This window comes from Capricornis sumatraensis, chromosome 7 (assembly GCF_032405125.1).
Source record: "Capricornis sumatraensis isolate serow.1 chromosome 7, serow.2, whole genome shotgun sequence".
Taxonomy (NCBI): Eukaryota; Metazoa; Chordata; class Mammalia; order Artiodactyla; family Bovidae; genus Capricornis; species Capricornis sumatraensis.
Genome location: NC_091075.1, coordinates 115499995 through 115785314, shown reverse-complemented (window position 1 = coordinate 115785314; position 285320 = coordinate 115499995). Strand labels below are relative to the sequence as shown.

Here is a 285320-nt window from a genome sequence, read left to right as displayed (position 1 = left end):
TGGCAAACTGCCCCTCAGGGAGGATTTGCCGAATGTCTTCTCATGACCGGACAGGGGTCACAGGTTTGGGGGGAAGAGCCCAGAGGGGAGGTGCCTTCCCCCTATCATGTCAGGGGTGCTGCTGTCCATGTGACCAGGCACTGCGCTTGACCTTGACCCTGTCACCGAGGTTGTGGTGGCCCAGGATTCTCCACGTCCGGCTCCTCTCCTCCCACTCTGCGCTGTTTGCGGGGAAGCTGCCAGGCACAGCCCTACCAGACGGTGGGGAGGCGGGCACCCCTCCAGGAGGGTAGAGGGTCCCCGTGAGTCACTGGGGTCTCCACATGGTTTGTCTCTTCCCTGGTCTGCGTGTCTCTGAGTTGAGTCCCTCAGGACGACCAGCCTGTCTGAGCACTAACCCCTCGAGCCCCAGACCAAGGGCTCTGAGTCCCTTCTGATGGGAGGGGAGGGACTGTGGCCGGCCCGCCCACAGGCCTCCACAACCTGGAACCAGTGGAGGAAGAAGTTGGTCCGGGCTCCCCAGCTGGACGTCACGGCCTCTAGTCGCGGTCCCAGCACTGGGGATCCATTCTGATCCTGACATGCTACCTCCCCACCCCACTCCGGCCCGACTGACCACCCTACCTTGCCCCCCAAGGGACCCCCCCCTTCCCACCACTGTGCTTCCGCTCCTCCCAGCCCTCCTCTCGCCCCCGCCCCTCTTATAAAACCCTCCCCCTTTCTGCAAGGTCCAGCTGGTGAGGACGGGCCAGCCCGCTGCCCCTGCTCATTGTAATGTGAACGTGTTGTTTCCAGGGCTGGAGAAGGCTGGACGCAGCCATGGATTCAGGATGGAACCCTGGGGACGTTGCACCCAGAGCCGCCCCCTGAGGGGTTCCTCCTTCACCGCCCCCCCCCCCCCCCCCGCAAAAGGCCTGAGCGTCTGCTAACAAACCTCCGTGGGGAGGACTCCTGGGGATGAGGGACTTGGATGTGGGAGGCGGGGGACAGGCTGTTCCGGAAGCTCACAGCGGGGGAGGGCCGGGGGACTCACTGTTTAAATGCTTAACTGCTGCCATGATCCCCACCCAGACCTTTCAGATGCCTCTTGGCCCGGAGAAACCAGGCCTCCTGGGGTGGGGTGTGGAGGTCTTAAGCCCAGCCAAGTGAGGAAGGGGCTGAATCCAAGCAGTGCAGGGGGTCCAAGTGGGGTCTCCACCCGGAACACTGGCGCTGATTGGGACCACCACACCGCCTCCAGAGGCCCCATCTGGACGACAGAGACCAAGCCGCTCAGCCCAGTGATCTGTCTGCTGGGGAGATTTTCCCATTCAACTATTTAAAATATTTCAAAACGAAATACAGCAACGATTTCAGATGCCACCCTGGAGGACCCAGGTTGGCTGGAAACTCCTGCCTGTACTAATTGTTAGAATCACTCTTCAGGGGCTGTGGCTGGGGAAAACCATTTGCTCCCTCAGTAAACAGTGGTCCCTGCTTACAACTATCACCCTGGCACTATGAAAAACTTCCACCGAAAGAGGAATATTTTTAAAGGGGTGGGTGGTAAGGAACACCCTCTTGACCCAGCCCCCCTGCCCCAAGAGTGGACATCTCACTGCAGACATAGCCACTTCTGGCCCCGGGGCTCTGAGCTCTGCCCTGCCCACCCAGGCCCCAACTGTACCACGTCCAGAATTCCCTCTCTCCCAGCCACGCCCGTCTGCCAGATTCTTGAGCTTGCCGAGGTGCCTGCCACAGGCCCTTGGCTCAGGCAGAGCCTCTGCCTGGACGACCCTCGCCCCCCTCCCCGAACCTCCTGCCTCAAGGCCACCCCCTGCCAGCCCCTCTCCGTCCCCTCCAGGGCGTGCATGTGTGTTAGTCGCGCAGTCGAGTCCCACTCTTTTCGACCCCATGAGCTGTAGCCGACCAGGTTCCTCTGTCCATGGGGTTCTCCAGACAAAAATACTGGAGTGGGTTGCCATTCCCTTCATCCAGGGGCCACTCCAGAGTAGCGGTTCTCAAACTCCAGGAGCACCTCAGCAAGCCCGCCCCTGAGGGCATGAAAACACATCGCCAGGCCACGCCCTGCAGTTCTGACTCAGCAGGTCTGGGACCGGGCCAAGAGCTTGCATTTCCAGCACAACCCCAGCGGATGCTGCTGCAGTGGTGGCTGGTCCAGGGACCCCCACTCAGAACCACTGTCCTAGCAAGCTCGCCCCACACCCCCACCACGTCTGAGCCATAACAGAGGGCCCCCGAGATGGGGCTCAGCGCCACGCACCCCTCCGCTCTGCCAGACCACGATGGTAACTCGCCAGTAGGCAGAGAGCGCTGGGCACCCTGGGGGGCGTCTCTCCCGGTCACTGCTGGTCTCCCCAGGGCTGGGCACAGCGCTTGGCAGTGGAGGTCAGCACAGACCTACCGAATGGAGCAGAGACCACGACAGATTCTAGGAGAATGCTCCAGAAAGAAGACTGGGGGTAGAAGAGGGTCCTCACCTCACGTAAGCTTGAGAGGCAGAGGCGTAAGCGGAAGTAAACTGCTCCTTTACAGGACTTATCAGGGCCTTTACTGGCCAGTGGACAATGCACCTCTTGAAGAGGCCAAAGGACCAACCCCCACACATGCAGGACTGAGGATCTCTTTTTACACAGAGCACCTTACGGAGTTCCCAGCCCAAGGAACCTGTTGTTCGGAAGGGCTGATGGCACACACTCACACACACACACAAGTATGACACAGTTCTGTATACAACACCCAATTAAACCCACATCAGTGCATCAGCTTCACAGTCACTAACACCCTTTGACACCGGTTCCCGGGGCAGAGAACCACGCGCTGTATCAATGGCTGCAGAGACACGGTTTCTTTAACCAGTCCCCTGCGGGAAGCCGTTTGGGTCGTTTCCAATTTTTCACCATCACAAACAATTACAAGAAGCATCTTCTTGTCTGTGCACGTCAGGTCACTTGCCCGAGCGTCTGCTTTGCAGAACTTCCTGACACTGTAAAGTTCTGTCCGTTGTACGTGCAGTAGTATTGGACACAATAAACAAAGGCTCCCTGGAGCTGCAGGCTCGTCGACAGGCCTCGTGGCAACCCCGGGATCCTGACATGGAACTCGGTACTGTAGGTGGGAGCCACCGCTTCCAGAGAATTCCCAATGGAATGAGGGGCCCCCAGCAGGGAAGGGTCATCCTGGAGCCCACAGACAGCCCCCTCACCTCCTGGTCGTGCTCCCACCCAGCCACCACCCAGCCAGCCTGCCCTCTCAGACAAGTGACAGGTGACAATGTCTCAGCCTCCAGGGACCCCAGGTTCCTGAGATGGGTGTCGGGTGCGCCACTGCAGCTCACAGGACCCAGGCCTGCCCTACCCTCTCGTCCCTGTGCCAGGCATCTTGTGGGGACCCCTCCCAGGGAAGCATCTTGGACAGCACACCCTCCCTCCTCACTCACTTCATCTCTGAAGGGACTCCTGCACGCAATGGGGCCTTTCCCTGCTCTGTTCCTCTTCCCCTTCTGGAGTGACCCTGCCCAATCCCACCCCCTCAGCGACTCACCTCGGAAGCAGCCCACAAAGTGACTTCACTGATATACTCAGGGCTGCCAGGGTCTGAAAACGGAGCTCCTGGCAGAGAATGACCCCCAGGCCCCAAGTCGCTGATTAACTGGACTCTGGCTAAACCGAACACACACCCCAGTCCTTCCCCATTGCACAGATGGGGAAACTGAGGTCTGCAGGTTTCCTTCTTGTCAACCTAACCCAGTTAGGTTTCCGGGAAACAATGTGCTCAGCTGAAACCCCAGCCTCCTCAGACTCCATGGCTCCAGGAGTGGCTGTATGACCCGGTTCTGACCCACAGGACAGAAATGAAAGTCACTGGGTGGGGCTTCTGAGATAGTTTTTTTAAAAGGTTAGGTTCTCTGAAGTCTTCCCTTTACTCCTCACCTCCCTACCTCCCTCCCTCCTGCTTGGAATACGGATGTGATGCCTGGAGCTGTGGCAGTTATCTTGTAAACGGAAGGATAAAGCCAGCAGAGCAGGCAAGCAAGAGGAGCCTGGGACAGAAGCTGCCATCCCAGCAGTAGCTGGCTCACCCCAGACATTTTCTAGAATGGGACAAATACAGTCTTAACCAGTTAAACCACCAGTGGCCAACTGCCCCCCCAGAGCAAGGGGCTAAACTGAATTTGAATCAGATGGACAAGAGGCAGCTAAAAACTGATGCCAAAGGGATCAAGAGAGCTTTGAAGGATAGAGATGTCAGGGAGACAGGTAACATTTGGGAGTGTCTACTACACCCAGGCACCAGTCTATCTCTTCACAGACACCCAATCAAGACACCAATAGATCGTATTCTACCAATCACAGAAAGGAACACTAAGGCTTAGGGAGGAGAGAATTCTCCCACTTGCAGTCAAAGACATTGGGAAAATACCAGAGCAAAACTCAGTAACCTGGTCGTCTTGGTCCAAAACTTTCTTCCCACATAACAGCCTCCCCTCAATCAAGAATGGCATCTCGTGACTTAGAGTGAGGCCTCCTGTACCTATGAGATGAGATCCTCTAACAAGGGGACAAGGCAAAATGTAGCCTTACTCCCCCAATCCGTCCTCCATTCTGTCAATACCAGTGTGTGTATTTCTTTAAAAAAGAAAAAACAAAAACTCCTGGTTGTTCAGTTCCTTAGGAAAATTTTATGATGACTCCTCATGAAACAAATTCCTCTAAAATTTGTTCCTTCACATTGCAGGGCCCAGAGGCAGAACAAGAAGAAAGGACGGAGCTCAGAAGACACAGTTTAAGTCCCTGAATCAAGTCATACCTGAAGCTAGATTTCTTCCCCTAGAATTCTCCATTACACCAACCCATATACTGCTGGATCAAGTCATACCTGAAGCTAGATTTCTTCCCCTAGAACTGTCCATCACACAAACCCATATGCTCCTCTTGTTTCTTTTTCTTAACTTGAACTGGCCTTCTGTCATCTGCACATGAAAGGATATCACCCTACAGGACCCACTTTGGAGATGAAGAGCCTGAAGTCCAGAGAGTTCTGTCTTAGCCTGAGTCATTCAGCTTTTTGGCGGCAGAGGAGGGACAAGGTCTCTGCTCTAACTCTTGCTTCAGGGTCCTCAAAATCCTTCATACCGCCTGGGTCTGCTCCCCTCAGCAGACCAGCCAGCAGCCTGGCACCGTGGTGGTTCAGGCAACGTCTTAACCAAAAGGTCAGGTTCTTTTGGTTTCAGTGAAAGCCTGAGCTTCTCTTATTAGGTGGCAAAGCAAAAGGGAACCCGCTGTTCTTGGCAGACTCACGCCGACTTCTAAACAGCCCCAACCGCGGATGCAAGAGCCCCACGTGCTCAGATGTTTCTCGCCTGTTTGTACCCGACATCTCACCTTCTCAAGTACATGAAAGACCTCGGGCTGGCCCCGTCCCCACTGTTTTTATTTCATACCCAAATATCCTGACATTTGCCTCTCGGCCGGGGAGACCTGCAGACTATCAGGGGATGTTTGGAAGATAATCATTCCATGGGATCCAAAGATATGTCTTGTGGACGTAAATCTTAGGAAGTCTCTATGGAAACACACGAAAATGCATGTTGTTTTTATTAATACTCACAACGAGACGCCTCTGGGATACACTACTCGTTTAAACCACACCAGAAGAGCCAACGTGTTTCTCGTTACAGAGGATCCATGGGGTTTTTTAAATTACGGATGGATCAACCTACAGAAAAGAAACCGCCCCAGTCCAGGAGGCCCGGGTGATGGGGTAATTGCTAGGTTGAAGCAGACTGTCACCCTTTCTTAAGTAAGAGGCGGTCTTGCCTGAGCCTGTGGCGGGCAGAGTCCCGCATGCGGAGCCTCTCAGGGGCCCGAGGATAACGTCCGTGGAGACCTCAGCTCTTGCTGGAGAAGAGGAATCTGAAGGGCCCAGTCCCTTGCTTGTCGCTGTTCACACACATCTGTGCCGCAGTAGGAGGGGAGCCTGGGTTCAAATCTGGCTCTCCCACATACCCCTGCGAGGCTTTGAACAGGTTACCCCACCCCCGACCTTTACTTCTTCATCTATAAAATGGGCATCTCGTAGTATTGGGTTGGCCAAAAAGTTCGTCCCGATTTTTCCGTACCATCTTACACGCATTCATGCTGAGTCGCTTCAGTTGCCTCCCACTTTGCAAATGTGTGGACTGTCACCTGCCAGGCCTGCCCTCCTCCAGGGCTTCCTCCCCACCCAGGGACCGAACCTGTGTCTCTTACGTCTCCTGCGTTGGCAGGGGAGTTCTTTATCACTAGCGCCACTTGAAATGGCAACCCACTCCAGTATTCTTGCCTGGAAAATCCTACGGACAGAGGAGCCTGGCGGGCTACAGTCCGTGGGGGTCATGAGAGTCGAACATGACTGAGCGACTAAAACCGCTACCACCGCTTGAGAAGCTCATAACATCTCACCGAAAAACCCAGAAGAACTTTTTGGCCAACTGCATACCTATCGATATCCTAGGAAACATGGAGGCTTAGATGAGGTGGAAAGCCTTTGTAAACCTTTGGATCGGGTCCAGGGTAGACTCTCCCCGGGGGTGGCCAAGGATGACTAAAGAAGGCTACGCGTGGGAGGGAGGGTGGGGAAGGGGGATACACGTACGCCCGCGGCTGAGTCCTGTGAACGTTCGGCCAAACCACCACGATATTGTAAAGTAGTTAGCCTCCAATTAAAATTATTAAAAGGAAAATAAATGAATAAATAAATAAAATGGGTAATAAAAGGGAAAAAAAACATTAAAAAAAAGGAAGAAGGCTACAATTGCTCTGGCACCCCTCCTTTCAAGAGGGGAAATCTATGAGCAGCACCCCCACCTTGAACCTGGGTGGCCCTACAGTGTCTCCAACCAAAGAACACAGTGGAAGAGCCGCCGTGCCCATGCCTGGTTCCAGGTCTTAGGACACCAGCAGCCTCCACGTCTCACCTTCTGGGATCCTTAACTCTTAGGACCGCCATGGTGTGAGGAAGCCCAATGCATGAAGAGGCCACAGAGAGAGAGACCAACACCAGCTGGCCCTCCAGCCTGTCCAGACCGCTCCAGCCCAGGAGAAGAGTGAGGAAGCCATCGTGCATGTCCAGCCCCGTCAAACCTTCAGATGACTCCAGCTCCACCACCATCTGACCACAGCCAAGCAAGACCCATGCAGGTGGGTCCAGTCAACCCTGATAACCTTTGACTGTCTTAAGACACAGAGGCTGGGGGCTGTTTGTCTCTAAAGCATCATTGAAACACCCTGACTGATAAAACCGTCATCCACATACCAGTGCTAAAGTGACTTAACAACAGATAAGGGGCCTGAGGGGCTTCCCTGGTGGCTCAGACAGTAAAGAATCCACCTTCGGTGCAGGAGACCTGGGTTGGGAAGATCCCCTGGAGAAGGAAACAGCTACCCACTCCAATATTCTTGCCTGGAGACTCTCATGGACAGAGGAGCCTGGCTGGATGTGGCCCATGGAGTTGCAAGAAGTTAGACATGACGGAGCAATGAAGCACACGCATGCATGCGAGGGGGCCCGAGATAGCTCAGATGATGATGGCTAAGACCCTGCTAGCCTGATCTTCTGGCCCAAGTCATCATCCCTCCAGCCCCAGACACCAGCTGACAGGGGTCCCGCCCCTGAGCTGTCTCCATGCTCTGGCCTGACACAGAGGCTAATCTTTCCCACTAAGACCATGAGCAGGACACTATCTCTGCAACATCTGGCCTCTTAAGATATTGATGTATTTTCTGCAAAACTCTGAAGAAAGCACGGGGCTTCAAACACTGTAAATACTGCTGCAGAATTACATATCTTGAAAGAGAAATGAAATTAAATAAAGGGCAAGAGACCTTTTAAAATCAACTAGTCAAGATAAGAAAACTGAGAATGAGACACGCCAGGCGCCCAGCCAAGGTCACGGAGGGTGAGACTGATAGCCATAACCATTTCCAAAATGCTTCCACACACCAGGCACTTCAGGACGCCGTCTCTGCTTCTCATAAGAAACCGACTAGACAAGGCATTCATCCTCTTTTTTTTTACAGGCGGGCAACTGGAGGCCCAGAGAGGTCAGGTAACATGCTCAAAGTCACACAACGGAGGTTACACACCTGGGGTCTGGATGTAAAGCCGACTCCAAGCCATTGTCCTGCACTGCCCTGTACGTCAACAGAAGCAATGCCTGGCCTGTAACCTCAGCTAACATACACAGAGCATCCTCCAGCTGGCCGTCTCTTCTCTACGCACCGCCTCTCCATCCAACCCTACCTGTGGGGTCACGGAATTGTCCCGATTTACAGACGAGCTTTCTGGGCTGGGGAAGGCTCCGCTGCCGCTGGCTGCACATGGCAAGAAGGTGAGCCGGCATGTGAGCTCAGGCAGGGTGACTCTCCACGGAGCCGGGGCCTCCCAGCTGTGTGACTGCTGGGCCCAGGCTCAGGTCCTGACACCCGGGATCCCCGTCCTTGGGGCACCTCTGCATATAACAAGGGAGTTCAGGAGCTTGGCTTTTTCGATGACTAGGGCTGGAGAGCGGTAGGAATTTGGCGCAAGAAGAAATCATGCCCTCCTGGGACCTGGATTCTGGTTACAAGAAGGGTTTATAAAGCGCCTCCCTCCACACCTTCATATATGACCCCTCAACGTGCGCGCCTGGCTGACATCACTGGTGATGGGGGGACAGACAGGCCCTGGGAGAGAGGAACCTTGGCCATGACCCCTTGCTCGTCCTGGGCAAGGCCAGCCTCCCTGGACCTCAGTTTTCACAATCCACAAAGAGAGAGCTGGCAGTGTTCCGGCTCGGCTAAGACTCTGCATTTACACCCCAGAGCCTCCAAACAAAACATATAGCAAACGTCCCCATGAAGACTAATAAATTTGCTTCTGCGTTTTGTTTTACGACGCCGTTTAGGGTTGGCCAAACAGCCAAAACGCTTCAAGTGCTGAAGAAATGGTTTTCATTATATTTTAAAGGAATGTTTGGGTACAAATATTGCATTGTTTATTCATTCCAATAATTTTCTTTTCCGAGTATTCCACCGAAAACCAGATAATGGATTTCATTACCCAGAAACATTAAAGCTTCCAATAAACGCAAAAAAACATTGAAGACAGCGTGGTCCGTCTAGGGTACGTAATCCTCAGTCAGCCACATCAACTCCACCGGAAACAGAGGCTCTGCTCTGAGAGTGTGCACCCCTGCTAGCCCAGGATCCGCTGGTGACCGGCACCCGTGAGGCCTGCACACGGAGTCGGGCTGGGGCAGCACACTGCCCCCTCACCCAGTGCCTCCAGCTTTCAGAGCGAGGGTCTCACCTCTGCTTGCTTGGCACCCGCTGTGTGTCCCATGGAGAAGGCGGGGACTGGGGACATCAGGGCAGACTGCCTGGAGGAGGAAGCCAATGGGTAGCACCGGGCTGGATGGGGACCCTGCCCGTGGAGGAGGCAGGGTGGAAGGTGGACAGCAGGGTCAGGGGAGGGAGGGCTGGGCACTCATTGCCGGCTCTGTGCAGACACTCAGGTAGAAACCCTTCATGCTCAAGATGCAAGGATAGGGTGACTCACCCTGTGGGCACCGCTCACAGGCAAGGCGGGGCACTGCACAGGAGCTCAGAACGGCACCCCCAGACTCATCTCCAGCTCTGACCGGCACACCGCCCCACCCCACGGTGCTGCCCAGGGCCTCCACCAGGCCACCCATCCCCAGGCACCAACGCTTTGGCTGGAGGAGAACCTGAGCATTCCTTTTCTAACCAAGCCCTGCAGGGACCTAGACGTATTTGGTGAGGGTGCCGAACAGGACAGGAAAGAGCCAGCTGGGGGGTGATGCCCCATGACCTGTAACTTCTGAATCCTGAGATCTACAGATTAGACGCGGAGCACAGGTTCCAGTGAAGAAGAAAGGATAAGGGTGCAGAAGCCTCCTGACTGGACATGATTGGGTATCCCGAATGCAGATTCGGAGGCACGTGTCGGGGGCGCAGATGACTCGGGCCGTGGAACCCTCCAGCCTTCTCTCCTGGCGTTTTTTGCCTGGCCGTGGTTTCTGACGTCAGCCCAGGACCGAAATATACACAGTGTGGAATTGCTGGTGGGCGGCTCTGTGTCCCCTCAAAATGGACTTTCAGGGAACTGCGAGTACCCAGACCAGCCTTCTGTCTGCTGAGCTGGGGCATCCGAGCCCCTGTGTGCGGAAAACCAGGCAGATCAGCATCACGGCTGACACTCGGCCGCTAAGCGCAGTGAAAGCCGAGGCTTAAATCAGAGCCCCTCACCCCTTTCGTGTGCCAAGTCGCTAACGTGGTGGCTGTGGGTGCAGTTTCCAGAGCAAAGAAAGGGAGCTATCCACCCATGGGAGACTCCACAGTAAGGAGTCTCAAGGGCTCCTGAGTGTCTGGGATTTGAGGACCCCTCAGCAAAGAGGGTTCAAGGGGCCACAGGGCCTGCAGAGTGTGTGCAGATAACAGAGTCACCCCCAAGGCTCCCTGAGCACCTCGAGGGCCCAAAGGCGTCCTCCAACTCAATGATGGGCTGCTTCCGAGCTGCATCCCAGCTCAGTCTGGGACCTGTGACCTCCTCCCCAGCCCCTGCCATCTGCCGGGGCAGAGCCAGCCCTCCCCGCCCCACGCTCGGCCCCCAGGCCTTTCTCAACCCACCTGTGAGGTCGTCCCTGCCCCACACCCTCCTGTGCATGGGAAACGCTCCAGCCCTCTGCGGGCCAGACACAGGTCTGCGGTTCTGCGGGCTGACAGGGACACGTGGTTCCTAGGGGCCAGAGGGGGGCATCCCTGCCACCCTTTGCCTTTATGGACGTAAAGTCAAGTCTGAGCCAAGCTCAGAGGCAGTGCCTTTTGGGGTTCCTAACTACGTTGCTTCCTACCCCCAATCATGGTCACTCAACCCCATGGGAGCGTCCCTCAGGCATGCGAGCAATAGCTGTGACAGTCTGCTCCATCATCGACCCAAGATTCCCTGAACACACGCTCCTGTGCCAACACTGCGGCCCCAGGCGTTTAACCCTGAGCTTTGGGACCTCGGTGGGTGGCCCTGCTTGCATCACTCGCTGTTCCCTCGTCTGTAAAGCAGAGTAGTCCAGCCCACCCTTCAGGCCCCTCCAGGGCTGTGCCCAGGCCCCTTACCCCTGGTAAGGACATACGTGTCCACACAGCAGAGGGTGAGTCACCTGTTCAGCCCCACGCTGACCGAGCACCTGCCCACCCAGCCTTGCTCTAGCACAGGGCGGGGGGGTCAGGAGGAAGCAGAGCTCCCCCACTGCAGTTGAGCCTCATCCAGCCCAAGCCAAGCACCCCCTCAGCACCCTGGGCACATTTGAAACCCTCGACACGGGCTCTGTTCCCATTTTACAGATGAAGAAACAGAGACCTTGTGTGCAGTGGCCCTTCCTTAGCGGCTCAGATGGTAAAGAATCTGCCTGTGACGCAGGAGACACAAGTTCCATCCCAGGGTCGGGACGATACCCTGGAGGAGGAAATGGCAACCCCACTCCAGTATTCTTGCCTGGAGAATCCCATGGGCAGAGGAGCCTTGTGGGCTATAGTCCAGGGGGTCGCAAAGAGGTGGACACGACTCAGCCACTGACAGTTTCACTTTCGCTTCACTTAGGAGGGGGGAGAGGCAGGGTTGAAGCCAGGTCTTTCTGAGCCTAAAGCCCGAGATGCTGTAGGGGGAAAGCAAAGCAGGCATGAGGACTAGTGGGCCGGTCCCGCAGCCAGACCCCGAGGTCCCTGAAGCAGGGGCTTTGAGGAACGCGCGGCCGTGTCCAGCACACAAGGGTGACGGGAGTAAGGATGTTCCCAGGCACCAGGCAGGCTATGCCGAGTCCCCGCCCCACCAGCCGGGAGACCCCGCTGGGGCAGGTCACCGACTGGTGCAGCTGGGGTGGTGAGTGGGGAGAAAAGGGCCTCCTTCCAGGCTCGAGGTGGCGGGAGAGGGGGCGGCCTGCCCTCCCCTTCTGCTCCCCCTGTTCCTGCACCTGGCACATCCAGGGCACAAGGGGACCCATGCCCTCCACACCTGCCCACCCTCAGGGGTCGGGGGTGGCCCCTGGGGTTCCCTGCCCGCTTCCTCCCCTCCCCTCCCCCCTTCCTCCCCTCCCCTCCCCACTTTCCCACACAAGGACAGCCCCGGGTGCTGGCTGGCATTCAGGCTCGCATCCTGGCCTTGCTGACTTGCATATTAAGGCACGGGGTTACCCCCACCCCGCCCCCCAGCATTCTGGAAACCTTCCGCTGGGCAGAACAATACAGTTGGAGGAGCCTCTTTGGCTGCAACTGCCTTTTCCTAATTGCCTGAAAAGGGTTTCCCCTAATTGTTTAAACAAGAGTTTGGGGTGGCGGGGGCAGCAGTTCAGGCCGGTCTGCAAGGGCTCATGGGGGCACGGGGGGCTGGAAGGGGGCCTTGGGTGCTCGGAACCAGGGGGTCTGTGCCAGCGCCCCCCTTGTTCTCGCCTGCTGTCCACGCTTTGCACGGCCCCTGAGAACGCACAGGCCCTGAAAAGGCCTTGGCAGGCCTGCCGGGGACCCTGTGCTTAACATGCAGGGCAGACGCTGAGGGGGGAGGGGGGATTGGGGAGGAGTGGCAGGGATGTCACCGGCAGGACAGATGTCACCCACGCCTGGGGGAACAACAGCATCTCCTTCAACAGCAGGTCAGCAGTGGCCGGGAGAGACGAGCCACATAGAGCCTCACCCGTGGATCCTGGGACGGATCTCGGGGATAAATCACCATGTGGGTTAGCGCCTGAGTCTAGGAAAACAACACTCACCTCCCCAAACTTGGTCTGAGTGGAGGAGCCTCCACTCCGCGGGCGGCTGAGCTGGGGCTTCAGCCAAGCTGGGCTCTGAGGATGGTGGGAGCCTGACGGGCCTGGAGGGCAGGGGGCAGAGGGCAGGTTGCCCCTTTCCCAAAGGCTTCAGAAAGGGGAGCACCCCTTCTTGGCCCACGTGGGAAAGATAGGAGCCGATCAGGGGTGAAGAGAGGCAGGGAGGGCCGTGGTGACCCCATGGGGGGTGGGGCACAGCGAGTCACTGCCAAACGGACCGGGGCTTCCCTTCTGGCCACGGGCCGCCCTCAGCTCCAACAGCAACCCCACATGCAGTCAGGCCCCACTATGTTCCCGTGAAGGGAAGGGCTCACAAGAGCAGGTGTGAGGTCAGGCTCTGCTTCCAGCCCCCTAGAGAGCTCTGCACACCCAGGTGGGGCCTGAGCGCCTGGGTGTCCAGAGGGTGCCCCGCCGCAACTGATGAGTGCAGCTCGAGGGGCCTAAGCTGTTTGTGCAGCGGTGTGGGCCACACTGCATGCCACCATCCCTCCGGGGGTCTAGGCATTTGGGAAAGTGCCAGGCGAAGGTTGCAGGGTGACCAGCTGCCAGTAAAGAACCCCGGGTGGGCAGGCGGGCAACACTTTTCAGCAGTTGTTGTAACCAGACGTGGGGGAACGTGTGTCCTGAGCCATCACACCTGAGACGCCCCCAGAGCTTGTGTCTGGTACTCAGCCTCACCGCACCCCCAGCTGTGCCCCCGGATCCTGCCCTGCAACAAACCAGAGCTTTGAGGAGGGCTCTGTGCCCAGTCCCGTGAGGCCTCCTGTAGGCCACCAAATGTGGGACTGCGCTTGGGCACCCATTTCTCTGAACCCAGTTCTCTGGCAAGGCCTAACAGACAGAAAGATGGCAGGGTCTCCTCTCCTAGAGTCCCCACCTTTGCCCCAAACCCAAGGCTATGGCCAAGATCCAGCCCCAGCCAATTTCTGTAGCTCAGCGGGCAGCCTCAGGGTTGGGGAGACTAGACTAGTCCATCTGATGATCAAGAGCATGGTCCCCCAGATTTATACAGGGACCCACCCACAGTGAAAGAAAATCCCTGGGGAACAGAGCTGCAAGCGCATGGCTTGGGAACCCACCTGACCACCCATTCAGAGGACCAGATTCAATGTCCCTTCTAAAACTCGCCGGCATGTGCCGCTGGCCTTCCTGGGAGCATCCCATTTGACCAGTGTTTTCCGGGGCTCAGAGCCCTGGGCTAAGTGACAAGTCACGGGCACACAGTCATATTCACAGCCAAGTCTGGTACAAGGTCAACTCTCTCAAACCCTGGGAGGAACAGCTGGCAGTGGAGTTGGGGCAGAGGGCATTTTGGCCGAGGGACCAGGGAAAGGCGTCCCCAAGAGCTGACATTTGCACCGGGTCCCGCAGCATGAGGAGGCTTGTGAAAGCAGAAGGAAGATGGAGACTTTTTTTTCCCGAGAGAGAGGAAAGGACAGGCGAGTCTAATCGGTTGCTGGTCAAGGTAGAAAGGAAAGCGGGGTTGAGGCCAGCAGGATGGACAGTGCACATCCCGCTAAAGGTTTAGGGACTGAATCAGGAGGCAACAGGGCTTCCAAAGCTCCAGAGTCGCGCATCCTCAGCCCCCATCCAGCTGCCTCCACAAGGTGGAGCCTGACTCTGGCCCCCACGGAGGGTGGGTGAGAGAGCCTGGCAGAACCAACGTGGCAGCCGGGAGGGGCTGAGAGGCCAAAGCCAACCAAGGTGATGTCATAACCCTGAGAGACACCCCTGCTGGCAACTTCCTCATCAACCCAGGGAGGGCGGCCCCTCCCTGGCGCTGTGTGGGCTCCACCCGTGTGTTGGCATCCCCACCACGTGGCACAGAAAGGGCACACAATGCGGTCAGTTAATGGGCCACACGGCCAAGAAGGGGGCACCCCAAAGCCACCCAGAGCTGTCCGCCCCTCTGTCCACGAGCTCCCCCATTTGTTTGGCACCCCCATGACATCAGCAAGGAGATCCAGAAGACCCAGAGAGGTATGTCCAAAACAGTGAGCAAAGGATGAAATAAGGACGGCCTGACTGGGGCCCCTCAAGAGTCTGCGGTCACCAGCGATCAACCAGCCCCAACTCCTGGACCAGTGTGGTCCAGTCTGTTCTCTGCGGCGATGACCAAGTTCCAAAAGGGACACGGAGCAGCAAGGCCTGGACAGAGGGGAGAAGCCAGGATCTTACAAACCTGGGTGCTCTTGGTCCAAAGGCCAGGCCCCCATGAGCTTCTCTTAATACCCTAAATGAGATGGGGACCTCTGGAAAGAGCTGTGAGGCTGATGGGGGCTCACAGAGGGCATGGGTGAGCAGGGTGGGCATTTACAGATGCGTGTGGGGCCACCCTGCCTCACTGCTTCCAGCCCCCTGGGTAGTGAGCATAGCTGGATTTATCATCCCCGCGTGCAGAAGGGCAGAAGGCCCAGCAGGTATGCAAGGTCCCAGGCCGCTAAGGGTAGGTTGCAGATTTATCAGATAAAAATGCAGGACCCACAGTTAAATCTGGATTTCTGATACAATACAGGTTACTCAAGTAGTTTCTTAGTACAAGCATGACCCTTGCAAACTTTGAATTTGAAGTTCGAGTAAACAACTCTTTTTAAAAGTACAGATGGTTAGATGGCATCACTGACTCAGTGGACATGAATCTGAGCAAAGTCTGGGAGGCAGTGAAGGACAAAGAAACCTAGCGGGCTGCAGTTCATGGGGTCGCAGAGTCGGACACGACTGAGTGACTGAACAACAACATCCCAAATAGGACACGGGAGAACACTTACACTACCAAAGTATTCACTGTCCCTTTGATTCAGACTGAACGGCGCGTCCTGTATTTGATGGGGCACCCCCAAATGAGGGTCAAGCTGGGTCTGAAACCCACGTCTCCCCCTGCAGCCGCTGTCTGTGAACAGGCCTCTCCAGAAGGTGATCAGTTACGGCCATGAGACTCTAGCAGGAGCCAGGGCTGAGAAGGCGAAGTCCTCTTGCGAAGACAGTACCTTGCACTCCAGCATGATCCCGCCCGGGGAAACACAAGCCCTACAGAACCGCCCAGAAGCATGGCCTCAGAGCAGGGCCCTGGGCGGCCAAGCTCTGCTCCTCCCCAACCTGGAGAAGCAGGGAGGGGGAAGCGGTTCGGCAGAATCGGGAGCAGATAATCACTCCTAATTACCGTCACTCCAGCCTCTGTGCTCCCCAGCAAATTAGAGTTTATCTTTCATTCCAGCTGACACCCTGGATTGGCTCCGCGTTCGGTATCAAACAAATTATGAATCCCCGGGAAGAGATCCTCGCCGGTAATTTGCTGGTAAAACACTTTTTGCAGAAGTAAAACCTGATTAGAACGAAGCTCGCCCGTGAACACTTCTCCTCCTTCCTCCAGAGCGGGTGGAGTGTTGGTACCCACCGTCGGGGCCTGGGTTTCCCGAGTGGCACTAGTGGTAAAGAACTCACTTGCCAATTCAGGAGACGTAAGAGACGCAGGTTCGATCCCTGGGTGGGGAAGATGCCCTGGAGGAGGGCATGGCAACCCACTCCCGTAGTCCACGCATGCACACGCCCGCCCCCTCACTCCCCAGAGCAACCAAGCTGCCCCAGGCGGACAGTGCCCCTCAGGGGCACTCAGAAGAACTGCCTGCCCTGCAGTCTCTGGGACCCCAGCTGTTCTCCTAGACAGCCGCAGTGTGGGGACACGCCTTATTTCTTTGAAAAAGATCAACCCAGCCTGGATTTGGCCTTACACATAGTAAAGAACATGGCTGCAGCATCCAAAGCCCTTCTGGTACCCAGGGATCCCCTTCCACTCCTCCACAAAACCGCCCTCCACCTCCACCACCTCTTCTTATTAAATCTGTTCATCCTCAAGCCCCTGCATCCAAAATTACTGACATCGCAGTTGGCTCTTGGTGGAGTAGCACATCTGGGCCATGGAGCCGTCGCGTTCCGATCATGTTGCTTCGCCTCTGCAAACTGCAGCCTCGCCTTGCAGACCCGCTCTCACCACGAGTCAAATAGACCCTCGTCTCCACTGCCATTGCATCAGAAAGAGCACTGCCCGAGAGCAGAACAAATGCACCCCACGTTTCAGACGACAGACTTTCAGGAACACCCCTTGGTCCGCCGTCTGGTAGCATCTTTTAAAACCCCTGAGTGTTTCGGCACCGCGTTCCTACACTTGTGTTCTCTAATTCAGAAGCAAAAGAGACACCCCGAGGAAAGTCACATTTCAGGTGGATCGTGGTGCACATCTTAGAGAAATTCAGCTCAGTAAAACGTCCACGACGGATCGAGGGCAGGAAAAGGAGGACTCAAAACGCCGCTTCCTTGGGCCCCATCACACGGCTTCCTCAGGGCTTTCTTACGTGTGACATGATGTGGATTTGCTCAAAACACCCCCAAGGGGTGTTATTGTTCCCATTCTACAGATGGGACACTAGAGGCTTAGAGACACCGACCAGACACTCCAGGACACAGAATCATGTCTGCTCACCTCACCACAGCATCCATGGCATTAAGCCCAAGACCCTGGTCTGCAGCAAGGACTCAGCAAGATTGCTGAATAAACACGCGAATAAAGGGAAACAGACAACCAGTCCTGCCAGCGTCAGAGCCCCGTCCTGGGACTCCCAGGCTCACTCCACCTGCTGCTGGCTCCACTCGACAGAGACGGATGCAAGTGGGGTCCCATCGGAGGAGCAGCCAGGGCCCCTGCGGACGCCTGGGTGTCAAGCGGGATCTATTCTCAAGAGGAGCTGGTGGGTACAGCAGGACAGCCGTCAGAAGGAAGAGGCCTTTTCCTAACTCAAAAATCGCTTTAAGCGAGAGTTCCCCTGGATGGGGAGCTTTCGCTGGGCATTTTGAAAGGCCATCTATTTTTATTGCAATCAATTTTGTTAATGTTGGATTTCCTAAAGAAGAAGAGGGGAATTGCCCACGTTATCTGCTGCTTGTCAGAAACTGCATTTCTATTTCCACTCGCGGCTTGACTGGAGGCCCTGGCACACCTCCTCCGGGTACTAAAAATAGCGGCCTGCCACCGAGGGGCCAGCTGCTGAGGCCAGTGTCGCCAATGGCTGAACTGGAGCTAAGGGGGCCCTGCTGGCCCCCCGGAGAGCCGTCCAACTCCCCAAGGCTCAGGGTCTCCATCTAGATCAGGACAGCCACTTCTCACACCTGAGATGTGAGCCCGTGGCAGGAAGTCAAGACCACAGTTCAGGAGCTGCTCACAGTGGGGGTGGGGGGCTGAGAACACAGCCTCCAGCCCCCTCATCTCTTGGCCTCGTCTCCCACCACTGTCAGCCCCTCACTCACTGCCCTCCACGACTGGCACTCACTGGTCCATAACACGGAGGGACACACTCCTGTCCCAGGGCCTTTGCACCTCCTCCAGCCCGAGCACTCCGGCACCAAACGCCCCCACGGCTCACCTCCTCACCTCCCCACAGCAAGGGCGCCTCTGGCCGTCCACCCTGAAGCGTCTCCTGCATTTCCAGATGCTCCCTCTACCCCTGCTCTTTCTCCCCTCCCCCCTAGCCCACCCCCAACATTTCATTCTCTCCATTGCACACCACACACTCTCACAGGGGTGAACGTGTGTCCGTGTGCGACTGTCTTGGGCATGTGTTTTCTCGTTCCTGTGTGTTTAGTGAGCCCCTGTTGCACAGGGGTGCCGGGAGAGAGGGACTTTCAGCTATTTGGTCTCCTCCCTTGCTTTTTTTCTTCCCCCTCTGTGTTATAATCAGAGAGAAAGTCCTGAGTGATGAGGTTGAACTGAGCTGCGTTAGAGCAGAGAACAGGAGAAGAACAATGTTCCCGTAGAGAATCCCGTGGACAGAGGAGCCTGGTGGGCTGCCGTCTCTGGGACCGCACCAAGTCAGACTCGACTGCAGCAGCAGCAGCCGCCGCCATGGTGGGAGTACTGAACGACGCCTGCCTTGTTGCTCACACCTGGGGCAGCGCCTGCCACAGCGGGAGCTCAGTAAGACTCGTGGTGCTTGTGCTAAAGAACCTGCCCGCCAGTGCAGGAGACATAAGACACTCAGGTTCTATCCCTGGGTCCAGCAGACCCCCTGGAGAAGGAAATGTTAACCCACTCCAGTACTCTTGCCTGGAGAATCCAGTGGACAGGGAAGCCTGGCAGGCTACCGTCTTTAGAGTCGCAAAGAGTCGGACACGACTGAGGAGACTGAGCACAAACAAGACTCGTGGGGGTGGGCGTGCTCCCCCGGAGCCGGGCGGAACCTACAGCTGATGCTTCCTAGGTGCTCCTGCCTGTCTGCAAACCAGACTCCGACACTAGCAATGTGACCCAAAGGGCTTGCCCACGCCGAGAAGCTGCCCCTGGAATTCAGAGAGGTGCCTCACCCTCGCCATGAACTCTAAGAGTCTTTGTCCTGAGTGCTCATCAGCATGGCCCCCATGGACCCCAAGGGACACAGTCAGTCCCAGCACCCAGCCAGGACCTGGCCTCTCAACAGTCGCTGGGGTGCCAGAGGGGACCCCACCAGGGGCCAGCCAGGGGCTCAAGAGCCACACCCTCTCCAGGAATCTGTACCCTCACAGCCTGGCTGCCCAAACATTCCCCTTGAATCAGGGAGGGGTTCCCACACACCCACCCTGTGTTCACAGCTCCAGAGATGTCTCATTCAGAAACACTCATGGTCCAGAATCAAGGCACAGGATTCAAGGCCGAGGGGACCATGGCAAGGCCCTCTGTGTGACCCTGGACGGGCGGCCACAGCCCTCTCAGCCTGCTCTGCCCACCCCATCCTGGGTGGGCTCCCACTCTCCGCCATGCACGAGCTTCAGCCCCTCTCCTCTGCTGGGCTCCCCCAGCCGCCAGCCCGGAGCAGCCCTAAGCTTGTCCCCAAACCCGTGGCCACAGTGGCGGGGGGCGGCGGAGTGGGGGGCAGCCTGCCTCGCGGCTGGAGCCTGAGCAGCTGCAGGGGCGGTAAGCTCAGCTCCACCTGAGTGCCTGGCACCGTGAGCGATCAGACCCAGGACTCTGCCCCCGAGGGGCCCAGGAGGTGCCTGGGGGGCAGATCTCAAAGACAGTGGTGGAGGGCAGCCCCCTGGACCTCAGTGCCCACAGAAGGGGTGAAGCTGGCTTCTCCTCCTGCTCTAGAAACACCCCCCCCCGCCCCCCGGTAGGTGGTTATCTAACTTCCTGGCTGCACAATGCCACCCAGGGACACTCCAGAGTGGTCAGCATGCGGGGTCACCAGGATGAGCCTCCCGGAAATCCTCAGGCCCACAGTGCTCTAGGAGGCCCAGGATGTAACTCGAAGTCACGTTCTCTTGCTAAACACAGACCAATAAATGGACAGTGGCTGTCGACGTCCCAGGGAGCGGGGCGCCTCCCTTTCAGCGGCAGCAGAACAAGCCGCTGATGGACGGAAGGGGGAGGGGACATCCTGCCAGGGCTAAGCTGCCCTCCCCCACCCCCGCCCCAGCCACTCCGAATCAGTTCAGGAGAGCAAAGAAATGGATACATTCGCGGGTGATGGACAAACCTGCCACTTCCGGGGTGGAACACGCGTCGAGTCACCTTTCCTGCTAGACACCTGTCACCATCCCAGTCCCGTGGCACTTGGGGTGTTGGGGCTGCAAGGCTAGGGGGGCGGGGCTCAGCAGGGTGACCGGCCCAGCATCCTCACGCTCTCATCCCCAAGCCCAGGACCATCGGCACCTGGCCTGCCTGTCACGGCACACGACCCATGCAGAGGCTCAAGCAGCCCCCCGCCCACAGCTTCCCACCTGCCCCGCAGGGCCAACTGCCTTACCTACACACGAGGAAACCAGGCCTAAGAAGGGGCCTGGACGGTGTATCACATGTCACTCTCAGAATGCTCACAACCACCCTCTGACGTGTGCACAGTGATGGCGCCCATTTTACAGATGGGGAAACTGAGGACGGAGGGGCAGGGCCTACCTTGAAGCCTCAGTAGGCAGAGCCAGGGCCCGGACTGACACACAGAAAGGACGGCCCCGGAGCTGGGCTCTGACTGACCTGGAAGGTGCCTCATGGCACAGAACTAGGGCGGCGGGGGGCCTTGCCAAGACCCCCTGGGGACTTAATGCCCCGTCTGCAAAACGCTCACCATGCAGGAACCGGCAGCTGCACCTGGAGCCTCCCTCTGGCCCCGGGGGGAGGGCCCGCCCCCATGGTAGCGGGAAGCTGCCCTGCTCTGAACTGAAGGGAGTACGCTCCTCCCGCGGTGTGAGCCCACGCCTGGCCCCGGGTATGAGCGGGAGGGCTGCAGGGGATGAGGCTGGGGGCCTCTGTCCGCCGTGGAGTCGGGGCTCAGCGACAGCCAGGAGGTAGTCATGGTCACCCTGACCGTGCTCATGGGGGTCCCGTCCCCGCTCCGGGCTTTTGCAGACCAAGTCCGCACCAGGTGGGAGGCCCCTGGACCATCCCTCCCACTGTTGGGGCTGGCCTACCCCCTCTCCTGGCTCCAGCAGTTCCCCAGGCCATCATCACCTCCTCACTGTTCCCCCCGCCTGGGGCGCCTCACCTCCTGCGACACAGGGGTGGGACCACACCTGCCCCCCGCCATCCGCCTCCACCAGCGAGTGGGCCGGAGAGTCAGACTCCGGGGTGCAGACCCCAGCCTGGCCACTCCCAGCTGAATGACTGACCCCCCGGGCTACCCCACCGTACGCATGTGGTGATATATAGGTGTGCTGACCTCACAGGGCATCGTCACAACAGAGGAGCTGACCTGAGCCACGGGGACCCCGGACCAGCGCCTGGCAGGGCAGCGGAGAGGTCTGGCTTTAATGCTGCTCCCGGCGCCCTGCGGCCGCATCCCTGTGGGGCCCTGTGGTCCCCAGCCCTTCCCAGCCTTGACCTGGACCCCTGGTGCCTGACAGTCCATTGAGTGGAATTAAACTGAGCGTCCCGGGGCTCCTCCCCAGCGTCTCCCATGGATGGGGGGCGGGGTGGTCCACAGTGATGCTCCCCCGCCCCCCCAGGAGGGAGGAAGCCAGGCAACTACACGGCACGGCGCCTCCCCCCTGAGACGGCAGCAGCTGGCGCGGCAGGAGCCCCACGTCATGCGAAGCCCGGCTGCCTGCCGAGGGCCCGATTGAAATGTCGGCACGCCGGAGCCGAGCGCGAGTCTAAAGGTCACGGACCACGAGGCTCAGCAGGGAAGCAAATTAAGAGCTTGGGACCAGAACCCGGGATGGTGGGGGGTGGGCTTCACAGATGATGAAAAGAATGGCTCCGCTGTCCAGGGCGCCACGGGGACTGGCATAATGAGGCCGCACACCACGCCTCACTTGCTAACTGGAGCTCTCGGTGGACAGGGCGCCGGGGGCCCAGGGCCCCAGGGCTGCATGCTGCGGGGAGAAGGTCGCTGGGAAGGGGCACCACGAGGCCCAAACACGGCGGCCCCCAGCCCCCAGGCAGAGGCCGTGGCATCACCAGGCGTCCCCACTTCCCTCCCCTCTGCCTGCCCACCCAGCCCTCTGTCCTCCTCACCTGTCCTGCTCCCAGGACGTCAGGGCAGGTAGAGACTCTGGCCCCACAAGCAGGCCACCAAGAGTGGGGCTGGGATCCCGACCTGAGCGTGTCACACGGGCTGCCACCAAGCGCCCTTGGCCACCTCCCACCAGGAAAGGCCACCACACCCTCAGGCCCCTGAGGTTCCCTAGAGACACTGAACCGCATGGAGTTTCTCGTCCCAGTTCCAGCGGTGGGAGCAAAGTCAGAGCCACGGATCAGAACCCAGAGCCCGCAGTGACCCGAGTGCCAGGCACCCAGACAGGCACAGAAGCCACACGGGTCCAGCCGGCAAGGTGTGGGCTCACTCGGTGGGGTGAGTCCTTCTCCTCTAGAGGTCAGGTGGCAGGAAAGTCACAGCCGCCAAACAGCTCACGTCCCAGAGTTGCTCAGACCGTGGGACACTTATCAGAACGCAGGAGCTGACCTGAGCATGGGGACCTCAGAGCAGCGCCTGGCGGGACAGCCAGGAGGTTCGGCTTTAATCCTGCACCTGGCGCTCTGAGCACCCTGCCATGCCGCACCACGGTCAGTGGCCCTGAGTGTGTGTGAGCGTGACGGGCAGTGGGGGCGAGTGTGGACAGCGAGGTCACACTCACCCCAGCCCCGATGCCTGGCCCACGCCCAACTAGCTATGGCCTCTGAGTCGGAGAACTAACTTGCTTGCAGAGAGCTCTCCGTTCAGCTAAGATGCTCGCAATCTTGGCGATAAGGAGGCTCCAAAATGAGGAACCCAAAACAGGAAAAGCCCACCCTTGGCATTTCCTGGGGCTCCTCAAAGACACGGAACAGCTGTGCCATCCCCCCACCCCCAGCCCAAAACAGAGCAGGGCCTGGCCATGAACTCTGGACTGGGGAGGTTCCCTCCCACGGCAGAACCGCTTGTTCTTGACCTGAACGGCGTCGCTGAGCAGGAGGCGGCCTGTGGCAGCAGGGATGCAGGGCAGTCCAGATCCGCGAACTCGGGGAGGGGCCATAGCTTTCTTCATCCTGCCCGGTAGCCAGCAGACCATCAGGGCTGCGTGGCCCTGCACCCTCCACCCATTAGGAAGAAACTCATCATGAACGTCCCCTTGCTGGGTCCGTCCCAGACGTCAGGACTTAGCCTGCCAGCAAGCAGGATAGCACCAGCCACACCTGTGGGGCGCGTTGAACACAGCTCCATCAGCTTCTACTCTGGAGCCCCCCAGAGGCATGCATGCTGTCACGTGGACTTGGGCTCACATCCAGTCTCTGCTCCTTAGGCTTCGTGACCTCAGGCCAGCTAGGTGGCCTCCTCCGGCCTCGACTGTAAAGGAGGGGAGGGAGGCCACTCTTCGGGGTCTGGAGCAAAGACAGCCTCGCAGTCCTGCTCCAGCACACACGCCTTAAGCAGTGACTCGAGGCTCCTGCCCCTCCTGGTGTGACAGGAACCAGAGATCAGAGGCCCCTGGGCTGCAGGGATTGCAAGAGGGAGTTCCGGCCCGCCACAGCCACATTTTCTCACCCTCGCGGCTTGAAAATACAGCTCCAAACTCTGACTTACCCCAGTCGAAAGGCATGGCCTATGTTCCCCTCCCCCAGACCCAGACAGGTTTCTGGCAGGGTGGTGGTGGAGGTGACACTTTGCGGCTTCCAAGGCTGCATCCTGAAAGGCCATGGGGCCTCCGCTTCTCGGCTGGAGCCCTGCGCTGGAGCCCAGGAGGGTCCCGTGAGCGCCACGGAGCAGGGAGGAAGCTCAAAGTGGTCCACGGGCGAAGTACACCCAGAGAAGCTGAGAGTTCATCCAGAGGGGAGCGTCCGCACCGACCCTGATGGTGGGAGCTCAAGCTAAGGCTGTTTCATCCGACAGTTCAGGGCACAGCAGGTGCCAGGGTCCCTGCCGCTTCCCAGGACTGGACCTGACACACGCACACGCTCCCACCCCGACAACTCCCGGGCTGGCTGGACCATGCTGGTTCCAATAGGTAGGGAGGAGAAAGGTGGAAGGGTTCAGGAGGCAGGGACGCGCAGCCGTGCCACGCTCTGCTCTGGCCAAAGGCTGCTGTCAGTATCCTTTCAGTTCAGCAGTGGTTGTAGCCCTTTCTTAGCCCAGAGCAATGTTGCACAAAAATAAAGACGCAGTGGTCCCTGCCGTCCAGAGTCGGACACCGAGGAACCGTAATGACGGTTGAGTAGGACCCAGAAGGGCTTCTCAGGAGGTGCTAGTGGTAAAGAGCCCACCTGCCAGTGAGGAGACGCAAGAGACACGGATTCAATCCCTGGGTCAGGAGGATCCCCTGGAGGAAGAAATGGCAGCCCTTTCCAGTATTCTTGCCTGGAGAATCCCATGGACAGAGGAGCCTGGCAGGCTACAGCCCATGAGGTCACAAAGAGTTGGAAACGACTGAAGTGATTTAGCCCAGCACCGACAGGACCCCATAATGGTAAAAAACCATGTGTGCAGCAAAGCACCAATGTGAGCAACCAGTGTAAATTCATCCAGGGGAATCAGGAAAGGCTTTGAAGAGAAGGCACTACCTGTCAATACCTCAAATATTAGGGTTTTGAAGGTTGAATAGGAGTCTGCCAACATATATATATATATATATATATATATATATATTTTAATAATTGGAGCATAGCCTCGATCACTCCCTTCCCTCTCTTTAGAGCTTTTGTGGACATAACATTTGTACATCACTCCCTATAAGGTGGGCAGAAGCCTGGTCTGTTCACCATCATGTAGAGGAAACACTCAAGGAAAGCTGGCAAGCGTCTTCCCTAAATAAAAAATGTATGAAGCTCAGGACCCTCGGACTGGCCTGTGTGGCCCCAGCAAGCAGATGGGACGGGTTGCAATTCTCAGGGTTGCCCTGGAGGGAAGGGCAGGGGAGGGGAGGTCGGACAGGACAAGCTCCAGCCCCTCCCCCAGCCAGGAGGATCACCACAATCAGGAGGTGTGGGCAGAAGGAGGTGACCGAAGCAAAAACATCGAATGAAAGCTGGGGTTTTAAAGGCCAGAAAAGACAGCTGTCTGGTGCCTGCAGATACAGCTTCCGTGAGTCGAGTCACAGCTCTGCCTCCTGCCCACCCAACCCCCATCACAATTACTAAAAAGTAATTCCACATTTGCTGTTTGGTGCCTTAACGGTGCATTTTCCCCACACTTGAGGATTCAGTTAGAGAAGGCAGATTTAGAAGAGAAAATTAAATGCTGTCAGACCTGCCTTCCCCAGCCTGCTCAGCCACGCTCTGGGGGCCGCCTCTGGGGCTGTAGTCTGCGAAGTTCCTGGACCACCTGGCCAGCACTGAGCTTCTGAGGAGTTTTCATCCTCCCAGAAGATGGTCTGATTCGGCTTCCTTCTCACAGTGCCTCGGGGGCCCGCTGCAGACTTCCCCAACCAGCCCAGGGATTCCCGCCCCTGTGGCCACCACACTCTTTGCACAACTCTATCCATTGACTGATAGAGTCCCTTAGATAGCAAGGAGACCAAACCAGTCAGTCCTAAAGGAAATCAACCTTGAATAGTCCCTAGAAGGACTGATGCTGAAGCTGAAGCTCCAATACATTGACCACCTGATGCGAAGAGCCGATTTATTGGGAAAGGCTCTGACTCTGGGAAAGACTGAAGGCGGGGGGAGAAGCGGGGAGACAGAGGATGGGATGGTTACGTAGCATCACTGACTCAATGGACATGAGTTTGAGCAAACTCTGGAACAGAGTGAAGGACAGGAAAGCCTGGCATGCCGCAGTGCATGGGGTCGCAAACAGTCTGACACGACTGAACAACAGTTAATGAGATCAAAGAGCCATTGAGCGCCTATTTTGCGCCTCCACAGTATCAGTAACCCCACTGAACAGATGAGAAAACTGAAGCCCAGAGACAGTAAGTACCCACCTCGCAGCTGCTTCAGAGTGTGGAATCTGGAGTGAGGCGGCCACGTTCAAATTCCAGGGCTGACCGCTGAGACGTGTGCCCTGGTGCAAGCTACCTAACACCTCTGTGCCGTGACTCTCCCACCTGCAAGTGGGGTGACGGGGGTCCCCACGACCCTGGTCTGCCTCCTTCCTTGGGCCCCTCATGCCAGCCCAGCAGCAGCGGCTCAGATCTGAGCCAACCTCAAGCCAGGGGCTGGCTCCCCCTGCCCTTTGCAAAAGGTCCCTTCTCGGTGGATCCCCACCTTCCCTCCAGCGAGCGTTTCAAGCCGGAGCCTCCCAGGCAGAGAGCCTGTTCTGTGCGAGGGCACGCCTGGAATCAGACACACAGCACCCTGGCCACCCACCCAGCTGCCGCTGTCTCCCACCAGCCATGCCCCTCCCCCAGCAGCCAACATAGGTTGGCTTCCCCAGGGGCATCTATTCCGTGCCCAACATCAGTCCATCTGGGAGGCCATGGGGAGGACTTCTGACACTAGTCTGGGTGTCACACGGGGCCTCTGGTCCCTGACCAACCATCAGATCAATAGTTATCTGTGGAAACCAGGGACCCATGCAGGGGACCTCCATCTTCCCAGGACTCTGGAGTGACCGATGCCCGCTGGAGCAGCTGCTGAGGGCCCTGACCCTGAGCGCTCAGGGTGAGTCCCTTGGTGGTGCTCGTCCAGGGGCCCCCTGGAGCCCTCTCGGAAAGCTCATGTCCTCTGGGGATGAGCACGCTCAATAGACCAGGCCGGACCAGCAAATGACCCTGGAATGCAGGTCACTCCTGAATAGAACCAGGCAGCCCCGCCCACCGCCCTGCACTCAGAACACTTGAGAACCAAAGGAAAGAGTTTGAAGGCTCAGCTCTGCAAGCCATAACAGCCATAATTAAGTAAAGATTCCTGGATCTCTTTTTCAATCGTTCAATAAAACTGCAGTAAAGACTTGGGCGGAGGGGGCCGAGGCAGCAGGGTAACCACAGTCGCTCTGAGATCACAGGAGAAACACTTCAGGGCTTGCTTTGCTTCCCACAAGAACAGCCTCTAATAAGCGCAGGCCAACCCAACAGGCTTCTCCCACGTGTGAAAATGACTGTGTGGACCCAGGCTCGGCGGGAGACCAAAGCTCAGCATCTACGCTCACAAGACGTGGAGGTCATGTCGGGGGGCTGTGTACGGAGACAAGAGCGGTCAGCTCCCTGCTCTGTCCATCCCTGGGGGACCACTCAGCTCTGGACCCTCAGTTCCCTTACCCACCCACCCGCCACCAGATAAAGGTGCTTGTTCCAGCCATGGAGACTTTGCACAAGTCTGTCCTCCCTGCAGGGCCTCCCAGAGTGGACCTTGCCTGACCATGCCTCCTCCAAGAAGCCCTTCCCGAGCCCCGCACTTCGCAGGAAGGGCCAGAGGCTCTGTGGGACAGCTGGACTTGGAGCCACGCTGTGATTCTGGGACACGCCAGCAGATCCTTCCAGAAGACATGAGTACAACTAGGCAGCTGGTGTGTTCCAGGTTCGCGGTCTTGGACTGATGACCTTTCAGCAAATCTGTCCTAGGAAACTCAGACGCGCGGATAAAGTTGCATGCCAGGGTGTCGATTCAGCGAATGATGTCAGTACAATTGTTCATGATGAAATATGAGCTTCCTTCCAAGAATACGACGACGGGAAAACAATGAAGAGATGACGGGTCTCCAGATGTGCACACTCCCGGTCACGACATAAGTCAGCCGCGGGCCTGGAAGCGCCACGTGGGGGACACAGGCAGCAATTGCATAGCGTCTGTGTATGGTGTCAGGTCACATCTAGTTTTATCACAGTGATGATTCTGACTTGTATAGAAATATTGAACCTCTGTGCTGTGTGACAGGAACTAACACTGTGTTGTAGGTCAATTATATTGATACTTCAAAAACAAACCCGTAGAAAAAGAGAACAGATTTGCGGTTACCAGAGGCAGAACAGTGTGGAGAGGGGCAGTTGGATAAAGACAGTCAAAAGGTGCAACCTTCTAGGTGTAAAGAAGTAAGTACCATGGATATAAAGAATATCGTGATAAATACAACTGGCACTGCTATGTGTTATGTACGAAAGTTGTCAAGAGACTAAATCCTAAGAATTCTCACCACCAGAAAAAAGAAGAGCCTTTTTTTTCCCTTTTTTTTTTCAGCCAGGCTCCTCTGTCCATGGAATTCTCCAGGCAAAAATACTGGAGTTGATTGCCATTTCTTTCTCCAGGGGAACTTCCTGACCCAGGGATCGAAACCGTGTCTCCTATGTTGGCAGGCAGATTCTTTTCCCACTGAGCCACCTGGGAAGTCCTAAGAGTTCTCACCACAAGAAAAAAAAAAAAAAAAAAAAGAGCTTTTTTCCTATTCCTTTAATGTTGTACCTATATACAAGATGATGGATGTTTGCTAAACCTATTGCGGTCATCATTTCAAGAAGGATGTCGACAGACCGTCAGGCTGTACACCTCAAACTTATACAATGCTGTGTATCGTTGCATCTCAATAAAACTGGAAAAAAAACTTTAATAAAGCTCTAGAACAACCACACAAGAATTCAGTCACGGTCATTTTCAAACGATTTCCACTGATGGACGAAAATGCTGACAAGATAATGGTAACGTGCAGAGAATTCCAAACCGTATCACAGGGTTCTAATCTTGGCTCAGAAAGGAAATGGTCATTAACGGGGCTAGTGACGCAGTGGATAACGCATCTTACTATTGATCAGAAAGGGAATGATCAAGAGGTTGGACACTGTTATCTCTGAAGGATTACCGGTAATTTCAGGCTTCTTCCTTAGACATTTCCTCTCGCAGCATCTAAAATGAGCCTGGGTTACATCCTTAAATCAACTGTAACATGAGTCTGGATGTTCTGCCGATGGTTGATTGTTGGTGTTTAATGAGCTACACACCTTGGCCAATTCAGGCCCCCTGCCCACTTAGGGAGCAGAACCAAGCAGAGGAGACCCCCACTGCCCTGGCATCATCTGCCCCAAGAGGAGACAGAGGTCCCTGCAGGGTGTTTTTATTGTTTAGCTGCTCAGCCGTGTCTGACTCTTTAAGACCCCATGAACTGTAGCCCGCCAGGCTCCTCTGTCCGTGGGATTTCCCAGGCAAAAATACTGGAATGAGTTGCCATTTCCACCTTCAGAGGAGCTTCCTGACCCAGGGATCGAACCCCAGTCTCCTGCTTGGCAGGCGGATTCTTTACCACAGAGCCCCCAGGAAAGCCCCGCTGCAGAGTAACTAGTGGATTAACGGAGGCAGAGCAGGGCAAGGAGAGGAATAGTTTCCTAGCTGCCATCTGGTCCCCCTGCAAGAAATCCGTCCAGGCCTGCCGGTCTGTGAGTGCCCTCAGGGATGCCCAGACCTGCTGTGCCTGGCCCCGCCCACCTGTGCACTTCCACACCCAGCTCTGCCATCCAGAGCCTCACCAGCCGTTTCCGGACCCTCCAGCTCCCTACAGCCACTGCCCACTGTGCCCTTTCCCACCCCTGCCTGTCCCCCTGCCTAAGCACAACCCCTGGCCCCCATCCCTCTACTGCAGCAGCACCACCCGCTTTTTACAACAACTTTGCTGAGATGAAATTCACACACCGTACGATATGTCTGTTTCAAGGGTACACGTCAGTGAATCTTGGTGCATTCAGACTTGCACAAACTTCTCCGTATTTGTTTAGAATATTTTCATCATCTGGAGAGGAAACCCCATACCTTTCACTCCCAAGTCCCCATCCCTCCATCCCTCCATCCCCTCTGCCTGGCCCCTGGCAACCACGTTCCTTCCTTCTGTCTCTACGGATCTGCCTGTTCTAGACATTTCACACGGACGGGCCACACGATATGGGCTTTCTTCCCTCAGCATCATGTTCCCAAAGTCCATCCATTCCGCAGGGTGTATCAGCACAGCCTTTTCTTTTTAACGGCCAAATAACATTCCACTGTGTGGGCTTGCTCATGCTCAGCTGCCAAGTCACATCCTACTCTTTGCGACCTCGTGGACTACAGCTTCACAAGGTTCCTCTGTCTGTGGGATTTCCCAGACAAGAATACTGCACTGGGTTGCCATTTCCTTCTCCAGGGGATCCTCCCGACCCAGGGATTGAACCTGCTTCTTCTGCACTGCAGGCAGATTCTTGGCTGCTGAGCTGCCAGGGAAAGCCTGGCATGGATACAGTGCATTGCTTACCCGTCATCCATTGGTGGACATCTGGGTTGTTTCCACTTTGGGCTATTGTGAATAATGATGCAATGAATATTCATACATGCTTCTTTGTAGACACAGGTTTTTACTTCTCTTGATTATTCAGTTCAATTCAGTTGTGTCTGACTCTTTGCAAGTCATGGACTGCATCACGCCAGGCTTCCCTGTCCATCACCAACTCCTGGAGCTTGCTCAAACTCATGTCCATCGAGTCAGTGATGCCATCCAACCATCTCATCCTCTGTCATCTCCTTCTCCTCCCACCTTCAATCTTTCCCAGCATCAGGGTCTTTTTCAACAAGTCAGTTCTTCACATCAGGGGGCCAAAGTATTGGAGTTTCAGCTTCAGCATCAGTCCTTCCAGTGAATATTCAGGACTGATTTCCTTTAGGATGGACTGGTTGGATCTCCTTGCAGTCCAAGGGACTCTCAAGAGTCTTCTCCAACATCACAGTTCAAAAGAAATCAAAAAAGCAACTGAACACATGCGTGTACATATATTTAAGGGATAAGACTGCTGAGTCATGAGGCACCGCCCTTCTGTCTGTCCCTCAAGCCTGCCAAGCCCATTCCCAGTTCAGACTCCCTGCATGCAGGCTCCTAAGCCATCCATGACCGCCCTGCCCCCTGCAGATCATTATCAGTTTGATTTTCCCCGTGGCGTTTACCACCATCGGAATGTACTTCACTAGTTTTTGGTTCTGTGTCCTTCCTCCTGCTAAAATACAAGCTCCATGAAAGCCACTCCCACTCGGGACATCCAAGTGATATGTCTTTATCACAAGTGCTCCCCAGGAGAGTCTGATGCACACCAGTTTGGAAAGAAGCCTTCAAGGACATCACTTCAGCAACAGAAAGAAAAGAAGGTGATACTATTTGCCCATCAGAACCCGGGGACATCTGGTCAACCCTAGGGGTGGGCAGTTAGCATGCCAGCACAAAGGAGAAAGTCAATGTGATTAGATGTCTAATTGGGCGCCTCCGTGAGCTGGCGCATTTGCCCACGTAAGTAATTATGATTTATTAAACAGCATCCTGCTTATTAAAGCCTTCTTCCTCTCTCTGACAAATCAGTGGAACATTGCTTTGTTTGGGAAAATCATTCCTTTTTTAAGAAGCTGTGTGGGTGCTGCTTAATTAATCATTTACTTCCTATAGCAACATGGAAACAAACTAAATGTGAAGACTGCTGAAATCATTTCTTGAAAGTTTCACGTAAGCTCACCCCCTGAATTCCTTCCCACTGCACAGGACCCAGCAAGCACCTGGAGAAGGACTGAAAACAGCTGTCTCTGAGCACCAGCCCAGGAAGAGCACCCCAAGTGCTGGACTCAGCGTAGGGCAGGGGTCCCCAGCCTCTGGGATCTAATGCCTGGTGATCAGAGGCAGAGCTGACGCAATAATAATAGAGACGAAGTGCACGATAAATGGGAATATGCTCTAATCATCCTGAAACCATTCCTTGACCCCTGGTCCATGGAAAAACTGTCTACCACGAAATCAGTCCCTGGTGCCAAAAATATTGGGGACCGCTGGCATAAGGCACCTCCCCCCGAGTCAGGCTGCAGCCCTGGTCCTTGCTTGAATCGATCCCACCCTCACCAAAGTGAACACTGAGTGGATATTTTCAGAAAATCGGTTTGAAGGGGGCACCAACATCTTGGCTTGCCTGGGACCCACCCACGCCCCTCACGGGTTTGAACCAGTGAACCAGTGAAGTTGCTCAGTCATGTTCGACTCTGCTGTCCCATGGACTGTAGTCTACAAGGCTCCTCCATCCATGGAATTTTCCAGGCAAGAGTACTGGAGTGGGTTGCCATTTCCTTCTCCAGGGGATCTTCCCAACCCAGGGATCGAACCCGGGTCTCCCACATTGCAGACACTTTACCGTCTGAGCCACCAGGAAGCCCAGGAATTAGGAAAACCAGCCCTTCCCTCTCCTTTTGCCCCTCCCGCATCCATGTATCTCTACACTCCAATTATTCCCTGAGGTCCTACTATGCACCAAGCTTTAACTTAGGGTGCAGAGTGAAACCTGTTCCAACACTGCACCCTCCAGCAATGGGAGGTCACGCCAGCACCAATACATACCACAGAGCAGGAGCATGGCCCTGGGCCTTGTCATCCCCAAGCCTCGGTCTCTGCTTCAGGAGCTGGGAAAACACCATGGAGCTGGCCTCCTCACTCCAGGGCATCCTCCCCACATCAGGCCTGCAGCCAAGCCAGGGCTTGATGACAAAGCCAGGCTCGCAATCTGCAGCCTCAGCCCAGCCCTGGGGACACTAAGCCAGCTGGGCTGGGTGGCCAGCACTGGGTACTGTTTAAATGCTATGAATGCTTTTCATGGAACTAGTACTCAAATCCATTCCACAAATTGGCTTCTTCCACCGAGTGACCCAAACACTCCTCAACTTTCACACGGACAGGGAGGCAGGACTCTGAGGCTTCGTGGTGGCCCCCAAGGGGCTGAGTTGGGGTCCCATCTGCCCTGAAAGGCCTCGTGCATTTCCTTCAAGTTCCTAGCTCAGAACAGCTGCAGATTAGAACCATCCAGGTGCCAGGCCTCTGCCCAGATCCACTAAACCAGGCTCCCTGGGGGAGCTGCCGGGGCTACACATACCATAGGGCAAGTTAGGGACTCCCAGACCTGCAGGGCTTCAGCACCCAGCTGTCCCATGCATCATCTCAACCTCAACGTGGCCTCAAAATCTAAAACCATCTCTGTCGTCAGGAAATGACGATTTCTGATGGAGACGGAGAAACACATAAACAGGCAGACAAAAAGATAAACCAAATACGGGTTGCCTGGTATAATTAAAGAAACAGGTGGAGACTGGAAATACGAGTTTAAGGAGACGGATGGGAAAGCTTCGCTGCAAAGATCCTCAAAATGAGATGGAGCCAACATACATTCCAGGCAGAGGGAATCACAGGGACTCGGGCAATAATGTGGGGAGGGCCTGACATGTCCAGAAGCTGGAAGAACACAGCTCTGCAGAGGGCAGAGGGCAGGGCGAGTGGAGGCCAGGCAAGGAGTCTGGATTTGACATCAAGAGCTCTGGGAAGCCCCACGGCGGTCCTCTGCATGTGAACACGGCTGGATGGATACGTATTAGAAATGAGGCACGACAGTCCCACGAGGATCTGTCAACAGAACGTTAAAGGGTGGCCTTCTAGACCTTTGCCATCAATTCCCACCAGCTTCAGCGAAAACATACACAGAGTATGGAATCCACCATGCGTTAAATACAGAAAAGGTATCAAGTCATTTTTAAATTCCCCAGTCTCCTATTTCCACCCCACATGCCGAGCAGAAATAGAGGAAAAGACTATGCACTGTGTTTAACAAGGCATAGCATTTTACATGTCTTTAATCTCTTGAGAGAGGAATTATTTCAGTGGGCTGAAGCCAATATCTATAATGAGTATCTACAAAAAGTTGAACCCAAGAAAAAACTTTGGGGGGCTAAAAATTTTCATGTGATTTCTAGGTAATTAACAGTTTGGTCTTCACCATGGCAAAAATAGGCTTTCACCTGAAACTAATTTCCTTTTTGGCTACCAAGGCCATTCTTTGAGTGATAGAGAAGAAAGCTATTAGAATCCATTTATGCAGCGCAAATAGGAGGTGACACCCGGCCGAATGGGAGGTGAGCCGGCCAAGTGCAATTAGGAACACAGAATCTCCTTGTTTGGGTTTCTCCCGCTGTTTAACCCAATCCTCTACTTCAGCCAAGTCTGACGGCTCACAAAGCTCCAAAGGTGAACTTCTGCTTCTGCAGGGGGCTGGCCCCCGACTCCTGGCCGGTCCAGAGGCTCAGCCCACCCTGGCCATCCGCTGGTCTGTGGGGAGAGTCCCACACTATGCGTGTGATGGTCCACCCAAGGTCACAGCTAATCAGCAGGAGGCGCAGGCCTGGGACCTTATTCCCCACGGGCGATGTGACCCCAGCCTGGCTTAGCTCCCCTCTCCAGGGCTCTCAGCCTTCTCCCAGACTCCCAGCCATCACCATCCTAAAACCCGAGCCTCTATTCAAGACCCCAGCCTCCCAGGGGAAGGTGCTCACCAGTCACCCCCTCAAGGCTTCCTCTCCTGCTCATCCAAACCACCGGGTGCTTCTCCGTTTCACCCGTTTGTGTGCTGTTGTCGCACACAAGTGTGTGTGTGCTCACTCGCTCAGTCATGTCCGACTCTTTGAGACCCTGTGGACTGCAGCCCGCCAGGCTCTTCTGCCCAGGGGATTCTCCAGGCAAGAATACTGGAGTGGGGTGCCATGCCCTCCTCCAGGAGATCTTCCCGACCCAGGGATCAAGCCTGCGTCTCTTACGTCTCCTGCATTGGCAAGCGGGTTCTATATCACTGGTGCCACCTGGGAAGCCCTGTCACACACACACTCACCCACAAAACTAAATAACCTGAGAGAAGTCACAGGCCTTGGGCATTTCTGTCGTGGGTTTGGGGGCCGCTCCCTTCCGCCCACCCCGGGGCATCTGCTTTCCATTCATAAACGTTCAATATTTGCGATTTGTTATCATTCGGAGTTGCTCATAGCACTTCCCTGGCTGCCCAGAGGTTAGGACTCCAAGCTTTCACTGCCGAGGGCACCGGTTCCCTGGTTGGGGAACTAAGATCCTGTAAGCCAGACACCACGGCCAAAACAAGTTGGCCAAATTTTACCTCCAAGAGACTTAAAAACGTTCGTCTTCAGTAAAAGCACACAGACCTGGGTTTAGGACAGGGGCTGTCTGTTCCGTGGACCCTCAAGCAGGTCCAACAGACGGAAGAATTTGGACACAAGAGGCCAAGTGCCACACACGTTGGTTAAATGCACTTTAAAAACAGCTTTCATTTATCTGCAGCTCACTATGGACACTTCCGCTCACCTGGTCCTTCCACATTCACTGTGAGCTGCTATGCCCAAGGGCTCTGGCACCTGTAAGGCCACAGGGTCCTCGGGCCCGAAGCAGGGACGCCAGTGTCCCAGGGAGATGACCGAGGGCAGAACATTATGGTCTCCAGTATGGGCGATGGTAGGGGCAAAGCAGAGGAGGCCAGTGGTCAGGAGCCCAGGCTGGAAGTTTCCAGACCAGACAGAGGGGGTTGGAGGTACAGAGACCAAGACAGAAGTGCAGGAGCGGCCAGAGGACAGTCCGCGGCAGCCGCAGTGTAAAGCCGGGGCGAGGCCAGCAAAAGAAGAGAGGGCTGGCAGGCTGACGCCAGTCCTCAAAGATACCCACATCGTTATGCCCAGAGCCGCCACCTGCATGACCTGGTGAGGCATCCTGAAGCTGTGATGAGGGGTCTTGGTCCTGAACCGTCCACATGGGCCCAGCATACGCACACGGGCCCTCGAAAGAGGGAGGCAGAGAGAGATTTGACCCAGCGCAAGGGGACGTGGGCATGGAGGCAGAGCTCACGGGGTCTGGGGGCCCGGAGCTGAGGACTGTGGGGCGGAGTCGGCGAGGAGGCCAAGAAGTGGCGGCAGCCCAGCGATCACGGTCATGCAAGGAAGGGCCGCAAGCCAAGGAACGCGGGCGCCTCCAGAAGCTGGAGGAGTGGGGAACGATTCTCCTGGCAGGGGGAGGGCAGGGGAGGCCCAGGAGGGAACAGCTCTGCCCACGCCTGGACTCCAGCCCGGAGAGAACGACTCTGGACGTCTGACTTCCAGAACCGTAAGAAAATACATCGTGCTGTTCTCAGCCACCGAGCTTGGGTCGTGTGTTACAGCGGCCAGGAAGGAACCAGAGCATGCAGACACGGCCCTGGGAAAGCGGCTGCAGCCCTCACCCCTCTGCCCAGCACTGCTGGCCCCAGGCGGACCAGTCCAGGGCTGGGCTTCCACTTGGGGCCAGCACTCACCATTCACAGAGACAAGGCCACCTGGTCTCACCTTCAGCTAATGTATGCCGTCATGTGGAGGCAAGACTGGGGTCATTCAGCAGTGCTGGGCATCACCCTACTTTCCTCTTTTAAAAAAAAATATATTTATTTATTTGGCAGTGCTAGGTCTTAGTTTCAGTACATGGGATCTAGCTCCCTGACCAGGGATTGAACCCAGGGCCCCCTGCATTAGGAGCACAGAGTCTTAGCCACTGGACCGCCTGGGAAGGCCCCGCCCTGCTTTCCGTGAGGCTCCTGAGTTGGACAGATTCACAGCCCAGAAACCCCACCGGCCAAGATAGGTCCCCTTCAGGTCCATCCAGACAACACGCCCTGCTTTCTTTAGCATCACCTTCTCAGGCACCTTTGACTTGGTGCTGACCTCAGCTGCTCTCAGCGAGACCAGACACCCTGGAATGTGCTGTCTCAGGAAAGGGGTAAGCCTCCCGTCCCTGGAAAGACCCCAGCTGGGACTCGGTGACCTCTGAGCACCCTGGAGATGCTGAGACCTCTGAGTCCACCCTGGACTCCTCCTGGGCAGCCAGCCTGCACACAGTAGGTGCCCACGTGGCGTCTGCTGAATGATTCTGCACCCCCAGAGCCTTCCCACCCAACAGCTGTCTTTTTGGCAGAAGAAGCCATGAGCGCAGGCTGGCTTCCTTCTCGAAGACAAGACCCATCTGTGATTCACCTTCTCCTACGACTCCTGTCAGACATCCCGGGCTGGAGACTGGAGGCAAAGATACCAAAACAAAGATTCGTAGCCGACTTCCTGGCAGAAGGAATCTCAGCCCTGCCCACATTTCACTCCCCATGGGGAACTCTGTAGCTCAGGGGAGAGACGTGAAATAAAAGCCCAGGAAGATTGCTGCAATGGCCCCAAGCCCGGAGACTCAGCCAGGGTGGGCTCGGGCGTCCAAGAGCCTTTCCGGGGCCCCCCACGCCCAGGCCCTCTGGATCACCGTCTGGCAAGGGCCCAGGCCTGGGACCCTGCAGACCTGGTCTAGCTCTGCTCTACCGCCCGCAGCTCTGGACTCTGTTCAAACCACTGACTTCCCAGCACCTCAGTTTTCTCATCTGGAACACAAGGCCAAGAGGCTCTAAGATGCCTGACAACACCCGTCTTCCCTGGTTTAACTCAGGGGCTCTGGGCTTCTTCGGGTTGAGATTTTGGCAACACGGGGGCAGAATGAGGGGGAGCACGGACCCCACCCCCAGGCCCAGGCTAGGGTGACCACACCGTCCCAGCCCTGCCTTCCACCCATAACACGACCCAAGAGGGCTGCCTCCAGCCCTAACCGGGACGGTCCACGTCCAGGGTGCAAAGCCTCGGGTGTCCCAGGAAACGCCCACTCCTACTGGAGTGACATCAGCTGCCCCCCTGCACTTCACCCCAGACAGTCCCCACAAAGCGCCAGTGGCCCACTGCGTGTGTAATGACCAACAGACAGCCCAGGCCACCTCGAAGGAGCCGCCACGCCAGTGAGAGGCAGGGAGGGCCACCCAGTCAGGGCCCTCCTCTACTCTGAGCTTGGTGCATGGGGGCGTGACTCCCCGCAGATCCAGGGGGGGCCCTGCAGACAGGCTGGGGGGCCTCACCACTCAGCTTGCTGTCAAAAGCAGAAGTGAGGGGCAGTGCTGGCTTTGACCATGTGGAAATCACGCAGCCCTCAACTGACCCGTCTGGGAGTGCAGGGCCCTGTGGGGGGTGGTGGGGGGGCGTCATGGACGGCCACGGGAGTTCTCCCGGCGTGGGAGGCTGAGCGGCCAGTGAAATGCTGGCAGGGGCTCCGGGCTGCTTGCGGCTGGACTCCGTCACTCACCACAGAGCCCTCTGCGTGGTCCTACCCAGAACTATGTGTTCAGTCTCCTCTGCAGGGTGGGGGCGAAGGGGGGAGGAGTCCAGGGTCAGCGCCCTGGCCTGGCAATCAGCACTTCATCTGGCAATCAGCATTTCAGTCCTGAATATTCACTGGAAGGACTGATGCTGAAGCTGAAACCCCAATACTTTGGCCATCTGATGGGAAGAGCTAACCCATTAGAAAAGACCCTGATGCTGGGAAAGATTGAAGGTGGGAGGAGAAGGGGATGACAGAGGATGAGATGGTTGGATGGCATCACTGACTCGATGGACATGAGTTTGAGCAAGCTCCAGGAGTTGGTGATGGACAGGGAAGCCTGGCGTGCTGCAGTCCATGAGGTCGGAAAGAGTCGGACACAACTGAGCAACTGAACTGAACTGAACTGGCCAAGATGATGGGTTCAGGGTGACACGTTCCCCGTGCCGGCCAGCAGGTCCCTGTCTGGACTTCTGTTGGGAAGCCCTGGTGGGAGGCAGCGTTCTTCAGCCTCGGGTGCTCAGGGAACCATGACCAGATGGGCTGTCGGAGATGGGGGCCAGCACATAAGGACACAGAGCGCAGAGACAGAGGCCGGGGGACAGAGGCCGAGAGGCCACACCCGGGGCCCCTGGAGCCAGCCACGCCTGAAGCCAGAACCCTTGACGTTTAGGACCTGGGGGCTGACGAGCCCATTTCTTCGCTCAGGCGAGCTGGGTTTGGGTTTCTATGACTTGTGACCAAGAATCTTGCTTAACACACCCGCTTCTGCACAAAGAGTTGCAGGAGCCATGGGGACAGCAGGAAATGCGAGCACACACCCTTGCCCTCCAGGAACCATCGGCCCAACCAGGAGGATCTCACCAGTCGGCCCAGACACACCAGGTGGGGAGACGGGGTGTGACCAACACTGGCTGTTCGGGGCTGGGAGGAGAGGCAGGCCCCGGAGCGCCCAGGGACGGGAGCCAGCCCTCATCCTGGGCCCCCTGCACTCTGCCCCTTGTCTTCCTTCCTCCCCTGACCCGGCGTTGTGAGGAGGGGGTTGGGGTGGACAGGAAGTCCGCCAGGGCGCCCACTGGGATGCAGGGCTCAGAAGAGATTTGCACACACATCCGGCTGGGCACGTTCTTGACAGAATTAGGCAGAAACAGACACCAGGTACCACTCTTCATAGACCTGCTGCTGCTGCTGCTGCTGCTAAGTCGCTTCAGTCGTGTCCGACTCTGTGCAACCCCATAGACGGCAGCCCACCAGGCTCCTGTACTACTATGGAAAATGGCCGTTGTATTTTCTTCCAGGTGGAGCAAGAATAAGAGGGAGGGCTTCCCTGGTGGCTCAGAGGTTAAAGCGTCTGCCTCCAATGCGGGAGACCCGGGTTCGATCTCTGGGTCAGGAAGATCCCCTGGAGAAGGAAATGGCAATCCACTCCAGTATTCTTGCCTGGAGAATCCCATGGACGGAGAAGCCTAGTAGGTTACAGTCCATGGGGTCGCAAAGAGTCGGACACGACTGAGCGACTTCACCTCACCTCAAGGATTAGTGGACAGACTCTTAGCTACCCGCCCATCGTCACACCCACTTCCCTCTTAATGAGCTGGGGGCCTGCATGCACTTGGTGGAGTCTCAGGCGGACGATCCATGCCCTTCAAAAGGCCCCGTGACAAATGTTAGGGTGGTGACTGTCCAGTCTCACTGCCTGGCTCCTCCTGGGGATGCTCCCTCCTGGTTCTCCCTTCTCCCAGCCCACCCTCGATTCCCAAACTCACCACACTACAGCCCTGCTATTGCCACCACCTCGATGCCCTCCGACCCTCCCCCCACCCTCCTTCACCCCACCACCACCTCTGGGAAGCCATCCCAGGTTTCTCCAGACGGGAAGGCGCTGGGGGAAGCTACGTTCCCATCAGGAGGGTTAAGACCGAAAGTCAGAATCTACCGACTTAGGAAAGCAAGGCAGACCCATGAGATGTCTTGGACGGTGAGTCTGTGGCCCCGACTCAGCTCTGCTATAAATGTCAGCACCTTCTGAGGATAGCAGGAGCTTCAGGAAGAGCCCGGTGGGCATCGAGGTGCTGGCAGCTGGCTGCCCACCACCCCCTCCTCCTTCCCCGAAACGCCTCTTGTGTTGCAGGTCAAGTGGCGGTGGGTCCTCAGACCCCCTTCCTGGGATAAGAGGGGAGCCAGGTGGCAGATGGGGCCACCCTCCAGGCTCCGCCACTTTCAAGCCAGGGCAGGGGAGACAGGCAGCTCCACGAGCCCCTTCTCATGCTGAGGACACCCAGACCCAGGCTCGGCCACCAGCTCATCTAAGGGAATAGAGATGTCATACCCCCCACAGTCCCCTGGGAGCCCAGGGACCCTGAGACAGGCAGAGAGGTAAGCCCAGCCCTGAGGCCTGGTAGGGCCCCAGCCGAGGCAGACAGGGGACAGACTCACAGTCTCTCATCCTTCACTACTGAGGGGCCCAGGCCCTGCATGCGGTGTCTCAGGACAGGCAGGGCTGGGACCCCATCATGCGACAGGTGCCTGGGCCACAGCCCCGCCTCCCATCCCATCCCACCCAGACCCCCACCCCCACCCCCGGCGATAATTCCTCATCCTTCCAGTGGGCTGTGCCGCTTGGAAACACTCCTGAAAGCAGGACTCTCACGAACCCCTGGAACAGAGGGCGGTCCACTTCCTGCCCCCACGTGCTACGTGGACAGTCCCCCCACCCCCATCCTTCTCCCAGATCAGAGGGCAAGGTGGCCAGCAGCAAAGTCAGCCAGACCTGCACATCCCGGAAGGGTGAGGTGGGGGTGCTGGCCAGGCAGCGTAAGGCGAGGTCACCCCAGTGTCCAGGGCCCGTCTGGCAGGCTCCTCGTCAGGAGGGCACTGGTGACCACAGGCCCAGCTCCCCTCCCTGGGGCCGGCAGTGTGGTGGGGGGAGAGATGCTGGAAAAGCGCGTCCCAAAGTACCCCTCCCACTAGACCCCCCTCCCCAAAAGGCCACGGATTTCAGGTTTCCCCGTGGCTGCCGGGCCTCTGTTTGGTGAGATAAAAAGAAAGTCTGATCGGACCTTAGGAGGTGAGCATTTCAGGCCATAATTCATATCAGGAAATTTACCAGAAACCAGACGTTTCTGGTAAAGGAGAAATACTCCCTTTAAAAGTGGGCTCTCAGAGCCGACATTGCTGGACTTTGCTTGGTTCCAGCAAGCCCCTCAGGAAATGGGACAACAATGGAACCACATCAAACTCCCTGTGGTTGCCACCCCCGGCACATTAGTACAGCCCTGGCCAGATGCTGGGATGAGCTCCAAGCACCCCCTCAACCCCCAAGGGTGCTGGTGTAAAGGGAGGGTGCAAGCACATAGCCACAGCCTCCAGAGGTGACACCTTCTCAACCTCTTAAAAGATGACCTGCTGATGCAACTTGGAAGAAAAGACGTAGGCAAATTTTCAGGGGTTCCCTCCCTCCCCAGGGATGACATCAGAACCTGGTTATCCTTGTGAGCTTCAGTTCAGTTCAGTCCCTCAGTTGTGTCCGACTCTTTGCGACCCCATGGGCTGCAGCACGCCAGGCCTCCCTGTCCACCGCCAACTTCTGGAGTTTACCCAAACTCATGTCCATTGAGTCGGTGATGCCACCCAACCATCTCATCCTCTGTCATCCCCTTCTCCTCCCGCCCTCATTCTTTCCCAGCATCAGGGTCTTTTCAAATGAGTCAGCTCTTGGCATCAGGTGGCTAAAGTATTGGAGTTTTAGCTTCAGCATCAGTCCTTCCAATGAACACCCAAGACTGATCTCCTTTAGAATGGACTGGTTGGATCTCCTTGCAGTCCAAGGGACTCTCAAGAGTCTTCTCCAACACCACAGTTCAAAAGCATCAATTCTTCGGTGCTCAGCTTTCTTTATAGTCCAAATCTCACATCCATCCATGACTAATGGAAAAACCATAGCCTTGAAAAGAAGGACCTTTGTTGGCAAAGTGATGTTTCCGCTTGTGAGCTTGGCCTGGAGGACACATTTAGCCCAGATAGACGAATGAACAAGTGACCCCACGAAGACACTTGTTGAAAGACACCCATCAGGGTCGACCTTCCAAGTCCCACACGCCGCCCCTCCAGGAAAGCTCCTCCATGTTTAAAGGCTGTCCCCTGAAGTCACTTATTTTTGTAGAAAAGCTGAGCCAACCATCTGCCAGGTGCTGGGTTCTGTTTTATGTGAATGTACGACACTCAGACCCAGAGAAGCCCCAGCTGAACTGGGGACTGCTGCTGTCTCCTTGCTGAGTGCCCTGGCTCTCAGCTGACCCACCCCAGCCAGAGGGCAGAGGCGCCATGACCTGGCTGCCTGGACACTGCTGCCAATCGAAGGTTCTGAATCGTCTCCTTCTGCCTCGTCCTGTCTCTCCATCTGCCCCCCGCAAAGAGCTCATCTCCACCGGGAAGGCTCAGGACCCTTGCTGCACACAGGCTGAGATCAACTAAGGCCTTGCAGAGCTTCAGAGGTCTCGTGAGGGGCAGGCAGTTGGACAGGGAGGCCAGCTCCGTCACTCACCGGCCGTGCGGTCATGCCCAGACACTCAACAGAGGAGAAGGCGGGCCAGGCCTCCCAGCTGGCCACGCTTCAGGACCAGCGAGCTCCTCCTAGCCTCCTCATGGTGTCATTTACTGAGCATCTGCTAAGCACCAGGCACTGGGGGACAGCAGAGAACAGACGGACCGAAGCCCTGCCCTCCTGGAGTCCACACCCTGAGGGGCTGGTGAGGACCAAGGGAAGGGCTGGGGCCTGGGGGACACAGGACACTAAGTCCAGGAGCTGGGGTTGGGGGGTTGGGGAATAATTTCCACGGGGTCCGTCTGTCCTCTCTTTCCCACCAGCCACGCCCTAAGTAAGTGTTAGTTGCTCAGGCGTGCCTGACTCTTTGTGACCCCGTGGACTGCAGCCCACCAGGCTCCTCTCTCCATTAGATTTTCCAGGCAAGGATATTGGAGGGGGGTGCCATTTCCTTCTCCAGGGGATCTTCCCAACCCAGGGATTGAACCTGGGTCTCTTGCACTGCAGGCAGATTCTTTACTGACTGAGCTACAAAGGAAGCTCATACCTGGCATTAAGTTCACTTCTACTCCCCTGTGATTCCCTCACCGCCAGTTCCAGGATCACAGGATCCAGGGACCCATGAACAGGGATGGAGAAATAATGACCTCCTCATATTATTTTAAAGACACTTACTCCTTGGAAGGAAAATTATGACCAACCTAGATAGTATATTCAAAAGCAGAGACATTACTTTGCCAACAAAGGTCCATCTAGTCAAGGCTATGGTTTTTCCAGTGGTCATGTATGGATGTGAGAGTTGGACTGTGAAGAAAGCTGAGCACTGAAGAATTGATGCGTTTGAACTGTGGTGTTGGAGAAGTCTCTTGAGAGTCCCTTGGACTGCAAGGAGATCCAACCAGTCCATTCTAAAGGAGATGAGCCCTGGGTGTTCTTTGGAAGCAATGATGCTAAAGTTGAAACTCCAGTACTTTGGCCACTTCATGCAAAGAGTTCACTCATTGGAAAAGAATGATGCTGGGGGGGTTGGGGGCAGGAGGAAAAGGGGATGACAGAGGACGAGATGGCTGGATGGCGTCACCGACTCAATGGACATGAGTCTGAGTGAACTCTGGGAGATGGTGATGGACAGGGAGGCCTGGCGTGCTGTGATTCACGGGGTCGCAAAGAGTCAGACACGACTGAGCAACTGAACTGAACTGAACTGAACTGAATATTATTTTCAATATTTATTTAGTTTATTGGCTGCAGCAGGTCTTAGGTGCAGCATGCGGGATCTAGTTCCCCGACCAGGAATTAAACCCAGGCCCCCTGCCCTGGTTGTGAGGAGTTTTAGCCACTGGACCTGCCAGGGAAGTCCCGGCAATGACCTCTTTATGTCCATCAACTCCAGCTGCAGTTGGGCACTTCTCTCAGCATGAAGCAGGCAACAAGTCACAAGGGTGTCATTGGCACCTGGGACTTTGTCACCAACCACAGGTGCTTCCCAGGGCGTGTAGACAGGTGCTGCTGACCGCGAAATATCATTAACGCTCACCACAACGTCAAAGTTGTAGGAGCTACCACACTTGCTGCTAACGCTCATCGGTGTGTGGCTAAAGGAAGTTAGTTTTGACATGTTGGTGACTTTATGGCCACAGAACGTATTTCCTTTCAGTCCTCTCTATTTGAATGTTGCGCTGGTTATAAAACCCACATTCTGAGAAAGTTCTGTGGGGGAGTCTACGACACACCGAGAGCTGAGGACGCCTGTGCCAGGAAGCAGGGGTGGTCCTCGGAGCTGGGAAGCCCCTCCGTGTGTGTCCCTGGCCAGCCCCTCAGCTCCCTCCAATCACGGATGAAGAGCGGCTGCAGGGATGGATAAAAACCCTAAAGCCCCTCTACGGTCAAGTGATTAGAACATCAAGTTGGATGGGGTTAAGTTGTACCGATGGGAATAAATTGAGAAAAACATAAGATTTTGTTATTGAGTGCTTTATTTTTACGGAGTGAAAATTGAATTATTTAGCTAGTCAGTGAGGTAGTCCATAGGGAAAGGGCCTAAGGGGGAAAGGGAGGAAGTGAAGCCGTGTGAACGTGAAATGCAAAAGGTTAACCGGGAGGCGGCAGCTCCCAGCCACGCCCCTCTGGGCCACCCACCTCCCACCCCCGCCCCTGGCCTGTCAGCCTACTCCTGACTTTCCCAGGAGACAGATCTGGATCTCCTGGGCTCCAGGTAACAGCCCTCTCCCCTCGGGTGTCAAAGGGCAGGATGGGGGTTGTGGGAGGAAAGCAGAAACAGGAGCACTGCCGCCTCCCGCCGTGTGATCCCAGGTACGGGGTGGCCCGGAGCACGGTGATGGCACAGGCCGCGGGTTTCTTTAGGGATTGCAGCTTTGACAAGCGGGCAAAGCTCAAGGCAGACGCAGGAGTGACATATGCTGCGTTAGACCACAGGCTCAACCAAAAACTAACACAAAATTACCATAGGACCCAGCAATCCCACTTCCAGGTACATACCCAGAAGAAGTGAAAACGGGAGTTTCAATAGCCTTTATACCCCCGTGTCCAGAGCAGCATTGTTCCCAATAGCCCAGAGGTGGGAGCAGCGAAGTGTCCGTGGATAGATGAACAGGTGAGCAAGTGTGGTCCATCCACACAGTGGACTATGATTCAGCCTTGAAAAAGAAGGGCACTCTAATGCGTGCTACAGCACGGGTGACCCTTCAGGACAGTACACCAAGTGAAACAGGCCAGATACAAAAAGGATAAACAGTGCATGCCTCCGCTTATACAAGGTCCTTAGAATAAACAGACTCACAGACAGAAGCAGAATGCTGGTTTCCAGAGACAGTGGGAGGTGGGAATGGACGGGGGTTGCTGTTTCTTGGGGACGGAGTTTCAGTTTGGGAAGATGACAAAGTTCTGGAGACGACGGTGGGAATGGGCGCACAGCCATGTGAATGGACTTCATGCCACTGAATGTCCACTTAAAAACGGTTCGGAGGGTAAATTCTAAGTTATCTGTAATTTACCACCACTGCCAACAAAGGTCCGTCTAGTCAAAACTATGGTTTTTCCAGCAGTCGTGTATGGATGTGAGTTGTACCATAAAGAAAGCTGAGCACTGAAGAATTGATGCTTTTGAACTATGCTGTTGAAGAAGACGCTTGAGAACCCCTTGGACTGCAAGGAGATCCAACCAGTCCATCCTAAAGGAAATCAGTCCTGAATATTCATTGGAAGGACTGATGCTAAAGTTGAAGCTCCAATACTTTGGCCACCTGATGCAAAGAGCTGACTCAATGGATGTTGGGAAAGATTGAGGGCAGGAGAAGAAGGGAACGACAGAGGATGAGATGGTTGGATGGCATCACCAACTCAATGGACATGAGTTTGAGTAAACTCGGGGAGTTGGTGATGGACAGGGAGGCCTGGCATGCTGTAGTCCATGGAGTCGCAAAGAGTCGGACACGACTGAGCAACTGAACTGAACTGAACCACCGCTGAGAAACAATAGAGAAGAAAAAAGCATAAATATATTTTTTGCCCTAAAAAGGAGAGCTCAGGCTCAAGAGTGAAGAGTGAAATCACCTCTGGGGCCTGTATTAGCTCTGTGACTCTGGGCAAGTCCCCTGGAGGCTGCGAACCGTGCTTTCCTTGTCTGTAAAATGAGTGCAATAGTTGTATCCACTTCTTAGGACTGTTTGCAGAAGTAAATGAGATGATGCTTGTGATGTGCTTGGCACAGCCACGGGCACATAAAAGGGGGCCGTGATTATTAACGTCATGATTACTAATCAGAAGTAATATGTAAATGATGAGAAATTGTTATTCTAAGATAGAATTACCTCCGAAGCAGAAGTATGGAGGCCATCCTAAATGCCGCCTCTCCAGCTAAGGCCCGGGAGATGGTATCTCTGACGCCTCAGAAATACACGCAGCATAGACACTCATAAAGAACCCTTTCTGAATTAAAAGTCATTCAAATAGAAGCAGCCACACTCAGCCTGGCTCTTTTCTTCCTTTAATTTGAACTTAATTTATCTCCGAGCATCAGGACATGGCATCGTGCAAGAGATGTGCCCTGTTGGAGTCAAGACGAGCTCGGCATTGAAGGGAATGATCGGCTTTTTGCAAGAATATCACGAAGGAAGGAGGGTGCTGTTATTTTAAGATCTTCGAGCTGGTGTGAAAAAAAATTAATTAAATGATCATAATTTTCTGGACGAATGCAGTAACTGACTGCTGCAGAGATGCAAAATTAAGAAGCACCTTTTCCACCTCAAAAGAACAGCAGAGTTTTCATTCTCTACCCCCTCCCCCCCCGGTTCTCCAGTGAGAGCTCCCATTCCAGGATTCCCATTAAATGTTTAAAACAATAAACAGAGCTTAACTGGGATACAGAAGATACAACGCTGTGTATCCTGGAATCCCGGAGCTGCAGCAGGAAGGGTTTCCCTGCTACCCTCTGAGGGCTGTCCATCCATCATCACCAGCTCCTGGGGGGCTGGGAATGGGTTAAACGGGTCTGTGTTTTACAACCCACGGCGCGCGGGTCAGGGGTGGTCACACCCTGGGAGCCCGGGTGAGGCGGCGTGGGGCATACACCTTGCCCGCCATTCACTGGGCACTCCCGGAAGAGCCACAGGTGCGTTTTCATGGCACTTCCGCTCACACCAAGGATGAGGCTTTCTGAGGATTCCCATGGCAAGAGCAGGCTGGGGATAGACCCCCCCACGTGGGCTTCACCTTCCAGATCCGGGGATGGAGACCTCACTGTGACCGTGACAGCCAGGGCTCCCCCTGATTCCTGAGCTTCCAAGCCTGGGCACGGGCTGGCCAGGAACAGGGCTGCAGAAGCAGCTGGCTTCGAGGCTCACCAGCATTGCCCCTCGCTCCATAAAGCACCCATGCCAACTCGGGAATTAGTAGGGCAAGGGCGAAACGGGCCACTGGGAAGCATCTGTAAATAACTCACTCTCCAGATGCTAAGAAAAGAAAAACGAGGAAGCCCCCCCACCAAACAGAAGGCAGTTTACAAGCTCCCACTCCGGGTCCTCCTGAACTGGGGGATCGCCGTGGGGGTGCCTGGCGTGTCGCTGGCACGTGATCTGATGGCTCCAGCCCCACACTCCCCGGTGTCATCCTCGGGGGGCTGAGCCTGCCTCTGACCAATTATGCTAAAACCAAATGTTAAAACAACTGTAACTCTAAAGGAGGCCTACCAAGCGCTGGACTGCCTTCTAATCTGAAGGGGCGTGCAGAAGAATGAAGCTAATTTATGATCTCCTTAAAACACTCTCAGGAACCCTCATGCAACTACAAATTAAATAGCCACTTCATTAAAGTAAAAGTAGATTTGTGCAATGTGTCCAGGAACCTTATTAACAGAGCTGTTTTTGTGCCTTTGAGCCAAGCTTCCTGATTGACAGACCTGTTCTTTCTCTGCCTGGTGCACCGGGCTTTTCCAGGACACCGTACCTCACCATCAGCCTGCACCCTCTCACCCTCCCAACCTCCTCCTCAGCCCCGGTGACGGTGACTCTACCCACCTTCAGAGCTGCTCGAGCATCACCTCCTCCAGGAAGTCCTCGGTGACCTCCTGAGCATAGATCCTTAGGGCATGAGAATTCTGTAATAAATCCCTGTCCAGTCCCAGTGTCCCACCAGGACAGGAGTCGTGACTGATTTTGCTCATCACTGCATCCCAGCACCTAACAGAGCCTCTTCTTTTTAACTTTTTATTTTATATTGGAATCTAGCCAATTCACATGCCGTGACAGTTGCAAGGGCACAGAAGAATGACTCAGCTTCATATACGCATGTATCCACTCTCCCCCAAACTGCCCTCCTGTTCAGGGGCCACATCACATCGAGCAGAGCTCCCTGCGCTGCATAGTAGGTCCCTGTTAGTTATCCACCTTTAATATAGCCGTGCAGCCACGTCGATCCCCAGCTCCCTAGCTATCTCCTCCCCCCACCCTCCCCACCCCCTCCACCCCCCAACCCCCAGCAACCATAAGTTCATTCTCTGAGTCCTAACAGACCCTCTTAGAAAGCAGCTGCTTTGAAGGCTAATGTGAGGTCTCTTCTCACCTGGGACTCTCAAACTTCGAGTAAGTTCTCCAGGCACAGAAGAATGCCAAAGACCCCAGGTGGTCCTGCGTCCAAGACAGGCACCCCCCCGACTACCACACTGCCAGTTTGCATGCCAAGATTCTCCTAGACCCGGCCACCCATGAGTCCACTGACCACCACCTGCCTCACAGCACCGGCTGCCCTCACTCTCATCATTTTTGGTCCCGCCACCAGGCCCAGGCTGGCACAGCTGGCTTCCTGACAGCAAATGAGACAGCCACTCAGTGCTGGTCACCACGTCCCTCGACCTCTGTCTGCTTTTGTCTGTGTCGAGGTGGCCACTGGCTGCCCTTGGTGAAGGCTGTGAGACAGCAAAGCCGCCCCGCATCTGGGAAGATGTCCACCAGCCAAGCAGAGACCAGCCACAGCTCAGCCACCGTGAACAAAACCTCTCTCTCCAATCCAGTCCCCACCCCACAATGCTGCAGGCCGGCACTCTGGTGGCCTGGAATTCCAAAATATCTCACAGAGGGTTCTGTAGACTTAAATGGAAGGCCCTGGAGCCACAAAGCCCGCCCACAAGAGTGGACCACAGCTGTCACCACGAAGCCCCCATCATCAGACGCCAGGCTACAAATCAGCTTTGTCACCGGATTCATTCAAGAACCTGAAGGGCTTTCCATGAAGGCCCTTATGGTCCTCTGGACATTGAAGGCTGGCCATGAGCCAGGAGGCCAGTGCCGCTCTAGGAAAGACAGAGGCCTGCAGGGGGGACAGGGAAGCTGGAGCTGAGGCAGGCAGCCACGCCCTGTCCATCCTCACCGGAGCCTGCTCTCAGACCCACTCTCCCCTCCCTCTGTCCCCTCCAGGGCCTGGGCCAGGTCTCAGCACCGCAGCAGCCTCATCCCTGAGCCTCTGTACAGGGTCTCCCCAAGCCCACCCTACACAATGCCTCCGGGGTGGTGGCTGAAACTCAGCCCAGCCCCCGCAGTCACTCCCCGAGTCCCTGCTTCAGGCCACGCCCTGTCGGAGCACTTTACACGGACGACCCGGTACTGCAGACAGACCTTCGAGCCGTCACTTCCCCCAGATCTAAGACACCGAGGCCTCGAAAGCTCAGTCCATCCACCCCAAACCTCAGAGCCAGAAAGAGGCAGGGCCGCTGCAAACCCAGGCAAGTGGGTGCTCAAGCACCCATAACCCACACTGCCACGCTGGGCCCTTGGGCCTCATGTTTGGGACCCATTAGGAGGTGACTTCAAGCAGTTTTTTGTTTTCAGACTTCTTTCCTCTGGTTTCTCTTCATGCACAATGTGCTCACTGTCTCCTTAGATGGCACATAGTGTGCCTTCACATCCCCTCCCCGCAGATCTTGCTCAAGTAGCCCCTCCCCCAGAATGCCCCTCTCTGTCTCCCATGTGTCCGCTCCCACTCAACCTGTATGTTCACCCTGATAGCGACTCTTCCAGGCAGTCTTCCCTGATTTCCCCACTGGGGAAGATGGTGCTCAGCCCCCATATCTTAACTGTGCATGTCCATCCCTTCTTTCCCCACAGGACTACTCTGAGCTCCCCTGCGTGAAGCTCAAGGGACACAAAAGTAAATGAGGCCCCTTCCCAACTGTTATGAGTTAAAGTGTGCCCCTCCCTCACAAATCATACGTTTAGCTCCTAATCACCAGGACCTCAGGATGTGACCATATTTGGAGATAAGGTCTTTAAAGAGGGGATTAAGGTAAAATGGGGCTTCCTTCGTGGCTCAGATGGTAAAAAATCCACCTGCAATGCAGGAGACTCAGGTTCAATTCCTAGTTCGAGAAGATCCTCTGAAGAAGGGAATGGCAACCCACTCCGTATTCTTGCCAGAGAATCCCATGGACAGAGGAGCCTGATGGGCTACAGTCTGTGGGGTCACAAAGAGTCAGACACAACTGAGTGACTAACACGACTTAAAATGAAGCCACTGGAGTGGGCCCTGACTCCGTATGACTGGTGTCCTTGTAGGGAGAGATTAGGACGCAGACCCAAAGATGGCCAGTCCTAAAGAAAATCAATACTGGAAGGACTGAAGCTGAAGCTCCAATACTTTGGCCACCTGATGCGAAGAGCCGACTCATTGGAAAAGACCCTGATGCTGAGAAAGATTGAGGGCAGGAGAAGAAAGGGACGACAGAGTATGAGATGGTTGGATGGCATCACCAACTCAATGGACATGAGTTTGAGCAAGCTCCGGTAGTTGGTGATGGACAGGGAAGGCTGGCATGCTGCAGTCCATGGGGTCGCAAAGAGTCGGACACGACTGAGTGACTGAACAAGACAAAGAGGGCCATCGAGAAGCCAGAGGGAGAGGCCTTGGGAGGTACCAACCCTGCTGCCCCCTTGATCTCTGTTGAAAGTGAAAGTGAAAGTCACTCAGTCGTGTCCGACTCTTTCCAACCCCCATGGACTATGTGGTCCAAGGATTTCTCCAGGCCAGTATACTGAAGTGGGCAGCCGTTCCCTTCTCCAGGGGATTTTCCCAACCCAGGGATTGAACCCAGGTCTCCCGCATTGCAGGCAGATTCTTTACCAGCTGAGCCACAAGGGAAGCCCTTGGATGACCAGCCTCCAAACCCGGAGAGAAGCCCTGCTGTCTGAGCCATCGGCCTGTGGCTCTTTGCTGTGGCGGCCCTAGGAGGCTAACACAACTGCCCTGAAGGAACTTGACCTCTGACAGGTGTGTCGGGTGTGACCCATTTCACATCTTCAGAAGCTCCATGCTCCCATTTGGAGCTCTGTGTCTCTGGGTATAAAACATGCACAAATGTTAGGTTCCCAAAGATCCCCCAGTAGAGAGCAGGGATAGTCAGGGCAGAATTATCTCTGGTCCCCTAGACATCTCCAACCCAACCCTGCAAACACGACACAGAGCAGAAGCAGAAAAGGGAGGGGGCAGGGCAGGCCAATCCGTGGCCCAGCAGTAACAAAGCCAAGCAAACTGGGCCTGGCTTCAGGAAGCTCACATTCCAGTCCATTAACGTATCAAAGCTACAGTTTCACTGCCCTAAAGAAAGGCATGCAGAAGAGCTGCGCTTAAATCTATAACGTGGGATTTCCCAGAAGCAGGAAAATTGGGACAGGGCACAGCACCGTGCGATTGGGGTAGCATCAAACCCTGAGCCTAGAGGCAGAGACCTGCATCCTGGTGTGTGTGTGTGTGTGTGTGTGTGTGTGTGTATGTGTGTGTGTGTGTGTGTGAGTTGCTCAGTCGTGTCCGACTCTTTGCAACCCCATAGATTTTAGTTCTCCAGGCTCTCGCCTCTGCCCATGGAATTCTCCAGGCAAGAATACTGGAGTAGGTTGCCATTCACCTTTCCTAGGGGATCTTCCCCACCCAGGGATGTAACCCGGGTCTCCTGCGTTGCAGGTGGATTCTTGACTGTCTGAGCCACCTGGGAAGCCTTCATTCTTGTCATATTTGCCTCCAAATCACCCCTCTACCTCTGAGGGTAGCTAGCGAGACTCACAACCTGGAGCCTCTGTGCACCACCCCGTCTGGAAGCATCAAAGGTAACACCGGTTGGTTGCAATGAAACATTCATTTCACACCTAACAATTCATTTCTATGGCTAAACGGCAGACAGAAAGGCAGTGTCTGAACTTCCAACTTGTGCATCTCCATGGGAGCGGGAAGAAACCAAGCCTTTGGAAGGAAAAAGCACATATGTTCTCAGCGCTACAGCCACGGGGCCTGTCCTGGAGCCAGCTCACATCCTGTGATTCGCCATTCCTTTCTGCGGATGCTCTAAAATGCCGTTTTAAGCAGCTACCCCTCCCAGCAAATGCTTTTTCTATTACCTTGGAAAAACACCTGACACGGTGAAGCAAACACTTTCTCTGCTCACGGGAAGCACCTGGACAGAGCCTAGCTCCTTGGGGCCGGATACCTGAGCAAACGAAGTGAAATGAAATTTTGAAAAGACTCTACTCAGCAAATCAGCCTCGAGTCAGTTTCTTTCCTGTTGCCGCTTTCAAAGATGGGGCTTTCAAGCAGAGGAGCGGAGGTGATCCAAGTGCAGAATCCTGGCTAAAATCCTTGGCCCTGTGGCTGCCCGAGGGGCTTGGAACGCATTTCTGAGAGCGGAGAAAATAACGTAACGCATGCGCGGAGTGCTAAGAAACCGGAGACTAGGAAGAAAAAAAAAAATGGCTTTCCTCGGCGCTTGGTTACAGCTTTCACTCCTCTTGAGTTTTCCCCAGGCAAGTGAAACTCAGGCATCACTTGCTGCCAAAGCCAAAGAATGATGTGCTTTTCCAGAGAGGACTCCAGTCTCCCATTCCAGAGAATGGGTGAGCTGGGGGTGGGGGAGTAGGCGGTGTTGACAAGCGAAGTGGGAGGTGCTTGAGCCAAATGCCTGGTCAGCATCTCCAGGCTGCTCTGCTCGCTTTCTCACCCACAGACAAGAGTACATGGGCATCCGCCTCCTGAGTGACTTACTAACTGCCAGGCCACGGCGGGCTCCGCACAGTCACCCCTGTCCGCCCCCTTTCCTAGCTCCAGGGGAGCAAGGCATCTCTCAAAGCTCCCCTCCAAATCTGGACTTCCTGCCCCCTACTAAAGAGAAACCAGCACCGCCTTCCCACTTCCCACTTCCCACACCCAACCTCCCCCTTGCAGGCATTCACCTGCCAGCAGCCAGGAAAGTCATAAGGGACCCACTCAACTCAGCCACTGTCCCCAAGGAGCAAAGCCAGGTGGGCTCCTCTGCCAGGCCCTGCCCCCTCGTCTTTCCAAGGAAACTCTGCACTCAATGGGGGTGGGCAGGCTGGCCCTCAGTGAGTCCTGAAGGTGCTGGTCCCGTCCGGGAGGCTGGTCTCCCCCGCTCTGTGTCTCTCCCTAACTTCTTTCACCCCCGCTGGCCACCCCCCACGAAGCTAAAATGAATTAGCTGCTGGATGAACCTGGGGGGAGGGGAGCAGAGGGAGAGGGAGGCTTGGTTTGAATGTTCTGGCTCCACAGAGTTGACTTAACAGTCAATATTTGTTTCCTTGAGTTACTGGTGTCCAGGTTTTACCCTGCAGTCCCAAAGGTACAGCTTAGGGTACACAAGACAAGGTTTAGGAATGAAACGGGCATGAGGGAAGGGCAGGGCCTGGCTGCACATCTGGGGTCCGACCCCTCTCTCCAGACGGGTGCGGCTTTGGACCTCCAGGCACTTTCCTGGTGGCTCAGATGGTAAAGAAACCATCTGCAATGTAGGAGACCCAGGCTCGATCCCTAGGCCAGGAAGATCCCTGGAGGAGGAAATGGCAACCCACTCAAGCATTCGTGCCTGGAGAATCCCATGGACAGAGGAGCCTGGTGGGCTACAGTCCATGTGGTCGCAAAGGGTCACATACACCTGATCAGAGCCCGGCACTGAGCTCTGGACCAAGCAGCCCATCCCACGCTGCCCCTGCACCAACAGGCTCCCAACCCCCCGGCCACGGTGCTCACTCCCCGCCCCCCATCACCCCCCTCCAGGGCGCCCAGCACCCGGAGCCAGGCAGGAGCTGAGTATCAGTACCACCCAGCCCAGGCTACACTGCTGCCCTGCCTGGGGGAGCGCCTGGACCCCCACCCCTCCACTCCCGATGGACTGATGCACACAGGGCCTGGCCCTATGCTGCCTCTCCAGAAGTTTGGGGAGCAGTGGTCAGGGAGAAGGGTTGGGGGCAGCCCCTGGGCAATGAGCAGACATGGATGCAAGGAGGTGAGGAGGGGTTCCCTTCTCCTCTCCGCATAACCAGCCCCTCCCACACACACAGCTGCTGGCTGTGCTTCCCCTGGCCCAGCCCCACCCAGGGGAAGAAGGTGAGGGTTAGCCCCGTACTCCTGACACACCACCCAGAGGAAGAACGGGTAGGACCCACAGGGCTGGTGGAAGGAGGCGCCAGAGGACCCTAACAGAAGTGTCTTTGCTGGGTAAGGGTGTCCAACTTCCAGCTGGAGCCAGGCCAAAGTAGCGGCGAAGGTGGGGGAGGGCGGGGAGTGCAGGAAGCTGGCCCGAAGCGCGGCGCGGAGCCCAACTCCCCGGGTTAGTAGATCCCCGCACATCCAGGTGCGTCCGGCGGCGGGTCCTCTGGACCGGGAGAGGGGCTGCCCCAGAACCGGACGCCGGGCTGACCGCGGAGGTCCTGGAGCCCATGGAGGTGCCAAGAGCGGGTACCGGGTAGACCAAGGTGGAGAGGGTCCTGGAACCAGAAAAATTCCCAAAGCAGCGCTGGGCGGACCCGGAGGAGCATGGAGGCGATCGAGGCGCAGCACCGAGTTGGGAGTGATCTTAAAAGGCCTTGGGGCGCCCCAAGGTGGCCGGGGTCCCGAAACCTCCAGAGACACCCCCAACCTGCGGTCCGGAGGCCAGTGGGGGCGCCCCCGAAACGGCTCAGGGTCCTGGAAATCAGTGGAAATGTCCCCCGAGGTGAGGCAGGGTGCTCACGTATCTGGAGACCTCTTCCCAAGTGGCCCAGGGCCAGCAGGGGCGCCGCCGGGGTAACTCCCGTCCCCATGTCTCCGAGAGTAGCGGGGTGGCTGCGGGGCCGTCCAGAAGTGGAGGCTCCGAGGCGTCCGGGTCAGGGACCGCGGGGGCGCGCGGAGGTCACTTACACTGCTGTTCTCGCCCGTCCAGTGCACCATCGCCTGATTGTGCGTCGCGTCCCCCTTGAGCACGAACGATGTGCTGATGAGCGAGACTTGCGCTCGCGAAGCCGCTCCGGCCATCGGCGCTGCCCGCGCCCAGCGCCCCTGGCCCGCGGCGGGGGCGCCGTCCTCGCCGGGACCCGGAGCCTGACCGGGACCCGGGGTACCGGGCTCCTCGTCGCGCGCCTGCCGATCCTCGCCACCGCCGGGCAGCGCGCGCTCCGCAGGCGGGTTCGGCGGCGCCCGGGTCAGCCGGGCGCGGGGACCCAGGCGCCCGGGCTCCGGGGAGCGCCCCGCCGCCCCGCAGGCGGCCAGCAACAGCAGCAGCAGCAGGAGCGGCCGCGAGCGCGGCGGCGGCGGCGGCGCCCCTGGGCTCGGGGCTCGGGCGGTGGGGCCGGGGCCCTTCGAGGCGCGCGGGGATCCCCGGAGCGCCATGGTCGCCGAGGGGCGGCGGCGGGGCCGGCGGCGAGGCGGCGCGGGCGAGAGAGACCGCGGCCGGGAGAGCGGAGGGCGCTGGGGAGCGCGAGCGAGAGCGCAGAGAAAGGAGCCGGCGAGGGGAGGGCGCCGGCGGGAGGAGGGGACTCGGCGCTCCGCCGCCGCCGCCGCGCAGCCGAGGGCGCACCGCCACCTGCCGGCCAGCCCCGCGCCCGCCCGGGCGAGCGCCAGACGCTCAGCAACCGCGGCGGCGGAGGTCCTGGGGCGCGCCCCCACCCTCCAGGGCCGCAGGCCACAGACCTCTGTCCTCAAGCCTTGCTCTTTTCCTCCTCCTCCCCGCCTCCTGCCCTCCGCCCTTCCTCTGGTCCTTTCTTCCTGTATTTACTGAGCACCTACTCTGGAAGAGCCAAGTGCCAGGCACTGGGGATAACCGCGTGAACACAGCCAGGTGCCTGGTTCAGCAGCTGAGTGGTCTGTCACCCCCAAGTGGACCCGATCATGGACGAAATCACCCCAGGGAGGCAGGATGAAGCCAGATCATAGGTAGAAAGGTGGTCTCTTACAGGGGCCTCTGAAGGAGCCGCAGTGGGCAAAACCGAACACAGCACCTTGAGGATGAGGAGGAGACCTTTAGAAGTTGGGGTGGGCCTGGGGAGGGGGGATACTTCGAAAACCCTAAGGCAGCTTCCAGACGACCTATTCCTGCAGCCATGCCTGTGGCTTAGGTTTCAGGACTTGCAGTGACTTTATGTCCCAACCCCGGGGGCCACCAAGGGGGCAGCCCTGAATGTAAGCACAGACACCTGGGCGAGAAGTGGGTGCGGGCAAGGTCCCATTCCAAGCCTGGCAGGCCACTGAGCAGAGTGGGGAGAAAGGCTCAGAGCATGGAAGCCCCCACCCAAGGTCACGAACCTGCTTTAGACAGAATTCAACGTAAGAGTCAGCTTTGCTTCCTCGGCCAGGCCAGGGTCCACCCTGCCCCATCCCTCCCCGCAGTGGGCCCTCCGTTAGAAATCCTCAGGCTTAGTGTCCTCATCACACTCTCCTCCCAGATGGGTCTCTGCTTCAGAAAAAGAGAGAACGCTCACAGAGAGAGCCTAACAGGGCAGAGCAGCAAAGCCTCCAACATTCGGGAAAGATAGCAGGGCTTCCCGCTGGCCCCCAAAGAGCTCAACCACCCAGTACCCTCTCTTCTGTGGACTCACCCAGGTTCAACCGGAATTCATGCCCAATAAGGGACTGGGCTTGCCCTGTGTGCAGCGCTGGGGTGCGGGGCAGGGGGCTGGCTAGATATCTACACTGCCATCTCCTATCTCGAAGTATGCCCTCACCCCTCCACAGTGTAAATTCCCAATCTGTCAGAGTCTGAATCTCCAGCTCAGGCCCAGGGTCAGGGGAGGAGGGGGAGCCAACAGCTGGAGGAACATCTGTCCAACACAGGGACAGAGAAGAACAGAACGGGGTCAGTGCGGGGCTGAAGGGAGGGGGGGCGAGGTGCAGGGGTGCATGTGAGCTCAGGTGCCAAGTCGTGTCCGACTCTTTGCGACTCCGTGGACTGTAGCCCACCGGGCTCCTCTGTCCATGGGGAATCTCCGAGCAAGAATGCTGGAATGGGTTGCCATGCCCTCCTCCAGTGGATCTTCCTGACCCAGGGATAGACCCTGTGTCTCTTGTGTCTCCTGCATTGGCAAGCAGGTTCTTTACCACTAGCACCCCCAGGGAAGCCCTGATTCATCCCTTATCTGAATCCAAAGCTCAGAGACGTTTCCCCCAGATTTCTCAGCTTACAAACATTTCTGGGCTTGGGGACCCAGTGATGAGAGAGGAAAACAAGGTCCCTGTTCTGGAGAGAAATATCTGTCCGTGCAGACAGGCCGATCTGGGAGAAAACCCAGACAGTGCTACATGCCCAGGAGAAGCTAAGGCGGGTGTGGGGTGGTGATGAGGGGGTGCTGAGGGCCAGGTGACTTTGAGCAGAGAGGGAGAGGAGCTGCGTGGGCCTGGCAAGAAGAGCCGTCCCAGCAGGGGGGAGCCCGTAAGATCCAGCACAGCCCAGAGCAGCTGTGCGGTCAGAGGGGAGGCGCCAGGCTTGATCTGTGTTCACAAAGCACAGCAAAGACTCTGGAGGGCTTCAAGCAGGGGGAGCAAGGCCAGCAGCATTCTTATAGCGTCACTCTGGCTAGGAGGAGGACAGGTGCAAGGAGGCCTTAGAATGTGACTGTCCAGGCCTGAGAGAGGCCAGGGCGGCTGGGCATGGGTGATGGGCAGAGACAGGGGAGGAGGAGCAGAAGGAAGCCAGCTTCTGGGTGCCTCCCACCCCCCATGTTGACCTTCCTTAGTGACCCACGTCAGGGACTCGGGGACATGGCTGCAAGAGAAAGACACAGGCAAGTGCAGAAAGCAAAGGAGAGCTTCAAGCAGGCTTCCTGTCTGACACCCCCAGTGCAGAGGGATCTTGGGAGGCCACAGAGGCCATGTCTACAGTGCCCATCAAGGTGGCTGACGGCTGGAGCGTGAATGCTGACGGAGGCGTCGCAAAGCCAGGCAACATGTGGACACTGGGGTTCAGCACCTGGTACTGGGTGCATGAAATAAACATTAAACCCTCTCCAGGTTTGTAACGCCTCATTCTTCACAACAGCAAGATCCTAAGACTGGGAAACCCATCCCGGCCACCCTCCTTCTTCACCTCCATAAAGGGCACTGGACTCCAGACCAAATCAGGCCTGCTCCTGTTCCTGGGGGAATTCACAGTCTGATGGGGGAGGCTCACAGCCTGATGGGGGAGGCGCACAGCCTGATGGGGGAGGCGCACAGTCTGGTGGTGGAGTTCACAGTCTGTTGGTGGGGTTCACAGTCTGATGGGGGAGTCCACAGTCTGGTGGTGGAGTTCACAGTCTGGTGGTGGGGTTCACAGTCTGATGGGGGAGTCCACAGTCTGGTGGTGGGGTCCACAGTCTTGTGGTAGAGTTCACAGTCTGGTGGCGGAGTTCACAGTCTGATGGGGGAGGCGCACAGTCTGGTGGTGGAGTTCACAGTCTGTTGGTGGGGTTCACAGTCTGGTGGTGGAGTCCACAGTCTGGTGGTGGGGTTCACAGTCTGGTGGTGGGGTTCACAGTCTGATGGGGGAGTCCACAGTCTGGTGGTGGGGTCCACAGTCTTGTGGTAGAGTTCACAGTCTGGTGGCGGAGTTCACAGTCTGATGGGGGAGGCGCACAGTCTGGTGGTGGAGTTCACAGTCTGGTGGTGGGGTTCACAGTCTGATGGGGGAGTCCACAGTCTGGTGGTGGAGTTCACAGTCTGGTGGTGGGGTTCACAGTCTGATGGGGGAGTCCACAGTCTGGTGGTGGGGTCCACAGTCTTGTGGTAGAGTTCACAGTCTGGTGGCGGAGTTCACAGTCTGATGGGGGAGGCGCACAGTCTGGTGGTGGAGTTCACAGTCTGTTGGTGGGGTTCACAGTCTGATGGGGGAGTCCACAGTCTGGTGGTGGAGTTCACAGTCTGGTGGTGGGGTTCACAGTCTGATGGGGGAGTCCACAGTCTGGTGGTGGGGTTCACAGTCTGATGGGGGAGTCCACAGTCTGGTGGTGGGGTCCACAGTCTTGTGGTAGAGTTCACAGTCTGGTGGCGGAGTTCACAGTCTGATGGGGGAGGCGCACAGTCTGGTGGTGGAGTTCACAGTCTGTTGGTGGGGTTCACAGTCTGATGGGGGAGTCCACAGTCTGGTGGTGGAGTTCACAGTCTGGTGGTGGGGTTCACAGTCTGATGGGGGAGTCCACAGTCTGGTGGTGGGGTCCACAGTCTTGTGGTAGAGTTCACAGTCTGGTGGCGGAGTTCACAGTCTGATGGGGGAGGCGCACAGTCTGGTGGTGGAGTTCACAGTCTGGTGGTGGGGTTCACAGTCTGATGGGGGAGTCCACAGTCTGGTGGTGGAGTTCACAGTCTGGTGGTGGGGTTCACAGTCAGATGGGGGAGTCCACAGTCTGGTGGTGGGGTTCACAGTCTTGTGGTAGAGTTCACAGTCTAATGGGGGAGGCTCACAGTCTGGTGGTGGAGTCCACAGTCTGGTGGTGGGGTTCACAGTCTGGTGGTGGGGTTCACAGTCTGGTGGTGGAGTTCACAGTCTGATGGGGGAGGCTCACAGTCTTGTGGTAGAGTTCACAGTCTGGTGGTGGGGTTCACAGTCTGGTGGTGGGGTGCACAGTCTGGTGGTGGCGTTCACAGTCTAATGGTGGTGGAGGTGCACAGTCTGATGGGGGAGGCACACAGCTGAACAGGGAGCGACATCAGGGAAGCAGGTGCCCCCAGGGAGGTGTCCGGGAGCCTAAAGGAAGGGGCACCGCCTTCTGAGGTTCAGGGGGAAGCTGCTCAGACGGGTGCCCTTCAACGCATCCTCCCAGTAATAGTGACAGCAGTAATACGTGGTCAGTGGCCCTTGCGGGGCACCTCCTCTGGGCCGGGCACTGTTTGGATGGAAGCGTTCACTGAACCTCTGATGTCCATATGGGGGCAGTCCTGTTCTCCCCAATTTAAAGGTGAGGATGGTCACAGCGTGCAGGGGCAGTAATTTTTTTTTTCATTTATTTTTTAATTGAAGAATAATTGCTTTACAGAATTTTGTTGATTTCTGTCAGATCTCAGCATGAACTGATCTGGTTGCGCCACCTGTCACCCCGCTGACCGCCAGGGTGGCTTCGGCTGATCCGCTGGCCAGGCGCTGTCCCTCTCTTCCCTCACGGCTCCCTGTGCGGTTGAAGAGGACGCCCACCCCCGGTGGAGGGGGACCGGTCTTCCATCAAGGGCATACGAGTACCTGCGCTCCCCTGCTAGAACCTCCGAACAAACGCAAGGGGGCCGTGGTTTACCTGAAGGGTTCCAAGGCCCACGTCCTCATGCACCAACTGGACGTCCTGAATAGGGCCCAGCTTCACCTGTTTCAGAAGCTTGCCTCACCTGTAAAATGGGACCAGTGCAGCCCTGACTCGGGGATGCTCTGTGTGTCATCTCTGGACCAGAGGCATCAGCGTTAATGGCAACTGGTTAGAAATGCTGGTTTCTGGACCCACCCAACACCTTGCGTGCTTAGTTGTGTCCGATTCTGCAACCCCATGGAGAGCAGCCCGCCAGGCTTTGTCTCTCCAGCTTTTAATCAGACCACTTGCTCATTAAACATCTCAAGATGTTTTTAATTATCAAAGGTCTCTTTGATACTCTTTTAAAATTATATTTTAATTTAATTTAGTGACATTTTATCTTTATAATCATGGCAAAGCTCAACAGATACGGCTCCCCTAGCCTGTCCATCTCACAGACGGTCAAGAAATCACGAAAGAACCTCACCAGGGACACTAGGGGGCCCAGTAAGAGGGAGGCTGAGCATCTGGACAGGCTGGTGGGGGGCTGGGTTCCACAGAGGGGAACCCCAGCCACTTCCTCAGCCACCCTACTCAGCCCCCAGGGACCCTGAGATGTTCCGTACCTGCTCCGGGGCAGGGAGGCAGCTGTGACTTGCAGACAAGTCTAATGACTGTCAGTGAACAACAGGGTTAGAGGGGACAGCTTTGAGGGGGAGATCAGCGCTACAACCTCATTACCAGGTTGTCAAGGGAAACAGAGGTGGCAGTGGGGTCGGCTGGTCAGGAAGAAGTCTGATCCCAAGACGGAAGGGAAGCGTGTCCAGACGGAGAAGGAGGATGAGGCCCCACGGCCAGACTGATGGAGGGGAAACAGAGGAAGCGGTGGTGGTCCCTTGGGTGCATGGTAAGGGGGCGGCCGTGGCCGTGGTGGCTGCTTCCTGCTGGAGGCAGGGGTTTGCATCCTGGAGCATCAGCGCTGTGGGCCCCCAAACCCCTGATGCATGAGAGACCAGCCAGGGAGGAGGCCCAACAGGACAGGGCACAGATGACCACCAGCCAGTTCCGGCCATCAGGGCTCGCTCTTTAATCACAGACGCTGCACAGCAGGTGCTGCAAACAGCTCACTTCATTTCTCTCCTGCTCATCAAATGTTTGCTGAGCACCTACTGTGTGCCTGGCTTGAGTCCAGGCCCCCGGGAGAGAACAGGGAAGGGGTCAGACCAAATCACTGGAGGCCAAAACAGGAACTGGTGGAGAGACAGGCAAGCCTGGTCCTGGCAGAGGGAGCAGCGTGGGGCAGGAGCTGGAGGAAAACCACGCAGGGGCCTTAGAGGGAGAGCTTCAGGGGCTGCGTGCAGGGCGGGGCCAAGCGGGGAGAGAAGGCCCTGGGCCCTGGAACATCCATCACGGTTTCCAGGGGGCCAGGCGGTGGCCAGAGCCAGCGTGCAGCCTCAGGAAGGTCAGCACCAGCGATGGCGACAGGCGGGTGAATGACGCTGGGGCAGAGACAGGGAAACGCTCTCCCAGCACGGCCCCGCCAGCTCTGCCCCGGGCGCTTTCCAGGGTTGCCCTGCCCTCCACCACCCTACCCCTGGGGTGGGGGCGGGCACCACCACCATCTATTCACAGCGGAAGAAGCTATGGCACAGCGTAACACGGCGAGGGGCTTGCCCAGGTCTCTGCCAGCAGCACGGGGGTGGCCGTGAACCGGGCTTCCCCACATGCCGACAAGCTCGGGGGTGGGGGGAGGGGCCTGGGAGTGAGGGGGAACCTCCAGGCCAGGCTCCTCTGCCTCAGCTTTCACCTCCGTCTTCCCCCAAAGCCGGTGGGGCCGGGATCAGCTTCACTGACACCCGGTGAGACCAAGGCTCCTGGCGTGGACAGTGGCCAGTCCACCCCATGCCGCAGGGAAGTGCAGCTGTGGGGCCTGAGCCTGGACCACCCCTGAGCCCTGTCGTTCCCATCTCTCCATGTCACACAGAGCCATGGGGGGCAGAGATCAGCGCTGGCCTGTTCAGGCAGGGTGCTGTCTCAGACACCCCTCCCCTACCTGGCAGAGGTGTGACTCAGGAGGGAGCCCCTCTCTCCTCCCAGGTGGAGATGTGACTCGGGAGGGAGCCCTCGGGGCCTTGGACCACCACAATACCAAGTCATCTCCTGTGGGTACCAGGGGAGGCCTGGGAACGTAGCCCCCATGGGCCCAGGAATGTGGGGCCCCTCCCCTGGGCCCAGAGCCCAGTTTGGTCCCTCTGGCAGGCAGGGTGGAGCGGTGGAAGATGGACTCAGGAGTGACAGACCTTCAACCAAACAGAAACCGTCCTTGGGGCAAATGGCCGAGGGCAGAGTCCTGGCACAGGCCCGGGCCACGGTAGGAGCTCAAGGAATGTCTGTGAAGGAGACCAGAGCAGGGCAGAGGGCAAAGAGGGAGCCACAGCTGGCCTCGGGGGCCCCCTCCTCCTCAGCCTCACCTGCGGCAGAAGGCAAGCTCCCCCTACACACCCCCACCTCCACCACACACCAGGGTCCATTGGAATCGCAAGAGGGGGCAAAGCATGCCAGCTGCCTGCCATGGGCCAGTGTTCTGGTGCACAGCTCTTCTGAATTGAGAAGCAGAGAAGCCAAGAGAAGCTAAGTAAGCTGTTTTGGGTCACACAGCTGGAGAGAGGCAGCCTGGCCCAGGGTGCTCACAGTCCTGGTTTGGACGTGGCTGTGAATGTATGGGCAATACCTGCCTGCCACATGGGTGCCCTGTGTCTGAAAGTGCCCCCCTCGTGGCGTAATTCGCGTTTGTTGGGGCTCAGAGTCAGGGTGAGGAGTGAGCCGGGAGCTGAGCGTGGTCTGGGCCCTTCAGGTGAGTCACTGAGTGTCTCTGGACCTCCATCTCCTCGTGTGTTCAGTAAGAATGGTCATCGGTTTTGTGGGGATAGATGAGTGTCTGTGAGATGCTCAGAGGGTATTTCTGTGGGGTGCGTGGCTTAGGAAACACCCCAACTCAATGCTGTGACATGTGCGGATTAAGGACAGAAAAGCCCTGCAGTTTAACAGTCTGCTTGACTTTAATTCAGTTTTTCCCCCGCCTTTCTGACCCTGTAGTTCTTTACTTCCACTTAACAGCATGAACACCCCAGAGAACACGGGCTATTACAGAAATATGCGCTGAGCACAAGGAAGACACAGGGAGGGAAGAATTTATTCCGCCTGAGGGGCTGTGTCAGAAAGAAATACATTTGAGCAGGTCTTGAGTGATGAGTTGGGACCCAGCTGGACTAAAACAGAGGGTGCAGCACAGACAAGGGTCAAAGGAATGAAGGTGCCTGGTCCGCATGGGGTGGGCACGCTAGGCTGACTGTGTAGGATGGAGCCATGCCCTTTAGACTGGAGAAGAGAATGGGGTTCTCCTGAGATCAAAGAGACCCTTCTAGGGTTTTCAGAAAAGGAACAGCATGATCAGATTTGTGTTTTGGAAAGCTGCTTCTGGCAGATTCTGAAAGCTGGAGCTTGGAAAGGAGAGAGGAGACCAGCCAGGGGCCGTGGCAGTGGTCCAGGAGAGTGGCCATGAGACCTGAGCAGAGTCATGGGCAGCGGTGGAGAGGAGGATATCCCCAGAACCTGGGATTGTGCAAGATGAAAAGGAGGGGGGGTGTCAAAGAGGCTCTGAGGTACTTGGGAGAACGAGGATGCCATGTTCCTCCTCAGGGAACAAATTTTAAGGAGAAGGTGTCTGTGGGGCATCCTGGAGGTGTTAGGTGAGGCCAGGCTGGGCTGCAGTAGCGAAGTTTAACCCCGATTTCAGAGGGGTAACCCAGAAAAGGTGTAGCACATTCACTCACAAAGTCTGAGGCAGGTCGACGGGCCCTCCTCCATCCTGCGGTCCTCCGGTCACAACAGGTGACCCTGGAGGCAGAGGAGAGAGGCCTGCATGGACGCTTTGTGGGGACTGGACCTGGCAGGCACTCCAGCACTCACGCCCCCCTGGCCAGAACCTGGACTCGTGGCCTCCTCCTCCCCACAGCACGTGGACGTTTGGCGAGCCCTACTTGTCACTGTCATGCTGGCAGGGAGGCTCCAGAGATCCTTGGAAATGGTGATCAGCAAAGTCTCAGGGCTTGAGGTGCAGATTTGGGCATGACTGATGAATGAGATCACCCAGGGGAAAAAGGAAAAGAGAACCCTAGGGTAAAGCAAGCAACACCTCTGAGGTTGTGTTGATATTTAGGAATTCCCAGAGGATGATAAGATTTAGCCCAAAATCTCTTGTTTCCAAATATCTGATTGTTTGTTGTCATGTAGATAAGGCATCCAGCTTTCCCCTGAATTTTTCAGTTTCCATATGGTTCCTTGGCGTCACACAGGCAGCCAAAAGCGCTTGGCAAGTGTTTGAGTGCTGTGGTGCTCTATAACACTCTCTGTGTAAGGCCAAGACCCCATGATGATAGATTGGTCTGGAGCAGAGGTTTTCAAAGCCTTCAATTCCAATAAACATTTTAAAAGGGAACTCACTGTATTCCTGCCTTTAAGTGTCACTTTAGAAATCAAAATGTTTGCTTTAAAATTATTGTATATGAAACTGATTTTTTAAAATGTAAATGCTTTCTACACTTAGCATTTTTTCAAAAATAACATTTTCCACAAATAAAATTTTGGTTGAAGATCATGGTTTGAGGGAAAACTCGCTGTTTTCCTTGGAAAGTGTTCCTGCCTTAACCAAGACTAGCAGAGGAAAATGGGATGCTTCTTTCAAATGGCTCTTGCAAAAGCCTTTCCCTGAGGCTGGGGTCCCCACTCAGAGACCATAGGCTTCCTGAGCCCTGGGATTGTGCCAGTTTTTATTCTTCACTTGGCCTCACTTTCGAGCACCATCATGGGCATACAGTAGGCTCTCAATCCATATTGGATGGATGGATGGATGAGTGGATGGATGGGTGTGTTGATGGATGGGTGGATGGGTAGATGGGTGGATGGATGGTAGGTGGGTGGATGGATAGATGGATGGATGGATGGATGGGTGTGTTGATGGATGGGTGGATGGGTAGATGGGTGGATGGATGGATGGGTGTGTGGATGGATGGGTGGATGGATAGATGGATGGATGGATGGGTGTGTGGCTGGATGGGTGGATGGATAGATGGATGGATGGATGGGTAGATGGGTGGATGGGTGGGTAGGTGGGTGGATGGATGGATGGATGGATGGATGGATGGATGGGTGTGTTGATGGATGGGTGGATAGGTAGATGGGTGGATGGATGGTAGGTGGGTGGATAGATGGATGGATGGGTGTGTGGATGGATGGGTGGATGGATAGATGGATGGATGGGTGTGTGGATGGATGGGTGGATGGATAGATGGATGGATGGATGGATGGATGGGTGTGTGGATCAATGGGTGGGTAGGTGGGTGGATAGATGGATGGATGGATAGATGGATGGTGTGTGGATGGATGGGTGGATGGGTAGATGGGTGAGTGGTTGGGTAGGTGGGTAGGTAGATGGGTGGATGGATGGGTGGATGGATGGATGTGTGGATGGATGGGTAGATGGGTGGATGGGTGGATGGATGGGGGGATCATTTACGCTGATACCTTAGAAACTCCTAGACATTCGGACTTCTAAACTACAACTGCTAAAATGACCGCCAATTTGTGGGCAGGAAAAGCCATGGACTAGGAGTCAGGAGACCCACGTCCCATGCCACCACTCCATGGACTGAGCTTTGAGAACTTGGGAAGATCCTTTTCATTGTGAATGTGACTATCTTCCTCCTCTGCTAAATGAAGTCTTATCCACTTGAGCCAACTTTTATAGCTTCATATCCAGCAACTTCTCCCCTACCCCCATCCTCCCAAGGACCCTGAACTGTGCCCACAACATTCACAATCAAAAATGCACTTCAGGGAGGCAGAACTTCCACTTAACGGCCAAATGAAGAGGTTGGCAAATTCTCTCTTCAAAAATCAATTATGAAACTGCACAAACTGACCAAAAAAAAAAAATTTCCATGCCCTGGAAGTCATCCAAAAGCATGCAACCATCAGAGAAGCGTTTATGCTTGAAAACTGCTGAACTTCAGGTACAAACAGTGGGAGTCTACAGCATTCTGGCCCAGAGCTGCTCCCACACTACTGTCCCAGCTGGAGAGACTCAGAGATTCTGCAAGACAGGGCAGGTCATGAGAACCAGCAGCTGCAATGCCACAGGTGAAGGGAAATCATGCACCTTGGAACAGTGGATGATGGCCATGCCCAGTAGCACTGTTCATGGAAATTAGTGTCTTGGAGATTGTGTAGAATGACCAAAGCTGTGTGCCTCTAAAAAGGACCCAAGGCAACCCCAGACTCCTAGCTGACCCTATGACCATGGGCATACGTAGGAAACATACGAGGCCTGGTGAAAAACAAAAGCCAGGCAGGCTATAAATGCCTAAATTTTGAGAGTGCCAGGTCTTTGACAGAGCTTAGAAGGCTTCCTAGCTCAAGGTGTTTCAGAATGACCTCTGATCAAATACTGGCTGACCTCAGAGCTATGCAGAGACAAAGGCTCGAAAGCCTGACTTAAAAATAAAAATTAGAAATTAAAAACAAAGGACCAGCATCAGAAACAGATTTCGCAGATTTAACCCAAGCATGTTGAAACAAATAAACAAAAAATAGCAACAATCATCTGGAGGAAATAAAAATCCAGGGTTGACACAATATACAACCCAAAATGTCCAGTTTTCAACAACAAAATTATTAAGAAATGCAAAGAAACAGGAAAATATGACCAATATCAGAGTAGGTAGTCTTTAGAGGTCTCTAGAAATTGGTGGTAGTGAAAGATTTCAAAGTAGCTAATCAGAAGTATTAAAAGAAAGTATAACAATAATAAATCAACAAGTAAAGAGTCTCAATAAAGAGGAGGAATAATGTAAAAGGACCAGTGACAGATTTGAGGTAGCAAATCAGTGAACTTGGAGACAGAGTAATGAAAACTATCAATAAGAAGAACAGAAAGAAATAAAATATTGATGAAATATGAACAGAGCCTCAGAGACCCACAGAATAACATCAAGCACGCAAACCTATGTGTTATGTAAGTCTCAGTGGGGAGGAGAGAGAGAGAACAGGACTGAAAAAACACTTGAGAAATAATGGGCAAAAGTTTTCAAAATTGATGAAAAAATTTTAAACATCCAAAAAAACTCAAGAAACCCCAAGTAGGTTAAATACAGAAATGTGCACCTAGGCACATCATAATCAACTTATTGAAAGACAAGGAGAAAAGCAATGAAAGGAGAAAGAGAAAGCCAGCTCATTAGGTATTTGGGGAACAATATGATTCACAGGGGAAAAACCAGAGGGCAGATGCTGTGGAATGACGTATTCAAAATGCTACATGAAAAAAAAAAAAAAAAAAAACCCTGCCACTAAGAATTCTATGTCCAGCAAAACTATCCTCCAAAAAATGTAGATGAAATCAAGATAGACAGAGTGAGAATTCATGGCTAACAGACTTGTCTTACAAAAAATACTGAATGAAGTCCCTCAGGGTGAAAAGAAATGACACCAGATGGTAAAAGAAGTCAATAAAAATCACCAGAAATGGTAAACATGAAGGTTAATGTAAAATACCATACAAGTATTCTATTGAATTCTTTAGAAGACATTCATAATAATCATGTCTTCTTATTGCTGGGTTTAAAATACTAAAAATGTAATATATATGTGATACTCATAGCACAAAGATGGGAAAATTGAAACTATATTAAAGTTTCCACATTTATTGAAAATAAGTTAGTATTAATCTCAAGTAGATTATGACAAATTAAAATATATTTTGTAGTCCCTAGAATGACCACAAAGAAAATAATTTAAAATATGTTTAAAGAAATTAAAATAGGACATTAAAAATATTTAACACAAAAGAGAACAGCAAAGGAAGAAGAGAAGAACTAGAAAATGACGACAACAAAAGCCCACAGGAAAAACAGAGAAAACAGCTAAATGACCAGTATGATGACATATATGTCAATTACACTAAGTGTGAGTAGGCTAAGCATCCCAATCCAAAGGCAAGGACTGTCAGGCAAGATAAATAAGCAAGATACAGCTATGCACTATCTACAAGAGGCAATATATTAGATTCAAAGACACAAATCAGTTGAAAATAAAAGAATAGAACCAAGAAATACCATTAAAACAATACCATACCTGTCAGAATGGTCATCAAAAAGTCTACAAATAACAGATACTGGAGAAGACGTGGAGAAACGGGAACCCCTGTGCACGGTTGGTGGGAATGTAAGTTAGTGAAGCCACTATGGAAAGCAGTGTGGGGTTTCTTCATAAAACTAAAAACAGAACTATCATAGAATTCAGCAATTCCATTCCTGAGTATACCTCCAGGAAAAAATGCAGGCATTCAAATTAGGTATCACCACAGAGAGAAAAGCTGTGAAAATCCCAAATATTTCAAAACTGAACAACATATTTCTAATTAACTCAAGGGTCAAAGAGACAATCACAAGAGAATTAGAAACTATTTTTAAATGGTTGAAAACCCCAACAATATATGAAAATTCACAGCATGCAGGTAAAGAAGTGTGTAAAAGGGAATGCCTATGTCCGAAAAGAGAATAAAATGTCTTAAGTAACTTAAAGACTAGAAAAAGAAGATTAAGCAGAAGAAAGGAAAATAGGAAAGATTAGAAAAGAAGTCAGCGAAATAAAAAAACAGAAAAGCAATGGAGAAAATCGGTGCAACTAAAAGCTGGTTCTTTAAAAAGACAACAAAAACTGGCAGTCTTTTAGCTAGACGGATGAAGAAAAACAAAAGAGAAAAGATACACAAATTATCAAAATCAAGCATGAAAAGAGGGTATCATGACCAATAACACAGAAAATAATTTCTAGAAATATACAAATCACCAACACTGGTTCAAGATGAAATATAACATCTGGGACTTCCCTGGTGGTCCAGCGGTTCAAAACCTGCCTTCCAATGCTTGGGATGTGGGTCTGACCTCCAGTCAGGGAACCAAGGTCCCACACACCACAGGGCAACTAAGCCTGCTCATTGCAACTAGACAGATGGACTGACATAGCCAAATAAACAACTAAATATTTTTTAAAGGATGAAATATAAAATCTGAATAGATCTGCAACAAAGAAACTGAGTTCAATCAGTTCAGTTCAGGTCAGTTCAGCTCAGTCGCTCAGTCCTGTCTGACTCTTTGCGACCCCATGAATCGCAGCACGCCAGGCCTCCCTGTCCATCACCAACTCCCGTAGTTCACTCAGACTCATGTCCATCGAGTCTGTGATGCCATCCAGCCATCCCATCCTGGGTCATCCCCTTCTCCTCCTGCCCCCAATCCCTCCCAGCATCAGAGTCTTTTCCAATGAGTCAACTCTTCGCATGAGGTGGTCAAAGTACTGGAGTTTCAGCTTTAGCATCATTCCTTCCAAAGAAATCCCAGGGTTGATCTCCTTCAGAATTCATTGGTTGGATCTCCTTCCAGTCCAAGGGACTCTCAAGAGTCTTCTCCAACACCACAGTTCAAAAGCATCAATTCTTCGGCACTCAGCCTTCTTCACAGTCCAACTCTCACATCCATACATGACCACAGGAAAAACCATAGCCTTGACTAGACAGACCTTAGTCGGCAAAGTAATGTCTCTGCTTTTGAATATGTAATCTAGGTTGGTCATAACTTTTCTTCCAAGGAGTAAGCGTCTTTTAATTTCATGGCTGCAGTCACCATCTGCAGTGATTTGGGAGCCCAAAAAAATAAAGTCTGACACTGTTTCCACTGTTTCTCCATCTATTTCCCATGAAGTGATGGGACCAGATGCCATGATCTTCGTTTTCTGAATGTTGAGCTTTAAGCCAACTTTTTCACTCTCCTCTTTCACTTTCATCAAGAGGCTTTTTAGTTCCTCTTCACTTTCTGCCATAAGGATGGTGTCATCTGCATATCTGAGGTTGTCGATATTTCTCCCGGCAATCTTGATTCCAGTTTGTTTTTCTTCCAGCCCAGCATTTCTCATGATGTACTCTGCATAGAAGTTAAATAAGCAGGGTGACAACATACAGCCTTGATGTACTCCTTTTCCTATTTGGAACCAGTCTGTTGTTCCATGTCCAGTTCTAACTGTTGCTTCCTGGCCTGCATATAGGTTTCTCAAGAGGCAGGTCAGGTGGTCTGGTATTCCCATCCCTTTGAGAATTTTCCACAGTTTATTATGATCCAAACAGTCAAAGGCTTTGGCATAGTCAATAAAGCAGAAATAGATGTTTTTCTGGAACTCTCTTGCTTTTTCCATGATCCAGCGGATGTTGGCAATTTGATCTCTGGTTCCTCTGCCTTTTCTAAAACCAGCTTGAACATCAGAGATTTCACAGTTCACGTATTGCTGAAGCCTGGCTTGGAGAATTTTGAGCATTACTTTACTAGTGTGTGAGATGAGTGCAATTGTGCGGTAGTTTGAGCATTCTTTGGCATTGCCTTTCTTTGGGATTGGAATAAAAACTGAACTTTTCCAATCCTGTGGCCACTGCTGAGTCTTCCAAATTTGCTGGCATATTGAATGTAGCACTTTCACAGCATCATCTTTCAGGATTTGAAACAGCTCCACTGGAATTCCATCACCTCCACTAGCTTTGTTCGTAGTGATGCTTTCTAAGGCCCACTTGACTTCACATTCCAAGATGTCTGGCTCTAGATTAGTGATCACATCATCGTGATGATCTGGGTCGTGAAGATCTTTTTTGTAGAGTTCTTCCGTGTATTCTTGCCACCTCTTTTTAATATCTTCTGCTTCTGTTACGTCCATACCATTTCTGTCCTTTATCGAGCCCATCTTTGCATGAAATGTTCCCTTGGTATCTCTAATTTTCTTGAAGAGATCTCTAGTCTTTCCCATTCTGTTGTTTTCCTCTATTTCTTTGCACTGATCACTGAAGAAGGCTTTCTTATCTCTTCTTGCTATTCTTTGGAACTCTGCATTCAGATGCTTATATCTTTCCTTTTCTCCTTTGCTTTTTGCCTCTCTTCTTTTCACAGCTATTTGTAAGGCCTCCCCAGCCAGCCATTTTGCTTTTTTGCATTTCTTTTCCATGGGATGGTCTTGATCCCTGTCTCCTGTACAATGTCACGAACCTCATTCCATAGTTCATCAGGCACTCTATCTATCAGATCTAGGCCCTTAAATCTATTTCTCACTTCCACTGTATAATCATAAGGGATTTGAGTTAGGTCCTACCCGAATGGTCTAGCGGTTTTCCCTACTTTCTTCAGTTTAAGTCTGAATTTGGTAATAAGGAGTTCACTATCTGAGCCACAGTCAGCTCCTGGTCTTGTTTTTGCTGACTGTATATAATCTTAAATCTCCCCACAAGAAAAGCCCAGACCACACAGCTTCACTGGTGAAGCCTACCAAATATTACTATTTAAAGAAGAAATATTATCAATCCTTCACAAGCTCTTCAGAAAATAGAGGAGGGGGGAAGAGTTTTCAGTTTATCTATTCCTTATTAAATTGATATCAAAGCCCTAAATAAAATATCAGTTCCATTCAGTTCAGTCGCTCAGTCATGTCCAATTCTTTGCAACCCCATGGACTGCAGCATGCCAGGCTTCCCTGTCTATCTCCAACTCCCAGAGCTTGCTCAAACTCATGTCCGTTGATTTGGTGATGCCACCATCCAACCGTCTCATCCTCTGTCTCCCCCTCTTCTCCTGCCTTAAATCTTTCCCGGCTTCAGGGTCTTTTCAAATGAATCAGCTCTTCCCATCAGGTGGCCAAAGTATTGGAGTTTCAGCCTCAGCATCAGTGCTTCTAATGAAATTGAGGACTGGTTTCCTTTAAGATTGACTGGTTGTATCTCCTTGCTGTCAAAGGGACTCTCAAGAGTCTTCTCCAACACCACAGTTCAAAAGCATCAATTCCTCAGCACTCAGCTTTCTTTATGGTCCAGCTCTCACATCCATACATGACTACTGGAAAAGCCATAGCTTTGACTAGACAGGTCTTTGTTGGCAAAGGAATGTCTCTTCTTTTTGATATGCTATCTAGGTTGGTCATAGCTTTTCTTCTAAGGAGCAAGTGTCCTTTAATTTCAAAATATTAACAAACTGAATTCAGCAACATGTAAAAAGGATTCTACAACATGACCCAGTGGAATTTATCCTAGGAATTCAAGGTTTGTTTAAATCCACATATCAACTAATGTAATACACTATATCATGAGAACAAGGGAAAAATCACATGATTATCTCACAGAAAAAGCATTGTAAAAACACAGTACCCACTGATGATAAAAAAAGAAAAAGCTCAAGAAAGTAGAAATAAAGGTGAACTTCCTCAGCCTGAAAAAGGACATCTACAAGTCCATGGGTAATATTATATTTAATGATGAAAACAAACAAAAACTGAATGCTTTCCCCTCAAAGCTCAGGAATAAGGCAAGGACATCTGTTTGTACCACTTTTATTCAATATTTGACCAGAGGTTATAACCAGAGCAAGAGGACACACAATCAAAAGTATCCAGATTCAAAATGAAAACATTAAACTATGTTTATTCACAGATGATGCGATCCCTTATGTAGAAAATCCCCAGAGACCCATAAAAACACCAGTAGAACTAATAAACAAGATTAGCAAGACTGCACAATACAAGACCAACACACAAAACTCCACTGTATTTCTGTGTACTAGGAGCAAGCAATCCAAAAACGACATGAAGGAAACAATTCCATTTACAATTGCTTTGAAAAGAATAAAGTGCTTGGGAATACGTTTAACAAAAGAGCTGCAAGGCCTGAAACACTGTAATCCAACGCCAAGAGGGAGAGGTTAAAGGTGCTCTAGATAAATGGAGAAATATTCCACGTTCATGGATTGGAAGACCCAATATTGCCAAGATGGCAATTCTTTACAAATTGATCAATAAATCCAATGTAATTCCCATAAAATCTCATTAGGCTTTTTTTTATGGAAATTTTTTTTTATGGATCCTAAATTTTATATAGAAATGCAAAAGACCTAGAATTGCCAAAATAATTTTTAAAAACAGCAAAATTGAAAGACTTACTCTCCCTGATTTCTAACTTCCTGTTAAGCCTCAGTAATTAAGACACTGGGGCACCCACTGAAGGAAAAATGTATAGATCATTGGAACAGAGTTCAGAGTCCAGAAATAAATCCAGCTAGGTAATAGATTTTTGGCAAAAGTGCGGAGAGAACTCAGTAGGGTATAAAATAACCTTGTATCCAGAATATATGTATTCTTAAACCTTGAGAAGACCCCACCAAAAATAAAAAGCAATTCAAACATGGACAAAAGAACTGAATAGACATTTCACCAGAGGAGATGTGTGAATGGATAATAAGCACATGAGAAGGCATTCAACATCATTAGTCATTAGAGAAATACAAATGAAAACTGCAGTGATCTGCTTCTGCACCCCCACAAAAGTAACCGTAGTAAAGAAGACAGATGTGAGTGAGACACACAGAAGTGAGCGCTGCAGACATTGCTGCGGTGGAAATGTACACCAGGGTGGAGACGGCACAACCACTTTGGGAAAAAGAAGCTGACAAGTTTCTTAAAAAGTGATCATGGACTTATACCTCTGAGTCTTACTCCCCTCATCTGTAAAATGGGGGTGACTACAAGGGCGCCCACCTCTCAGGGGCGTGAGAGCAAGTTCACTCAAGAATCTACTTGAGAGAGGGATTTCCCTGGTGATCCAGCGGCTAAGACTCAGTGAGATCTATCTATCTATCTATCTCAGTGCGATCCCTGGTCAGATCCCACATGATGCAACGAAGAATTGAAAGCCGCAGCCAAAGATTCTGCATGCCGCAACAAAAAGCTAAGACTTCAGTGCTGAGAGAGTCAGTTCCTAGGCAGGTTGATAAGAAGTCCGGGGGTCCTCCAGGAGAGAGGGGTCTGGGGTTCTCAAGGAGGAGGAAAGGACAACCTTTTTTTCCCTCTACATTCCTTAGTCTTAGCCACGTGACTAAGCCCGGAACTGATGATTCTTTCTTTCTGGGCTTTTCTCTTTAAGCCCGGCACTGATGATTGATTACACAACAAACAACTCAGTTTAAACTCTGTACTAGGGATTGGATAACAACAGTGTATCCTGCTTGAGGACAGTTTCTCTTTCCTGAAAACCTTCTGAGAAATCCTATTATCTTAGAATGTAAATTGTGGGAGTGGATCTGGTAGGATCTTTCTGTTGTTAAATTCTAATCCTGTTACCCTAAAATGTAAATTGTGGGAGTGAGTCTGGTAAAATTTCCACCAGCTTGGGACATTCTTTTGTAATAACTAGTTAAAAAGTATATAATTCCCTTGCCAGAGACTAGCGAGCGGGGCGCTCTCCGCCCCCTTCCCCCTCTCCCGATGTCTGTGTCAGAAGCTTTCTCCACCACTTTCACTGTAATAAAACTTCCCCCACACAAGAGCCCTGAGTGGTCAAGCCTGCTTTCTGGTCCTGAAGCTAAATCTTCTTCAGAGATCTCAAATCTGACACTGTAATCCGACTCTGTTCACCGTAAGCTATCAATGCCACAACTAAGACTCGGCAACGCCAGAAAAATAAATAAAAAGATTTCACCAGAGAGAAATAAAACATCCACCCACACCAAGACTATATGTGGATGTTCACAACAGCAACATTCATTACAGCCCCAAACTAGAAACAACACGCATGTCCATCAAATGAGCAGCGAATAAGCAAAATATAGCCGACGCCTCCAAGGAAACGCTCTTTATCAATGAAAGGGAATGAGTGACTATCTGATGCGTGCCACACCACGGACAAACCTCCAAAACATCAAGCCAAGCGTGAGACAGCCAGACTCCAAACTGACATATTGTGCAATTCTATGTATTTCAAAATGTGCACACGAGGCGCAATAGACACAGAAAGCAGACCCATGGTCGCCTGGGGATTGACTGCAGACCGGCGCTGGCTGGGTCCCAGGACCAGACCGAGGGGCGACTGTGCGGATCTAGAAACGTGCTGAACGTCACCGGATGGCACGCTTGACAATGGTGGATTCCACCATTGTGGGAACTGTCCCTCCATAGAGCTGCCTTTCAAGAAGAAAGAAAAGTGCTTCAGGCTTTCATCCCTCACCGGTTCAACCAGCATTTTTTGAGTGTTTCCTGCGTTCATCCTCCTCTGGATGCTGAGCACTTGGGGTAAATTATAGTACACGTTTCCTCACCTCGGTTATCAGCCCTCTGTGATCCTCATCCCCAATTTACAGATGGAAAGAGCGAGGCTCCGAGGGGGAGCCCTGTGCGCAGTAACCCAGCAACCGTCAGCACCAAGGTCTGAACTCTCACCTCCGCAGCCCCTTCACCTCCACCTCAGGACCCCAGGTCCTCACACTGCCCCCATTCCAGTCCTGCTCAGCACCGCAGAACCAGCGCGGAAGCCTTCACCCTGGGAGCTGGCCTCCACCGCTCCAGGAGACGACCCCCTCTTGCTCCTCTGTGCCTTTGCTCACACCCCTTCGCCCCGCAGTGGCCTCCCTTGGCTGCCTCCTCAGTTCCCTGGTTCCCCCCTGCTCTTCAGGGGACTGTTCTCATGTACCCTCCTGTCCTGAGCTGCCTCCTTCCCCACCTCCATCTGCTTCCCCATCTTCTTGGACCCCACCACGAATTCAGGCTGGAATGGCTAATATCTTCCACCCACGTGCTAGCTGAGACCCAACGAGAGCGGCTGCCTGGAGCTGCTGGTGGAGATCAAGGCTTCACAGGTCTGTGTGCCTGATCAGTTAGTGGTGTCTGCCCCGGGCAAGGGCGTGTGAGTGACTGTTTAGCTCATCAGTCCTGGTTTAGGAAGTTCAGCCTCCCAAGGACATTTAACTGCAGCACGAGGATTTGCGGGTTGTGTGTTCAAGGGTGGAATCTGTAGCATCTCTACAAGTGGAAGGGCTTCCCTGGCGGTTCACTGGTAAAGAATCTCCCTGCGATACAGGAAATGCAGGACACTTGGGGTTCAGTCCCTGGGTGGGGAAGATCCTCTGTAAGAGAGCATGACAACCCACTCCAGTGTTCTTGCCTGGAGAATCCCATGGACGGAGGAGCCTGGCGGGCTACACACCATGGGGTCACAAAGAGTCAGATATGACTGAGTGACTTCACATTTGTTATGTTCGTTCATGAGAAGGCAGAGGGAACTTTCCTAGAGCTGACCCCTCCACAGAACTACAAAATGATGTCCAGTTCCACATAGAGGTCAAGTCTGCGATGGAACTTTCCATCGTCCTGCGGGACACCTGATTATCCAAGCCAAGTTGTGGGAGATTTTCCTGGCTTCCTTTTCAAATAGATGAAGTCAAGTATGGTTTGGATAGAGAAAGGATTACCAGGCTGTCTTGGCAAGCCAATTTCCATAGTCACATGGGGATCCTGAGAGGTAAGTCTGCTAAGAGGTGACCGGCCACATGATTGAAGCTCATTTGCACTAAAAATATTTTAAAAGCCCTTCTCTTGATTTATACCCCAAAGAAAATATTGCCAAGGAGAATGAGTTTTCAACTCAAGTAGCACTTCTGCCTGATCTAACTAAATTAGCTCTTTTGAACGGGTGGTTTTGCTCTGATGCCTGTAATAACAATAACAATAATGTGCATTTAGAGGGTGTTTTGTCCTCTCCAAAGCACAAATCTTTTGCGGTGTACCATTCCCCTCATCCCTGATGATCAGCGGGGTGACAGGCAAGGGGGGTGGAGGTCTGGGGGGCAGGCGCTAACGGAGACTGATCACATTTAGCAAAATCAGCAAATTTCAAATATGGGAGGGAGCCAATGTCTGGGTGCTCAAAGAAGCCTGGAGATCAAGAGGCCAGAAACCATCCTTCCCCTCTGCCACGGACTGAATCGTTTCCCTCCAAAATTCAGCTGCTGAAGCCCCAGCCACTAATGTGATGGTATTTGGAGGTGGGGCCTTGGGGAGGTGATTAGATTACACAGCGCCATGAGAGCGGGTCCCCCAGGATGGAATTAGTGTCTGTATAAGAAGAGAAAGACACTTGGGCCCTTCCTCACTCCCTTGGCCACGTGAGGACACTGTGAGAAGGTGGGACCTGCCAAGCCAAGAAGGGAGCCCCCCTTCCCCAGATACTGAAACTTCTAGGAATCTTAGACCTTGATCTTGGACTCTCCAGCTTCCAGAACTGTGAGAAATGAACGGCTGCTCTTCCAGCCGCCCACCCAGCGATGCCTTCAGGAGCATGAAACCTATGCTTAGTGGCTCATCATTAGTCCACAGCCCAGGCCCCCATTCAAAGACCCTCTACCATGACCAGGACAGGTGCTGGGGGCCAGCTCTGCCCCGAACACTACCCTAAACTACAGCCAGGACCATCTCTGAGTGAGTCCCACACACCAGCCCACCTACTAGCTCTTACATGGGTCACCTCCATCTTGGGTGACAAGCATCATCACCCATTTCCCAGATGAAGAAACTGAGGCTCCTGGAGGAACCCGTTCAGGCTCCCACTGCTGGCAAGTGGCAGGGCTGGGACTGAATCCCACCTGTCTGACTCCACGGCCAGAAGTCTTCACCCAAAGTCTGGACCACCCTGAGGGCAGCTCAGTCCCTGGGAAGAGGGGGCTGGGGCCGTCTCCACAAACAGTCTGACCTTTCCCACTGCTCTGGAGCTTGTCTCTTCTGCGGGACGCTCTCACTCACTCACAAAGGACCAAGCTCTCCTCCTGTCTTACCCTTGACATTTTTCTTTATGTTGAGATTATTTTGATTGTGAGCGACAGCATCGCAGCCAGAGTGCACAGCATGGGTGAAGGCGCGGAGGTGTGATGCGGGCACAATAGGTTTAGGAAGCTGACTCATTCACCGCGGGGCCGCCAGCCGTGGGCAGGAGGCTGGAGAGGCAGCGTGACGAAGGGCTTCAGATGCTGTTCCCAGGTCTCGGGGGGTCCCATGGGGTCCTGAGACAGGGAGGGTGTCGCCCCCCCTCCCATTGCTGCTCAGGAGCAGGGGGAGTTGATGGGTGACTCTGCACCCTCCCTAAATTCCTCGCTCAGCCCTCTCCTCCAGGAAGTGTCAGCACCCAGGCGATGCCAGGAGCAGCCAACCGAAGCCTGCACCTCAGCACCCAGGGACCCCAATCCTGGACTGACCATCCCTCCCTGGGTCGCCAGGCTTCCTTACCCTCAGGCAGCCTCTCTCCCCACCCTCCTCATTCACTGCAGTGACACAGAATCCTCAGGTAAAGAAAATCCAGGCCGGGACATGCGAGGGCCTTGGCTTTCATTACAGAAAACAAACAAGGGCCCAGAGTGCCACGGAGCTTACGTGGCAGGAATCCCAAGGCTCCTTGGCTGAACAATATATGGATAATCCCATAACTCTGCACTTTTTAAATCCTTTATTCCTAGAGCTTTGCCAACGAAGGTCCGTCTAGTCAAAGATCTGGCTTTTCCAATAGTTGTGTATGGATGTGAGAGTTGGACCATAAGGAAGGCTGAGCGCCTAAGAATTGATGCTTTTGAATTGTGGTGTTGGAGAAGACTCTTGAGAGTCCATTGGACTGCAAGGAGATCCAACCAGTCCATCCTAAAGGAAATTAGTTCTGAACATTCATTGGAAGGACTGATGCTGAAACTGAAACTCCAATACTTTGGCCACCTGATGTGAAGAGCTGACTCATTTGGAAAGACTCTGATGCCGGGAAAGATTGAGGGCAGGAGGAGAAGGGGACAACAGAGGATGAGATGGTTGGATGGCATCACTGACTTAATAGACATGAGTTTGAGTAAACTCCAGGAGTTGGCGATGGACAAGAAGGCCTGGCGTGCTGCAGCCCATGGGGTCACAAAGAATCAGACACGACTGAGAGACCGAACTGAACCGAACTGAATCCAAGAGCTCCAGGCCCTTTGAAAATCACATATTTGGTTCAGGGAGCATCCTCTAAATACCTCCTTTCCAAGCTGGGCACTGGGTAATTCTGGAATCATCCGTGCATTCGGGGAAGACCCAGGGGTGCTGTCTGGGTGCCTCACTCAGAGGGCTCATGAAGAGGGTTCAGAGAAAAGGGCTTTTGCACAGACACAGGCTGGGGTTGAGGGACCCCCATGGGAAGCTGTGGCTGTCCAGGGTCAACAGCAAGCAGTGTCACCACGGCTAGGCCTGAAGGGGCAAAAGTGTTGAAACCACAGAATTGCGCTGTCTCGCAGGTCTGGGCGTTAGCGGTCTGGGACCAAGCACCAGCAGGCTGGCTGCTTCTGAGGCTGAGAGGGGAGGGAGGGTGTCTCCCCCTGGCCTCTCTCCTAGTTCCTGGGGGCTTGCTGGCCATCCTCCGTGTTTCTTGGCCTGTAGATCTCTGCCCTCATCATCACTTGGCTTTCTGTGCGGTGTGTGTGTGCATGCTTAAAAACACCCCCTTTTTAAAAGGATGCAGGCATGTTGGACCCACCCTAATGGCCTAACCTTAATTGGATCATCTGTAAAGTCCTTGTCTCCAAAGAAGGTCCCATTTGAGGTCCTGGGGACTCCAGCATATGAATCGGGCATCAGAGGGGGCACCACAGTTAAACCCACAGAGCAACATAAAACATACGGACAAGAGCATGTCAAACAGAAACGTCGGCGTCACCGGGGCGCTGCGCAAACGACCACAGCGCAGGACGAGGAGCAGCGCGCGCTGGCCCCCGAGGGCCCCAGGCCCTTCCCGAGGTGGTGGGGCCAGCCTGGTGTCACGGTGGCCTTGTGTGCCGTGTGGCTCCGTCCCCACACCCCCATGTGCACGAGACCCACAGCTCAGCTGCGATCCGACATCTCGCAAACGGAGGCACACACAGGGCCCAGCTTCCAGCACCCAGCGTGTTGGTCAGGCTCGGTCCTGTCTCGGAGGGTGGCTCCCGTCGCAGGAGACTTGCCCAGGGCCCTGGCGTGTGGACCCAGGCCTGCTGTTTCCACCATGTGGATGCAGACCGGCCTCTCGGGCTGGCCGCGTATCCCTGCCCACAGAGCGGCTGGGTGGGCTGCTGGACCCGCGGGGAGGGACGTCCTGACTTCCCTGGAGAACGGCAAACCATCTTCCCAAGTGTGGCCCCTCCTGTGAGCAAGTTTCGGCAGGGAGGATGGAGCCGAGCACCCAGAGGAAATGGAGCATCTGTTCTCCAGAGTGGGGTTGCCAGCGTCCACGGGAGGGCAGCCTTTTCGGGATGCTGGTACCACACCAGACGTCCATCCCCTTTGCCTGGAATCATCTAATGGCCCTGCAGGGTGCTGTCCAAAGATCGAAGCTTCCCAGGTAAGAAGTGAGAGAGCTGAGTGACCAGGGTCCCACGGCAGATCTGAGTTCCGCGCAGCATTAAAACACGAGGAAACACACGGAAGGCCATCGGGAGGAGAGAAGCTTTCAGTTCTAATGCCCTCACGCCAGGAGTGAGCTGAGAATAGCAGAACAGGACATGACATCTCTAAACAGGCAGAACACCGCCTAATTCTCCCTGGCGCTGAGTCCCTCCCTCTATTAGCTTCCGGACATTTGGGAGCCTGAGCTCTGACTCCGACAAGCTGCCCCAGATGTGTTTAAACCTCGGGGCAATTTAAATGTGTTTTGTGTCTCATGATTTATAGATGAGGCCCCGGAGAAAGCCTGCTCAGATGGCCACAGTGAGGAACGCGTTCATAGAAGACCAGTTACGTCAGTTATTTCTGGTCCACTTAGCAAGCTGACCACGCTTCTCCCTTCCAGAGGCCTCAGAGGATCTCTTCTTACCGGAGGCATCTTGGGGCATCTGTTCTTAGGAGGAATCTGGGCTCTGCTCTCCACTTTTCTCATCATCTCTCATGCGGTGATTTTCAGAACCGTTCAGAGCAGTGAGAGGTGTCAGGAAATAATCCGAAACATGAGTCCTCTGCAGACCCGTTTCAGCCCGTCTTTGCACCCTGGTGAAGTCGTCAACGTTGGCTGAGTCTGTCCTCGTGGCTCTGGGCCTGCCCTTCCCACCAGCTCCGCTGACTCCAGCAACTCCCGACCCAGGATGCTGCCCTCGGCCAGCCCAGGGAGAGGAGCCAGTGGGTGGCCTCATTTTGCCAGATGAGGAAGCCGCGCGTCAGACCAAGCAGCCAGGCACAGGGCTGACCCCGGGGCCGGAGCTGGGACCACCCTGCCCGTTCCCAGGACCATCGGAGCACTGCGGTCACAGGACCAAGGACATCCCAGTTCCCAGTCTACCTGGGGGCTTGACATGGTGGGGTAACAACATTAACTGCTTGAGACGGTTTGAATTGCTTCCCACCAGAATCGTTCGCTGAAGTCCTAACCCCTGTGTCTCCGGACATGACCTTATTTGGAAATAATAAGTCCCACTGCGAGAGTAGTTAATTAAGCCGAGGTCATGCTGGAGTAGGATGGTCAAAGCCAGCATGACTGGGGTCCTTACAATGAGAGGCCTGTAGGCTTCCCAGATGGCACCGTGGTAAGGAATCTGCCTGCAATGCAGGAGACCCGGGTTCAATCCCTGGATCGGGAAGATCCTGTGGAGAAGGGAATGGCAGCCTACTCCAGTATTCTTGCCTGGAGAATCCCATGGACAGAGGAGCTTGGCAGGCTACAGTCCATGGGGTCACAAAGAGTCCGACATGACGTAGCAACTTAGGGACTAAGCACATGCGCACACAGGCCCAGACTCAAGAAAGCATTTAAGACGCACAGAGGAAACAATATAGTCCAGCATCATTCAAAACAGACTCTTCTTTGAGTCAATGAGAGAGGATCCTCTTTCACTCTTTGATGCAACCAATGTTTCCTGAGAGCCTATCGCGGAGCAGATGCTTCTCTGCCCCCTAGGAGCAAGCCGCGCACAGCAGGGATCCCTGTCTTCTTGAGCTTGTTTTCCAGTGGCGGGAAGGAGACGACAAACAGAGGAAATAAAACTCTGGAGTGTGTCAGACACTAAGTCGCAAGGAGAAAAACAAGGCAGGAAAGGGAGTCGAGGGTGCGGCAGGGGGTCTGACCGCAGACCTGGGGCGCAGCTCGGATCTCTGGCCTATCTCCTGCCCCCTTCTCTGTTGGCATCCACCTGTGCCTGGGGCCCGGGCACGTTCGTATCTGGAGAAAACATCTGGGTTCTTGGTCCCTGAATGCCCAGTGGAGGTTGGGTGAAACAACCTGGGCTTGGTCCTTGACCTTGAGAAAAAGTGTGGAGAGACGTGAGCGGACACATCCCCGCTCGGCGCTCTCACCTGTGAAAGGGTCAGTCGCTCAGTCGTGTCTGACCCTTTGCAACCCCGTAGACTGTAGCCCCCCAGGTTCCTCTGTCCATAGGATTCTCCAGGCAAGAACGCTGGAGTGGGGTTGCCATGCCCTCCTCCAGGGGACCTTCTGGACCCAGAGATCAAACCCAGGTCTCCTGCATTGCAGACAGATTCTTTACTCTCAGAGCCACTAGAGGGGTCCCCTGTGGACTCCTCCAAAACAGAACCTCTTCCTGAAAACTTTCTGGAGAATTCCTGGGGGCCAGGTGGCCTCCTGCGCATCTCACAGTTCATCCTGAGACCGGAGACACAGCGGTCCCTCCCCCCACCCTCAGAGGCTCCCTCCCCGCCTCATTCTCACCAGCCTGGACCTGCACCTCCCAAGCGAAGCGTGAACACCACAGTCCTGCCTGTGTGTGCCTTTAGGACCGCAGCTCCAACAAGATGCAGTTTTAAATGCTCCCATCTCCTCAGCAAGGAAGGGCATTTGACAAAAGCCTCAAAGAGCTGAGAGAAGCAGCCACGTGGGTATTTGGGGGAGAGAGCATTCTAGGCAGAGGAAACAGCAAGAGCAAAGGGCCTGAGGCAGCAGCATTTCAGGGGCTTGCCAGAGACAGCACGGAGGCCAGCGTGGTGGGGACACCTGAGCAGGCAGGAGAGGGGGAGACGCGATCGGGGAGGAAGCAGGGTGGCGTCTGGGTGACCCGAGCACTGCAGGTCTTTGACTCAGGAGCAACTTGATCCAGACTGAGCTTTAAAAAGATCACTCTGGCTGCTGAGTTGAAAACAGGCTTGGGGCAGGGGTATAAGAGGGAGGCGGGGAACCCTGATAATTCCGTAATTCAGGTGTCAGAGGGTGGCGGCTTGAATTGGGATGGAAGTGGCGAGGAGAAGAGGGGACACTGGACGGAGGACTCTGGAAGCACTTGGCTGGTAGAGTGGACAGGCTGGGCGGACATGTGGAAGATAGGTCATGGGAAAAAGATGAGATTCAAGCATGATCCCCCTAGACTTCGGTCCGAGCAACTGAAAGGATGGAATCACCAGCAGCTAAGACGGGGAGAAAAGAGGCGGAGCTCAGCGAGGGGGAAGGGCAGGAGTTTGCTGGGTTACTGCTGGACACCAAGGGAAAGGCTTCTTATCCTGGAGAACCCAAGCAGAAACCACCTTAAGCAGGCCAGCGAGGAAGACACACTCACCCCATGTGCCTCCTGGCAGGGTGTGCCGGGAAAGACACAGCAGACGCTGGCCTGAGTCACAGTGAGGCAGCGTCAGCAAATCCCCAAGGGATGCTCTCCAGAAGAAGTGGTCTGAATTCTTCTGAAGCATCAGTGTTATTGGGGGAGAGGGGCGGTGGCTGGGATAGTGTTGCGTTTTTTTGCCTTTGGTTAAAGCAGACCAGAAGGCATGACAACTAAATGCAACCCATTATCCTTAAAAAAAAAAATTTATGTGAATCATTTTTAAAGTCTTTATTGACTCCGTAACAATATTGCTATCACTTCTGTTGTTTATGTTCTGGGATTCTGGCTATGAGGCACGTGACCTGACCTGGAATCAAACCTGCACCCTCTGCATGGGAAGGCAAACTCCTAACCACTGGACTACCCAGGGTGTCCCTAATGGGATCCTTGATTGAATCCTGACTTTAAAAAAAAAAATCAGCCATAAGGAATATTATTTGGATGAGTGGGGAAATTTGAATATGGATTTATTCTAAAAAATAACACTGTATCCAAACTAAATGTCTGGAGGGTGATCGCTGTTGTGATGGTTAATTTTATGTCAGCTAGAAGGGTGTTCTGGATGAGGTTAACATTTATTTTGGTCAGCTGGGAGTAAAGTAGGTCGCCCCCCACATTGTGTGGGTGGGCTGTGTCCAATTAGTGGAAGTCCTAAAGAGAGAGAGAGAGAGTGTGTGTGTGTACAATCACCAAACCAAGGGCAGAGCACAGAGTTACACTGTTCTAGTCTTTCCATCTTTCTAGAGGTTCTAAATGTTTCAAAACAAAAATCAGAGGTGGTGGGGGGCTTCTTTTGATGCCTTGCTATTACCTTGGATTCAAGTCTCCGGCACAGCAAACTCATCACTCTGGCACAGCAAATCCCCCCACCTACCCCGGTGCTAAGTCACTTCAGTCGTGTCCAACTCTTTGCCACCCCATGGACGGTAGCCCACCAGGTTCCTCTGTCCACGGGATTCTCCAGGCAAGAATGCTGGAGTGGGTTGCCATTTTCTTCTCCAGGGGATCTTCCCGACCCGGGAAGTGAAGCCACATCTCTTAGTCTTCTGCACTGGCAGGCGGATTCTTTCCCGCTAGCACCACCTGGGAAGTCCCACCTACCCCCCTCCACCCCCGTGACGCTGCCTGGACCACATGCTAGACGCAGCTGCCATGTGAGTGTAAGTAAGTCTGGGTGTGGAACTGACATGAGGGCTGAATCAGCACACCTGCCTCGGAAGAGCCCCTGTGCCCCGGGTGAGGCCAGGGCTCACCCTGTGTCTCACCTGGCTGCTGGCGCCTCTCTCCATATTCTCCTGGTCCCTGGTCTCCTCCTGGAGCCCTGGCTCTGACTCTGGGGCTCGGAGAGACATGCTGAGCAGCACCTGGACCAGGCGGGGGCTCACCCAGGGCAGGGACACGGGGGACTCGCTGGAGCCACCGGGACCTCTGGATGACCCTAGGTAGCCAAGGTCACTACTCCATGACCGGCAATCCATCCCTGGTCATGTGGGCCAAAGAGAGCCTCACACTGGCCCATGAGGGCCCGATGTGAGCCTGCCCCCTACTGCGCTGTGGGGGTGTCGGGAGCTGGAGGTGGCCTGGGGGCCGACATGGTGGATCAGGCCAAGAGCACGACGCAGAGTGAGGAAAAGCGGAGTAAAGGCTGGGGATGGATACAGAGGCAAGGGCCAGACCATGTGCAAAAGCAGAACTCTGACCCTCAGCCCACAGCCTCAGGCCCCGGTCGCCAGACGCCTGTGAGTCAGACTCCCGCCTCTGATGACAGCTCGGGCAGCCAGGCAGCAGCCCCAGTGACAACCGGCCAGGGCTCGATAATATCGGACGGCCTCCCTCATCATGGTCCTGCTCCCAACTCAGGACCAGCCCGAGAAGGGCCCATCTGCCCCCTGAACAGTCACCTAGGACACCCCCACCCCAACTTTGGGCAGGCCTCCCAGCTCCATCAGGCACCCTGAGCCCCCTTTTCTCCACTGGGAGCCCACCCACGCCTCTGCCTGACTCTGAGTCTCTGCCAAACACAAGTGACAAGGCTAATCCCTGGCTCAGCCAGCTCCGAGCCAACAGCCTTTGCTTGTTTCCTTCTGTTGGTCTTTATTTCCACGATGTAAAGAGCAATAGGGACAAAGCTTTAAAAACACAGAACTTTGCAAAACCCCTCCAGCTGCGCATCACAACCTCACTGGCATGAGTTCAACTTACACACACACACGTGTTCACCTAAAGCCACAGCCAACCACAAGCAACCTCAGAGTCCAGCCCCCGTAGGACATGGAGGGGAGTGAGGGGGCTTTGGGGTACGGCGTCATTCTGTTTCTTGATCTGGGTTGCTGATCACACTGGTTTAATAAATGTGAAAATCTCTTCTAGCCACACACTTAACGATCTGTGTACGTTTCTGTATGCATTTTCTATGTGCGTGATTTTTCAATTAAAAGTTTGCACACAATCCCTGCCCCCAAAAGATCCGTGCACACTGGATAAAAATGAAGACGTGTACTAGCCACTTGGAACAGTCGTCTGAGGGGAGGGGGTAAACGGGGAGACAGAGGAATAAACAGATATACAGACATGAGAGAGGCCTGGAGGGGACCAGGGGCGGGTCACAGGCCGGGGAGTGTGGACAAGCCCATCCCTGGGCCCCTCGGGACAGGGCAGGGGACCCACGTAGAATAGGAGTTTGGGCCACGTCATGACTATACCCGCTGTGTTAAGAGCCCTCGCTTCTCAGATGACGAGAATCGTGAAGGCTGACAACACTCAGAGTCATGGCAGTGTGGCTCGACCCTCACTGGCCGGTGATTTTTTTTTTTTTCACCTCCATCAAAGCTTTAAATGCGTGGCTTTTTTGACCTGACAATTCATTCCACCTGTAGCAAGACACGCAGTTGAAAGCCGTTGGGCCCATGCCAGCAGGCCGGCACCGAGGCACCCCCGCGGCCACGCTGGTCAGGCGGGGACACCGAGCATTTCTCCATGTCAGCCCTCGACGTGAACGGTGGCCCATCAGACCTAGACCCCACCAGCCCCCGGCCCCACAGACCAAGGCAGCGCAGTGTCCACGGGGTGACAGCCCAGGACAGAGTGACCTCCAGGAGGGGCGGACAGGGGGTGTGAGGTTCGCTTCAGGAACGCAGTTCCATGCTCATCTCTTTATGGAACATCACAGCAAGTCTGACATGCCGCACATTGCGGGCTGCGGGGTGGGCCCTCGTGGCGGTGCTGGGCGGCCCGCGGAGGGTCCCTGGGCCCCTTGGATGCTCATGCTCTGCACAGCGGGATGCGGTGCTCCTGCAGTTTTCAGATGAAACCCGGGTGAGAAGGGACAGGGCTGGCCTAATGGGACACCAGGTCCTCGTCACAAGAAGGGCCCTGGAGAAACACACACTGACCCGGTTTTGCCGTGTGTCCCCAGGAGACACGGGCGGGAGCAGGGAGCTGGGTTCTCAACCATCATGGGAACCTGACCCGGCCCCTCCTCTCTGGGCCCGGCTTACCGGCAAGCCAGGGGCCTGGGAGCTGGACGAGGTCGTTTCCCGCCGCCGGTCAGAACCCCCTTCAACAGTCACCCTCTTCCCAGCCACCGCCTCCAGCTCAGCCCACCCTCTTTCCCCTTGAAAACTTGCATCCAGCCTCAGAAAGGCCTGTGGTCACCCCACCTGGCTGCAGGCCGTCGGCCGCCAAAGGGACAGTGAGTGGAGGGCGGGGGAGACGCCGGCCGGGTTCGGTCACCCAAGCTGACCTTGGAGGAACCAGCTCTGTGGCTTCTCGCTCTGGCCTTGCTGAGCAGTTCCCTCCAGGTCCGGAACACACCGGCCACTCCCAGACCTGCCCTTTCCTGCCTGGCAGCTCCTCCTCACCTCCTGCCACCCACAGGCCATCCCTGCCACCCTCACGCATCTGGCTCATCACCGAGCTGCTTGTCAGCCAGGCCAGCAGGTCTGGAGGCCGGCGCGGTGTCAGGGTGCTGACTCACCTCGTTATCCCTGGAGCTCAGATGGAGTTATCCCTGGAGTTACAGAGCGGGAACGCCTCTCCTGCCCCATGGGGCCCCTCACCCCAGCACAGCCCTGTAAACCATGCCCACAACAGCTCCTTCCAGTCCCTGCCCTCTGGAGCGGGGTTAAATGGGGACCCCAGAAAGATACGCCAGCGTCTGAACTCCTAGAACCTGCCATTATGAGCTTATTTGAGAACAGATGGGATTTGCCTACAGGTGCAATTCAGGTCTTGAGATGAGTTCATCTTGATTTATGTGGGCGCTTAATCTGACGACAGGGGTCCTAACATGAGAAAGGTGGGACTAGGGGCTTCCCTGGTGGCTCAGACGGTAAGGAATCTGCCCGCAATGCAGGAGACCCGGGTTTGAACCCTGGGTCAAGAAGATCCCCTGGATAATGGAATGGCTACGCACTCCAGCATTCTTGCCTGGAGAATCCCACGGGCAGAGGAGCCTGGCGGGCTGCAGTCTAGAGGATCGCAAAGAGTCAGACACGACTGAACGATTTTCACTCCAAGGACACAGAAACACTGAGGAGACCGTGGGAGGCTGGAGGTCAAACCAAGCCGCCCTGAGAAATCCGCCAGGAGCTACAGAGGGGCCTGGAATGGACCCTCCCTCCCAACCTCCAGAGGAGCCGCCCGGGACAAGCTTGGTGTCAAGCTCCTGGCTCCTGAGCCAGGAGGGCAAATCTCTGTTGTCTTAAGACCCTGACTTCGTGGCAACTTGCTCCGCCAGCCCTAGGATGCTGACACGCCCTCTGGGGCCCTGGTGATGGAAGAGGGACTGCACTCCTCTGCTCTGGGCCCTTCGCCCGGAGAAATCACAGCAGCTTCCAGCATCCAGCGTGCCACGGGTCTTGCTTTCCCAAAGCTGCTGCTGCTGCTAGCAACAGATGTCAGAACCCGAGGCTCAGGAGACCCTCTCTCCAGGAGACCTGAAAATCCATCTCAGAGGGGTACCTGCGCCGCCTGGTGTGTGACAAGCCCACCTCATCCACCAACAGCCCTGCTCCAGCCCCCTGGGGAGAGGGGGCCATGGGCGGTCACGGGGGGCAGCCCCCCAGCACTCCCCTAGCTGCCTCGGCTCCGCCCTGCAGCTCTGGGGGCCCACGGGCGGGCTGGGGCCTCGTGCCAGGACATTGCCTTGGCGTGTGCAGCTTCCACTTCTCCTTTAGCTGCTCAGAGCTGCGTGAAGCCACAGCTGGAGACGAACACTGTCATCTAGCAAAAGCGAGTGTTCCGCTGGGTCTTTCTCGTCGGGAGAAAACACAGCTGAAGCCTCCGGGCTTGACCAATTTCATGTTCTTTCTCTTTCCTATCATCAGTCTGTCATTAGTCACTGTCTGCGTCTCAGCCCAGCCTGTCGTGTAACAAAATATGGCAAGCAGATCAAGGGGTTTCAATATGAGAAATGCGTTTTCTCACAGTTCTGGAGACCAGAGGTCCAAGATCAAGGTGTCATCGGTCGTTTTCTGTGAGGTTTCTGGTCGGTTCCTCCTTCTCACTGTGTCCTCCCAAGGCTGAGAGAGAGGCTGCTCGGGCGTCCCTTCCTACAAGGACACTAACCCCTTGGGTTTGGGCCCCACCCTTATGGCCTCATTTCACCTCAGTCACCTCCTGAAAGCCCCTGTCTCCAAACACAGTCTCGGGAGGTTGAAAATGCTTTAAGTTCTTAAAGTGCATGTGTCCAAGAAAGAACATTGGTCAGCCTCACTTCTCTCCATGAAAATGTCTCATATCTGGGTGTGGCTTCCCTGGTGGCTCAGATGGTAAAGAATCTGCCTGCAATGCAGAAGACGCAGGTTCCATCCCTGGGTTGGGAAGATTCCCTGGAGAAGGAACTGGCAACCCACTCCAGTATTCTTGCCTGGAGAATCTCATGGACAGAGGAGCCTGGTGGGCTACAGTCCATGGGGTCACAAGGAGTTGGACACGACTGAGTGACTAACACTTGACTTTCACTCTTTGTAAAAAGAAAGAGCACTGGTTAGGAGTACAGGGCTGCTCCAAGGGGCAGAGAGATCGTTCAGAAAGCAAATACAGTCCCACTGAGGCAGTGGCTTCAACATGTGACTCTGGGGACACAATTCAACCCATAGCCGGTGTCTTTGCCCTCTTGGGGCGTCCCTGGCGGCTCAGACGATAAAGAATCTGCCTGCAATGTGGGAGACCAGGGTTCATTCCCTGGGTTGGGAAGATCTTCAGGAGAGGGAATGTGTGCCCACTCCAGTATTCTTGCCTGGAGAATCCCATGGACAGAGGAGCCTGGCAGGCTAGGGTCCATAGGGTCGCATAGGGTTGCAAAGAGTCAGACACAACTGAAGTGACTTAGCACGCATGCACACCCATCCAGCACACATGGGGTCTCCATGGTGAAGCCGAATTGTCACACCAAACAGATCAGAGCGTGAGGAATCGGCCCTTCAGCCCTTGAACAACCTTGTGTCCTACTGTGTGCTGGCATTCGCAGTGAATGCACTGGCACTTGAGCTGCTTTCATCAGGAGCCCAGGGCAATAGGTACTGTTAGGGGACCAGCTGGCAGCAGGCTGGGGTCCCAGCAGGTGTAGAGAGCCAGGCTGATCATGACTCGGTGGGTGGAACGTGGTGCGTGGAGGCCACCATGCACACACACACCATTTCCGCCTGCTGACAGGCCTGTCCCCTGACTGGCTGGCTGAGTTCCAAGGTTCTTCCCTCACCAGGGAAGGCTCACCATAGTCAGGAATCTCGACTGGCTCCAAAAAGGTCCAGAATGCCTCCCCGGGCAGCAGGCCACACCCAAGAGCAGACGGTGGCCGTGGATGTGATGTGAGCCTTTGCAACAGGGACATGCTGTGTCCACCGCCATGCCCCGTGTGGGGCTCCCATGATCTGGACAACAGCATGGGTCAGAAGTGTCCGCTTCCCCAGGAGCCAAGCCGGGGCACACGTGTTAGAACCTGGGGAGGGGCAGGTGGAGGGCCCGGCCCCGAGGCCTGCAGCCCGGCACGGCGTGTCTGGTGCTCTGCTGTGTGCCCTGGGGCAGCTCACTCAGCCTCTCTGAGCCACCCCACACAGATGAGCACCCACCTGCCCGATGGGCCAGTGTGCACACGCACTGGGCGAGAACCGGGGCAGCTGGGCCCCAGGTGGAGACTGTGCTCACCTTTCAAGGGGTATGGCTTCTTCTCCCAAAGCCAGGGGCGCTGCTGTGGCTCACGTGGAAGGGATGGCCCCAGGGGTGAGGCAAGAGTTGCCGCTGTCTCCTCACAGGCCAAACATACTAACCCCCCAAAGGCCACCGAGGCTACCACCACTATGGCGTTAAGAGCGGGAACCTGAACCAGGAGAGGAAGCACCATGCGCAGAGGCGAGAGAGGCCAGCTTCACCCTCAGGACCACGGGGTGGGACCTGGCCGAGCAAGGGCGCACCGGTGAGTGTGGCCTCCAGGAGGAGGCCTCACCGCAGTGAGGTCTCAACAGACATGGCGGAGTCAGATTTGCCTGTGAGCAGACTTGCTCTTATTAAAGTGTGAAGGGCACCCTGGAGTGGGCGAGACCAAGAGAAAAGAGAAGGCTCTGAGGCTTCAGATGTGAGATGACGGGGTCTGGGCCTGCGGAGGGCTGGGGAAAGGCGGGGGATGCCACAGAGACCAGAGCTTTCTAGGAGCGGAAAACAGCGAGGCATCTGTGTGGACTAAGGTGCTTCAATCGTGTCCGATTCTGAGACCCTATGGACCGTAGCCCCGCCAGTCTCCTCTGTCCCCAGGATTCTGCAGACAAGAATACTGGAGTGGGTTGCCAGGCCCTCCTCCAGGGGATCCTCCCCACCCAGGGATCGAAGTCGCATCTCTTATCTCTCTTGCATTGGCAGGCGGGATCTTCACCACTAAAGCCACCTGGGAAGCCCAAACAGCAAGGCAGGCACCTGTTAAGACGGGCGCCGTGTGGCCGAGGGGGCCGGAAGCACAGGCAGCGTCTTTCATCATCCTTGAATCCAGGGGCAGGGCCAAGGACTCTGGGCATGGGTGTTGGCAGACAGACTGGGGCACTCCCGACTCCCGCAGCTCCCGCGTGCACTGGGGGCCCAGCGACCCTTATCTCCGCGTACACAGAGGGAGATAATCAATCTCTATTTGGGGTGGGAAAGGCGGATAAGCACTGTTACCTGCAGGAGAGAAGACACGAGACCGCTCCGAGAGACAAGCATGATTAATAGCCAGGGCGTTGATTTACGGGGGGAGATTAGAGGAACGCAGCCCGGATCTCTGGAGGGGTGAGGTGGGCCTGCGCAGAGGGCAGAGGAAGGAGGCATGGCAGCCTGAGAAATCCCACTTCGGGCCTGATCTGCAGGGGCGAGGCGGGGAGGACAGCTGACAGATGAACACGCCATCTGAAGGTAGGAAAACAACTTTCCAAGACGGAGAGGGGATTTCCCACCAGGAGCAGTGAGTCCGGCCACAAGCATCAGAGAGCCATGGTCCTGCACTCTGGACACACAGACAGCACAGGACAGTCCACACAGCTACGCTGCGGAAGCCCAGCCTTCGGAGTCCAGAAGTCCACAGCCACGTGGGACTCAGGTCCTAACAGAGGTGATAGGACCCAGCCCTCGAAGGGGCCTCTAGTCTCAGGGTTCTCCAGAAACACAGGACCAACAGACTGTGTGTGTGTGCACGCACAGAGAGGGGTTTATGTTAAGGAATTGGCTCGTGAGATGGTGAGGGCTGGCAAATCCAAAATCTGCAGGGCGGGCCAGTGAGCTGGACACCCAGGCCAGAGCAGGAGGCCATCTGCTGGCAAAGCCCCCTCTTCCTTGGGTACCTCAGTCTTTTTTCACTAATGCCTTCACTTGATTGGGCAAGGCCCACCCACACCACAGATGGTTATCTGCGTTGCTGGAAGTCTACTGATTTAAATGCTGTTGTTCAGCCACTCAGTCGTGTCCAACTCTTCGCAACCCCATGGACTGCAGCACGCCAGGCCTCCCTGTCCATCACCAATTCCCAGAGCTTGCTCAAACTCATGTCCATTGAGTAGGTGATGCTACCCAACCATCTCATCCTCTGTCGTTCCCCTTCTCCTCCCACCTTCAATCTTTCCCAGCATCGGGGTCTTTTCCAGTGAGTCAGGTCTTCACATCAGGTGGCCAAAGGATTGGAGCTTCAGCTTCAGCATTAGTCCTTCCAATGAATATTCAGGGTTGATTTCGTTTACGATTGACTGTTCGGATCTCCTTGCTGTCCAAGGAACTCTCAAGAGTCTTCTCCAATACCACAGTTCGAAAGCATCAATTCTTCAGCACTCAGCCTTCTTTATGGTCCAACTCTCATATCCATATATGACTACTGGAAAAACCATAGCTTTGACTATATAGGCCTTTGTCAGCAAAATGATGCCTCTGCTTTTTAATATATTATCTAGTTTTGTCATAGTTTTTCTTCCAAGGAGCAAGAGTCTTTTAATTTCATGCTGCAGTCATCATCAGCAGTGATTTTGGAGCCCCCCAAAATAAACTCTCTCACTGTTTCCATTCTTTCCCCATCTGTTTGCCATGAAGTGATGGGACCAGATGCCATGATCTTAGTTTTTTGAATGTTTAAGCCAGCTTTTTTCACTCTCCTAGATGCCACTGTTTAAAAGAATTTTTTCATCATCCCTATTTTTATTAAAATAATACAAAATCTTATAGCATGTAAATATACAGCTTATCTATTATCATCTATGACTGAACACACACACATTGTTTTCAAATATTTACTGTAGTAAATTGTTTCATAAACATCTTCTCACCTCTTTACTTCTTTGTCCAAATTCCTTTTCTTCCCTTAATTCCCCAAAGTGGAATTCCTAAAGCAAGTAGGAAGAAAGAAAGTGAAAGTGAAAGTCACTCAGTCATGTACAACTCTTTGTGACCCCATGGACTGTAGAGTCCATGGGATTCTCCAGGCCGGAATACTAGAGTAGGCAGCCTTTCCCTTCTCCAGGGGATCTTCCCAACCCAGGGATCGAACCTAGGTCTCCCACATTGCAGGCGGATTCTTTACTAGCTGAGCCATCAGGGAAGGCCCAAACTGTTGAATCCACCCTTTTTAGTGTGTGGTTCTGAGTCTTCACAAGTATTTACAGTCATGTAACCAGCATGATGGGGATGAAAAACATTTCCATCACCCCGAAAAGCTCCCTTGTGCCCTGGCCTTGGGCCAGAGTCCTGTGTACCCAGTGGGATGTGCATGGTACTTAGGACAGAACTCAGGCCCTCAGCCCCGTCCGATACCAAGAGGACTGAGCTTAGACAGGGTTAGCAGTAACAGAGAACAGGAGAGATGAGAGATGTTCTATTAACATGACCCTGCTGGATAAAAACAAATGAGTTTGGGGGCACAAAGCAGTTGGACGTTTTTGTACAGGGGGACAGCAGCCTTCCCCACACCCTTGGATTTCGACAGCTTCTAGCCCTGAAGCCCAGAAGACACTTACTCAGAGTCACACAGCAACTGGGGGGCAGAAGTCCCAAACTCTGCCCGCTCCCCAAGGCCACAGACCTTTCGTTGTTCCCTCCACCATCACTTCCTCCCCACCGTGAACTCTCCTTCCTGGCCGTCTCTCCACCCCAGAGGCCCAAAGCATACAGAGGATAACGAGGGCAGGCCAACGCAGAAATCACTTGAGAGCTTCATGGTGACTTTGAAATGTTTTGGTGAAACCAGGCCTCCAATGGCAGATCTAAATTGTATCACATGAGGTCTGGAGGGTAGCGACCTCACGGAGGCAGAGACAACAGGAAGAGGTGCCAAGTGGAAAGGACGTCAGAGACTCAGCTGCCTCTGGGCCTCTGCCACCAAAATGCCTATATCCCCAGCAGAAGGGGCACCTGGCTCCCTGACCCACCCCCTGGAGACCCGGTGGGCCTCAGATGAGTAGAGGACTCATGCCTAGGGCTCCTCCAGGGCTCAGCACCAGCTCACTGAGCCTGTCCTTCCCTTTGCCCTGGTCCCGGAAGAGCCCCCAAAAGGTAGGAGCCAAGCCCATTCAGGCTGTTGAACCCTGCAGCCATTGCTGTAAACTGCAGGGCCTGTCTGCTATCTACAGAACAGAAGCAGACTCGCAGATAGAGAATGGACTTGGCTGCCCACAGCAGGGCAGTGGCACGGGAGGGTGAAATTAGCAGGTGCAAACTTCCACAGGCAGAATGGAAAAGCACCGAGGTCCTGCACAGGGAACCGTGTCCCACATCCTGGGATAAACCATACTGGAAAAGAAAAAATCACAATAATCGCACCTAACTTGCATGGGTTTTACTTTAGCAAATTAAAGAAGGGAATACATCAGTTCAGTTCAGTTCATTTCAGTTCAGTCGCTCAGTCCTGTCTGACTCTTTACAACCCCATGGACTGCAGCACACCAGGCCTCCCGTCCATCACCAACTCCTGGAGTTGACTCAAACTCATGTCCATCAAGTTGGTGATGCCATGCAACCACCTCATCCTCTGTCGTCCCCTTCTTCTCCCACCTTCAATCTGTCCCAGCATCAGGGTCTTTTCAAATGAGTCAGTTTTTCACATCAGGTGGCCAAAAATATTGGAGCTTCAGCTTTACCATCAGTTCTTCCAATGAATACTCAGGGCTGATCTCCTTTAGGATGGACTGGTTGGATCCCCTTGCAGTCCAAGGGACTCTCAAGAGTCTTCTCCAGCACCACAGCTCAAAAGCATCAACTCTTTTGCGCTAAGCTTTGACTTCTACCATCTGTGTCCCTGGTGCCCAGGTCTCAGAAACACTTGTTGACTGACTGACTGGTCACTCCCCCCGCCCTCGTCACCTAGCCATGGCCTCTGTCTGGTAATAACACTGCAGTTGCCAAGCTGAAGAGTATAGCTCTGGAGCCAGGTGGCCGGGCTCCAGCCCCAGCCCCGCCGAGTCCTTGCTATGTGAGTCCAGGTGGCCCCTCAACCTCTCTGTTTCTCTGCTGGGAATGGAAGTGGTTGAGTCTGTGCCCCGAAGAATGCCCAGGGGGTGGTGCAGAGGGCAGGTAAAAGGAGCACAGGGAGGCCTCAAGAAGTCGCTGTTTTTATGACCGTTGACGAACATAACTTTCCATGCCCTCTGCCTGCCTTCCTCCCCGGAAGGGCTGGGATGGAAAGGTGGGGGGTCTTGCGATCAGCCACGTCGGAGGGGCTGATAGATAGAGCCGAGTCCAGAGAGGGCTTAGCCAGCCCCTCCAGTCAGCTGTAAATAAAGTGCTGGAGCCCAGGACAGGGCTGCCTCGGTGGAGACGGATCTGGCGACAGACGGACTGTCATCCATCACTCCACGTGCAGCTGCAGACAAGCCCCATCAAGGCCCCCAGGCTGGAGTGTCAGCGGGCATCCGGAGGCTCAGGAACAACCACCCCTACCCCCAGGAGGGACACTGGCCGGGCTGGGGGCGCCCGGTCCTGTCTGGAGAGTGAGGAGGCTGGGGATGCAGACAGGCCCGGGTCCTACAGCACTGCCCCAGGGCCTCGCATACTCGCTGCCCTGACCCTACGTCGCTCTTATCCCCATGTACAGGCGAGGAGACTGAGGCACAGAGGAGCTAAGAAACTTGCCCAAGGCCACTTGGCTAATCCATTGACTGAGCCAGTATTTGACTGCCCCCCAAAGCCAGTGCTTTAATGCCTCTTGGGCCATCGGGAGCCATGGAAGGTTACTGAGGGAAAGAGGGGCCTGGTCGCTCTGCATGGAGTTGGTGGAGGATGAGGCTGGAGGGGGAGGTCTGGCCACAATCCCGTCCATGCCTGTGATGGGCAGCAGCCCTGGGACCACAGAGTCTGGGCCCTACTTGGGGATCAGCAGTGATGGCCCTGAGTGGGGAGTGGGGTGGCGGGGTCTGAGAGCCTCTTCTGGTTGGCGTTTCGTACTCTTCCTCACGAGGTCAGGAACAAGTGGCCCACAAGTCCCTCCCAGTGCCACCGCCAGGCCCAGCTGGCGTCCATTTCCTCCCTCCTGGCTGAGCGCACATAGCCCAAGTTCAAGGCCGGGCCTGCGGGCCGCTCCGAAACACGGCGACACTGACGGTGTGGCTTCTCGGGACACCCCACTCCCAGACGAGCTCGCTGTACCTCGGCTGCAGGAGGTCGGCCCCAGTCCTTGCGGCTCTGACTTGTTGTTCAGCTGCGGCTGAATTATCCAGAGAGTGCAGCCGGCTCCCCTCCTGGGGGTGGGGGAGGGGCGGCAGGTGGGCATTGCCCTCCCCACCCGCCCTGCTGCAGAGCAGCCTCCGTGCCCACCCCCACTGCTTGGCACACACACTTGGCTGGGTCTGCAAAAATAACAAAATATGAAATTCAGATTAATGTTCTGTTTAATTCGGGATCTGAATTTCAAATCAGGACGAGCTGACTCGGATTGACTGCAGTCCGTCTCCCAGAGCCCGTCAGCCAGCACCTGGGCCCTAAGCGAGGGGTTCTACCCAGGGGAGCCCAGCATATCCGGATGGGTGGGCGGGTGCTTTGTACCTAAACAGGCAGGTTGACAGGTCCCAGGCTCTGCCTTTAGAGGTCAGCAGGGCCCAGACTGCCAGCTGGGCTTCCACACCAGCCTTCCCACCAAAAATCTCCTGTTGATGTGGGGTTTTTCCAGCTTTATTGAGGTACAGCTGACAAATTTGCAAGATATTCACAGTGTGAGTCATGGTGATTTGATATGTAGACACACTGTGCAAAGATTCCTCCCGTCTAGGTAATTAACACACCAGTCACATCACACATTTATCTCTTTCCCTTCTTTTTTTTGGTGAGAATATTTAAGTTTTACTCTCTTAGCAAGGACTTCCCTGGTGGCTCAGACGGCAAAGCATCCGCCTGCAACGCGGAAGACCTGGCTTTGAACCCTGGGTAGAGAAGTTCCCCTGGAGAAGGAAATGGCAACCCACTCCCGTATTCTTGCCTGGAGAATCCCATGGACAGAAGAGCCTGGAGGGCTATAGTTCACAGGGTCGCAAACAGTTAGACACAACTGAGCGACTAACACACACACACACACACACACACACACACACACACACACACTGAGCAAAGTTCAATTATACATACAATGTATCAACCATAGTCGATATGACAAACCAAGACTGTGTAATTAAAAACCAGATTTTGCCAACAAAAGTCTGTCGAGTCAAGGCTGAGGTTTTTCCAGTGTCATGTATGGAAGTGAGAGTTGGACTATAAAGAAGGCTGAGCGATGAAGAATTGATGCTTTTGACCTGTGGTGTTGGAGAAGACTCCTCAGAGTCCCTTGGACTGCAAGGAGATCCAACCAGTCCAGCCTAAAGGAAATCGGTCTTGAATATTCATTGAAAGGACTGATGCTGAAGCTGAGGCTCCAATACTTTGGCCACCTGATGTGAGGAGCCAACTCATTGGAAAAGACCCTGATGCTGGGAAAGACTGAGAGCAAACGGAGAAAGAGGCAGCAGAGGATGAGCTGGCTGGATGGCATCACCGACTCAATGCACATGAGTTTGAGCATATTCTGGGAGACGGCGAAGGACAGGGAGGCCTGGTGCGCTGCAGTCCGTGGGGTCCCAAAGAGTCGGACACGACTTAGCAGTGAATGACACACAACAGCAACCGCAGTCACCATGCTTTATGTTAGGGTCTCACCTCTTATTCATCTTACAGCTAAAGTTCGTTCCCGTTCACGAACCTCTTCCTCATCCCCATCTCTCCTCCCCCACTCCCGACTGCCCCTGGCAACTACTTTCCTACTTTGTTTCTATGAATTTGACTGTTGAAAAAATATTCCACCAAAAAAAAAAATACTCCATGTAGAAATGAGACCATACAGTCCTTGTCTTTCTCTCCCTAACTTATCTCACTTAAGATAATACCCTCAAGTGCCAGCCATCCTTCTTTCTCGTGGCTGGATGATATTTTGACTGCTTTTTTTTTTTTTTCCCATTAATTTTGCTGCCCTGGCTACTGTCGGTCCTCACCAGAGCTAAGGGAAGACGCACCCACTGGCCCCTTCCCACATTTCCCTCTCATATGGCCCCTCCAGGCCTGGCACCGACCAGCTGGAGGCCAGCCCTGCCCTGGGACACCAAAGACACCAGGACTCGATGGTGTACCCCCTTCCTGGCACGTCCCTCTTCTGCTCGGGTGCTCGACCCTCCTGAGAAATGGGACGACACCACCTCCTGCAGGGACTGGCTGGGCCCATGTGCACTCTGCTCAGCAACACACAGCAGGAAATTAGGCATGACGCCCACATCCCAGGCCCCATCCCCGGCAGGTGGGGGGTCGGGGCTGGACACCGGAGTGAACATACAGACCGGGCTTCCCGTCCTCATGCAGCTGACGCTGCGGGCTGTAGTTCTCGAGGCAGGGGTGGTTCGGTCTCCTGGAGGCCACCAGGCCGGGTGGAGATGTGTCTGGTTTTCACAAAGCTGGGGGCGGGCCTGCTCGTGGCCTCTACTGGGTGGAGGACACGGACTGGTAACACACAGGACAGGTGCCCCCAGAGAGTTACCCAGCCCCAAACACCCAGAGAGCAAAGGCAGAGGAGCGCTGCTCTGGGCAGAGACAGTAGACCAGATGAACGAGGAAAACCAGCACTTGCTAGAAGGTGCTGAGAGCTAAGGAGTCAGCCCCACGCACGCACGCAGGCAGCCGAGCTTCCTCTTTCCCAGCACAGCAAGCAAGAGGCTTCAGGGAAGGGAAACGCTCCCAGGCCTGAGACCCAGAGGCACGCTGCCCGCCTGGCGTTAAACCAGGCCACAGATGGTCCACAGCCACTGCAGGTAAACGTGCCAAGGCCCCCAGAGTCCCTGCTGCAGGCTTCGCCGCCAGCCCAAGGGGCCCGGAGGTAACTGTGTACTCTTCAGCAGGTGGCCTGACCTGCTCTCCCAGATGTAACATGGGGACCCTGCTGCGACTCTTTTGGGGTCAAATGGGACCTGGTCGTATGAGGTGCTTAGTCAGGGTCATGGTGTTATGGTACACAGTGGCAGGGGGTGGGGGCATGGAAGGTTCTGGAACGCTGAAAGGAGGGAATGGTGAGTCTGCCAGGACACAGGAGCTTAGAGAGGCTTCCCTGAGGAAGGAGCACCACCCCTGGGCTCTCATACCAGATAAGCAGATCAGGAAGGAAGATAAGACCAACAGACTCACGGGGTGGGTGTCACTGGTGTGTACGTGTGTGTTTGTGAAGACAAAGCGGGGGACGGGGTAGGACACGACACTGGGGTTCAGCCCCTACAAAGCAGTGATTGCCACACCCAGGACACTACTTCATCCTCACCTCCTAACCTCCTAACCGTCAGACCTTCCCCTGACAGTCTTGTCTCAACTCAGCAGCCAGAGGTTCCTTGAAACCTAAAGTCAGACCTTACCCTCTCATCACAGGCAGTGTACAAGCCAGGTCCTTACAAAACCCCACATCTGCCCCGCACAGACCTCATCCCATGAGCCCCTCTCTCCTGTGCCCCCCGCACCTGCTGCTCCAGCCACACAGGACTCCTCGCCCATTCCAGAAACACTAACGCCTCAGGGCCTTTGCACCTGCTGTGCCCTCAACCAGGAGTTCACTCCCATCAATACTCCAGGGTTTGCTCCACCCTCCTTCAGGGCTTTGTGCAGGCAGTGATGATGTCACAGAGAACATGACCTCTGAGCTGGGCCTTGAGGGGTGAATAGGAGTTTGCCAAATGGAGGAAGAGCAGCCTCTTCTGGAAGAGAGGTCCTGCGTGGACAGAGGGTGCCATGTGGGAGAGCAGGGCAGACCTGGGGCCGGGGCGCAGCAGGGAGACCTGTTGGAGCTGACCCAGAGGAGAGAGAGCCAAGGAGGAGTAGCCACATCTCAAAGGTGCAGAGGCTGGAGACCGGCAGTCATCAAGGAGGGGACTCTGAGGGTCGACCTCACCTAGAAACAGCTGCTTCATTCCCTTGTTTTCCTTCACAGGTAAGTTGGCATCACTGTAAGTTATTGCGTTTATCCACTCTATAACCTTTTTTTTTTTTTGGAGTATAATTACTTTTGGAGTATATATGCAAGCCAAGAAGCAACAGTTAGAACTGGACATGGAAAAACAGACTGGTTTAAAATTGGAAAAGGAGTACGTCAAGGCTGTATATTGTCACCCTGCTTATTTAACTTGTATGCAGAGCTCATCATGTGAACTGGGCTGGAAGAAGCACAGCCTGGAATCAAGACTGCTGAGAGAAATAGCAACAAGCTCAGATATGTAGACGACACCACCATAAAGGCAGAAAGCGAAGAGGAACTAAGAGCCTCTTGATGAAGTGAAAGTTCAGTTCAGCTCAGTCGTGTTCAACTCTTTGCGACCCCATGTAGCACGCCAGGCTTCCCTGTCCATTACCAACTCCCGGAGCTTGCTCAAATTCATATCCATCGAGTTGGTGATGCCATCTGATCATCTCATTCTGTCATCCCCTTCTCCTCCTGCCCTCAATCTTTCCCAGTATCAGGGTCTTTCAAATGAGTCAGCTCTTCCCAACAGGTAGCCAAAGTATTGGAGTTTTAGCTTCAACATCAGTCCTTCCAATGAATATTCAGGACTGATCTCCGTTAGGATGGACTGGTTGGATCTCCTTGCAGTCCAAGGGACTCTCAAGAGTCTTCTCCAACACCACAGTTCAAAAGCATCAGTTCTTTGGCGCTCAGCTTTCTTTATAGTCCAACTCTCACATCCATACATGACTACTGGAAAAACCATAGCCTTGACTAGAAGGACCTGCCAAGCCTGTTTCCAAGACGGTGGCACCAATTTGCACGTCCATCTGCTACAGACAAGCCTCCTGATTGGTTCACCTCCCTGCCAATGACTGGTCTGTGCACAGGCATGTGATGTCCATCTGGCCAATGAGGTTTGAGGAGAGGACTGCCCAAGGGATGCGGGGAGATTCCCTTAATTCCCAGTGACTCACAGGAAAAGACCAGCTCTCCTCTTCCTATGGACACCCTTGTGTCTGAATGAGATGCTCCAGCTACCTTGTGACCATCAGGAGGGCCCATCCGAGCAGAGAGATGGGACGGCCTGGGTCCTAGAGTCCCTCACGGAGCCCCTGAGTGAGCCACCCCTGGAGCTGCCCTGCCTTTGGACTTCTGCTTGTTACTGGGAACCGGGAACCTTCCTTGTGGCTTCAGTCATGCTGAGCTGAGTTTACTGTTACTTTTTCAAGTAACAGCTGCCTTCCCGCCTCATTGTCCAGAAAATCTGCGGTGACTCACTCTCCTCTTCAGCAAATTCTTTCTGCTTGAATCAGCCAGAGTGGGTTTTGGTTATTTGCAGCTTAAACTCTGATGATTCAGAGGAGAGTCTGAATGCAGGTCTGTTTGCCAACAGGCAATGGTATTGAGACAGGGATGAGAGAGCCGTGCCTGAGGTGGAGATGGGAGAAAGTGGAGCTCCAAGGATTAATCACCACCCTCTCAGATGGGAACCGGGAAGATCCCAGGGCAAGAACGCAGCCGGGGCACAAACTGGAGGGACCTGAACGCTGAGCAGGAGAACGCTGCCTTTGTGTTTAAAGTCCTGTGATTTTGACCGAAAGGGTCACCTGCTAGAATTTATGTTTTAGGGAATTTACCTGGATGAGGTACTTAGGGGCCTTGGGGAAAGGGTCTGGCATCTTCTGAGCTCCTACTGTGTGGGTGATCAGGTCCCCACACCATCTCAGCAAATCCACACAAATCCCCGCTGAGGGAGAGATTAATCTCTTTTCCAGATGAGAGACCTGGGGTGCACATCCAGGAAGCGAGCGAGCCCCATTGGCCAGCTGGTCAGAGCACAGGGAAAATCGACAGACACCGGACTTGGGCTTTTTCAGTCCCATCCTGCTGTATTCCCACACATCGGAAGAGGGTTTGCACTCCCATCTGATCCTCCAAAAATCATCTGTGCTGCTCCAGGGAGGGGGAAACCTCTACCCCAACCAGCGTCACGTTTCTGTAACTCTTAAAAGCCAGTGACCAGATCAGGAGCTTTACGTCTGTCTCGTCTCACAGCTGCCGAGGCCGATAAGTGATTTTCCATCTTCTCGTGCAACGCTGATTTAAAATCAAAGCCTTTGCCAGGTGACAATGCTTGTCTGTGTGTCGTAAAGGAAGCTGAAGACATTTCGGAGCAATGCTGGAGCAGTGAGGGAGCAACCGGGCAACCGGGGGGTCGATCTTAGCCCCCTGCCTGGGAGGCAGAGTCCAGAACCCGTGCTGCTTGTGCAGAAGCTACAGAGAGGGGAGTCTGCCAGAAAACCCCAAACTGAGCTCACTGCCAGCCTCTTCCCGGCCTGAGCAGGGTGCACGGGTCATGGGAACTGCGATGATTTAGCAGAAACCCAGGGACCAGCGCAGTGGTAAAGAATCCACCTGCCAGTGCAGGAGACTCAGTTGCAGGTTTGACCCCTGGGTTGGGAAAATTCCCTGGAGTAGGAACTGGCAACCCACTCCAGTATTCTTGCCTGGAGAATCCCATGGACAGAGGAGCCTGGCGGGCTACAGTCCACGGGGTCACAGCAGAGTTGGACAGGACTGAGCACACGCACATGCGTGCAGGAACAGTTATGAAAAAGCAGCAATCCCAGACACCCGTGGGGCAGGCACTCGGCGGACAGATGCTGTCTGACTGATTCTGCTGACCATCCCCTAAGGCGAGTGCTGCTCTTGCCATCCCCCTTGTACAGGTGGGAAGCTGAGGCCCCGGGTCACTGCGGGACTTGCCCACACAGCTGGCAGGACCCGGATCTGAGCCCAGGGCTGTCTGATTCTGAATCCAGTCCCACTTACCGGCCACTCACTGTGTGTGCACAAAGTGATCAGGGAGGCTTCATGGAGGAGGAAGCACTTGTGCTGAGCCCTGAAGGGTAAGTAAGAGCCAGAGGTGTTAAGGGCAGAGAAAGGCCTTTCCCAGGAAGGGAGAAGAGTGAGCTGAGGCACAGAGGTGAACAGCCAGGAAGACAAAGCTGCAGGTCAGCACAGAGTCCCCTCAACCCTCCACGAACCTCTCCTTTAAACTCATCTCAAGACGGAAAGCTGGGAGAAGCTACGTCCCAAAGGAAGATTTGGGACTCAATTTCTCCCTGGAACAAAACTCTCAGGCCAAGATTTTAAAATTCTTTTCCTCTTGGAAAAAAAGAAAAAAATCTGGTTTCAAGTCTACGTTTTTGGCAACCTCACTGCCAGAGCCTCTTTCCTTTCAGGAGAAACGATATATCCCCAGCATCCTATGGAGAACGAGGTCTGGGAGGTGGTGAACAGACAGGGTGGGTGCAGAGAAGGAAAAGGCAGAAAGGAGGGCTGTGAGGGGCTCTGATCCACAGTTGGGGGCGTGGAGGGGGGCTGGGGCACAACAGAGGGAAAGAAAGGAACACCCGCTGAGCACCCACTACACGCAAACACCACTGGGGGTGCCGCTGCTCACGCCCACCTGGCAGCCTGCTTGACCTGATGACATCCCAAATTCCAGTCTGCCTTCTGGCTGGCCAACATTCAGAAAGCACCTCCTGGGTGCGTGTTGCGATCCTGTATCAGAAGGAAGAATTCAGCCTCTGAACTCCTTCCCCTTCAGGAGAACAAGTGTACTTCCTTGATGGGAAGAAACTAACAGAGCAGTGAGATGAGACGTTGACTAACTGAAGACATCTCCAGCAGAAGCAGGGCTTGTGTGGACAGACCCAGCAGCCGGTGAGGGCAACAGAGGCCAGCAGACTGCCTCAGGGGCGAGGCCAGCTCTTCAAGGACTCTGGGCACCTGCTCTTGACGGGGGCTGGGACCACAGGAGACCAGGCGCAGGCAGTGAGAAGTGCACAGTATATACCCAGGCAGCGTGCGTGGAGGGCACCCCCTGCCTCACCAGCTCTGGTTTGAGGCCGTGGCGTGTTAGAGGACGTGATGCAGAGGCTTTCAAGGCACCTGCCTTGTGAAGCTTGGCCTCCTGTGCTCTGGAGCTCCGCCATGAGCCTGGTTCCCGGAATGACACCTGGAAGAAACCTGAAACCAACCTAAGGCTGGGAGCCAAGCGCTGCTGACCCACAGCCTTGGCCAGACGTGCCGCAGCCATCCTGCAGACCCATGAGTAAGAAAATAAGTACTTCCTGTAATAAGCCACCTAATCTGGGGGGATAATTTGTTATGTAGCATGATGGGGCAATAACTGACTGGTACATGATGGCATGGTACCATCAGTGCTTGTCTGGAAGGCTCCTCCGTCCACGGGATTCTCCAGGCAAGAATACTGGAGTGGGCAGCCGTGCCCTTCTCCAGGGGATCTTCCTGACCCAGGGATCGAACCTGGGTCTCCCGCATGACAGTCAGATTCTTTACCATCTGAGCCTCCAGGGAAGCCCCTTTTGGAAGTAAACGCAGGCGAACTCAAAGGAAGCCCTGAGCAGTTAGAGAAGGCTTCTGGGAGGAGGTGACATGTGGACTGAGCCTTGAAGGGTAAGTAGGAAGAGAAAGCTGGAAGTCTCTCTCAGCTTATGGAGTAAGCACAGACAAGGAGCCAAGGCCGGGAAGAACACGGACTCTGTAGGGAAGCTGCACCAGAGGATGGTGTGGCCAGGGCACGCGGGCCGTGCCCATCACGATCACAGCCTGGCTGGACCACTGCAGAACAGGAAACCCGTGCACTCCCTGGCAACCGTCAAGCCTGAGCAGTGATTCTGCCTTCGAGAGTGAATGGCCACCCCCATTCTGCCCCGGGAGACGTTCTGCTGCCCAGTGTCCCCACGGCCCCGGCTCAGCGTTCTGTGGAGACGAGTCTGCTGGGCCACGGGTCTCCACGGCCGCCTGAGATGAGCACTGGGGAGAAGGCCATCTCTCCAGGGGGCTGACCCCTCCACGGCCCGCCTCTTTCTGGTGCCACTGGGGAGCCCGGGGACAGTCTGAGGGGTTCAACAGCCATGAGCCCAGACAGGCCCAGGCTGCTTTAGTTACCTAGTTCCCTTAAAACCTAGGCAGTTCCCAGTCCACGCCACGTGCACACATCCAGAGCCATGCCTAGGCGCGAAGCCTGAACATGAGTGTGTCCACCCTGTGCTGTGCCCAAAGCCCCGGCCTCAGCCCAGATGCGTTTGTCCTGAGGTCATTCAAGATACCACGCTCCAGAGAGAAAGACCGCCTTCAGCCGATTATTACCGGAGACTCTTTCAAGGGTCCCTGCCAGCAGGAGGACTGGGGCCCATTTCCTGCTGTGCCTGTGCCTGCCCCGTATTGAGCTGCCCACGTCACCTTCAGTCGGGGTGGGAAAGCACTGACCCTTTCACCCCTGGAGGCCTGAGCTGGTGCAGGTAGACGCAGGCACGGCCTCGTGTGCACTGTCCTCCTCCACCCCTCCTTATAGACGGGCCGGCTCTAGTCTCAGCCCACACGTGTCTCGAGACACCAGCACGCGCCAACATCTGAGCCTTGCCCTCCACCCCCTCGCTCTACGACCCGCACAGGCCAGCCGAGGACCGTCAGGCAAAACCTCCTCCACCGCATCGCACGGGTCTCCAGCCTTCCAAACGTGATGGGTCTGCCCGAACAGCCCCTCCTTCCTTTCCCATTCAGCCAAGCCCACAGTCTCCATTTTGTTTCTCATCGCGTCCACCTCTGGCCACCAAAGTCTGCTTCGGCCAGGATTCCATTCAGCGGCTCCTAACAGCAGCCCCCTTTGCACGGTCAGAGCCCCAGGCAGGGCTGGGGCTGCACTGAACACTGACCATCCCCACTGGTGCCCCCAGGCCCTGGGGACCCTCCCAGGGAGGAGGACGGGCCCTTGGAAGGGCCCCGGCGGGAGGGTGTGGCGGGGTGGACTTTCCACTTTCACCAGGGGGTGAGGTTTCAAAAACCACATCAGGGGACTGACCCCCTAGACACCCCATCAAGGGCGGAGGTGGCCAGCTTTCAATTCCCACCCCTGCTCAGGACAGGCCTCTGCACCCGAGGCCATGACCCTGCGGGACAGCCCACATTCAAGGACGGTCCAGGCTGCAGCAGAAGGACCTGGTGCTTCTCAGCTCAAAAGGACCTTCGAGCTCTAGAGCCCTCTGCCAGGCTGAACGAGGCTGCCCTGGGCCTGGGCTCCACTGAACAACTTCTGCCGAATCCTGCTTCCCTCCTCTCCCTTTCCTGGGGCTTTGTTTCCAGAGGCACCCCGGATACAGCCCCAGCTCATTGGTGCCACCTCAGGTCAGCTTCCCGGGGGGCCCAGCCTGGGACTCCAAGATGTAGCGTGTGCATCCCTGGAGAGTGCTGGACACTCTCAGGGATGACTCCGGAGGAACAGCTAAGACCCAACGGCAGACAGAGGGAAGCACGAGGGCCGCCCCGGGGTCCAGAGCGGTGAAGACCCCCCAGTGTTCAGGGAGGACAGGTTCTGGGGCCCAGGGTGCAGCCGGGGGAGAGGACGGGGCGGGTGGCCGGGGCGGGGCCTGACCAGCCCAGCCTCGTCCACAGAGCACTCACCTGTGCACACACACCCGCGGCTGCTGGGGCAGCCCTCCAAACCCGGAGAATCGGGACAACCCTGTCCGCATGAGGGAAGGAGACACACAGGCCGGCTGCCCAGGAGGCGGTGCTGGACACGGCATTTCAGTCATCAGGTGTCCGAACAGCCATGCCATCTGGAGAGACGTGGCAAACCATCACCCCCACCTGCTTGGACCCCAGGCCCTGGGCTGTAGGAACCCCTTGGCTGCCTGAGGTCCTAGGAGCCTGTGAACGCAGCTGTCACATTACAAATGCCCAAACCCCCGTCTCCGTGTAGCCGCCATGTCTTGAATCCGGGAGCCTCTGCCGGGGGACCGAGACCGCAGCAGGCTCAGGCAGCAGCAGGGGTGGCAAAGGCTCGGCCCCTCCAGCCGGGGCAGAAGACAGGCAGCAGAGAGGGGCTTCGGGGTCACTGTGCAGGCAAGGGGGCCCTCAAGGGCTCAGAGGAGCTGAACTTGGAGGTGGAGGCTGGGAACAGGGGCGTGGGAGAGGCTGGTCCCTCCTGAGTTCACCCTGGCATGCTCCATCAGGGCCGGCAGGGCCAGAGGAACAGAGCAGAGTGCCTCTGGCCAAGAGCCAGGGAGACGTGGGGAGGCAACCCCTGCCTCGGCCTCTCCACTGTTTTCTTATCTCCATTCCTTGGAACAAGCTGTGTCCCCCACTGTGAGGCTAGATAAGCACCAATCCAGGGCTCCTCAGGAAGTCCCAGAACTTGTTCAGGAACCCAGACTCTTTCTGTCTCTAGGATCCCAGGCGTATGTTCTCTCCTGATGGTCACAGGATGGCTGCCAGGACACCAGGCATCATGTGGCCATTCCAGGCAGGAGGGAAGAGAACAGGCTAAGTAACAAAAGATGTTCCCGAAGCCCCACCCAGGAATTCCACTCACATTCTCACGGCCAGCCCTGAGTCACGTGGCCACCACACGGCAACCAAGCCTGAGAGGTCTGCATTTTATCCAGACATGATGCGCACCCCCTCCAACACAAAACCAGGGTTCTGCCTGATGTAAAGAGAGAAGGGAATATTGGGTAGGGAACTCAGCCTCTTCCAACTGTGAAGGTGGGGTGGGAAGGCTCGGAATGGAGGTGGGAGCCCAGGGAGGGGGCCGGGCAATGGCCCAGATGACAGCTGGGAAGACCTCGGGGATGGAGCAGGGGGAGCAGACAGTACGCCCCACAGCAGGGCCGCCCCCACACTGGTCCATGGGAGGAACGAGCTGGAGAGGCCGAGGCTGTGAGCAGGTTCCCCCGCATCCCGTGACCTTGTGAAGCTGGGTGTGTGGGGCCATCTGCACACCCCCCGCACCCCGTCCCTGGCCACCCTCATGCGTCCCCCACCCCGCCTCTCCATCCTCCCACCCCAGGGGGCCTACTGGCCTCTCCCTGGCGTCCTGTCCTGGGTGCCCAACCCAGACCCAGCCCAGGCCCAGAGGAGGGCGGGCAGGGGCAGCCTGGGCAGGATGGGCCCAGGGCGGCAGTGTGGGCCTGCAGCCGAGGCTGGATCCTTCCTTTTATAAAGACTCCCAAGTCCACTCCCTTCCCTGTGCGGACAGTGCGTGCACGTTAAAGCTACCTCGGACTGGAGGACTGTGGCCATCGGTGGGTTAGGTGGTTTTCTTAGTATTCTCCCAGGCTTAATCCTTTAGTCCAATTGCTCAGTCGTGTCTGACTCTTTGCGACCCCGTGGACTGCAATACACCAGGCCTCCCTGTCCATCACCAACTCCTGAAGTTCACTCAAACTCATGTCCGTTGAGTCAGTGATGCCATCCAACCATCTCATCCTCTGTCGTCCCCTTCTCCTCCCACCTTTAATCCTTTGGCGTTGGCCGAAACCTCTGCCTCAGAAGCCGCCCAATCTCCAGCAGCTTTGTGGCTCTGCCTTCTTGCCTGGCCGGGGTGGAACTGTGTGTGAGTGCCGGTGGGGGGAGCAGAGCGCCCTGGCCTGGATCTGAGCCGGACTTTCTACCTGCAGTGCCTCCCTGCCCCCCGCAGTCAGCAGGGGCAAGGCCCTGCGGGGACATTTGCCTGCCCGAAACCGCCTCAGTTTCCCTCTGCGGCATCCCGTGCCTGCAGCCTCACCTGCAGTGCCCCCACCTCTGCCACCCCCAGAGCCCCAGCCCCGAAAGGACACACAGTCACATGCAACTTGCACACACACGCCTGTGTACACATACACCACACGTGCATATGCACACCCACACATGCACAGGTACACACACCACACACACACGCCTGGATGTATGTGTACACAGCACACACACGTACACACGTGCACACACATACACAGATACACACCACACTGCCTGGATGTATGTGTACACACATGTACATACACAAACACATATGCACAGGTACACACACCACACGTGCCTGGGTATATGTGTGCACATTACACACATGTGTACACATGTGCACACGTATGCACACCACACAAACATGCCTGGATGTGTGTGCACACACATTATGTACACATGTACATGTGTGTGTGTGTGCGCGCACAGGTACACACACCATATACACATGCTCAAGTGTATGTGTGTACACATTATGCACATACGTATTGCACATGCACATATGCCCAGGTACACACCACACGCACATGCCCTGGTGTGCACACTATACACACATGCATATGTGTACACACATTGCATTCACACATGTGTGTATACATTACACACATGCACGTGTTCACATGTACACACCATTACACATGTGCATGCTCACACATTCACATACATGCTCTTCTCCACACGCTCCCATGCCCACCAGAGTGCACACCCACCCTGCCAGGATGTCCTGGCTCTGGCCCAGTGGCCCTGCTGCGGCCACACCACATGGCCGGTCTCCTCTCCCTCCTCATCACGCAGGGCAGGGCTGCCCACCACACGCCTTCTCCCGCTGGGTCGTCTCCCCCAGGCTGCTTCCCCATGCAGGCGCCACGGTCGCGGCCCCACTCCAGCAGACTCCCCAGGCAATGCCTCTGCTCCCGCCGCCCCAGCACAGCCAAGACCCTCCACAGCCGGTGGGCCAGCATCCTCTCCCGGCCGCTCAGGAGCAGTCTGGCTGCCCCGGCCTCTGTCAGAACATTCTGGCTGTCTTTGGGGGTCCCAGTGCCGCCCCCACCTCCCACCCCCAGGGGCCTTCTCGGTTCAGAGTCAGAACTCCACCGTCACTCCCTCCCTGCTCAAGGCCCAGGGTTCAGCCTCCTGCCCTTGCTCTGGAGGTGCCACAGCCTTAGAGGCCTCTCCATTTCTGGTCCAGCTGTGTGTCTTAAGGCAGGTCACTTAACCTCTCTGGGTCTTAATAGCCACACGTTAGGACAGGGACGCTGGACTCTGCCTCAGCTGTGCACTCAGCCTTGGCCCAGTCATTGCATGCAGGCGCACAAGGCGCTCTGGCCTGCCTGCTGGGGACTTGTGCCCAGCTTGCGGCAGGGAGGTCATGGCCCCTCTCTGAAAACCCCTCTGGGGTGGAAGCGTGGAGGAGTTCCCAAAACTTAGGAACACTGGACAGACAAATAGGGGTTGATGACCCTGTCTCCCCAGCATGGCGGTCATGAGGATCGTGCCCATAAGGTGTTTTTACCTCTAAAAGGAGGTATAGCAAGACTACTTTTCTGAGACATTAACAGCCACCCCTTTCAAACAAAAGTCCTCCCCAGGGTGCAGGCTGGATGCTGGCTAGAAACCACTTGGTTTTAGCTTAATCTTCAGAAGGGCTGGTTTCTGGACCTGGGTGTGGAAGGAGGCGTGGACCAGATGGAAGGAAGTGGGTCTGGACAGAAACTCGCTGAATGCAGAAGGTGCAGGCGGGACCCCAAAGCAGGAGATGCCCCGTAAAATCCCACTCAGCTGCATTACTGCCAAATTCTCATTCCCCCAGATAGTTCCTCCCATGTATATGCACACACACATGCACGAACACACATGTACACACATGCATGTGCATGTGCGTGCGCATAAGTACACGTGCACTCACATATCCACACGCGCATACACACGTGTGCACACGAACATGTGTGCACACGAGTGACACATGTGTACATGGGATGTGCGTGTGTGCACATGCACGCCCATGTTCACACACAGACTTCAAGGTGACTTCTGCGCTGCCAGGCTCCAGCTGGATGCACTCCGGGTGCCGGGGTGCTCAGGGCGTGGAGTGGCGTCCTTGTTAAGGAGAAGCAGGCAGCCTCGTGTTGCCCTCATGCGCTGGGACAGGGCAGGGGCCTTGGTCCCCGTCACCTCGTTCAGGGCACACAGAACCCACCATACTCGTGGGGAGGCACCACACACCTGCGTCTTCCAGTCACACGCTGTACACGTGCAACAGAAGGTCACTCTGGCTCCTCCTCCCCGCTCTGCCTCTCTTTCTGTCCACACACCTCACAAAGTTGAGGCGACAGCCTGGCTTCAGGTTCCCGGCACACAGTTCGATGGCGGAGGCCACATGGAAACCAAGGAACCCGAGGAGGGGAGGAAAGGCGGGGAGAACCCAGGAGGTATAAGGCTTACCCAGGTCCCAAGGATACACGTTTGCAAGAGATTCTGGAATCCTAGCAATGTTCACTGATACAACGATGGGGAAAATTGAGCTGTTGTCCTGGGCAGTAACTGAAAGATGCAATCTAGCAGAATCCCATTATCCTGCAAGTATTTCCAATGAAATTACCCCAGAAAGGGTGCTTCAAACTTAATGACCTGCCCCCATCGCCACGCTGAGTTTCACATGATGGTTAATGCCCAGTGCCCATTTTCAGAGTTCTCCACTTAACAAATACTCACTGAAAGCTCCGCTCTGTCCTAGGCCCTGATCCGGGCGCTGGTGCTTCAGCCGTGACCAAGACACGCAGGACCGACCCCAGCCTCATGGGGCTAGTGTTTTAGGGGAAACAGTGAAAGGAATGCCGGGGAGGTTGCTCCTTTTTCATCTGTTCTCTGAGCAGCTTGGGACGAGCAGCCGTGGTGCCCAGCCTCTGCCTTTACTGCGGCCTGCACGCAGTCGGTGTCTTGGGTCGAACAAATGAATAAACAAACAGAAACTAAAATGAAACCTGTGGAGCCAATTTGCTGGAGAGGAAGAAGGTAACCCAAACACCGATCATCAAGACCACAGCTGCAGCCCGGAAGTAGCTGGTCCATCCCAGCCCCGCTTTACTCTCCAGCCGAATCTCTCTCTCGTGGACTGCTTTCCCTCTTCGGCAGCGTTGCAGTTTTAGCAAAAAAAACACCAGTGCTCAGTGACTTTAGTCGTGTCTGACTCTTGGCGACCCCATGGACTGCCAGCCTCCTCTGTCCGTGAGATTGTCCTGGAAGAACACAGGAGTAGCCATGTCCTTCTCCAGGGGATCTCCCCGACCCAGGGATCAAACCCACCTCTCCTGCATTACAGGTGGATTCCTTACCATTGAGCCACCAGGGAAGCTCCCCCGCCAAAAAAAAAAAGTATACATATATATATATAAGACCTTCAGCAAAAGTTGAATCTCAGATTAAGTGACATGATTTTTAGTAACAAATATGTCCCCTACATTACTTGGGACATACTTGTACTAAGAGTGACTCCCTGTTCATCTGGGATTCATGTTTAACTGGGCACCCTGTGTTTTACCTGCCCACCCACTTCCCGGGTGAGGGCAGGGAGGGCCTGGGCGGGTCAGCGGAGGACGGGCTGGTGGTTGAGAAGGCGATGGATCTCTCAGGACACATCTTTTGTTTTGTGCGTGAGTTACTTAACTTTTTAATTAGCTATTCTCATTGTGAGACTCACGGTTAACATTAGGGGAAGCTGATGTTTGGCCGTTCTGAAACTGTCCCACGGTTAATCATAGAGAGGGAGGGATGCTTGGCGGGGTCAGGTGCACCTGGGCCCACACTTCAAGCAAGTGCGGGGCTAGAAGGGGAGCTCCTCCGACCACGTGGGGCCACCGGGGTTCCATCTCTCCATCTGGGGCTGACGTTCCCTATTTCTGCTTCCCCAGAGTGATGAAAATACGAACTTGCCCAAGAACCTCTGGTGTGAGCTGGAGCGTGACTCTCCTCCACCCAGAATGTTGCCACCAGTGAGAGCATGCCCATATGGTCACACGTACACATGTGTTCACAGCAGCACCTCCCGCAGAAGCCAAACGGTGGAAACCACGCTCCTCCACACATGGGATGAACGGGTGAACCAAACATGGTCCATCCACACGGTGGAATACTATTCAGCCACGAAAAAGAGCAGGGTGGACGTCGGCTACAACACGGATGAAACTCCAGGACAAGATGCTCAGCCAGACACGAAAGGCCACACTCCAGGGATTCCATTCCTTTGAAGTGTCCGGAACAGGGAAACCTGCTGAGACAGAAAGCCGGGGGGAGCTGCTGCTCAGGGCTCGGGAGGCGGAATGGGAGTGACCAGGGCTAAACGGTGCGGGTTTCTTTTCGAGAAGATGAAACTGCTCTATAATTGACTGTGGTTGCAAAACCATCAAATATATTAAACCTGTTTAATTGTCTGTTTAATGGGTGGATTAAATGGTACGAGAATTATGCTTCAATAAAACTGTTTAAATTTCTTTATTAATTTTTCCTGGAGCATAGTTGCATTACAATGTCATGTTTAGATATTTTTTTAAAAAAGACGCCATGGCCTGTGTGTGCCTGGCCTCCTCTCACCCCCCTCCCGCCAGCCAGGCCCCTCCTGCCTTTGTGGCCCCCACCTCCACCCGGAATTTTCTGGCCCCAGGTTCAGCTGCCTCACCCTGTCCCTGGGGGCTGCCCATGCCCCCCACACCCTACCCGGCATCTTCAAACACACACGGCAGCAGATGACTTGCTTTGTTCCTTGCTTGCCATCACTTCTCCCTTCTGGATCATAAGCCCCGCTCAGGGAAGAGGGGTTGTCTGTGTTGTTGCCAGCTGTATTCCCAGCTCCAGAGACAGGGTCGGGTACCCAGCCAGAACTTAAAAATGTATTTAGGAAGTGGAGAAGATCGGGGTGGGTCAGAGGGAACAGAAGCGAGGACCCTGAATCCCCCCAAAAGAAGCAATGACCGGGAGTGTCCTCTAGAAATAAAGCTGAGGGGCCTGGAGATATGGTGGTCCCCGGCTTCCCACAGGCGTCCACGTGCAGGTTGGAAGGGCAGGTTCCACCTCACTCCCCACTCTGAGCCACGGCACCCCCATGGGACCTCCCTCCATCCACTCCCCCAATCACACTGCCACCACCCCAGGCCAGGCCACCGAGCACTGTCTCTCCGATGAGTAGGTCTTAAAGATGCCAAGGGAAGCCCCCTGACAGCAGCTCCTTAAAAGTGCCAGCATCTGCGGGTGGGTGGCGGGGGAAGGTCCCGGTGGGGATGGCCTCCCTGCAGGCAGAGTGGGCACGGAAAACCTCAAGGCAGTTTGATTTCTCCTCACTCCCTCCGTCTTCCAGGTTGTAAAGGCTCCTCGCCCACATTGTTTTTATTTAAACCTTACGTCAGCATGGACGTGGCTAGCCCAGCCTGTGGGCAACACCCAGGAGAGGACTCGGAGGAGCACCCCTGCTTGGGAGGAAAAGTTGGTAGAGGTCTACATCTGCAGGCTGAAGAACCAAAGTTAAAATATTGTATCAAAAAACAAGAAAGGTTTTCATACACGAATCCCTGCCGATGATAAACTTCCACGAGGTGCCCGGAAAGGCAGCTAGTTTTACTGCGGCCGTCTTCAGAGTGGGCTCGCACATAGGAAACGCAAACTGCGCGGGGCTTCTGGCGCCCACGGTCGGCTTTTCGTTTCCACTCTTGTTTGGGCTCTGCCGCCAGAGCGCTCCCTGCGAGGACTTCGTGACTTTCCTGCCATCCTGCTTCTCCCCCTGTGAGGTCTGCCGGATCTGCAAGTCCAAAATCTGTCCTCTTGGCCCATGACTCACTCGAGCCCAGGCTCAGAAACTAAGCTAGGTCCCAGAAGGTCTCCAACAATTGGGCCCCTGGGCCAGGGGCGGGGTGGGGGGCTCTGGGATCTGTGTTCTGAGGACCACAGAAGCCTGGACTTCGGGGGGTCAGCTTCCCCAGCTGCCCAGAACTGCTAAATAAAGACCCAGAGGAAGGCAGCCACCGCCGGAGAGAGCAGCAGAGGCAGCCCCAACCCCCAAGCTTGGCAGAGCTGGGAGCCAGCCCAACACCTGGCCTTGCTAATTACACGGGCCATCAGCTCCCTCCCTGGAGCCAGCGTGAGCTGGGTTTCTGTCACCTGCAAGTGCAGCCAAAAATGCCTCAAACCAGCTGCATGGGGGATCTTTTTCTAAAGAACAGCTTGGTGAACCGGGCCCTGTGGACCTGAATTCTGGCACTGGATCTCATGACTCACTGGGTGATCTCAGCCAAGGCGCTGCATCCCCCCATGACTCAGTTTCTCACCTATAAAATGGAGCTGATGTTCGAGGCTGCTTCCCGGTGCCCAAGAGGAAGTGATGAAATAACAGATGAGACAGCACGCCAGAAAGTCAAAGTGCTGTTCAGAGGAACAGCTGGCATCTCCCACCCAGCGTCACTACCTGCCCATCCATTTCCACCTCCCGCTCCGGACTCCAGATCCCTGAGGATAGAAACCTCCCCCTCCTCATAGCTTCGCCCCCGACACCCAGCACCAGGCCTGCTGTGGCTGTTCAGTCACTCAGTTGTGTCCGACTCTTTGCGACCCCATGGACGGCAGCACGCCAGGCTTCCCTGTCCTTCACCGTCTCCCAGAGCTTGCTCAAACTCATGTCCATCGAGTCGGTGATGCCATCCAACCATGTCATCCTCTGTCGTCCCCTTCTCCTCCTGCCTTCAGTCTTTCCCAGCATCAGGGTCTTTTCCAATAAGTCAGCTCTTCATATCAGGTGGCCAAAGGATTGAAGCTTCAGCTTCAGCATCAGTCCTTCCAATGAGGTGCCAGGCCTGGAAGGTGTTAAAAACCTGGGTGGGTTCACACCCCAAAGAACCAAAAGCAGGGACTAGAATAGATACGTCCAGATCCATGTCCCCAGCAGTGTTATTCACAAGAGCCAAGAGGTGGAAGCAACTCTCATGTCCCCGGATGGATGAATGGATCAGCAAAACGCGGTCCAACCACACAGCAGAACAATATTCAGTCTTACAAAGGAAGGGAGTTCTGACACATGCTGCAACACGGATGGACCTTGAGGGCCTTCTGCTCAGTGAAGTGACTCACAAAAAGACAAATCCACTTGTAAAAGTATGGTTCTCTTACATAAGTCCTCAGGGCCGTCAAATTCCTGGAGACAGGAAGTAGAATGTTGGGCACCAGGGGCTGGGGCTGGAGGAGCAGAGGGTGGTGTTTGATGGGGACAGGGGTTCAGTTCGAGAAGATGGAAAACTCTGGAGGTGGATGGCAACGACGGTTGTGCAACCGTGTGAGTGCACACAACGCCACTGAACCGCACGCCTAATGGCTGAGGTGGTTTTAGGTTATGGGCATTTTATCACAATTTTTTAAAACCTGGAAAGCAGGGCTTGAAACACACTGAATGGGAGGCATTAAGCAACTTCAGCAAATGAAATAGGGAAGCCCAAAGCAACTTGTTTGCCATTAAAATCACTCTTGGAATTGTAGCAGGAGTCCTGCTGTGTTTGGCCTTTGCAAATCGCTCATTGGGAACCAAGCCTGCTCCATAAACGCATCGGGGCCTTGGAGCCACAGTGTGGAACTGCTTGCAAGGAGGCCGTGCCCGGTGAGCATCATTTAATCCCCACACAAAAGGTAGAGACAACGCTCATCCCCAGTGTAAACCTGGCAAAGCCGAGGCTCGGGGCGCGCAGTGCGTCTGTAGCACCAAGAGCACACAGCAGAGAGCCCAGCCTCCACGCTTTCTGGATGTTTCTGCATCTACCCCGTAAACAATGCTAACAGCAGAGAATCTCTGGATTTGGAGAGAAACCTTCCACGTTTTGTTTACCAGCTTGAGTGGGGCTCAGCTTTTTTCAGCGCACATGTTTTAGTTTAGCCATTTTAAATATATATTCAAACGAGAAATTTTCATTCACATGGGAAGGTAGAATTCCATGAATCAAAAATGTGCAGTGCCTTTGGTTATTTACAGAGAACTTGTACAGTCCCTGATTTATTTGGTCTTCAAAACCACCTGGGAGGCAGGATTCACCCCCTGTCAGAGGTGGGGTAGGGATGGTGGTAAGATCTCAGCCTTCCTCCCACTGGACAGGGCTGACCCTGGCAGAGCCAGGACCAGCTCGGCACGTGCACCTCCCAATCCCAGGAGCCAGACCTTTCCTTGTCACCTGGCTGCCTCTCACCTTCTCGACCTCTGACCTCCATGCTCCTTTCACACCTGTGTCATCACCCCGCCTTCAGCGCCTACCTTGGAGAGAACTGGAAGGACCCATAAAACCATAACATAAGGGCGGGCTCATTCAGCCTGGAACCCTGAGCGAGCCCTGTTAAGTCGCTTCAGTCATGTCGAACTCTGCCACCCCATTGACTGGGACCTGCCAGGCTCCTCTGTCCATGGGCTTCTCCAGCCAAAAATCCTGGAGTGGGTTGCCATGCCCTCCTCTGCCCTCCTGCAGGGCATTTTCCCAACCCAGGGATCCAACCCGACAGAGCCCACCAGCCGGATAGAACCCTCGGCTCCTCCGTCTCCTGCATTGGCAGGCAGGTTCTTTACCACTAGTGCCCCCTGGGAAGCCTCTGGGCACCTCTGAGCACAGGGGAAGGATGGGAGGCCAGGAGGCAGGGGGAGGAGGGGTGAAAGGAGGGGGAGGAAGATTAGGGGCACAAGGCCAGCCTAGTATTGACCCAGCAAGGGCTTTGCACATAAATCTCTAATTGCTGGTCATTTAGGGAAGGTAAAGCAGTGTCAAATCTGCATCACAGGAGCGCGGAAAGGAACGCACAAGAATCCCCAAGGCCGACAGCCGGGGCCCAGGAGGCAAGTGGCCGGCACACGGGGCCTGGGCCCTGGCTCCGGCAGCACCGGGGGTGGACAAATCCCAGCCTGGCCTTTGGGGAGCCCGTGGACAATCAGAGTGTGCACGGCGCACTGGCAGACGGAGAGTTTCCCTGACCACCCGCCGGGCCCTCCTGCTCAGACTGCAGACAACCGGGGAGCTGCCGCGGCACACGTGCCAAGCCCTGCGTGTGCATCCGAGGATCACTCCATCCTCCCACGCTCCCTGCCAGGTGGGGGCCAGAAGGTAGCAGAAGCGGGGCGGGGGGGGGGCACTGCGGAGGGGGAACGTGCGGGATAGGGGGCACCCAGAGCCCCGAGCCCCCCACCCCCAGCACTGACCCGCCTCTCCCTGGTGGGAGGGGTTAGGGAGGCTGCGGGGTGGGGATGGGGCCTGAGGCCCAAAGCAGAGGCTCGACAGGAGACAAGCCCTGCCACCCCCACCACCCCTCCCCACCACCTACACCTCCCAGCCCCTGGGGGAGTGCAGAGCAGGGCATGGGGCCGGAGCCAAAACCCACTCCAGCGGCCTGGTGTGGAGGGAGTAAAGCAGGGAAGAGCTGACCTCACAGAGGAAACTGAGGACCCGACCCTGGGCCCCCGAAACTGGGCTGCAGAGGCGCGCGCGCTGCGTGCGAAGTCGCTTCTGGCGCGTGCTGCGTGCGAAGTCGCTTGCGGCACGTCTGACTCCTCTTTGAGACCACGGCCTGTAGCCCGCCAGGCTCCTCTGTCCATGGGATTCTCCAGGTAGGAACGCTGGGTTGCCGTGCCTTCCTCCGGGGTGTCTTCCTGACCCAGGGTGGAACCTGCGTTTCTTCCGTGGCCTGCATGGCAGGCAGGTTCTTTACCCCTAGCGCCACCTGGGGAGCCCGAGAAGCAGAGGTCACCTCCCGTAAATGTAATGAGCAGGCGTGGCGGGGTGAGGCAGCTGGTTGCCAAGGCGCGATGTGCCTTTTAGAAAGGTGTGCTGGGTACCACATAGAAGGTAGGTTAGAGGAGAGGCATCTTAGACCACTAGGACGGTGACCATGGGGCTGGACACATTCAGGTGGGCCGTTCTGGAGACTTCCCTCTCGGTGATCATAGAAGCTGCATTGCAGGTGCTCAGAGCAGGCGCCACTCTGCCCTGTAACCCATCTCCAATAGAGAAGCGCTCAGCCATTGCTTCCTGGTGACTTCCTGGTGGCTCAGACGGTAAAGCGTCTGTCTACAAGGCGGGAGACCCGGGTTTGATCCCTGGGTTGGGAAGATCCCCTGGAGAAGGAAATGGCAATCCACTCCAGGACTATTTGCCTGGAAAATCCCATGGACAGAGGAGCCTGGTAGGCTACAGCCCATGGGGTCGCAAAGAGTCGGATACGACTGAGCGACTTCACCTCACTTCACTTCACACCAGCAGGGGAGACAGAAATAGCAAGCGATCCAGGTAATCCTGGAGGAGGAAATGGCAGCCCGCTCCAGGATTCTCACCTGGGAAATCCCATGGGCAGAGGAGCCTGGTGGGCTACCATCCACGGGGTCGCAGAGTCAGATGTGACTGAGCGACCGAGCAGAGACATGCAGGTAAACCAACAGAAGCTGCCGCAAAGGGCACACAGTGCTCCAGCGCTGGGTACTGTACCCATAAAGAGGGGTCTCCCATGAACTGAACATTTTTGTCCCCCCCAAATTCCTACGTTGAGGCCCTAACATCTTGCCCCCACACTCCTTGCATGAGGTGGTATTTGGAGGTGGGCCTTTGGGTGATTAGATCCTGAGAGTTGGTCCCTAATGGGATTCATGCCCTCTTCAGAGGAGGAGACACACAGGGAAAAGGCAGCCATCCCTGAGGTAGGAAGAGAAATCCCCTAGGAGCCCGACCACGCTGGCCCCCTGGCCTTGGACCGGGGGTGTCCAGAGCTATGAGAGGTAAGCCTGGGCAGTCTGAGCCCCTAGTGTGTGGCATTTTGTTGAGCTAAGACAGGCATGACCGCTGCAGCCTGGGATGTCAGCAGAGGCCTTCTGGTCCAAGGCCACCTGCTCATGCTGAGGTGCACAGCCCAGGGGACTGTCCCCATCTACGGATGAGGAACTCAGAGCAGGAGAGTAACCAGGGCAAAGTCACCCAGTTACTGAGGGGCAGACACACCCCTCTAGAAGATATTTGGCATAGACTGCGAGACCGGGGCTCAAATCCTGAATCACCCTCTAGCCACATCACCCCAGGAAACTGACTTAACCGTGAGCCTCAGTTCTACTCATCTGTAAAATAGGGACACTAATATTTACCACAAAGAGTCATTTTGACATGTGAATGAAATTCCATGTAAGAAATGCTGCTGTAGACTGCCAGGTCGCAGGCATCCGTGAGTTGTCATGACAGTACTTTACTTCATGAGAAAAGCTTTTTATTGAGCACCTCTGGAAGAGCCCCCAGCCATCCTTCAAAGCCCCACCCCAACATCCCCACTCTGGGAGGATTTTCATGACTCCTCCATGCAGGATTCCAGGGTTCAGACCCCAGGCACAGCTTCCCCACAGCATGGCAATGATGTGCCAGCGTGGCTGGCCCCTCCAGCCCGCGCTCACAGAGGGCAGAGGCTGGCACCAGTTCTATGCCTGGTTCCCACAAAGGGGCTCAGAAATGCTTGCTGAATTAATGCAAAAAAAGAAAATCACATTTACTTAGCTCCTACTTGACATCAGACCCTTAAGCTGATGTAAACCCAGGAGCCCTCAGGGCAGGTCCCAGTCTTTGGCCAATAATTACGAATGCCAGCTTCCCCTGTCACTTCCAGCGGAAGCTTCAGAACCAGGGCAGGACACCTCGTCCGCTTGTCCTTCTGCAGAATCTCCGGCAGCACCCTGGCTCCTGGGCAGCCAGGGTTCCGGAGCCGAGCGGATAGCATTGGTGCCCACGCTCAGTCACTGATGCTTGGGCTTCCCTGCAGAAGCCCTGCTCTGTCTCCGGGTATCTGGCCTGGGTTTCTTCGCAGGCAGATGAAAAGGCTGGGCAAACCCATCTCCAGGACCCATAGCTTCCTCGCCCTGGACTCGATGACCTTGCCCTTGGGTGGGGCGGCTCTACACCTTCTCCCGCGGCCCCGTGGGAGTGAACCTGCCGTCCGCGGGGTGGTCAGCCAAAGAAAGCAACCTCGTGTGCCTCCTTCCCTCCCTCTCTCTTTCCCCTACTGGCCATCATCTTCCAGGTAAACTGCCTGCCCCGCAAAGCTTTATCTCGAGGACCCCAACCTCAGACGACGGATGAGAAGGACTTCTTGCAGGGCCCTCATATTTCCTCTTCGTGTTTGAGCAGGAAATAAACCTTTGCTCCAAGCCCCTGGGGCTGGAGAGCTTTTTGTTACAGCAACAAAACTCAGCAGAGCCAAGAACTGTGATCCCGTTTGGAGATGCAGACGAAAGGCTCAGGGAGCCAGTGGCCGAGGAGGCTTGGCTGGCAGAGCCCCCCCGTTGTAGGGTGGCCACTCTTAACCACCTACTAGCGCAGGATGGGGTGTGGGGAGAAGGTGAGTCCCCCCAGTCTGCAGGCCCCCAGGCCCAGGCGGCACTGGGAGCGGCCAAGGCTCTCCAGCCGGTCCTCTCTCTCCTACACCCTGTGGGCACTGCTCCCCTCCCCCTCGAGGACCGTCTCTGCTCTTGAGACGGTCCTTGCAAACCAGCACACAGACACACAGACGCTGGCCCAGGGTCTGGAAAAGACGACAGTCTGCGGGTGTTCACAGTCTCCCCCCAAGAGAGTATCCCCTTTCTCTTCCACCTGGGGGTCGCCCATCAGCTTCTGTCCACAGGACCCCTTGAGATCAGCCTTGGTGCCCCCACTTTGGAGCCTCCTGAGAAAGGGGTTCTGTCTTTGGTGGGGAGTTTGGAGGGAGGTTCAGAGTAGATCTCTCCTCAGACCCTCCTTGGTCAGCCGGAGGACCGTTGCCAGCTGTTTGTTTTCCAGAGTTTGCAGTTTTCTTGGCAGTTCCATCCAGGCCTTGGAAATTCTCAAGGTGTTTTTTGTTAAGTACTCTTTGAGCTTTAATGAGAGAGGAGAAAGAAGCAGGGTGAGACAGAGAGGAGACACCTGAAGTCCCCCTTGGAGCTGATTTACCCTTCACAGCCTTGGGGACAGGGACCAGCCTGGGGGTGGCTGGAGGGCTGCAGAGATTTGCTTAACCATTTGAAAGCCAGGGGCTGGACGAGTCCACCCCTGACCCTTGGGTCTGGCTCAAAGGCTGCATTTTTCAAGGCTCTTTCTCTAGACATCCTGGCCAGAGCACAGATGGTGTATAAAATTTTCCTGGCTGGATTTCCATTGTCTGTTCATTTTCCGGCCTCCCCAGGGACTGAGAGGTTCTTCCCGTGGCCACAGTGCCTGACCAGAGCTGCCAGTCCTGGACACGTGGAGGGCTCCCCATCACAGGAGGTGTGCAAGCCAGAGATGCCTCCAATGGCTCCCAGGGCCTTGATAGCCAGCTGGATGTAACATCATTTAAGTAACATCTCACTGGAGACCCCCCTGTCAGAGTCTCAGCTCCAGCATCTTCCAGGGGAACATGATCAGGCGTGGACAGTGATGGCCTGGGGCCAGTTCCCATCAGGTGTGACCTGGCACACAGGACCAGGTCACCCATCCTCTTTCCTCTGTCTTTACAAGGCACAAGGGCATCTCCTGCCTAGGTAAGGCTACGCATGCCTGGACTTTGCACTACCTCCCAGCCACTGGCCACCGCGCTATCCTGACCCCCACATCGAAAGGTGGCAGACAGCACCTGGAGCTTTCAGCATCTCAAAGGCAGGGCCACCCATGAAAGGGATGAGTTGTGATTGATTGGTCCACACCAGTCCCAGCAAAGGAGCTCCCTTTCTTGACCTCAAGGTCTTCCTGTCCTTTCTGCCTGGGATGTGGATGTGATGTCCAGAGACAAAGCAGCCTCACTCCTGGCAGCTTCATGCAGCAGCTTGAAATCACACCAGGGACCGCTCCCTCCAGGCACCTTCCTTAACATGACCTCAAGACCACACCCTCCTACAGATGAGGAAACGAGGCTCAGAGTGGTTAAGCAACGTGTCCAAGGCCACACAGTTAGGAAGGGACAGAGCCTGTTTCAAGGAAACTAACAAACCAGGCTTCTCTCCCTCTACAGCCACCCCAGAGAAGCTAGCTGCAGGGTCCGCATCAGGGGCCAGTTCCTGGGCTTCTCAGGGGGTGCACACTTCTGGAATATGTGGCTGCATCTTCACCCCAGTACACTGCCCTTCAGGGTCAAGACCAGTAACAGTGACCGCAGGGCTTCCCTGGTGGCTCAGTGGTTCCTGATCTGGGAAGACCCCACATGCCACGGAGCAGTTAAGCCCGTGAACCGCAACTCCTGAGCCCACACACCGCAACTCCTGGCGTCCACGAGCCCCTGAGCCCGTGCTCCACAACCAGAGCAGCCACCGCAGCGAGAAGCCCACGCGCTGGAACTAGAGCATAGCCGCCCCCGCCACCACAAATAAAACACTGGCGCAGTCGGGGTGGGACATGCTTGGCCGCCTGCTCCGGCCCGGGCAGCCTTCTTTGGGCTCCGTATGCGCCCAGTGGAGGTGCTGAAAGGTCTCAAGGGAAGAGCAGGGAGGGGAGCTGGAGCCAGGGGCCATCCCGCTCCTCCCCTCTGCACACTTGGGGGCCCAGATGGGGTCCTGCCCCTCACTGGTGCAGCCCAGGCTCCGTTACCTGCAGGAACTCCTCCAGAGGGGTGTTTGGGGCAGGACAAGGGCATGAGTGCTGGAGTCTGATGGACCCAAGTTTTAGCCCACCTCCACCCCTCCCTGGCTAGCGACACCCCCTGCCCCTTGTCTGACACTGACTTCCTCCCGTAAAGACCCTGGGAAAACAGCACCAGCCCACAGGAGGCTGTGAAGGTTCAGGGAGGGGGCAGGTTTCAGCAGTGCAGGGGGCTCAGAGCAAGTGCTCTGTGCACAGCCGCAGTCACGCTTATTATTTTTTTCTAATTTTTTGGCTGTGGTGGGTCTTTGTCGCTGCATGGAGGTCCCACAGAAGAGGTCCTAGAAAGAGGGCCTGATATATATGCCACTTCTCTGACTGTCCCACCTGCAGCACTCTGAGGGCAGGGCAGGATGTCTTACCACCTCCTCCAACACCGGCATCCACAGCAGAGCCGGGCACTGGCCAACACCTCTAGTGTGTTCAGTAGGCGTCTGCACTGGGGTGGACGGATACCCAGAACTCATGCGTGTGGACGGTTGGGCCCGGAAGCCCAAAGAGAACTGGGCAAAAGCACGTGTTCCAGGAGCTGAGAGTCAGGCCCGCACACAGGCTGTCGCCAGGCCCAGGGCTCACAGATGGAGCCCTCTGCTCCACGCCCCAAACAGCTCCCCAAACCTGGACCCTCCACAGCATCACACCATTGTCTACAAGATAGAACTCTGCCACATTGCCGTTGCTTAGTCACTTGTTTCTGACTCTTTGTGGCCCCACAGACTGCAGCCCACCAGGCTCATGGGATTCTCCAGGCAAGAATCCTGGAGCAGGTTGCCATTTCCCTCTCCAGGGGAATTTCCCAACCCAGGGATCAAATCTGTGTCTACTGCATTGGCAGGCAGATTCTTTACCACTGAGCCACCTGGAAAGCCCACATAAACTACCTTGTATGTTCTTTTTGAGAAATCATAGCCTGCACTGTGGTCAAATACAGAGTATTTCTTCCCAGAGTTTCAGGGGCTACTCAGCAGCTTTTCTGTGTCTGATGACCAGGTGTTTTGTTTCGTTTGCTTTGTTTCTGCCACACATGCGTCCCTGCTGAGATGGCTCCGTGACCCAGGGGCACGTCCTCTGCCTCAGGTCCTGCAGGTGGGGTCGTTCTGAGGGCATATTGTCACATTGTTCACTGAAAACCTTCATGAGCTCAGAGATATTTAACACACATTTTCCCGGCTGCACAAGGCAGCCGGAGAGCCTGCTCCTCCTCGGCTCTCTAAAGACAAATCCCAAACACCTGAGGTCATCACTGTAGTCGGCGTCTATCAGCCCGTGTGTCTTCCCTGCTGGCAGGGACAGAAGTGCCCAGGCTGAAAGGAGTCCATCTTTCCCAGCTAAGGAGTATATTGAGTGTAACTTCTTACATGGATTTTTCAAAATATAGTGTGTGCGAGACAGTTCCAGGAACAAAGAAGATTTGGAGGCAGGTTATTTAAATCATCTCCCTTGGGGCTTTCCTGTTGGATCAGTGGTAAAGAATCCACCTGCCAGTGCAGGAGACACGGGTTCGATCCCTGATTTGGGAAGATCCCACGTGCTGCAGAGCCACTAAACCCGTGTACCACAGCTACTGAGCCCACCTGTCACAACTGCTGAAGCCCACGTGCCCTGGAGCCCATATTCTACAACAACGGAAGCCAGCACAGCGAGAAACGTGTGCACTGCAGAGGCATGGCCCCTGCTCTCTGCAGCCAGAGAAAAGCTCACGCAGCGGTGAAGACCCAGCACAGCCAAAAAACAAATAAAAGCATTTTTAAAGTAAGTAAATAAATCTTCTCTCTTGGCTAAACTCTTTGCAGAGATGGGGAGTGGGGGAACTAAGAGGCGTCTGGGGACTGACCTGGGAACCACGGCTGGGCTGAGCTCCGTTGAGCCCCATTTATCACCTCGAAGCTAACTGCTTGCTTCTAGACAGGACCAGACACCTGGCAAACAGCCCGACCCGCGTAGTAAATCAAGGCTGGCGTGGAACTGAAGGCGGGGGCAGCTGGGAGAGAAGGCTGGACTCAGAGGGGGGTGTCAGCGGCTTGGGAGGAGGCCCCTTGCAGCTTTCTCATTATCCTGGCATGTGAGGGAATCAGCAGATTGAAGGAGGACCAGGTGAAATCGAGGAGGAAGGAAGAGAAACGGGAGGGGGCGGTGACGGGGGAGGATGGGAGGAAAAACGGTTCCTTCTGTTCTGCTCAGCACACTGAGAGGAGGCAAGCGGAGCCCACAGCTGCAGCCAAGACAAGCGCAAAGACCTTCCCCCTCGCACTCCTGGTGTGATCAGGGCCTTAATGAAGGAGGATGCGGAGGAGAGACCTAAAGCAGCCAGGGCGATCCAGGAATGCTTCCTGGAGGAGGGGACGGCCAGATTGGAAGCCAAGTCGAAAGATAGCTACCAGCCAGACTGGTTCAAAATTGGGAAAGGAGTATGTCAAGGCTGTATACTGTCACCCTACTTATTTAACTTCTATGCCGAGTACATCAAGTGAAATGCTGGGCTGGATGAATCACAAGCTGGAATCAAGATGGCTGGGAGAAATAGCAACAACCTCAGATATGCAGCTGATACCACTTTAATGGCCGAAAGCAAAGAGGAACTAATAAGCCTCTGATGAGGGTGAATGAAGAGAATAAAAAAGCTGGCTTAAAGCTCAGCATTCAAAAAACTAAGGTCATGGCATCCAGTCCCATCACTTCATGGCAAAGAGAAGAGGAAAAATTGGAAACAGTGACAGATTCTCTTTCCTTAGACTCCAAAATCACTGTGGACAGTAACTGCAGCCACAAAATTAAAAGATACTTGGTCCTTGGAAAGAAAACTATGACAAACCTAGACGGCATATTAAAAAGCAAAGACGTTACTTTGCCAACAAAGGTCCATATAGTCAAAACTATGGATTTTCCAATAGTCATGTATGGATGTGAGAGTTGGACCATAAAGAAAGCTGAGCACCAAAGGATTGATGCTTTTGAATTGTGGTACTGGAGAAGTCTCTTGAGAGTCCCTTGAACAGCAAGGAAATCAAACCAGTCAGTCATAAAGGAAACCAACTCTGGATATTCATTGGAAGGACCAATGCTGCAGCTGAAGCTCCAATCCTCTGGCCACCTGATGTGAAGAACTGACTCATTTGAAAAGACCCTGATGCTGGGAGAGATTGGAGGCGGGAGAAGAGGACGACAGAAGATGAGATGGTTGGATGGCACCATCAACTCAATGGACATGAGTCTGAGAAAGCTCTGGGAGATAGTAAAGGACAGGGAGGCCTGGAGTGCTGCAGTCCTTGGGGTGGCAAAGAGTCAGACATGACTGAGCAACTGAACAACATTACAACCATCAGCCAGGCAAAGGCTGCTTGGGATCAGAGGTCCAGGAGGAGAGGAAGGGATGCTCCAGGCTGGGACTCTAGAGAACAGAGGGTCTGCAAGATGTCAGTTCAGCATGCTGCTGGGGCCTGGAGGGCAAGGAGTTGAGGCTGGCCATCCTTAGAATGTAAGCTTTAGCTCAGGGCCAGCAGGGTGGCCTGTGGGTGGCAGAAAGGAACCACATGATCAGATGTTCCCAAGGGCCCAGCCAGTGGTGCCTCACCTATGTTCTCAAGCAGGGGCGATGTCAGGAAAATGACTTGGCAGATGGGAAACCAAATTATTCCCTCTGTGGCTGGACAAGTTGATTTTGGAGACTGTGGTGTCTATCTGTGGGCCAACGGGCCTCCTGACACTGGGCCCCAGACCTCCCCAGTGTGGACAGGCCTCCTTCGTGGGGCCCAGAAAAGTGTGCTCGGACTCTGCTGGCCAACCTCACATACCTGGACCGCCGCCTGTCAGTGGCTCAGAGCCCAGAAGCAGAAGTCTGAGTTAGTGCTTGTCAGGGCCCTGCAAAGACACAGAACCAGGGGCAGATTTACACAAGAGTAGATTTATTAGAGGACTCGGTTCACAGGGTTGTGGAGGCTGAGAAGACCAACAATCACACAGTTTGCAAGCTGGAGACCCAGGAAAGCCGATGGTGTAATTCAGTCTGAGTGCAAAGGCCTGAGAATCCTCACCCTGCCTCCACCCCATGCCGGTCAATATGACTTTACTTGGAAATGAGGTCTTTGTAGATGTAATCTGTGACGATGGAGAATGGTGTGCCCTAATCCTGTTTGCCTGGTGCCCCTTGAGAAGAGGAACATTTGAACACGGTCACAGAGGGAAGAAAAGGTCTGTTGTTTTAAGCCCCGTCTATTAGTTTTCTGAGGCCGCCACGACAGAACACTGCAGACTGGTTGGCTTAATCGATGGGAATCTATGGATTCACAGTTCTGGAGGACAGAGGTGCAAGATCGAGGTGTCACCAGGATGGCTCCTTCCGAGTCTGAGGGAGAATCTGTCCTCTGCCTCTCTCCTGGCTTCTGGGGGTTTGCTGGCAATCTTTGGGGCTCCTTGGCTTGAAGAAGCATTACCCCAACTTCTGCCTTCATCTTCACATGACATCTCCCCGTGTGTCCATGTCCAAATGTTCCCTTTTTATAAGAACGTCAATCATATCGGATCAGGGCCCAGCCTGACGGCTCATCTCTTTACTTTAGTTGAAAGATAACTGCTTCACAATACTGGGTTGGTTTCTGCCGTACAACATGAGTCAGCCATAGGTTCCTCTTGAACCTCCCTCCCACCTCCCACCCCATCCCCCGCCTCCAGCTGGTGCCAGAGCACCCGGCTGAACTCCCTGAGCCACACAGCACACCCCCACTGGCTGTCTATTGCACAGACGGTAATGTGTGTGTTTCCACGCCACTCTCCTTTGGCTCTCCCTCTCCTTCCTCTCCCCCCATGTCCACAAGTCTTTTCTCTACATCTGCATCTCCACTGCTGCCCTGCAAATATTTGATGATCTCATTTTAACTTGACTAATCTATAAAGACCTTATTTCCAAATAAGGTCACATCCTGAAGCCCTGGGCTTGAGACTTCAACATGTAAATTTTGAAGGAACACAATTTAACCCATCACATCTACTCAGAGTTCCAGAACGGGTTTATTTCTTGTCTTAATTGAAGATTTACAGTGTTCAAGTGGGCCATAAAACTTTTCTGTTTTTGGTCACAGAGAGGTTTAATTCACTTCCCTTCCTCCTGATGCTCTGCCAGGATTTTCCTAAGCATGTCCACGCCCACATCTAGTGAAACTTTTCCAGGCCTATCCTAGGTGTTTTTCTTATATGACTGTCTTTAATTGTGGTAAAATGTAGATAACATGGGGTTCCAGGTGGCCCTAGTGGTAAAGAACTCTCCTGCCAGTGCAGGAGATGTAAGAGGCGACACCGCTGCACAGCTTGACTCAGCTCTCTTTAATCCTTTGGGGAGGTGGGGGTGAAGGGGTGCCCACCTGATGACTCAAAACTGGTCTGGGATGGACTTGAGGGTCCCTGCGCAGTTTGCAGTCTGTTAGACTAATGTTAGGACTTGCTCATGTTGCCTGAGTTCTGGCTGTGTTCCGCTGGGATAAATGCCCAGCAGAGCACTGTTAGGAAAAGGATCCTGAGGTGCAAAATGGGCAGTAAACATCTCAGGGGAAGTCAGACGGCTGGTACATTTGAAAAGTAAGACGACACCAGGGTTGAGGCTCCCAGAGCCGGGACACACACACACACACACAGACAAGACATGCACACAGGTATAGACACAGAGGAACACACACACACACAGACAAGTCATACACACAGGTATACACACACACAGACAGGACATACACACAGGTATACACACAGAGGAACACACATACACGGACACAGACAGGACATACACACAGGTATACACACACAGAGGAACACACACAGAGAAGACATACACACAGGTATACACACACACACAGAGGCACACACACACACAGACAAGACATACACACAGGTATAGACATACACACAGAGGCACACACACACACAGACAAGACATACACACAGGTATACACACACACAGACAAGACATACACACAGGTATACACACAGAGGAACACACATACACGGACACAGACAGGACATACACACAGGTATACACACACAGAGGAACACACAGAGAGAAGACATACACACACGTATAGACACAGAGGAACACAGACACACAGACAAGACATAGACACAGGTGTACACATACACACAGAGGTATACACACACACAGAGACAAGATATACACACAGGCATATACATACACACAGAGGTATACACACACAGACAAGATATACACACACGTATACACAGACACACAGAGGAACACACACAAGACATACACCCAGGTATACACATACATACAGGGGAACACACACACACACAGACAAGACATACACACAGGTATACACATACACACAGAGGAACACACACACACAGACAAGATATACATAAAGGTACACACATACACACAGAGGTATACACACACACAGACAACACATACTCCCAGGTATACACATACACACAGGGGAATACACACACACACACAGAAGATATACACACAGGCATACACATACACACAGAGGAACACACACGAGACATACACACAGGTACACACACACACAGAGGAACACACAGAGACCCCCTCGGGAGGGGTGCTCTGTGTGCTGCCCCAGGGTGGAGTGAGCAGCAGAGCCGTCGAGACGGGCATGAGAGAAGCCCGAGGCTCCCCTGTGGCCGGAAGGGACTGGGAGGGTAGTGACAAGATGCCAGAGCAGAGACAGGCAGAGGCCCGCGGGAGCCCACAGAGCCGCTGACACCAGAGGCCCCGCAGGGGGTGGAGAAGCCGGCCGGGAGTGGACCAGCTCTCCCTGGGGTCCCGGCCCACTCGGGCTCCAACTGGCTTTTCTGCCACCTCCAGACACTGGCTCTGTTCCTGCTGACGGGAGAGTCTTCGGCTGTGAGAACTCCCCTTGGAGAAAGTGCTCTCCAGCGTTCCGCCTGAGGGAGAAGCAGTCCAAGCCGCGAAGCCGCTTTAACTTGAGTCCTGGCAGGAACAGGGGCTCCCCGGGTGGCGCTAGTGCTAAAGAACACGCTGCCAACGCAGGAGATGTAAGGGCACAAGCTGCATCCCTGGGGCAGGAAGACCCCCTGGAGGAGGGCATGGCAGCCACTCCAGTAGCCCTGCCTGGAAAACCCCACGGGCAGAGGAGCCTGGCAGGCTACAGTCCACGGGGTCGCACAGAGTCGGACACAACTGAGAAACTTAGCATGCATGCGCTCATGGACAGGGAAGCAGTGTGGCTGTGAAAGGACTTCAGAAGGCCTTCACTCATTCATCCTCTCACTGACAGGGGCTTGCCCTGAGCGCCAGGGGCAGTCGTGGGCTGTTGAGATCCACAGCAGATATAACAGACCCATTCTGCCCTCACAAACTTATGTGCTGGTCAGGAGAGCCCATAAAAGGCGAGACGGATAAACAAGACAGATGCGCAGCAGGGTGGACCGGCGGGGGGAGCAAAGCCAGGAAGGAGCACGCTGGCCGTCTGGGACCAGACTTGGGCCAAACGCTGGTTCCACTGTGCATTGGCTGAGGACCTCTCTCAGTTTATTGGCCGGTGGGGTGGGAAGAACAGGCAGAGCCTAGAATTCAGCAGTGTTGAATGAGTGGATGGAGAACCCAACCTCACAAGCTGGTGAGAGCACAGCACTGGCTCACAGGAGGTCTGATCGAATTCCTGAGATGTTGTGGAGAGGGTCTCCCATACCCAGAGGGGGTGGAGGGTCACAGAAGATCCCAGATAGAGATGTGGCTGGTATCCTCTGCAGGACTAGAATGTTAAGCTCGGAAGGGATTACGAGAATGAAGACCTCATTTCCCAGACTCCCTTGCAGCTAGGTATGACCATGTGACTCAGGCCAACATGGTGTGAGCTGATATGGTACCTGGAACCTCCTAAGAAGACTCTTGCAGTGCAGTCTTTCCCTTCCCCCACCTCTGCCAGCCTGCTTTTTGGGATGTCGCTGTGAGAACCATGGTGAGGACAAGGGTCACACCCAGGGGAATGCAGAGCTGTGAGCAGGAAGGAGCCGGGGCCCCTGAAGACCTGGGGCCACAGAGCCACCTGGACTTCGGCAGATGGGGAATTAAACTTCTCTGGTTTAAGTTACTGTTGCTTTGGTTCCTAGTCCAGGAGGGTGTAAGGATGAGGGCAGGGGCAGGTGTGCCCACTGCTTCCACGGACCCCACATCCATGTCCGTGTTTTCTGACAGTCAGGCCACCAGTGGTGGGGAAGGAGGTTCTGAGGCACTCTGGGTTCAGCCACAGCTCCAGAGAGCCCCTCTGCCCTTGTGCTCTGCTTGTGGGAAGCCCGGGCTTTTCACAATAACGTGAGTGTTTTTGGCCTCATGAAACAGGCAAGAGGTACACTTCACCTCTGCTCATCACAGGGTCACGGCTGTCACCTCAAGATGTCTCCAGCTCCAGCTTTGGATTTCTGATCAATCCAAGTTCAGGGTCAAGAGTTCAAGAGGAGACAAAGAGTGCAGGCGCCCAAGGTCTCAACAGTGACAAGAGAAAAAGGAACAAACGTCCGTAGAGTCAAAGCTATGGTTTTCCCAGTAGTCATGTGTGAATAGGAGAGTTTGGACCATAAAGAAGACTGAGCACTGAAGAACTGATGCTTTTGAACTGTGGTGTTGGAGAAGACTCTTGAGAGTCCCTTGGACTGCAAGGAGATCAAATCAGTCCATCCTAAAGGAAATCAGTCCTGAATATTCATTGGAAGGACTGATGCTGAAGCTGAAACTCCAGTACTTTGGCCACCTCATGCAAAGAACTGACTCATTGGAAAAGACCCTGATGCCTGGAAAGATTGAAGGGAGAAGGAGAAGGGGACGACAGAGGATGAGATGGTTGGATGGCATCACCGACTCAATGGACATGAGCTTGAGCAAACTCCAGTAGATAGTGAAGGACAGAGGACCCTGGCATGTGCAGTCCATGGGGTCACAGAGCCAGACACAACTTAGCGACTCAAAAACAACATCCTACCATTTACATTTTCTAACATTTCTATAATGAGCATCCACTATTTTCATAACGAGAAGCTCTCCCTCCTGCTAACCCTCATGCTTCACACAGCTCTTATTTTTCTTCTAACAGCTGATTCTGTTGATGCACAGGAGAATTCCAATCGCAGTGCGCTGGTGATGAACAATTTAATCAGCCTCAGATTCAAATCCTCTCTCATGTCCACGGGCTTTATAAGACACTCCTCTCGGGGTTCAGGAGTTTGCCACCACCCCCTCCTTCCCTGTCCTTCAGGCATCTCTGCAGGAGGAGCCGGCAGAGCCCACCCTGCACCCAAGCCACACATGGAGGCTGCTGGTTCCAGGGGTTGCCGCCAGCCCTCAGATGCTCTCGACTGTCAGTTCACATGTTTGTTAGTTCCTCATGCAACTGATTTGGCTTTTTTGAAGGTTATTTCAGCCTGAACGTCTGTGGCCCCTTCTGGTGGGATTTTCTCACCAAGAATATACACTTCAGTTTGGAGCCCGTGTGCTCCAGAGGAATGACAGTGCCATTTGCTGCTGGTTGTCAGGTCCTTCAACTAGAAAAATCTCTTAACCAGGGAGCCCCTGTCTCCTCCAGCTGGAGGGTTTTTTGTTTTTGGTGGGGAGGGGTGGCTCTCCTGTAGCACTGAAACAAGTGAACGAACAGAAGTGGGCCAAGAATGAGACACTATGATGGAAATCAGAACAAGGTGTACGATTAACCCATTCTGTGTACTGGGAGCCCAAATACAGATAAAGTGGAGAGGGTGGCCATAATGCCCTCCTCCTAGGACAGAGATGTGGCTTAGTGAGCCAGGTGGGGTTTCCATTGTGCCACATCTCACAAGGCCAGGCGCTGGTGTGGGGGCCTGCTTAGAAGGTCCATGGAGTCCAGCTCCTTGAGACAGCAGATCTGAGGCCCTCATGTCCTTGCTGGTGGACAGATGGGGGCTGCTCTCTGCTCTGAGGCCACCTTCTCACTAGACACCCCCCCCCCTCATCTTCACACCAGCTGCAGAGATCTGAGTCCTTCTCATGCCGTGAAGCATTCTGACTTTGCCTGCAGGAGGAAACTTTCTGCTTTTAAACGGCTCACCAAGATTGAGCCCACCAGATACTCTCTACAAAAGGTCACTGGCTTAGGACTCCAACTACATCTGCAAAGTCCCTTCACAGCAGCACCTAGATTGGTGTTTGACTGAAAAACAAGGGGTGGGTAGCATACCATATATATATTTTTTAATTTGAGTATTTCAGAGTTGGATAAAAGATGCAAATCCATGCCCCTGCTGAGAGACAGTAATAATAAAGAGGGTGATGCAGCTGGTGGCAGCAGCCAACACTCTGATGACGGTTCTGGCTTCAGCTGTGATGGTTACGTGGGCTGGGATTGGTTGGGAAAAACAGGCAAAAGCTCTGCCTTTTTCCAAGTGTGTGATGAACCTGGCCCATCTCCTGTCTCCCCATCGTGGCAGGGTGGGCTGGTCCAAGAGGAGACACCTGTGCGAAGCCTGGCACTTGCAGGCACTCAGCTGTCACAAGGATCACACCCATGACCCACGTGCTGTCGTGTCTTCTGCACGACCTTCTCCTGAGGACATTTTCTTTTACATGTGACCCCATCCTTGTTGGGCTTCCCTGATGGCTCAGTTGGTAAAGAACCTGCCCGCAGTGCAGGAGACCCCGGTTCGATTCCTGGGTCAGGAAGGTCCACGAGAGAAGGGCTATGCTAACCACTCCAGTATTCTTGGGCTTCCCTTGTAGCTCAGCTGGCAAAGAATCCGCCTACAAGGCAGGAGACCCCGGTTTGATCCCTGGGTTAGGAAGATCCCCTGGTGAAGGGAAAGGCTACCCACTCCACTATTCTGGCCTGGAGAATTCCAAGGACTGTATAGTCCATGGGGTCACTTAAGAGTCGGACACGACTGAGCGACTTTCACTTCTTTCCATCCTTGTTGGGGGCACCGTGAGCTGTTCAGCTTGCTCTTCCTGCACCCCCTGCCCGGGCCACCCACTCCCTTTGCTGGAAATGCGTTCCAAGGACTGACGCAGGAGTCTCCCCATGAGGGCAGCTTCACGTCCAAGTGCTGATGACTTCCACTGGGGTGAACCTGCAGACCTCAGCAGGCTGTCAAGGATGCAGTTCCCAATGTGGCCACGAAGTGGCAGCACAGACAGGCCTCCGCTCCGGAAAATCGACCGTTTTGGATGTAGATCCAGCGCATGGCCTCTTGGCTGTCCTGGACCCGCGTTCAGTGACAGCAGAAACATGACTGCCACAGCCATCCAATGTCTGTTTCAAGACACAGAAGCCATCACTGTTGATAGCCATGCTGTACTGTGAGCTCTTTACAGCAGAGTTCCTATCTGATTCCCTTGAGTCCTAAGAAGAGATAGGAAATGAGTATTTGCACCTCTTTTAATCCTCAAAATAAATTATATAGTCCGAGTTTTACAGGTGAGCGGATCAATGCTGAGAGCAATTACATGATGCTGCACAAGGTCACAGCCAATGAGAAACATGTTTTAAACTTTATTAGCGTATAGCTTTTTGTTTTCTATTGGAGTATAATTGCTTCATAATGCTGTTAGTTTCTGCTGTACAACAAAGTGAACCAGCAGAGTGTACTGATTTACAATGCTGTGTTAGTTTCAGGTAAACAGCAAAGTGATTCAGTTAAATATACACATATATTCACTTTTTCAGATTGCTTTCCCATATAGGTGATAACGAATATTGAGTAGAGATCCCTGTGCTACACTGTGGGTCCTTGCTGGTTATCTATTTTACATACAGCAGTGTGTGTTAGTTCCAAGCTCCTAATTTATCCTAATTTATCATGAGAAGAGTTGACTCATTGGAAAAGACTCTGATGCTGGGAGGGATTGGGGGCAGGAGAAGGGGACGACCGACGATGAGATGGCTGGATGGCATCACGGACTCGATGGACGTTGAGTCTGAGTGAACTCCGTCCGGGAGATGGTGATGGACAGGGAGGCCTGGTATGCTGCGATTCATGGGGTCACAAAGAGTCAGACACGACTGAGCAACTGAACTGAACTGAACTGAATTTATCCTTTCCCCATGATGTGTTTTTAACTTTACTATAGAAAACTTCACAGAGAAGAAAATGGTCATAACTCCCACACTTTATCATCCAGCTACCAAAATTATCAACATTTTGCCTCGTTTCTTCCATCCTCGTTTTTTTTTTTTTTTAGCCTGCATAACCATAAAGCAAATTCCAAATTCTGCGGCAATTTCAATACTTCCATTGGCATCGCCGAACAACTACGGTATTTTAATCTAAACAATAGGCCACCTCTCCCTAACAAAAATATCAATAACTCCTGTCATCTAACAGTTTATATTTGACTTTCCCCTTTATCTTACAAATGTCTTTTTTCACAGTTGGTTTGTTCGATCATGATTCAAATAAAGGTCCACACAGTCCATCTTTTATGTGCTCTAATTCTCAAACAGTCTTACTTCCTTTTTCCCTCTAGACCCCTAACTGGGGTCATTTGCCCAACAGAACGTCTTACGTTCTGGATTTGACTTTTTGCCTCCTTCTGCGAGTGGCCCAGGGCCTGACATTCAACGTGATGAGTGCTCTCAATGGAAGCAAAGCAGGAGAACAGAGGTTTGGTCCTCACAGATGGGACACGCAGGCAGCACTCCGTTGGGGACACCACGGGCTCTGCGATTCGGGCAGAGAGGACAGCAGCTGCGACACCCAGGTACAAGGAGCACCTGGGCTCCTTCGTGGCACGAGACACAGTAGCACTGGCATTTGTTAACAGTAACGAAAACATTTGGATTTTATGAGCTTTGGTTGTGTCCCCAGAAGTCGTCTTCGATGCTGTTCTTGGTATGCTTTGGTGTCTTACTCTGAGAAAATTGGGCTTCCCTTGTAGCTCAGTCGGTAAAGATTCTGCCTGCCGCGCAGGAGACCCCGGTTTGATCCCTGGGTAGGGAAGATCCCCTGGATAAAGAGATGGCAACCCACTCCAGTATCCTTGTCTGGAGAATCTCATGGACACAGGAGCCTGGTGGGCTGCAGTCCATGGGGTCGAAAAGAGCCGGGCACGACTGAGCGACTAACACACTGAGAAAACTGAAGGTGGAAGGAGTGCAAACGAAACACACCACCTAAGTCTCCTCACCCAGGCCCGACGCCTCCGCGCTGGACCACACAGGCTTCCCGGGTTTTGCCTTAAAACCCACAGTACCGACGGAGGCCCCCCTCCGGCCACCAGTCCGCCCTCCTGCGCCGCGAAGTCGCCGGCAGGACAGGCGGTGACCGCCTAACGCTGTTTTAACCGACTTTCCTGGAGCCCTGCGGTCGCCCGTTCACGAGCTTTCGTCCTTGACCTATTTGCCTTTAGCCTACGCTGAGCACCCAGAGTCTGGCTCGGTCCCAGCAGCTCGGGCTGTGAGGGAGAAAAGGCAAAAGCCCTGGCGTCTCGCCACCTCCCAGAGCAAAGAGCGCCCCGAAACTTTAGGTGCACGTACAGGAAGAGAGGGCCTCACTGGAAACCGCGCTCGAGAGTCTCCTTGCCCCCTCAGTCCGCACTTCCGGCGCCCTCCCCATGCTCTCTCTCTATTGGTTCTTCCCTTGACCACGCCCCTCCACGGAGGCGTCTGTTTCCTTCACCTTTCACCTCAGCTTCACTTTCTGGGGCCACTCAAGGCCTCAAACCCCGCCCACCGTCCAGGCCGGCAATTATTGGTGAATATGGCCTGTCCATCAGTGGAAAAGCGGTGGTTGATTGGCTGAGGGGAAGCAATTGGGCGGGAGAAGCAAGAATAGAGTCTCGCGCATGCCCGGTGCGCGCACGCAGTACCGGCAGCAGTCATGGCGGCTCAGTGTGTGCGGCTGGCTCGGCGCAGCCTCCCGGCTTTCGCGTTGTCTCTCAGGTAAGGGGCGCGCTGTCCCCGCTGGCTCAGACGCGAGCCCTGCCCGGCTCCGGCCTGGGCGTTGTGGGGGGTCTTCCAGACGCTGAGCGCGGGCTCCGCTGGTTTCTCCTGTGGGGCCTGCCCGGCCGCCTCTCTGTCCGTGCTGCCCGCGGGGCGGACGGGACGGCGCCCCGCGCGAGGCGGCGGTGGCGAGCGGGCTCCTTCCGCCCTGCCCGAGCTTCCTCCCCCTCCGCGTGCTGCCGAGTCCCCTACCTAACCCACCGTGGGGAAGAGCCGTTGACTTAGAGCAGTGGCGCCGCGGCGGCGGTCACGAGGCCCTGCCCTCTCCTTGGCTTCTCTTTTGCCTTTTTTTTTTCTTTTTTTTTTTGCGGTTTCTGTCGTTTCAAAGTCCGGCCTCCTAACTTAGTTTAGTCCGTGCTTAGCGGACTGATGCTGAAGCTGAAACTCCCAGTAATTTGGCCATCTGATGCGAAGAACTGACTCATTGGAAAAGACCCTGATGCTGGGAAAGATTGAAGGCGGGAAGAGAAGGGGAGGACAGAGGATGAGATGGTTGGATGGCATCACCGACTCAGTGGACATGAGTTTGAGTCAACTCCGGGAGTTGGAGATGGACAGGGAGGCCTGGCTTGCTGCACCCCATGGGATCGCAGAGTCGGACATGACTGAGCAAGTGAACTGAATTAGCACCTTCCACGTTGGGGGGAGCTTCGGAGAACCAGGTTATCTGTTAAGAGAAGCTGCTCTGGGCCGAACATGGGAATAGAAGCTGCGGGGAGAGGGAGCCGGAATTTGCCCTCAAGGAGCTTTATTTAGTGATGGTGAGACGGTAAACGGGTCGGTAAAAGGGGACGAGGACAGGGCGAGGGGATGAAGCTGCGATTCTAGCCTGATCCATTGTATAGACAGCGTGGGAACAAATCCGCCTGGGGAGTCTTGAGTGAGTACAGGCGGTTGGCTCAATTTGCGATTTTTGTAACTGGCTTTGATTGCCTGGACGTGTGTGCGTGATCCGTCGTGTCCAACTCTTTGCGATCATTTGGATTGTAGCCAGCCAAGCTCCTGTGTCCTTGGGGATTTTCCAGACAGGAATACTGGAGTGGGTTGTTATGCCCTTCTCCAGGGGATCTGCCTGACCCAGAGATTGAACCCGCTTCTCTTATGTCTCCTGCATTGGCAGCTGGGTTATTCACTACTGGCGCCACCTGGGAAATCCAGTTGATTGCCAAGACTGCGTGCATTCTGCCTCTAGGAACAGGTTTTGTGTAAGGAGGCTCAAGTAGGGGAGAGGGCAAATTGAATTGTGTGTGGAGCTCTCGGAGCCTCCCTGCAAATCCAGACTGGCTGCTGCAGGAGGGGCTCTGCTGAGTGGAGCAGACGTGAAAGGCTGTGACTGTTTACACCCAGACGCCAGGACACCTGGAAACTAGGGCAGGTCACAGCAGCGCACTCCGTCGTTAGATGGTTAGTTTTTCAATTGCAGAAGTAGAAACGGCAGCATGAAGGCCACTGGTCTTCACCCTCAGGTGATTGTTCAGGTGCTCAGTCGTGTCCGGCTCTTAGCAACCCCGTGCGCTGGAGCCTGCCGGGCTTCCTTGCTATTACTGTCTCCCAGAGTTCGCTCAAACTCACGTCCATTGAGTCGGCGATGCCATCCAACCCTCTTTTCCTCTGTCGTCCCCTTCTCCTCCCGCTCTCCATCTTTCCCAACATCAGGGTCTTTTCCAGTGAGTCAGCTCTTCACATAAGATGGCCAAAGTATTGGTAACAGACTAGTGTATCCTTTTATTCTCCTCAAAATAGGATTTGTGGTTTGTGTTTATAAAACTGGGGTCATGTTTTGTGTATTTCTCTAAGTTGCATTTCTTCCTGCACAGTACCCCCATGGTGTAGGCCAAAAGATGGCAGTTTAACACCGCCATCTATTTGATGGCTGCTCAGTATTCCAGACAGTGGAAGCAATAATTTGTTCACAAATTTGTTCAACCGTTTGTTCAACAGTTTGTCCTTCTGAGCAGTGTTCTGTTTCAAGCTTTTCATCCTGGAAAACATCTGTATGTGCTGCCTTAAACACCCTTGTACACACACATGTTCTGTGTGTCCTTAGCTTTTCTGTTCGTTGAGGCAGCTTGCTTTAATCTGGGAAGGAAATTGAATATAGTTTATTTTCAGATTGGGCTGTGGCATACTTTAGAGCCCCACTGGACCTGGTGAACAGATCCGTATTATTCATTAATGGCACTGTGGCCTTGGGCTTATTACTTAACCTTTTCCACATGGGGATCAGATTGGGTAATATCCCAAGTCACTTCCAGCATTAGTTTTTAGGGCTTTTTGTGTACATACCACCCCTGTGCTTTCCTGCCTCCATGCCTTTGTTCACGCCCTTCCTGAAGTGGATTTGTCTTGTCTATTCCTGCCTCTGTATGTGAACTCTTGCCTGTTCTTCAAAGTCTATCTGCCCAAATCCTTTCCCAGACTTCCATTTCTCCAAAGCTAGAAATATTCTACTCTGAGCCTCCCAAAGCACTTGGTTCCTCTTTTATCACTTTCAAACCCAAGTTACAGTCTGTGAATATAGATACCTTTTTGCATGACTTTGGCCACCTGATGCGAAGAGCTGACTCATTTGAAAAGACCCTGATGGTGGGAAAGATTGAGGGCAGGAGGAGAAGGGGACGACAGAGGATGAGGTGGTTGGATGGCATCACCGACTAAGTGGACATGGGTTTGGGTAGACTCCGGGAGTTGGTGATGGATAGGGAGGCCTGGCGTGCTGCGGTTCATGGGGTCGCAAGGAGTCGGACGCGACTGAGCTGAAGTATCCTGTGGGCAAGATGTCTGCCCACGAGGCTTTGTAATGGACAGCAGCACTGGACCTCACCTCCAGTAGTAGCTTTTTCTTGGTGGGGTCTGGATGACCAGGAGTTCCTGCGAGTGAGGAGAAGGGGAGATTAGTGCGGTAGCCTTGGTGCACTGATGTTTTAGTTTAGGTGTGTACTGCAGAAGACTCTACATAAACAAATAGCTTCCATACGTCATATGCAATTTGCCTTTATTGTATCTAAGACAAATCCTTTCTCGCCCACGTAGCAAGTAGTTTTAAATCACCTTTGATTTCCGAAGTCGTCCATCTGACTTTAACAAGCAGAAGAATCATGATCGTAATTTCTGTCGTGTGGGCTTGCCTTCAGGTCTTCTCCGCGGCTGCTGTGCACAGCTGCAAAACAGAAGAACAACGGCCAGAACTTGGAAGAGGATGCGGGTCAGAATGAACAGAAGACAGATCTTCCCTCCATGGAGAAGACGCTCATGGAAGAGAAGGTTAAGCTGGAAGAGCAGCTGAAGGAGACCATGGTAAGGCTGTGGGCTCTTGTGAGGAGCATGGTCTGTGGAACTCCAGGTCCATCTTCTGGGGATATGAAGATGGCCTCCCTGACAACAGAGGCGGAAGCCAGACAAATTCTGTCCCTGTTGGGTTCTACAGCAAGTTACTGCTGAAGGAGGGATAGAACTCAAATCCGCTGTGACTCTGGTTGTCATGAGAATTATCTTCATGTGCTACATAGATTATATTGAATTAAGACTGAAAATGGTCTTTACAAGTGAGGAATATTCAGTAGGGCCCTTGAGCCTGGGTCTTTGGGAGGACGAAGGTAGGAACCAGAGGTAAAGTCACGTGGTGCTCTCCTAGGAATGTTGGAGTTTTTTGAACTAATTAGTAATAACAGATTATGACCTCACGTGGAAAAGCATTGTTGTTCAGTCGCTCAGTCGTGTCTGACTCTGCGACCCCAGGGACTGCAGCACTCCAGGCCTCCCTGTCCCTCACCATCTCCTGGAGTCTACCCAGATTCATGTCCCCCAAGTCGGTGATGCCATCCGGCCATTTCATCCTCTGTCTTCACCATCTTCTCCTGCCTTCAGTCTGTCCCAGCACTGGGGTTCTTTTCCAATGAGTCAGTTCTCCGCATCAGATGGCCAAAGTACTGGAGCTTCAGCATCAGTCCTTCCAATGCATATTCAGGACTGATTTCCTTCAGGATGGGCTGGTTGGATCTCCTTGCTGTCAGAGGCACTCCCAAGAGTTCTCCAGCTGCAGATCAGTAGTATCAGTTGCTTGGCACTCAACCGTTTTTATGGTCCAGCTCTCACATCCAAATGTGACTACTGAAAAAACCATAGCTTTGACTAGATGGACCTTTCTCAGCAAAGTGATGTCCCTGCTTTTTAATAAGCTGCTTAGGTTGGGCATAGCTTTATTTGCAAGGAGTAAGCGTCTTTTAACTTCATGGCTGCAGTCACCATCTGCAGTGATTTTGGAGCCCAAGGAAATAGTGTGTCACCGTTTCTGTCGTATCCCCATCTATTTGCCGTGAAGCACTGCGCTAGGGCTTTGCTCACCCCCTTGTTTATATGAATCCTCACAACAGCCCTGTGAGTCGGCCGTTAATACCCCTGTTTACAGATGAGGAAACTGAGGCCCAGGACTGTTTGGTAAACTCTCCAAGGTCACTTTGCTACCCAGTGGCAGGGCCATGGTCTGAGCCTGTGAGACCTTGCTCTTAACCATGGCTCTGGAACCCCCAGAAAGCTGAAGGCAATAACCGAGTGCCCATGAAAAATAGAAATGCCAGGAGATGGGTACGATTATAGGAAGAGTTGGTGCAAAATGAGGAAGATACAAGAATTCAAATGATTGTTACACAATAAATGTTCCAACTGAACCGTATCTGGGCAATATTAAAAATACCAAAGGTTCATTCCTGATGTTTTTCCTCTTCTGTGGGGTAGAGGCCAAAACTGTCCACTCAGGGTTGTTGTTCTCCTGACCCTCTCCTTGGGGTGTGAGAACCAAGCCAGGTCAGCCCTTACCCTGGGTTCTAGGGTTCCCTTGAGCTGGAGATTCTGCAGAGGAATGAATGGTCCTTCCTTGCGAGGAACCATCAGAACCAGCGGAAACTGGCAGCTTTTCTTGTCCTTTGCTCAGCTGTACACAGAGTGAGAATGGCCTTGGGGGCTTGTGAATATGTGACGCCTGGTCATCTTATTCCCCACATAGTGGAACTAGTGGCACTGGTTAATTTACTTCTGTTTATTCCACAGCAGCTGTTTGTAATCCAGTCTCCAAAGTACTCATAGCTGCTGTTTGTATTTTAACTTGCAGTTTATTATACCACATTTGTTTTCCGATTAATTTGTTCCAGATTTATTTTGTGTGAATTTGTCTTCCCTTTTTTTTTTTTAAAGGAAAAATATAAGCGAGCTCTTGCAGATACTGAGAACTTGCGGCAGAGGAGCCAAAAATTGGTGGAGGAGGCCAAACTATATGGTAACTTTAAACACTGTGTGATACTGATCCTGGGGAACATGGACAGTGGCGGGTGTGGCCCTAGGCAGCGTGATGGGTCAGGTGGGGAGGTGGGGCGGCTGCTGGCTGCATTCCGTCCAGCTGTTGAGATGAGTCAGCTGTTGCCTAGAAGGAGCAGAGCTGGCTGGTGACGCATGCTCGTAGTGGCGAGCGTGATTCTTTCGATAGAGTATCCTTCACTCTTCTGCACAAGGACCTCAGTGTGAGCCTGCAGGTACTAGCAGAGGTGCCCTAAGAGGCTCGGGTCCTCAGCTGGAGCAGCCCTAACGCTGGTCTCACTTAAGACCTCGTCCGTCGCTGTCTGTCTGTGTTGACACCGTCGGATCCTTCTGTCATCATGCTTCCCACCTTGGTTGAGGTCACTGAGGCTGAAATGATTTGCTTCTAAAATGGTGCTGGCGCCAAGGCCTGTCTCCAACCCCATATCTATTGTGTTGATCATCCAGAAAACCATCTGAGTACTTACGGGACAGAGTTTTCAGTCCCCCTCTTCTGGATGCAGAACTGATAAGAGGTTAAACCCTCTGCCCAAGGACAGACCTTGGTGCTTGCAGTGGAAGCAAAGATCTAAGTTCAGAGAACAGAGAACAAACCTCTTTTTTCTAATTTTATTGAAGTATATAGTTGGTTTATGATGTGTTAATTTCTGCTGTGCAGCAAGGTGACTCAGTTACACATCCCTTTACACTCTCCTCCATCATTGTCTTACCATAGGATGATTAACTGTAATTCCCCGTGCGGCGCAGTGGTAACCTGTTGTTCAGTTTGTGTATAATAGCTTGCACACGCTCATCTCCCATGGAAGATGTCACGGGTAACTTGGTAGTGTGCATGCTCAGTCACTCAGGCGTGTCCAGCTCTGTGACCCCATGGACTGTAGCTCCCCAGATCCCTCTGTCCATGGGCATCCTGGCAAGAATACTGGAGTGGGGTGCCATTTCCTCCTCCAGAGAGTCTTGCCAACCCATGGATGGAGCCCAAGATTCCTGTGTCTCCTGCATTGGCTGGCAGGTTCTTTACCACTGAGCCACCTGGGAAACCCTGGTAATTTGATCGTGATCACATTAAATCTGTAGATTGCTTTGGGTAGTATGGCCATTTTAACAATGTTAATTCTTCCAAGGACAGTATGGAATATCTTCCCATTTCTTTGAATCATTTTCAGTTTCCTTCACTAATGGTTTATGGTTCTCAGCATATAAGTCTTTGACCTCCTTTCAGGTTTATTCCTAAGTTTTTTATTATTTGATGTGATTTTAAAAGATATTACTCTTTACATTCTCTTTCTGATATTTCATTGTTAGTGTAAAAAAATTCAGCCAATTTCTGTATATTAGTCTTATATCCTGATATCTTGCTGAGTTCATTCATTTATTCTAGTAGTTTTTGTGTGGAATCTCAGGGCTTTCAATAAGTATTTTATCGTGTCATCTGTATATACTGACAATTTTACATCTTCTTGTGGCTGAGACTCCCAATACTATGTTGAATAAAGTGACAAGAGCGGGCATCCTTATGTCATAAGAGTTTTCATTGTGAGTGGATGTTGGATCAGATGCTTTTTCTTCATCCTTTGAGATGAGCATGGGGTTTTTGTCTTTTCTCTTGCTGACGTGCTGTTTCTCACTGATTGATTTGCATGTGTTGAACTACTGTTATGATCCTGCGATGAGTCCATCTTGGTCGCGGTGTATGATCTTTTTTCTGTGTTGTTAATTTCCATTCACTAATATTTTGTTGAGAATTTTTGAATCTATATTCATCAAGGATATTGGCCTGTAATTTTTTTTTTTTTAGTAGTGTCTGTCTTTGGTTTTGGTATCAGGATAATGGTGGCTTCATAGAATGTCTTTGGGAGTATTCCTTCCTCTTCATTCTTTTGAAAGAGTTTCAGAAGAATCGGTAGGAGTTCTTTCTATGTTTGATAGAATTCACCTGTGAAGCCATCTGGTCCTGGACTTTTGTTTGTAGGCAGTTTCTTTAATGACAGGTTCTGTTTCACGTCTAGTTCCCAGTTTGTTGGAATCACGCATGTCTTGATTCTGTTTTGGCGGGCTGTGAATTTGTAGGAACTTGCTTTTGTCTTCTAGACTGTCAGGTTTGTTGGGATATAATTACTTGTTCATAATCTCTTAATGGTTTGTATTTCTGTGGCATCAGTTGTGATTTCTCTTTCATTTCTTCTTTTCTTTATTTGGATCCTCTCCCTTTTCTTGGTGAGCCAGTTTTTTTTTGGTTTTTGCTTTGTTTAATGTCTAGTTTCTCTCTGATCTTCGTTTCCTCGCTTCTGTTGACTTCAGGTTTTGTTTGTTCTTATTCTTCTAATTCTTTCAGGTGGTAGGTTAGGTTGTTCTGAGATTTTTCTTGCTTCTTAAAGAAGTCCTGTATCACCGTGAACTTACCTCTAAAACTGCTTTAGCTGCATGGTGTAGGCTGTGTACGGTTGTGTTTTCATCATCATTTGTCCCTAGGTAATTTTTAATTTCTGCTTTGATTTCATTGTTGACCCATTGGTATTTTAGTAGCATGTTGTTTAATTCCATATAGTTGGGTTTTTGGTTTTCTTTTGTTTTCATTTCTTTTCCTGTAGTTGATATCTAGGTTCATGCAGCTCTGGTTAGAAAGATGCTGGAAATAATTTCTGTTCTGTTAGATTTGTCGAGGCTTATTTTGTGCCCCAGTGTGTGGTCAGTCCTAGCAAAGGCCCTGTGTGCACTTGAATGTGTACTCTGTATTTTTGGATGGGATGGCGTGAGCGCATCAGGTAAGTCTGGCTGCTCTGCCGCATCATTTTGGGTCTCTGTTGCGTTCCTGACTTTCTGTCTAGCTCTGTCCAGTGACGCGAGGGGGCAGTAAACTCTCCTGCTGCTGTATTCCCATGAAGTGTCTCCCTTTGTGTCTGTTAGCATTTGTTTTATGTACTTTGGGTGCTCTTGTGTTGGGTGCATGTATGTTGAGGAATATAGCATCTTCTTGTATTGATTTTTAATATATAGTGTTTTTCTTTCTGTGTTTATAGCTTCTGTTTTACTGTCTGTTTTGTCTGATGAATATCGTGACTCCTCCCCCCACTTTCTTATTTACCTTTGCATGAAATATCTTTGTTTCTGTCCCCTCAACTTTCAACCTGTGTGTGTTCTTTGGTTAAAGTAGGTCTCTGGTAGACTGCGTATTGTAGTTTGATGTATTTTTGGTTTTTGTCTTGTGCTTGTTGTCTTTTTGAATTTTGTAAATCTGGTGTGCGTTGTTGATTTGTGGTTACCCTGTTTTTCAAGTATATTCAGTTCAGTCGCTCAGTCGTGTCCGACTATTTTCGACCCCATGAACTGCAGCTCGCCAGGCCTCCCTGTCCATCACCAACTCCTGGAGTCCACCCAAACCCATGTCTATCAAGTCGATGATGCCATCCAACCATCTCATCCTCTGTCATCCCCTTCTCCTCCTGCCCTCAATCTTTCCCAGCCTCAGGATCTTTTCAAATGAGTCAGCTCTTTGCATCAGGTGGCCAAAGTATTGGAGTTTGAGCTTCAACATCAGTCCTTCCAATGAACACCCAGGACTGATCTCCTTTAGGATGGACTGGTTGGATCTCCTTGCAGTCCAGGGGACTCTCAAGAGTCTTCTCCAACACCACAGTTCAAAAGCATCGATTCTTCGGTGCTCAGCTTTCTTTATAGTATGTTAATCTCTTTTTGTATCTGCTTGCTTTAGACTGGTGGTCATATAGGCTCAAACATATTCTAGGGGTAAAAAAGTCAGCGTTTTCTTACTCCTTTCCCGCACTTGATGATTTTGATGCCGTCTTTTACATCTTTTGTATTTACCCTTCAGGTGTTCATTGTGGTGTCATTGATTTCACATAATTTTTTATTTTTTTTTAATCTTTGTACTGGCTGTAAGTGATTCACTTTACAGTTGGGTTTTCTCTTGCCTATAGCTTCTTCTTTTCTATTTAGAGAAGACTTTTTAATGTTTCTTTTAGGATAGGTTTAGTATTGCTGTGTTAAAAGTACAAATAGTTTCTGCTTGTCTGAACAGTTCTTTGTCTCCTTGTGAATGGTAGCCTTGCTGGGTAGAGTGCCCAGGTTGCAGACTTCCCCCTTCAGGCCTTTGGCCGCCTCCCTCCTGGCGTGCAGTGTCTCTGTGGGAACACCGCTGACAGCGTATGGGATCCCCTACAGCTCACTCCCTTTCTTGTGCTGTCTGTAGAATCCGCTCTTTAACTGTTCCATTTTAATTGATTTTTTTTTCCATGTGGACCATTTTTAAAGTCTTCGCTAAATTTGTTACAGTATTGTTTCTGCTTTGTGTTTTGACTTGAAGACATGTGGGGTTTTAGCTCCCTGATCAGGGATTGAACCCGCGCCTGCTGCATTGTGAGGCACAGTTTTAACTCCCTGGACTACCAGGTGCCCAGCCGTGATGCACGCAAATACATTTGCATCCCCCCCTTTCCTTTCTGCTAGGATCCCTGTCATGTGTACATTGGCACATTATCCCATAGGGCTCTTACATTGCTTTCATATTGTTTCATTTGGCTTTCTTGTCTGCTGTTCTGATTGGGTGATTTTCATTTTTCTGCCTTCCAGATTTCTTATTTGTTAGGAGAAACAATTACCTACCATGGTCGTGGAGGGCTTTTTTTTCTGTGTGGGAGCCTCCCTGTGCAGTAGCCCGAGTGGGTCTAACATTTTTGGTGCGAGGCCTGCTTTTATAGTATAGGTGCTACTGGGTGTCCTGGCCACTGTCCCATTGATGGGGGGAAGGGTGTGATTGGTTGAGCAGGGCCTCCCCTCTGGTTGTCACAGCCCTGTCAGGGGAAGGGTCTGCTCCCTCCTGGTCAGAGTGGACACCCCCCCAGATCTGTTTCTGAGCTGCAGAGTGAGGCAGGCGGGAGTGAGCGCTCCCTCTGGGAGGAGAGCCACTGAACATCCCTCCACTGCAGCTGGCCACCAGGGAGCGTGCTGCGTGGTGGCCCCTGTTGTGCGTGCTTAATTGTGTCCGACTGCGGCCCTGTGGACTGACTGCAGCCCACCAGGTCCCTCTGTCCATGGGGTTCTCCAGGCAGGAATACTGGAGTGGGGTGCCATGCCCTCCTCCAGGGGATCTTCCCGACGCAGGGATGGAACCTGCGTCTGCTGCATTGGCAGGTGGGTTCTTTACCGCCGAGCCACCAGGTAGCCCTCCCACTGCCCAGGCTCACAGGGTGTGCTGTCGCCCACTGCCCCCAGCCCCACCTCCACCGTGGGAGTGCAGGCAGGCAGCCTGGTGTGCCCCACGCCATGTTCCCAGAGCTGCCAACACAGACCTCTTGGAGCCCAGACCCAGCCTTGCTTTTGTGGGCACGCCCACCAAACCCACAGATTCAGGCCTTAGTCGGCCGGGACCGTCCCAGCCACGGGAGCACCAGTCCCGTTGGATGTCCCCCAGATGCTGCTGAGCTTACAGGGTGGGCGATAGTAGCGTGGATTGCAGAGCCGCGTTTGCGTGGGGGTGAGCGGCCGGCACTGGCGGGCTTCCAGGGCTCTGAGACGCCATGCTCAGCAGGAGGCTGCTGGGGCGGGCCCACCTTCCTCCACGGGCCTCTGACCATGGTGCCATGGCCCACCTTCCTCCACGGGGCTCTGACCATGGCACCTCACTGCTTCTGCAGACGCGTTTTGCTCTCGGATGCCGTCACCTCCACTGCTGTTTTTCTTTCCTCTTCTCTGGTCGTCCCCTGCACTAGCTGCGGGCCTGCTGCCCCCTAAATGCCGGCGTTCTTCAGGCCTCCCCTCCTCCCCTCACCACCCCCGACTGACTTGCCCTCCGACAGGGCTGAGTGGTGTCCACACACAGGTGAGCTGTCAGTTCAGATGTTTCTTCCCCATTCTAGTCCTGGCTGTCTTTACCTGGATGTCTCAGAGGTATTTTAAACTGAATTCTCCCCTTTGCTTTCCTTCCTCGTTTGAGTAAATGATACTGTCGCCCACGCAGGTGTTCAGGTCAGGCATCTGAAACTAGGCTCTCCCCCCACGCCCACTCCCCTCCTGCCCTGGGGGTGGGGGCGGCTGGACTCCGCCCACTCCCCTCCCGCCCTGGGGGTGGGGGCGGCTGGACTCCACCGGCTGCCCTCCGCCACGTCCTCCACTCTGTCCAGGCCAGCTTCAGCCCCGTGCTTCTGCTCCACACCCTTGGCAGAGTGGCCTCAGCTCCCCTCCAGTCCACCACCCTGCCCGGAGCTGTCAGCTTCTCTGGGTTTGTGTCTTCTTGGTGGACTGGCGCCCTGGGCTCCTGCAGTGCTTGGCTCACTCCTGACTCAGGCCACACTGCAGGCTAAGTAAGCCATGTCCCTGAGGTTAATCGTCCTCAGCACTCAGGAGGGCTCCGTCCTGGAAGTATAATTGGTAATTGTATGTCTCACTGTGGTGATCGTGCACTGCATGTCTCAGACCAAGACTCCACGTGGGCAGACGCTTCCCCAGCAGCTCCCACGACGGGTTAGTCCTTACTAGATGTTCACATTTTTATTGGATGAGTAGACTTTTAAATTTCATTTTCCAGCAACTGGGTGAAAATACTCTAAAACAAGGGAAGCCGTAAACAAGCGTTGCCTCCTTCAAAGCGTAGAGCCTTTAAAACTTGAGAAGACGAGAGCGGGTTTTGTTGGAGCCTCCTTGCTGCACTGCGGGGGAGGGGGACAGCCGGGGGAGGGGGACAGCCGGCCCAGGGGGCGCCTCTTGTCAGCCCCAGCTTCCTGCATTCAGCATCTGAAGGGTTGTCTTGAAACCACGGACGTTTGCATTTATATGAAATTTTTTAACTGTTATCTCTTCAGTTAGATCAAGGCTTGTGTCCTGGTAGCTTTGACCTCGTGGTGCCGAGTAATGGCTGATGTTTATGGAGCACTTACTGCTCTAGGCGCCGTGAGGTGCGTGGCTTCCTGTCCTCATAAGCTCACTGTGTGTCACCTACTGTTGGCCCTGCGCTGTAACCAAAGCAGCTTCAACCCAGAGGGCTTCCGCACAGTCACAGGGCTGTCTGTGACAGCCGGGGGTGTGGCTCCAGGCCCTGCGCTCAGCAGCTGAGATGGGACTGATGTGCTCGGGAGTCTGTGTGTCCTCTTGGTCTTAAGCAGGACTGGGAGTTTCCAGTCTGGCTCTGCAGGTTTTCAGCTCTCTGTCTTTACACCTCATTGGCTTTTGTCTAAACCTCAGGAAAGTTTTTTTGTTTAATCCAACCCATTGAAACTCTAGCACAAAGTAGTGATTTGAAAAAAGGTGACAGACGGACTTCCCAGGTGGCTCAGTGGTAAGGAATCCACCTGCGGTTGCAGGAGATGCGGGTTCAGTCCCCGGGTTGAAAGGATCCCCTAGATGAAGGGAATGGCAGCCCACTCCAGTATTCTTGTCTGGAGACTCCCACGGACAGAGGAGCCTGGTGGGCTGCAGTTCACAGGGTCACAAATAGTGGGGCACGACAGAGTGACTGAGCACGCATGCGTCACACAAGGAGGGCTCGTCATTTTGAGCTGCCTGTGCAGTTGGATGCAGAATGCAGTGACGTTCTCCCTTACCTTGGTGCAGGCATCCAGGGCTTCTGCAAGGACTTGCTGGAGGTGGCAGACATCTTGGAGAAGGCCACACAGTGTGTCCCGAAGGAAGAGATTCGGGACGACAACCCGCACCTGAAGAACCTCTACGAGGGGCTCGTGATGACCGAAGTCCAGATCCAGAAGGTGTTCACGAAGCACGGCCTGCTCCGGCTGAACCCCCTGGGCGCCAAGTTCGACCCGTACGAGCACGAGGCGCTGTTCCACACGCCAGTCGAGGGGAAGGAGCCGGGCACGGTGGCTCTGGTTAACAAAGTGGGCTACAAGCTGCACGGGCGCACCCTGAGGCCCGCCCTGGTGGGGGTGGTGAAGGAGGCTTAGTAGCCCGTGGGTTGCAGCGGCCCGTGGGTTGCAGCGGTTTGTCGTAATCACTCGCTGACTCTTCCAGGGCGAGTTCGTCTTTTCTCACCTACGAATACTCTTGACCTTTTCCTAAACCTTGCTGCAAGGCCCCCGCAGAAAAGCGAGCCAGTTGCACAGCTCCGTTAACAAACTGGAATACAGGAGTCGGTCCCTTGATTTTTAACACGTTCCACGTGCTTACGGAACAGGCTGATGGGACACTGCTGGACTCTGGGGTATCACAAAAAACACTGTGTCTGCTCAGACTCTGGCGACGTCAGAGTGTTTGGAGTAAATAAAAGGCCTTCAGGAACCCCGTCTGCTGGCTGGCCCTGCCGGCTGCTCTGCACCCCGTGCGTCTCACTGTAGCCTGCGAGCTCCTGGGATGCTTGGCTCCCACTCAGGCAGTGGAGGGGATTGCTGAGGAAGGTTTATGACGCCCTTGGTGACAAACGTGATTTGAGTTCCTTTATAATCAGTAACTACCTGCCTGCCCAGAACGATCACACCTCTACTTTGCCCGTTACTGAAGGTGACGGAATCAGTTGCTGTTGTCCTGTTTCGTTCACCTCTGGAAATGTTGAAATCTGTACCCAGCTAGTGACCAGTGACCTAAAGGTGTTTCCCCTAGTAAGATGGACTTTCCTAGAGAAACCTGAGGATGTGCTTGCTATATTTTAAATGTTACATTTTATTTAAGAGGATTAAAGCCCTGATATTATTTTCCTACGTTCTGATAGCTGTTCTGTGTGCTTTGATGGCGGAGATCCTCATGTTAAGGACAGCATGACGAAGGCTTCTGGGTCTCTGCTCAGACCCTGCATCTGTGTGCCTGATGCCCAGACGTGTTGGCTCGTGTCCCGGAAGGGCAAGAGGCTTCCTCCAGGGCTCCCCCTGGCTGGCAGCTGGCAGCTGGTGCCGGGGGCAGGCCTGGGTCCGCCCGCGACCATGAGGGGACTGCGGACACTCGAGCAGCACCAGCAGAGACACGGGACCGGCAGCTGCTGCCCCTGTGACTCCTTAGGACCCTCCTCTCCTCACGCTAAGGGAAAAGCAATGATGGAGCCAGAGAAAAAGTAGCCTCCCACAGTCTTTGCTTCTGAGGGGTACTTCAGGGACTGAAGATCAGTACAGTTACATCTATTACTGCATAAAAATCAGGGGCACACAGTTTGAAAGGTATAGGTAATCCATCATTAAAATTGCAAAAAACTTTACCCTTTTTAAGTTGCTTTACATTGTTTGGTCAAAAGCATAGCCCAGGGATTTCCCTGGTAGCCCAGTGGTTAAGAATCCACCTCCCAATGAAGGGGACTTGGGTTTGATCCCTAGTTGAGGAACTAAGATCCCACGTGCCACAGGGCAGCTAAGCCGCAACTAGAGAACCTGTGCTCCGCAAGGAAACATCCCGTGTGCTGCAGCTGCGACCTGAGGCGGCCCAATAAATGAGTGTTAAGAATATATAACTAAAGGCGGTAGAGCTCCCTGAGGAAACCACGCCAGGAGTCACGCCCGCCTTTACACCACGGCTGTGGGCACGTGGTCTTGCCTCTCTGGAAACATCTGTACGCTGAGCGTGAGTAATTGTTACGCTAGTTTCTGTGAGTGTCCCCTCCCATCCCTTTTCAGCTGGAGCTGCACCTGCTAAAAGGTGCTGAACCCAGAGATGGTCTGGCTCAAATGTGAACGTTTTCCCGTTTCACTCATCCACAGTCACACCAACAGGAAAACATTAACTGTGTCCACGCTGCCACCGCAGTTAGAGGCCCGTGGGCTGCACTCAGGCCTGGTTCTCGGGTCTTCTCCAGCTGCGGCCTGGACCCGCGGCTCCGTGCAGGTGATGGAGCCAGTGCTGTCTACTCACCACAGGCTTCCGCAGCCTGGCTCCACGGAAGGTCTGGGTGTTTCATTCCTTTCTGGGAAGGAGCGCTGGCCTGAAGGGCTTTCTGCTTAACAAGAGATCTATTTGAACTCAACAGTTTGGAGGGAAAACAGGCGCAAAGTCCAAGAGCCACACTAAGACATGTCACAAGCTGTTCCCCATCCTGATTCTGAGACTGGAAAGCTGTGGCTTCAGGGGCAGGTAGTAAAAAGCAATCGGTGACACTGTTTGGTTCTCAACCTGTTTAATGTGTAAAAGGGGGAAAAAAGGCGGTAGGCAGAGTTTCGGTCTGAATACATTCTTGGAATGCTGGCCATCCAGAGTATCATTCTGAACAGCTGATTATCTTCTGTGACTTTAGAGTTTCAGTTTTGAAAAGACCTAATTCCATGGGATCATGGTGACTCATTTATCGTAAGAATTAAATACAGAAATTTAAAGGCTCCGAGCAAACAGCAGGGGCGGGACTAATGCGACAGTAATAGCTGGAGTTGATGGGGCAGGAGGCAACCAATCATAAAATTACTTATCCCTTGTAACAAAGGGTTCACACTTTTAACATAAATTATACATTCATTATGGTGTTTAAAAACAGTCAAGCCTAAATAAATTCTTCATACCGTCGAGAAGAGACACACACACTGACAACCTGCTTAAGCACAGAACTTCTCATTTGACAGCTCTTGGCCAGGGCCACGCACATTTTACAGGGAGATTTTGCTTCTTAAGCTTAGTGAAAGTCTGGCAATCGTTTTGTATAAAAATAAGACTTAAATTTAAAACCTCACCAAACTAGGAATCTGATGTAGAAAATCGGTTACACCGGAGCAGCTAAAGCCCGCAGTTCTGACTTCAGCACGCATCCCAGTGACCTGCAAGGCCCCACGCCGTGTGTCCGAGGCCTGGGGGGGCCCAAGTCCCTGAAGGGCCACCCGGTTCCCCCGGGGACGCTGCACTGCTGCTCCAGGAACCCTGGCTGAGAACCCTGGAAGGGCGTAGCACCGTCTCCGCGCTCTTGGCAGCCATGGTTACCCTCGGGAGTGACACCACCGCCCGCTGCTTTACGGTCAGAGAGAGAGGTCCCAGGCTTGCGGTCAGGTCGCGGGGAGTGCTACTCTGCCAGCACGCGATGCAGTTTACAACTAAAGCCACGGACGACGTGTTTGAGCGTCAGGCACTCAGTTGCGTCCGACTCTTTGCAACTCCGTGGACGGTGGCCCGCCAAGGCTCCTCTGTTCGTGGAGGTTCTCCAAGGCAAGAATACTGGAATGGGTTGCCATTCCCTTCTCCAGGAGATCTTCCCAACCCAGGGATTGAACCCAGGTCTCCTGCATTGTAGCTGGGTTCTTTACCATCTGAGTCACCAGGGAAGCCCCCAGTATACTTGAAGTGTGTACTTAATGCTGGAAATTCACCCTAGGGGACAGACAGGATGTGAAAGGAAAAGGCACCATAACTACGCCGTCCTTGGAAATGATAAGGTTTTTTTTTTTTTTCTTTTCTCTCTCAAATACCTTCACTTTAATGTAACTTCAAGCCCAAGCATTCTGGGAGGTAAACAGTCTGGTAGCTACAGGGGATGAGAGGCAGGATGTGCCCCAGGACGACTGGAGGAGCACTGGGGTCTGGCCACTCCACTGACTCTACAGCAGGGCCTGGGACAGGAGAGCCCCGGGCAGCTGGAAGACACACGACTCCTCAGGTTCCTGCGCAAAGGCACCATGCCCATCACGAAAGGGCACCCCTGAGAGCTTCTCTGAACCGGGCTGGGCATAGCCATGCCGGAGTCTGGCTCAAGACTCTGAGCCACTTCTTCCCAGAGAAGCAGTGCCCAGGCCACCAGGGTCCCTCTTGCCTAGCCCAGCGCCTGAGACCACACAAGACAAGACACATGGCCGGTCTCAGAGAAAGAGGGGCTTGCAACTGCGGTGAGAACCCTGGAAGGAGCTGACCCAAAACCCAGAACTCTCAACTCTCGGTGAACTTCATTTAAAATGAGTTCTTCCAAGTAAAACACAAGGCCGAGTTCTAAGCCCAGCAAGAACCACCCCCAGGGGAGGAGGCCCTGCGTTCTGCCAGTCTGCGCTGAGCCCCGCGTTCCCCCCCCGGCAGACACCACGGTGAGCTCCCTCAAAGTGCTATCGCCAGCCATCGTGGGGAAGCTCAGTTTGGCCAAACCGTTCAACACCAGATTCCTCCCAGCGATTCCCTACGGATGCCCGTCCCGCCCTTACCCAGCCTCTTCTGCCTGGCCCGGCGCCCTCCGCCTAAAGTGCCACCTGCCCGACACCGAGCGCAGCCGCAGCGGAGCTCAGGTCATGGGGGTGAGCCGGCAGCCGGCAGGGAAGGGCTCCTCTGCCCACCTCACAGTCCTGTACCACTGGGAAGCAACAAAAAAAAGGAAATTTCCCGATCTCATCATCATATGCTCCACACTGAACATTTAAAGGCAAATCATCACCTTAAAGAACTACGTTTAGGGATTCAGTTAAAATACACACGGGTTTTGTCTTCCCCTTGATCCGACTGTTGCTATTGCTTCTTCAGAGGACAGTAAAAAGAATTGATACCCTAAAAAAAGGACTCCATTTGTTTAAAAAAAAGACCAACAATGCGGGGGGGGCGGGGGGCGCGGAAAAGCGTTTCCTCTCCCCCTCCCGCCCACCCTCTTTCGTTTTGGCTCACAAAGCTTTTTTTTTTTCTCTTTGCTGTCGGTGTGGCTCTCACGCGACCATCCGTCCGTCCGTCCGCCCCGGGCGCTCCGGACGGCGGGCTTCAGGAGGCGTCCCTGGATATCCACCCGCTCTCGGTGAGGAAGCTCAGGATCCTCTTCTTGAGGACCTTGTCCAGGTAGCTGGGCAGGCGGCTCTTGGAGGGGATGCCCTGGCGCTTCTGCAGGTGGTCCTTGATGATGATGGTCTTCACGGTCACGTAGCGCGCGGGGCTCAGGTTCAGCGAGCTGCACAGCACCTTCTCGCGGTCCGACAGGAGCTCGAAGCCTGGCAGGTGCTCGATGGCCGCGAACTCGCCGTCCCGGCCGTCCTCCTTGCCGCGCTTGGCGCCCCCCGCTGCCGCGGCAGCAGCCGCAGCCGCCTTGTTCTCCTTGCGCTTCTCGCGCTTGTGCCGGGCCGCCTCGTACTCCGCCGACTCTTCCATCTTGGTGATGCCGTTGCGCCGGTAGCGCTGCAGCTCGCGGATCTTCGCGCGCAGCATCTTCTCCTTGTGCATGTTCTCAAACAGGTCATCGAACTCCTTGCACGACATGAACTGGTAGAGCGGCCGCAGCTTGAGCCGCAGCTCCTTCTCCTCCTTGGTGACCTTGCGCCGCGCCGCCCGCTCCTTCTCCTTCTTGTCCTTGCCCAGGAAGGCGGGCACCAGGTTGTAGTCACGCGCGATGTTCTTGCGCCGCTGCCGCTCACGGAGCTTGCGCACGTACATGTCCACGTGCGCGCGCTTCAGCTCGATCTCCACGTCGTCGTCGTCGTAGTTGACCGAGAGCCCGCTGATGAGCGTCTCGGCGTCCTGGTCGTACTCGATCTCGTAGTCATCCCGCAGCGGCATGTAGCCCAGCTGCTGCTGCTCGGCCACCGAGATGTCTAGGGGAGGCAAGGGGGTGGTGAGGCTGGGAGAGAGGGGGCCCCCGCTGGGGCAGGTGTGGTCGGTCACCCGGTTGGGGATGGTGTCGGGGATGCAGGCCTTCCCCAAGTTGCCGTGGATGTACATGCTTACGTAATGCTCCATCACTTCCTGGGGGGTCCGGGAAGCGCCGACGTGGGCTGCCATGTCCTCCTGCAGAGACAAGAAGCGCCAGAGGGTCAGGAGCGGGCCAGGCGCGGAGTTCCCTGGGCGCCGCCACCCCGCGGGCCCCGTGCCGTCCACCCCCCACGGCCCCTCTGGATGTGGGAGCTGGGGGAGGACCTTTGGGGGATCCACGGCCGGAGAAAGTCAGGGCCCAGATGGGCGACCGGCCTGGAGCGCAAAGCTGAAAGCCACATCCCAGACCCCAACTCCTCCCCTGGTTCTCTTAAGAGGACAAGCAGAAGCTCCCTGGGGCTCGGGCCGCCCTGCACGCCAGCAATCAGGCCTGAGTGGGCAGCCAGAGCCCTGGGGTTGGGGAGGGGGGGTCCCCACTGGCTCCAGTGACCTCTCCGCTCTTTGAACTAGGAGAATAGATGCGGCCACGGGCCTCTCCACCAGGGAGGAAGCCGGCTCACTGCGCTGCCTGCGTCCCAGCGCAAAGGGCTGGGCTCCGTCTCTGATGCCCCGGCCCTGGGCTGGTGTGTTCCTTCCCCGGGTGGCGGTCAGATGACCCGAGAGTCAGGCCACCGCTTCTGCCGGCCCCTGGGGTCCAGCAAGCAGCTGGAGACCGGCCCGGGCTGCAGGCAGAGGTCACGCCTCCAGAAGGGACCCGTTCCGCGCGCACAGGATTATTAATGGGAGGAAATTGTACAAGTCCCTCAATCTTTTCCTTCTGCCAAGAGGCCTCTTCCTTAAAGGGAACCGCTAAAGCCACTTGAGAAAGCAGCCGCCTGCAGTGTGCACTCGCTCCCTGCAGCCACTCTGCGCCTCGCCGGCCTCACTCCCCCGGCTCTGCCCTCCCGCCCAGAGACGCTCAGCGCCGCCCCCCCCCCCCACGGTCGGGATGGTCCCTGCACCCCCACAGGCCGAATGGGAGCCCAGGAAACCAGCTGGTCCCCTGGGGGGCTGACCCTGCTGACCACCAGGCACAGAGGGGAGGAAGGTGTCAAGAAGCCCCTCAGAGGGACCAGACCAGCGTCTGCCCTGCCAGCCTCTCCCCAGGGGGCGCCGCTCGGGGGAGGGGGGCAGAGAAGGCCACATTGGGACCCACCCTGCCAGGCCATCTCTGTGCACCGTGAGGGGCAGCGGGGATCAGAACGGAGAGCAGACTGTCTGCTGGAGAAACTACAAGCTTCTTTCTTTAAAAACCTCTCTCAGCACCAAGTGTGCAGTTATCCTTTGCCAGGAAACGTTTTGTCCAAAAAAACGAAAGGGAGTCACAACCATCACTACCGTCACCATCTCCCAGGCTGGCCACTCCTGGCCTTGGAGCCTGCGGTCCTCACAGTAAAGGAACGGGGGGCGTTGGGGGGCGGTAACGCTCTCCCCCCAGCCCAGCCCACCCCAGCCGGGCCCAGGGAGCCCCCGGGACACATGTCCTTCCAGAAGGAAAGGCTGTGCTCGCCAGGAAGCCGGGTGGCACCAGCCTGAGCTGAGCTGCCCACGCTGGGCGGGCGGCCAGGGCGTGGGAGCCGCGCCCTCAGCGTCCTACCCTCGCCAGTGCGGCGCGGCTCAGCGCCGGGGGCCCAGGCCTGGTCCAGTGCGGCCCTGCGGTAGAGCTCTGCCCTCTGAGAGGGCGCTGCCCCCGCGCCCCTCGGATGCCCGGCGACGGGGAGACTCACAGCCCGAGGGCGCAGCGGGAGGCTGGGCAGCAACGCGGCACCTGAGTGAACCGAGGCAGCCCCGTGACCTGTGCGAGGGCCTCTCCATCAGCTCCCGCCCTGCGGATGGAGCAGGCAGGGGCGTGCAGCCGTCCTCTCGCAAGGCTGCCGGGCCCCTGTGAGCCCCCAACGCGAGGCGGCGAGGGCACGTGAGAGACGGCGGCGGCCTGCCTGTGCTCGTCAGACACTCCCTCGGGGCCCGGGCCCCCAGCCCGGTGCCCAGGGCACGGAGCGGGTGGGTGGGGGTGCTGGGAGGGAGGCCCTCCGCCGTCTGCCTTCTGAGGATTTGGTGCTTTCTGCTGGCTGCAGGCACTGCCCGTTTTGAAAACGAAGGACGAGTCCCGAGCATGAGAGAAGCAGGAGGGGACACCTGGGCCGCCCCCCACCACAGGTGCCCCGCACGCCCGCGCCAGCACTCCTGCGTGCCCCGGAGACACAGGAGGAAGTGTCCACCCGGGGCAGACCCTGAGGCGCGGTCTGTGCGGGTGTTAACCAACTTCCTGCCTTGAGATGCAAGACGCTCATGTTCTGAGAGGGGTGCCGGGAAGGGAGGTGGAGATTCTGTGCATTAGTTTTCCACTTTTTTCAGTAACACTAAAAGGGATTTTTTTTTTTAAGTTAAATTCTGCCTCAATTCTCTGTTTAAACTGGTCTAAGGTTTTCATGAAAATTCAGTTCAGTTTAGTCGCTCAGTCATTTCCGACTCTTTGTGACCCCATGGACTGCAGCAGGCCAGGCTTCCCTGTCCTTCACCATCTCCCAGAGTTTGCTCAAACTCATGTCCATTGAGTCGGTGATGCCATCCAACCATCTCATCCTCTGTCCTCCCCTTCTCCTCCTGCCTTCAATCTTTCCCAGCATCAGGGTCTTTCCCAGTGAGTTGGTTCTTCGCATCAGGTGGCCAAAGTATTGGAGTTTCAGCTTCAGCATCAGTCCTTCCAATGAATATTCAGGACTGATTTCCTTTAGGACCGACTGGCTGGATCTCCTTGCATCATATAAAAATACAGCGTCCTTAAAAGAGACGACCTCTGTTCCGGGAGGCAGCCCCACCCCCCGGCCGCGCGCAGGCACGCTTCCTCGGGGTCCACAGGCCCGTGGCCCACTGCTCCGCGTCTTGCTCCGCAAACGTCCACATTCCTGGGGCCTCCTTCGTGGAGGCGGGCAGCCGGGGTTAAGAAGCCCGGTCTCCAGACACAGGCTGGGTTTCTCCAGCCTCGCCAGGCAAGGGGCCGGACAGCCATGGGCCCTGCGTGGACACCTCAGTGACCCAGCTCCTCTTCAATTAACATAAGGGGTTTCTGGCTCCAAAGGGACCCGGGCAGTGGCTGTTCATGAAGCCACAAAGCAGCGGGGCTGGCGCCCTGTTCACAGGTCCCCAGGACCCCGCATCACCACCTTGGCAGCTGCCTAGGGGGAGGCCACTACTCAGGGAGATGCCAGCCAGCGACTGCTGAGAATCGACCCTGGGGACCGCCGCATCAGCTCGGTGCCAGTGAAGAAGGCCCGGGAAAGTCCACAGGAGCCTGAGACTGAGGGCCGTGATGGAAGGGGACAGCCAGGCTCTGACCCTAGGAGTCCACAGAGGACACACAGGTTCCCGGAAGCAGTGACGGACACACCCCGACGACGGTTCACGCCGGCCGCTGGCCTGGCGTCCAGCTCGCCTCGCGCGTCTCCAGTCCCCACGTGTCAGTGGCCACACCAGGGAGGGACGGCCCCATCTGTGCCCCACAGCGGCCCGTGACGGCAGGGGGCAGGGTGGGCGGAGGGGAGGCCCTGTCCCTCCTGCGTTCAAGGTCCAGGTTTTTTTGCTTCATCCAGATGGGTAAATGGACAGACAGACAGGCCCGCTGGGAGAGCAAGGAGCAGCCGAAGTGAGTTTCGGGGAAAGAGACTTGAAGGGAAAGTTCAAGTATAACTGAAACAGAACAAGGCACCCAGCTGTAGCCTGAAGGTAGCCCCTTTCCCACTGCAGCTTGCGCTAACACCCCAGGAAGCAGCCCAAAGTCTGGAGGTTTGTTCTCCTATACACGAACTTAAAAAAAAAGACTCCCGTTTCTAGAACAAGGTGAGGAGAGCTCGATATGCTGCTTCCTGGAGTCCTTTGAAAAATAAAACGCATCTCCAAGACGCTGAACTGGGCCCACGAGGTCACCAAAGGGAAAAGACGGAGGCCAGTCCCACCGCAGGCTGGCCAGCTCCTGGTGGGGCTGCCGCGGGGTCTCTCCCTTCTGGCTGAGGCCGCCCTCGCCCTATGACCTGGCCTCTGCCGACAAATGCCACCTGCCCTCTCTGGGCACAGCCCGGGGCTGGGCCTCAGGCCCGCTACAGGCCCCACCCCTTCACTGCTGAGGGACTTGGACGCGTCAGGGAGTAACTTCTCTGCGCTTCCGTCTCTGGGTCTGGATTACGGGGGTGCTACTGACCGTCACAGGACGGTCCAGTGCTGGGCATGGCTTGGCCCGTGGACGCTGGCTTCGTTATTCCTACTACGAAGCTGTTAGCGTCGCTTCCAAGGCCTGTGTCCACCCAGGTCACCTCCTCCAGGAAGGCGTCCGTGATGCCCAGAGTGAGACTCGCATCCTGGCTCAATTACTCACTGCTGTGAGGCATGTGTCGCCTCCGCTCCTGCTTATGATCTCTAATGGCTCCTCTGAAGTGTTCTGTCGGGATAAAACACATCATCGTGAGCAACCACAGGTAACGTGTACGGGTTCCCCCTCATCTCATCCTCCGCGCAACGTCCCCCGCCTCCCACATCGGGAGGACCACCTCGGGCGCGGCCACCCCAGGAACACAGGCCAGCTCTCGCCCACCCTGGCACCGGGGGTACAGCCCACCCACAGGCAGGGCGGTGCCAGCGCTCCCCTTTCCGGACGGACCACCTCACAGGGACGCAGCCGTGGCACCCTCTCTGACCCCTGGGACATGTGGGGGACACCGCAGACCCACTTCCCCCTGTCTCTGCGCAAACCGGGGCCTTTATCAGGACGGCTCTCTCAATCGCGTCGCAGGGCACCCTTCCCAAGCAGGTCGGTGGGCGGGGCTGCTCTGGAGCACCCTGAAGGGTGCACGTCCTTTTTTGACCAGCCTCGTGTCTGCCTGGGGGGCAGAGGCCACGACGCTGGCTTTGTTCCCGAGGCTCCAGGGCCAGGCGCGCTACATTCCCTCAGAGAGATGTGGCTCCCGCTTCCTTTTCAAGGAAGATGCCTCAAGGGGACAGAAGCAACCAGAGGGCCTACCGCATGGGCAGCTGGGGTAGAGACCCCGGGGGCCAGCCAGGACACTGCAGGGCCTCGGGGGGTGGCAGAGGGAGCCACCTGTGGAGCCAGGAGCGCGGGGTCCAAGGCCAAGGAGGGGGCGGTGGGCCCGAAGGACTGAGTGAAGTCAGAGCCGCAGGCCCAGGAAAGCGCTCCAGGCCGGCCGTCCCGCCCCAAGGACCCAACCTGGGCCTTGGACTCGGACCTGGGCCTGCAGCCCCGCCGGCCTCCAGTACGCGCGGCGCCCTCCCCGCAGTGAGGACTCCAGCCCAGCACACCCACACAGGGCCCTGGATGTGGCCATTTCCCTCTCCAGCCCGGCCGGTCACCTTTTACAGTGAGGGGAATGGCCCGCCGGCCTCTCGAGGGCTGGGAGGACACCCCGGGCTGGCCGCCTGCATCTCCAGACGCTCCCCCTGCCCTCCAGCCCAACCCGCCCCCAGCATGCACCGCTGGCCGGGTCAAGGCCAGCTGCCACGAGAACTGACCTCAGCCCACCCTCCCAGGCCACTCTAGGTGCGGCCACCGCTCCCGTTTGATGGGTCTTTTTTTTTTTTTTTTTTTAAAGCTAGAAAGCTCCATAAGCCTCCCCTCTGTTCCAGGGTCCCTGTCCTCCTCCCTACTCAGAACTCACACCTGTGAGTGCCCCTCAGGGGGACTAAAGCTTCTCAGGTCAAATCAGGCTATATTTGTGAGAGAGCTTTACGAAGCCCCGGGCCCCACTGCAAAAACCGCATGGCAGGTCCTCCAGAAACACACAGGATTACCTCACAATCCAGCAGTTCCACCTCCTGGTGTTCACCCGAACTGACAAGGACTTCAGCGCTATCTGGACACCCGTGTTCACCTCAGAAGCATTCCCGACAGCGAGTGCCCATCCACAGACGACTGGATAAACAAAGTGTGGTCCGTCCACACCACGGACTATTTTATTACTCAACCTTAAACACAAAGGAGGTTCTGATGCCTGCTACAACACTGGCCAACCCGGGGCACATTATCCTAAGAAACAAGGCAGGCACAAGAATACAGACATTACGAGAACCCACTGAGGTGAGGTCCCTAGAACAGGTAAGCCCACGGCGACTGCAAGCAGAACAGCCGCTAAGAGAGGCTGCGGGAGACGGAAACAGGGTTAGTGTGTGACGAGGGAGACTTTCTGTTCACGACGAGAGTTCCGGCCAGTGGTGACAGCTGCCCGGCAGCACTGATGTGCTTCATGCCACTGAGCTGGACACTGACAAATGGTTAAAACGGCGAACTTTACATCGTCAGTCAGTTCAGCCACTCAGTCGTGTCTGCCTCTTTGCGACCCCATGGACTGCAGCCTCCTTGTCCACCACCCACTCTCAGAGCTTGCTCAAATTCGTGTCCATTGAGTCGGTGATGCCATCCAACCATCTCCTCCTCTGTCGTCCTCTTCTCCTCCTGCCTTCAATCTTTCCCAGCATGGGGTATCTTCAAACGAGTCATATCTTGGCATCAGGTGGCCAAAGTATTGGAGCTTCAGCATCAGTCCTTCCAATGAATATTCAAGCCTGATTTCCTTTAGGATTGACTGGTTTGATCTCCTTGCAGTCCACTGTATGTCTAATGTATTCATAAAGTATACATAATGTATACATAAAGTTTATGTATACATGGATATATGCATCTAATGTATACACAAAGTATACACTGTGTATCATAATACATAAAGTATTAGGATACATACCTTATGTATACACTAGGTACATGTATCCACATACTTTATATATACATTATGTATACATAATATATACTTTCCCACAATAAAAATATACACTTTCTTTTAAATAGTAAAAGTTTTGCAAGCCGCAAGCCTTACTCTAGCTGCATCGGTGCTTCTTAAAGTAGGGTCCCTGGCACAGCAGCAGCAGCCCGTGACCCTGTTGGAACTGCAGACTCCCACACCACCCCGGACCTGACTTCAGAAGGGTGGGGTGACGGGGGTGAACGACAGGATTTGCGCCTAAGGAGCCTCCCAGGGTTTCCTCACTCACTCTGAAAGTCTAAGACCCACTGCTCAGGGGCTTCCTTTCCCTGGAACTCCCGTGGACTCCATGTTCCCTCTGCAGAGCCAAGGGTTCAACCCCAAGCCAGGGAACTAGGGTCCCACAGAGCCCGCCCCCCGCCAAACAATAAACGCCCTGCTCTGTATAACCCTCTGAACTCTAGCTGGTTTCTCCACCCAAGCTCTTCCCTGCCCCTCCTTGATGGCGATTAAGACCCCCACTCTCAGGAGGCTCATAGGATGGACCTATCCATTTCCCGCCAACACACAGAAGGGCTCCACCATGCTGAGGAAGACAGCCATGCTGAGAACCCACTGCATCAGAGGCCCTGGACACTCTGTAACCTGCTGTGTCCAGACCTCACCCGGGGATGCTCTGTGTGTAGCATGGGGTCCAACACAAAGTGGGTCCTCAGCGAGTGCCAGATGATGAAGGCACACAGTGCGTCCGCATCACCCAGCCTGCCGGGCCCCACTGTCATCTACAAAAGGAGAAGCCCTTGTTCATGATGTTCCGCCTGCCTCTGGTAATCAGCCTGAATGTAACATTCATAGCACAAGGCCTCGCAGAGTCCACAGAGCATTCCACGTCCTTTTTCAACGTGAAATTGAGCTTCGGGGCCAGCGTGAACCCCACCTGCCCCTGGAGTGCCTCCTTCAAACTGGTCAATGCTCCAGCAACCGACTGACAAATGCGCGGCGCTGTGGGAAAGTGCAGCTGGCATTCACATCTGTGCTTGCGTCCCCCCAGGATCCGTGTCTTCCAATCCTGAATCTGCACAGTGCCCACCACACAACCAGCTGCCCGGGGTGGGGGGTTCAAAACCCATGGTGTTGGGACACGGTGAACCCCGCCCACCCTGAGCCCTGTTCTTGTCTCCCGTCACGGTTGTCAGCCCCTCACCCCCGTCCTCTCTGCTGCTCATCCCCAAACCCTCCTGGCCTTGTGGCCGGCACCCCTCAGCTGGGCCCGGACCCTGGGACAGACTGTGAGCAAATGGTCCAAACTTCAGCAGGGCCTGTCCCCACAGAATCCCCACGACCCCGTGCCCACGAGTACCACCAGAGAAATCCCAACGGTCTCACCTGCCTCTCCATCACTGTCCCCACACCCACACCCACCCGTGGGACCCGGTCCCTGTCCCCTAGCCCCGGTCCCCACATTCACCCCCCACCTAGTCAAGACCCGGCTCCAGCCAGGGGCGTGCAGCCCCCCAGCCACAGCAGACACTGCTGCCGTACCAGGAGGTTAAGCCTGGGCTCTGCACCAGGGCCTTCCATTCTCGGGGTTGCCACTCTTCAACCAAGAACCAGCCCACAGCCTGCTGAGAGGAGCACGCAGACATGCTTGCAACGCGCCTCCCCCGGAGCCCACACCTGCTGACGGTGGCCTGTGTGGGGCACGCGGCTTGGGGCTGGCGCCTGGACACAGCCTGCAGCTCAGCACCGCAGAGAAGCCTCTGAGGCAGCACAGCAACGCTCAGGGCAGAGAGGGAGAGACGGGGTAGCCGCACCTCGGCCTGGTCTGTGGACCTCCGACCCCAGACCGCAACGCCTGCTGAGCAGGGAGAAGGCCCCGGCTTTGTCTCTGGGAACAGCTGCGCCTGCTGCTGCCCCAATTCGGAGCCTTTCAGCACGCTCTCCAGATGGTTCGTGTGCAAGTTAAAGTAGCACTGCTTTCAGAGCACCCTCCCGGCCTCCCTCAGCATACTCTAATACATCTTTTAGTCCTGGGCTTGCTTTTTGAGTATTTTCCGCAGAGCTGCAGGGAGGCAGTGCTGACGGGGGTGCTCGGAGCACAGACTCGGACACCAAACAATTCTGTCTGAACCTGCGGCACAGACCTGCGCTGGGAGGCTCTCACAAGGGACCACGCGAGTTCAGCACAGTGCCTGGCACCCAGCGAGCCTCTCGGTCCATGTCAGCTATTTTTAGCGGCGACTGCAGAGATAGGAGCTGCAAGAATGAAGCGGGGAAGGGAAGTCTCTCTGAAGCACTGATATGGAAGCAGAAAGACCAGACACAAACCATGATTGGGGCGGTGGGGGGGAGTGCTCTCAACAGAAGAAATAACAAATGATCAAAAGGATCCCGGGGTAGGTAGACGCTGAAAGACCCCGCAGGCCCTCAAGTTTCATCTCCATAGAACTGGAAGCTGCTGCAGGCTGACGGGACATGACCTGTCCTCAGAGACAGCTCCAATCCTGCTGCCTGGAATGGGCTGCAGGGCCTGGGGACCAAGCAGAGAGGCCAGTCCGGAGGCTCCAGGAGTGGTCAGGCAAGAGATGGACATCAGCCTGCACTGAGGCTGTGAGAGGAGGCTAGCTTCTGGAGGATTCTGAAGACAGAGCTGCCGCTAAACTGGACCCTGAAGAAGATCCTGAGAATGGTACTCCATTTGCAGCCCAAGGAGCGGAAGGATCAAGGTGTGAGATCTGGGTCAAGGAGTCCAGGAGATACGCACAGGGACAGGAGGGATGGGTTTGCGACCGGAGGCTGGACCTCAGGACCAGCCCGCCACGACCCTGTAACGCCCGTGAAGGCCAGGCTGAAGCCTTTCTTTCCGGACTCCTTCGCAGGATGAGCACGGAGCAGAGGCTCCATACACATCCACGGGCAGCACTTCAGGACAGTGAGGAGGGTCCGGAGCGTGGCCTCCGTGATGCGGGCACTCAGCTGAGAACCCGAAGCAGGGTCTCTAAGGAGCTGGGAGAGGCTCGAGATTCCAGGGCTGCAGAATGGGCACGGGTCCCCGAAGACTGGCTCGCTTGACCAATAGAATAAAGCTAACCTAAACAAAGGCAGGGCAGGTTTGGGGATGCGGGAAAAAGTGCAGAACGTCTCCACCACCAAGCCCAGGAAAAGGGGCTGGCGGTCGGGCCCCAGCGTCCGTGGGCTCAACCCCACTCCGCCATTTTAGACAAGGGACAGAGTATGGGATGATTCTGGTGGCCTGGGAGGATTCTGGAACAATCCCCCGTGGATGACGAGGGACGGCTGTGCTGCTGGAGAGTGGTTCGAGGAGCTGGGGGACCAGCATGTGGAAGGGTCCGGAAAGATGAGGGAGTGGGCTCCCGTCTCTCCCCCCACACTCCTCACAACGCCTGGAGGTGGCCACATGTCCCTGGTGGTTATGGGCCAAAAGCCAGCCAGACCTCCTCGTCCTAACACGGACGAGAGCCTCTTGCAGAGCGCGAAGAGCACTCCTCAGAAACCACCTGGAGAAGAGCCACCACGTGTCTCTCTCTCGAGAGCCTGATGTGAATGAGTCCAGTCCAACTCTGTGTTCTCTCCGATAAACGTCCCCAAAGAAACCTCTTGAGAGAAAGGCAGTGAAGTTGCTCAGTCGTGCCTGACTCTTTGCGACCCCATGGACTGTAGCCCGCCGGGCTCCCCTGTCCACGGGGATTCTCCAGGCACGAACGCTGGAGTGAGTTGCCATTTCCCTTCTCCAGGGGACCTTCCCCATCCAGGGATCGAACACCAGGGCCTACTGCAGGCAGACTCCTTACCAACTGAGCCCCCAGTGGAGAGACCCAAATGCAAAAGGTCAGGTGTGGCCCGGTCCACGCGCTCCATGGCAGAACCCACTCAGGGGCACACGAAGCCCAGGGTGTCACGGGGACGCGAGGGTCAGCAAGTGCCCAGCAGGGGACACAAGGCCACAAAGTGAGTGGTGGTGGCCGTGAGGACGGCAGGGAGGACCACGAGCGCCTGCCTGCAGGGCGGAGGGCGTGGAGAGGAGCTCCTCTGGCCTTCAGGACGCTGTCCTCCAGGCGAAACCCACTCCTTCCTGGGGTACCCTACTGCTGTCAAGTCTCAGAGCCGCCTGTGTCCCCCCGACTCCCTTCCCGGGAATCCGGCCTCGCCCAAGGGGTGTACTCGGCAGACACCAGCAGAGGTCAGCCCAAAAGGCTGGGAAAGCGGCCCTGCGGTGGGGGTTGAGGGGCAGCCAGCCGCGGCCCGATTCCCCCCCACCTCCCCGCCCCGCTCCGCTACTTCCTGCTGTGTGACCTTGGGCGGCTGGCTCACCCTCTCTGTGTGCCTGGCCCTGCCCGGGGAGGCGGGCGCGGGCCTCCCCCGCTCCACCGCCCATCGCCACCCCCTGCGCCCTCGAGGCGCCCGCACCCCCGCAGGTGCGCCCGGGGCCCTGCGGCTCACCCAGTTCCCGAAGCCGAACTGCTCGATGGCATCCAGCAGCAGCTGCTCCTCGCGGCTGGTCCAGCCGCCCTCGGCCTCGGGCCCCCAGAGCGTGAAGCGCCCGCCGTCCACCAGCTGGTAGCCGTGGTAGCGGCGGTGGTGGCCGATCTCCGCGCCGGCGGAGAAGCACTCGGGGCACAGCTCGATGTCCTGGCACTCGGTGCAGCGGAAGCGCAGCGGGCTCACCTCGGCCAGGCAGTACACGCAGTACTTCTTGCCGAGCTCCGCCATCTTCCGCCACCGGGGCCCCGCCGCCCCGCGCTCCAGCGAAACCGCCGCGGCCGCCGCCGCCGCGGCCGCCCCGCCCCAGGCGCCCGCTGCAGCCGGCCTGCCGGGCCGCGCGTCCTGCCTCAGCGCGCAGGCGCCCTCGGGCCGGCCCGGCCGCGCACCGCGCAGGCGCCGCCGCGCGGAGTGGGGTGGGAGTGGGGGAGCCCGGCCCGCCGCTCTGCGCCTGCGCACCCCTACAGCCAGTGCCGGCCGCCTCGCCTCAGAGGCCCAGGCGCTCTGGCAAGCGGGCGGAAAAGGAAGCCGGGGCGGGACGCGTCCCGCCCCTTCTCTGTGCGAGCCTACGCCCTCCGCCAATCAAAGCCGCCTCCCGTCGTCCGGGGCCGGCCACCCATTGGTCTGCTCTGGGGGGAGGCGGGGAGGAGAAGGGGGCAGAGCCCCAGGCCCTGGAAAGTGGGCGGAAAAGGAAGCGCGGAGGGACGCGCCCCGCCCCTTCAGGGTACGAGCCTACGCTCTCCGCCAATCAAAGCCGCCCCCAGTCGTTCGGGAGCAGCCTCCCATTGATCTGCTCTGGCGGGGAAGGCGGGGAGGAGAAAGGACGGGGCGTGGGACAGAGGTCCAGCCAATCGCCGGGCCCCTCCGCGCGCGCCCCTGGTTGCCCCTGGAAACCAAACATCCAGCAGCTCCCCGCTGGAGGGTCTGCGGCGCTGACCCGGAGGGAGGGAGATGGACGACCACACTGGGGACCCAGAGACGGAAGATGGAGAGGTGGAGAGCCTGGCCTCGCGGCTGTCCGGGGTCAAGGCCAGCTCCGTCCCCCAGTCCCCGGTGGAACCCGCGGAGCCGGAGCCGGTGACGAAGACCGTAGAGGCTTCGGAGGAAGGCGCCGCCGCGCCGAAGCCGGCCAAATCCCAGGAAGGGCTGGCGGTCACCGAAGCTGCTGGCGAGGAGGGGCCCGGAGAGCTTGAGAGCCCAGCCGAGGCCCAGGAGGAAGCCGCGCCAGGGGAGCCGCGGGAGGCCGGGCCTGGGGAGCCAGCCGAGCCGGAGCCCGAGGAACCCGAGGCGGAGGGAGTGGAGGAGGAAGGCGAAGAAAAGGAGGTGGCGGCGGCGGCGGCGGCGGAGCCCGAGAGGAAGGAAGTCCCGTCGCAGATCTCCCTGCAGCAGACCGCGGCCGGTAAGGAAGAGGCCGCGGCAGCCCGGGGCGCTGAGCGGGAAGGCCAGGTAGAGGAGGAGGAAGAGAGCGAGGCGAGCGAGGAGGGGCTGGAGGCTCGGGTCCCCCAGAAAGACGAGGACAAGCTGAGAAACCTGGACGAGGGGCTTGGGCTCGAGCCTTGCGACTGGAGCGAGGAGGTGCAGCAGCAGCGGGAGCAGCAGCTGCGCGCCGAGCTTCTGGAGCAGTACCGCGCCCTGGTGGTGGAGCGCGGCCGCTACCGACGCTACAACATCTACCTGCAGCACAAGATCTTCGAGGCGCTGCGCGAGAAGGGTGTGGAGGCCGCCGCCGAGGCGCCTGGAGGCGACAGGGGCGCGGAGCCCGAGGCCCCCGAGAAAGAGCAGGCCTACCTCCGCCATCTGGCCGTCCTGGAGGACCTGCGGAAGCAGGAGGCCGACGACCTGCGCTGGTATCACCACGAGCTGGACCAGCTGAAGCTGCAGTGCCAAGAGAAGGTCTCCCGGGTGGACAAGGAGTGGCGGCGCTTCCAGGCGCTCAAGAAGCAGGTGGTGATGCAGGCCATGGGCAGCTGCCGGATGAGGGGCGGCCGCCAGGTCGCTCTGCGAGAGGTGGAGCAGACCCAGGCGCTGGAGGATAAGAAGGAGAAGGAGATGAGCGCAGTGAGGCTAGAGAACCTGCAGCTGAAGCAGAGCCTGGCGCATTTTGAAACCAGGATGAGGACCCAGCAGGACCTGACCGAGGGCCTGCTCCTGATAGACTTTGAACAGCTCAAGATCGAGAACCAGACCTTCAACGAGAAGGTCGAGGAGCGGAATGAGGAGCTCCTGAAACTGCGCGGCAAGGTGACCAACAACGTGCAGATAATAACTCACGTGAAGGAAAAGTTACACTTTGTGGACATAGAAAACATGTGTAAAAAGGCAGAGCTCATGGAGATTGAGGCTCAGGTGGCCCGGAAGAGGGACATCTTGACCAAGACTAAGCAAGCCCGAGATGGCCTGCGGCTTGACAACATCAGGCTGAATCAGAAGTGTGGGCTTCTGGGCAAGGAGTCCCTCCTCCGGGACATGGAAGAGAAGGTGGACAGGACAGAGGTGCTCAACCAGCGCCTGGCGAGCCTGAAGCACCACCACGCTGGGCTCGTTCTGTCCTGCAGAGGCGTGAAGCAGAAGATCAGGGAGGCCAAGGCCTTTCTGCCCTCCTGACTCACCTGACGGGCGGCTTCGGCCTCAGCAAACTCCACCCTTCACTAACTCCTCTTCTCCCTTTGTTGCCACTCTTAAAAGGCCCCTGATGACTGGGCTGAAAGTGTGTTTTGTATTCTTAATTTTTCAGCTTCCAAATTAATGCTGAGCACAGAATTGAGTTAAATATAGAGAAACTAGTAAAACAAGGACAGGGAAACAAACAGGGATGGCTTAATGTACTGACTTCTCATAAAAAGCTGTCACAGACCTTCCCTATCTGAGCAGTTCTATCATGTCAGTGTCCTGACACTGAGCAGAACTGATCCTCCTCCATGTTCAAGAGGGTTCAACAAACGGGCAGGGTGCCCAGAAAATTCCTGTGCACTAAACCCATGAGTAAATCCTCTTTGAATGGACTGAGCGGTGTGGTCCTGAATCGCTCGTTTCAGTTCACACCTCACCAATTCCCTTAAAACTGTTTTGCATGTAAACAGCGCTAGCTTCTAGGGTAATCAACACCCAGGAAGAGGAGGGATGAGAAACAGGGAGAAGAGCCTTGTCCAATGAAAGGAGGCTCAGTCTGTCTAACTGTGGATGTCTGTTTCTGGCTCAAGGACAGTCTTCAAATGCTGATGAAACGTTTTCTTGGACCCACTAAAGAAATGCATTGATCCGTACCCAAAGTGAAATTTTGTTTTCCAGTGAAGACAAAATGGTGACTGTACTGTGTCCTGCAGGTGCAAAGCATACAGAGTGGCGTGGCTGCTGTGTCCATCAGCCTTTCGTTTTCAGCAAGACATTTTCAGACCTTAGACCGTCACTAAGCACGTGATTTTTTTACTGTGTCAAATATTAAGATGTTTATCATTCCTTGAGTGAATGTAAGAAACACCTGACAGGTCTATCCCCTTAACCTGAAGTCAGCGATGGCTGTTTTAAGGTTTCTTTGATGCTTTGGGAGTCAGGGGCTTTATTTCTTCTTAGTTTTAGCTTGAATTTTGAGATGTGCAGTTTGGGGATTAAAAGAATTCTTCCAGCCCTAAATTTAAGAAGTATCATAAGAAGGGTGATCTCTTCTTTGGTGCTAAATACCTTTAGAAAACCCCACTGTAGGCCGATGACTCGGTCGTGAGACTATCACAATAACTTTTGTCTTTTGATGACGTTTTGTTTTCTAAAGTGCTTTCCCTTTAAAGCAAGTGAAGACTGATTAGAATTCCCTAACTTCCACAGCATGAATACTCTTTTATAAAATCGTAATCAAAGCACACAAGTGTAACAGTGAGGAGAGTAAGAAGCTTTGCCTTCCTGCTTCCCTTCTGTTTTTCCTCTACAATTTTTGTCTTCTCTCCATCCTATTCATCAAGACCAAAGTCAAACAGTGATTCCCTGGCAGACAGAACTTGGTTTTTCCTGTGCCTCAAACTGGGAACAGCAGGGGCTCGCTCTTTTGTGGCTGGGGAGGTTCAAATTGGCACCAGGCTGGGTGCCTACAGCTTTTATGAGTCTCCTGCCTTTGGTTCACTAGAGAGAGAACAGGTATTTTCAGCTGACTTTGAACCACCGGCAATTACCCAGGTGGATTTCCTCATCAGCCTTCAACCTGGTGACCAGTAGGTCTCTGGGTGGGGAGGGTGGGGTAGTGTGTGTGTGTGTGTGTGTGTGTGTGCCTTCAACCTGGTGACCAGTAGGTCTCTGGGTGGGGAGGGTGGGGTAGTGTGTGTGTGTGTGTGTGTGTGTGTGCCTTCAACCTGGTGACCAGTAGGTCTCTGGGCGGGGAGGGTGGGATAGTGTGTGTGTGTGTGTGTGTGTGTGTGTGTGTGTGTGTGTGTGTGTGTGTGTGAGTGTGCCTTCAACCTGGTGACCAGTAGGTCTCTGGGCGGGGAGGGTGGGGTAGTGTGTGTGTGTGTGTGTGTGTGTGTGTGTGCCTTCAACCTGGTGACCAGTAGGTCTCTGGGCGGGGAGGGTGGGGTAGTGTGTGTGTGTGTGTGTGTGTGTGTGTGTGTGTGCCTTCAACCTGGTGACCAGTAGGTCTCTGGGCGGGGAGGGTGGGGTAGTGTGTGTGTGTGTGTGCCTTCAACCTGGTGACCAGTAGGTCTCTGGGCGGGGAGGGTGGGGTAGTGTGTGTGTGTGTGTGTGTGTGTGTGTGTGTGTGTGTGTGTGCCTTCAACCTGGTGACCAGTAGGTCTCTGGGCGGGGAGGGTGGGGTAGTGTGTGTGTGTGTGTGTGTGTGTGTGTGTGTGTGTGTGCCTTCAACCTGGTGACCAGTAGGTCTCTGGGCGGGGAGGGTGGGGTAGAGTGTGTGTGTGTGTGTGTGTGTGCCTTCAACCTGGTGACCAGTAGGTCTCTGGGCGGGGAGGGTGGGGTAGTGTGTGTGTGTGTGTGTCTGTGTATTCAGTCGTGTTTAAGCTGCAGAGTTACCGATGTCCTCTCAAATTATGTTACCTGTGCTGAAGATGTTCCAGTTGACTAGAAGATAATCATCTTCTGTTAATTATTTTATAACAAAGTTCTAATAACTCACAAGCTGTTGCAGACAGACCACGTCCGAGGAAGAACACCAGGGACCCAAAAATCATCATCCCCCTCCCTCAGCGCCTGACAGCTGTGTGCAGGCACAGCCCCACCCCGGCCTGTGACCCACCCACCCCTCTGTGACTGTACCCCGAGGAGACAAAGACCCTGGAAGGCAGACAGTGGGTTTATCATCCTCCCTGGTGACCAGCACAGTGTGCAGTAGAGTCGGGGTTCAATAAATTTGTTGGGTTAATAACATCCATGTTAGTCTCATTTGCTGAATATATTCATTACTTGAATTCCTATTACGTGTCAGACAAGTCCCATGCCGGATTAAAAAATGATTACAGGTAGTAACGAGGATGTCTCAATGAAGTAGAGCCAATGAGGACACCGACAGGGAGGCAGGCTCGTAGCTTTGGAAGGAGGACCCCAGAGCCCCACAGCTCCTCCCGCTTCCTCGAGGGGACAGTTACAGAGCAGTGCCCCAGTCCGGACTAGAAACCCCTAAAACTAAGATGATTCTTATGAACACTAAAAGGCTATAAAGATTTTTTTTTTCTTCTGTCAAAAAGTACAGGGCCTGAAAAATGGAGGCACAAGAAAATCTAAGTGAGATGTCCATGAAAGTAGCCTCTTGGTTTTCTGCTTTCAACATTTTATTCTAATTTAGAAGATAAAACGCACAACCATTTGCTAATCTTTGGGTAGATGGCCAAGGCCTTTCCTTAAGGGTAGAATCTTTGATTCTCGAATTGTCTATGGCATCTTAAATCTCTTGCAAAATAACCACAGTGCAGACTCCATTATCCTCCTCTTTCAAATCCTGGCCACACCACTTCCTCCATCAGGCAGGTGGCTCGGCCTCTGTGTGCCTCGGTTTCCTCAGTACTGACTTCAGAGTTGTCGTGAGGATGAAACATACTTTAGTAAAGACTTAGTGTAGTGCCTGGCACACAGTCCACATGCAGCAGATTCTAAGTATTCTCCAGCTGTCTCGCCCACACCCCACTCAATAGCATCTGAGATTTGCCTTTGAGACTTTTCAAAGCTTTTAGTGTTCTCAGAAGAAACAGTTTCTTTCCACAACACTGGTTTAACATAGCATTTAATTGAATTATGTAAATACAATAACTACTGCCATTGGCATAAAAAAACTTGAGAATGATAATCAGTGACTTAGGCTCAACTCATGGAAGTAGCTGTGTACGTGCCAGACAGCAGCCTACCAGGCAAGGGAGATTTAGGGTGAACTAGCCTTTTTCTTTTAAAGTGATCTGAGGGTTTTTTGTTTGTTGTCGGTATCGGTGGCAGGAGGGACGCAGGCACTACCTGGATAAAGCCCAAGGCATCTGAAAAGGAAACGCTTCTTCACCACTAAATGAAAACCATTTTGGGTGACAACAAGTGAAATTTTCTAGTTCCTCAGTGGAGATACATGCTCTTCTTTTCGTGCAAGTTCATCTGCAGTCACTATTTGGATTTTTACCACTAGTCAGGCGTGCAAGCTTGCTCAGTTGCTTCAGTCATCTCCGACTCTTTGTGACCCCATGGACTGTAGCCCGCCAGGCTCCTCTGTCCACGGGATTCTCCAGGCAAGAAGACTGGAGTGGGTTGCCACTTCTTTCTCCGAAAGATCTTCCTGACCCAGGGATCGAATCTGTGCCTCCTGCATTTCCAGCAGATTCTTTACTCGCTGAGCCACCTGGGAAGTGTGTCTTCTATAAAGAGTTCATCCACCCCCAATTTGTAGTTTGTTTTAAACTTTGAGATGGTCTTAGGGTGATGAAGCATGCAGAGGCTATGGATGAAAGGGACCCCAGGAGACTACTTCCACGGTGTCCCGTCTGAGGACCTGGCTCTAAGGCTTCCCTCTGCTGGCCATACCCCTCCTCTGGTCCTCCTGGTGACCCGAAGCTCACCGCAAGGCCCAGCTGGGGGGGCGCCCACCTCCCTGCCCCGCTGGCACAGCACCTCCTTCCCTCTCTTGCCTTCTTGGCAGGCTGCACACTTCGGGGAGTGGTTGTCTTTGAACTGTCAGCCCCCTAGTTTCTCTTAGGAAAACACTCCCCAACTTCCACCCTTGCCACGGCTTGGGAGTTGGTAGGGAGTCACCCCTCAGGGCCAGCCGTCGGGCACGGCTCTGCCTCCTCAGAGCTGAGGTCAGGAGCCCCAGAGCAACGTGTTCTTTGGGGAGCCGTGTTTCTGACCAAGGGTACTCTGCCACCACATGGCCAGAGGGGCCCACGCAGATCGCTTCTGAGCCACACCTCCAACGACGGTGTGACAGAGCTGCTGCGGAGGTAAATGAGGTCATCCTGGCGACTGAGCCCCAGGCCTGGCGTGGGTGGAGCAGTGAGCGAAGCCCCAACTGTGAGCCCTCGATAACTCTCCACCAGCCTCAGCCTGCAGGGGGTGGAGACCACAGGGCAGTGCCTGGCGCAGGTCACCCGTGCACAGGGAAGGCGCTGTTTCTGAGCCGTGCAGGGCCCAGAAGCCAGGCACCGGAGACCGGAAGGACCAGCATGCACACCGGCAACGTGAGAGTCCATCGCCCTGCCGGCTCCGGGACCTGGAGGGCCGCTTCTCGCTCACCGCCACCGCAGCGAGGCAGCACTGCTGGTCTCTGCCCCCGAGACGGGGAGAGACCACGGGTAGCCGCGGACACCCAGCAGGTTCCGGGTCAGGGGAAGAGCCGGGCAACTGGCCCGGAGAGCCTGACGCCCTGCTGGGATGGGGGCAGGCGCGGGTAGTAGGGGTGTGAGCAGGTGAGCGGGGCAGGTGCGTGGGCTGGGGGACCAGGGGCTAAAGCTGCAGGTGGTCAGGCTCGGGGGGCAGCAAGCCTGGGGCTCCCCTCGGCCTCGAAGGGGGAAAGCACTAACTTTCCGATCCCCTGACCAAATCACCGTAACTGAACCACCTCTTTTATTTAACTGAGACTAGTAAGTAAGTGCATTTGAAAATATTCAAATAGCATGATGCTCAAAGTCAAATTTTACCATACTTTGGGGTGAGAACTCTAACTTGAAACCAAACGGCAATGAACGTAAGCAACAATTTTACATGACTTTTTATTTAATAAAACCACATATTTACAATTCAAAAAGCCCTAGTTTGATACACTTTACTAAATAAAATTAAAGGTTAACTGTACAAGCAATTAAAACATGATATGTAGCAAGTGTTACCAGTTTTCTATCAGCAAACTATTTAAAATAGTCAAAAACGGAGTAGTTAAAAAGTACCCTTTAAAGTGAATGTTGTTCCAAATGGGATTTCAGTGACTGGTGGGGACACGGCAACCGGCTCTGAGGTGCCAGCTGCAGACGCCCCAACCCTGACACCTCACTTTCTGAAAATCAGTGGCACCGGAAGTGGAGAGGGCCGACTTCCCAAGGGGGGTGCGCTTCCAGTTCTGTTTCCGGTTTTCCGAAACCAGAATGGCGAGCAGACAGGCGCAGCCCTTTGCGGTCCCGCAGCCTTCTGCCCTCTGCGGCAAGCGGCTGAGCGACCCTAGACTGGGACCTTGAACTTCCCAGACTCCGAGGTGGACACATCTAGCCAGCAGAGAGCTCGTGTGGTCCCTGAACAGGTCATGAAAACTTCCTCTGAACTACAGATCGGGAAGTGTTGCAGAATGGCCTGGAATCCTGCTTAAAAACTCAATGCATATCCGGTGCTATCTGAAGAGACACGTCGATCCATCTGACAGCCACGTCGAGGGCTGGGGGCGCTGACGGCATGTCGAGGCGCACAAACGCATTCTCAGGAACTGCCCGCGGCCCCGGGCGCATCGCTTTCTGTCACCACTTCGGGAACGTCTTTATGTACAGTAAGAAAATATATACATCTTTCACGAACAGAAAGCCTACGTCATGGGACGAGACCAGGTACCTCCGCGAGGAAGGGCGTGACGGGGCCAGCAGCCCGCTTTCGGCCCGGTTACACTCAGCCTCTCGCAGAGTCCGGGAACGGCTGCCCTGGCGCTCGGTGGAGATGGAAGACCACCCCCAAGGGGTCAGGAGGGTCGGCGCTTCAAGGCCGAGGCAGAAAGTGGTGGGGGTTGCCCTGCAAGCTCCCCGGGGAGTTCAGCAGGAACAGGAGGTGGGAAAGGACACGTGGGACAGAGCCGGGGTGGAGGGCGTGAGGACGGCCAGCGGCTCAGCAGCTTGCTTTGCACCTGAAGTGTCATCGGCGGGCACGGCAGGTGGAGAAAAACCTATAAAACTAACACCGTGGTTAGGCTCCACCCCGAGGGCGGACGTATGGCTGAGAAGGGCGGCTGGGCGGCAAGTGCCCATGGGCCTGGCCTCCCGAGCGCCCCAGAGACCAGTGCGTGCGCACATGGAGCCGTGTCCGTGCGGAGGGGCCTGTCCTTTGGACTTCTTCATGCCGACGGTCTTCACGTCTCTGAATTCAGATAAGCAAAGCTCTTAACGCAAAGTTCACCAAATGAGTCAAGGAAAAGCTGGGACAAAGAGGTGGTGAATGAAGTTGGGGGGGACGCTGAGAATTCCTGACAAGCTAACTGGGCCGCTGGACACGTGCTGCTCACGCCCCGGTGCCCACAGCCATCCTGCGAGTGGACTGTGTGAAGCGGGGTCACCACCCCAGGGACGGCGCCTGCCCTGCAGGGACAGGAGGAGCGCCCGCCCCACGCAGGCTGGCCCGGCCTCCCAGAACTGGTGGGCGGCCAGGGGCACGGCGTCTTGCCCCCCGCGCCTGGCTCAGAGAGGCAGGCTCTGCTCTAACGCCCGTCTCTACTGCTGCAGGGTCTGGGTGAGCCACCACTGCTGGACAAACGGGGGTGCGGTCTCTGGGACAGCGGGGCACCCCCCGGAACCTGAGCGTGCGCTGTCAGCCCCAGTGCTGGAATTTTGTCAAGGCAACGTGGTAAAAGGTCAGCCTGAAGGTCAGATCGCGTGTGTTCGGGGAGCCCACGCACCAGCGGCTGTCCTCTGAGAGCCCATCTTCCCTTCCTACTGTCTTTGGTAGGCCGGCTTCAAAAACACGACCTGCGCTCTGGAAGGGTTACCTCGGCAACTAAAATCAGCAGTCCCTTTCGGACTAAAATATGTAGATGTGAGCCAATGCCATCTCTGAGGCCTCCCAAATAACATTGCTCATGCACCCTGGCTAACGAAAAATTGTAATGTACTTTCCGGTAGTTGACATAAAAGCATTACAATTTAATTAACTTTTGCTGAAATGAGGGGAGGGAACTGGCCGCTGCCCTATTTTTAAACCATGCAGAATACGCAGTGGTTGGCCATGGTCCTCATTCCACTGAGCTTAAGGCTTAGCCTTGGTTTAATTCTTTAAAAGTGTTTTTTCGTTTGTTGTGTTGTGTTTAAGGCCAACTCCAGCATTAGGGATCAAACGTGGAAACAGCCCCTGTCCTCCGGAGCTGCCAGGGCATCCGCCTGAAGCTACACAGGTGCCACGTGGAGCCTGCTTCCCAGCTGATCGCGAGTCCACTGCCTCGTCAGTGCCGCAGAGACGGGCTTCCTCTCTCCATTTCCCTGCTGTCCTTCTGCAAGGCGGTCAGCACCTGGGAATCACAGGGAGACACCAGTGGGCAACTGGCAACACACGGACACAGGTCCTCACGGCCTCCCCAGCGGCCGCTCCTCCCATCCACCTTCCACATTCCTGCAGACTCATCTTTCTACCGTGGAATCCAGGTCATGCCCTCTCTGGGCTAGGACGTTAGCCCAGGGACTTCCCTCTGGGCACTAGCCGCCGATGTCAAGGCCAGGCTACTGGGCTCTGCCCCTTCCAGTCTGGCTGCAGCTGCCCGCGCTCCCCACCAGCGGAGCCAGGCCCCCCGCTCCGGAAGGCTCACGTGCCCTCACGCCTTCCCATGCTGCTGCCCCCTCTGCCTCGTCCCTCTCTCCTCACCAGGGAATGACCAATCCTTCTAAGGCCCAGGAGACACCAGCTCCCGGCCAGGCCTCCCCGCGCGTCCCTAGGGCAATTTAGCTCCCTCCTCCTCGCTGCTCTGAGCTCTAAGTTAACACCTTTATTTTTAAAAGCATGACATTCCACTGTGATTGCTTAACAACAGCAGGGACAGGACGGGTCCATTTGCTGCAGCTATGCAGAACACCGCCAGGCACCTCCCACAGAGGAACCATGTAACCACACAACGTGGAAGGCAGGGAGCGGCAGACACTCACATGAGCGACCCGCTAAAAGCCACACGGATCCACACTTACATGGGTCTTACTTCGGAACCAAGGGGATCTCCAGAGCACCAGTTCCTGAAACTCCTTGGGCCCAGCACTGGACCACTTTAGGCGAAGTACAAGTTACAGGGGGTAAAGCAGAAACCCTGCATGAGGGTTTCAAATGCATGGCACAGAAGGGCTGCTGGCATCTGGAAGCCCCCTTCTCCTCCTCTCAGCAAGGCGGCCAGCCAAACACAACCACGGAACTGTTTGCTAAAGCACAGCAGGACCTTACTCTTAAGCACCGTATTTAAGAGAAACGGGCACAAACCACAGTTCCCGTGGTACCTAGAACTAAACAAACTCAGTGGCGAGGCCCACCGTCAGGCTAACTCCTATTACCGCCCCACTGTTAGAGGGCGTCCTACTCTCTAATAACCCTTGACCTGGTCTTAACCGGTAATTTTCACCTAAAATGCAAGAAGAGGAATGACAGATCTGGACTCGGCCCGTCTGTCTGTGCGTGTCCCTGCGGGTGTGTGGACGGGGGCGGGGGAGGACCAGGGAAACACAAGGGGAGGCCGGCGGACCGCAGCTGTGCGCGATGGGAAGCCAAGGCAGCGCTGGCTCTGAGGGACGGGCACGCGCACCAGAGGCACGGGCACGCGCACCAGGAAGGGCCCTGGCTCTCTGCAGCCACTTCAGAGCATCAGTGCAAGGGGCGGAGTCCCAGGAGACTCCAGGGCACGCGCAGGCCGGCGTGCACCTGCACAGTCCAGCGGGGACCCCACTCAGAGGCCCTGCCCAGCCCAGCGCTCTGCAGTCGCCATCCTCAAACCCTTGACACTAATTCTGAACATGAGGCCCCACACCTTCATCGTGTGTTGCCCATTTATTTCTTAACCAGAGAACGGCTCTTCTTCCCTCTCACCAGATCCCTGATAATTATATAGCCGGTCCTGCTCACACAGGAACTGAGGTTTGTTGTTGTTTTTTTTTTTTAAAAGCTTACTAAGACATTACTCACATACCATACATAAAATTCACCCACTTCGTGTGTTCAATCTGGTGGCTTTTAATACAGTCACGGATAACGTGCAGCCCTCAGCACAGCCAATCTTGGGGCATTTTCATCGGGGCACGACTAGCCCCTGCCCTCCAGCTGCCACAGCCCTGTCCCGCTCGCCACGTCCCGTCTCTACAGCTTCCTTTCTGAAACTGCATGGGAATGGGGCCACGCAGTGTGTGGTCTGCAGTCTGGCTTTCTGTTCTGAAGGTGCACCCACACAGTCGCAGGAGTCAGTACTTCACTCCTTTTTATAAACTGAATGGATTTACTGTGGAATTGTAACGCACAGCACACTAAGCAGAGAGCAGCGCCCCTGCCCCCTGGCTGGTAAAACCAGGGGAGCGTTTCATGGTGTTACCCAAGGGCCTGCCACAGCACCGGTGCTCTTTCCCTAAAGACATGACAGGAAGGAAGGCCACCAGCCAGAGAGCATCACAGCAGGTGAGAGAGGTCCAGCTCGGGGGCAGACCAAAGGGCCCAGGGCAGAGGGGACCCCCTCTGGGTAATAAATGAATAGGCATTGGATTGTGTACTCTAAAAGGGGTGAAGTTCATGGCACTGTAAACTATTAAAGCTGTGAAACAAAAATAAATAGGCTGCTAATGAAGATCAGAGTGCAGCTCAGTCGCTCGGTCGTGTCCGACTCTTTGCGACCCCATGAATCGCAGCACGCCAGGCCTCCCTGTCCATCACCAACTCCTGGAGTCACTCAGACTCACGTCCATCGAGTCAGTGATGCCATCCAGCCATCTCATCCTCGGTCGTCCCCTTCTCCTCCTGCCCCCAATCCCTCCCAGCATCAAGAGTCTTTTCCAATGACTCAACTCTTCGCATGAGGTGGCCAAAGTACTGGAGCTTCAGCTTTAGCATCATTCCTTCCAAAGAAATCCCAGGGTTGATCTCCTTCAGAATTCACTGGTTGGATCTCCTTGCAGTCCAAGGGACTCTCAAGAGTCTTCTCCAACACCACAGTTCAAAAGCATCAATTCTTCGGCACTCAGCCTTCTTCACAGTCCAACTCTCACATCCATACGTGACCATAGGAAAAACCATAGCCTTGACTAGACAGACCTTAGTCGGCAAAGTAATGTCTCTGCTTTTGAATATACTATCTAGGTTGGTCATAACTTTTCTTCCAAGGAATAAGTGTCATTTAATTTCATGGCTGCAATCACCATCTGCAGTGATTTTGGAGCCCAAAAAAATAAAGTCTGACACTGTTTCTACTGTTTCCCCATCTATCTCCCATGAAGTGATGGGACCAGATGCCATGATCTTTGTTTACTGAATGTTGAGCTTTAAGCCAACTTTTTCACTCTCCTCTTTCACTTTCATCAAGATGCTTTTTAGCTCCTCTTCACTTTCTGCCATAAGGGTGGTGTCATCTGCATATCTGAGGTTATTGATATTTCTCCTGACAATCTTGATTACAGCTTGTGTTTCTTCCAGCCCAGCGTTTCTCATGATGGACTCTGCATAGAAGTTAAATAAGCAGGGTGACAATATACAGCCTTGACGTACTCCTTTTCCTATTTGGAACCAGTCTGTTGTTCCATGTCCAGTTCTAACTGTTGCTTCCTGACCTGCATACAGATTTCTCAAGAGGCAGGTCAGGAGGTCTGGTATTCCCATCTTTCAGAATTTTCCACAGTTTATTGTGATCCACACAGTAAAAGGCTTTGGCACAGTCAATAAAGCAGAAATAGATGTTTTTCTGGAACTCTCTTGCTTTTTCCATGATCCAGCGGATGTTGGCAATTTGATCTGTGGTTCCTCTGCCTTTTCTAAAACCAGCTTGAACATCAGGAAGTTCACGGTTCACGTATTGCTGAAGCCTGGCTTGGAGAATTTTGAGCATTACTTTACTAGCATGTGAGATGAGTGCAATTGTGCAGTAGTTTGACCATTCTTTGGCATTGCCTTTCTTTGGAATTGGAATGAAAACGGACCTTTTCCAGTCCTGTGGCCACTGCTGAGTTTTCCAAATTTGCTGGCATATTGAGTGCAGCACTTTCACAGCATCATCTTTCAGGATTTGAAATAGCTCAACTGGAATTCCATCACCTCCACTAGCTTTGTTAGTAGTGATGCTTTCTAATGCCCACTTGACTTCACATTCCAGGATGTCTGGCTCTAGATTAGTGATCACATCATCATGATTATCTGGGTCGTGAAGATCTTTTTTGGACAGCTCTTCTGTGTATTCTTGCCACCTCTTTTTAATATCTTTTGCTTCTGTTAGGTCCATACCATTTCTGTCCTTTATCGAGCCCATCTCTGCATGAAATGTTCCCTTGGTATCTCTAATTTTCTTGAAGAGATCTCTAGTCTTTCCCATTCTGTTGTTTTCCTCTATTTCTTTGCACTGATTGCTGAGGAAGGCTTTCTTATCTCTTCTTGTTATTCTTTAGAACTCTACATTCAGACACTTATATCTTTCCTTTTCTCCTTGGCTTTTCGCCTCTCTTCTTTTCACAGCTATTTGTAAGGCCTCCCCAGACAGCCATTTTGCTTTTTTGCATTTCTTTTCCATGGTGATTCTTGCCTTGAGAACCCCATGAACAGTATGAAAAGGCAAAATGATAGGATACTGAAAGAGGAACTCCCCAGGTCAGTAGGTGCCCAATATGCTACTGGAGATCAGTGGAGAAATAACTCCAGAAAGAATGAAGGGATGGAGCCAAAGCAAAAACAATACCCAGCTGTGGATGTGACTGGTGATAGAAGCAAGGTCCGATGCTATAAAGAGCAATATTGCATAGGAACCTGGAATGTCAGGTCCATGAATCAAGTAAAATTCGAAGTGGTCATACAAGCGATGGCAAGAGTGAACGTCGACATTCTAGGAATCAGTGAACTAAAATGGACTGGAATGGGTGAATTTAACTCAGATGACCATTATATCTACTACTGCGGCCAGGAATCCCTCGGAAGAAATGGAGTAGCCATCATGGTCAACAAGAGAGTCCGAAATGCAGTACTTGGATGCAATCTCAAAAACAACAGAATGATCTTTGTTTGTCTCCAAGGCAAACCATTCAATATCACAGTTATCCAAGTCTATGCCCCAACCAGTAATGCTGAAGAAACTGAAGTTGCATGGTTTTATGAAGACCTACAAGACGTTTTAGAACTAACACCTAAAAGAGATGTCCTTTTCATTATAGGGGACTGGAATGCAAAAGTAGGAAGTCAAGAAACACCTGGAGTAACAGGCAGATTTGGCCTTGGAATGCGCAATGAAGCAGGGCAAGGACTAATAGAGTTTTGCCAAGAAAATGCACTGGTCATAGCAAACACCCTCTTCCAACAACACAAGAGGAGACTCTACACATGGACATCACCAGATGGTCAACACCGAAATCAGATTGATTATATTCTTTGCAGTCAAAGATGGAGCTCTATATAGTCAACAAAAACAAGACCAGGAGCTGACTGTGGCTCAGATCGTGAACTCCTTATTGCCAAATTCAGACTTACATTGAAGAAAGTAGGGAAAACCGCTAGACCATTCAGGTATGACCTAAATCAAAGCCCTTATGATTATACAGTGGAAGTGAGAAATAGATTTAAGGGCCTAGATCTGACAGATAGAGTGCCTGATGAACTATGGAATGAGGTTCGTGACATTGTTCAGGAGACAGGGATCAAGACCATCCCCATGGAAAAGAAATGCAAAAAACTAAGATCAGAGAGAGCCAGTCCAATCACCTGTGAAGTAATCTGGCCAATCATAAAGACTGGGAGCTTCCTCGAGCCTCCAAGTCTGTCAATTTACAGGAAAGAGAGTAGAAGGACCACGATGAACACCACCACAGGGACAGAAGCAGCAAAATCCAGACTGTGACACGTGCTACTGGACGTGACCTCGTTTCTTCAACATGTAAAGGGGAGGGAGAAGTGGAAAGGAGGGGTAACCCTGTACATTGTAAGAAAGGCTGTTCATCCAATTACAATGTGCAGGCCTTATCTAGATCTTGATCTAAGCCAACAACAAAGCTGCTGCTGATGTCTGAAAACAGAAATCTGAAAGCGGACGGGATGCTTGACAGGCACATGGGGGTCGGTTATTCTCTCTTCTTCTATTTTGCATGTACTTTAAATCTTCCACTAATTAAAAAAACCGTAAATCAGGAGCAAGCACCGTATGGCAAGGACAAGGCTCCCCAGGACGTGGTGCGCAAGCCAGCCGAGCGCGCACAGCTCCTGAGGCCAGGTGTCCTATTTCCCTTTCGTACGGCAAAGGCTAGGAACCAGGCCTAGGAGCGAAGTCCAGAGGGGGACCGGGGAGCCCGGGAGCACGCGCTCCCCTGCGGTCAGCCGGACGGCCCTGCGGGCAGCTGCGGGAGCTCCAGCAACCCGTCCGGGGAGCCCTCCCCTCCCCTCCCACCACTGAGGACACACGGCCCCTCTCTGCGCCTCCTCTGTCGGTGAGAGGGCGACAGGTCAGCCCCCTTGGCTCTCTGTCTCTGGGATTTAGAGAAAGGGGGGAGCTTGGTTTACAAAGTGCTGTCCACCAGGCGGGGGCCTGCGCTGCTACCGTTGTTCAGTCGCCCTGCTGTGCCCGACCCTTTGGGACCCCGTGGACTGAACCCGCCAGGCTCAGGCAAGAACACTGAAGCAGGCTGCCCTTTTCTTCTCTAGGGGATCCTCCCAACCCAGGGATCGTCTCCTGCATTATAGGCAGGTTCTTTACCACTGGAGCCACTTGGGAAGCCCCTCTAGGAGGGGTGGGGAGAGTGTTCTTCTCCAGCTCCTTCGCTCAGAGGAAGTGACTGTCTAAGACCCTGTGTGGCAAAGCCAGGCCCCAAACCCAGAACACCTTCAAGAGGGCTGGTTCCTCACAAGGTGCTCTGCATAACCCGCTTCCTCAACCAGACGGGATAGGGAACAAAAGCCCACTCACCTGAGCCCACTTCTTGTTTCGACTTTGCATCTGAATGCTGGCAATGGAAGCAAAGAACTCCTCGGCGGGCAGGTCCTCTGGCAGCCGCGTGAGGAACTGGGCCACGTGAATGAAGTCCATCCTGGTCAGGACGTCCTGGAACAGCCTGAGGAGGCCCAGGGCCGTGCGGAACAGGAACTCCTCCCCGTCACGGCAGAACACGTCCCAGACCCGGCAGGCCAGGTCGAGGGGCAGGGACTTGCTGTAGAGAGTGAAGATCCTGGGGGAGAGAGGGGGCGCCAGGTCCTGGAGGTTCCACAATGGAGCCCTGGCTCAGGGCCAATGCTCTCCGGCGCTCCTGAGTTTAGGCCCTTTCACACTTCACGTCCTCGGTGGGGAGGGGGCGGTGGTGGAAGAGCTCTGGCCCGCATTCACACTGAAGGTCAATTTAAACATTTTCTAAAACAGTATGATCAGCTTTCACAAAGAATCTCAAACAACATACAGCTTCCGAATTAGACACCGCACTTCGGCATGCAACACGTTTATCACGAACCTACTACGTGCTTCTTCTTACTCTGAGGCAGGCGCTAGAGGTTAAGTCAACAAGGCAGGTAGAGCTTCGTTTGGTGGGAAATAAAAACAGCAAACGGAAGTGCGTCACTGAATCGACACGCACGCACCTGGCGTCTGAGGAGCGCTGCACACATTCCTCCCGGCAGGGGCCACAGAAGGAACAGGGTACAGTTTTCCAAGTAAATCTGACAGTGGATCCCAGGAAACTGATCTCATATTTAAAACCATCAGGTGAAAACAGTGAGACACAGATATGCCTTCCCTTAAAAAACTGTTGACAATCTCAGTTCAAACCACCAAACACACAGTCTTGGGTGACCAGAGCATGTCAACAGGTAGGTGAGTCCAGGCCGACTGTGTGGAGCCCAGTCCTCCCGCCGCCCCGAGGCCGAATCCGGGGCATCTCCTGACCCCACACCCAGACAGATGCAGCCACCTGCCTGGGCTCCCTCGACCCCAGGGCTCTGAGGATGCGCCATCCGCCCCCACTGTCCCCACAGATGCCACCCCCAGGAGGGAGCCCCCCAGCCCCACCCTACATTGGGCCCAGCATCTGGCATCTCTGTGGCACACCTGTGTCCACAAGCCCCCAGGCCACTCCAGGATGCCACAGGCGTCAGGGAGCAGGTCTCGCTGCCTTCCCACCAGACAGTCCTCACTGCTCGTGGGAACTCACTTTTCCCCAGGCTGCAGTATTCCCTGAGTGCCCACGCTGCCTCCAAGAGACACGCAAGGGCCGTGAAGGCACCTGAACTCAGGTGCTGCGCTCAGGATGCGGGCCGCCTTGGTCAGGAGGTCCTGTCACCCAGCCTTTACAGCAGGACTCTCCCCTGCAGTGGGGTCTACACCACGCTGGCAAGTCTGCTCACAAGCTGCAAGGCTCTCTGCCTGCCGAGACCTCCAGGGTGTGAACCCCACCCTCGCCCCGAGAAGGGTGCTCTGCCCCAGAAACAGCCTTTCCTCCAGGACCTGGGGGAACGGGCACGCAGTGAAGGCAGTGCGGTCAACCCAGCGAGCTGGCAAAGACCCTGTGATGCTCATTACTTTGTCGACAAAGCTCCGTCTAGTCAGAGCTATGGTTTTTCCAGTAGTCATGTATGGACGTGAGAGCTGGACCACAAAGGCGGCTTGAGTGACAAAGAATCGATGCTTTAGAACTGCGGTGTTGGAGAAGACTCTTGAGAGTCCCATGGACTCCAAGTAGATCCAACTGGTCAATCCTAAAGGAAATCAAACCTGAATATTCATTGGAAGGACTGATGCTGAGGCTCCAATACTTTGGCCACCTGATGGAAAGAACTGACTCACTGGAAAAGACCCTGATGCTGGGAAAGACTGAAGGCAGGAGGAGAAGGGGATGACAGGATGAGATGGTTGCATGGCATCACCGACTCAAAGGACATGAGTTTGAGCAAGCTCCGGGAGTTGATGATGGACAGGGAAGCCTGGTGTGCTGCAGTCCATGGGGTCGCAAAGAGTCAGACACGACCGAACAATAAACGTTCAGGGCCATCCCTTGTCAGTGCTTTAAAAGTCAGAGATTCAAGAAAGGTTAGATTTCAAATCAGACGCTAGAAGAGGGACACAGAGGTCTGAGAAAAATCACTGCAGCTCCTGCCACCAACAGTGAAAGAACTAGACCCTGAACACGTGCCCTGGAGTCCGGAGTGGGCCCTGTGCCCTCAGGCAAAGGCGAGGCAAGACCCGCTTACCTTTAAAGCCACAACAAACCTTCTGCCTGAGCTCCTTACTGTCTCAAAATACAGAAAACCACCTCATCACTTGGTCTAGAAAATAGTTTGAGAGAGAGCCAAGAGATCTTTGAGTCCCAATCTGAACATTCTCAACTCTAGAGGACATTTTATTTTTAAAAAACGAAAAGCAAGTGACCTAATCCTCATTATCACTTACCTGCCAATTCACAGGTGAAAAGTCACACCTTTACATCTTAAAAGCAGAGTAGTCTTAAGGGCAAAAAAAGACTGGTAAAATTGAGTGGCTACAGGCAAAGAGAGAGAGAGAAACAGCAGAAGAAATTTCTCTAACGCAATATTCTTCAGATTTGTGTGTGGTCTTTGTAAACTGCTTCAGATACATTGTGAAGCTGATGCCCTAATGATCAGGAGCGCCAGACTCACCTGGCAGGGAGCAGCAGTTCCAGTGCTACTTACTGTTACATTTTCTTTAAAATGTATACAGAAAAGACACATTTTAAACACATTAGAAGTATTGTCTATGGAACAGAATGAGGATGGGATAAAAAGAGCAACTACAGACAAGCAAGACTTACATGAAACAGTGACTAGTTTACCACCAACTCAGAAGTATGATCAACCTAATCCTCTTCAACTAACATTTTTTAACAGATACTTTTTTTCAACTTTATTTTTTGGCCACATGGCGTGCGGGAGCTTAGCTCCCCAACCAGGGATCAAACCTGAGCCCTCTGCATTGCGAGTGCAAAGCCTTGACCACTGGACCACCAGGGAGGTCCCTCAATTTACATTTTTTTAAAAATTCACAAGAATTCACCAGTCAAGCTGTTAGCAACCATCTGCCTTGCTGAGTTGGCAAATACAGATTACTTGCAGGTAGCATTTGTGGTGCAGAAACTGTTCAAAGTGCAAAAACTCACACTGAACTTAGGATGAACTTACACTTAAAATAAGCACAGCCAAGCCCAGTCCTCCTCGTCACCCCTGCAAAGCAGCGCCACGCTGAAGGCTTGTGATGCCCGCCTGGTCGATGCTGCAGACCATCCCCCATCACCCCACGAGCAGCTCGAGAGCTGAGCCCTGCTGATTCTAAGCCGCACATCATAAACGGCTTTTAAAGCCTGTTCTATGCCAGCCACTGTTCTTTGTGGTGAGAATACGCAGAATCCAGCAGAACAGACAGCTTTCCCTGCCCTCGTGGGTAGAAAAGCTGAATGAAGTGCACAGAATGTTAGATGTGGATTCAAATAAAAAGCAGGGTGGGAGGCAAGGACCGCCAGTCTGGGTGTGTGAACAGGACGGTCACGGAGAACGCGTGACTGAAAAGCGACACTTCCACAAAGCCCCGAGGAGTAAGCCCCAGACAGAGCACGCAGTGAGCTCGCAGCTCGGAGGCAGAGGTGACCCAGCGCGTCCACTGACGGCCAGGAGGCTACTGTGCTTGAAGCCGTAACAGCCAAAGGGAGAACCCGTGAGGGTGTCTGCGGGGACCAGGGCCCAGTGCACGGGACCCTACAAGCTACCGCAAGGCCTGCGGGTTTCCTTCTGCATGAGATGGAAGATTAGTGAAGGGGCTGAGCAGGGCAAGGGCCCGTCCCCTGTGCTGAGCTCTTGCAGGGGAACGCAGGTCTCACTTGGGCGGCCACTGAACCCACCAGGCAGGTCGGCACGGGACTGCAGCAGAGGGGGCAGCCCAAAGTAGAGCGAACGTGGACGCGCCTCACAGGAAACGTGACGGGTGGGTCTGTGGGGCAACTCCACGGGCGGAGCTGCAGGACCTTTGGCTCGGACCTGAGCTCAAGTCACCGGACATTCAGGTGGATGCACGAATCAATTTCAAGTTCAGAGGAGGGTCTGGGGCTGGCGACAGTTTGTGTATAGATGGTGCCAGATAAAGGAAATATTCTGGAATCACAGAGTGAAGACTGTCAAATGCTGCTGCAAAGTCAAAGCAAGACGGAGACCTGATCACCAAGCTTGTCGTTCATGTGGAAAACTATAAATTGTGTCATACACAGTATCGTTTACTATCTTCAGGTACTGAAATGGAACCATTAAGGCCTTGGCTCTTACTGTATCTTAAATAAAATGTGCCTTTTAAAGAAAAGCATGTAAAAGCTTTCCCCTGACAACATGTCTCCTCACCACAGCTTGGCCTCAGAAGGCCCTCCTGGGAAGGCTGCTTCCTGGCCCTGGGCTGGGCTGGGCCTCTTCCGTCAGCTGCTTACACGGCGCCTCACACGTCTGTCTCACGACAGCCATCAAACGGGGATGGAACCCCAGCCACCCTCCCTACTCTGAGCCCCGAGACCCAGGAGGCCTTCCAGCAGCCAGCTCCCTGCCCCTGGGCTCCTGCATGGGGCCACCTGTGCCCCACTCGAGAGTCCAGGGTCCCTCCTGCCGGCCTCCTGCCTCCGAGACGGTGTTCACCTCTCAGACGGCTCCAGGGTCCCCAGGCTCCCTGCCTCCCCCCCACCTCCACTTTCACTGGAAAACCGTTCATCAGCAGCAGCTGTCAAACGCTTCCCTGTATCTTCAGCGGCACTCAGAGTCAAAACCAGCGAGTGAACAGGACTCGGAAACAACGCTCTCGCGTTTACTCTCAGAAGAGCTCATCAGGTGCGGGTGGACAGCCGCTCAGCTCGGCGCGCAGCCCAGGACCTGCCATCAGAGCACATGGATGAGGGGGCTGCTGCATGCACACCGCCCTTTCCCCGCCTCGAGGCTTCCCGCCTGCTCCCCACAGGGAGCCCTGAGAGTCGTCCTTCTCCAAGCAGGATGAGCGTGAGGAAGGCAGGACGGACAGGGAAGGCTCCCCGGCCCTCCCAGGACCGTGGTGCGCGTCCCGCACAGGACGCGGGACCCCCAGGACTTCTCACCTGCGGGACAGGAGTGCTGAGCTCCCCAGTACGACTGCACGTTACTACACTGGGCATCAAAAAAGGACAGCTTCAGGGCTGCCCTGGGGGTTCGGTGGCCAGTGCAGGAGACACAGGTTCACAGTGCTATCAGTTCAGTTCAGTTCAGTCCAGTCCCTCAGTCGTGTCCGACTCTTTGCGACCCCATGAATCGCAGCATGCCAGGCCTCCCTGTCCATCACCAACTCCCAGAGTTCACTCAAACTCACATCCATCGAGTCGGTGATGCCATCCAGCCATCTCACCCTCTGTCGTCCCCTCCTCCTCCTGCCCCCACTCCTACGGGAAGACCATGTCTCGACGTGACTAAGAACTAAGTAATAGAGTAACAGTTCTGATAGTTCATCAGAACTACTGAGCCTGTGCCAACAGCCCAGAAACCGCAACTGCTGAGCCTAGGAGTGACAGCTGCTGAAGCCCTTGTGGCTGAGAGCCTGTAGTCTGCACCACGAGAAGCCCGCACACCGCGCCTAGAGAGCGACCCCACCCACCACAGCTGGAGGAAAGCCCGCGCAGCAATAAAGACTCAGCACCGCAGCTAAATAAAATAATTTTCAAAACGATGGCTTCAGGTACCAATTCAACTACTTAAAAAAAAAAAAACAGTCGTTCTATATTGCTAAACTAATAAGGGGCTAAAGGCGCATGAAAGACAACAAAGAGAAACTGTGTGTCTCTATTTCCCCCATAATGTATGTAAGAGGAGCAGAACAATTTTGCTTTTGCTTTTCCTTTCTCCTGCCAAGACTTCACATTTCCAATGGTGACGTCTAACCTAACTGCTGGCCTGCAAACAGGGAGCAGGCCAGGGAAGGGAGACAGGGAAGCCAGGCCTGGAGGCAGAAGCTGCTTCTCAGAAATCGATGGTGGGAGAACTGACACCGCCCTGCGCTGCTCCTCAGAGTCAACAAGCAGCACACGCTCGCAGGGCTGGGCGCTGCACTACACGCTCCACCTGGCTCAGCCACGGTGACCCCTGAGGAAGAGCCGTCATCATCTCCATTTTACAGGTGGTGGTGGTGGTCGGTCATTCAGGCGAGTCCGATGCTTTGCAACCCTGTGGACTGCAGCACGCCAGTCTTCCCTGTCCTTCATCTTCTCCTGGAGCTTGCTCAAACTCATGTCCATTGAGTCAATGATGCCATCGAACAATCTCATCCTCTGTCGTCCCCTTCTCCTCCTGCCCTCAATCTTTCCCAGCATCAGGGTCTTTTCCAATGAGTTGGCTCTTCGCATCAGGTGGCCAAAGTACTACAGCTTCACCAGCAATCCTTCCAATGAATACTCAGGACTGATTTCCTTTAGAATTGACTGTTTGGATCTCCTTGCAGTTCAAGGAACTCTCAAGAGTCTTCTCCAGCACCACAGTTCAAAAACATCAATTCTTCAGCGCTCAGCCTTCTCTGTGGTCCAACTCTCACATCCACATGTGACTACTGGAAAAACCACAGGTGAGGAAACCACAAAAGAAGGGAGGGTGCAGAAACATAGGCTTTAGCCTGAGGCTAAAGAGGAAAGGGTCAAACCACTCAGTTCCAAAGGAAGTCAACCCTGAGCATTCACTGGGAGGACTGACGCTGACGCCGAAGCTCCAATACTCTGGCCACCTGATGCGAAGAGCCGACTTATGGGAAAAGACCCTGATGGTGGGAAAGATTGAAGGCAGGAGGAGAAGGGGACGACAGAGCACAAAGTGGTTGGATGGCATCATTGCCTCGATGGATGTGAGTCTGAGCAAACTTGGGATACGGTAAAGGACAGGGGAGCCTGGCGTGCTGCAGTCCGTGGGGGTCACAGAGTCGGACACGCCTTGGCGACTGAACAGCAGCATAAGGGGAAAGCTCACCTCACAGTGTCTTCACTGAGGAGACACTCCCGGAGACCTGGACCTTCAGGGCCTGACACCACCGACGTCCAGCTGTGCCCAGCGCGTGGAGCCTCCGCCCCCAGCGCTGGCTCAGGAAGCGGCCCTGAACCCCAGCCCACCCCACCACGGGGCTCCCAGTGTCCTCAAATTCAGACTAGGAGCAGGTAACTACTCAACCTCCTCAGATTCTGTGCAATTAAATAGAACAACATGGAACAACAGAGAACCACACGCATCTAAAACTGAAGGCGGTTATACAAGTCTCCGTCCAAATGCGATTAACAAGCCTACCTCTTCCCCCCACAATCCTGGAAGCAAGCAGAGAGAACCACCTCTGAGCTCCCAGAGCACCCTCCAACTTGAGCCCAAAGGTGTTTCCACCTTAGGCGTCAGCCCTGAGCAGGGGTTGCAAACAGCAGGTAAGTAATGTGAACCCTACCTCAGCACCCAGGCTCCGTCATCCGCCAGGTGGGGGTGGGTGGGCCAGTGACCACAGGCGATGTGGGTCCTTCTGCCTGAAGGTCCCCCACCCTCAGGCTCCAAACCCTCCTCCCGCCCTCCACACACACGCTGAGGAGGCCCCCACATGGGGTGCCAGATGCGACTCAAACACCTGCAGCTCAGCAAGACAACTTTGCTCTGGAGGAGTTTTTAGGTGCTGGGCTGGATGAAGCACAAGCTGGAATCAAGATTGCCGGGAGAAATATCAATAACCTCAGATACGCAGATAACACCAGACTTGTGGCAGAAAGCAAAGAAGAACTAAAGAGCCTCTTGATGAAAGTGAAAGAGGAGAGTGAAAAATTTGGCTTAAAACTCAACATTCAGAAAGCTAATAAGATCATGGCATCCAGTCCCTTCACTTCATGACAAATAGATGGGGAAACAATGGAAACAGTGGCTGACTTTATTTTGGGGGGCTCCAAAATCACTGCAGATGGTGATTGCAGCCATGAAATTAAAAGACGCTTGCTCCTTGGAAGAAAAGTTATGACCAGCCTAGACAGCATATTAAAAAGCAGAGACATTACTTTGCCAATAAAGGTCCATCTAGTCAAAGCTATGGTTTTTCCAGTGGTCATGTATGGATGTGAGAGTTGGACTATAAAGAAAGCTGGAGAAGACTCTTGAGAGCCCCTTGGACTGCAAGGAGATCCAATCGGTCCATCCTAAAGGAAATCAGTCCTGAATATTCATTGGAAGCCCTGATGTTGAAGCTGAAACTCCAATATTTTGGCCACCTGATGTAAAGAACTGATTCATTTGAAAAGACCCTAACGTTGGGAATGATTGAAGGCAGGAGAAGAAGGGAACGACAGAGGATGAGATGGTTGGATGGCATCACTGACTCAATGGACATGACTTTGAGAGTAAACTCTGGGAGTTGGTGATGGACAGGGAGGCCTGGCGTGCTGCAGTCCATGGGGCTGCAAAGAGTCGGACACGACTGAGCGACTGAACTGACTGAAACCGGAAAGCAGAAGCTATGAGTGAAAAGAATGCTGGATGCCATGGAAACAGAACACTTCCACCGGGAATTTCACCCCAACCTGCCTTTAAGGTAGAGACTTGGCATGACGACAGGGTCTCCAAGTACCACCAAACGTTCAGGAAACATTAATCAAGATACAGAATGTTCTGCTTGATTATTTCATTAATTCAGGATTATCTATTACAAAACCTATCCATGCCTCCTAATAACTCTAATATTTGACAGCAGTGGGAAATATTCTGACAAGTTAACTGACCGCACGTCAGTTCTCCCACAAAACACGGACATCTGATGGTCTGAACGCTGGAAACTCTGTAGGAAGCCGGGCATGGAGGGCGAGAGCCCGCTTGGCCCCTCTGTGTCTGTGGGTAAGATCCCTGCCAGGAGGACGGCCTCAGCAAGTGAATCTGAGTCTCCACCGTGAAGTCTCTGCAGCGCTGGGCAGACGGCAGCCCCTGAACAGGTGGGGAGGCGGGCACCCCTGCAAGACACAGGCTGGACTCCGTGCACCTCAGGCTCAAGGAAGAGGCCCCTCAGGAGAGGGTGCATCCCTGGGTCAGGACTCCGAGCCCAGCACAGGGCCGGGCACGGGGGTCACCAAGAAGACTGACTGCACTGGGTCTACTGTGGGGGCAGCGAGAAACAGGGGTGCTCTCATGAAGGGAAGCCCCCACCGCTGTGGGGAGGGGAGAGGGGGCTCTGGAAGAGGGGCTCTCAGACTGGGCAAGACCATGTCTTATAAAACTAACGCAATAACCCAGGGGGTGGAGAGAGTGTCCCGCGACAGAAGAAGGAGCAAGTCGTAGATGTCTCCTGGCGGGCAGACAGGTCTCCCGTGAGCACTCACACAGCTCACCCAGGACACTCGGCAGCCAAACCATGGGGGCCCACAGCGGGACGGGGCGGGGGGGCGGTTAGCGACCCGCACCCTCTGCAGAAACACGCACAGGTGTGTACGCCTGAGGCAGCCCCGCCACTGGGGAGCAGACGGGGCCTGGGACACAACAGAAGCAGGCCAAATATGGGAGAGAGGGCCACCTGGACCGCCTGCTGCGAGACAGGCCTTGCTGGCTCCCTCTGTGCTAGAGGGGCCTGCTCCAGGGGCTGTGAAGATGCAACGGGGCAGCGGTGTCTCTGAAACACCAGCTTCCGGGGTGGGTCCTGAGCAGCGCCTGCCCTTTCCCTGGGCTTCCGTCCCCCTGTTCCTGCTCTGAGCATCCACCTGCCCGTGAGCACCGAACCGAGAGCCCGGGTCCCTGCAGACGCGCTCAGATGTGCACTGCGTGGTTTCCTGGGCTTAGATCAACTCAAATACCTACTAACAACCTCCTGTGCGCCTGGCCCTGCGCTGGGACTGCAAACACAGACAGGGCACCCGTGGCCCTAATTCTAGGAAGCAGCCAAGCCCCAGCACCAGCAGAGGCCGCACCCAGGCACCGTGAGCGTCCACGGGGCCTCAGGCTCCAAGCACATCGCATCACAGAGGTCTAAGGGGAGGAGTCCTCAGAGCGGTCCTGCACCCAGACACCCTGCACTCTGCTCCACGCTCATCAGTGCACTGGACTGCAGCGCTGGGGCCCTCTGCACAGGGTATGCTGCCTTGGTTAAGAACCCCTTGACTCAACCCACTCTGAGGGGAAGCACGCAGGCTCTGGAGCTGGCCCTGAGCTCGAACGACGGCGCTGCCGTCCAGCGAGCCAACGACCTTGGGCAGGTCTCTCTGCCTCGCGGAGCCTCCATTTCCTCATGTGTCAAACAGACGTCTTACGATTCGCTCCCGGGGCCTGTTCCAAGGGTTGGATGAATGAGATACTGTGAGAAGCGCTAACAGACGCGAGTCCCCGTGGCCTGGGCCCCTCTCCCCCATCAGCCGGGAAGGAAGCAGAGACGCTCCCTGCAGTAGAGCACCCCTCGTGCCACCCATCATGACTGTCACTGACCGCTGCCCTGTAACACCATCGGCGTGGAGCAGCAGCAGCTTTTTTTTTTTTTTTAACAAACAAAACAGAAAACTTCAGCATGCTCCGTACACGTAGTAAAGGCTGGTAAGTACTGTTTCTTATAATTGTTTCTGTCATATACATTATCTTATATTGCTCCAAACACACGGCCACACGCTGCGTCACAACACACAACTGATTTATTTCTGCAAGTCAGGGCAAAAATAAGCTTGAGATACTATTCCAGGACAGTGTTTTCCAAAGTTCCTTGTGAGCCTGGAATCCTAAGAATCTAACTCGGTGGCCTAAGCAGATAATGTCGAAGCTAAAGACTCTGGTCCCATATGACCCTCCATTGACACCCTCCAGGCCTGGGAATCTGAGAGGTCAGGGTTCACAGTCAAATCTCACAACACAGGTGCACAAACAGGCGTGCAGCAGGACAGCCTGTGCAAGAGTTGAGTTTTCACAGTGTGGAGAAATCATTTGTTGGTTAAATGGAGGTGACCTTTAACCCTGGCCCCAAACACTCCCAGACAGGCCACCCCAGCCCCCCACCAGTGGCGGCTTCGTGGCCTCACGTCTGGACTGACCCACCGTGACACCAGCCCCAACCTCCATACCCTCGTCCCCAGCACGAATTCAGCAGAATTGGAACGGTCTCGGGGTTCAGGACAGAAGCAACGAACGCCAAGCGTCCCACAGGCTCACTCCCACGGGAGCAGACAAATCAGCTTTAGTTAAAGGGCGGGGCCTCATTTCAGAAGACTTGGCCTTTGCCTTCTAGAGGTAAGCCTTTGCCTCCTGAAACAAGTGAGCACAGAGGAAAGTCAAGCCCGCTGTGTGTTCCCAGTAGTTGTGGGCTCACCGCGCACGTCGGTGCAAAAACCCAAATGGCCTCTCGGCCCAGAGACGTCTCCTTCTGTGAGGCAGAGGCCTTCGCAAGGCTGATGCCCCATACAGGGCCCTCAGAGGCCAGTCGTCTGTGTGGACAGATGAGGCCACAGGCTCCGGGAGGCTCCCCGGCTGTGCTCGGGCCACAGGGACGTAACGGGAGCGGCCGGGGCTCAGGCGGGATTCTGGGACCCGAGACACTGCTCCCTATTCCCCAGGAGGCCCTGGCCTCCTCACCTGGTGCCCGGTGGGGAACACCCAAGACTTTCCAGCCTCTCCTCAGGCAACTAATCCACCCTGTGTGAAGACTTCCTGGTCTAGGCTCCAGCAGGAGTTCTCTGGGACCCTGTACGTCCACTTCAATGTCCACCAGGTGCCCTAAAACCAACGTGTCCAACACCGGCTCCACTCGCCGTCCTGCCAAACCCGGCCTGGCATGGCTGACGGCACCGGCAGCACCCCTCACGGCCACAGGACACCCCAGGGCCCCAGCCTCCGGCCAGCGCGACCCCTCCCAGCCCTCCACCCACTTCTGCGGCCTCAGCTCAAGCCCCGGTCTTTCCCCTTCACTGTCTCTGCCTCCCAGTTCCCTTGCCTCCCAGGGAACTGGAAACTCACTTCTGGGCGGAACCCGCTGCCATCCTAACTCCAAGTGAAAGCCACCAGTCTCTCCCTCTGGCCCTTGGACTCCTGCCTGAGCCCCTCAGCTTGGCATCCACAACCCGACTCAGCTGCTGGAGCTCGCACCTGCCACCCTGGCCCTTTGCGGGAGGCTCCCATGTCCCACCCCGCCGGCCGCAGCTTGCTGATCCCAGAGCGTGCATGCTCATGGCAGGCCTCAGCTCCAGCTCTGGGTCATCCCCGTGGGCCCTGACGCCCCCACGGGCTGCACGGCCCCAGGTCCAGGAGCAGGCACTCCTCCAGGTGGGAGCTCCAGACGTAAAGCGCCAAGTCTGCCCTCGATCCCAGCTGAGAGCCCGCATAGGCCAGGGGCTGAGCTATGTCTCGGGGAGGAATGGATAAATAGTATCTTGGAAACACAGAGGTCCAAGGCACCTTCCTTCTCAGGAGGGAGTTCAGAAGGAGCGGTGAGAGTCACATGGCATCAAGAGAGGATCAGCCGAGCTGATGACCGGCAGCCTGGGCTGTCAACACAGGGCGTCTCGGGCTCCGGACAGAAGGGAGACTGTAAAGCAGGAGGTGGGGGGCCAGCTGGGCCCCGAAAGAGGCAGGCAGTGAGGAATGAAAGATGGGGGCACAGACATGAGAAAACACTCTCAAAATGCATAAAAATGCAGTCTTACCAATCAATTAGGTAGATGTCTGGAGTTAAGTTGTTTTTCTTAAAATGAGCAAATAATTTCGGCAAATTTTCTTCAAAGAATACCTCAAATGCAGCAAAGTACGTCAACATCTGGGGAGAAAATGTGAAATACACTAATAAATATGTTATCAACACATGTTTCCAATCTACAGGGAAAGTCAGTATACTTAACGCCCCTAGAATCCAACAATCATCTTCGTATGTAAACTGCTCACATGTCTTTACTGGTAACCCTAAGCCAGGCACTGAGCAGGCGATTTCTAAACAGGCACAATCTCTAACCTCCCTTTAACGTCACTGTAACTGACTACACTTCATCATTACTTCAACCTGTAGATAAGAGAACTGAAACCCAGAGGGTTAGAGAAAGTTTCAGTCACCGAGTCATGCCCGACTTTGTGACCCCATGGACTGTAACCCACCACGTTCCTCCGTCCATGGGATTCTCCAGGCAAGAACACTGGAGGGGGTGCCCTCTCCTTCTGCAGAGCAGGTGCGTAACTTGCCTAACGAGGGCGCATGTGTGTGTGCAAGGTGCGGCCTCGAACTCGCGCCCTGGCCCATGGCAAAGGCTGACCCCTGACGGCTCATTCTCCTCCAAGAAGCAGAAAGGAACGCGCCATCTAAGGATGATCTGAGGAAACACGCGGCCTCCGTGCTGACCCCTGGCCTTCCCAGAGGGGGTCTGATACTGACACTCGGGCAAGGGCCACTGCAGGCCTCTTCATGTGCAGCCCAGGAGACAGCTTGGGAGAAAACACAGAAGGGACAGGGAACCGCCCCAGCCTGCGTCTCACCGGCATGGGCTCTTCAACTTCCTATGGGGTCTGTGCGAAAGCACGATGCACCGACCAGGGTATTGTGCTCAAACAGCTGCGGGGCACCGGCCTCCCCCATGGACCTCCACGTGGGGGGACCGGGCCAAGCACCTGCTCTGACACAAAGCGAGGACATCCGTGGGGGGGGCACCCCTCCCCTCTCATGCCAAGGGTTTATTCTCAGAAACACTTGCTGGAAGAATGCACTTCCAAATTCACACGTATGGCTATTAGCCGCCCATTTCTCAGGGTCAACACAGCACCCTGGTAATCCTCCACACTGTACAGTGCTACTTGCTGCAAGTAACCCCGGGGAGGGAAAAATGGAACTTTCCTGCCAAACAGAAGGGCCCGGCCGCTCTTGCTCTGTGCAGACACGGCACCCAGGGACCCACACGCACATGGGGATACTTACAAGGCCGTGGTCCACTCGGAAAAACGCCATTTGACAGGGTTTATTCAAAAGATTAGAAAAAGCAATGAAGGCATCTGCAGTATCCAAGTTCAAGATCAACACGGCCGCTATGAAGGACATGCCCTGAACCTGAGGGGAGGAGAGAGGGCGGTCAAACCACCGGCAGCCACCGCAGTCGGAGCAGCCCCCGCGTCTCCTTGAAGGAGGAGCTCACATGCCCTCGCGCTGGAAGGGCCCACGCTGCCCCCACCCGCTGCCACCCCACGGCCTCGAGGGCCCTGCCCGTCCTGACACAGAGTCGCTGCCCTGCCACGCCGGCCACCTGTCTGCACTCCTTCATTCCCAAACCCTGCTCCTGCACCTGACAGGCTCGCTGCCTTCAAGGAGGTGCAGCGTCCGGGCACCACGGAAACGCACACCTGAGGGAACATGTTGCTCTAAAGCCATGCAGGCACACGTCCGCTAAGCCGCAGAAACCTCAGCAGCATAGCTTTAAAAACAGTTACAACCAAAAAGCTTTTTTGATTTAATGCTGGGGTAAAAAAATCACATGCAAAAAATGAAAATCAAACCCTATTAAAACATGATCTATGGAGAAGGAAACGGCCACCTGCTCCAGTATTCTTGCCGGGGAAATCTCACAGACCTAGAGGAGCCCGGCGGGCTATAGTCCACGGGGTCACAACAAGAGTCGGACTCAACTGAGTGACTAGGCTCGTACATCAGGCTTTAAAAAAAAAAAAAAGATCGATGCCACAGAGCAGCCAGGGCAGCTCAATTTCCCTACGAGGAAACTGAGGCGAGTCATTGACCGTGAGCCTTTTCATAGCTCACAAAAACGGGGGCACGTGACCCGCCACCTGCAGCTACGGTGAGATGGTGGAGAGCATGACTTTCTTTCTAGAGGAGAACGTCAGAGAATCTCAGAAAGGTTCACTTACATAACCCACATCCGGTCGGTAACAAGTGTAAGCGCCCAAAACGCTGTGCAGCATGTCGTGGTACGGGCCACCCTATAAGGACCAACACACGAGACAGGCGTGAGCCACGTCAGTGCGCGCACAGGGCCCGCCGCCAAGCACGCGGCGGCACACCGCAGGACTAGCTGCCAAGCGTCACGCGGCAGCTCGGCACTGCCACGGCACTGGACAAGTGAACCATCGGCCACAGCTGATGCGCTCGACCCACAAAGCCGGTCTGAAACAAGCTGGTGGGCCGGTGTGAGCACCACACTGGAACAACACCCTTAATCCAGCTGCTGCTGGATGCCTGTATTGCCCCTTCAAGTTCAAGGTGACCGGGCACCCAGGCTCTCCAGAGCAGGTACGTGCCCATGGTCAGTCTGCCTCTGCCTCCCACCGTACCCTCACCTGATGATCCTTTCTGCCCCCTTGCCCCCCGCTGCCTGTCACTGTCTGTGTTTACGATGTTTCGGCACAGCAGGTGCAGGTCCCTGACTCATCTGCTGTCGTTTACTCCACTATCCTTTACTGGTTACCTAGCGTGTGCAAAGCATGATGCTAGAAACACGGTCACGATAGAAGCAGACTGGGTATTCCGAAGTCATATTAACTATCTGTCGGAAAGGATTCAGTTCAGTTCACTTCAGTCACGCAGTCGTGTCTGACTCTTTGCAACCCCATGGATTGCAGCATGCCAGGCTTCCCTGTCCATCATTAGTTACCATTATTTTTAAGAGTCTGAAAATATTAGCAAAATACCCACCCTCCCAACAAAAATCCCCAGTATTTTTCAAACCTGATCACAAATACATGCAATTTGGCATTTTAGACAAAATGTTACTTAAAGCAACAGATCTGTTACTTAAAGCAGCAGATCACCACCACCTACTTGCTGGAAAATGCAGAGACTGGGGAATGTTCTGGAGATGTCCAGTTTAATCAGCTCCAGACTGGCTTCTCTGTCTGCTGCTGAAAAACCAGCATCTGTCAAAAGACCAGGAGTCATCACACCTCTCAGAGGCAAGTCTGTGGAGTGATCGCAAGGCTTCAAACTCTTAGGAGACTCAAACAAGGAAGGGACAGTCTTCAGGACCATGTGGACCTAATTATAACCTGAACCTACAGCATCAACAGTTTGCAGAGTTCTTTACTTTAAGAGCAAAAATCTCACAGTACCGTCTAAGGCTAGATCATCATCAGATATTTTCTAGGGTCTGAAATCATCAACAACTGTTGATAGTTGGAATTAAGGACAAGTAAGGGAATAAACACAAATGAATTCCAGACACGGATAACATCAGAAAAATCATTTGAAACCATTTGAAAAGCCATTTGAGACCATTTGAAAAATCATTTGAAACTGGCTAGAACATCGTTGCTATAAATGTAGAATATATGGGAGTTACTGCAGCGTAACATTACTGTGTGTTATTTGTAACAAATAACTATAGATAACTTGCTTTATATTTTTAAAATTCCAATACCACATGGTATAAAAAAAAGATCAGCAGGAAAGATACTACTTAACAAACAGAAGCAACCACAATCATTTGTTTGTGTGTTGTGGAAAACTCTGAAAGCATAACCTAGGAACAGGCAGTGTTCCCCTCCCTTTGGAAGGCGCTGCAACCCTCCTCTCTGAACCGGCACTTGAGCCCTACTGGGGGCCGGGCTACTGTCCATCAGCGAACAAAGGAAGCCATATATGATGGCCAGCCCTCCAGCACGTCTGGACATAGACAACTCTCAGGAACTGGTATCATCTGTCTTATAAAAGCTTTATTTTCTTTAACTCAATTGATCTTAAAAAAAAAAAAACCCTTTTTGGGAATTCCCTGGTGGTCTACTGGTTAGGACTCAGGTGCTTAAGCCCAGGTTCAAGCCCTAGTCAGGGAACTAAGATCTTGTGTGCCATACTACACAGCCAAAAAAAATTTTTTTAATCCCTTTTCTCATGAAGCTTTCATAAATTTGCACCAACCACTATTTCAGTTAAGAAAGTTTTCCTTGTTACGTAATGATGTGCATATTTACAACTTGTATAGCCAACCAAAAGAACCCACTGGTGTTGCTGCCACACACACCTTCGGTCTCCGCTTCGGAGCCTCCCGTGCTAAAGGACCGCCACCGCTCCTTTGCTCGGGCGAGACAGATGTCAAAGAGCTCTGGAAGAAAAGCCTTCGGTAAGTTATCACGTGCACACACATGTCTTCCCAGCACACCAGAGAATACACTGCCGCCTCGTTCAGATAACTAAAGTTCAACCACAGACTCCACGCTTATTATAGCTACTTCCTCCCTTCTGGCCAGAAGGCACTTCTGTTTTCTAAAGACATCACCATATACAAAGAAATACACAAAACGCCACTATGCCTGGTGTTCATTACACCACCCATCCGTAAAGCTATTTCGTTTTGGTATGTTTGATGAGGCTGTGGCCTCACTAGACTCTGAGCTCCGGGGTGAGACTGTGAGGGCCTCTGGTCACATCTGAATCCAGAACAACAGCACTGGACTGACACAGGCCAGGACACTCAGTGAGCACACGACTGATGAGCAAAGCAGGAAACAAGCAGCAAACCAGCTGGCTTCAAATAAAGCACGATGGAACCGCTACCCCCGGCCCAGTCTTCCTGAACCTGTTGCCTGAAAGTGCAGGAGGGGTGAAGGCAACACAGGCAGAAGTTTCAAAAATGAATATTCTCAGTGGCAGCAAAGCAGCGAGACATCTCTCACAAGACAACCGTCAGGTCTTCATATCTGGGACGTACTTATTCAGCCATTCTTCTCTTTGGGTAGTCTGGCAACAGGGAAATAACTCGAGCTCACAAATCTCACTGCCGTACGCAGACCTCCACGCCCCACCCTTCCTCAAAGACTGAACCCAGAGACACCTCCGAGCCTCTGCTGTGCCCATCCAGCCCCCACACCTCGCAGCTGCTCTGGCTCCAACACTGCCCAGCCACTGGCTGCCCTGGATCAGGAACAGTCACTGAGACTTAACGGCTGCTACCGAGAGAATTCCTACCGCTTTATTCTTTCCTTCAATACTTCTGGAATATAAAGCAGAGCACAACTGCCTCCCAGACAGTGAATGCTATTTTTAAAAACATAAGTCAAATTCTAGTAACACTACTGTGTCGTAACAGGCTAAATTCTGATTACCAACCTTCTTCTAACCTTGTGAAGGAAGGACCTGACTTAAAATCTACGCTCGTCTGTAAGGGCAGAACAACTGTGAAACGTAACATCGCATTAACGTCATAGTAACCTGGAAGGCAGCGAGCGTCTGAACTCAGCTGCTTATGGGACAAACCTGGGGATGTGCTGAGCCGGAGGCCACAGGGTCTGGGGCGCCCCTGCCCACTCTGCTTCCAGGAGGCAGGCAGAGCTGCTCATCTTGGCAGGAGGTGGAGGAAAACCAGCACGTGGCCGCTGGCCACTGGGAGCCGCTCCCCAGTGAGGCGCCCGACAGTTACAGCGCAGACGCGGGCAGCCCTGGGGAACACAGGGCAAAGGGCAGTTTCCACAACACCACCACGCTTTAGCTGGCGTGCATTTGTAGGGAGAGAGGGAGTTCGAACAGTGACCCCACCTTCTTCCTGGAGGAGCTTCAAAGTACAAGGCTAACTCCCTCAAGAGTGAAGGCAACGGTACTACCAGGCTGACCCTCAGTGAGTTTCCAATCGCATAGCTGCAGAAACAGCAAAACCTTGGGGTTTCCCAAATCGCAGCATGGGCTTCAGCGTTAGCTGCCTAACCTGTCGGGGTGGCTGACTTCCTCAGAAGGGAAACAAGGCCGACAGTCCCTGCCCCTCAGACCGCTGTCAACATTCACCACGACACGAGAAAGGGCCTATCCGATGCCTGGCCTCAAGAGGGGACTTCAAGCTCATCAGTGCAGTCACGGAGGCTTCAACACACAGCCAATCTCGAGATTAAGGAGGACCCAATAAGGTGGCATTCACACTCATCCATCTGCTCCTTCATTCACCCAGCAAACACTTCCTGAGAGCCTGACTGTGCAGAGAGGTTGTGCAGGCCTTCAGGTGATGAGAGGGACAGCATGAGGCCCCACCCTGCTGAGCGCCAAGCGAGGTCGGCAACTGACTTCAGGCAGCTAGCTACACAAGAAAGACACAATTTAAATAAAACTGGCCAATATCGAGATTTACGCAGACTGTCAAGGCATGGAACTGATTAATTAAGCCATTTCGCCTGATACACTATGATATAGACTATGGAGGATTTTAATTTAAATGAAATCAGTGCAGCCAACGGTGAGAACAGAAAATTAAATAGAATACACATACCCAGAGTATGCTGCATTGCGCCCAGCTGGCTTAGAGCTGTTGACACGTTTAGAAGTTCTCAGGAACAGGGACTGAGACAAATTGTCGTCCATTCTCCAAACACTGACTTTTGGGGAAGCTTTTGTGAAACCATTTCCACAAGTAAATGTTACACATCTTTTCACCTACAGATGTTAAGTTTTGGGCAGGTATGGACTAACAACAACAAAAAAATGGAACTCTGAGGAGATGACAAAGAAAAGAACCAGTAACCATCCACCCAACCAGCTGTCACTACTCAAGAGGAAGAACACTGCTGGCCAGGGCTGAAATCGCAGTATAAGATCGGTATCTTACAAAATAAAACTTACAACAACAGTATGAACCCCGGCCACAGAGAAGCTACAAACCAATCTATTTTACACTCAAGGGCCTTCAAGAGGGTAAAAAGAAAAAGCCAGCCACCACCAACACTACAAGCTGGCCACTAACACAGAGAAGGCGAGGAAAGAGTTCCTGGCCTGGGCAGGCTGCAGACAGAGAGGAAAGTTGATATTACTTTTATCAACAACCATCAGTAGAATTAAGGACAAGTAAGAGAATAAACACAAATGAATTCCCGACAAGAAAACACCCCCCCAAAAAAAACTGATCTAGAACATCGCAGGTCTAACTGTAGAATACGTTTATTCCAGACTGCAGACAGAGAGGAAGGGAGGAAAGTAACGAGTCCTGCTTCCCAGGCACTTCATTGTGAGCCTGAGCTCCTGGGGTCGGTTCCACTCTGGGTCACGGCGTGCAAAGCGCTGGACAGCGAGGGAGTGAAGCAGCGGACGCCCTCACGGAAGAAAAGCTCGCCCGAGCCGTACGAGGGCGTGCGGCGGGGCAAACAGCCCCGAGAAAGCAGGGTCCAGGCACTTCCTGGTGGTCGGTGGCTAGGACTCGGGGCTTTCACTGCTATGGACCAGGGTTCCATCCCTAGTCTGGGAACTAAGATCTCACAAGCTGCGCAGCATGGCACCTCCAAAAAATGAGGGTACAGAGCTCCCCTCCCTCTGGACTGAAGCTACTAGACCCTCAAGGACCCGGCGGTAGCACAGCGTGCTGTCCCCACTAAGCTGCTTATATAAAAGACGCCAGGGCCGGGTGGGATCACAAGCCCTACAAACACAGCACCTCCACAAAGAGAAACACCCCACACACACCGTTTTCCCGTCCCCCTTGAGGCTTGCTTTCCACACAGCTCTAGGAGAGATCCTGGCGTGACTCAGCCCACCAATGTTCCCCCCCATGTGTCAGGGAGGATGACCGGCCCAGGAGGGAGGCGGGTGTCGGCTCTGAGCCACCAGATGACTGAGGCACCCGGGGTGCACCCGGGGTCACTAATGCACCGCCTCCCGGAGGGCACGCTGGCCTCTTGAAAGACACGGCTTCGTGGCAACGGCTGCCTTTCTTCCTGAGCAGGCACATGGGGTGAGAGACGCCCCGGGACCGAGGGCGGGCTCCCCGGGCTGAGGACCACGTGAGCCACTCACCGTGGGTGATGTTTAACTCGTTGCCAATGGCTAAGCTCCAGACCTTGCCTCTCACGCTGGGAGGGATTCCCTGCCACCACAAATCTCGAACTTTTCTAGAGCACCACCTGGACGAAAAAGGAAGCATGAGTTCGTGAGTTTGTTCTCAGTGAAGAAACACTTGTCTGCCCACATGCTTACCCCTAAGCCACAGAAGTGTATGTCACAGCCCTGGCCTCAGGGGGCTCACAGGTCAACGATCCGTACAGACCAGGAGACTAGTGACTGCCTCCCACTGAGCAGTGACCAGGCCACGCACACTGCAGGCACTGCTCATGCAGAGACGGGCACCAGCAACCACAGGGGCCCAGGGCTCTGTGCTGAAGCCGGAGTCTGCCTGACAGTAGCATTCCGAGCAAATGAAGAGCGGGAAGGGCGTTCCGAGTGCGAAGCACAGCAACAAGAGACGACCTGGCCTGCTCCGGGAACCGCACCCAGCTGGGCAAACACCTGCGGGGGGTGGGGGGGGGGGGCACCACCGCAGAGCGGCAGCGGACGGGCAGACCCCAGGGCCCCGAGACGGGAGCCGCCCACCACCACACTGCTGCACGTGGGCGAAGCGCTCGGCAACGACTGCCGGACTCTACGGCCAGAGCCCGCGAACTCACACCGCTCTGAGCTGCACAGAGGCGCTGCATCTGCTGTGCACAGTGAACACACACTGCTAACAGACGGGGACAAGCGCGAAGGTGCCGAAGACTCAACACAGCGCTTCTGAGCACGGGCTGAGGGTGGAGGAGCACGGGCTGAGGGTGGAGGAGCACGGGTGAGGGTGGAGAGGAGCACGGGCTGAGGGTGCGAGGAGCACGGGCTGAGGGTGGAGAGGAGCACGGGCTGAGGGTGGAGGAGCACGGGCTGAGGGTGCGAGGAGCACGGGCTGAGGGTGCGAGGAGCACGGGCTGAGGGTGGAGGAGCACGGGCTGAGGGTGCGAGGAGCACGGGCTGAGGGTGCGAGGAGCACGGGCTGAGGGTGGAGAGGAGCACGGGCTGAGGGTGGAGGAGCACGGGTGAGGGTGGAGAGGAGCACGGGCTGAGGGTGCGAGGAGCACAGGCTGAGGGTGGAGAGGAGCACGGGCTGAGGGTGGAGGAGCACGGGCTGAGGGTGGAGAGGAGCACGGGCTGAGGGTGGAGGAGCACGGGCTGAGGGTGGAGAGGAGCACGGGCTGAGGGTGGAGGAGCACGGGCTGAGGGTGGAGAGGAGCACGGGCTGAGGGTGGAGGAGCACGGGCTGAGGGTGGAGAGGAGCACGGGCTGAGGGTGGAGGAGCACGGGCTGAGGGTGGAGGAGCACGGGCTGAGGGTGGAGGAGCACGGGCTGAGGGTGGAGAGGAGCACGGGCTGAGGGTGGAGGAGCACGGGCTGAGGGTGGAGAGGAGCACGGGCTGAGGGTGGAGAGGAGCACGGGCTGAGGGTGGAGGAGCACGGGCTGAGGGTGCGAGGAGCACGGGCTGAGGGTGGAGGAGCACGGGCTGAGGGTGGAGAGGAGCACGGGCTGAGGGTGGAGGAGCACGGGCTGAGGGTGGAGGAGCACGGGCTGAGGGTGGAGGAGCACGGGCTGAGGGTGGAGGAGCACGGGCTGAGGGTGGAGAGGAGCACGGGCTGAGGGTGGAGGAGCACGGGCTGAGGGTGGAGAGGAGCACGGGCTGAGGGTGGAGGAGCACGGGCTGAGGGTGGAGGAGCACGGGCTGAGGGTGGAGAGGAGCACGGGCTGAGGGTGGAGGAGCACGGGCTGAGGGTGGAGAGGAGCACGGGCTGAGGGTGGAGGAGCACGGGCTGAGGGTGGAGAGGAGCACGGGCTGAGGGTGGAGGAGCACGGGCTGAGGGTGGAGAGGAGCACGGGCTGAGGGTGCGAGGAGCACGGGGTGAGGGTGGAGGAGCACGGGCTGAGGGTGGAGGAGCACGGGCTGAGGGTGGAGGAGCACGGGCTGAGGGTGGAGGAGCACGGGTGAGGGTGGAGAGGAGCACGGGTGAGGGTGCGAGGAGCACGGGCTGAGGGTGGAGAGGAGCACGGGCTGAGGGTGGAGGAGCACGGGCTGAGGGTGGAGGAGCACGGGCTGAGGGTGGAGGAGCACGGGCTGAGGGTGGAGAGGAGCACGGGCTGAGGGTGGAGGAGCACGGGCTGAGGGTGGAGGAGCACGGGCTGAGGGTGCGAGGAGCACGGGCTGAGGGTGGAGGAGCACGGGTGAGGGTGGAGAGGAGCACGGGCTGAGGGTGGAGGAGCACGGGCTGAGGGTGCAGAAGGCACAGCCCCACCCTCACCCGAGCCCCCGGAGCAAACCCCTTCTCCTCTCTCATTCAGCGCCCTCCTCCCTAAGGCCAAGATGATGAAACCTCCCCTTACACAGAGGGCCAGAGAGGATTAAGTGGGGAGGTCACAAAGGCTGCCACCGCACAGCCTGGCACCCAGCGCGGGTCCGTAAGCGGCAGTTCTCGTGTGCACGCGCGCCTCTGGATGCCATCAAGCATCAGGCAGTGCGCGACGGGCCAGGCTGGGCCCTGCCACCACGTGGGGAGACAGTCCGGGCTTTTGAAGACCTCAACTCTTGTTACGGGGCCCCATTTGGGAAGAGGTGCTTTCTGACCATGTCTGAGGAAAACAGGCTCTGGGTGCAGCGTGTCTTCCCGGCGGAGAGCCCAGAGTGATCTCCCCCAACCCCACTCCCAGCGACGAAAGTGAGTGACAGCCAGCTAAGTGCCCAAGCAAGCCCCCAGCTTCCTGACCCACAGTTCAGGCTGAAGGGAAGGGAAAAGGAACTGGCATCCAAGCCTCTCCACAGCTCCAGCTGATGTGGGGAGGCCCAAAAGGAGCCACCAGCCTCTGCGCGTGGGCCTGGGACTGCTGTCCCTCCACACACCGGCCCCAGGACTGCCGTCCACACGCTGGTCCCCAGCCATCCACACCGGGCCCCAGGAAGCCATCTGCACGCCGGCCCCTAGCCATCCTAAAGATGCACTGTGCGTCTTCAGACAGAAAGAAGACAGCAGCTGAAGGACTCGAGTCGTCCCCGACTCCTGGAGGCCATCATCAGAGCAGCTCCGGCACCCCGGCTCCCTCAGAGGACAGACACTCGAGCAGACGGTACAGTGTACCCGGGGGTGTTCTGTGGGCACCTGGAGCCAGGGCCAGGGCAGAAAAGGCTTCTCCAAGGAAGATTGAGCTTTAAAGAACAACATGCTCACTGGACAAGGAGATACGGGGCAAGAGCACTGAGACAGCAAGACGAGAACATGCGATGGCCCCGAGCCTCCCCAAGGGAAAGACTCGCCCAAGCAAAGGAGAGGCGAAAGGCAAGGCCACAGGGAAAGGGACAGCTGTGCCACGCACGGGAGGCCTGTCAGCTAAGCCACGAAATTCACATCCTACACTGGAGTCACAGGAGGCTGCTGCAGTGTTAAGTGTGGAAGTGACACACGTTTGTGCCATAGACTGCTGAGGACAAGACGAGGTGGAGGGGGCGGGAGAGGAGGGCTGTCAGAGCGCCCGTGGGAGGAACAAGGCTAGACCGAGGCAGGGGAAGGAGACCACGCGTCTCAGACTTATCAGGCAACTTCATCAAAGGCGGCGAGGCCAGCTACGCTTAATACAGCTGCTTCCCATAAATTCTGCCAAGAAACGACATGCCGTCTAGGGTGTCTGTGACGTCAGAGCTTACATTGTTTCCCAGTTGGGCAAAATCTCGTTGTTCCAAGTGAGGACCGCATTTCCAATACTTTCTTCCAGTCTGCATCTTTCTTCCAGCTGCTTTTTCCTCCTCTGGGCTTCTTTCAGCTCTAGACATCACAATTAACAAGAAGAAAACATCTGTTAGCTGATATCCACTGATTCCCGGCTGGGTGACTCTTCTCAAAGAGTCAGGCTGCAACACACCAGGAAGACAGCACTGAAGCATAGTGTTTAAGACCTGACCTGGTTCATCTCTCAGCTTAGGAAGTCTAGAAACCTTCAGTGTTATTTACCATTCAGTCAGCTTTTTGTAACACACATGTCGTATAACATGTATACAGAAAAGAACTCAGACAAGAACACGGCAAACCTATCACGTGACAGACAAACCCATGAAGTTCCCACCCCAACCAGGAGACTGGACAGCAACAGGCGCCAGAAGCTCTGTGCTCCTTTACCCAATCCCCCTTCCAATGGAACCTGCAACCTCGCCCCTCACAGCTTAAGAATAACTCTGAATATGTAACAGCAACTGAGAAATACCACGCATTTTCATTTACATATACCTTTCGGGGGGTAAAATACGCAAAACATAAAATGTACCACTTCATCCCCATTGAGCGTGCAGTTCAGTGGCATGAGGTACATTCACGTTGTTATGCAACCATCGCGGCCACCTTCCAACTGGAACTCTGTCCCCACAAAACACCCACTTCCCATCTACCCCTTTACCGGTCCCCAGCCCCTGGCAACCTCCAGTCTAATTTCTGTGTCTGTGAATCTGACTATTCTATTGGGTTGGCCAAAGAAGCTCATTTGGGTTTTTCTGTTGGAACTTTGGCCAGCCCAACGGATGCCTCACATAGGTGGGACCGTACAGAATATATCCTTTTGTGCCTGGTTTGTTTCACTTAGAACAATGTCTTCAAGCTTCATGTTGTAGCACGTGTCAGAACTTCGTTCCTTTTTAAGGCTGGACAATATTCTGTTGCACGGGCAGACCATGTCATTTTATTATATACACTTCCTAAATATCGAAGAATCATAGGGTGTTCAGGTGTCACGCGGCACTTTAACAAGTCCCAACACACCTCCTTCTAAGTGAGGAGAACTGAGCCCACGGAGGGCAGAGAGCCGCCTCCCCATCCCTGCGAGCTAAAGCTTTGCCCACCCTAGTACTTCCATCCTACACAAGCTCTTTCCTCGTGTAAATTCAAAGTATTACCTCAAATAAAGTTACCAGGAATGAACAGTTAGCAGGAATGTACATTTTTGATGAAAAATTATAAATTTCAAAATATTAAAGGCATTCACCAAAGTTCCGGTTCTAAAGCTTCAAAATGTAAAGAGAAAACACCTAGGAAGACACAAACTCTCGTGCTGCCTTACATAACCAAACATGTGTGAATTCCATTACCTCGTTTTTTGGCCTGAACCACCATTTCTTCATACTGTTGCCTGTGTTTCTGAGCTTCTTCAGCTGGCTTCGCTGGGAGATTTCTTGATAGGAAAAAAAAAAAAAAAAAAGATTTTCCACCATTTCAAGTATTAAAGAGAAACTTGGAGCATCATTTCAAGTATTAAAGGGAAACTTGGAGCATCATTTACTAAAAAAATGAGAAGCTCAAAGATGAAAGCTACCTTTGTTAGATGATAAAGACACAGCTCTTTTAAAACCTAAAAATGTATTTTTTTTTTAACAAAGTAAAATAAAGCTCGTTTTTAAAAACTTGAAATCTGAAGGTTAGCAGAAAGAAGAAAATAGCAATTACCCACAATTCCAATAGAGATAAACACTTAAATCTTTTCGTGTCTTTTTTCACCCCAGGTCTCCAAAGAAACTTTGATTTGACCACGTGCACTAATCACTGTCAACAGTCACCGGTGAAGCGCTCTAATGGCGTATATTACATGTATGCATGAATCTACTCCCTGGCCGGTTTTCCAAGTGTCCAAGTTTCACACTAGCTTTGCGGTTCGTCCGTCTTAGATCTGTCTCTATATACATGCACACACACACACAGATTCACAGAGCAATTCTAAACATCTAAATGTGGAGGACAACTTCGAACTCTGGTTAAAATAATGAATGGCACGTTCTCTTTCTGAAGCGTGCTGGTGCCTCTGCTGGCCCTGGAGAACCGGGCGGGCGGCCATGTCTGGCTGGTATGTGCCTCGCAGCGTCCCCTGCGCTTCCCATGCTGAGCGGAATGACCGTCTCTACTGCAGGGCAACAGCTCGCGTCTCAGGGAGTGTCACAAGGGCTGAGCTTCACAGGGTGGCAGCTGTCACCCACAGTCCCTAAGTCCCTACCTACCTCTGAGTTCGCCGTGTCAGAGTTTCTCTTCCCATCTACCCATACATCCACAATGTCCAACGACCAAAAATTAACATTGGAAGACACATATTGCTTCTTCAGACTTCATCAATTTTAAATGTCAGGGTTGGCAGGGACCTTAGAAATTCTAGCTCAGCGTTTTACAATCTCTCTTAAGGAAAAAACAAACAAACAAACAAACAAACTGTGGAATCTTTCTGTTCAAAAACAGGGTTCTATGGAAACCTGACGCTTAACTAGAGATAACCTCTGGCCTGGTACAATGGAGCAATCCCTTTATCTAACTAGGGTCTCCAAACACGATCCGCAGGCCAGTCACCAAAACCAATCTCCTCGTCAGTTTGAGGCAAACCAGAGGTTGGAGGGGAAGACCCTTGCTAAGGCTCACCCAGCCCGTTTACTGCAGCACATCCCAGAAACCAGCAGGCTAGTCCAGGCACTGTTCTGCCATTGTCTGGGGTGCCTCCGAAACACCCTCTTCAGGGTATTCGCTCTGCTGTTTCGTACAGTTACAAGCCAGTCTATATAACAGTTCTGCAAGTGTTTAGACATGCTAAATTAAAAAGTCACTTGAACAGAAAATCCGGGTTAAAACTTCTAGGTCAGGGCTTCCTTGGTGGCTCGGTGGTAAAGAATCTGCTGCCAACGCAGGAGACTCGGGCTCAACCCCTGATCCGGGGAAGATCCACATGCCACGCAGCAGCCACCCCTCTGTGCCACAGCTACTGGGTCTGTGCCCTAGAGCCCGGGAGCCGCAACAAGGGAAGTCACCGCAGTGAGAAGCTGGCATCCTGCAATGAGAGAGGAGCTTCTGCTCTCCACATCTAGGGAAAAAAGCCTGAGCAGCGACGAAGACCCAGGAGAGCCACAAATAAAAATTAATTAATTAAAAAAAACACTTCCATGTTACATGAAACTTTTCCGAATCAGTCACACTATCATACAGAATACACATTAGCACAGGGGACGAAGAGGGAACCCGTGTTTTTAGTAAGTGTTGTGCTAACTTGTTCTTTCCCTCAGGACCCAGTCCTTTGCTAATGAAACAGCGACCAGCAAGCGGACTGATCCCCCAGAACAAACTCTCTACAGACTCTCGTTCAGACTCACGCTGGTCTGTCCTCCAGGATGAGTGCGGTGGTGGAGAGAGGCTCAAAGTCAAGATTCTTCCTCACATTCTGCTTCGGAGAGGGAGGCTTACTAGGTCGTCCAGCCTTGTCTTCATATTCCTAGGACAAAGAGACCAGGGATAACTCCAGGCCCGGCCAATTCTGAGGTTACGAAGCCCTTTCCAAAGTAAGAAAGCTGTTTTGTTACGAAATTGTCAAGTCCTTTAAGTTGACTTTGAGGATGACATACTGAAAATATTTCTTGCTCTAAGAAGGAAAAACTGCCAATGAAAGGGTTCCTACAGCTCTGCTGTTCAGGTCATCACTTCATGGGGACTGTGGGCTTTCCGCACTGGTAGGGAAGTCACTAAAGATCTCATCATTCCAGCTGCCCCTCAGAGGGACCACAAACACTGACTCAGGCCTCCTATGTGTCTTCTGGGTAAGAGGCGTGGATTCTGTCTTCTGGACATGGTAAATTTGAAATGATTGTTGCAGTGGCCACCAGGAAGCTCAGAGTCAGAGTGACAGCCAATTCTGGCACTCCTCTGAACCCCCGGCTTCATCTCCCACTCCCATCCTAAATTTCTAATGCATTTCCATTTATCCCACTGCATTTTATCGATTTTTGTTAACTTTTCAAATCTTTTCCAATATGAGGAAGGAGTTATAAAGTTCTTGCTTGCAGGTGCTTAAAGCTGTTTCATTTTCTTAAAGCAGAAACATCAAAAAAAGAAATTCTTTAACACCTTTGTGTGAAGCCATCATTGCCAGTTGGTACAGAAATAATTGTGCCATGCCCTGGAAATCTTGGAGCAGCCTCCACACCTCCAGGTCACTAATCTGTCCTATGAACTGCAACCACAAAACCTCAGTCACACCTGGTGACCCACATTCCAAACACCCAACCAGCAGAGTTCAGGAGAGCCAAGTGACCTGGGCCAAAGAGCCCAGTTTCTAAAGTTCTGTGTGTATCCTTGTGTGCATGGGTGCATGCTAAGTCACTCAGTCACACTGACGCTCTGCAACCCTGTGGATTGTAGCCTGCTGGGCTCCTCTGTCCATGGGATTCTCCAGGCAAGAACAGTGCAGTGGGTTGCCATGGCCTCCTCCTCTGCACCCTTAGCCTTCTGCAAAAATAAAAACCAGCATTTTCTTGTTGTCTATTACAGACAAGGCTCTCAGGACTCTACCTTAAGTGAAGGCCACCTAGCTGGGAAGGTAGGGTAGAAACAGAGCAGCTGGCCTAAGATGTAAGTGAGCGCTCCAGATGCAACCAGAGCAGTGTCAGGAGTGGACAGTGATGAACTGCCAAGTGCCGTTTATTAGCTCTAGCTGTTAACGGGGTATTGCTGGTAAAACTATCTGGCTAGCGATTATTCTCTCAGAAAAGCCTGTTGAGGTTTCTAAAAAGTTTAAAGGAAAAACTACTTCCTCAGAAGCCACAGGCTGTGAGAAGGGTGTGCACCGAGAAGCAGGTGGGAGGGGCAGTTTCTGTACATCTGGACGTACAGGGTTAGACGGCTCAGCATTGTTCGTTGCTGTTGTTCAGTTGCTATGCCATGTCTGACTCTTTGTGACCCCGTGGACTGCAGCACACGAGGCTTCCCTGTCCTTCACCACCTCCCGGAGCTTGCTCAAACCCACGTCCACTGTGTTGGTGATGCCATCCAACCGTCTTATCCTCTGTCGCCCCCTTCTCCTGCCCTCAATCTTTCCCAGCATCAGGGACTTTTCCAATGAGTCGCCCTGATGTAAAATGGTTTCAGTAAAATCTAAAATGACCTCCGCTTACCCAAAGCTGAGAAAACGGACTCATGTGTTCAGCCATTCATACACTTGAGCACCTCCATGTGCCAGGCACTCAGCTGCAACTTAACATGGTAATAAACAGCTATGAGGAAGTGTCATACGTAGCACCTGATGCGGAACCTTGAACTTTATAGGAAAACTACCTAGAGTTGTGCTCAGAAAGGTTCTGAGACATGTTCCATTTTAACAAGCATTGTTAATGAACACCCTGTAAAGTGCTACTCATCTGCTGACCCTGGTCTGACGAACTACATGCCAAGGCCAAAGAAGCCAAGCCCCAAGTTAGATGCCCAAGAATGTGGACGCCCACTGCCACTTGCTTCTGTGTGCTTTATCTCTGTAACAATCTCTACAGCAGGTGTCACCGTGTTTTACAAGCAAGGCCCCTGAGGTTCAGAGTGAAGTGACTTGGCCCCAGGCCCACAGCCTGCAAGGTGCGGAGCCTGTAGGACTCTCCTCTCCGATCCTCTGCGCAGGCCCGACCTCCCCTGCAGATACACTCACACAGGTGTCCAGCCGTGGAGGGAAGGGCCCAGGGCCCATTCGAGTCAAATGTGGTCTCTGGGGCCAGACAGGCCCAGCAGCAAATTCGGATCCACCAAGAACCAGCCTCGACCTCCAAAGCACAGCCTAGCCTGCCGGTGCCTCACTTCCACATCTGCAAAAAGGGCAACAGCACCTGGCAGAGGGGGCTGTCTCAGGAGTGGGGAGAGGCGTGTGAAAGCCAGCACAGCCCCCGGGGCAGAGAGATGCTCCAGGAAGCCTGGCCAAACAACAATCAAGGTGCCCTGCAAAGTCTGCAAAGAGCATAGATATGAAAAGGAGTTGTAACGTTAATTAAATGCCTTGATTTGTGATCTTTAAAAGATCAGTCTCTTCAGTGGGAGCTCAAAGGCTCCATCATAGATGATAAAACGCAGCACAGCTGTAATGAGCCAAGTGCTTTCCAAGGGCGTTACACACACAGAAATGGCTCACCTCCCCGCCTCACACCACCCGCAACCCGGAGAGAGAGGACCTGCAGGGGTGGCGGCTGGGAGGGGCTGGAGGAGACGGGGCAGGAGCACCCAGGCTCTGCAGCCATGCGGCCCACCGCAGCCTGCCTGGGCCAGAAGCAACTCAGTCATTCACATTCAGTCTAAACAAGGCTTTCAACTATGACACAAACCTGTAACAGCCAATTAAATGCAGACACAGGGCAAACACTTAGGATTTAATCACATACTGCACTGCATGATTAAAAAAAAAACAGGCCTGTCCTGTCCACGCTTGCAAACCCAGGGAAAGCCTCTTCAACATTCTAAATGGCACTTCAGAATACAAACGGCTTTGGAGATTGTTAACAGTTCCTACTCCAAACCTGGTTCTCACACTGTTACCTGGAGACGCCAACAGCAAGCTCATCTTCCAAGCCGGACAAACCAACATCAGGAACGAGAGAGAGGATGAGTCACTCTCAGGAGAAAACAACTTTCAGCTGTGAGTTTATCAGCATCGAGGTCAGCCTGTGATGTGGCCAGAGCTGGGGACTGAGAAGCAGAAAGACTCAGTTCTAAGTCCTGGCTCTGATCTGAGGCAAATCATCTTGCTTCTCTCTCAGCCACAAAAAAGAGCAACTATGAAGACTCCTGTGATGATGATATGACGGATATACATTCGATGGCTGCCCATAAAGTATGAGCCCTTTCCGGGTGCCAGGCAAACGGCAGGCTCGTCCCTGCCTCAGTCCAAGTCACCATTCTGAAGTTTCTTCTCCTGGGGCCCTTACGGGATCAAGTTTCAAAGTTTCCTGGTTTAAACCAAGTAACAATGCCATTCATTGCTGTGCTCATCTGAAGTCCTACTGACTAATGAGGATAAAACATTCATTCAAGGAAGGCTTCAGATTCCAACACCCTGTGTAACCCGAGGGAATTTAGAACGGGGTTCTTCAGAGTTCTAGGGGCAACTCAGTTTAACTGGTCATGACAGCATTTTTAAAATCAAACAATTAAAAAAAACAAACAAACAGGGAGCACACAGTAAGGAGAGCGTTTCAGTTCTATGCCTAGTTATGGCTGTGCCTTTTGACAGCCCTGAGTCTCAACCCAAACTGTCTAACCCAGGGGTAGGAGTGGGGGGTTGTGCCAAACCAGGACTGCAAGCCACTCATTTAGAACAGGTCACAGTCCCTGCCCGGAGTGGTTTACCTTGTATGCTGCTGCAAAGGTAAGACTGACACCAGAGAGAGACAAGAAACAAAACCTGCTGTACTCCACTCCCAAAATACCTACTGTGCACAACCAGGGGCTAAGTGTGGGGCGTGTCTGTAACCCAGCAAAGGGTCAGGAAAGAAAGCAGTAAGCAGGCAGGGGGCCAAGGCAGCTGAGCAAGGGCCTCAACGCCACACAGGGGCAGGGACGTCATGTGTGAAGGGGACGGCCAGACCCCAGGCCTGAAGGGCTCATTCTAGCTGGGGCAGGAAGATGCCAGCAGAGGCTGCGAGGCCAGGGCAGATAATAAAACACGCCGTGAGAGGGCAAGCCACAGCTGCGGGAGCCCCAAGGACAGGACACCAAAGGCTGCAGAGGCAGAGAAAGCATTTCCTAAAGGGGCCATCTCAGCGGACAGAGGACGGGGGAGCTGGGCTAGAAGCCACGAGGGCCAGGCATCCTGACAGCACGACAGCAGCCAAGAGACGATGCTCAGCAGGCCTATCTGCAGGGGGCGGGTGGGGCGGGCCACGAGCACTTTAAACCGGGAATGATGCTGAGTCAAAGTTCTGTTCCAGATTTTACGGTCTCAATAACGAGCTACCTGGAAGCGATGGGACAAGCTGAGAGCAAAGGAGAGAGAGAAAAAAGGAAGAGCCAGACTCGGTGTAGAGCCAGAGAGTAACAGCCCAGGGTGCGATGAGCCCATTAAACATATTCAACGGCAAGGTCTTCCTCCTGTGCACGATCCGGACAGTGCTAAGGATGAGAACAGTGCATCAGACTCCGAAATTGTGTTCACTCTGCTGGTTAAAGAAGAAATGACAAAAAAGTCTCCCTCAACAGACATTTGCCTAAGAGGAAACGATCAAGATTCCCAAATGGTGAGAAGGAGGAATTCCTGGGAGGATGACCAGAGGGGTGTCACTGCTACTCACAGCACTGCTGGAGCGCGGTGAAAGGCAGCTGTTTATGCCCCAGCGCGGCAACAGAAGCCCCTCGGCTTCCTGAAATCTACCCCAGCTACAAGCAGAGAGGGCCATCAGTGAAAACCTGTGCTTACACCTTGGACTCAACCGGTTACAGTATCAAGATGAGCTTTTTAAAGCAAACAGAAGGTCTTAGAGGTATGTCTAGAATAAGAACGCAGCAGGTCACTACCTGGCACCTGTCAGAAAGCTGCCCCAAGCCGGCAAGAGCAACACCACGGCCACCGCCTGGGCACAGGCAAGGCCCCTGCCGGAGAGGCAGTGGGAGTGGGCAGCAGGGCTGGCTCTAAACCAGCACTTCCCGACCATCACCACCAGCAGCGCAACCTGGAGCATGTTTCTTCAGGTCTCCAAGCCTGTTTCCCCATCTAGTCAAAGGGAATGAACCAACCCAACACACAGCCATAGCAGGGGTCCCAAAAATGCCAAGGGAGTGTTACTGTCATTGAGTTACTACAAAACTATTCCTCACAGTATTTCCCCGCTAAGAGGGGTGCTTAATAAGGCTGCGGTGAAGACCAGATGAATGCCAAGCACCCAGAACACTGCAGCGGGCTTTACGCTTTGCCCTTTGTCACGAGCAACTTTCGGGGAGGGGTGAGCGTGGTTTCGGAGCGTGGGACCCAAGACGGGTTTTGTTTTGCCATTTTCATCGGGTAGGAGTAGCCTGAACGGGTCTTACAGACACTGGGACTTCCGAAACGACAGTCCTCTGTGACCAACGAGGCTGACCTCACAGTAAGAGAGACCTGCAGGATCCCCTGAAGGGCTCCTCCTACTTCACCTCTTTCACCTGCTTACCAGTCTTTTCCCCAGAAAGCATCCTCTAGGTTACTGGGAATGTTGGCATTTGGGAAACAACTCTCAGGAGGCCTGCCACAGTCCTTCCAAAACATGTAGAACACAGACGTTCATCTGTGGACTGGTGAATGAAATGGAATAGATCTGAACTGTGGGTTTTAACAAGCCTGCTTTCTGTTGCCATCTGACCACGTTTATTCCCACGTGGAGCAAACAGGGGGAGTAAAAGAGGGGGGTACGCCCCGATCCCCGTACAAAGGCTTCCCCCACTCAGGCCTCTAAGAGGGGTGTCTGGCCTGTCCTCAATCTGAACACCGGCTTGCAATCCCCTTGTGGGTGATGAGAATCATGACGCGCTGGTGCTCTCTCTTACGGGCTCCCACCGTACCGTTAAAATTCAACCCTTTCCAGGGCACCGCAGACAAAGCACGGCAGTTGAGGAGGAAGGCGCAGCGCCGCGGCCGCATGCAAGCTGCAGCTCGCTGGAGCAGATAAGATGCGTGCAGCGCCCACACATGGACACGGGTGCACCCACGCGAGGGCCTCCGGCCAGGGACAGGCAGGCGGGCCCCCTGGAGGGGCGTGCGCGGGCCCGGCCCCACTCACCATGAACGCCGCGGGGCTCAGAGGCGCGCGGCCGGTGGCTCCATGCCCGAGCAGGCGAGCGGGGCTCCGCGGCGGGACCTCGGGGCGGCGGCTCCGGCGGCTCTGGCGGACGGGCGGGCGGGGGCGGCAGGCCGCTCAATCGCGCGCAGACGCCGCGCAGCCAATCCGCGGCTCGGGTTCGGCGCGTCAGGCCTGGCTCACCGGGGACCCGGGTGCCGGGGCGGGGCTGGGGCCGGGGGAGGACGCCGGGCCCCCGGAGCCCGCTGGGGTCCCTGCACCGCCGGCCAGGCAGGAGGGTCGCGCGGAGCCCTCAGGACCCCTCCGGGCGTGCCCACGCGGGCTAGGGGGGTCTAGATGCGGGACGCCCGCCCCAATACAACCGGGCCTGAGTGCTGCCCGCACTGAGCGAGTGACTGCGCGCTGAGCAGACACCACGCTGCAAAACGCTCCCTACGAAGGCCAGCGGCGCAGCGCCCGGCAGCACACGCAGACCTCTGCTTTGTGAGACTTCTGAAAACGAGACGCGTATGCTACCAGAAGGAACTGCATAAAAATAGTAACACTGGTAACCTCCGGGGGGTGGAAGTGAAGTGAAGTCGCTCAGTCGTGTCCGACTCTTTGCGACCCCATGGACTGTAGCTCTCCAGGCTCCTCCGTCCATGGGTTTCTCCAGGCAAGAATACTGGAGTGGGTTGCCATTTCCTTCTCCAGGGGATCTTCCCGACCCAGGGATCGAACCCAGGTCTCCCGCATTGCGGGCAGACGCTTTAACCTCTGAGCCACCAGGGAAGCCCCGGGGGGGTGGAGTGACAGCTATTTTCTTTTCTTTGTACTGTTCCGTTCAGTGGCTCAGTCGTGTCCGACTCTTTGTGACCCCATGGACCGCAGCACGGCAGGCCTCCCTATCCATCACCAACTCCCGGAGTCTACTCAAACTCCTGTCCATCGAGTCGGTGATGCCATCCAGCCATCTCACCCTCTGTCGTCCCCTTCTCCCGCCTTCAGCCTTTCCCAGCATCAGGGTCTTTTACTGAACTACAGTTCAAACGTTTTCCACAATCAGATCAGTTCAATTAAAACGTCAGCTGCACACAGAAATGGAGTAGGAGAAATGTGACGAGTGATAGCTTGAGGGACTGCCTGGGAAGGGACAGAGTGTATCACCAGGGGTGACAGAATTACTATCTTGATAAGCATTCCTCAAAACTAATTGAATAGTACGCTTCAGAGGAGAGCATTCCACTGTTTGCAGATCATACCTCAGTGCTTTAAGTCTTAAATTCTGCGGTAAGGTCAAAATGATTGCTGGTCAGCCCATGGGTCCAATGTGCAAGGGCTGAGCTCTGGCTCTGAGACAGCACAGACCCTTCTTTTGTGATGGAAACTCATGACTCCTCAGACCATGGAAGGAGGCTTTCCCCAGCTGACTTTCTGAATAATAGCATTACCAAGTTACCACTAGAAACTTCACTCAGAAACCTACAGTGTCCATCAAGCTGCGGTTAAGGAGTCAGACAGCAACAAGAAATTTTCATAAGTCGCTGGCAGTTGCAGCCATTTTAGAAAGAATCTGGCAGTGTCTTATATATACAGTTCAATACACACCGACACAACTGAGCGGCTAAACCCCCACCACCACCACCACACTTGTAGGAATCTATCCAAAAGAAATAAAAAATACATCCACAAAAAGTCTTGCTAGCAAATATGCACAGCAGCATTATTCATTATAGCCCAACACCAAAAGAAATCCACCAAGTGAGGAACGGATAAACAGCATCTACAGCAACGAACAGGGGCACTGATACACGCTGCACGTGGACAGCACATAGGCGCGCCTCGGGGCACTGCGGAGAGAAAGGCAGACGAATGATAATGTGCATGATTCCATTCATACAAAATGTCTTTGATAAGCAAATCTCTCCACATAAAGCAAATCAATGTTCGCCTGGAGCTGGAGGTGGAAGCAGAGATCCACTGCAAATGGCATGAGGGAACTTTCTCGAGTGATGAAAATACTCTACATCGGGATCGCAGTGACCGTTGCGTAACTGTTTAAGTTTATTAAGAAATCACGAACATGTACACTGAGTAAATCTGATGGCATAATAATCCTGCCACAATAAAGCCATTTGTTAAAAGTAATAGGATAAAAGGGGAGAGGCTGATTCTGGCTGGGAAGGATTAAGGAAAGCCTTGTTTATAAAACTTAACTCAAAATTTGGAAGTAAGACAAATGCATGGGGGAGAGGTGTCTCCTCAGTTTATACCTGGTTGTTTTCAACAAGCCTGGCTGAAGTTTTTAATCCTCTAGGAGATAAGCCACTCGATTAGAACCCAGAAACTGTGAAGTGACATATTAACTTGCACATTTATGTCCAACTGAAAACTTAACTCCAGAGGTGATGTTTTCTTACCGTATTCGTTTATTTAAATCTAACCTAGCAATCTTATTCTAATTCTTTGTTCGGTTTTATGTCTATAACTATCTACTTCCTCAAATGTCTTTGGAATAAATTTTTCCATCTTGCTGCTTCATTTCACACATCTCCTCAATGTGTTAAATGAATCTTTAACCCATGATCATTTTTTTTAAGAAAGGTAAATGTCATCAAACAATGGCAGAGTAACTGTTTTCCATGAAGAGAATTAAGCGACACACAGCTAAGGTGAGTACAGGGACCTGACTGGATGCTGGTCCATGAAGAGCAGCTTGGTGCAACCAGAGAAAGAAGACGCGGCCTGGTCACGAACAGCGTCTGAACACAGCCACGGCCAGGCACTGCTGCGGAAATTACTGATGATTTTCTAAAGCCCGATGACACCTTCATGGTTGTGTAGAGCGCTGAATGGTGATGTATTTATGGGTACGATGTCATGATACCTGCAAGTTACCTTCAAGTGATTCCATTTTTTGAAACTAGAAAAGGCAGGATAAAATGAATATGGTAAAATGTCAACAACTGTTCAATCTAGCGGAGCATAATATACGGCTGTTCATCATTAAATTATTCCTTGAACCCTTCTCTAGGTTTGAGTTTTTCTTCACAAGGGGACTAAACGAAGGCCGACCTCATCTTCAGAACTCATCTTAAATGCCTTCCCTGCAGAAACACTCTCTTCCCTCCCATGTAAACGACAGCAAGGCCCTGTTTGTCTCCCTCCCCGCATCAGGTTCTGCTTTCTCACAGCACTTAATCACACCTTGTAATTACATGACTCTCTGGTTAGTACTTATTTCCCTCAAGAGGAAACCTCTGAGGGTGGGGACTGGCTGTTGTCTCTCCACCACTGGAGATGAGCGAAGCCCCCAGCACAGAGGAGGCACGCGGCACGCGTGGACTCCGTCATTCTCCCGCCTGTCTTCCCAGCTCTCCCAGAAGCACTCGCGGTGCTTGGCCCTAGGACTAAAGATGAACAAGGCTCCTGTCCTTACGTCCCTCACAGACCAGCAAACAGACGATCACCACACTCTGGGGGTGCTCGGTCCTGTGACGGAGAGGAATCAGACCCCAGGAGAGGCAGCCGACCCAGCCTGAGGAGTTACTGTGTCCTTCCGGAAATAAGTCCTGAGACAGGAAGAGAGCTCGTTCTATTCTCAAAGACAGGTATGGGTTCTCAGCCTCTCCTACCAACATCTAGTCCACAGTGAGCCTGGAGGCTCACTGAATTTAAATATGAGAGACACGTGTTAAGCATGGGCTAAATACATATTAAGACATGCTTGCCAAAAACACACTGCTTATCCCCTCGGCAGGTGGTAACCTTCGAGTTACTTTAACAAGAGTTTCTATCACATATTTTACATCTGAGTACCATTTATAAAGTTTTAACTATATACCATGTGAGGACAGGTTGAATTTACTAAAATTTGAAACTTAAAAATAAGAAGTCAACAGAGCCTCTTCTCTATCTCAGTATGGCATTAGATTTGACTTTATCTTAATTCACCTGTCAAGAATTCTGCTTCCTGAAGTTTCTGAGTTAGCCAAAGCTCATTCCCAGGCTACCAGCACACTGGATTTATTTCCTTATTGGTTAACCTACAACATGGTTGTCTCCACCCTTTGAGGTCAGGAGGTGAGACTGGGTGATTTGCTCCATGCAACACCCTAACGCACGGCTGACAAAGCCCAGCCACGCTACAGGCCACTGGGTTTCACAGGAAAGCACCGGCACCAGCGCCCAGCTGAGGAAAACTGTTTAAATAAACCAAGACATGGCTGCACAAAGGCCATACCTCAGTGCGTAAAAACGAGATCGTGGGAGAATACTTAATGATACGGGGAAATGTCTATGTTGTCATAGAGATAAGAAAGTCTACAAAGTGGTGTACTTTGAAATTTTGAAATTCATTCATCCATTTAATGGGCTTCCCTCGTGGCTCAGACAGTAAAGAATCCTCCTACAATGTGGGAGACGTGAGTTCCATCCCTGGGTTGGGTAGATCCCCTGGAGAAGGGAATGGCTGCCCACCCCAGTATTCTGGCCTGGAGAATTCCACGGACTGTACAGTCCATGGGGTCCCAAGGAGTGGGGCATAACTGAGTGACTTTCACTTTCACCCATTTAACAAATTCGTTTTAACCATCCAATAAAGCTAGGAACTGTTCTAGCCCTGGGGAGAAAGGGACTGAAAAGCAAACGAGGTCTGCTCCTAAGCTTCGTGAATTCACATTCCGGGAGGGGTCGAGAGGCAGGCAATAAAGAGGCAACAAGCAAGTGGGCAAGAGTTTACGACGGAGAAAAGCGCTGTGCAGAAAATACCCAACAGCCCTCGGGCAGAGGATGGTCCTTCAGACTGGGTGGTCAGGGAAAACCGCTTAGAAGACACCACCTAGGAGGGAACATCTGAGCTAAGACGGGACGAGTTTCATTCAACCCCCTCAACCCCACGAAGTGAGTCAGTCCTGTGCCAGGCAGAGGGACGGCCCGCAGACACACCCATGTCAACCCCGGGGACCTGTGACTGTGAGCTTAGGTGGTAGAAGGGACTCTGCAGGCAGGATTAACGTCATGGGCCCTGAGATGGGGAGATTATCCTTCATTATCTGGGTGGGCCCAAAATAACCCCAAGTGTCTTCAGAAGATCGAAGCAGAGGAGGATGTGAAGATGGAAGCAGGGGAAGGCGACGCGCTGATGGAAACAAACTACAGTGATGCAGCCACAGGCCAAGGAGGCCAGCAGCTTACAGAACCTGAGACGGGAGGCACAGGTGCTCTCCTGGCCTCTAAGGAGGCCAGCCCTGCCTACACTTTGATCTTAGCCTGGAAGATTCATTCCAGATTTCTGACCTCCTAACCATAGGAGGATACATCTGTATTGTTTTAAGTCACCAACTTTGGTGGTAATTTATTGAGGAGCAACAAGAAACGAGTATAGGTACCGTCAGCATCCTCTCCCCACCCCCCCTTTTCCCAGACACAGCAGCTGAGGCTCTGAGTACCTTCCCTGGTTAAGTGACAGCTGGTCAGGGGCAGAGTGCGATTTCAACCCGGGCAGTCTGGCTCCGAAGCCTCTTCCTATCAACTCCCCTGGTGCACAGCCTTCGAACTACGACTTCACTTTACCACAGCCATGCCCCCTCCATGGTCCTAAGGCCACAGTAACTATCAGACACGGGCAGAGGGCCAAGGAGCAAACCTAACACTTGCCTGTGAACTCAAGGGTGCCACGGAGTGGGAAAGACTGAGGGCAAGGGAAGGGGCAGCAGAGGGTGAGATGGTTGGATGGCATCACCGACTCAATGGACAGGAGTCTGAGCAAACTCCAGGAGACAGTGAAGGACAGAGAAGCCTGGCGAGCTGCAGTCCAGGTGGCAAAAAGTCGGCACGACTGTGCAACTGAACAGCAACAACAATGGGGTTTCCAGTGGCAAAGAGAAAACTCCACCTGAAGCGCTTTCACACGCTGACAAGATGCAAACCAACATTCTGAGCTCAACTTACACTAGTAACTTAAAGGACAGTTTAGAGGAAACTGAAAGTTCACAGTCTTATTCCTCTCAAATCTGAGGTTCCTCCAAGTCCCGTGTGGCCGCTTGCTGACTACACCTCCTCAGAAGGTCAGCTAGGCTCCACACATTGCAGCCGAGACAAGCCAGCCAGGCCTGTGCCCATCAACCCCTGGGAAAGGCCCAAGAAGCGTCTCCCCTGCTGATCCAACAATGCTCAGAGACTACAAAATACTTTTAAAAATCTCAATCTTCCATTGGGAATTAGATTGATGTGGGAAAAAAAAGCAGTTTTCTCTGGCTGTCAATATTTTTATATCAACATATTAAATTGTTCAGGGAAGCACAGGAGCATTTGAAAGCTCCCAAGGGCCACCTCCCTACATCTTCCTCGGAAGTGGCCTTGATTCAGCTGCTTGCCTGGAACACACTTTTCTGGTTCAGGTTATTCAACAGGCTACTCAGCTGCAGATACCATCACCGGAGCCCACAGTCAGTCACAGACCAGGTACAAAAGACGGACGGTTCCCTCTGAACAATCCTGGCCACAGCATCTTCAGGGTCAGACTGGGCAAGTCTCCTCTATCACAAACGTGTGCCCGCGAGCAAAGCATACACTGTCCCCTGGCTCAGAGGAAGGCCAGGGAGGGTAGGGAGGCAGGGCGCAGAGTCTCAGGTGAAGAGGGCTTTCCTGTTAACTCTGCATGCCTCTGTCATTTGGGGATTCTACAAGTGTTTTTTTTCATGAACTATTTTTTATAATTTGTAAAAAAAAAAATTTTTTTAAGCTGTTTCAGATGGAATTCAAGACTGATTTTGCCAACTACAAATTTCCAAAACACACTGAACACTCCTGACAGTGGCAAAGTTGTTTTAATTTACTTTTTTAAGATTTTTATCCAGTCACAGGAGTAAAGGTATAGCCCTGAGGTGAGACCAGAACACAAGAAGCCACTGACATTTACTGAGCTCTCACTGGACACCAACCGCGGCTCCAGGAACACCCACACTGAAACACAAACTGAGCGCATTAGCTTTTATCTGTTTTGGCTGCACCACGCAGCACACAGGGTCTCAGCGTACCAGGGGTCGAGCCCGTGGAAGCACAGAGCCTTCTAACCACTGAACTACTGCGGCTACCACCACCCACTACTGCCACTGGGACCACTACCACCCAGACTTCCTCCCACTGAACCTTCACAAGCACAGGCAAGACGGGCATTATCTTTGCAGAGAAGGAGCCACCGGTTAAGAGAGGCAAAGTCAAGTCAGCAGCCTGAAGCCACGCAACTGACTGCGAGTGACTGAACCAGGACACAGACAAGGCGCCCTCTGCTCAGAGTCCCTCCCAGGCCTGACCCCTCGGACCCCAGCAGGGTCTGTGGCCCCAGGAAAGATCGGCCCGTCCGTTTCCTGGCCTCGAGCTCCCACCTCCCCCTGGGAGCCCCAGCGCAAAGGCTGGAAGTGTGCCCCGAGTTCTGCCCTCTCGGACTGACGGGGGAAGGCATCACTTCCACACCTGGAGAGGCACCGGGCACGGAATCCAGCTTATACTAAGGCATCTGAGGCGAGAGAGCTAAACTGCTCAGATGACTTAACTGTCACCACGACAACAGGAGACAATCCATGCACAGAACAAAACCTGTCCAAACTAAAGGACCACACTGCCATTTCCCTTTCTCCTCGCTTCCCCCTTTCCTTCTCTTCCACAAATGCCTCATAGAAAAGCCTGATATAGAACGTGCTGCCTCTCTAAAATCCAAGATAATAAGAATTAGACATTTTATACTCGTAGCTCAGTTGGTAAAGAATCTGCCTTCAATGCAGCAGCCCTGGGTTCGATTCCTGGGTCAGGAAGATCCCCTAGAGAAGGAAATCGCAACCCACTCCAGTATTCTTGCCTGGAGGATCCCATGGACAGAGGCGCCTGGCAGAATACAGTTCATGGGGTCACAAGAGCTCGGACATGACTTAGCGACTAAACAACCACCACAGACATTTTATGAGATAATCTCCTGCTGAGACTGAGACAGTCAATTCTTGGGTAGGTGATAAGCAGTCCCCAAGGAGAAGAAAGGGGTCTGGAACCCTTGAGAAGGAGAAAGGGGTCCGGATCTCTCAAGGAGGAGAAAAGGACAAACTTTTTCTACATTGCTTTGTCTTGATCAATATAACAATGTATCTTCTTGAGGACATGTTTCTCCTTAACAAGAACCTTATGACTAATCTTGTTATCTTAAGATGTATATTGTGGAAGTGGGTCTGGTTCAGTTCAGTTCAGTGGCTTAGTGATGTCCGACTCTTTGCAACCTCATGGACTGCAGCACGCCAGGCTTCCCTGTCCATCACCAATGTCCGGAGCTTGCTCAAACTCATGTCCATCAAGTCGGTGATACCATCCAACCATCTCATCCTCTGTCGTCCCCTTCTCCTCTTGACTTCAATCGTTCCCAGCATCAGGGTCTTTTCCAGTGAGTCAGTTCTTTGCATCACATGGCCAAAATACCGGAGCTTCAGCTTCAGCATCAGTCTTTCCAATGAATATTCACAGTTGATTTCCTTTAGGATTGACTGGTTTGATCTCGTTCCCATACAAGAGACTTTCCAGCATCTTCTCCAACACCACAGTTCAAAAGCATCAATTTTTCAGCACTCAGCTTTCTTTATGGTCCAACTCTCACATCCATAAATGACTACTGAAAAACCATAGCTTTGGACGGACCTTTGTTGGCAAAGTAATGACTGCTTAATATGCTGTCTAGCTTGGTCATAGCTTTTCTTCTAAGGAGCAAGCGTCTTTTAATTTCATGGCTGCAAACACCATCTACAGTGATTTTGGAGTCCAAGAAAATAAAGTCTGTTGCTGTTTTCATTGTTTCCCCATCTATTTGCCATGAAGTGATGGGAACGGACGCCATGATCTCAGTTTTTTGAATACTGAGTTTTAAGCCGGCTTTTTCACTCTCCTCTTTCACTTGTATCAAGAGGCTCTTTAGTTCTTCACTTTCTGCCATAAGGGTGGTATCTGCATGTCTAGGGATATTGATATTTCTCTTGGCAATCTTGATTTCAGCTTGTGCTTCCTCCAGCCCAGCATTTCTCATGATGTGTACTCTGCATATAAGTTACATAAGCAGGATGTCAAGATACAGCCTTGACATACTCCTTTCCCGATTTGGAACCAGTCTGTTGTTCCATGTCCAGTTCTAACTGTTGCTTCCTGACCTGCATACAGATTTCTCAGCAGGTAGGTTAGGTGGTCTGGTATTCCCATCTTTTTAAGAATTTTCCAGTTTGCTGTGATCCACACAGTCAAAGGCTTTGGCATAGTCAATGAAGCAGAAATAGATGTTTTTCTGGAACTCTCTTGCTTCTTTGATGATCCAGCGGATATTGGCAATTTGATCTCTGGTTCCTCTGCCTTTTCTAAATCCAGCTTGAACATCTGGAAGTTCAAGGTTCATGTATTGCTGAAGCCTGGCTTAGAGAACTTTGAGCATTCCTTTGCTAGCGTGTGAGATGAGTGCCACTGTGGAGTAGTTGGCATTGCCCTTCTTTGGGATTGGAATGAAAACTGGCCTTTTCCAGTCCTGTTGTCACTGCTGAGTTTTCCAAATTTGCTGGCATATTGAGTGCAGCAGTTTCACATCATCATCTTTTAGGACTTGAAATAGCTCGGCTGGAATTCTATCACCTCCACTAGCTTTGTTCATAGTGATGCTTCCTAAGGCCCACTTGACTTTGGACTCCAGAATGTCTGGTTCCTAGGTGAGTTATCACACCAACATGGTTACCTAGGTCATTAAGATCGTTTCTGTATAGCTCTTCTGTGTATTCTTGCCACTCCTCTTATCTTCTGCTTCTGTTAGGTCCATACTGTTTCTGACCTTTACTGTGCCCATCTTTGCAGGAAATGTTCCTTTGGTATCTCTAATTTTCTTAAAGAGATTTCTAATCTTTCCCATTCTATTGTTCTCCTCTATCTCTTTGCACTGGTCACTTGGGAAGGCTCTCTTATCTCTCCTTGCTATTTTATTGGAACTCTGCATTCAGATGGGTATCTTTCCTTTTCTACGTTGCCTTTAGCTACTTTTGTTTTCTCAGCTATTTGCAAGTCTTCCTCAGACCACCATTTTGCGTTTTTGCATTTCTTTTTCTTGGGGATGGTCTTGATCACTGCCTCTTGTACAATGTCACGAACCTCTGTCTATAGTTCTTCAGGCACTCTATCAGATGTAATCCCTTGAATCTATTTGTGACTTCCACTGTACAATCATAAGGGATTTGATTTAGGACATACCTGAATGGTCTAGTGGTTTTCCCTACTTTCTTTAAGTCTGAATTTGACAATAAGGAGTTCAGGATCTGAGCCACAGTCAGCTCCCAGTCTTTCTTTAAATATTTAAAAGAGCTCATCAATGAAACCCCCTCTAGGCTTGGAGATTTCTTTTTTGGAAGGTTTTGAACTACAATTTCCGTTTCATTAATAATTACAGCACAATTTGGGTTATCTATTGCATCCTGAATGAGCTTTGGTGATGTGTGACTTTCAAGGAAGTGGATCATTCCATCTAAGTTATCAAACTTATGTTTGGAGAGTTGTTTATAACTCTTATAAATAAGAGTTATCCTTTAAATTTCTCTTATCCTTTTAATTTCTGCAGCGTCTGCAGCAGTGTCTCCTCCTCTAACTTCTCTTACTGATAATTTGGTCCTCCTTGCTGTCAGTTTTGTTCGCGTTTGATTTTGTTGATCATTTCAGAGAACCAGCTTGTGGTTTCTCTATTAATTTCTGTTTTCAATCTCAGTGTCTTCTGTTCTCACATGTGTTATTTTCTCCTTTTCGCTTGTTTTGGGTTTATTTGCTCCTTTTACAGTTTCTTAAGGTAGAAAATTAGAGAACTCTTCTCTTTTCTAACCGAACTGGCTTAATGCTATAAATTCCATTCTTGGGCAATTCCCCAGAAGTCCAGTGGTTAAGACACTGGGCTTTCCCTGCTGAGGGCCCAAGTCTGATCCCTGGTTGGGGAACTAAGGTCCCATGAGCCACACAGTGAGGCCAAAAAATTAAAATGTCCTTCTAAGCACTGCATCCCACAAAGTTTGATAGACTGTATTTTTGTTCAGTTCAAAATATTTTCTCATTTTCCTTGTGACTCTCTTATTGTCCCAAAACTTATCTGGAAGCATATGCTCAGGCGTGATCAACTCTTTTATGACTCCATGGACTACAGCCCACAGGGCTCCTCTGTCCACGGGATTCTCCAGGCAACAATAATGGAGGAGATTAGCATTTCCTTCTCCAGGGGTTTAGAAGCATGTTACGTGTTTAATTTCCAAGTGTGGAGAGATGTTCTTCTTATCAGAAAGATAAGAAAAAGATAACTCCACTGAGGTGAGGGAAGATATTTTTGTATAAACTGAGTCCTTTCCAATTTAGCTTCCTTTATATCACAGGTTTGGTCTACCGTGGTGACCATCCACATGAGCTTGAAAAGGTGTGTCATGCTCTGCTGGGGTGTGGAGTCTTCTCCGAACGCCCAGCAGCCTGGCTCAGTGATGGGAGGCTCCCTGGTGGGGCTGGCTCATTCTGCCAGTAGCCCCGTCAGTTACTCAGAGGGGCACTGGCGTTCCGGTTGTAACCTTGGATGCACCTACTTGTCTCAGATCCGTCAGGCTCTGGGCTGCGTGCTTTGCAGCTCTCCTATTAGACACACACTCAGTGTGGCTACGTCTTCACTGGCAACATCCCACCTGTCCCTGGTGATTTCTTCGCTTAAGTCTACTTTTCCTGATCTTACTCCATCTGCATGTTGACTAGTGTCTTCACGGCAGTGGTATCTTTTTGCACCCTTTAATTATAACTACATGTTTCCTATTTGGAGTGAATTTATTTTAGACGGTACATAGCTGGGTCGTTGTTTCTGAACCCACTCTGACAATGTCACACACAGTTGGTATGCTCAGACCATTTGTATTAAGGTAATTATTGACACGTTTCCATTTGAGCCGTCCATCTTATGTTTTCTAGTTTTCCTTTCTACATTTCCTCTTGCCTGTCTTGCTTTCACTTCCTGGAACTTATTTTTTTAGAATTCCACTTTAAAATATTTCATTTTTCGCTCTCTTTGTGAAGTTTAGTGGTTGATCTGAGATTTACAATATATATTTCTCACAATCTAATTAGAATCAATATTTTAGCACTTCACGTGGAATGTAGAAACATTACCATCATACCCTCTTCCCCTTCATGGTCTATCTGTAATACATACTACATCAACATACGCTGAAAATCCCATACAACAACATACTTTCTGCTTTCAACAAAACATTTCAAAGACCTCATTGCGAGAACAATGGTCTGCTGTGCTCATCTGGACTTTTACCATTTCTGTTCCTCTTCCTCCCTAATGTTTCGGGTCTCTTCTAGTATAATGTCCCTACTGTCTGGAAAACTTCCTTCAATAATTTTTTTTAGATCTGCTGGCAACAAATCCCCTCAGTTTTCCTTTATCCGAAAAGGTCTTTATTTTACTTCCACTGCTGCAGGGTATTTTTGCTGGATATAGAATTTGGGGTTGACAGTGCTTTTCTTGGGTTAAGAAAGGCTTGCATTATTCAATAAAGCCATAAGTCATGTCACGCAGGGCCACCCAAGATGGACGGGTCACAGTGGAAAGTTCTGACGAAACATGGTCCACTGGAGCAGGGAATGGCAAACCACTCCAGTATTCTTGCCGTGAGAACCCCATGAACAGTATGAAAAGGCAAAAAGATATGACACTGGAAAATTAGCAACCCCCCAGGTCAGAGGGTGTCCAATATGCTACTGGGGAAGAACAGAGGGCCATTACTGATAGCTCTAGAAAGAATGAGGCAGCTGGGCCAGTATGGAATCAATGCTCAGACGTGGATGTGTCTGGTGGTCAAAGTAAAATCCGATGCTGTAAAGAACAATTCTGCATAGGAACCTGGAATGATAGGTTCATGAATCAAGGTAAATTGGATGTAGTCAAGCAGGAGATGGCAAGAATGAACATCAACATGATAATTTAGGAATCAGTGAACTAAAATGGGCAGGAATGGGTGAATTTAACTCAGATGACCATTATACCTACTACTGTGGGCAAGAATCCCTTAGAAGAAATGAAGTAGCATCATAGTCAACAAAAGAGTCTGAAATGCAGAACTCGGGTGCTATCTTAAAAATGACAGAATGATCGTTTCCAAGGAAAACCATTCAACGTCACAGTAATGCAAGTCTATGCCCTGCCCACGAATGCCGAAGAAGCTGGAGTTGACAGGTTTTATGAAGACCTACAAGACCTACAACACCAAAAAAAGATGTCCTTTTCATTAGAGGGGACTAGAATGCAAGAAATACCTGGAGTAACAAGCAAGTTTGGACTTGGGGTATAAAATGAAGCAGGGCAAAGGCTAATGGAGTCTTGTCAAGAGAACACACTGGTCATAGTGAACATCCTTTGCCACCAACACAAGAGAAGACTCTACACATGGACATCACCAGATGGTCAATACCGAAATCAGATTGATTATATTCTTGCAGTTGAAGATGGAGGAGATCTATATAAGTCAGCAAAAACAAGACATGGAGCTGACTGTGGCTCAGATCATTGGCTCCTTGTTGCAAAATCCAGGCTTAAATTTAAGAAAGTAGGGAAACCACTAGGCCATCGAGACATGATCTAAATCAAATCCCTTATGATTAGACAGTAGAAGTGACAAATACATTCAAGGGATTAGACCTGGTAGACAGAGTGCCTGAAGAACTATGGACAGAGGTTCACAGCACTGTACAGGAGGCAGTGACCAAAACGATTGCAAAGAAAAAGAAATGCAAGAAGGTGAAGCGGTTGTCTGAGGAGGCCTTACAAATAGCTAAGGAAAGAAGAAAAGTAAAAAGCAAGGCAGAAAGGGAAAGATACACCCAACTGAATGCAGAGTTCCAGAGAATAGCAAGGAGAGATAAGAAGGCCTTCTTAAACGAACAATGCAAAGAAGCAGAGGAAAACAACAGAATGGGAAAGAATAGAAATCTCTTCAAGGAAATCGAGGATATCAAGGGAACATTTCAAGCTAGGATGGGCACAATAAAGGACAGAAACGGTAAAGACCTAGCAGGTAGAAGAGATTAATACGAAGAGGTGGCAAGAATACACAGAACTGTACAAAAATGGTCTTAATGACCAGGATAACAATGATGGTGTGGTCACTCACCTGGAGTCAGACATCCTAGCGTGAAGTCACGTGGGCCTTAGAAAGCAGCACTACGAACAAAGCTAGTGGAGGTGATGGAATTCCAGGTGAGCTATTTCAAGTCCTAAAAGATGATGCTGTGAAAGTGCTGCACTCAATATGCCAGCAAATTTGGAAAACTCAGCAGTGGCCACAGGACTGGAAAAGGTCAGTTTTCATTTCAATCCCAAAGAAAGGCAATGCTAAAGAATGTTCCAACTACTGCACAACTGGACTCATCTCACACAGTAACAAAGTAATGTGCAAAGTTCTCCAAGCTAGGCTTCAACAGTACATGAACCAAGCACTTCCAGATGTTCAAGCTGGATTTAGAAAAGGCAGAAGAACAGAGTCAAATTGCCAACATCCACTGGATCACAGAGAAAGGAGGGGAATTCCAGAAAAACATCTACTTCTATCTACTTCACTGACTACATTAAAGCCTTTGACTGTGTGGATCACAACAAACTGTGGAAAATTTTTAAACAGATGGGAACACCAGACCACCTTACCCATCTCTGAGAAACCTGTATGTGGTTCAAGAAGCAACAGTTAGAACCGGACATGGAACAGACTGGTTCAAAATTGGGAAAGGAGTACAACAAGGCTATATATTGTCACCCTGGTTATTTAACTTGTATGCAGAGTACATCATGAGAAATGCCAAGATTGATGACGCACAAGCTGGAATTAAGATTGCTAGGAGAAATATCAACAACCTCAGATACGCAGATGATACCACTTTAATGGCAGAAAGAGAAGAGTATCTACAGAGCCTCCTAATGAGGGTGAAAGAGGAGAGTGAAAAAGCTGGTTTAAAACTCAACATTCAAAAAACTAAGATCATGGCATCTGGTCCCATCACTTCATGGCAAATAGAAAGGGAAAATGTGGAAGTAGTGACAGATTTTATTTTCTTGGGCTCCAGAATCACTGCGGACGGTTACTGCAGCCATGAAATTAAAAAACACACTTGCTCATTGGAAAGAAAGCTATTACAAACCTAGACATTAAAAAGAGTTTAAGTATTGAAAAGCAAAGACATCACTTTGCCAACAAAGATCCGTATAGTCAAAGCTATGGTTTTTCCAGTAGTCATGTATGGATGTGAGAGTTGGACCATAAAGAAAACTGAGCGCCGAAGAATTGATGCTTTTGGACTGTGGTGCTGGAGAAGACTCTTGAGAGTCCCTTGTACTGCAAGAAGATCCAACCAGTCTATCCTAAAGGAAATCAGTCCTGAATATTCACTGGAAGGACTGATGCTAAAGCTGAAGCTCCAATACTTTGACCACCTGATGCGAAGAGCCAACTCATTGGAAAAGACCCGGATGTGGGGAAGACGAAGAGGAGCAAGGAAAGAAGAGGCAGTCAGAGAACGAGACGGTTGGATGGCATCAGTGACTCAATGGACATGAGTCTGAGCAAACTCCGGGTGATGTGAAGGACAGGGGAGCCTGGTGTGCTGTAGGCCATGGGGTTGCAAAGAGTCAGACTCGACTCAGGGACTGAACAACGAGAAGTTCTTTCCTTTCAGCGCTTTAAAAAATGCTGTTTCACTTCCTGGTGGCCTCCTCGGTTTCTGATGGGAAAAGCAAGTCATCCAAACTGCCCCTCCCCAGTAAGTGATATACTTTCTCTGGCTGCTTCTAAGATTTTGTTTCTTTGTCTACATTTCCAGCAGCATGGTTATGAAATGTCTGGGCACTGACTTTGTGAGTTCATCCTGTCTGGAGCTCACTGAGCCTCCTGGTCTCCCAAATCTGTAGGTTTATATCTTTTGCAAGATTTGAGACACAATCAGCCCTTATTTATACTACCCTGTGTCAAGCTGGGGATACCAGAGGACGCAGAGAGTGGTGAGTGTGGCCCGTTCAGCAGAGCTTCCAGTCTTCCTCTCCAAACCACCTGCTACTACTTCCTTTCTAGAACCCCACACCGCTGCTCCAGGTATTACGTTTATGTTCGAGTGGTACGGCTCCCTTCACTGGGAGAGACACTTTAGAGTATGCTTCATTCTTCTTATCCGTAACTGAGACCTGATCTTTCTTGTAAACTAGTTCAAACTCATTTTCCAAATGCATAAGGGATTATAAGAATGAAGAAAGGTTTCCTTTTAAAATGAAATTAAATTGTTTTAGAATATACTTGCAGGCCAGCCACCAGTTACCTGCAGTGAGTACTCAAGGCTTTTCCTTTCTGCAGTTCATAATCATTCATGATTTCCTGAGAACCCAGAGGTGAGAATGAATGTCACTTTTAAGTTGTCCTGGTTTTGCTTTCTTCTGGGATTCTCTCTTTAACATCTAAGAGCTGACTTGAAATTCCAGAAGGCCACCGAAGACATCCCAGGTTATACGAACCCCAACACATGTACTCGTGTTTGCTCCCCTGACAGTTCTGTCCAGGATGGTGAAGCCTGCAAGCTTGCCCCTCCTGCTGCTGTCTTTGCCACAAGCAGCGTCTGCCTCAGAGCTCACCCAGGACTGAAGCCTGCTGCTCGGCCTCACTTTCTGACAACACTGACAGTCCCTCACATCTGTGTACACAGTGCGAGGCCTCAAAGAGTCACAGACTCCATTCTGAAGCATCATCCCAGGGGTTCACAGTCCGGAGTCCCTCTGACATGTACTCAAATTACAAAGACTCGCTATCACTCTTCAAATGGTCTTTTCTTTAAAGAAAAGAAAAGCAGAGCACACGGAAAAATACTGAAAGGAAAAACACCAAAATACAAACAGTCATCATTTGGGGGCAGTAAGATTCCAAGTGTTATTTTATTTCCTAATATTCATATACATCTTCTACACATTACTATAACCAAGTCAAAGTGTTAGTCGCTGGAGTGAAAGTGAAGTCGCTTAGCCGTGCCCAACTCTTTGGGACCCCATGGACTGTAGCCTACCAGGTTCCTCTGTCCCTGGGATTCTCCAGGCAAGAATACTGGAGTGGGATGCCATTGCCTTCTCCAGGAGATCTTCCCGACCCAGGGATTGAGCCTGGGTCTCCCGCATTGTAGGCAGACGCTTTACCGTCTGAGCCACCAGGGAAGTCATGAGTCATGTCTGGCTCTTTGGGACCCCATGGACTGTAGCCCACCAGCCTCCTCTATCTATGGAATCTTCTAGGCAAGAATACTGGAGTGGGGTGCCATTCCCTTCTCCAGGGGATCTTCCCAATGCAGAGACTGACCTGGGCCTCCCACACTGCAGGCGGATTCTTTACCGTCTGAGCCACCGAGGAAGCCCATAACCAGGTGAGCGTGACTAGCTTATCTAAAGGCTTCCACTCTCCATTCCCCAAAACATGAGCAACTGGGAGACCACTTGCCACAGCCACCTCTGCCAGCTACGCCAGGAACACCTCTTTAGTAAGACTTCGTCCATGCGAATTCATTGGAGCAGAGGTTCAGAATTTTCCAGCAAGTCACTACTTCTCAAACCTGACTGCACATCAGATTTGCCCCACCCACAGCATATAAACACAAACAAAACACCTGTCAGGCTGGAAGGGCGGTGTCAGGAAGAGAAGTCCAGCAGTTCTAAAGCTGACCAGAAAGGCTGTCATCTACGAAAATGGGGGAAGCTGCAAAGGGCACAGGTCTGACAGATCAGAAAAAAAGAAAATCAGAGTTCAGCTTTGGTGCTTGTTCATCAGGGAAGGCCTACCAGACGTCCAGAGGGAGCTGTCGGGTAGGCAGCAGGAGGCCCATGTGTGAGGCAGAGCGGGGACCCAAACCCAGCAAGTCTGACTCCAAAGTCCATGTTTTTAAATCGCCACAGGAGGCCACTTCTACTCAGGTACAAAATATTCCCAAAGAGAAAGGGGAAAGGAATTAAGAGTCTAACAAAGGTCTGTCTAGTCAAGGCTATGGTTTTTCCTGTGGTCATGTATGGATGTGAGAGTTGTGGACTGTGAAGAAGGCTGAGCGCTGAAGAATTGATGCCTTTGAACTGTGGTGTTGGAGAAGACTCTTGAGAGCCCCTTGGACTGCAAAGAGATCCAACCAGTCCATTCTGAAGGAGATCAGCCCTGAGATTTCTTTGGAAGGAATGATGCTAAAGCTGAAACTCCAGTACTTTGGCCACCTCATGCAAAGAGTTGACTCATTGGAAAAGACTCTTGATGCTGGGAGGGATTGGGGGCAGGAGGAGAAGAGGACGACAGAGGATGAGATGGCTGGATGGCATCACCAACTCGATGGACGTGAGTCTGAGTAACTCCAGGAGTTGGTGATGGACAGGGAGGCCTGGCGTGCTGTGGTTCATAGGGTCGCAAAGAGTCGGACACGATTGAGCTGAACTGAAATATCTTAATTATGTTTTAGCCCTAACTAGAACTACTGCTACCATCTGGGATCACCAGTCTGGACACTCAGGCCCCAGGGACAGGCCCTCTGAATCGGGGAGGGGAGGCTGGGAGAACCGACAGCTTGGACAGCAGCCAGCTCCGGCCTGCGCCCAGGATCTTCCTCCCAGCTCGGAGGAGGCCCCAGGGTGAGGGATGGGTGGCCCAGACACAAAGCTGGAGCAAACAGGACGGAGGCAGGGCTGTATGAGGCATGCAGGTGCCGTTACGTCCTGTATCACTGATGCTCAGAGCCAGATGGCCCTCTTCTCTGCAGTATCATGTTACTACAGAATTAGCTGACCTAGTCACTTCAGTTCACAGAAACCCTCTGAGAACATAATCCACACTCGCCTTTAGAAAAGGGGGGTACGACAAAGATAACAGAGAAACTCAAGCATGATGCAAGTGGCATTAAGAGCCACAGGAACATCTACGCAGCAAAATGTATATAAAAAGTATAACTTTTTAGAAAAGCATAGATTTCTTCAAAAATTCTGTAACAGCTTAGCTACTGAGTTTCCTAAGAAACGGCAGAGCTGATCTCTGAATGTGAATATACATTTTAATTGTGTATTATTTTAACAGCCTACACAATAAGTAATCCACACTCAAAATGTAACAGTCTCTAAAAATGAATTTCAACACTGATTTATTTTGCAATTCTCCTGGGTCCCAACAACTGCTGTAAGGAACATTATACACCATTCGAAACACTATGAATTTGCCAAAACATAAACAACGAAACCTGGAAAAGCCAGTCTGTGGTCTGAGCCACAGCCCCACACAGTGCACCCCCAGACCTAACACGTCTATACTTGGAGGGGCCACAAGACTTGGCAGTCCCACGACTTTCATGGGCACTGAGCCAGACCCCCTTCTCTCACTGGGACAAGTCCAAGTGCCGCATGCTTGCCAGGGGGCCTCATCATTCCCTGCATGCGTAAATCCCTTGGTGGGGGGCTCCCCACAGCCTCGAGGTTAGGGGCGGGCTCCAAGCCCATCACGTCCCACCACGAGGACTGCCCGCCCCTGTTCCCTGGGCTCCCACTGCACGAAGCCCGGGGCCCGGGCCGCCTGGCACCTGCCCCCCTGCACGCCCTGCAGAGGAAGAGCCACGGCGAGGGCCCTGGCAGCCGCAGGCCCGGGGCCGACCTCCAGCCCCTCTGCCCTCCAGCTGCGCACTCACTCGGTCTGCTCCAAGGCTCCTCTGGTAAAATGAAGATAGCAACGAACTTCTTCATCAGTTTGTGGCGAGTTTTAAATGAACTAGAAACCCAAATGATGACTCATTTAACCCCAGCGTGTGTTCCCCATGGCGGCCCTGCCTCCCTCTCTGTGGCCCTGCCCTGGAATCCTTTGCGCACCAGAGGGGTGCTCTGGAGCCTGGGCACAGTGCCATTTCTCTAACTCCAGAGCCATGCACAAGGCTGGCTCTTAGAGAAGTGTCTACTGAACAAGTGTCAGTGGATAAAAAACCAAGGTTCGGGCGGGGTTGGGGGGCCAGCTACTGGCGGTGCCACGGCACTGGGCAAACGCCCCACTGTCAGGACGGCTGGGGCTTGGGGCCAAGCAGAAGATGCAAGTGGTCACAGTTGGGGTGGCTGAGGCCACAAACACCCGCCGGCCTTGCTGAGTCTGTGCTTGAGCTCTCTCCCTGGAAGGATGAGCACCTGCCTCCTGGGCTGGCACCCTCCCCGTCGTGGGGGGCAAAGGAGCCCACGGTGGTGAGACACCACAGGCCTGGTCTGACCCTGAACCCCACCCTCTCTCCCAGGACAGGTGGGCAGCCTCCACCAGCGAGGGGAAGGGGGTCACACGGCAGCCTGGGTAACGAAGGCCCCAGCTGCCCTGCTCCTAGGCAGCACAGGAATGGGTAAGTCCCAAGAAGGGAGAATTATTTAATACCAGACACAATTAAAAAGTTTGATCACATTTGTAACTCTTATTGGAAAAAAACTGATTAAATTTAATCAAGTTCTAAACAGCCTGAGTGTTCACTGGAAGGACTGATGCTGAAGCTGAAACTTCAATACTTTGGCCACCTAATGCGAAGAGTTGACTCATTGGAAAAGACCCTGATGCTGGGAGGGATTAGGGGCAGGAGGAGAAGGGAACAACAGAGGATGAGATGGCTGGATGGCATCACCGACTCGATGGACATGGGTGTGGGTTGACTCCGGGAGTTGGTGATGGACAGGGAGGCCTGGCATGCTGCGATTCATGGGGTCACAGAGTCGGACACGACTGAGCGACCGAACTGAACTGAACTGAAACAGCTAAAGCCCTTGGGATCAGGAAGGGAGAATTCTTTAATATCAAATACAATTAGTAAAAATTTGATCACATTTGTAACTCTTATCGGGAAAAAACTGATTAAATTTAATCAAGTTCTAAAGCCCAGCCGTCTCAACTCTCCCATGTGCGCATACAAGCTGTAAGAAAAAAGTTGAAGTCACCCACGTTCTGAAGACAGAGTTAAATAGCAGGTCCTTAGCATGCAAGTTAAAACAAAGCTTTCCAATTTCAAAGCCTTAATAATGGGCATTTATGCAAGGCTCATAAACGGATGCTGCACCCCATATTTCTGTGTCTTTGTATCTTGTATACCTTTTGCAACTTCTTTGAATCTTTCTGAGCATTGTCTCCGAGCGGTACTTTTCCAAATAACTTCCATCCCAGGTCATTTTGTTTGTCAAGTCTTGCATTCTGTTTCCTAGCAAGCAAATTCCTGTAATAAGAAAATGAAAGAGTTAGGGCACTGCTGGATACTTACAGAGACACTCGGACCGCTGAATCCCTCTAGTGAAAACAGGCAGACTTCCCTCTGAGAGATCAATGTGCTGAATCAGACTTTAATTCTGCAGACTTGATTTTCATGTGGACACGGAATTATGAAGCAGGTGAAAAGCTCTTGAACCACAACAAGTAAGCTTTTTGTAGTTCAATGAAAATATGTACAAGTTCTATCATCGAGAGTAAGGATATGCATTACAGCGTAACAAAGCATATCCGGAAAAAGTGAGCTTTGAAGTCAGACCAAACTGCACTGAAACCCTGGCTCAGTCACTCACTAGCTGTGTGACTCTGATCTGTACATTAACCTCTCTGAGACTCAGTTTCCTTATGTTTAACAAGGGTCACTATATGAATTAAAGTTACAGGTACATGATCAGTGCTCAAAGGATAACCGCTGCTTTAGTCCTGAACCTCTAAGTTAGTTTAAATTATCTATAAGGTAAATCTATATTATCTATTTATAAAGTCTCCATGTATCATAAAAAGAAAGCCACTCATGAGACAGCCACATGATCTTCTCTCACAACAACATGTAAACAAACCCAAATAACACAAATAAATTCTCAATGGTGCTACAAAATAAACTGTTTTGGAACGCACTGTATTGGTTCATTCATTGAAAATGAATGGTTTCTGGGTCTCACTGGAAAGTTTAAGATAAGCATGAAGCATCTTGTGCGCTAGAAAGAAGGTGCTCAAAGAAATACTGCGACAGGTTTAACAAAAACAGTACCCGGCTTGAGAGGGCTCTTGCTGACTGAATCTGGAATGTAATCATCAAGATACATAATGAGAACAAGGGATTATAACCCACCCAATAAAAAAAGAAATCCATGAGCCCAAATGGATATGGATACAAACAGGAAAATGAATCCACGAGTGAAGGTGGAACGAAAATTCTTAGAATGCCCCAGATAAGTATTCTTTCCTGAGAAATCCTACTGACAGAGGAGCCTGGCGGGCTACAGTCCCAGGGTCGCAGAGTCGCACATGACTTAGCAACAGCAGCAGTAAGCAGAGAAAGCCTGATGGGCTTACGGATTAGCCAGTGGATGCTAAAACTGGTAGGTGGAAGCTGGAAGAAGAAAAGCATCGTTACACAGTTTGAAACCATCTCCCACAAATTACTAGTTAATTACAAAGACAAAATTAATTAACTTCACAGTGGAGACACCTCACTAGCCAAGTGATCACAGTGGGCATCCTCACCGTCAGGATGGAGAGCGCAGGTCACCTCCTCTGATGCTGAGAACACCACACCAGGTTGATCGTAGTTGCCAAAAAATGCATCACCTGAATATCACCGTGAGGAAACACAAACACACCGAAACAGAGGGACAGCCGATGAAACAATACATCTGACTCTGAAAATGGCAGTGTCCCAGGTGGACAAAAAACACTGCCTATCATTTTGGTAAACAAAGAATGTTGCCTCCCACCCAGCCATCAGCCACTGTAGCCATCTCTAACGGTGCACCCTGAGGGGGGAGGGGGTTCAAGATGCAGAAAGCCAGGATACTGGCCCCATGTAGTAATGACGTATTTCAAAGGACTGATGTCAGTCAGCCCAGACTGCTGCGTCCTCCCATACACAGAAGAGCTCTACAGTCACAAGTGCGAGCTGGCTGTTTTTTGTGATTAGCAGTCATGTTTTGATGTTCCACTACGTTGTTTTTTGTTTTTGTTTTCTTCCGCAAAAACTCCTCTATACCCAGGTTCCTTGCTTATCTCTCTGGAACAGTCCATCAGAGCTATCAGAGAGGCTGCCTTCCCAGGCTTAGTTCTCAGTAAGGCCACCTAATAAAACAGAATTCTCAGCTTTTAGGTGCTGCATTTTTCTCAGCTGACAAAGAAAAAAGAACTGTTCCAGATTAAAAGGAGGCTAAGGAGACCTGGGGGCTTCCCAGGTGGTGCTAGTGGTAAAGAACCACCTGCCAGTGCAGTTCACGTGAGAGACACGGGTGCTGCCCCTGGGTGGGCAGATCCCCTGGAGGAGGGCACGGCAACCCATGCCGGTGTTCTTGCCTCGATTATCCCACGGACAGAGGAGCGTGGTGGGGTACAGTCTACAGGGTTGCGAAGAATCTGACAGGACGTGAAGTGACTCAGCACAGCACACACACACAGAGACCTGACAATTAAAGGCAGGAGGAGGAGGAGGTGATAGAGGATGAGATGGACTCAATGAACATGAGTGTGATTAAACTCCAGGAGACACTGAAGGACAGGGAAGCCTGGAGTGCTGCAGTCCATAGGGTCGCAAAGAAACAGACACAACTCAGCAACTGAACAGCAACAGCAGCAGGTGGACCCTGGACCACAGGCCAAAAAGGTATAAAGAAGACTACCGGGACAGCTGGCGCAATGTGAACACAGATGACAGAACAGAATAGCCCTGGGGTAATATTACATTTCCTGGTCTTGCTAACTGCTATGGTTACAGAAGAGAGTGCCCTTCTGGTATACTTTACGTTGGATCATACAGAAAGCAAGAGAATTTGATAAAAACATCTGCTTCATTGACTATGCTAAAGCCTTTGACTCTGTGGATCACAGCAAACTGTGGAAAATTCTTAAAGAGATGGGAATACCAGACCACCTTACCTGCCTCCTAAGAAACCTGTATGCAGGTCAAGAAGCAATAGCTAGAATCTTACATGGAACAATGAACTGGTTCCAAATTGGGAAAGAAATACAACAAGGCTGTACATTGTCACCTTGCTTATTTAACTTGTATGCAGAGTACATCATGCGAAATGCTGGGCTGGATGAAGCACAAGCTGGAATCAAGATTGCTGGGAAAAATCTCAATAACCTCAGATATGCAGATGACACCACTCTAATGGCACAAAGTGAAGAAGAACTAAAGAGCCTCTTGATGAAGGTGAAAGGAGAATGAAAAAGCTGGCTTAAAACTCCACATTCAAAAAAAAATGAGATCATGGCATCTGGTCCCATCACTTCATGGCAAATAGATGGGGAAACTGGAAGCAGTGACTGACTTTATTTTCTTGGGCTCCAAAATCATTGCAGACGGTGACTGCGGCCATGAAATTAAAAAGACGCTTGCTCCTTAGAAGAAAAGCTATGACAAATCTAAACAGTATATTAAAAAGCAGAGATATTACTTTGCCGACAAAGGTCCATACAGTCAAAGCAATGGTTTTTCCAGTAGTCATGTATGGATGTGAGAGTTGGATCATAAAGAAGGCTGAGGGCCGAAGAACTGATGTTTTTGAACTGTGGTGTTGGAGAAGACTCTTGAGTCCCTTGGACTGCAAGGAGATCAAACCAGTCAATCCTAAGGAAATCAACCCTGATTATTCATTGGAAAGATTGATGTTGAAGCTGATGCTCCAAAATTCTGGCCAACTGATACGAAGAACTGACTCATTGGAAAAGACCCTGATGCTGAAAAAGATTGAGGGCAGGAGAAGAGGACAACAGAGGATGAAATGGTTGGATGGCATCACCAACTCAATGGACATGAGTCTGAGACGCTCCAGGAAATAGTGAAGGACAGGGAAGCCTGGCGTGCTGCAGTCCATGGGGTCGCAAAGCGTCGATATGATTGAGCGACCGAACAACAACAAAGGGGCGTATCTCCAACAGCCTCTTCTAATGCTTCCCCGAAATTCGCATGCACTTATGTAGAGCAGATGCCTTGTTCACAGAATGAATAAAGCAACAGAAATGAAAGGTAAACAACTAGTGAATTGGGGCAAAGGATATATGGATGTTCCTTATACTTTTCTTGCAAAGTCTCTCTGAATTTAAAACTATATCCCCCAAATGTTACAAAAACTTTCAAAAAAGGTTCTTTGTACTCTTCCTTACTTTTCTCTTCTGGTTTATAATGGAACCTATTCAGAAGTTGGTTTCATATCCCCAAGGCAATGTCTATTTATCTTTGTAAGAAATGAAGTTTGAGGTGTCTCCAGGCCCAGCCTGTTTGATAATCCAGGCCCACATTTAAAACCACGCCGAATCCTTTGGCACCCAGGAGGGTTCTAAGAATCTGGGCATTCAGAGCTTGGGTTCTAAGGGCTTACATTTTGCTAAAGAGAGGAGGTGCCTCTGGGGAAGAGAACTGGGTGCCAAGGGACAAAGGTGAGGAAATCAAAGGCACCCGGAAAGGAGAGGGCCAGGGACGAGAGGCCCGCCTTCCCAAGGACCCTGACCGGACTGCAGGGACGGGAGTCGCTAAGGGTGTGGGGGGTAACAGCAGAGAACCACTCAGAGGCCACTGGACACCGGGAAACGTAAAGGAACTGTGGGCTTTGTGACCCGGGCGGCTGAGTGTCAATCGCGGTGCTAGGCACTGAAGACGGCTGACAGGAAGTGAACCAAGAGCAACAGAAACCTTGGTTTCTCTGTCCACTGCTAAGGCTACATACTGTCCACACAGAGTGCAGATAAAGCTTATCAAAACTCAAAGTGGTGGGACACCTCCCTGGCGGTCCAGAGGTTACAACTCTGCACTTTCAGTGCTGGGGCATGGGTTCCATCCCTGGTTGGGGAACAAAGATCCCACATGCCACCTGGAGAGGCCAAAAACAAAAAAAAATCAGAGTTGCAAAATTATTTTCAGCATAAGAGCTTAGGCTATACATTACAGGCCATGATTTTTGAAGGGTCTGTAAACTGGATCTTTGGATGTATTATTTTTTGTGATGCTGAGGTCACCACAAGTACCCAGGAGCTCCGAGCAGAAAGGACTCCCTCCGAGCTTCAGCTGCGTGTCACCTGCAGCTCCGGCGCCGGCGCGGGGAGCAGGGAGCCCAGCCAGCTCCCGCCCTCTGCTGCCCTTTCAGGTCACGGTCACGGGGAGACTGGCGTGGAGCTGGCTGCTGGGCCCAGGAGCCAGGTGGAGCCAAGGGCGCACCTCTGCCCATCACAGGACCCACTCCGGGGGCCAGGGGCAGGGCAAGCCCCCAGGCCAACCTGTGCCTTCAGCCCCTGTGCTGCGGTCCTAACATGGGGCTGAGAGACGCCCTCGGAGACGCCCACACGTGGGGCTGCTCCTGCCAGTCCAACAGGGCCTGGAAGGAAGACGTGTCTGGATCCCTGGGGGTGTCCCCAGGCGAGCTCTGTGACCATGGTGTAGCCCATGCCTGGGTCCCAGAGGCTGAGAGCGTGCACGTGCCACTGGAAAAGGCAGTGATCCTTCCACCACGTGTGTCCTCAAGGGGACAAGTACATGAGAGGAGGGGGCAGGCTGGGGCCCAGCCAAGGCCAGGGGGAGCCGGCCACCTCCAAGGGTGGGGCCCACAGACGGGCCCCCATGCAGGCTCAAGGCGACAGAGACAATCTGGACAAATCGGAGCTCAGGACTGAGGATGAGACAGAGGAAACCTCTGAGCAGGGGAGGGGCCCCCAGGGCCTCCTGGAAGGGGGGGCTGGCAGTCAGGGGAGGGGTGGCTGAGCAGGACACGCAGCCTGCCTCCCAAGGGAGGCCGCCAGCAGGGGTGATGAGGGCTCGAGGCGGCGAGGAGGACCGGCCGCCCCAGGGAAGGGCCCTGGGCGGGAGGGCAGAAGCCCCGCTGCAGGGAATCGAGCGCGTCCTCTGCCGGCAGCACCGGGACCTCCGCTGCTGGCCTCCCGGCAGTCTCTGACTGCAGAGCAGAAACAGCACAGAAACGGAGGGGACGCGTCCCTGCACTGAAGGGAACGACACCACCAGGGCTGACAGGGACCCAGGGCTGCGCCGTCTCCAGTCCACAGGGCGCGACGACGGTCTCCGTGACAAGACTGTCCACAGCCTCCCAGGACCCTGGACGCCGAGTCCCGCGCCGCCTACCCGCACACGCAGGTGCACCAGCATGGGCCCCTGCACACACACACACTCAACACACCACACACACTCAAGACATCACACACACATACTACACACGCACACACAACCAACACACCACACACACGCACCCCTTACCCCACACACACACAACACACACCACACACACACCCAACACACCACACACACTCAACACACCACACACACACACCACACACGCACACACAACCAACACACCACACACACGCACCCCTTACCACACACACACACAACACACAACACACACACACACAACACACCACACACACTCAACACACCACACACGCACACACAACCAACACACCACACACACACACCCAACTTACCACACACACAACACACACCCAACACACCACACACACTCAACACACCACACACACTCAACACACCACACACCAACACACCACACACACTCAACATACCACACACACACTCAACACACCACACACACACACACCCAACTTACCACACACACACAACACACACCACACCACACACACTCAACACACACCACACACACAACACACCCAACATACCACACACACTCCCAACACACCACACACACACACCACACACCACACATGCACACACAACCAACACACCACACACACACACCCAACTTACCACACACACAACACACACACACCACACACACACACCCAACACACCACACACACTCAACACACCACACACACTCAACACACCACACACACTCAACATACCACACACACACTCAACACACCACACACACTCAACACACCACACACACTCAACATACCACACACACACTCAACACACCACACACACACACCCAACTTACTACACACACACAACACACACCACACACACCACACCACACACACTCAACACACCACACACACACTCAACACACCCAACACACCACACACACACCCAACACACCACACACACTCAACACACCACACACACACAACACACCCCCAAAACACCACACACACACACCCAACTTACCACACACACACACACACCACACACACTCAACACACCACACACACACTCAACACACCACACACCACACACACTCACCACACACCCAACACACCACACACACACACCCAACACACCACACACACTCAACACACCACACACACTCAACATACCCAACACACCACACACACACCCCCCAACGTACCACACACACACACACTCAAGACACCACACAAACACAGCCAACACAACATAACACATACACACCCAACACACCACACACACCCAACACACCACACACACCCAACACACCACACACACTCAACACACCCAAGACCACACACACACACCCCCAAGACACCACACACACTCAAGACACCACACACACTCAACACACCCAACATATACTCAACACACCCAACACACACCACACCACACACACAACACATACACAACACACCACACACATACACACACACCCAACATACCCAACAGACACAGTCTGACACACACACGTGGTGGGCACAACCTAACTCCCCCGAGCCCCCCCCTCAAGGTTGGAGGGCGAGGGCTGTGGGCATGGTGGCTCTGGGGACACACCTGAAGACCCTAGGAGACCCTGGGGAGAGAGGACTCGCCTGCCCCGAGGCCGGCTGTGGCGTGGGGGCCTCAGCAGCGCTGCCCCCGGAGGCGGGGGGCTGGGGGTGCTGCTCCGTACCCCCAGGGCTTCAGTCCCGCGGCTGGTGCTGCTGCGGGCCTCCACCGCGCTGCGCGGCAGGGAGAGGCAGCCTTCCGTGCTCAGAGACCGCCAGGCTCTCCTCCTCAACTCTGGCCTCGCCCCACTGCCCCTCCGCCCCGGGGCTTCCAGGGCCGGTCACCCCACCTGTGCCTCAGCAGTCCCTCAGGCGCAGCTCCAAGACCCTCGAGCCCTGGGCCCCCGCTGAACTCCAACAGCCATCCCTCCCAGAGCCCAGGGCCCTCTCTGGAGAGCGCAGGTGGACCTGCCGGCCCCTACCAGACCCCTTCCACAACTCCCCTGGGCTCGTGGCACACGCACACTGGCTGTTCCCTCCACCGGCTCAGATAGTAGAGTCCGCCTGCAAGGCAGGGAACCCAGGTTCGATCCCTGGATCAGGAAGATCCCCTGGAGAAGGAAATGGCTACCCACTGCAGTACGCTTGTCTGGGAAATCCCATGGACAGCGGAGCACAGCATCGGGTCGCAAGGGTCGGACACGACTTGCCAACTAAACCCCCCACCCTCAAAGCGCTCATGATGGAGCCAGGAGGGTCGGCCTCATGGGGAGGCGCTGGGACTCATGGGCTGCACACAGGACCTGCACGTGCATGGGCCCCAGAAAGTCCACGGGGGACCAAGCAGGCAGCCACGGTCCCCCGGCTCCACCCGCCTCTCCAAGCCAGCACTCTGCCCCCGGAGGTGGGCGTCAAGGCCGGCAGCTGAGGGAAGGTGACCCGGGGGTGCGGGCCCCACCAGAGGCCTATGGCTGACGCACGTCAGGTCCACTTTCCAATAAAGCTGAAGAGCTTCAGGAAACACACCTTAGAGTCTGTCAACAGGTGAGCCACATCCAGCTACAAGGGAAGAGCATCACCCTCAAAGCATCACCCTTGCCCCTGAGGGGGCAAGAAGGCCAAAGGCAAGAAAAAGGAGCAGGGGTCTCCCGCAGCATTTATCCATGGCTGGCAAAACATTCATTCTTGTCTCAATAGGCACAACTGAGAGGACAAGATACAGGACACCAACGGCCAAGTCCCGCTGGCAATAATGGTGTGCACAGACTCAGGAGACAAGCTTATGGTTGCGGGAGGAGGGGATGGGCATGTGCACTCTGCTGTATTTAAAATGGATCGCCAACAAGGACCCACTGTAAGCACAGGGAACTCTGCTCCACGTGGCAGCCTGGATGGGAAGGGAGTTCCGGGAGAATGGATACCTGCTTATGTGTGGCTGTCCCTTAGCTGTTCATCTGAAACTATCACGACATAGTTAACTGGCTATACCCCAATACAAAGTAAGATGTTCTTAAAAAACATAAACCAGTATGTCAAGTCTGCTAGGTCCCCCGTGAGGCTGGACGCACAGGCCCGGCAGATGCCAGGCCACGAGAGATCAGCACCGTCAGACGCAGCAACGAGGCCGCTCACTGACATTTACCTAGGACGGGCTGGACCTGTGGGACCCCAGTCCTCACCAGGAGAGGTCAGGCCGGAGCCCGCACAGATTCAGGCACAGCTTTCCCTTTCTCGGCCTCCTCTACACTCTGAATCACCGGGGTCCTCACGGTCGAAGGTTCGTCCAGCGGCCCCTGTCGGCAGGAGGCACAGGGGAGGCCAACATCCGAAGCAGCAAAAGGCAGCCACGTGGGCGTGGGGAAATGACACCCCGAGGCCTGACGGCCCTCCCCTTCTGACAAGACGTGTGGCCCTGCGCTGGGGCCACCCGCCACACACGTGGCCACTGAGCACTAGGAGTGTGCACAGGATCACGCACACTGAGACAATACACTGGCTAAGAAACACCTTCTTTCAAGTGTCCCAGAAAGACTGAAGTGAACCAAGGGCTCGTGATCTATGCGTACGCAGCCTTAAAGGGTCAGGGGGCACTTTCTGAAAGACGGTGAAGTGTCCATTCTTAAAGAAAAAAAAGCAAGGTACATCACAGATCATCGTAAGGCACGCCGCGTCAATGCCTGCATGTGCACCCGCCTGACACGCACAGCCCAGCCCTAGAAGACACGACCGACCAGCGTGGCCACTGCTTCCGGGACGGGCTGCTGGGGGCAAAAGGCACAGGGCAGAACGGGAAGTTTTCATCACATACTCTCCTGGGCTCTTTGAATTCTGAGCCGTGCAAATGCATCGCCTATTGAAAAAAGTTAAAAAGAAATAAGAAAGTCGCTGCTAAACGAGAACTCCTGCCAATAAAAAAATGAACAGCTTCTGCACTGTTCTCACCCCATCCTTCAAATCAGAAAGCCCTCATCCAACTCCAGAGAGTGGCTGGTTTCTCTCCATGCAGCTAGCAGCATTACGCACTGAGTTCACGGAGCACCTGCTGTATTAGGCGGAAGTGTCTGAAGCAAAAAAGCTGAAGAGAAAATGTTTCGTGGCCGCGCGACTGATATACAAACAAAAAGCCTCTTGGAAGAGAGGGCTGAAAATAGATGTTTATTCAGGTACTTAAGCAGATCACTGTGCCTTTTGCGCCTTTAGAGCAGGTCCTGAGAGGACCCTCAAGCAGTGCAGCCTGGAGGGCCGCACCTGGAAGGGGACGGGTCCCTAAGCTTCAGAGGCCAAGCCAGCGAGCCAGAAACAGTGATGGTGTCCAAGAAAAATGGCCTCAGAGCGAGGTAAGTCCCTGAGGCCGCCCACTGGGGGCTCACAGCCAGGCCAGAGCCGGCACTCAGGTGGAGGCTGCCCCGCGATACGAAAGAAGCCTGGCTGCCTGCTGCCCTGCAGAGGCACACAGAGCCAGCGAGCAGTCACCAGGGCGCGGCAGGCATGTTCCGGTCCCACCTCCACGCTTTTCCCACCAGAGCCCAGAAGCTGCAAGGGCGTGGGGTAGGGAGGAGCGTAAAAGATGAAAAGGCGGAGACAGAGACCAAGGACCAGGCCGCACCGGGCCTGGCTCCTGCGCGAGTGCAAGCCCGAGCTGAGCGGGGCCTCCAGGGCCTCACCCCTCACCCCTCCTCCCGCCACCCATCTGCAAGGGCAGAGCAACATCTGGGGAGCCTCGAAGGTCATACACTTTGGGGCATGCTCTTCAAGGGGAAAAAAAAAAAACTAATTAGGAACACAAAGTCGTCCTGACTCATCTGAAAAGACTTTGATGCTGGGAGGGATTGGGGGCAGGAGGAGAAGGGGACAACAGAGGATGAGATGGCTGGATGGCATCACGGACTCGATGGACGTGAGTCTGAGTGAACTCCGGGAGCTGGTAATGGACAGGGAGGCCTGGCGTGCTGCGGTTCATGGGGTCGCAGAGAATCAGACAAGACTGAGCGACTGAACTGAAGTGAACTGAGTCCCTCAATGGCACCCCACTCCAGTACTCTTGCCTGGAAACTCCCATGGATGGAGGATCCTGGTGGGCTGCAGTCCATGAGGTCGCAAAGAGTCAGACACGACTGAGTGACTGAACTGAACTGGAGAGGTCCTGACGTCAGGCGTCCCTAACACGTCACAAACCCAGCTTTATATGCTTCTGAACCCTGGGAAGAGGGACACAGCAGCCACTCGAGCTCACAGGTCACCAAACTCCGGCACAATCCAACATCCCACGTCTCTGCTTTTAGCTGAGTGATTACAGAGCCAAGGACCAATACAAAGGTTGCAAGGCTATCTTCACAGGTGGTGAGGCTGAGGCTGTTACCTTCACCTCCACCCCCCCCCCCCCCGAGTTAACTTTCCCGAGTTACTGAAGACAAAAGAAGGCAATTTGAGGAGCAAGCAAGAATGCTCGCTGACAAGAGGCCTGCGAGCCGCTCAACCTGGGTCCCTGGCCTCGCGGGTGTCAACGTGCCGCGTGTGAGCTGAGCCACAGGCGGGCACGAGGATACATTCCTAGATGCTATCACTGCGGCTGTGTTTGTCTTCGTCACCAGCAGGCAGAGTCCGTGAGCACGAACACAGTCTCTTCCATTTACTGTGATGCCTCCAGTGTCTAGAACGGTTCCTGGCCTACAAGAAAAGACTCAAACTCATCAAACGTGTGCTTTTACAGGGAATTTTCATAATATCGGAGAGTTACTCCTGTCCATTTAAAACCAAGCAGCCAGGACTGGGAGAGGGCGAGGAGTCCTGCCCAGGGAGAGACGGAATGAGGCTGTCCCGGAGGGTGGAGAAGGGCTGGGACGGGAGGACAGTCCTCGCCAACCCGGTGGAGCAGGTTCCACAAGCCACCCACGCTCCCCAGGGTTTCTCAGAACTTCTCAGAGTCTTGAGAAATAGACCTCCGATGTCTTCCTCTTTTGAGAGGCTGTACGTTTGAACTCCTGGCTGTGATTCAGTAATTACTTGGGGGTTCCCGCTCTCTCACTCCTGTCTCAGTGACAAACTGCTGGTGACTTCTGATTCCACAGCAACCGGAAACCAGCAGAAACAGGCAGTGTTCGGCTCCCCCAAGGACTGCCTGGCCTAGCTGGGTATCTCCTTCAGCGTCTCCTGAGTAACAGATCACCTGTCAGGCTCCGGCAGCAGGCACTTCTCCTGCATTTTATGTGTGAAACAACGCTACGGGAACGGTGCCATCGTTACTACAATACAGACAGCATAACCTCACACAGGCTCAGTGAGGTCAAAAATTCACTTGAGAGACATCTAAACCCTGACACTCATCAACGGCAGAGAAGGGGAGAAGCTCCACGGACTCCTCAGAAGTCCACCTCCATGTGTTTCTTCCAGATTCCCACCCCTCCACGACTGACACGCTCCGCAGCTACACAGACGCACACTGGGCCTCGGCTCTGCTCTGAAAGCATGAGGGGAAGAGGCTGGCCCACTTCAACCGTCAGAGAGACACCAAGGGAAAGCCGCAGTCTCCAGAGCAAACCTCCCGTGTGATCAGATTCTAGCTACCTTGTGGGTAAAAGGAAGTAAGGGAGACACCGAGGTCTTATGGCCACAAGCACTGTGACTCAAATTCCTAGTTCCACACACAGTTAAAAGTACCCAGCAGTCCCTCTCCTCTCTCAAAAATGTTACCCAAGCAGCAGCTGATGCTAAACATTTAATCCACTAAAAACAGTGCTAACCCTCGGGATGAGGGGTGAGGGGCGGGGGACAGTGAGCACGGATATAAAATCGGGCCCTTGAGCTCCTGGTACACCCAGCAGACCCCCGCTGATCACCCCCATGTTAAACTGAGGAACAGCCGAGGAAACAAGTCTGCCCCATGCAGGCTTGAGGGGGGATCTAACCCACGTTAAAAGCTATCTAACATGGGAGGAACGCGCTCCAGTTAGGTCTGCAACTACAGAAGCAAGAAAGGCAAGATCGCAACCACCAACCTGTCCATCAACAGCAACGCAGGGGAGACGGCCATCACATCTCCGGGAAGCGCCTGGCTCTGAGGGGCTAGCCACAAGAGTGCGCACCTCCCCCGGGAACATTCCTGCCCGGCCCAAGCTGCAGTCCCGAGCAGCACCACAGGCGCCCTTCAGAGCCCACTCCATGCAGTCTGGAAGGCTAAGGAAGGCTGGGCGGAGCGGCCCGGCTGGAAAGGCCAGGCGGTGGGGGTGTGCTGGGCTCTGACTCCTAGCCAGTCCCCAGGAGGCTGGGTGTGGGCAGTCTGGGAGGAAGGCTGATCGACCAGGTTTCCAGGGCCCCATACAGACCCACTCGTGCAGCTCAGTGCCCAGCAGAGACCCAGAGCCACAGCACAGCAGGACAGGCTCAGCTGACCCCAAAACCCACAGGCGCTGAGGACTGAGAAGGCAGGCAAAGTGCACCTTGGAACAACTGAGCACCTCCTCTGGGCCAGACACTGCACTCTGTGCAGAAGCAACCAGGTTTTCTGGTGAGTCACAAACACGGTCACTAAATCTCTGTCCGAACACTTGCCTTAGAACCATCACTAGGGGACTGTCCCTCCATGACTTCAAATAGTGCTAAAGCTTTTTTAAGGGACAAGATCTAATTAGCAACTTCAAGGTCTATAGAACTGATCTCTTCTAAAGCCACAAGATATCATGGGTTGGCTGGCCCTTGGGGCAGGCATCATTCAGTCATTTGTCAACAATCAGCCCACGGTAAGACAATCCTCCAGGCGCCCAGCTAGGGTTCACTTGCTACTGATCAGCCCCATCATCCATGCCCATCTGGCACATGTCTGTACATCTGATTACACAAAAGCCATCTGACTGGAGACAGCAGGTGGACATCTCTGGCAAGAGGAGCTGGTGAGGAACAGAGGGAAAACTTACTTTATGTTACAAAGTACTGTACTGACGCTTCATTTTTTAAAAAAATCAAACCTTTGCAACTAAAAAGAAAAGATAGTCAAGCATGGGCGGTAAGGGTACAGTGCGGCCCTCAGCACACGTCTGTCCCAGGCCCTGGGACCAGGGAGTAAGACGGACACGACTCCCACCCCAGGGCAGCGGACGCTAACGCGCACACTCTACAAAGCCGGGGACCCCAGAGTGGGAAGCTGGACCAGAGGCAGCGGCACCTACCTGGGAGCTGGCTAGAAATACAAATCTTAACCCCATCCAGACCTACTGGGTCAGGAACTCGGGCGCGGCCCAGCAAGCTCTGTTTAACAGGTCCCCCAGGTGGCTCGGATGCGGCTAAGGCTTGAGAAGCACTGTTCTGACTACACTTACACGCTTCGAACAATTCCTGCTCTCCGACTTAGCACCTGGTCAAATCCCTCACTACTCTAGGAGCCAGACTGACATGCTTCCATCTGTAGCCCAGGGTGAGGACAGGGCAGCCATTCACAACGTGAACGGAAGAGATTCACTCTAAGAATCCGCAAAGCCACCGTAGGAGACTCACAAAGAGCTCACTTGAAGAGACTCCTCACAAAACCGCTGGAAGAGATTAGTCCAAGCCCCCCAGTGACAGCCTGCGTTCCGGCTTCATCTGCAGTCTGTCAGGAGGTGCGTTCCCAGCTTCGTCTGCAGCCTCTTCCTCGGGAGGCGCTGTGCTCTCTCCGCTCCAGAACACTCGTGTTTCTGTGGTCCTTTCAAGTTCTTCCTCAACCTGCAGTATTCATGTTTTATAATCATTCCTCAGCAAAAGAAATGCTTCCAGAAATAGCCACAATTTTAAAACTCACAGAGAAAACTCAGGTCCAGATGGTCTCACTGGTGAATTCTTCTAAACATTTAAGAAAGAAACCTTCACAAACTCTTCCAGAGAACAAACCTTTTAGACCCCCCAGCCCCACCACAGCAAATTTATTAGGTCACTCAACTGTGACCTAATATACGTCTGATTCACCAAGAAAAACAGGACTTTCTGATGACCCTGGGAGGGTTATCTGACATGGGTTAGTATGTACATGTATACATGTTAAATTCCCATGAAGGCTTTCTATTATTTTTAAAAATTCATATACAATAGAACAAACTTTGTGGTGTGCAGGTCTCCAAGTTTTAACACACTGGTCAGTTCATTTAACCACCAGGGGAAAATCTTACAGAAAGTCTTTGAGAAAACAGAAACAAAAACATTCATCAACCTATTTTATAAGCTCACCATCATCTTCACACCGAAATTGGACAGAGAGCATTGTAAGAAAGGAAAGTTATAGGCTATACTCTTATGAACAGAGGCAGAAAAAAATGTCAAATATATATATTAGCAAATCAAATCCAACCACAGATATAAAGGATGATCTATCAAGAACAGTTGAGATTATTCTAAGGAAGCCAAGTTAGTTTACTTAACACTAGAAAAATAGGTTATTCACCACATTCAGAAAATAAAGGCTAAAACGCATCATCAATAGATGTGGGGAAAAAAGCATTTGATAAATGCAACACACTCATGATTTTTTAAATAATAAAACTATGAATAAAAGCTAACAATTTTTATCAGATTCCTTAAAATCTGATTTTTAAAAAGTACTTATTACTATAAAGTAAGGCATCTAATAAAACACATCTTATTGCAAAAATCACACTTAGTGGGGAAATGGTGAAAGCTTTCCCAGAGACCAGCACCATACAAGGCTCTCTGCCAGCATTACTTCAATTTAACCTGTATGGGAGATCCTGGTCATGCAATAACAAGAAAGTAAATAAAAAGTGTAAGAATTGGAAAGAAACAAACCCCATCCACAGACAGCATGATATTCTACAGAGAAAAAGCAAAAGAAACCACAGATAAACTGTAAGAACTGAACTGAGCAAGATTCTGGGAGTCAAGGTCTACACATAAAAATTAACTCCGTTTCCAACTAACACTTTTAAAATAGCATTTTGAAAACCATCAAAAATAACAAGTATCTTGGAATAAATTTAATGAAACACAAAACCTCTACATAAAGAACTATAAAATACTGTGAAAAAAATTTTTAAAACTAAATAAATGAAAGGACATACCATATTCAGAGATTAGAAGTTTTCTACTATACAAGTCTTCTATAGTAAAAAATAACCAACAGAGTCAATGTAATCCCAAAGAAAATCAGAGCAGACTTTTTGTGGTAATTGCCAAACTGACTTTTAAAATTTACAGGGAAATGAGAATGACCTAGAATAACCAAAGCAGTGGTAAAGAAGAATGAAGTAGGAGGGCTTACTCTACAGATATCAAGACCTATGATACAGTAACAGTAACTAAGGGGATACAAGTGAGAGAAAAAACAGATGATGGAACATACACAGTCCCCTGACTTCTTTCAAAGGTTCAGTGGGATGGATGATCTTTACAATAAGTAAGGATTAACCGCTCACTACCTCACACTGTAACAGAAAATTAATCTAGTTGGTAAAGGCAAAACAAAGTCTCTAGAAGATAACGTGCATGCATGCTAAGTCGCTTCAGTTGTGTTCGACCCAAGGATCAAACCTGTGTCTCTCAGGTCTCCTGCATTGACAAGCAGGCTCTCTACCACTAGCACCACCTGGACAGCCCAGAAGATAGCTCAGACTTCCTCAAACAGGACACAAAAGGCACTAACCATAAAAAGAAAAATTATATTAAGCAGAATTCATCACCATGAAGAACTTTTGTTAGTTAATAAAGCAAACTTTTAAAACATTCAGTTCAGTTCAGTCGCTCAGTCGTGTCTGACTCTTTGCGACCCCATGAATCGCAGCATGCCAGGCCTCCCTGTCCATCACCAACTCCCAGAGTTCACGCAAACTCACGTCCATCAAGTCCGTGATGCCATCTAGCCATCTTATCCTCTGTCGTCCCCTTTTCCTCCTGCCCCCAATCCCTCCCAGCATCAAAGTCTTTTCCAATGAGTCAACTCTTCTCATGAGGTGGCCAAAGTACTGGAATTACAGCTTTAGCATCATTCCTTCCAAAGAACACCCAGGGCTGATCTCCTTTAGAATGGACTGGTTGGATCTCCTTGCAGTCCAGGGGACTCACAAGAGTCTTCTCGAACACCACAGTTCAAAAGCGACAATTCTTTGGCGCTCAGCCTTCTTCACAGTCCAACTCTCACATCCATACATGACCACAGGAAAAACCATAGCCTTGACTAGACAGACCTTAGTCGGCAAAGTAATGTCTCTGCTTTTGAATATACTATCTAGGTTGGTCATAACTTTTCTTCCAAGGAGTAAGCGTCTTTTAATTTCATGGCTGCAATCACCATCTGCAGTGATTTTGGAGCCCAAAAAAATAAAGTCTGACACTGTTTCCACTGTTTCTCCATCTATTTCCCATGAAGTGATGGGACCAAATGCCATGATCTTCATTTTCTGAATGTTGAGCTTTAAGCCAACTTTTTCACTCTCCTCTTTCACTTTCATCAAGAGGCTTTTTAGGTCCTCTTCACTTTCTGCCATAAGGGTGGTGCCATCTGCATATCTGAGGTTGTCGATATTTCTCCCGGCAATCTTGATTACAGTTTGTGTTTCTTCCAGTCCAGCGTGTCTCATGATGTACTCTGCATAGAAGTTAAAGAAGCAGGGTGACAATATACAGCCTTGACGTACTCTTTTTCCTATTTGGAACCAGTCTGTTGTTCCATGTCCAGTTCCAACTGTTGCTTCCTGACCTGTATACAGGTTTCTCAAGAGGCAGGTCAGGTGGTCTGGTATTCCCATCTCTTTCAGAATTTTCCACAGTTTATTGTGATCCACACAAAGGCTTTGGCATAGTCAGTAAAGCAGAAATAGATGTTTCTCTGGAACTCTCTTGCTTTTTCCATGATCCAGAGGATGTTGGCAATTTGATCTGTGGTTCCTCTGCCTTTTCTAAAACCAGCTTGAACATCTGAAGTTCACGGTTCACATATTGCTGAAGTCTGGCTTGGAGAATTTTGAGCATTACTTTACTAGTGTGTGAGATGAGTGCAATTGTGCGGTAGTTTGAGCATTCTTCGGCACTGTCTTTCTTTGGGATTGGAATGAAAACTGACTTTTTCCAGTCCTGTGGCCACTGCTGAGTTTTCCAAATTTGCTGGCATATTGAGTGCAGCACTTCCACAGCATCATCTTTCAGGATTTGAAATAGCTCAACTGGAATTCCATTACCTCCACTAGCATTGTTCGTAGTGATGCTTTCTAAGGCCCATTTGACTTCACATTCCAGGATGTCTGGTTCTAGGTGAGTAATCACACCATCATGATTATCCGAGTCGTGAAGATCTTTTTTGGACAGTTCTTCTGTGTATTCTTGCCACCTCTTTTTAATATCTTCTGCTTCTGTTACGTCCATACCATTTTTGTCCTTTATCGAGCCCATCTTTGCATGAAATGTTCCCTCAGTATCTCTAATTTTCTTGAAGAGATCTCTAGTCTTTCCCATTCTGTTGTTTTCCTCTATTTCTTTGCATGGATCGCTGAGGAAGGCTTTCTTATCCCTTCTTGTTATTCTCTGGAACTCTGCATTCAGATACTTATATCTTTCCTTTTCTCCTTTGCTTCTCGCTTCTCTTCTTTTCACAGCTATTTGTAAGGCCTCCCCAGACAGCCATTTTGCTTTTTTGCATTTCTTTTCCATGGGGATGGTCTTGATCCCTGTCTCCTGTACAATGTCACAAACCTCAGTCCATAGTTCATCAGACACTCTATCTATCAGATCTAGGCCCTTAAATCTATTTCTCACTTCACTGTATAATCATAAGGGATTCGATTGAGGTCATACCTGAACGGTCTTCTAGTGGTTTTCCCTACTTTCCTCAATTTGAGTCTGAATTTGGCCATAAGGAGCTCATGATGTGAGCCACAGTCAGCCCCTGGTCTTGTTTTTGCTGACTGTATAGAGCTCCTCCATCTTTGGCTGCAAAGAATATAATCAAAAAGATATGGGCTTCCCTCATGGCTCAGCTGGTAGAGAATCCGCCTGCAATACAGGAGACCCAGGTTCAAATCCTGCACTGGGACGATCCCTGGAGAAGGAAATGGCAACCCACTCCAGTATTCCTGCCTGGAGAATCCCATGGACAGAGGAGCCGGGCAGGCTATAGTCCATGGGGTCGCAAGAGTTGGCCACCACTTAGTGACTAAACCACCACCACCAGAAGATATTGCAATACATAACTCTCACAAAGGACTCTCATCCTGAATACAGACAGTACACCTACAAACCAGTTAAGACAAACCTCCACAGGCAAGCCACAAAGGGAGATTCTCAAACAATCAGCAAGATATGAAAAAGTGCATCGAACCACGAGTCATCAGAGAAATGTAAATGAAATCAAATATCCCTATCCTATCACCAGAACGGCAAAAAGGGGAAGAAAAGCCAGGAAACTGACACCACCAAGTCTGGGAGAGGAAGGAGCCGTGTGCACACGCCTCTGCACATTCTGGGACAACCGCCCCGGAAGACCAGCCAGCCGCGTCCACGAAAGCAGGCCCAGCGAGTCCACCTGAGGTTTACGTGCACAGAGAGACACTACTACCAGCGTTCTTCCCAGTGGTCACGAGCGGAGCAAGCGAAACATCCACCCACAGGAGAACGCAAAGGGACGGGTCTACCTGTACCCCTGAAAACCCCCCAGAAAGAAAGAATGGATCCTGCTGCCACAGAGGAAGCACCTGCGTGAGCCGCAGACAAGACTGAGCAAAGAAAGCCAGAGAACAGAGTATACGCTGTGTGACGCCATACACCTAAAGTTCAAAACGAGCGGAGCACGTCTATGGTGACAGAAGTCCGAACAGTGGTGGCCCCCAGGGAGCGAGGTCCTGACCGAGAAGGGGTGTGACTCTGCAGGGGCACACGAGTGGGTGCTCACTCTGTCCCCACTCGGCAAACACGAGTCAGCTCCAAGCGCGCTCCTCTGGAGCCTCTGGGCTGATGGAGCCCCTTTCCGCCAAGTCCCTCCCTGTGCCCCCAGAGCACTCACACTGACTGTGACCGAGGGCTGGGGGCTATGTTTCAGTTATTTACGCGCCACTGCTTTCATGCACTGGAGAAGGCAATGGCAACCCACTCCAGTGTTCTTGCCTGGAGAATCCCAGGGACGGGGGAGCCTGGTGGGCTGCCGTCTATGGAGTCACAGAGTCGGACACAACTGAAGCGACTTAGCAACAGCAGCAGCAGCCCACTACATACAGGGGAACCTTACTTGGTCTTTGTACCTCCAAGGCCTGGCATAAGACCTGCTGGATTTGCTGCATTAACAGGTAATTCATTAACTAACCCTGAAACTGCACTACCGCCTCAGAGCCTCCCACTGATAAGTCAGAGAGCAAAACAAAACCCTGTGTTATCCTGGGCCACAACCTCCTTGAAATCTCCTTCAAACACTCCCACCATTTAAATACAGGAAGGAAAGATTAAAGAGAGATGTCTTCTCTAACATTAGCTTAGGTTTTTAAGAAGAAAGAGAAGACACAGTGAAAATGCCTACATAATGTAGTACAGAACACTGCTAAGGGAAAAAACACACAGTTTTATACTTAATCTCTGTCTGGATACCAAAGAACAGAGGGAGAACGGAGCTGCTCGTTAGCAACAGGCTGCAAGCATCATGAATCGTGAGTGGTCTGAGGACCACAATGGTGGCTGAGGAAAGGGACGAAACGGCCACACTCTTTCCATGTTAGGGATTCTGACAGGTAAGATCCGAATCCCTGATCATACACAGATTCAGCATCAGGCAGAGCTGGGCTCGCATCCCACCGTGGGAACAAGCTGCTGGACTCTGGGCAAGAAAAGCAGCTCTTGGTTGCGAGGCACCACCACCCAGCTGCCCGCCTTGGGACTGTCAGGAGTGCTTATCAATGACACTGAAAGCAGTCTGCTCACTACATAGGGCCGAGCGCCGCATCTCGTCAAATCCTGACCCTAGGCACACGGGGCTTGCCTGGTGGCTCAGCGGTTACGAATCCACCTTTAATGCAGGAGACTGCCTGCAATGCAGGAGACACAGATTTGACTGCTGGGTCGGGAAGATCCCCTGGAGAAGTATTCTTGCCTGGGAAATGCCATGGACAGAGGAGCCTGGAGGGCTACAGTCCACGGGGTCGCAATAGTTGGACACAACTGCGCGACTAACCACCACCACCACCTAGTCAGTCATACATGTTATTTCTTTCACTCAACAAATATATTTTGAGCACTGCTCATCTCCAAGGCCGGAGAAGGCAATGGCACCCCACTCCAGTACTCTTGCCTGGAAAATCCCTTGGACGGAGGAGCCTGGCAGGCTACAGTCCATGGGGTCACTGAGGGTTGGACATGACTGAGCGACTTCACTTTCACTTTTTCATTTTCATGCATTGGAGAAGGAAATGGCACCCCACTCCAGTGTTCTTGCCTGGAGAATCCCAGGGACAGGGGAGCCTGGTGGGCTGCCGTCTATGGGGTCACACAGAGTCGGACACGACTGACACGACTTAGCAGTAGCAGTAGCAGCATCTCCGAGGCAGGGCCAAGTTCAGGAAATACAATCGATGATGATCAGAGACACAGGTGTCCATCCTCCACAGGCTTATGCATAATTTTCCTCAAAATGAGGAAATTCAGGGACATAACCTTGCCTAAGGTCACGCAGTAAACCAGAACGCTTGGATCTGGACTTAAGTCTGTATTTTCCAAGAGTGGTTCTCAATCCTGGCTGCAAACTACAATCACCTAGGCAGCTTTTTCGAAATTCCTAATGCCCCGCTCTCACCCTAAACTGATTAAAACTGGTCTCTAAGGGCAGGGCCTGGACAATTTTTTTTTTTTTTCAAGTTTTCTGAATAATTCTATTGTGCTGCAAAGGCTGAGAACTTTGCTCCTTCACTAATAAATGTTCCCTTCCCCTGCTATCTGTTTAACTGATGCTTTAATCTACGCATATGAATTTAAGATTAACTCGGTTCCAGCAGTTTCCATGAACAGCAAATTACTTTTAGAGTTTGCTTTAAATGGCCCAACAATTCTACTTGCTAAAGCAAAACCGAACTGTGAACACCTGCTTTGTGATGAAAACGTTTCCAGTCTCCCCTGCTTCCAGGACCAGGCTAGTGCAGGTCCCTAACCCAGGGAGCCTGGAGAGCCCACCTGCCCGCACCCTCTCCCTCCACAGCAGCAAATCCAGGCCCTGCCCCAGGATTCGCTGGAGCCCAGCAGATCCTTGTCTTCTCTCCTATGGAAAACACTCAGCCCGGAGTGTGCACGCTGCAGGCCTTGCCCGTGAGGATTAAGACAGACCAGTCTCTTCCGTGCGGCTCCAGAACAAGAGCACATGCTGGCCAAGTGAACAGAACTGAGTCACGTTCTAACACTCCAGGGCCAGGCAAGGACACCAGCTGGGCATCAGGGGTGGCGAAGCCCCAGGCCTTGTCTCTGAGGGGCCCACAGTAAGAGCGAGACGGAACAACGCTGAACTAACTGAAAGAGGCTGCGGGAACAGAGGGCAGCACACCTGGGGGAGGCTGCCTCTGCCCTGGCCACAGCGGGCCAGGCTTCACAGAAGAGGTGTCAGCTGGGCCGGGCCGTGAAGCTTTGCAGAAATCGGCCCCGGGGACCAGGGCAGAGGGAAAGAGAGCGTGTCAGGTAAAGGCAGGGCAGGGCAAGCCAGCAGTGCTGGGCTCAGAGCATACTGTCCCACGAGTCAGAGCAAGCGCCCGGGGGAAGGAGAAAAGGGAAAGTGGAAATGTCAGCTGCTCAGTCGTGTCCGACTCTTTGGGACCCCATGGACTGTAGCCCGCCGGGCTCTTCTGTCCACAAGATCCTCCAGGCAAGAACACTGGAGTGGGCTGCCATGCCCTCCTCCAGAGGATCTTCTCGACCCAGGGGAGCCCAAGGAAAGGAAGGGAGGAAGCCAAAGGCATCTCTGCATTCTTCAGACCGTAGGACGTGGAAGGACAAATCCTCCCAAACTTCAACTTAGCAACCAGAGGCCAGAGCTGTGAACACTTCTACCAGTCCACCGGCCCGCAGTGAGCTTCCCCGTTCATACAGCAGGGCTGGGCCTTCACTGCCATAAATCTGCACCCAGGACAGAGGGCTCCGGAGGCTCTCCTCCTCGCCTCGGGAGACGGCAGATCAGAGCCGACCCGGGGTCAGGGTCACGGTCAGGAGGCAAGAACACTTCTGGGATTCTGTCCCAGGAAATCGTCTGAAATGCACGCCGTGCACACTGAGGTGCCCACAGCCAACTTCATCATCAAAGAGTAGGAGCAAAACCATTTCCTTATTGTGGGATAAGTCAATGATTCACAGGACGGGATACCACCACAAAGACATCAGTGTGTGTGGGCAATTCATTTTTAATCATGTGAGAAAATGTTTTCAATAAGTAAAAAAAAGGAAAAAAAAGCAGGATATCAAGCTGTAGTGATAACACGCATTTTTATGGATAAAATTCAGAGAAAGTCTGTAGGGAAATACAGTAAAGAGGACAATCAATAGCAGGTGTAAAAGTGGAAAGGACAAAAATAAAATGATGAACATAAAAAGTCAAAATTTTCCTACATATTACTAAAAAAATAGAAGCTTTGGGAAAACATGTAAAAGAAGGTTTACCATTAAGAACAAAAGGCAAAAACCTCCCAGAAGAACACGCCAGTTTCGCAGACACCGCCGGTGTGGACGCCACACATGCAATCTGCAACCTACGCTGCAGGGTGACCTGATGGGGAAGCTCAAACTGTTGGAGGGGAGAGCTTCTCCCAAATTCTAGAACAATAACGAAGCTGAAAAGGGAGGCATTTAGGCTTTAAGAGCCAAGTGTTCCGGATCCCTTATTGCTCTTTTAGATTCACCACCTAGTGCTCCTTCACTTAAGAGGATTTGCTGAACCCCTACTAAGCGCTTGCACTGGCCAGGAAAACAGAACCAGAACGAATCAGCCGCGTAAGACGCAGCCCCTGCCTTCAACCTGCAGAAGCTCAGGGTGAGGGGCTGCAGAGGGTGTGGGTGCCTTCAACCTGCAGAAGCTCAGGGTGAGGGGGCTCCAGAGGGTGCGGGTGTTGTCGCAAAACAAGACCATGGACTGTGGACCCAAACAAGGGGGTCTGGGGTGGGAGGACAGCTGATCAGAGGAGGCTCTCCAGAGGGACAACGGGAGTTTGCCAGCACAGCAGGCCAAAGTGCAGGGTAACCCACGCTGGCTCAGAGGACTCACTTCTTTTGCTTTTGGCTGAGCTGCACGGCTTGCAGGGCCTTAGTTCCCCGACCAGTGATGGAATGTGTGTGCCCTGCTTTAGAAGCGCAGAGGCTTAACCGCTGGACCACCAGGCGAGTCCCTAGAGACTCTAAGTCGCATTTCGCCACGTGTTGTCTCTGTTACTGTAAGTCATGTTTTGGTAGGGTTTTGTGGCTGTGGCATAGGACGGGGGCTGGACACAGAATGCTCCCTGGGTGTTGATGCACTTAGGTGTTGATGCTGCAGATGGTGAGAACTACTATTTAAGCAAGAGGGTGCCAGAGCATTCAATGTATAGGCCCCAGGCACTACTTCTTATGAAGAAAGGGGATCAAGAAAAATGATTCAGGAAAATGGCTGGCCAAGGCTCCTCACTCTTCACCAAACCCACTTCCTCATTATCCAGGCACTGCCCGTTTCCCAGCCTCCCTCACAGGTGTGTGTGGCCACGGGTCGAGAAAAACGGCCGGCCAGGGCTACGAGGTCACACTGCCAACATTCGCTGGATCACCGAAAAAGCAAAAGAGTTCTAGAAAACAGCTACTTCTGCTTTATTTGACTAAGCCAAAGCCTTTGCCTGTGTGGATCACAACAAACTGTGGAAAATTCTTAGAGAGGTGGGAATACCAGACTACCTGACCTGTATTCTGAGAAATCTCTATCTAGGCACTGGCCAATTTCCCAGCCGCCCCCCGCCCCCAACAGGTGTGTGTGGCCACGAGTCGGAGCGCCAGCCAATAAGCTGTGAGTGGGGTGATCTGCACCCCTCAAGTGTGTGCTCCCCAGGAAACCCCACACACGCAGCACGTTCAGACTCTGTCCCCTCTCCGGCTCGATGCAAAGGAGCCTGGAGTCCTCAGGTCGAAATCGACAGAGCCCCGAGATGGAGAGGACATGGAAGAGAGTGGAAATAAACCTCCGCTGTGTCTGAGTCTTCAAATATATTTCAAGTTTGTTACAGCATCTAGCATTCACCTAAGCAAATACGTATTTATGTCTTCTCCCCACAAACTCTGAAAGTGAAAAGTGAAAGTGAAGTCGCTCAGTCGTGCCCGACTCTTTGCAACCCCACGGACTGTAGCCTACCAGGCTCCTCTGTTCACGCGATTTTCCAGGCAAGAGCACCAGAGTGGGTTGCCATTTCCATCTCCATAATCTCTCACCACCATTCAATTTATTCTGCCTTAAAAACAACTGCTGTCAAAGGAACTTCTAAAAAGAATGAAACCTGTTCATTCCGGGGTAAAGACTCAGAGTAAACAGTCAGGTGCAAGGGTGGGGGCTGACCAGGAAACATTCTTTCTCGTCTAACTGGCCGCTTGCCCTCTTCTTCCTCCTCATACTAGGCTCTCTCCACCTGTGAATAACAACAAAAAAAACCATGCCACCCGCCAGCCCATAAATACGAATGCTGCCTACCATCCGGCCAGCAGCTACTGCAGAAGACCCTCTGGTGCGCCCTGGGAGTGGCGGGGGGGGGGGGAGGGCGGGGGGTCAGGGTAGAGAGAACCAGACGACTGGCCCTAGATAGTTAAGGGATGGTTTCAATCAGCACAGACTCTTGCATCTTCCCATACGTAGAAAAGCTCTAAAACCATTAACTTGAGACATCTGCTTTCTGTGATTAGCAATAATCTTTTGTGTTTGACTACAAGTTGTTTCTTTCCCCCATCAAAAAACTCCAGACCCTGGCTCCTTGTTTATCTCTCTGGAACAGTCAGTCCATCAGAGCTATCAGAGAGGCTGCCTTCCCGGGCTATGGTCCGCAGGAATGCCACGGAATGAAACAGAATTCTCAGTTTTTGGGTGGTGCACTTTTTTCAGTCGACACAGCCCTGTAGGATGTGAACTGGGAGGCAGAGCCCATGCCCTCCTGACCTTTTCCCCTGGACCTCTCCTCCTAGGCTCCCCTGGTGCCTAAAGAATCTGCCTGCAATGCAGGAGACCCGGGTTTGATCCCTGGGTTGGAAAGATCCGCTGGAGAAGAGAATGGCAACCCATTTCAGTACTCTTGCCTGGAGAATTAGGAGCCTGGCGGGCTACAGGTCCATGGGGTCGCAAAGAGTCAGACACGACTGAGTGACTAACACTTTCACTTCTTTCTCCTCCTGCTAGGAAATGTATTTAACCACCTAATCCTGAAACCTAAAGGAAATGAGGACTTAATTCTAAACTCTAGTTTTCAGACCCCTATAAACATTCACTCTTCCCTGTAACACTGTACACAGAGCTTGAATTCGAAAAGCCTCTGGCTGGAAGCAAAGGGGGATGAATGGGAAAGTGGACTGCGGCTGGGGGGGGGGGGCGGCTGGTCACCACGGCCATTAGGCAAATCTGGATGACTCATCACTCCTCCATATATAGAGTCTTACAGGGATCCCGAGACAAACCACAACGACTCACAACAGAACCAGCAGAAGTCTCCCTTACAGACCCAGCTCAGCCAACGTCAACAGGAACTAGCTGGTCTGATGTGGCAATCCAGCAAGACGTGCACACGGAAGATGCAGATGGCGCAGCAGAGCTTACCTGTCAGCTGCACCGAGTGTCCAGGGCGCGCAGCTGTTTTAAAACAGGCGCTACTCACGGCGGGAAACCGAGCAAGACAGGGTTAACTGCTCTACCATTCCACTAGCATTCTTTAAGTAGAACAGCTCTAATACTCAACTGGGCAGAGGGAAGTTTATCTCTGAGCAGCGAGTAGCTGGCAGCTGAAGAAGCGTGTTGCAGGGATGGGTCAGCCCGTGGCTCCTCCGTGCCCTTGTGCCCCCCCACCAGGGTCCTGACCTGCACACTGAGCCACCCTCCCAGGCGACCATAACTTCAGTTTCCATAAAGACACAGCACGCGCCTTCCCGATAGTGCCAGGGCGCTGGGGGTGCGGCATCAAGTCAGGAAGCCAAACCAATCTTGCAAAGAACAAAGACATTCTCTTCATCCCCCACTCCCCAAAACTGCCTTGCCTGTGGCTGTGGAATCGCTAAAGACATGAATGCCTTGCAGAAGCCAGGGCAGAAACGATGCAGAGAAGTCGGTGCGGCCCATGAGGGTTACCAGAACACGGTCCGGCTACTGAGCAGGGCAGATACAGAGCCGCTCCTGATCACGGGCTCCAGCACTCTGGAACAAAAAGCCCCTGCCCGCCCCCACCTGAGGCCAACAGGCCTGTCGATGTCAGCACCGAACAGCAAGCAGCTGAACGTAAAGGCTTTCTTTCCTCAGGTATAGACTAGTTTCCTAATCCTCCAACGGGAAGGAAGCAGATCATGAGACCCAGCTGGGATTTCCCAGAACAGCTTCCTGTTCCCTCGAGTTCCTCCACCTAACAGAGAACTAGTGTGACCACACAAAACCAGCCGGTGGCCTGACTTTAACCAAGCCATCATCATGTGAAAGAAATGCATCGGGTTCACCCTCCAGGCCGCAGAACCCCTTGTTTCTCTTTTTTTGGCTGCTCATTTCTTGGGCAAGCTGGCACTTCCAAGCATTCCTTCACCATTTGCTTACTCAAGCAAGAAGCGGGTAAGAGATTCCTGATAAATTCTGGAGAGGGCGCAGCACTGACCACCATGCCAAGCCCTGTGTGTCGCCTGGTTACCGCCACATCGGAGACAACGAGCCCAGGGTTCAGGAAAGCGAAGCCCAGGGCCCGCCCCCAGCCCGAAGGGCAGGTCGGACAGTCACGTCTCTGGCTCCACGGCTGCACTCTCTGAACCGCCCCCCACCTCGAGCCGCTGGAGGGACAACAGACACCTCAGAACACCCCTCGGAGGGGCGGGCTCCCCGCTTCGGTATCGGGGATTCTGAACCTCATCCCCGAGCTCACAGGCAAGGTCAGACCGACCTCAGGTGAGACCCTCACCACGCGGCAGGCAGCTCTCGCCCCACCCCTCCTTCCAGAGGAGGAGGCAGGCCCCCTGTCTGCTCGCTCCCTCTCCACAGGGTTCTGCGGATGGCTCCTTCCACAGGTTTCCCTGGGCTCCACACACCTCCCTGCTGACTCACTTGTTTTACAACCACCACATGCTACTTTCACACATGACAACAGAGGCTTAAAGTCAAGTCAGAGATGCCATCTGGACCACTTAGACCAGCACTGGACAACACAACGCCCCACAGTGCCAGGAACATATAAACCCAAGCCATCTCATGTGGCAGACACCAGCCACGTGTGGCTACCGAGCACTGGAATGTGGCCAGTGGCACTGAGGAGCCAAACTACCCATTTTAATTCAATTTAAACAGCTACTCGTGGCCATGGCCAAGATGCTGGACAGCGCAGGTCTGGGGTCCCGCATTAAGCGCCGCAGGGCACCTCGGGTGAAGGCTGCACAGGCTGCCGTGGACCAGGGACGGGGAGCCCACCGCACTGGCTGCCTCTTGGGGAGGTGGGGAAAGGGCAGCGGAGGCCACACACGTCAGGGACCTGGCCAGTCCCTGCAAGCCTCCGAGCCTCTGGGCCTGCCATGGCCTCTCTCATCTCGCGCAGACCTCTGCTCACCTGCCCCTGCTCAGCGAGGCCCTCCCTGACTCCCCTATTCCAAATGGGCCCCCCAGCCCGGCCTTCCACCACCCCTATCCCTCTCCCCAGACTGTGCTTCTGATCCCCCACCAGCAGCTCAAGCCTGACACGGAGCATTTCTCACAACCTGCGGTCACAAGAGACCACAAGGGCCCTGCGGCACTTTCTGGGGGAAGGCTGTCGGCGGCAGCATCCCAGCACTGGGCCCCCACAGGTATCCACGGAGGAAATGGAGGACGGTGAACTCAGCGACTTCCAAGCGTCTCCTGGGTTCTGACCGGGTGCCAGCATGGGATGAGGGAGACGGAGTCCCTCCAGGGGCACCCATCAATGACACCCCACAATGGCACTGCCATAGCAACAGCAGGGAACTGAGGAGCCTCCACTCTTCCCTGGGGACCTCAGAGAGTCTTCTCGTTCACAGTGTCCAGAGCACCAGGGGCAGACGTGGGACGTCCTCCGGGAGGGGTTGGCAGGCCCGTGGGGGGACAGGGGCGACCCGCAGATGAGACAGTTCCTCTTGCTGGACGGACTGCTGCACACATGGGACACGGCCCTGCAGAGTGCCCTGCCGGCGGCGCAGAGGCGGGGGCTGGGGGCGTAGAAGGCAGAGCTGCCAAGGACGACGGCGCCCTCTGACGCCAGCGAGGGCTGAGGGCAGGTTTCTCCAGCCGAGCCCACTCTAGCCCTGGAAATGACAGCTGCTGTCGCGTCCCTGCATGTCTGGGCCTTTGCTGGTGCGGACCCCACGCTGCCCTCACGTGGGCTCCAGCCCCTCCCATGTTCTGGGGAGTGCTGCTGCAGGGGGCCCCCCGGACCTGGAGCAACTGGGCGATGGGCCCCCAGGAGGAGGGCAACCAAACCACCAGTGGGGGCAGCTGAGGTGACACACACGAGCTCCCCCAGGGTCTCCTGTGAGCCTCCCATGTGAACTCGAGCTCGCCAGGACACACGGAAGGTCACAGAAGGCCCGTGAAGCCAGTCCCCCATGGAGGCTGGACCGGCCTTCCCGAGAGTGGGTAAGCACTGCAGAAACACTTCAGGGTGCGTGCACACAGAGAAGCATGGAGGTGTTCCCGAGCGACCAGGCCTGGACCTGAGCTACAGGGGCCAAAGGGTCTTCTCGGGCAGCAGCCAGAGGAGGGCGGCTCCCCGGAGATCAAGGATGCAGGCGAGAAAGGCACCTCACACCCAGCCTGTGCCGGCCTCGCCTCTCTCAGACATCTCTTCGTGGCATCTCCCAGGCCGTGAGGATCACTCAGCACCAAGAGGAGACGAGCCAGGCAGGCACAGAAGGCCACAGAGGCGCCTTATGAGAGAGGCCAGTCTGCAAAGGCTCTATGCCATATGCGCGCCGTGAAGACCAGAGAGAGGTCAGCCGTCCTGGGGCTGAGGGCTAGAGGACAATGGGGGATGGGCAGAGGGGCTGTCAGGGCCGGAAGCGACTGGCTGGCACCGTGATGTGGGCCTGTCGTTACATGCTTGTGCAAACCCACGGAATCTGCTGCGCGGAGAGTGAACCCTCGTGCAAGCGAAGGCCTCGATGCTGCTGATGGTGGGTGGGGCAGGGGAGATGCTGATGGCGCGGGGCTGCACACGTTGAGCGGGGAGCTTCATGGGATCGCTGCTTAATCGTGCAGTGAACCTACAACTGCCCTGAAAGATAAAATCGGCCTTTGAAAAAATAAACATGTTGATTAAAACCTACATTTGCACAGAGAAAAACAGTCCAGCAGCCCTGAAAGCAATGGAGTCATCTACGTGCTGAACACGAGGACTCCGGACCCCGGTGGCCGCGTCCAGTCTCCACGTCTGTGCCCACGCCCAGCTCCCCCGCCGGCCCCAGCCGCCGCCTCCATCTGAGCTCCAGAGCCACCCGTGCAGAGGCAACGCCAGGACCACGCGCCGGAGTTCGCTCCTCTCTCTCACACAGTCAGCGTCTACTCTTTAAGAGTGAGCAGAAACAGAACAAAAGCAAAAACAAAGGTTTCCCCAACATTTAAAAGAGAAACCAACCCCACAGCACTGCTCCCCCAGCTCTCACCCAGCTCTTTGCCCTGATGCAGAAAACCCACCGCAGAACCGCCCGAGCTCGCTGCTCCCGCCTGCCTCCTCCCGTCCCCGAGGCTTCGCCCGGGGCTGCTTCGCCCGGGCCCTCGCTGAGTCACGGGTCAGCCCGCAGCTCCCTGGCACCAGCACCCTGGGCCCAGTGGATCACACCCTGCCCTCCTGCCCTGCTGCCCGGCTTCCGCCCGGCTTCCCGCCCCTGCCCGCCGCCTCCTCTCCCCAGGCCTCTCAGCCCTCAGGTGCCCTCAGGTCACTCCTTGATGAGCGGTGACCTCACCTTTTCCAAACCCCCCAGGATGCCAACAACTCCAAACTTGAATCTCCTGCTCAGACCCAACTACCCAAGCCCGGGCGTCCCTGCCATCACTGCCCGCAGGCTCAGGCCCACCCGGGACCGGGCCCCACTGACCTTGCTCACGACCCCCCTCCCGGCTCACTCGGTCCATCACGTGGGCTCCCCGCTGCTCCTCTAACGCACCAGGCCTGCCCGCGCCCTTCCTCAACCCGAGGCGCTCCGCTCCCAGGCGTCTGCGCTCACGGTCTTCCTGACGCACAGCAAGTCTCTGCTGGAACCTCCCCTCCTCGTCCCTCCGAGAAGCACGGCTTCGCTGGGCACGCTGACCGTCCCGCAACCCGCCTCCCCGTGCCCCGTCCCTCCCGCTGCCTCTGCTCTCTCATTTTCTTCTCAGCGCTTCTCGCGGCTTCTCTCATTCATTCACTGTGCGTATCATCTGCCCCTGGCCACTAGAACACTGCCTAAGCTCTCTGAGGACAACGGTCCTTGTTCCGTCCAGAAACGAATCCCAAGCACCTAGAACGGTGTCTTGGCAAATGGCAGATGCTCACTAAGTATCCCTGGGAAGGATGGACAATGAGAAACATAGGGCCTAGCATGAGGCTTGGTCCACTGCAGGCACTCGATAAAGAAATTATCATGCCTGTGCTTTGCTGGCAAAACAAACCCACAAAGCCTAGCAAAGCGCAAGGAGGCAACACACCCTCAGCAGAGCCAGCTGTCCCGTCCGAGCCCAGCTGAGGGCCCGCCAGACGCTCCCGCCCGCATCTGTGAGCGACCCTGTCGGCGGCACCCTCGCCACACCTGAGGGCAACCTCAGACCGAAGCGCAGGGGGAGCGAGAGAACCATCTCTGGTCAGGGTCAATGATGACCTCCCAGGTGTCGCAACCATGGCTGGTGAGAGCTGAGCTGTGTAACTGGGGTTGGAAAAGCAAAGCGCAGGCATTCCACAACAGAGGGAGCTGAGCTACTGCAAATCCATCCGGTGCGGCAATTCACATCGGAAGACAGAAAACCCTGTGGAGAGGGAGCCAGGGTCAACGTGTGCCTGGGAAAGCACTGCCACAGAGCAGGAGGACAGGACTGGAACAGTGGAGACCCCGGCAGATCTCTCACTGGCAACAACGGAGACCACCTACGGGCCGCCCTGCCTGCTGGAACCTTCCCTGCTTCTCTTGGGCTCAAGGCCAAGGCGGCGCCGGGTCTAACCTCTCTCTGCCGAGATCTCCCCGGCCCGGAGCCCGAGCCTCGGGACTCAGAGCTGAACTGGGCCCGCTCCACGCTCCGGAACACGCAGTCCAGGGCACCTCTCCTCTCTCTCTCCCTGCCCCAGCCCCACGTGTGTACCGGGCAGCACAGGGTCTCCAGGGCACCTCTCCTCTCTCTCTCCCTGCCCCAGCCCCACGTGTGTGCCGGGCAGCACAGGGTCTCCAGGGCACCTCTCCTCTCTCTCTCCCTGCCCCAGCCCCACGTGTGTGCCGGGCAGCACAGGGTCTCCAGGGCACCTCTCCTCTCTCTCTCCCTGCCCCAGCCCCACGTGTGTGCCGGGCAGCACAGGGTCTCCAGGGCACCTCTCCTCTCTCTCTCCCTGCCCCAGCCCCACGTGTGTGCCGGGCAGCACAGGGTCTCCAGGGCACCTCTCCTCTCTCTCTCCCTGCCCCAGCCCCACGTGTGCACGGGGAGTGAGGGGGGGGAGCCGGGGCAGCGCAGGCCCCTGTGGCGTCATGGGCGGGTGCTCAGTCTCGACCTGAGGGCAGGGAGGCGCCGGAGGGAGTGAAGCGCCCAGTGTGCTCAGACCAGGGCACCTGCCTCTTCCAGGCTCTGCCCTCTCCTGGAGGCAGCCCAGCAGCCCTGGGCACACCTGTGTGCTCCTCCCTCTGGTGCCTGCATGCTTCGGATCCGGGGTCCCGTGCTGTAGTCCACAGAGGCCCCACCCACTCTGGCTCCACCACCTTCCCATCTCCTCCCCCAGCTCTGCGCTCCATCCTGAGCACCTCTTGTCCAGGCGCCTTCCCGGCCCCATCCCGGGCACCTCTTGTCGAGGCGCCTTCCCGGCTCCATCCCGGGCACCTCTTGTCGAGGCGCCTTCCCGGAAGGGCTGTGCCTCTCCCCACTCCCTTGACTTTGCCAGAGAGCGCCCGGGAGGCACCTCCAGAGGCCCGCTGGCACATCAGCCCCTGAGTCTCCCCTGAGGGATCCGCTGCTGCGCTCCAGCCTCTTTCCAAGCCCTCATCACACCGCACAGCGCAGGGACTCACACGGCCGCCTGCAGTGTGTCTGCCCATCTCCGTGCCTTCCAGCCTGGCACCGGGGCGCAGCACCTTGACCGGAGCCCTGCGTTCACTTTCAGAAGAGCTCTGAAAGGCGGATACCCTCAGCTCCTCTGCAACAAGGACACTAGGCCCTAGAGAGGCATAGGGCCTGGCTCCCCCAAGACCCCAGCCCAGCAGACAGGAGGGCAAGGGAGCGCCCATCACTGCTTCTTCCAAGCACCACAGCAGTGCGTGTGCGCACACGCACACACACACAAGCACACGCACACACACACAAGCACACGCACCCCAGCAGCTCAGATATACAGCAGGCGTTTTCTGTGGATCACTAGTGCTAGATCGAAGTCATCGGGAATACAGGCAAAGCATTAAACAGATCGCTGCTTACTAAACAGCGACTGATATTATTGACACTAATATTGATATTATTATAATCACTGCTTAGTATTAAACTGGGAAGCTGCTGTATAGACAGGCAGCTCAGCTTGGAGCTCTGAGATGACCTCGAGGGGTGGGATGGGGGGACGGTGGGGGGGCGGATGTACAGATGCGCATGTAGCTGGCTCACTCTGCCGCACAGCAACACCGAACCCAGCACCGTAACGCAGCTATCCTTCAGTTAAAAAGAATGCTGGCAAGTGGATGCTACAGGGAAGTCTCAGCTACAATGTTACACCTCAGTTTATTGACACTCATTCTAACAGGGTCACAGTGGTAGTCGGGCAATAAGTAAATAAACAGACACTGACAGGCCTGCCGTGGGCCAGGCGCTTCACAGACATATACATTTCCTCCCCTTTAACCCCAGCAACCTTCTGAAGCATGAGCTTCTGTTTCCCAGAAAAGAAGCCTAAGTTCTGAGTCCCAACCCCGGACCATCTTTGTACCCCGTGAAGCTATGCAACCACCTCTTGCTGCAGTCTCCTCCCCTAGGGGAGAGAATTATCGTAGTACTCACTTGAATCCACTGGTTTTCAGCGCAGGATACAGGAATCACTCTAGGAATTTTAAGCAGAAAGGGATTTAACTCAGGGAATTAGACGACTTCCAATCGCTGTTAAGGGCTGAAGCGGCTGGCTCTAAACTGGGGCCCCAGGAATGGCTCCCTGAACAATACGGGACTGACGCATCGGGAGAGTGGTCACATACGAGCTGCCGCGGGGAAGGACCGAGTTTGAGGGAGCGACAGGGTCACGGAGACAGGGGCCACCGCGACGGGATGCGGGTCGCAGCCACTGCCACGCGGTCAGGGAGTGGGCGCTGGGCAATGCTCACATCTCTGTGACACCACTAGACAGGAGGACACAGCCCAAAGGGGAAGAGAAACGGTCTCCACCTAACTTCCGCCTCCCATCTTTCATAAACGGGGCCTGATTCCTGCCGGGAGCCCCAGCTGCAAGTGACCCAAGAAATACACGTCTTTAACTCTCAGGCTTCCCCAGGGCAGGAAGGTCCCCTAGGAGGATGAACAAGCCAGCCCACAGGAGCTAACACCCACCCTCTGCCTACGGTAGTTGAAGATCAAACCAAGTGGCCGCACAGAGGGGCTGAGAACGGCGCCCGGCGGGCCCTGCACTCTGCCTGCTCCCCCCCGTGCCAGGGGCTCCGGCCGCCACGTGTCTCTGGTTCCCGCTCACCTCCTAATCAGAAAGCTAGCAGCAAACGTGTTCCTTAGCACTCCTCAGGTTGCCTTTCAAATGAACAAATCCCAAAGGCCTAGACCAGTAAAGGAACAAAAATTTCAGTTGCACACGCTCACGCCGAGTCAAAGTGCCCACACAAAGATTTAGTTCTCTTAGGCCAGTGGTTGCGAGCTTTTTCAGACAGCAGGCCCTTTTTAAAAAGAGCAACCTGAGGTGAAACCCAACAAAAGCAAGAGAGCAGGCCCAGGAGCCCACACGCTCACACTGGGTGTGTGCTCTGCCCAGAGCTGCCCCTGCGTGACCTCGTTTCATCCCCACACCCACTCTTTACAAGAGGTACAGTCAACCCCTGTCACCCAGCACACCCTGGGATCACAGAGGTTAACGAAGTTTCTGGAGGCCACACCAGTCAAAAACGGCTGAGTGGAGGTTGAAACTGGCGTCGGAGCAGCGCTGGCTCTCGCCCACCAACGCCACCTGTCTCCACCTTCAAGTCACGACTCAGTGCCAGGGCAAACCACACACAGCGCACCGCTGAGGCGCTCCTGGCCAGGTCGGGAAGCAGAGCAGAAAAACGCATCATTACAGTCCTTTAAACCCAGCCAGGTGCCCCACACCTCCCGGCCATCCCACAGGTGGTTCCCTCTGCTCCATGTGGGCACTTGGCATGCTCCTCTCATCCTTCGAATGCAGTGCCAGCCCCTCTTCTAGGCAGGGGACGCACCAATCCCCTCTCCTGAGAGCTTCACGAGGGGCTGCGCAAAAGGAGATGGACGTGGTCAGAGCTAATCACCACCTCCCAGACCGGAGCAGAGCCATGGGCCTGGGCCTCCCAGACACCCCAGTCCTGTCTCCCGCAGAAGGCAAGCACGTGGCCCGACCCTCTCGTGGTGCTGCCAGCTCTCTGGAGGAAGGCTCTGACGCGCTCTGGGCTCAGAGGATCCCTTAACACTGTCCCTCTCGTCTACACGAGATGAGGATCCTGCTCAAAACATACCACAGCAGTGGAGGCCACCAACACTTAATAATAACTTCAAGTGGAGTGAAGAAGCGAAAATCTCTCAGTCATGTCCAACTCTTTGTGACTCCACGGACTATACAGTCCATGGAATTCTCCAGGCCAGAATATTGGAGTGGGTAGCCTTTCCCTTCTCCAGCGGCTCTTTCCCAACACAGCGACTGAACCCAGGTCTCCTGCATTGCAGGCGGATTCTTTACCAGCTGAGCCACAAGGGAAGCCCAAGAACACTGGAGTGGGCAGCCTCTCCTTCTCCAGCGGATCTTCCCAACCCAGGAATCGAACCAAGCTCTCCTGCACTGCAGGCAGACACTCTTTACCAACTGAGCCACAAGGGAAGCCCTTAAATGAAGTAAATCTATTAAAATACTGGATCAATGAAAGTAATATTGTAAACCAACTACACTTCAATTAAAAGAACACACACAAAACATTAGTAAATTTCCCACAAAGAAGCAATTAAATACCAACATTTGCAGAATGCTAGCTCAGTCGTTAACGGCTGGGTGATTTTGCCCACCTCTCCTACCCCGCCTGCCCTGGCTCTCTGGGGACACCCCCAACAGATAAGGGTCTTTCTGGTGGCCACACTGGAAAGGTGCTGCTGAAAACTATCGAGTAGAGGCCAGCAGCCTTCCATGGACAAGGCAGGCTCCACCACAAAGACTCACCCCACCCCGAGTACCAGCAGAGCCAAAGTGGAGAAACCCCAACTCTTCCCATTAACGGACTGATCAAAGCAAAGCCCAACGCGTGGACAAGAACTACAGAACGCGCCACAAAACGCGTTTTTCAGAAATGATCACGTTTATGCTAGCATCACTGATAACGTCTACTTGCAAGTGCCAGAAGGCCCTGGACGCTCTACCTATTTGAGCTCCAAGTCTGCTAGGTAGTTTTATGCCCCTGAAGGCTCAGAGAGGGGAAGTAACTTGGCAAGGTCCTACAGCTATTAAGTAGGAGAGCTCACACTGAACCCAGCCAACCTGACTCCTTTATCAGCGCTCCTGACTTCAGCACCCCCGCCAACATGCACGCCCGCATGCACGCACACACACACATGCCAAGACCCATGCCCCCCGCCCCGCTGTGTGTCCATCTTCCCCGGGGGGCAGGGACTATCTCTAAGCTCAGGGTGGAGCCGGCAACAGAGTCGCTCACCGCAGCCTGTGTGAAAAAAGGGGCAAAGGCGCAGACGGCAGCCGGCCTGGCTTCCGGGGTGGGGGGGGGGGTGCTCCCCGGGAGTGCACCCTCATCAGGCAGTCGGGGCGCCCGCAGGCCAGCTCCCTGAGTGCCCGGCTCCCTGAGCGCCTGCCTGCACGCCCCAGTCTCCTGATTGGCCTTCCCTGACACGGCCCGCGTCACTGCCCACAAACGCTGTGGAGAGTGGATCTGGGGAGGAACAGGAGAACAGGCGGCCCGGGCTCCAGCGGGGGAGAGTGGAGAAGCAGGATGACTCGGGGGCCTAGGCTGGGAACCACAAAGATCCAGCTCCAGCCCCAGCCCTGCCTGCGACAATAACACACATGGTCCACTGTCCTCTGTGTGCCAGCTGTGGGCCAGCCCTCTCCGTAGCTCACCTGTAAAATGCTTAGTGGGTCCCGAATCCTTCTGGCACAGAACTGCCACCCTTTCTCCCCTCTGGGATTATAGGCTGAAACTCTCCTCTAATACTCAAGAGTTCTGGTGCAAAAACTTTGTGCTATAAATTTTGTGCTACTACATTTGGGCCATGAGATCACACATCTTGACTCATCAGTCATTAATACTACAAAGGTACTTAGTAACGGCTCCTAATTACAGTATCTCAGTCCTCAAAAACAAGGGTAAGGAGACAAGAAGTAAGAAATAAAACAAAGAGGAGATGTCTGATTTTCGTGCCACAAAGCTGAGCAAGATTTTCAAGAAACGATCTGCAGCGACGGATGGTGTCTGCTCTCAAAGGAAAAGGGGCTCCACCACAGTGAGACGAAGGCAGCGCACCAAGCGTTTGCCGCCAGGACGCCCACAGCAAGCAACAGGCTCTCCAGGCCTGCTCTGTCTGGGTCTGCACCAAGCCTCACACACGGGAGCCCACCGCGCCCCCAGACCAGCGACGAGGCGGTCTCATCATATCCACTGTGGAGATGAAGAGGCTGACGTGGAAAGCAAATAATGACAACGCAGGTAAGAGGACATAAGCCGTCCATCAACGCCTGACAGGCAGCCTGTGCCAGGCACTTACCACTGCTGTTTTAGAGACAAGAAAACTCAAAAGATGTGAAGTACCTTGCTCAAGGTCACACAGCGAGAACACAGGTGCAGGCCTGCTGAACTCCAATGCTAAGCTCCTTCCTCCATGCTGCTTCCCAGCCGCCTCTCTTTTCCGGCCAGGCTTCCCAAATCTGCCAAGAATCCCAGGGGATTCTAAAAACCCGTCTCCAAGCCATTTTCCCTGAGACTCTGATCCTGGAGACCTGGGCTGGGCCCTGAAGAGCCATATTTAACAGGCACCCAGATGGTATTCGGGCTTCCCTTGTGGCTCAGCTGGTAAAGGCTCCGTCCACAATGTAAGAGACCTGGGTTCGATCCCTTGGTTGGGAAGATCCCCTAGAGAAGGGAAAGGTTACCCACTCCAGTATTCTGGCCTGGAAAATTCCGTGGACTGTATAGTCCGTGGGGTCACGATGGGTTGGACATGACTGAGCGACTTTCACAGATGGTATTCACAAACAGGGAAAGTTAGAAACTCTGATCTGAGCAAAGGGGACGGTGGCCGCTCGAATCTGAACCACAGAGCACTGTCTGAGGGGACCGTGGGTGTCCCCATGGGTGTCCCCGTGGGTGTCCCTGACAGTTCCTGGGCTCCTCCACTGAAGGCAACCGTGGAGTCACTGAGGTCTGGAGCTGGGAATTCTCCTGGGGCTACAGCAGTACCCGTTGACGGGGGCATCACAGAGAAGAGATGCACCGTGAAACCAGAGCCTACGTCGGGGAACCTTCTCGCTCAGGACTGGACTCAGGCTCATGTAAGAAGACCCCTCACTTTGGCTGATGACACAGCTGAGGCAGTCATAAGCGGACGTGAGTGCCCAAGGCCACAGAGGTCTCCAGCTGACCCAGCCAGGACATCACGCCATCCTGAAGGGACGCCCAGCACCGCAAAGTGCCCAGCGTGGGCTCCGCGACAGGCGCGCACAAGGCAGCCGGGGCAACCCCAGAAGCAGGCCCAGCCGCCCGGTCCTGGCTCCTGCCCTCCAGAGAGCCGCTGGCGAGCCGACGGCCACTCTGGGCCCACTCTCCAGACCCCCTGGCACCTCCTCGCAGCGCTCCACAGTGCGGGAGCTTGTGCCTGCCTGTGTGACTGACTGAGTGTCCCCTCCCCACCACCGTTGGTCTGCAAGCCCCCAGAGTCACGGCCATGTTACTCCTGCACTTCTGGTCAAGAGCAGAGCCCAGGACACACACACAGGACGCATGCCGAACGTAAACGTGAGGCACAAGAGACGGGCAGATGCTACAGGAGCTTGCGGGGAGCCCCGGGGAGCCCAGCACCCCCAGCTCAGTGGCTGGCTCGCGGGCCACCCTGGGGAAGGGAAATGGGGTGCACGGCCCGCTCCTAGCACACGCGGGAACGTGGGTGGCTCGGGGGGGCGGGGGGGGCCACACCTCAGCAGGAGGCCCAGAAGAGATGCGGACAAAGGAACACGGCCGTGCCGGAGCGCAGGGGACACGCCCAGGGCCGCCCAGACACACCAGCCCTGGGTGACACCAGCGGGGCCTGGGGTTACTAACTTGATTATCACCCTCACCAGCACCTCCGTTTGGCCCAGGAAACTCCAGTTATCAGGATGAAGGGCCCCTCGGAGGATACAGCTGACAAAGGGTGCTGGCTTAGTAACGATGGCCACTCACAGGCCACCCTCAGTCACAGCACGTCAGAGGCCAGCGGACAGGAAGCGGCAAGAGACCGTGCACGTGAGCCAGGGCCTCAGGAATGACAGCCAGCCGCAAGGGGGCAAACCGCAGAGTCGCCACCACGCCAGGCCTCAGCCCACAGGATGCCGGGCTGCTGGCGGCAGATGGCCTGGCTATCTGTACAACAGCGTCTGCCCAGCGAGCAGGAAACACACCACACGCTTCGGACAGAACAACAAGGCCACGGGTCTGAGCTGAACAGCCTGGCTCCGCTAGAGAGACACAGACCGCATTACCTGGTAAAGAAGTGACTGAACGGTCCCAGGAGTCTCAGCTTCCTCCCCTCCTCCGTTTCACCGGCACAGTCCCTCCGGAGGTCACGGGTCTCCCTGGTGGAGCTCAAGGTGACGTCGGTGAACTGCGGGTCGTCGTCGTTCTCCAGGGTCACGATGGCACTGGAGCTGCTCGTGACCACGAGGTCCAAGATGTCCTCGTTGCTGACGGACAGTGTGGTGGACAGCTCCGTGCTGAGGCTGGACACGCTGCACACAGAGACATTGTCGCTGCGCTGCAGGGCCTGGGAGGCGGGGCTGTAGAGCTTCACCGAGTCGTAGCCTGTCCTGGGGAACGTGGAGGACTTGCGCACGCTCTGCTCCCGCTCGGCGCCAGCAGGGGCCGGGGGTGCGTAGGAGGGCAGCGGGCAGGCACTCTGGCAGGCGCGCTCAGGGACGATCTCCGACTCGGACGGCTTCCTCCTCACGTGGACCACGCTGCAGGGGACAGGCTCCGGGTTGCCGATCTCGAGGGTAGGAATGCCCGAGTCCACTGATTTAAGGCTGTGCCGATCCTCTAAAGCACTGAGTCTCAGCTTGGGCCCATACTCAGGCAACGAGAGGGACCTGGGCGCCTTGAGAGTCAAGTGTTGCAGGCTCTGAATGTGGTTTCCTGGTCGACCGTCCAGAATGCCCATCAAGGCTATGCCATTTGCAGAGGTGGAAAGGTTTCCATCAGTCATCTTGGTCCAAGGAAAAACTAGGGGGAAAAAAAACAACACAGAAATGGAAATACAGACAGTGGATATAAAAGCCAAAGATGCAGCCCCTCTGGGATTCGAATGTTCCGGCGCCCCCTTCAAAAGAGGAGTCCTTGAAAAATGAAATTCAAACAAGCCCTACGTGCCAGAGTATTAGTTCAGGACCGGAAGCTAGAGTTTAAACATATTACTATCACGACATCATAAAGTATCCCATGGGTCACAACTGAGGTCCTCAGGACAGCACTGGCAGCAGAGCAAAGGGGTTTTGTTTTCCGTGCTTTCTAAAATGGCAGACGCGTGACACCTGTCAAAAGCATGTGAGTTCATAACCCACACACAAGTCAAGGCGCAACATGTGTGAACAGCATAAAACTCAAGACGTCTCCATCAGGACAGAAAACAAGATGGACCGGGTACGCCAGGTGCAATGAGACAGCCCGAGACGCAGGTGAGCGGTGCTCTCCACGGAGTTTCAGTCACCCGACTCGAGTCTCCATGGCGGGGCATGCTGTCCACTTCCCCACAGACGAAACTGAGGCTTGGGTTCAGAAAAGGCTCCAGGGTCACGCTGTCACTTGGCGGCTCAGTTGGGATCTACACGGTTGGCCCCCAAACCAGCCACACCCAGGGGTCGAATGGCTCTGTGTGGGACTATAAAACCCAGGTCAGAAGGCTGGTTCAGTGAAGAAGGATAATCGAACCTGGAGGAAACGCCTGATGGGGAGAGTCCGAGCTGCTGGTGACACAGAGGCCCTGCCTACGGCCTCAGTCTCAGGCGGGGATGAGAGGGTGAGAGGCGCAGTCCTCACTGAGAGCCTGGCGCGTTCCGCTGTGTTCCTTCCCACTGTCCTCTAAAATACCGGAAACTAAAGAAACCCAGTGGCGCATTCATGTCTGATCCACGGAACAGAACAACATACAGAAGGGATCTCCGGACTCAGACATGCCTGGGTTCTAACCCCAACTCCACTAGACGGCTCGGGAGAATGAAAGAAACTGCCGTGAGAAAGGCGTCAGCAGGCACCGACCCCTGTCCCCCACCTCGAACTCCCACAAGCACTCTGCAGGCAGCTGCTGTCATCAAACGCCAAGTTTTGAAGCCTCGCAGCGACACTGATAACCACTCCCTTTTGGGTGTTATTTTAGCTTCTGCAGTGAGCGTCCTGCTCCCCTTCAGGAAGCCTGGCCGGGCCTCTCGATGTCAAGTTGGAAAAGCACATTCATTAAAAGCAGACAACAGGGGAGGGCAATGCCCCTCCTCCCCAGAAACTGAAGGGGCTCGGCACGCAGCGCAGCACTGGGGCAAAGATAGAGATAAGGAGCGAAGCCAAAACGTGCAGTTCAGGGACAGACCAAACTGTATATGAAACCTTGAAATGTGGCCCAGTGGTAGGGAAGGATCATGTAACTGTGGTGTCGTACTAACTGGTTATCAATTTTCCTTGGCAAGATGGAACCACACTGCACGACACCAAAACAAGACGGCAAATGAAAGGAGAGCTTAATACAAAAATGAGATCATAAGGTGATCACACTAAGTAAAGCGTTTCCCTAACCTACAGGGCTTCCCTAGGGGCTCAGACAGTAAGGAATCTGCCTGCAACGTGGGAGATCCAGGTTCAGTCCCTGGGTCAGAAAGATCCCCTGGAGAAGGAAATGGCAACCCACTCCAGTATTCCTGCCTGGAGAATCCCGTGGACAGAGGAGCCTGGTGGGCTACAGTCCATGGGGTCGCAAAGAGTCGGACACGACTGAGCAACTCACACTTTCACTTTCAACCTGCAGAGCAAGAAGGACCAAAAGGACCTGGGCATCAGCTCACCACAGGGAACGCATTTTAAATGCTCCGCAGTTCACGCTGCCCTGAATTCCCAGCGCTGCAGTTCCTACCCTGAGTCCCCAGCCACGAGTTCCTCCCAGGCAAGGCCACAGCAAACTGTCCCTGGAACTCTGACTTGGCAAAACTCCCAAACTGAACTACACTGTCAAACCACAGCATTCACAACAGGAAGACAAACCTGTGCACAAACTTTAAAGTTCTAAAAAAAATATTCTAATTAAAAGGAAAATACAGCAAGAAACATTTTTAGCACCTAGTTAAGAGCTAATCTTTGGCCGTGGTAGAGGTGATGGGGATTATCCAGACACCATCAACATTCCAACAGGCCACACTGACAAAAAAAAAACCCCATAAACACAAAAGGACATACAGTAAGCAGAGCTGAGACCCTCTGGTAGGCCCGGTGGAAACTCTCCTGACTTGCTAGTGCAGGAGACACTTAACCTTTCTGAGAATCAACTCCCCTTCGGCCCAGGAGTAAACTGGGGCAGCAGCATGAAACTCCTAGGCAGGCCTCTGGGCAGCGAGAGGAGGAGACTTGGTGAAGCGCGGCTCACCTCTGTCTGACACAGCAGGCGCCCTCTACTTCAGCCACATGAACAGAGGACACGCACGGAGGGGGACGGAATTAAACTGACATTTTGACACCAGAATAGACAGGAATAGGGAACAAGTGTGCTAAGGGAGCCCAAGGCCCCCTGCTCCTCCGTTGCCAAGACAAGCCAGGGACGAGAAGAGCAGGTGGGCTGGAGGCCGAAGCCACTTGGCGATGGCCCGCCCACAGCCTCTCCCCTCGGCCTCAGGGCCACCGGGAACAGCCCCAAGGCCCCTTCTAGGGAGAAGCTGAGGGGCCTCTGAGGCTCCAAGGGTTCCAGGTCCAGTTTAAGTTCCTGAAACCTGCCAAACAGCCTCAGGGAACAGACTCTGGAGACAGAAACTTAAAAGGGGAAAAAGTCCTTCCGCTTGCGACATCCTCTAAGACCCAACTCTGCGAGGGCCAAGCCACCCGCCCTTACGCGCTTCCACCTGGAGCCAGCTGGAGCACAAAGCAAAGCCGGCCTCCCGACGGGGCCTGCGTAGGGGGCTGCACAAAGAAAGGGCGTGCTTCCAAGCAAGGCAGTGGTGTGGACGCTGGGAGGCGGCCAGCAAGCAGCTGCCCACGGCGGGCCTCCAAGTCACACGTTTTCTCAAGACAGAGGAAGCCTCGACTCCATGGGCCAGCACCAGCCCCAGGGACCCGTCCCCTGCCAGCCCTGCCAGTCTCGGGCCGCCAGCGCACCTCTCTCAACATCCACCGCCCTGGGGACTCTGTCCCCCACTCGGCCACCAGCACCCTGGGGGTTCATGTCCCTGGAGACAGAGCACGCCCCCAAGGCAGCCCCTCGGAGAAGCCTTCCCCGCCCCCCAAGAAGCTGCAGGCCCTCCTCTCTCCAGGGTTCTTT

At 53.7% G+C, this 285320-nt stretch overlaps 5 protein-coding genes and 1 non-coding gene across 7 annotated transcripts in view; 2 read left to right on the top strand and 4 right to left on the bottom strand.

Moving 5' to 3' along the window:
- SORCS2 (sortilin related VPS10 domain containing receptor 2) overlaps positions 1–55864 on the bottom strand; it is a 506368-nt gene extending 450504 nt beyond the window's left edge. The window contains exon 1 of the mRNA XM_068975604.1: positions 55397–55864. Coding sequence (XP_068831705.1) covers positions 55397–55864 — 468 coding nt within the window. The remainder of the gene's footprint in view (positions 1–55396) is intronic.
- An 82303-nt stretch (positions 55865–138167) lies between these two features.
- Positions 138168–152303, top strand: GRPEL1 (GrpE like 1, mitochondrial). The gene is made up of 4 exons (XM_068975385.1): positions 138168–138229; positions 141424–141586; positions 143480–143561; positions 151166–152303. The coding sequence occupies exons 1-4, from the start codon at positions 138168–138170 to the stop codon at positions 151510–151512; spliced, it is 654 nt and encodes a 217-aa protein (XP_068831486.1). The 3' UTR covers positions 151513–152303.
- A 3870-nt stretch (positions 152304–156173) lies between these two features.
- TADA2B (transcriptional adaptor 2B) lies at positions 156174–168600 on the bottom strand. The gene is made up of 2 exons (XM_068975612.1): positions 168331–168600; positions 156174–157204 (listed from the first exon to the last, which is right to left on the bottom strand). Exons 1-2 carry the CDS (start codon positions 168598–168600, stop codon positions 156191–156193), a joined length of 1284 nt encoding a protein of 427 aa, XP_068831713.1. The 3' UTR covers positions 156174–156190.
- Positions 168601–169320: 720 nt separating this feature from the next.
- CFAP184 (cilia and flagella associated protein 184) lies at positions 169321–170973 on the top strand. Its single transcript, XM_068974788.1, has one exon. The coding sequence runs from the start codon at positions 169321–169323 to the stop codon at positions 170971–170973; it is 1653 nt and encodes a 550-aa protein (XP_068830889.1).
- A 5688-nt stretch (positions 170974–176661) lies between these two features.
- TBC1D14 (TBC1 domain family member 14) lies at positions 176662–282017 on the bottom strand. Of its 2 annotated transcripts, XM_068974778.1 has the most exons (13): positions 281299–282017; positions 241061–241181; positions 213495–213613; positions 211464–211546; positions 210036–210153; positions 206345–206451; positions 202602–202682; positions 201407–201501; positions 200497–200568; positions 199556–199684; positions 198303–198412; positions 185618–185876; positions 176662–179023 (listed from the first exon to the last, which is right to left on the bottom strand). In XM_068974778.1, exons 1-13 carry the CDS (start codon positions 282015–282017, stop codon positions 178958–178960), a joined length of 2079 nt encoding a protein of 692 aa, XP_068830879.1. In that variant the 3' UTR covers positions 176662–178957. The 2 variants fall into 2 exon arrangements, with proteins under 2 accessions (XP_068830879.1, XP_068830880.1); XM_068974779.1 differs by lacking the exons at positions 241061–241181; positions 281299–282017 and adding an exon at positions 219894–219973.
- On the bottom strand, positions 188589–188661 carry TRNAA-CGC (transfer RNA alanine (anticodon CGC)). The gene has a single exon. It is a non-coding gene; the product is annotated as a tRNA-Ala (tRNA).
- Positions 282018–285320: the final 3303 nt, after the last annotated feature.

What these genes read in the sequence shown, in the direction of transcription:
- GRPEL1 (XM_068975385.1), top strand. Translation starts at nt 138,168, where the DNA reads ATGGCGGCTCAGTGTGTGCGGCTGGCTCGGCGCAGCCTCCCGGCTTTC. An exon ending in GCTTTCGCGTTGTCTCTCAG is followed by an intron (nt 138,230 to 141,423) that starts GTAAGGGGCGCG and finishes GCTTGCCTTCAG; the next exon opens with GTCTTCTCCGCGGCTGCTGT. An exon ending in GGAGGAGGCCAAACTATATG is followed by an intron (nt 143,562 to 151,165) that starts GTAACTTTAAAC and finishes ACCTTGGTGCAG; the next exon opens with GCATCCAGGGCTTCTGCAAG.
- CFAP184 (XM_068974788.1), top strand. Translation starts at nt 169,321, where the DNA reads ATGGACGACCACACTGGGGACCCAGAGACGGAAGATGGAGAGGTGGAG.
- TADA2B (XM_068975612.1), bottom strand. Translation starts at nt 168,600, where the DNA reads ATGGCGGAGCTCGGCAAGAAGTACTGCGTGTACTGCCTGGCCGAGGTG. An exon ending in AGTTCGGCTTCGGGAACTGG is followed by an intron (nt 157,205 to 168,330) that starts GTGAGCCGCAGG and finishes TTGTCTCTGCAG; the next exon opens with GAGGACATGGCAGCCCACGT.
- TBC1D14 (XM_068974778.1), bottom strand. Translation starts at nt 282,017, where the DNA reads ATGACTGATGGAAACCTTTCCACCTCTGCAAATGGCATAGCCTTGATG. An exon ending in GGTTCAGGCCAAAAAACGAG is followed by an intron (nt 210,154 to 211,463) that starts GTAATGGAATTC and finishes TGTGATGTCTAG; the next exon opens with AGCTGAAAGAAGCCCAGAGG. An exon ending in GAAACAAGAAGTGGGCTCAG is followed by an intron (nt 179,024 to 185,617) that starts GTGAGTGGGCTT and finishes TGTGATTCCCAG; the next exon opens with GTGCTGACCGCCTTGCAGAA.